Here is a 274538-nt window from a genome sequence, read left to right on the forward strand (position 1 = left end):
CGGATACAAACGTCTAGCGTTGGTATAAATGTAAAGCGGGGTTTTACTTGGGATTTTAGAGGGCTTAGGTGTGACCGGACGGTGGTGGTGGTGGAGTTATGAAAAATCATGTGTTTTGACCCTTTTCCTTACCATATCTGTGAAAGAAAGCTGGCAACGTTTATCGTACTTCTAGTCATAAGTCTATTCATTTCACCAGATAACATGTTTGAATTTGAATGAAAATAACTGCCTTTTTATGTGCGTAAGGCTTAAGGTGCGCCGCAGAAACACTTATGTGCTGCGCCTGAGCCTTTCTGCGGTAATGAAAAGCCTGTAAATGTGGCATCGGGACGACACACTAGGGTTGTCTTTCTGTCAACGGTCGCATTTCAATAAAAAAAGTTAAAAAAAAAAAAAGCAAGACGTTTTGTATTTGAGTGTTAATTAGCATCGAAACGTTAGCGAACCTATAACGTTAGGCAGTCCCTCAGCAATTCTGGCGACGGGAGGAATAAACGGGAAATCGACGAGATTCCGAGGTGACAAGTCTCCCGCGGATTTAGGCCGAGACGGGTCATGTGACGTCATCACAACGCACATTCAGCCAAGTCCCTCTTGGATTCACGAGTACAGCGAAAAGGTCTCGTTTACCGACAGACGTCCCCGCGGAAGGCCGTTTAGTGCGCAGAACCGTTTTTAGTGCGATCGTAATCTCAACCGTTCGAGTAGTTTCCCGCCAAGAAAAGCAACAAAACATCGCAGATAATAATAATAATAATAAAATTTTTTTTAAAAAAACGGGTGCCGCCAAATCGAGCGTTTTTGGCAGCGACAATCACACAAACGCCACGGCGTGGCTAGTGTCACCACGAAACTTAGCGTTTGGGATTTGTTTTGTCGCGCGCATTTAACTAGGTTCTACTAGCTCAGTGGATCTCAACACGCGGGAGAGATCAGAAGGGGCGCGAAGATCGTTTTCAAGAAAAATAACCGACACGGCATCATCGAATCGAATGCGCGCGAACGGAAAAACCCCGCGTCCCCTCTGTATTTTCATTTTGCCGGGGAGAGGCGGAGCTTAGCCCGCCTTTAACCTAGCCGTCAGTGCAGACCCGTGTTGCCAGCTTAGCGACTTCTCATCCCCCCTTTAGCGACTTGAGCTGCACTCGCACCTCCCCGTGTCCGCTCTGTTCTGCTCAGAGTCCGAGAGCCGGAGATAACGAGACGCGCCCTTCCTCCCGATCTACATCATCCTTACGCGAGTGTTTTTCGAAACGCAAGACGAACGGGGCGAAACACGCTTCACGTGTAAAATGACACAACCCGGTTCTCTGGTTCACAGTAGTTCTAGTGTTCGGAAACATTTTATATCATTCGCGTTCCATTACGATTTTTTTTTTTTTTTTTTTTTTTTTAAATCCCTTTTATAAACTATATAAAAGTTGTGAAGAATAATTTTAAAAAGCAACAAAAAAAAACAAACGATATCTATCAAGACAGATTATAGATTAGGATATGTATAGATAGATAGATTTTATGTAGAGTATATAACGATCATTATACCTGGTCTCCTCTGATGAAGGGCGGGGGCACATGATAGTGGGGGCTCGTTGTGGCTTCAGTTACAAAAGGTCGAGAACCTCTGTACTAGATGATCCCGTCAGCTGTGTAAAAGTCGGCATTAAAAATCCTCCAGCTCAAGTGCACGGTTAGCCAATCACAGCTAGCTTCACGTTCACTGCATGTGCTCAGCACATGGTGTGTAGCGTCGACGCAGCTATAGAACCGCTCGAGATTCAGCCACAGAAAAATCCTTTACTCTTTGCATGTGTCAATCACTTTTTTTATATATAGGTGTGTGTGTGTGTGTGTGTAAAGTCGATGCATCTTTTAAACGCATGCAAATGAATCGCCTTAAACAGCAGCCGTTTATTCAGACTCGGGACATCGAGTGGTTATTAGACCAGGCGTGTTTTTTTTTGTTTTGTTTTGTTAGCTGTCCGTTAGGCGACTGAAACTAGAGCTTGGGATTGTAAACAATCAAATGTGCATTTGAAATGATATTAAAGTTAAGTGTGTGTGTGTGTGTGGGGGGGGGGGGGGGTCGAGTATTGTGACAACTAGAACACACGCTTTCAGCCTCCGCCATTCAGAGTGTACAGAGTTCACACTGCAATAATATTAGTCTTCACACTGAGCTGTTAAGAGTCTGGCTACCGAAGTCCCCCTCTTACCGCACGCGCACGCACGCACACACGCACGCACGCACTTCTGGAATGTAAGAAGCGCACAGAGTTGCTATCAGCGTTAATGACAAAGAGGCGAATAAAGCCGTCCTCTTCAGTTTCTCCCCACAGATGAATCGCCGCTCTGTGTAGCCTGACAGAAACTCTTTCATGTCATCAGTTTGATTTTCGCCTAAACCACACACACACACACGCACGCACGCACACACACACACGCACGCACTGTGCATGGGTATGCTTCCTCTAATAACAATGCTGCTGTATGCTCGAGTGCTCAAGATTCTTCAAATACATAAAGAAGTCTCCTCGGACAGCCGGCGTTGTTTGATTTACATACTTGGACGAGGCATCAGAGGGAAGCGAGAGAGAGAGGAGCAATTTGACCTGGATGACAACAGACTAGGAGACGAGCTATGATCTCATCCCTCGCTTTCACCCCTCCTCCGTTGTTTCCCTTTCTCCCCCCCCACACACACACACACACACACACTCCCTCCTCAGGCCCCTCTCGGCTGCTTCTCTTTTCCCACCTCCACCATATTGTCTGGTTCCATCACTCACTACGTGTTCACTCCTCGTAGTCTACTTTTATTTATTTATTTATTTATTTACGTTTTTAATTAGACAACAACTTCTAGCATTCTTCTCATCAAAAACACACACGCTAATGTCCCGGGGCAGAGATATCCCCCCCCCCCACACACACACCCCATTCCCTCAGATACTCCCGAGCGAAGGCGGCTCCTTGAATTATTGATGAAGCGCGAGTGTGTGTGCGTGGATCTGTCCTCTTCTCCTCTGTGGTAAGGATCCAGTGTCTCCCCCTTGAGGGGGGGGGGGGGGACGAGAGACATAGAGACATAGAGAAGGGCTGGAGGTCATAGAGGTTAAGTAGGGAGGGGGGATGAGGTCATACGCTCTTGCACTCGCAACACAACTCTCGGCTAGAGCATTAAAACGCCTCGCGCACACACACACACACACACACACATCACACTGTTTCCCACACATGGCACAATACACACCGCTGCCTATACTTTCACCCACACACAACATGCTTCAGCGCGCTGTACCGAACAGAACGATCTAAAGCCCCCAGTAGAGAACTTCGCAGAAGCTGCGCACCTGGAGTATATTTGGCGGATTAAAACCGCATCCACCGGACGGCACGGCAGAGGCGACGTCGTCGCTCAGACTGTACAGCGTTTAGCGGTTTCACGCAGAGTAACGTTAAACACCCCGATGAGCTCTGCTTCGTTTCAAAACATAATAATAATAATAATAATTTTGTTTTTTTTAAATAAATTCCCGCCGTCGTCGTGATTGTCGTCATGAACCGCGTCTCGAACCGAAGACTCGATTCGGATCCGGTCCTGCCTCACACACGGCGTTTCGGATCAGGACCGAGCAGTCCCTGAGTATGAGCGGACGTGTTCCGCGTAACGCAAACCGACCAGCTGGCACGGAATATATCCCTTAGCGTCTTGTGAGCCAAATACTTCATATAAATCTGAATAAATCTCTCAGAGTAAGACTTCCGCTCGATCCAAGTAACCGATCGGATGTTTTAAACTCCAGACCTGAATCCAGCGGCACCGACGCGTCCCCGTTCGTTCCTGAGCTCGGGTGCCGAGTCATCCGTCAGCGTAGGGTTCCCCTGGGTTCTCTAGTTTCCTCCTACTGTACGAAAACCTACAGATCGGCTATAAACGCGCATGATGCCCTACAACGGACCGGCATCCGATCGGATTTTCCCCCACTTGGCGGTCTGACCAGGACCGGCTCTGGATGCACGGCGACGCCGACCGGGATAACATCCTTCCCGAAGATGAAATAGAAGGCAGTGTACAAATAAACCGACAGCCCATGACTAGGCGATTAGGATTTAGTGAGTTGTTAAGCACTGATCTATCTAAAGTTTGTCTATTAGCGCGATATATATTTATATATATTATGCGCTATAGACTTTTAAAATAAATAAATAAATAAATGCCAGTGAGAAAACCGCTCGATCGAGCTATGGAGGAAGGCGGAGCCGAGTCTTGATGGATGTCTTTATTGTCGCTTAATGGATGGCGAGTCCAGTCGAGCTGTCGATGGGGAAAGTGGTGTCGAGCACTCCGATAAGTGTCTTCAGGGACACCTTACGGCCGAAAGTATCTGAACACCCGCACTCAGACGGGCTCGTTGAACATCCCGTTCCTGACTTGCGTCCCCCTTTGCAGTGTTAATAACCTCCACTGTTCTAGGCTTTTCACTAGATTTTAGGTTTTGCTCATTCAGCCACGTGAGCTTCAGCGAGGTCCGGCAGTAAAGACTGCGTAGGAGGTCCGGGGTGCGGTCGGGGTCAGGGCTCCGTGCAGGACCCGTGGTCGCTTTGTGCACTGCAGCACCGTCGTGCTGGAACAGGTTCGTTCCAGTGAAGGGAAAGTGTAACGCATGTACGAAGACTTTCTAGACACTTGCGTGCTTCCCGCTAGGCGGAATGACCTCAGTGGAGGGAACGTGGCAATCGGGTGGTGACGGAGAAGTCTGATTCAGGATCAGTTGCAGGAGTGGGTGGTACACAGGGTCAAGAGAGCGTTGCGGTAGACCGATCTGAAGATGGCAAGGGTCCGAACAGCAAGTGGACTACGTAGAGAGAAAAGGCCAGATCCTTTCTTTTTCTTTTTTTGAGGAGAGAAGAAGAGGACACCAAGGTCTCGTCACACGGTCTGATTCAAACACAAGGTCTCGACCTGGGAATCCATCTCCCGGGATATACAGCAGCTCAGCCTTACTGGGGTTTAGTTTCAGATGATATTAACAACAGTTTTGCAGATGTGTGTGTTTACGTTTGTTTGTTTGTTTGTTTTTTCCTCGTGTACAGCACGTAGAGAAAGAACAGAAAACGGGTCTGGGTTTATTTATTTTTTTTTGCGTCGGCAGCAAACGCGCAGCTCGGCGTTGCCGCGTTTATTTACTACAAACGTTCTAAACGAGTGCGCGCATGCGTGCGCTGGAGTGTCGTGTTTCACGGTGATGCCATCGGTTTGCGAGATACTGTGTGTGTGTGTGTGTGTGTGTGTGTGTGTGTTTTCCCGTATCAACACACCAACGCTGCAGGGCTCATTGCGCGTAGCTAGTAATATGATCAATAATACACACACACACATACACTTACTCGCACACACTCCTAGCTCGCAGAGGTCTTGTCCTTGAGGCTGGGCTCTGTCTCGGATGCTTTAGCACAAATAGGGGTGTGTGTGTTTGTGTGTGTGTGTGTGTGTGTGTGCGTGTGTGTGTTTGTGTGTGTGTGTGTGCGCACCCATAGAGAAGCATGGGATCAGACATCACGCCTCCACAAGATTGTTTAGCACTATTAGTTCATCAAAGTGTGTGTGTGTGTGTGTGTGTGTGTGTGTGTGAGAATTACACATCTGTAAGTGTATCCATCATTGCCAGAAGGCCGTGCGTGCTCGTGTGACTTAGGAGTCTGTTCTTCATTGTTCATCGGGGAGTTTGACAGACATCGACTTTGGCTCAGGCTTCTTAGTGGAGATCGCTTTCACGTGTGTGTGTGTGTGTGTGTGTGTGTGTGTGTGTGTGTGTGTGTGAGACATGAAACCAGATCTGTGTCTGTCAGAATCCACGGAGCATGGCACATTTGACCTCTCAAAGGGGCGATCACACGGCTTTTTCCACGTGCCCTGCTTTCTAGTACCGCGTCGGCGGATCTGCTAATGCCCACGCCGATGTAATATTTGCCGTACGAACGCTCCGACCCGATTGGTCAGAAGGTGCCGATGAACTTTCCGTAACCGCGGCCGAACCTGGTGCGAGTCGCTCGAGAGGTTCTACTTGAATTCGGGTTTATGGTCATCATACGCCGTATTTGCGCGACACGGTCCCGTTCGGTCCCGTCCGCGTATTAAAACGCGAGCGATCCGTCCGTAACGCCGCCGCGACGACGGACGCTACGATCGAAGCGGACGGGAGTAAAACGCCACGCTTACAGGCAGCGAGTCGGAGAACGCACAAGGTGCCGCGAAAGGGAGATTTTATTATTCGTTTCGGACTGTAGTCGGAAAAAATAAGCCAGAAATACGTCCGTTTATATAATATTAACGTACGTGCGTGTGTGTGTGCGTGTGTGTAAGTATATAGTCTGAGGTTTATATTTGTAACACAGTTTCTGGAGTTTATTTTAAGTAAACATAAAAAATAGTAACGAGTTTGCCCCGCCTCTCTCCCTCCCATCCGATCACGCGAAAAATAAAATTCTCGGCCGGTTTAAGCGACTATGAAAATAATGGTCCATTGCAGCCGTAGTAACATGTACAGAGGACGGCGTATGATGACCATAAACCCGAGTTCAAGTAAAACCTCTCGAGCGACTCGCACCAGGTTCGGCCGCGGTTACGGAAAGTTCATCGGCACCTTCTGACCAATCAGATCGGAGCGTCCGTACGGCAAATATTACATCGGCATGGGCATTAGCAGATCCGCCGACGCGGTACTAGAAAGCAGGGCACGTGGAAAAAGCCGTGTGATCGCCCCTTTGTGTGTGTGTGTGTGTGTGTGTGTGTGTGTGTGCTGCCAGTTGATGTTTTAGAGTTTTTGGAAGGAGTCTCCGGTGTCAGCGCGTCGTGACAGTCCGAGATGAAGCTGTATCTTCAGGCTTTCCCACACAGGAAAGGTTTCAGGACGTAGGACCCGGTCACCCGGTCTTATTAAGTAAAAGGGAGGGGGAGGGGAAAGGAGGGGGAGGGGGGGGATGCTGGTGATTGTTTACAGTGATAACAAGAGTAAGCTTGTTCCGCAGACGTTCCACAACATACAGTAACTGTAAACGATCAAAAGTACCACATGACTGTCTGTAATGACTGACTTTTTTTTTTTTTTTTAAAGCATCGTTAGGAAATCGCCGTGGCGATTCCAGACACTCCCGGGTGGTAACCGGTTACAACACCCAGCCCGTCGACGATTCGATTTTTTCCTCGAACCGCTATATAAACGGTGTTCTATTCCTCCCGATTACGGACGAAGGAGGCACGATGTTTTGTATCGTCTCCGATCGCGGTAAAACTTCTTCCACAACCGGCTGCCGTTCCAGCCTCGGTGTTTCTCAGAGCTTAAGCAAATTTTTCACAAAGGTGGTTACAGGTATGCAAATCGTCGTCTGCACGCAGTAACTGTTATGCAAACTTTCTGAACGCGGCACGACACGACGACGCAATCCGGTCCCAGACGGACGCACGCGGTCGGGGTTTGTTTTTTGTTTATTTATCTACATCCCGACTCTCATCGATTTTTTTTTTTTTTTTTTTTTTTTTTTTTCTTTTAACGTCAACACGGCTGAATATTTCTTCCGAGTTCCTCGTTGAGTCGTATTCAAACCTCACCGCCGTTGTGTCGTAAAAAGGCTCGTCTCGGTCTGCTTCACAAAGAGAAGATCTCCGGTGGATCTGCCTGTCTGTGTTTTTTTTTTTTTTTTTTTTTTTTTTTTTTTTTTTTTTTTCCGTCTGCGCACGCATGCCAGTACACGCGTGTGTTTTGCACGTGTGCGTACGCGGACCCGGAAAAACCGCCTCGGGTGCGGAGGATCTGCTTAGTCTCCGTCGTAGCCGCTCTTTAATTCGCCGCGTCCTCCTTTCCCCTCGCATCTAGAGATTCCGAAATGGCCATGAACGTCGAAATGATCGATTAAACGGCGAGTTGTTTATTTAACTGCCGAACGACTCGTGCTTTCCAGACGTTATTGTGTAAGGACGTGCTGAAGCACTTCGAAGTACGTCTGATACCACAGTAATTTTACCAACAGTTAAAAATGTTCATTTAGTCATAAATGATTCGTGTTTATGAAGCGTTTATAGAGAAGTTTGAGGTCATGGAACGTCTGGAAGACAAGTCAGGAACGGCCGTTGCCTCCCCAGCCTCCCCAGCCTTAGGGTTATGTCTAAGCTAGTGTGCTCTAAAACAATGACGCAGTATGCGTTTAGAAGATACACACGTTCAAAATGGACAGTCCTTCTCCACCAATGATACGGCTCAGCATGTCTGACATCATTCTGCACGTCAGCTTTCTGTCCAATCAAATACCCTGTGGGGTCGAATGTGAAATGTCCCGCCCCTAGCATTATAAATATTCACGGTGCTAACAGTCACGTACGGCGTAGCACGGCCTGTGAGGTAAACTATACGCAATCGGCTATTTAAAAAGTAGGAGGAGCCATGCCATATATCCCCGCCCTGACTTCCCGTTAGTGTGGAAATTATGACCCGTCGAATAATGTTGCGCGTTCCCAGACACTTAACTGGGACGATTTATTTATTTATTTATTTATTTTATATATCTCTTGTTTATTTTATTTTATAAATAAATAAATACAACATGCGGCTCACGCGTTGCGGAGAAAATAGAAAGCGTAAAAAAACCCCTTCGTGCTGAAGAGTTTCCCACGGGAAACGTACCAACCTCTACAAAGCACCGACAACCCCCCTTTTTTTAAAAAAACTTTTATTTATTTATTTATTTTTTTAAAAAAAAATGTTAAATAAACGTAACCTTTGCCGAACGCCTCGCCGTGGACGTTCGGCTCCCGTTCAACAACCCCCGTTTTTATTCCGTTTGCTTTCTATTAGTCTTGCGTCATGTGTAGCGTCCACTATACAAATCCCAAAGCTGTTACTATAGAAACCGGAAGCTATTAGAACGAGCACGTTTAATGTACACGGATGATTCGAATTCCAGCCAGGATGAAAAATGAATGAATTGATTTCTGATTCGAGGATTCGGCGTTTAGCTAGTCATAATTCGTTTGCCTTATTTAAGTATTCGAATCGATATGTGCTTGTTTTTTTTGTTTTTTTTCAAGTGTTTATTATTATTATTATTATTATTATTTAGAGAGATTTGATCTTTTTCTTTTTCTGTAGCGCTGACTAGCGGTCATCCTTATTTTAAACTTGTCAGTTTGTCATCAGGGAAAATTAGTAGCTTGAGATCAACTCTGTGGCCTCAGGCTGATCACTCTAACCCTCCGTTTGACGAGCCTCACGCGGCCGTGCCCCTGTAATCAGGGCGATGAAGAGTCGGACCGACGACGTAGGTGACAGTCGAAGGCGTTTTTGTTTACGATCTCTTCCTCATCGTCTTCTCCGTGCTTTTCAGGGTTCGCCTTTCCAGAATGGGCGTACAAGCCCGAGTCGAGCCCGGGCTCCAGGCAGATCCAGCTGTGGCACTTCATCCTGGAGCTGCTCAGGAAGGAGGAGTACCACGACGTCATCGCCTGGCAGGGAGACTACGGCGAGTTCGTCATCAAAGACCCCGACGAGGTGGCCAGACTGTGGGGGGCGCGCAAGTGCAAGCCTCAGATGAACTACGACAAACTCAGTCGAGCTCTCAGGTAAACTTGCTTCACAGGCCTCTCGCGTCCCGCCCCGTCATCAGGCAGCGATCGATCGCTCTATCCGCGTTACGAGTTATTACAGAAAGCATCCCCGGGTCTGACTTGCACAACCTCACACGACCCGTCCGGCTGAGAGCCCGGACTCCGCGGATCGAGACGTATTATTCGCTGAGCTCTGTTCTTATCCTGCACGTTAAAAAAAATAAATAAATAAATACTCGACCGAAGTGCACCGATTTAAAACGATTAGGCAGGATCACGTGGCACAGGTTGTGAGCCCGATGCGCACGCACTTCTTTACATGAGCAGGTGCGACAGACGATCAGGCGGCGCCGTAGAACATCCGCTCCTGCTTAACGCTCCTGTTGATCCGCTCTTGTGCGGACGGCTGAGGATGCTGTCCCCTTACGGTGCTACTATTTGTGTTAAATCGGCGCTGACCGCACGAGGCAGGCTTCGTAAATCGGTAACCCTAGGCAACGATCCGTTCTGAAACGCTGCTCATGCTAATTTGAAGCATCTCTTCCTTGTGTACACTTACTCCCGAGCAAGCTACGCATGCGATCTGCGGGTGGGTCCGATCAGCCCGCGTGTTAGGTTTTTCCTCCTCTCCGAGTGCTACTGACGGACAGACGGAGGGGATCTAGGATGCTCCTACACTAGCTCGTATGCTTTTCCCGCCACAGATATAATTAGCCCGTATGTCAGGATGTCCCCCCTCTCAGCAGCGCTTCTGCCCGCATCACGTCGGCACCAGGCCGAAGTCTTACGTCGCGAATCGTTCCACGCCGTAAAGCACTACTGTTGTCATGACACCAGGACGTCGCGTCCCAGTCGACTCCTCGCCGTTTGCGCAAGACGTCACAGACGGCATAACACTGTCGATGAAAGGGTCTGCCAGACGAGTAAATGTAACGCGGAATGTAAACATCGCACGTAGGCGGACGCGCAGCACCCGTCAGTCACCGTCCACACCTTCCTCTTGGCGAGACCGCAGACTCGAGGAAGACGGGGAACGATGTAGCGGGGTGGCAGAATCGATTCCGCAGGCTTCGGCTTGAAAACGAGCGCTTGAACAGACGAGCAGCGACGGGATCCCGGCCGATTTCAGGGAAAAACGTGTAGTAGTGTTCATGAGACTAAGCTCAAACTGTGTATTTTGGTTTATATCAGGAGAACACTCCCAAGCTATACTCAGTGGTCCGTACCGGGGACACCGATCACGAGTGTGTACTTTGTGAACGTTCTCACAAATGATTCGAGCCACCACAAGCCTCCTGAACTGCCACGCTGTACCTTGCAGCCACATCGGACGGACGGACGGACGGACGCGACGGACTCTCATATTGCTGGTGTTTTGTTTCGATGTTTCACGTCGAAGCAAAATCCCCCATTTCTGCTCGATCGGGTTGTGATGCGCTTATTGTGATTTTTTAGATCATTTTCGAGAACATCCGGCGAAAAGCTTCGTGCCGTGTGGGTGGAGTCATCCTCCAACAGCCCCTCCCATCAGGATAAAGGTGATCCCGGTGTCGATTCGCTTTACGGGGGGGGGGCGCGCGAGTGCATGCAGACCAAGCAAAATGCCTGTCAGGTTTATGAACCGGGTTCATCACTTCTCGTGCATCAGCACCGGTGCTTTTTGCCGTCTTTCAGCTAGAGGTCGGGGAGACCATGAGGACGTCTGAGGGTTTAGAGTGCAGCTTTGCAGTTTAACAATGATGTACATAGCGTTTAATGTCCTCTCTGTTTGCATCACTAGTTATGAGCAGCGACGCGAGGAAGCTCAAGGCACGACGGGCCTGTAACTTAGGAGGACCACGGATTCGATGTTTTCGGCAACAGCTGTGAAATCGGCATCGCCGTTTCGAATGTCGACCGGTTTCACTTCCTGCAACTCTTTATCGAGGACAAACTGTCCTATTACTTTGGAAACATTACGTAAAACTCCTAAACTTTTTTTTACATATACCCGTGTGTGTGTCTATAATATACACATACGTCTGAGGTGTCTCCTTCATTCTCTTCATCTGTCGAGATGGCACACGAGCTTTATTTACAGGAAGTGGAATCTGACCAGTCAAGTCGGTAATTATTTCATCTCTGAGTTCAGCTGTCCTGGAGCCAAAGCCCTTTCCGAGACCTTCACAAGACGAGATCTAGTCCAGTTCCAAGAACATTACCCGAAGCAGTTCGTTTGCGAGTCGAGTCCAGCAGGAACGACCGGAGGAACGCGCGCGTACGGCGATCGGAAATAAAGGAACGCGGCGTAAACGCCGAGCCATTGACTTGTTAAACATCACATCGGGGGGGGGGGTAAATTTTAAATGTGTGTACGCATGTAAAATGGTGTTAAAAGGCTGAGAGTGTGAACGACGCGAAAGCCTCGACGGTATCAGTAACGGTATGCCGATTAATGTCGGAGTGTTAAAACACTTTCGCAGCCTTGGCAATATTTTTGTGTGTGTTTTTTTTTTTTTTTTTTGAAAATATTCGTTGGACTCGACAGGCCCATTCTGCACCGCCCACTACTGATGTATTTATGTATTTTCAGTTCATCACTGTATTTGCCAGTTGGGATCTGGTGCGATTGTCTCATCACGGCACTATCCAGCGCGTTCTCCGGACCGGCGCCCGTCTCTTTCCTGTCGTGTGCGTGTGGAAATTCCCACTCGGTCCAACAGCATTGTCCCAGTGTTGTTGTTCCACAGCAGGTCAGGACACACGCGGCTTCCTCTCGCCTCCAGAGCAGGGTGGAGGAACCTCCTCCCCGCTCCCGTCCCTGCATCCTCCCACCACCGAGACACAATGGGGTCCGTGTCCATCGCCCGAGCAATCGGCCTCTTACAGACTTGGCACGAGTTAGGGGATAGTCCGCGCATACCTGTGATGCCCCGGTGGCTGCGGATAATCACTTTCAGCGCACGCACCTCCCATCTTCGTCCCGTCCTGCAGGTGTGAGATCTGACGTGACCTCCTTCAAGTCTTCGCGTTTGATTGATGTTGATTGGGTGTGTGTGGAGAGAGTGAGTCAGAGGATTTGGACTACAACAGACCCCTTTGTCAAATGGACAAGTTTGTGTGTGTGTGTGTGTGTGGTGAAGAGGAGAGGGGAGTGAGCTTGGGGGCTAGACTTGTGTACATCTTATTGTCAAAGACAGAATGGGTTCTTTCTTAGGCTAGTGGGTGAAGAGAGACGCACACAGTACACACTCGTGGCACACTCTGACACGCGGAAACACACTCTTACACACGCGCGCACAGCACGACGTTTATCCGCGGGTTCACAATGGAGCCAGTGGATGTCTCGGGACTCGAGTGTGCGCCTGTGACGGGGTTCAGTAAACAAGCTGCGTTAGTACTGTTTCACCGATGAAGAGTCCGAGCCGTTCTCCGCCTCGCCCGATACGTGCCACACGAGTACTAGCGGAGATCACGGTGTGAAAAGAAGCGAAGGTACACTCGAGATCTCAATTTTGAGGGTGGTGTCGTTTTTAGAGATGGCACAGGGTTAGTTTAAAACATCACGAGGATCAGTCATGTAGAAGCGAATGATCTGGAGTAAAGTCGGGACGGACACACGACGTCACCATGCCGAAGTGGAATGTGTTCCTATACAGGCCCGAGGTGTCTCGACGGTGAAAGTGTCCTATCCACCGGTCAGTCCTCTTCTGTTATTATATGACTGCACCGACCAGAAGGGGGTGAACGCCGCTGGTAAATGGTCTGCACTTATATAGCGCTCATTCGCCCATTCACACACACACACACACACTCGTACACCAACGGTAGCAGAGCTGCCACGCAAGGCGCTAACTTGCCATCGGGAGCAACTCGGGGTTCAGTGTCTCGCCCGAGGACACTTCGGGATGTGGAGTCACGTGGGCCGGGAATCAAACCGCCAACCCTACGGTTAGCGGACGACCCGCTCTACCACCCGATCCACAGCCGCCAACACCGGGTGCTTCCTCTAAGCCGGCCGACTGCATCCGTTCAGACTGCTGCATCACAGCGCGGAATAAAACGCACACAGGAAAGCACTATCCACCCTCTTCCACATCCGTGAGCTCACGGATGCCTGTGATTGGCTAGTGTTGCTCTGATTGACAGGGCGGAAAGTGTGTGCAGTGTCTATTAAACCACACCATCTGATTGGAGAATTCAGCAGTGCTGTGCTGTAATGATCTGTGTGTGTGTGTGTGTGTGTGTGTGTGTGTGTGTGTGTGTGTGTGTGTGTGTGGTTTAAACCCAGTCACTCACATTTGATTGTGGAAACCTTCTTCATTCCCTAAAATCATGCTTTCATGTCCGAGCCCGGTCCAGCCTTCATGCACAGGATGTGAGAGCAGAGAGCTGCATGTGGGTAATTACACCCAAAGCTACAGACACACAATCCTTCTCTTTTGAAGTCCGGTCAAATAGGGGTGTGTGTGTGTGTGTGTGTGTGTGTGTGTGTGTTTCATCTTGTATTCGTGTGTGTGTGTCATCTCATATTGGTGTGTGTGTGTGTGTGTGTGTGTGTGTGTGTCATCTCGTATTGGTGTGTGTGTGTGTGTGTGTGTTTCATCTTGTATTTGTGTGTGTGTGTGTGTGTGTGTGTGTGTGTGTGTGTGTGTGTGTGTGTGTGTGTCATCTCATATTGGTGTGTGTGTGTGTGTGTGTGTGACATCTCATATTGGTGTGTGTGTGTGTGTGTGTGTGTGTGTGTGTGTGTGATCTCGTATTGGTGTGTGTGTGTGTGTGTCATCTCGTATTTGTGTGTGTGTGTGTTTCATCTTGTATTCGTGTGTGTGTTTCATCTCGTATCTGTGTGTGTGTGTGTCATCTCATATTGGTGTGTGTGTGTGTGTCATCTCATATTTGTGTGTGTGTGTGTGTGTGTCATCTCGTATTGGTGTGTGTGTGTGTGTGTGTCATCTCGTATTGGTGTGTGTGTGTGTGTTTCATCTTGTATTCGTGTGTGTGTTTCATCTCGTATCTGTGTGTGTGTGTGTCATCTCATATTGGTGTGTGTGTGTGTGTCATCTCATATTTGTGTGTGTGTGTGTGTGTGTCATCTCGTATTGGTGTGTGTGTGTGTCATCTCATATTGGTGTGTGTGTGTGTGTGTGGTCATATATTGGTGTGTGTGTGTGTGTGGTCATATATTGGTGTGTGTGTCATCTCGTATTGGGGTGTGTGTGTGTGTGGTCATATATTGGTGTGTGTGTGTGTCATCTCGTATTGGTGTGTGTGTGTCATCTCGTATTGGTGTGTGTGTGTGTGTGTGTGTGTCATCTCGTATTGGTGTGTGTGTGTCATCTCGTATCCGTGTGTGTGTGTGTTTGTGTGTGTGTCATCTTGTATCTGTGTGTGTGTGTGTGTGTGTGTGTGTTTGTGTGTGTGATCTTGTATCCGTGTGTGTGTGTGTGTGTGTGTGTGTGTGTGTGTGTGTGTGTGTGTGTATCAGGGATGTTCCACTACACAGCTCCTTCTGTAAACCCCGGGCTGGTCTCTTCGTTTGTTGTCCTGTTTGTTTATCAGCTGTGACAGTTGACTGGATCCGTTCGAATCTCGAGCAATCCAACTGCAATGATCCTTTAATAGGGATATCGCACCCAGTCGCTTTGGCCATCTGTCCTGTCCTAGTTCTCCTGCAAGTCCTCGCGTGTGTCCTGCTCCCTTGTGCGTGTCGCGCGGAAGAATAAAACCCATATCAGAATCGGGCCGAGTTTAAACCGAGCACGTACGACCGCCATACATCTTACCGGCGGGGAATCCTCTCACTTTAATCATCCTCGTCTGTAGTCAAGGCGGAGAGATGCGTGAAGGGCCGACGCGCACGATCTGCCATACGCGTGCGATTTATCGTAAGATAATAACGGTAATCATCACGTCCTTTTGTTTACACAGATTTAAAAAAAAAAAAAAAATTCTTCTTCTTTCTTAAAACGCTCTCGTTAATTGTGTTTGTAAGAAAAACAGGTACATATGGACATGTGTTAACACCCACTCTGTGTGGGTCTAACACTCACTCTCACACTCTCCCTCCATCTTCTGGCCCACCGATCTGTTTTTGTCTGAACCTCGAAAGAGCCTGTCTGAACATTCACGACTCCTCTTAATAACCATAATTCTCTCTCGCTCTCTCGCTCTCTCGCTCGGCCTCACACACGCACACACCACAAGTCTGAATCTGTCTGTCTCGCCATAATCTACCACACTCTGGAGTGTATCCTCCACACACGTGTGTCTATACACACCAGCTTTCTATCGATTTTTTTTTTTTTTTTTTTTTTTTTTTTTGTCCGTACGTATTCCTCCGATCTCGGTACAACACGCCCTTTCGGCGTTCCCAAATCCCGGCTCTTTTGGCCGACGGGGTCGAACGTCCCGCACGCTCCTTTAATTGTACGGACGCGCACGCAAACACGCACAGCTAAGCGGCATCCTGTAAACGTTTTATTTATTTATTTATTTTTAAACCGCCCGTGTCGGCATCTCCCCTTAAACCCGGCACTCGCACAGACGAGTAGCTCGCAGCTCGTAAAGCATGAGCTCAAAAGCGACCTCGCGTCCGGGACACGTGTGAATAGAACGGATCGCGGTTATGTAAAAAGCCGGAGGAGGAAACCGGTTCTGCACGTATAGACGAGAGAACGGGACTCCTATGGAAAGGATTAAGAAAGGAGATTTTAAAAAAAAAATTTTTTTTTTAACGGTCGGTTCTGTAAACCCGAACCGGGACGACCAGAGCGTCCCCGAGACGGCGCGTCTGTGATTGTGTTACCGTAGAGGTCCGTGTCTGTGTCGTCCTGCAGGTATTACTACAACAAACGGATCCTGCACAAAACGAAAGGCAAGCGCTTCACCTACAAGTTCAACTTCAACAAGCTGGTCCTCGTCAACTACCCCTTCATAGACATGGGGTCTGCAGGTACACGCAGAGACACGCACTCGCATGCACACACTGCCTACATGCCGTCTTTTAAACTCCCACACAAACAAAATGACACACACGTGCAAACACGCACGCAGACAGACTGCCCACTCACTGCTCTCTCTCTCTCTCTCTGCAGAACTCGCGCAGAACCTAATGTTTTTCCATCTCATGCCATGTTTTGTCCCTTTCTCGTGTGTGTGTTTAACGCTGTTTTGTTCATTCCCACTCTGTGTCATGGCGTGTAGGTGTAGGCGTCCCTCAGAGCGCTCCTCCCGTGCCCACGGGTGCAGTGTCTCACTTCCGTTTCCCTCCGTCCACCCCGTCCGAGGTTCTCTCCCCCAGCAGCGAGGAGCTGAGAAGCCCGGGGTCTTTCAGCAGCGTGGCGCGGCGCCTGGCCCGAGGCTCGGTGTCCGACTGCAGCGACGGCACGTCCGCCAACTCGGAGATCGACGAGGGCAGCCTCGGCGTCGGCGCGGCGGAAGAGCGCGTGCCCGATCGAGGCTTCAGGAGCGCCGTGCCGCCTCGCCTGGCCCACGACGCTCTGTACCGGATGTACGGAAACCACGGGGGTCACAGGGGTCACCGCGCTCACCCGGAGCCGCTCTCGCCCTTCGCTCCCGCAGGCTCGGGCCTGTTGGCTCCACCGCCGCTCTCACCGGCGCTCCCCGTGACGGCGGGCACACACCTGGCCTACACGCCCTCGCCAACGCTGTCACCAATGCCAGGCTCCATATTCTCCTTCAGCGCTGAGGATATGCAGCGCTACCTTCAGGCGCATACGCAGAGTGTCTATAACTACCACCTGAGCCCGCGCGCCCTCTTCCACTACCCCAACGTGGTCGTGCCCCAGCCGCAGCGGCCCGAGAAGCCTCTGCCTAGTACCGCCGAGCGTCCGTCCGTCCTTGCTCACTCGTTCCCGCTGGCCCCGGCCGACGACGCCCATCACACGCCCTTTAAGTTCAAGCTGCAGCCTCCTCCGCCGGGCAGAAAGCAGCAGCGCGAGTCACAGGGACACCAGGGCTCCCTCGGCTCGTCCTCGTCGTCTGCCCTCGGCTCCTCGCTCTCTTTCGGCAGCGACCTGAGCTCGGGCATCATCTCCAACTCTTCATCGAGCGGATCGCTCAACAGCACAGGCCTACCCAAGATCAAGGTGTCTCTCTTTATTATTATTATTATTATTATTATCATTATTATCATCGTTATTTAGATTAAACGAATTCTAAACGAATACATGCTGCATTATTCCAACCCGCAAGCCAAGCGCGACGCTGTCCTCGAACGGCGCAGAAGTCTTTTGAATAGATTTTTATTCGAAATAAAGTCGCACGGCGACTCGTGATGTAATTTACGAGCGCGTCACGGGTCTTGTTAGCGCTTCAATAGCTGGCCAAATTCATCGTTCCACAAGTACTTCATTAAACACTGAAATCTATTTCCGTGCCAATTATTTCCCTCTTCCCCAGGTCCTTGTTATATAAACTTACTGTAGATGCGACATATTGAAGCCGCAATTCTTCACAGGCTTTCCGATAGCAAACTTTAATATTGGAGTACATAATACCCCCCCCAATAGGCTCCAGGCTCCCCCCCATGGATGGATATTACGCGTCATAATTTCACCAAGTGAATATTTTAGGTTCGGTGTAATATACTCCTTCGACCTTACTCACGCGCTGCTACGGTCTCTGTTTCTCTCTCTTTCTCTGTCTGTCCGTCGTCGCGCTTGTCGTCTTGCAGGTAGAGCCCATCTCGGACATCGAATCTGAGGAGGAGGTTGAGGTCACTGACATCAGTGACGAGGAGGGAGACGAGCAAGAGTTCTTCTCCGCCCACCGCCGTGACCACCACCACCACCACCACCACCACCACCACCACCACGTTTCCGGGCGCCAGTCCAACGGTGTTTCCGCTCCTCTTCATTACGACGACTCGGAGGAAGATGTGTTCAAAGCCCCGGCTCCTCCGCCGTTCTTTGGTGCACCTTCCTCGTCGTCGTCTCGTGGCGGCATGCCCGTGGTAAAGAGCGAGCCGGACACTCCCCCGGCGACCAGCGGGCACGGGTACGCCCCCTCGGCCTCTCCCTCTCAGTGCATCCCACTAAAACTGCGCTTCAAGCGGCGCTGGGACCAGGAGCAGCACACCGAGGAGGCCGAGGACAAAAAAGTCCGGGGGGACAAAAAGAACGGGGAGAGCAGCGGAGTCGAGAGGGAGGACGGCGAGAACTCGGCCCCTCACAAACTGGGCGCCGAACTGCACCGCGCAGCCGCCCAGCTGTCTCTGGAAAACAAGGACTGCTGATACGAGCGACGTGCCGGCGTAACGCACACGCGCAGGACGAGCGCTCGTACCTACAGCGCTCGAGAACAACGGCCGCCGACGTTCACACACCCGCAGACGGACACGGCTCTTTTTACACATCTACCATACTGACACAAGCACCAGCACTCACGAGACAAAACCGGCCCCGCTCTTCACAAACAAGCAAATGTGTGTTCATTTCAGAGCTCACCAATGTAAACTTTCTCAGAAGGTGATCGTAGTAAGGGAAAAAAGTACCGCACACACACACACACACACACACACGCACACACACACGACTGACCCTCAGGAGACTTTGACAATTGGCACTGGAGGACTTTTTTTTTTTTTTTTTTTTTTTTTTTTTTCATTTTTATTCAAGTGAAGTGCCTGCAAATCCCTCACACACCCTCACACAAGTCCTGGACTGAAATGATCACATGATCAGCATAAACACACGGGCAGATCAGCTATCATTAGCTTTGGGTGGAGTGTTTGTCTGCTCCTCCTCATCCTCAGAGAGGCACTGTTGTAAACGCTCTACGAGCTGTGCTGTACACGTAACCAGCCTGGCCATGTTGCTCAGGGACCCTTTATGGCGCACACACACACACACGCACACGCGCACAAACACACAGAGCCACATGTACATTTCTGATGACTCCACCTGTCGCTTGTGTGAATCCTGCACTGGACTGCATTTCCCTAGAGCTCCTCAGCCTCATGACCATTGATATGTGATTAAAACTGGGAGTGTTCACAGCGCCTGTTTAACTCCTCTAACGTTTAACAGTGGAGATTACTGTTTTGGGAAAGCAAGCTCAGATGGTTGGAAGTGTGTGTGTGTGTGGTGTGTTGTGATGTTTCTGAGTGTTCTCAGGATTTCTCTTCTTTCTATGTAAACCAGCTCACCTCAGTGCTCTCTCGCTCTCTCTCTCTCTCTCTGTGTCTCTCTCGGTGTTTCTTTTTGGCTCGCTCTGGGACCAGAAAATACTGTTTGTATTCCATTTTTTTTTTCTTTCTCCTCTGTGTGGATGAAAGGATTCGTGGTTTACATCTCTGAAGATTTTGCAGATCCGTTTGGTTAAACGAAGCCGAGCGGAGCGATGGTGGAGATCTTTATTTATTTATCTCACCCCCCCCCCCCCCCCCCCCCCCCAAAAAAAAAAGCGTTCTCGTCCGACGTAGTCACTCGTTCTTAGTTCTCGGCGCTCGCTGTGTGAGTGATCGGCGTGTCATCCGGTGCGGGAGAGGGGCCGGAGGGCTACGCTTTGCGTTGTGTAAGTGTAGGGCGTCCTGTGTGGGCAGTGTTTTTGTTTTTGTTTTTGTTTTTTTGTTGTTTTTTTTTTTACCTGTGTGGGAATTAGAGTTCCTCTCATGTAATCCTCCAGAACCTCCTGGGGAATTGTGGGAAGTGTAGTTTTGAGCGTCTTTTGTGGCGTAAGAGGCACCTGATTCATCCTTTCCCCTACACACTAACCGATAGCATAACAGGCCAGAATTGTACACCGCCTTCGAGCACGTCGAGACGAAAACACGAGAACCCAAACGTTTTTTTACGTTTCTGAACCTGTTCTGTATATTGTATGAATATTGTAAGCTGCAGTCGTGGAACCATAGCATTAACGGTATGTAATTATCCAGGGTTTTGAAAGAGGTTTTGTTTTAGAAGGTCTGGATGTCGGATATAGTCTCTTTTTCTTTTGGGAGGGGGGGGGGGGGGGTATTTTGGTATTTATATTAATTTTTTATACATGTATGATTTTTTTTTTTTTTTTTTTTTTTTAAAGATTATTTTTTTTAAATACACAAATAGCGAAAGACAAAATCACACCAAGCATTGGATAGAAGCAGAGCTCTGAACTTTACCTGATGCAAGTGCCGCCATTCTGTTCTTGTGTGTGTGTGAGAATGAGTGAGTGAGTGAGTGAGTGTGTGTCTGCCCTGTCTGTCCATCTCCTGGGTAACCACCAGTCCGGAGTTCAGCATAGTGGACCTCCTGAAGGTCTGTGAACTTTAGCCCAGCTGTGAGGACACTCGCGCACAGCGTCGGAGAAGAAACCGCGTGAGATGGCCAATCATGACTCGGCGAGGGCGGAGTCTGCATCCTGCCATCGGGAAGACGCACAGATCCTACGGGCATGTCGTTCACACTGTACAGTATTTAACTTTCGACAGAACTGGCAAGCCCGACGGCTACGCTTCTGACGTCCTCCGTCCCCCGTCCTCTTCATGTGACTGACAGTTGCCTTACTCTTTACTCCTCCAGTAAAACTGTCCCGTAATCCTTTATCCTGCCCAGGAGCCCCGCCTTCTTTCGCTGACCTATTGAATGATGATGTTAGGTCTCTGGACCTGCTGCGCCGAGGAAGACATTGCTTTATGTGAGAGACATGGCGCAGGACTACATATTTTTAAGCAGGTTAATTTCTCTTTCATCCTTTTTTTTTTTTTTTTTTTTTTTTTTTTTTTTTCTTTTCCCCCCCCATATGATGTCAAATTTGCTGTTTTCTGATCATTATCATTATTGACATTTTTTATTGTTTATTTTTCCTCATTTAGTCCTGAGTTTGGGTCCGTCAAAGGAGTGATCTATCCGAGAGCGGAGTCTCCTGCCGTTAACCCGACCCGATGTGTTATACATGTAACAGTTGAACCTTTTTAAAGTTGTAAAATAACTAAAAAGCTGTAATTATATTTCAGGCCGTTATAATGGAGACAGATGATAGTGTACGGAGGTAGAGGGGACGCATACGATTTTTAACTCTGGTCATGTTATGTAATTCGTTATTTTGTAACGTTACTCTTTTGTTGATCTGGCGTGTTTCTTTTTCATTTGTGGGATTTACATAATTTGAAAAGAAACTGTATTGCTTTATCGTGTAATGGTCTTTTTCGCTCGCTCTCTCTCTCTCTCTCTCTCTGTCTTTACCTTCCTTCTCTCTTTATTTCTGTGGTTTCACAGCTTTTAATGACAGGTTGAGTTTTAATAACAAATTGTAACATTTTAATTCTCCTTACGTTTGTTGATTTCTGATGTTTTTAAATGTAATCAGGGTTAATTAAACTGGTTAATACCACCTGAGGGATCTCGACGTTGTGACTGTGTTCTTTCCTCAAATGTCGGTCGGCGTTGGTAAATTTCGGCCTCCGACTCTCTGCACATCATAAAGCATATTCATTAAGCGCTCGGGTATTATGTTATCTTCGGTGACGTCCGAAATGTATTTTGTGATGGTCTTTCTTCGATATGTCGATCTATTTTCACTTTGGTTCATGGATTCCTAAATTACCCACAATGCCGTTTAACTGGCGTCGCTGGGATTTATGCTGCATTTGATCTACCTTGAAGTTGGGGAAAAGCGTGGACGCCTCAGTGTTTATTTTCTGTTGCCAACAAGCTAGCCAGCTAGCTGTGAGGAGTGATGTACACCGATCAGCATCAACATGAACACTACGTGCCTGATTTTGTGTAGGTCCCCCTTGTGCTGCCCAGATAGCTCCGACCCGTCGACGCATGGACTCCATAAGACCTCTGAAGGTGTGCTGTGGTGTCTGGCACCATGACGTCAGCAGCAGATCCTTTAAGTCCTGTAAGATGCGAGGTGGGGCTTCCGTGGATCGGACTCGTTTGTCCCACAGACGCTCGATCGGATTGAGATCTGGGGAATTTGGAGGCCGAGTCAACACCTTCCTCAAACGTGTTCCTCAAATCATTCCTGAATTTTTGCAGTGTGTCAGGGAGCGTTATCGTGTTGAAAGAGGCCAGTGCTGTTAGGGAATACCGTTGCCATGAAGGGGTGTACTTGGTCTGGAGCAATGTTTAGGAAGGAGTTAAGGTGTTAAAGTAACACTTACCCAAGGTTTCCCAGTAGAACACCGCCCAGAGCATCACACTGCCTCCACCAGCTTGCCTTCTTCCCATAGTGCATCCTGGTGCAAACTCTTCCCCAAGTAATCGGTGCACACGCACCAGGCCGTCCACGTGATGCGAAAGAAAACCTCATCCGTCAGACCAGGCCACCTTCTTCCATTGCTCCATGGTCCAGTTCTGATGTTCACGTGCCCATTGTAGGTGCTTTCGGACAGGGGTCAGCACGGGCACACTGACCGGTCTGCAGCTACGCGGCCCCGTACACAACAAGCAGACATCTTTCCATCATAGTTAACTTTTTTCAGCAATTTGTACTACACTATCTCACATCCTGAGTTCCCAAGTAGGAATTCTGAGTCGAACGTCCGAGACGTTTTTTTTTTTCCCCTAGTCGGCGGTCAGAACTTACGAGTTATGATATTGAGTCGAGCGCAACATTGGCTCTTGCTTCATCTCAGACAGAGATGCATCAGTGTTTTAGTCCTTCAGGCTGTCTAGCTCCCTCACCTCCTCAAACAGAGAAAGTTCTAATTCTTAAGGTTTCATGCTAGGTCTGCTGTTAGCACCATCATGCTAGTCAGAATGCTAACGAGCCGAGTCGAGACTCGGCGGAACTGCGTCGTTTATCTCCGTCGCACTCTGAAAGAAAGAGGACAGCCGTATAGAAAACCTATAGTTTCACCCTCTCTTTCTTCGCCTGTACGGGCGTGGCCGCGTCCACGTTCCTGAACTCGCTCTCTTCTAGATTGTCGCCAGTGTTTATTTATTTCAGGAATCTGTTTACGCTCCTCTTTCAGAATCGGGGCCATGACCCTGAATATCTTTACCTTCCACCTTTTTCTGTAAGATCTTCTTTGAGTCCTGATGTTTCTCCTTCCTTCAAGTTTGAATTTACCATCTCCTCAGATTGCCTGCCACCACTGCTGATTTTTGCTCCTTATATATTATCACTACATCTGGTTATAATTCTCATCTTTTAAGTGGTGTATAAATAAATGATTTTGGTGGAGAGCTCTGTGTATTCTGAAGAGTGTCTGGATCTTGATATTGACTGCTTCCTTTTCACTTGTGTCTCATTATTCATTATTATTTACTGCAAGAAGTAGTAACAATACTGCATAAAAGATCTTACAGTATATAAATGTTGCTATTTGAATGTGATATACGGTGTAACATGAATTAGCAAGAACACAAAAACTAATTCACGGTGGTGCAGCGAGTAGCATTGCTGCCTTACAGCTCCAGGGTCCCTGGTTTGATCCCGAGCTTGGGTTACCGTCTATGTGGAGTTTCACATGTTCACCCCAGTTTCCTGTGGGTTTCCTGTGGGTTTCCTCCAGTTTCATCCCGCTGTCCAAAAACATGTAGGTAGGCAACCTGGCTACGCTAAATTGCCCATTGGTGTGTGAATGTGTGTGCATTGTGCCATGTGATGGACTGGCATCCCATCTGCGCTGAAGTCTCCCACCTTCACAGGATAGGCTCTGGATGCACTCCAACCCGTTCTCAATACTATAACCGACTCGTGATTTATATTTGCATACTGTCGTAATGTATCGGCGCTCATTATGTTAAGCCAGTAAACAAACCGCCACTCCGAGCCACCTGCTCGAATTTAAGTTTCATTTCATCTAATCGAATGAACTGTTTCCTAGTTTCCCCACAATGCCATTTGACTGGCCGCTACTCCTGGCGTCAGTGGGATTTGTGCTGCATTTGACTTACCTCAGAAGTGGGAGGTCTGAGCTTTGGCGTCATTTCAACCACTATAATCTCCAGCTGTAAAGTTGGGGGGAAAGACTATGGACGCCTTATGTGACCAGCTAGCCGGCTAACTGTGATGAGTGATGTCTGTTTTCCTCTTCAAAACAATGAACTGCTGCTGTGAGCAGCCATTTTGATTTAGTTCACAAGTAGAAAGCTGAGGAGATTTATTTTTCTTAGTTTCTCTAGTCTGAGGACAGAAATTACGAGTTAGGATCTTGCTTCATCTCTTAGAGAGTGATGCGTCGGTGTTTTAATCCTTTAGTCTGCCCAGCTCTCTCATCTCCTCAAACAGGAGAAGTTTTAAAGCTTTTGCTTTCGCTCTAGTCTTGATGTTGGCACCGCCATGCTCGCCATCTTGTAGACCAATGGTCACCAACCCTGTTGCTGCAGATCTACCTTCCTGGAGATATTAGCTCCCCATGCCCATCTAATCACGGCCTTAAGAGGTTCTTCTAATCAACTAAAACAGTTGGGTTAGAGTTTGGCTGGAGATGAAATCTGCAGTAAGGTAGATCTCAAGGAAGGTAGTTGCTAACCACTATTGTAGAATGATAATGATCAGAGCTGGGACTCGGTGCAACTCTGCCATATCACTGCACTGCATTCTGCAACTTTGAGTCCAATGTGTTCCTGCTGGAAAAAAAAATAAGCACAACAGAATCCCTCATAGAATTTGTAATGGTTTTAATGGCTATAATGGGAATTGTATTGGTTTTAATGTAATGGCTACTGTTCATTTGTTGGCTTCTATTGGTGGGCTACATCCTTAATACGTCCTATGATGTAATGGTTAATATCTGATGGTTCGTAATGGTATTTGTAGTGGAAACCATTAGTATTTCCGTGATGGATTCTACTGGTTTTTCAACTGGATTGGCAATGAAATATGGCTGGAAAATTTGTAGGATGAGAAAGAAAGCTTGTTGTTGAGTATTTAGGGGCTAACAGTGAAACCTGATTGTTATCCCTTAAGTTTGAGATTGGAACTGCGCTAGCTTAGTCGCCTTGTGACGTCAGCTTGGCACACGACCATTAACTTCTCTCGGGAATAATGAAAGTACTTCATTTAAAGGTATTTCAGTATAAACGTCTTTTAGTGTGTGTCCCTGTGGAGTTTTGCTTTAAAGTGAAACTGATTGAGAAAAGGTGTGCAATACTGAGAGAGAGAGAAGGAAGTGTTTTTGTCAGTCTGTAAGTCATGTGAGTTTCACAGGTTAACTTCACATGCGCACACACACACTGTAGCACACTGAAAGTGAGCGTGAGAGAATCAAACCTTCGAGTGTGCTGCAGTGGAGTAAACAGTGGAGATAACCGACTTCAGCACCACTTCCCCTGCTTCTCGTGTTTGTCGCAAGGTTTTCTTGGAACCGTGCCATCTGTCTTTGCTCTGATGCTCACAGCTCCTTCTCACAGTCGCCACATCCGCACACACATGGGCACACACACAGCTGTCAGGTGCAAACCATATTCACACTTAACAATGCACAAAAAGGAAATATAATGGTTTGGGACACAATAGGCTGATTTACAAGAAGGAACTGGCCACAAAAAAACAACAAAAAACAACAACTCCAGAGTATCCTATCATTATTGAGCTTGTTATGCATGGCGTTAGGTCGCCCCCTGCTGTCTGTGTACAGGAACTGCATGTATTCAGCTTCAGACTAGGCCCATGGTTCTCAGTGGTGGTGTCTGTAAAGCATAGACAAGATGGTCTGGGGGTTTTGTTAGTGCAGGAAATCACAGCCTGTCGTTATCAAAGTTATGTCTAATATGATTAATGTCAAGTGGAACTGATAACTAGGCTATTTCGATTTTAAAAATGTGTTTTGGGAGTGGAAATAAAACAACTCTGTGGATCCAGTAAAAAGCTGAAATATTAGTATACGCCATTAAATAATGTGTCTAGTATTTGAATTATGTTTTTGTGAAATAAAATGCTTCTGTGCCTGGCTGCCCCATGCACAAGGGGTAAATCATCTCCATACAGTAACTGGACACAAGGCACGGGACAGCCTGGATGGGGTGCCAACCCCTTCACCTACTGCAGACACACAGAGAGGGGGCGGGATTCAAACCCCCACTCCTGGAGGTGTGAGGCAAATTGCTAACTACTAAGCTACTATTTGTTTATTAACAAATCATAATAACTGATGTGATTATAACTCTTAAATGCTGCATGTCACACTCCTACGGAACTTCCAATCGAGTTGACCAGAGACCGATATACCAGTTCTCACGTGGTTCAAACGAAGACCCTGACCAGCTAAAACAGTTACTGAAGGTGCATGTTCTCAATACTATAATGTACTTGGAAAAACATTTGCACACTATTGCTAATGTATTGCCTCTCATTATTAAAAGATCCAACGTTGGGCCAGTAAAGGAACTACCACTCTCAGTGTGGTAGTCCGACTGCTCAAATTCTCCAGCTCACTCATGAGGCGATAAATTCGACCAGGTGTGTTAGAGTAGGGAAAACATTAAGCAGGCTCCGAGACTTGACGACGTGCGGCTTTCAGCTGATCATTTCTGATCCAGATCAAGACCCGTTTCTCACACTGAACCCACACCTGACTTAATTAAGTATTCTGTTGTTATTCTGGTGATCAGGCAGTACTCATGAGTCTGGTGTCTTGTGCGAAACAATGCCTCTTCTTTCCTTTGTCTTATCATCATCTCACTGTCTGGCTGGCTGTCATCTGTCTATTCTTTCACCGCTTTCCTCAGTTCAGTCCTCGTCTGCCAATAAAGCCAATGGCATGGAGGGGGGTTTGGATCTGTGACAGTTCACTGACATGACAGCGCTATACTCAAACAGAGGGGCTGTCATCATGGGGAGGGTCAGATCAAAGGTCAAGCCCCGAGCGAGGGGGCGGTACTAACGAGGCATTTCAGCATGGTGTCATCCACTATGCATGTTCTGCATCACAGTGCACTGTTTGTTGTGCAGCCTACAAAAACATCTTGCCGATCTTTCATTCTAAAACAGAAGCGGCTGGATTCTTTTTTTGTTTGTCTCTTATCACTAAAACAATTTGGTGCCTTGACAGGAACACATAAAAGCCTTAAAAAAAAAAAAAAAAAAAAAAAAAAAGTGAGCGACTGCCAGAGATCAAATCATATTGCCATTTAAAACGATTCTCACTAGGGCAGATGGGGTAACTCACGTTAAAGTAGAAATTTACTCAGAGTATGGAAGTAAAAACACTTAGAAAGTTTCACAAAAGAAGAAAAAGACACCACACAGTGATTTTAGGTACTGACGGTAAATTAGTGCTACTTTCACCAAGCAGGAAAACAATAGCTAAAGGTAGCTAATAACAGCGTTCTAATCTCTCAAATGTTAGCTGGCATGACAATAACGTTAAATAGAAATTATTTCTAGCGAGCTGTCACGATGCAAAGTGCCTTATGAAAACTGTGCATAGAAGGAGATGGATTACAGTGATGGGTGTTGGGTCTCAGTCTTGCTGTCACATCTATCGCTAACATTTATATTAGTTAGGAATTTAGATAAACTTCTTGAAGCTAAAAGGTCACCTCATGACTAGAGTGATCGAGTGATGTAATGCTTGAAATTGTATTGACTAGAAAGGAAAAGTCAAAGTGTTAGGTGAAAGAAAAAAACTCAAAAAACAACAATAAAGTAATTGTACTTTGTTACTTCGGACTTCTGCTCGGAGATTAAAACCCGTAGTGCGCTGCTTTTCAGAACAGGAACAAACCGCTTTAGGATATCAGGAAGTGACTTTCTAGGGTTAGTGAGCTAACTTTGTCCTTAAGATTATCCCGGGATCTATTTTGCTGAATCCTCATCCCGACACAATAACATGTAAAATAGTGCTAAAGACTGGGCTTGTGGATTTGTATGCCTTCCTTTACATAGACGACTAATAGCAAACGAATAAAACAGAACAGAATGAAATTGCACTGTTGCGTTGTTACAATCTCAGAAAGAAATGGTACTAAACTCTACTTTTCCTAGTTACTGGGTTGGCACCTTAACTTTTGCATGTTTAATAAGCATCGTTTACCTGGAAACATGGATATAGTGTACATTTGGGGGGGGATTTTAAGGTACATAATTGGACCATAATTAACTTTCAGTGTAAACTGTTAAAGGTACAATATATACACCTTCCTAAAAAAACATACTAAAAGGTACAAGAGACCCCTTTTAGGGTGCCATCCCAGCAACAAGGAAAGGTACCGTTTGATACCATTTTTCCTGAGAGTGTATATGAATAGAAAATCTGTATGTAATAAAAAATAATAGAATACTGTACACACATACATATACAGCTGTATGTGTAAGTTATAAATGAAAGCATAGATTAATAGTGCAAATATAGTGTAGTGACATAGGTAGAGGTACACTGTGTTTCCAAAAGTTTGTGGACACCTGACCATCACAATGATGTGTGCTTTTTGAACGCACCCTTCCAGATTATAATAACCTCCACACTTCTGGGAAGGCTTTTCGCTAGTTTTTCGAGCGTGGCTGTGGGAATTTCTGCCAGTTCAGCCACAAGAGCATTATTGAGGTCATTCGTGAATGTCAGGCGAGGAGGCCTTGTGCACGGTCGTCAATCCAAATTCATATCACAGGTGTTCGGTGGGGTTGAGTTCAGGGCTCTGTGCAGGCCAGTCAAGGTCTTCCACTCCAGCTTTGGCAAACCATAGCTTCATGAATCTCGCCTTTGTGTACAGGTGTGTTATCATGCTGGAACAGGTTTGGGACCACTTAGTTGTGAAGGTAAAATCTTAATGCTACAGCATACAAAAACATTCTGGAAAATTGTGTGCTTAAACCTTTATGGCATCTGTTGCAGGAAGAACCACATAATTTTGGCCATATAGTGTATGATAGTGCACCAAACTAGTAGATGACCAGTATTTCAATTAACAGTGACAGAACGCAATCCTTGCTGCTACTTTTTGATTCATTATAGTGATGGTCCTTGGGGAAAAGCTGTTCCTTAATCAAGCTGGCCCAGAACTATAACAATAAACCTATCGGAATCTACATTTGGGGTTGTCCCAAAGCTCTAACTGATGCCTCCTTGATTCTTCGACCATAGCTTCTTTAGCATCCATCCATCTTCTACCACTTACTCCTTTTCAGGGTCACGGGGAACCTGGAGCCTATCCCAGGGAGCATCGGGCACCATCACATACACACTCACACACACCAATCAGCCTACCATGAATGTCTTTGGACTGCGGGAGGAAACCAGAGTAACCAGAGAAAACCCATGCAAACCCCACACACACAGGGCCCCAGCGGGACTCAAACCCCCCACCCTGGAGGTGTCAGGCGAATGTGCTAACCACTAAGCCACATTCTTAATACAGGAGTCTTCTAGATCAGTGATATACAGGAAGTCTTTGCATGATGTAAGCATACGGTATAAAAAAAAAACAAACAAACTCCAATAAATGACAGAATATAAAAAGCACAAATAGAAAATTTCTTCTCTTAATTAAGTTAATAAAACACTTGTATGAAAGTCAATTAAAATATGCCTTGCTTGATAAACAGCTACATGAGAAGTCGAATCCAGGCTAAAATATCAACATTTAAGCGTGCGATGTAGGCCGGACATTCTATAATGTTTTAATTAAAAATAATAATTCAATATAATCAATTTTGTGTATGTGCAGATCTGTTATATGGTGGAAATAGCTGGGCAACAAGTCAAAACACTATAGGTGAATTCACTTAAGTGATGCTTCAATGAGAAAGAACATCTCATTTAGGAAACGGTGCATGGCATGTCTCGGGAATAATACGGCGAGGAAGCTCCGCTGAGGAACATACAGCTGGGACACTTTTGAAACACGATCATTATTTGTGTGCTGGTCCTTTTTGATGCAGATTTAAAAAAGCTTTTTATTTTTTATTTTAATTCTCTAATGTACACTATATGACGCAATGTTTTTATACACCTGACCATCATACCCATATGTGGGCCTTGCCCAAACTGTTGCCACAAAGTTGGAAGCACACAATTGTATAGGACGTCTTTGTATGCTGTGGAATTACAATTTCCTTTCAGTGGAACTAAGAAACCCAACCCTCTTTCAGCATGACAATGCCCCTTTGCACAAAGCGAGGTTCATGAGGACGTGGCTTGCCAAGGTTAGAGTGGAGGAATTCGGGTGCCCTGCACAGAGTCCTGACCTCAACCCCACTGAACACTTTTTGGATGAACTGGAATGCTCACTGTGCACTAGGTCTCCTCCCTTAACATCACTGCCTGACCTCACTAATGCTTATGGGCTGAATGGGCAAATCCTGACAGTCATGCTCCAAAATCTATTGGAAAGCCTTCCCAGAAGAGTGGAGGTTATTAAATCTGGAATTGGATGTTCCAACAAGCACATATGGATTGTGATGTCTACAAACATTAAGTGCTTAACCTTATCCATATGAGGTCTGGAATTCCTCTGTCTGCTAACTGGGTTGGTCTTTAGCAGGTCGATATTCGATATAGCTCAGGTGAGTGGGGGAAATCTTTATATGACAAAGTATTTCAGAATTTTTCTAATTTCAGAGAAAATGCATATTTCTGATACTAGAATGTGAGCGTGTAGAGCATAAACTGACTATATAGCTAGATTAGGCCTAGGGGATGGTTTAATATAGTGAATCCATCCATCCATTTTCTATACCACTTATGCTACAAGGTCGTGGGGAAACGTGAGCCTATCCCAGGGAGCATCGTGCACAAGGCGGGGTACACCCTGGACAGAGTGCCAATCCATCGCAGTGCACAATCATTCGCACAAACATTCATACACTATGGACCCTTTGGACACGCCAATCAACCTACCATGCATGTCTTTGGACTGAGGGAGGAAACCGGAGAACCCGGAGGAAACCCCCGCAGCACGGGGAGAACATGCAAACTCCGCACACAATGCAGAGGTGGGAATCGAACCCCCGACCCTGGAGGTGTGAGGCGAACGTTTAATGAATCAAGACTTTCTTTCTTTTTTTAATGCCTTGTTGATATTATTTGATGGTAGATCCTTGAACTTGTTAAGTACCAACTGTGTGTGTGTGTGTGTGTGTGTGTGTGTGTGTGTGTGTGTGTTGACCTCTTTTTCCTGTGTTAGGTTTAACTAAGAAACCTAGGAAAACCATACTTCCCCAGTTTGCTTACTACGAATAATGACAAAAGAGTGCTGAGTGATGAGCAAACGGCAGGTGGCGCCTCAGGTCAAGCTTGTGTGTACGAAAAGAGATTATGTAACTGGAACTCTATCACTTGTAAGCGTTTCACGTCTGATCTTCATATGGCTTGTGCATTTATACTTTATATCTGATATCTGACGTGAAATAGCATGCATTTTCTGATCTACTCATTTGTAGCAAATATATAAGAAACATATACAAGAAGTCCACATCCAACAGGTATAATTAAATACAGCACTTTGTAATAACTGCATAGAAAGTTTGTGAACTTTCTTTTAAATGAGGGATCTTCACCGCTCACAAGCTCCATAGCATTTCTACTATTAGTCAGGCAGTGGGGTTAAGCGAGTACGCAAGACCACGCCCACACCGGCCAGCTGGTGGCAACATGCGTGATGACTTCACCGCTCTGTTCGCTGATTGGCTGGAGGACTCGACCATCTCGCCAATCGTTGTTCGGCAAGGTGACGTCAACAAAACCTCCAGCTGAGATTGTATAGAAGAGGCGGAGCAAAGCGTCGCCGACGTCAGCGCCAATGGAACCCGGCAACGCGATTGGATGGCGGATACGAAGGCGAGGGTCTGTTGCTGAGAGAAAAAGAGAGCAAGACTTGAGGGGGAAAAAATCGAGAGCAAGGAGGAGAAAGTCAAAGTGATCTCGATGGCTTTAGCGCTCATAAAAACAGAGTTGTTTTTAAGAAAATATGGCTTCCTGAACAGTTTCGGACGCTTTTAGTTATTTATTTATTTTTTAAAATCACACTCATATTTTGACTGTTTAACTCATTACTGTTAAAAATGATATAGATTACAGGTAAGTTTAATACACTCGGGTGTTCATTTTAAGAGGTGCACATTTAAGTGCAAAGAAAAATCTCACACACACACACACACACACACACACACACACACACACTGCGCTGTAAACATTGCCCCGCTATTAGGCAGAGCGACGGGAATCTCACGCGGCGTGCCATTGGCTAACGCGTCCTCAACACCTCCCTTGTGCCCGCCTACTTTCTGTTCCTATGGTTCCCAGCGCTTTTACTGGATACTGTACACTTCTGGACAAGGCGCCGGCAAGCTTTTCTATTGGCTCTCACCCCACGTCACTCACGGCTACTTTGACAACTTGGACCGCCCCGTAGTTTTTACTCGCGCGCCTATAGGTTACTGTACGCGTCGGCGCGCTCTGATTGGTCGAGCCGCCCAGCTGTTAGTGGTTCATTCACCATTTTGTGACTGTAGTGGAAAAGGGACGCGGAGAGTTAGTTTTTTTTTTCTTCTCCCAGTGCCTCTGAGTTCCTGTGGGGAGGAAGAGATATGTTTTAACGGATGAAGTCGAAAAGTTAAAATGTCGGTTACAGGCAGAACGTTTACAGACGGACCGCTGGACACGACTTGGTAAATGAAGAAGAAGACACCTCGGCTTGCTAACAGTTTTGTACCGCGAGTGTTTCTTCTGGTTTTTCGGGTGAGTTGATTAACGTAAGACGGTTTATAATGGATGTGGATTTGTTTGTTTGTTTGTTTGTTTGTTTGTTTGGGGGAGGGGGTGTCTGAGTGTTTTTCAACCGAGAAGAGAAGAGAAGACAGGGAGGTGAAGGAGGTGAAGGAGGGGGTGGGGATGCAGTTTAAACTTTGTCCAATGTTGAAAGCCAGCGTTAGGAGCGAGCTCGAGAACAAGTAAAGCGCGCGGTTGGTGCTGAAATGACTCCCCCGTCTCCGCGCGCGTGAACGTCCTGCACCGGCGGCTCTACTCGACGCTCAGCCTTTACGCACAGAGCGCGCTGCACTGTACGCGGCTTGACTCTCAGACGCTACATTTACTAGGCATATACACGTCATGTCACGGCGCCAAATCAGTCCAGTGACATGACACCGTAGTTAAAGACACATATTTTCCGGAAAGCTTCTTCTCAGGAGCTGCTCAGGAGCTGATCTACACCGGCGACGCGTTGCATAAACATCATTTGCAACTTTACTACGTGCACGGAGGCGCTGTGCTGTGTGCACTGTCTGTCTGGTACACACACACACACACACACACACACACACACACACACACACACTGACACTCAGGAACACCACACGCCGTTTTAAACATTAGCTTTGCTTGTGTTTAATGTTTACAAGGATGAATTCTTTTTGGAAATCCCCTTATTTGCCCATGCACTATTCCTGTGACATTGGGAAAGGAGCTGTAGTACTACGACGCTGTGCTGCGCAATCTGACGCTTTAGTAGTGTGTGTGTGTGTGTGTGCGCGCGTGCGTGCGTTTGTGTTTTAAATATTTATATAAGAGGGGAAAACACATTGCACTGCTACCAACATGCAAGCAAATGCTTTACTTTATATTTTTAGTTCACTAGGGCCAGATGTATCTAACAGTAACAGACATCCTCAAAGTGAGTAAATAAATTATATATATATATATATATATATATATATATATATATATATATATATATATAATGCATTGAAATACTTTTAATCCTGGCAGTATTAGTAATTATGAATAGAAATCTCTCTCACACACACACACACACACACACACACACACACACACACACACACACACACACACACAGTTATTCCAAGGCTTTCTGCTGTGACTGTCAGGGCGCATTCTTTTCTTCTTCTACTTCTTTTTCTTCTTCTTCTTCCCATGTCCCTCCTTTCTATCCCTTAAGACAGATGCATGTGAATATGCCGCGTGCAAGCCATATGCATTCTGCAGTGTGGTGTGAGCAGTGTCTCCATAACGATCGCCTTGCTCTGCCTTCATAAAAATAAATAAATAAATAAATATAAATAAATAAGATCGAAAGGCAACGAGCAGCTGTTTGTTTCTCTCTCTCTCTCTCTCTCTCCCTCTATCTCTCCCTCTCTCGCTCCCCCCCCCACGCCCCCATTTTGTAATCAACCTTCAGGACCTTTTTGCTCGTTATCAGCCGTGTCGGATTAACACGTGACGTGCGTCCGTGGTCGATGGTGGCTGTTGAGTCACGGTGCTCGGAGAACGTTGGGGAACGATGGTCTCAGTTATGTCACACACACACACACACACACACACACACACACATGCTCCGTACTGGTCTGCTGCTGTCTGTAGTTGTGCAGGGCTTACGCTCTGGTTAGACGTCGAGGGCCGAGAAAGGTTCAGGAGGTGACGCTGGACTTCGGAGTGTGGGGAAAGTTGATCTCCAATGCGTCACATCTTGAGTCTCAGGTCACCTGGTGATTCTTTTTAATCCATAATTATGGGGTAATAGATGGGCATGCAAGAAATGAGTGTAGTAGCAGTTTTGAAATTGACCCGGGCCATGCATAGTTTGCAGGAGACTAGTCTAGATCTCGAAATTGATCGACTTAGTAATAAATAAAGAGATGCGGTGGAAAGGTGGCTATGGAGCACCCGTGCATGCTCCAGTTCAGGAAAAAACCCGCACTACTGCAGCTCTGTACCCTGCTCCATGCCCCAAAATGCATTTTTGGTGTACGTGCTGATCTGTAGTGCAAACGCACACACACACACACACACACACACACACACACACACACACACAGGGCTCAGTTGATATTTAATTTTAGAGTTACTTTCGATGTTGACAAGCACAGCATGGAGGTGTTGTGATTACAGTGACGGTTCCTGTGTTCCTTGTGTTGCTGCGTAGTGTGTGTGTGTGTGTGTGTGTGTGTGTGTTCTGAAGGAGCAGTCAGGAAACACACTATCAGCATTCGTTTTTGGGTTCAGTATGCTCGCACCATAGTAAGTTGGCAGAAAGGAAGTGCAGCTCTGTCCCCTTTACATGTATTTTATTTCCTCTTGAAAGATAAGTGTGAAGTCTGGCCTGTGCATTCTGGCCATCATAGTTTAAAAACAACAACAACAACAAAACAGTTTGTGTGTTGTGTGCTGCACGTGTGTGCACCGTGAATAAGTGACCAGGGGACAATTTTGATAAAATACTACATGAAATGATGATAGTACATTATGGATATCATGCTCTGCCCATATTAGGTTATTTATTTATTTATAAATAAATCCTGAGCTGCAAGATTAGTCCTTAAGGTCAGATATTTTTATGGCATTTATTTGGACTTTCTGTAATTGTTGAACATCTTTGTAAATCCTTTATAACCGACCACAGCACGGGCTGATTAATTCACTTAAAGGTAATTCATGTGTCCACTGATGACTGCTCTGTGTGTGTGCGTGCGTGCGTGCTGATAAACCAGCCAATTCTGCGTCGTATGCTCGTGCAGCCGAGGTCAGGGATTTTCATGCATTTAATATAGGATGTAGGAATCAGGACATGAAACGGACACCCACTGTGTTGACACTGTAGTCAAACTGTTGATGTGAGTAAGTAGTCAGTTCTGTAACCGTAATCATAACCTTGCCTCAGTTCAACACAGGCCTCCTTTTTAAAATGTTTTTTTTTTATATATATATGTCTCTTTCCCAACATGTAACACCTGGAGTAACATCTTGTATACAGACTAACATATAGTGTGTGTCAGTAAGCTGTATGGCGTATCTGAAAAAGAACTACAATTATATGAAACACTTCGGCGGGGGTGGGGGTGGGGGGGGTGATTTGTTGTGTCCAAAGTAGACACACTGATGCACCCATACACACACACACACACACACACACACTCACACACACACCACACCACACAGTCAGCGTTCGATGCTCAAACACACAACATGTCCAAATCTTTTTTGATGGCGAGTGATTTCGAAGTGCGGATTCGGAATAATTACAGTGTGCGTTATTTCTTTATATTTACTTTATATTTTGTCAAGCACATGGACCAAGTGCAAGTCATTTTATGCAAAAAATAAAGGATTTGCACATATTGTTGTGGAGCAGAATATATATATATATATATATATATATATATATATATATATATATATATATATATACACACACACACATTCACTCACACACACACACACACACATATATATATATATATATATATATATATATATATATATACACACACACACACACACACACACACACATATATATATATATATATATATATATATATACACACACACACACATTCACTCACACACACACACACACACACATTCACACACACACACACACACACATATATATATATATATATATAGATAGATAGATAGATAGAGAGATATATAGAGAGTGTGTGTGTGTGTATATATATATAATATATATATATATATATATATATATATATATATATATATATATATTCAAGAATAGTTGTCGCTGTTAATGACTCAAGGTAAAATAAATACAACTGCTGCAGAGATTCAAATACAAAAGTGGTGCTGATGTGTATGCTCTCTGTGGGTTTAGTATCAGTAGTCAAGTTTATATATATTTAAGATATAATCATAATAGTAAGAGTAATAGTCTGTGTGAATAATTATTCCATGTCATTAAAAGATTAATCTATTTTTTTCCATATCATTCTTCATAATAATATTTTATCATAAGATCTATAACCGGATTTATAATTCGTATATTTATATATTTAAACAATAGTATATTGATATACTTTTACACTGTCGCTTCCTAGTTTTAAATAACATGCAGGTTTGGAACGTCCTCCATTATAGCTTGAGCTTCATCCTTACTTCTTTATTATAACGCTGTTACAATTATTATGCAGTAATATCAAGGTTAAATAAGGTAGAAATGATATTAGGCATTTACTGCTGTTGAGGGAAAACAAGCATCCTTAAATGAACAAATAACAACAGTAGTTATTAAACACAAGTTGTTGTTTTTTTTAAAAAAAAACCACTTCATCAGAAAACGAAGCGATTAAGCATGCACAGATGCGTTAGTGACCTGAAGTCAGTATCAGAACAGATTTTACACACGTCCTGCGCATGAACCCTGGTCACAAATGATTGAAATCCATGTCTCCTTAAAGCCAGTGACATTTTGCAGATCTTGGCAGCAGAAGCCTGCAGAGAAGCGAGAGGGTCACTGTGAGGATGTCAGGATCAGATAAGTATGAGGTAACAACGATGCTCAAAGCTCTGATATCAGTGTTATATCGTAATGTAAACAAACATATAGGATGGAGATATCTTTCAGATAGGCATATAAATTCTTTCTTGCACTTTGCTTTCAGTCATTCTCCAGTAACTATAACATGAATTGTAATGTGACACACGCTGTGTTTTGGTTCTGGAATTTTTTTTTTTTTTTTCCGGTCATTTCCTGCATCTCACCTTTGCTTTTCTGGTTCACTCAAAGCTTCACACATTCTGACCAGCTTAGAATATCTTGTTGTATTTTTTAGATCTCAGACTGGCGTTTCAAAAATAGGAAGTCAGCTTGAAAAATGATTGTTAAAAATAATGATTAGTAAAACTGCAGTACTTATAACTTGTATATCACAAGAGCCAGACTTCAATTCCAGAGTCACTGTCTTTACACCTTGGAGGGGACATGTCAGGTTTGGGCTGTATGTAGTATGGCTTATAGTTATGTAATACATACAGTGGGGGAAATTAGTAGCGAACGTGTCAACATTTTTTTTTTTTTTTCAGTAAATATATTTCCAATGAGGACATTCACATTAAAATTTCCACTGGACATCAGTATTAACTCAAGAAATCTGCAAATATAAAGAATTAACAACATTAAAGTCCATAAATGAAGTTATGTGTAATAAAGTGGAATGACACGGGAAAAAAGTATTGAGCACGCTAACTGAAATTTATTGAATTCTTAGTGGAGAAGCCTTTGTTTGTAATGAGAGCTTCAAGACGCTTCCTGTATGAAGAAATTAATGGGCCGCAGTATTCAAGTGTGATTTCGGCCCATTCTTCTAAACATATTGTCTTTAAATCTAGTTCAATTGGATTTGAGTCAGGTGATTGACTGGGCCAGTCTAACACCTTCATTTTTTTCTCTGAAACCAATTGAGAGTTTCCTTTGCTGTATGCTTTGGATCGTTGTCCTGCTGGAAGCTCCACCCACGTCTCATCTTCATCCTCCTGGTGGATATCAGCAGATTCTTCTCAAGAATCTCCCGGTAAGGGGCTCCATTCATCGTTCCTTCAAATATAATTATATGAAGTCTGCCAGTACCATGTGATGCAAAACAGCCCCACACCATGATGCTTCCACCTCCAAACTGCACTGTTGGCATAGCCAACCATTTCTTCTCCAAACATGGTGTGTAGTATGACAGCCAAAAAGTTACATTTTGCTCTCGTCTGACCAGACTACACTCTCCCAGTATTTCATAGGCTTGTCCAAATGAGTTGTAGCGAACTTTAAACAAGCTTCAACATGCCTTTTCTTTAGTAATGGAGTCTTGCGGGTGAGCGTGAGCAGTGGAGTGCATTGCCTATTGTTTTCTCTGTGACGATGGCACCTGCCGCCTCCAAGTGTTTCTGGAGCTCTTTCCGAGTGGTCCTTGCCTTTGGGCTACTCTTCTGACTATTCTTCTGACTCCCTGGTCAGAAATCTTGTGAGGAGCTCCTGTGCGTGGCCGGTTGATGAACGAGTGATGTTGTTTCCACTTGCGGATAACGGCCCCAATGGTGCTTACTGGAGGATTCAGCAGTTTTGAAATACGTCTGTATCCGATTCCATCAATACGTTTCCCAACAATAAGGTTGTGAAGGTCTTGGGAGAGCTCTTTGCTTTTTCCCATCATGATATGTTTCTTGTGTGACACCTTGGTAACGAAAAGCCTTTTTATAGACCATCAATTTACTAACCCAGCTGATATTAATTTGCACAGATAGGAGGTATAATTACTTTCTAATTACTTATGGATTTCAGCTGGTTCCTTGCCTTACCTTGCCTTTGAGAACTGCTTTTTCTTAGCGTGTTCAAAAATTTTTTTCCTGAGTCATTCCACTTTATTACACATAACTTCATTTAATGAACAAAATGTTGACTCGTCCAATACTTATTTCCCCGCACTGTATTTGTATCATATGTAATACAATACACTCATGTTCACTTTGATATGAAGTCAAAAGGTTGTCGGTAAAAGCAGCTGTAGTTGATTCACAAACGCACCATTGTGTTTGTGTGTGTGCGTCTGTTTGTGTGTGCGTCTGTGTGTGTGTTTCATTTATGTGCGTTGGAAAAGTGTATAATTTTGATGCATAAACATGCATAAAGAATTTCTGTGTGCCGTTAAAGAAAGGAAGGAGGGGCACGGTGGCTTAGTGGTTAGCGCGTTTGCCTCACACCTCCAGGGTTGAGGGTTCGATTCCCCCTACAGCCCTGTGTGTGTGTGTGTGGAGTTTACATGTTCTCCCCCTGCTTCAGGGGTTTCCTCTGGGTACTCCATTTACCTCCCTCCAGTCCAAAGACATGCATTGTATACTGATTGGCATGTCCAGAAGTGCCGGCAGTGTGTGAATGTGTGTGTGTCCTGTGATGGATTGGCACCCTGTCCAGGGTGTTTCCCGCCCCATGCCCCCTGGGATAGGCCCCAGGCTCCCTGCAACCCAGCATGGATAAGTGGTGTAGATAATGGATGGATTAAAGAAAGGAAGATATGACCACTCTCCAGATTAAACAATACATTATTGGGGTTGTGTTGTTTTACCTGAAAAAACAGAAACAAGTGAGACTTTCAAGAAGAACCGATTTCCCGTACAAAAATGTACATAAGAAATCCGAAGCAAATTTTAAAGCCAAGGTCAGCCAAACATTGATTAGCTTTTTTTGTTTTTTGTTTTTTTTTTTTTTTTACTGTCTCCTACTATTTTTAGTAATTTATTTAATATAGAAACTTTTCATCATATTATTTTGAAGGCATCTTTGCTCAACAATTTCACTTGAAAAAAGACTTTTACATGGTAATGTACTACCATAACGGAAGGTAAGGCAGTCAGATACAGATAAACAGTGGTCTAGTTCAACGGCATATTTCTTAAAATGACTAAATAAGAATGTCCACGTTCTCCTTTCACAGGCATCTTGGACAGTGAAATATTGTGCGTGTGTGTGTGTGTGTGTGAGAGAGAGAGAGAGAGAGAGAGAGAGAGAGACTGCTACTGGTGTACTTCCAGTTAAACAGAACACTTGCCAAGCTTTTCACTTCCTACAATTTTATAGGGCTGCATGAAAGCTAAATATGTTTTTCCATGAAAAAAAATTGTGTGTGTGTGTGTGTGTGCACGTGTGAAAGGGGGAGGGAAGGAGAGAACCCGTGAGAGAACATGTCTTTTTTTTGTTATATATTTGAGGATTTTTTCTTATATATTATTACATGCATACATTTGTTTTTGACTATCATTTTTTGACATATAATATTAGCCACGATTTCTCGCACATAATCATGTATTTTAATGTGCCAGATAATGTGTTTGTTACTAAGTTAGAATAAAGTTGCTACATGACCAATTTGTGCAGTTTCTCTCTGATCATGAACAGCCATGTACAGCACTGTACAAAGGTTTTAGGCACATGCAAAGAAATGCTGCAGAGCAAAGATGCCTTCAAAATAATGAAATTAAATGTTTACTGTAAAGAGCAGTAAACGTGATTCTCACAACGTAGCTGAAAGCCATAACATTATTAGGGTAGCCATATTGCAACAATTATGCAAAAAATAAAGGATTTGCACATATTGTCGTGGAGCAGAATATATATATATATATATATATATATATATATATATATATATATATATATATATATATATATATGTATATATATATAATCTGCTGTCGCTGTCAATGACTCAAGGTAAAATACATACAACTGCTGCAGAGATTCAAATACAAAAGTGGTGCTGATGTGTATGCTCTCTGTGGGTTTAGTGTCAGTAGTCAGTTTACATATATTTAATATATAATCGTAATAGTAAGAGTAATAGTCTGTGTGAATAATTATTCCATGTCATTAGAAGATTTGAAGATTTAAGACCACAACGAATCTATTTTTTTCCCACATCATTCTTCAGAATAATATGTTATCATAAGACCTATAACCGGATTTATAATTCGTATATTTATATATTTAAACAATAGTATATTCATATACTTTTACACTGTCGCTTCCTAGTTTTTTAATAACATTTGGAACGTCCTCCATTATAGCTTGAGCTTCATCCTTACTTCTTTATTATAACGCTGTTACAATTATTATGCAGTAATATCAAGGTTAAACAAGGTAGAAATTATATTAGGCATTTACTGCTGTTTAATTTCGTAGCAAAACTCAGCCGCCTTCATACAAACATTTTTCTGTAACATTTAATTTTGTGCTAGAAAACTAATGTTTGGCGAGCTAAAACGTTTTTTTGTACCTGCGTGATAATGTAGAAGTCATAAGTCATTTGTTTTGTACCAAACAAAATAGGGTGCCTAAACATTTGCACAGTATGGTAGGTCTGAACAATTAATTAATTAAATGCATGTTAAACAAAGGACAATATTAACTAATATTAACAACTTTTCAGATAAAACATTTTTAACTGGGGCGGTCTGGTTTTATATGCAGAAACCGAAACACATGAGACAGGCAAAGGGTTCGGCAGAACTGTGATATGTTGGAACAACTTACCAGCCAATTTCCTTATTAAATAACATGATAATATAGATAAGAGGCATTTTAAAGGCAAAGGGGCAAAGGGTGATCAGCCAAATATTTGATTTTATGACTGCTGTTTATAATAATTTACTTCATATACTGAAACTTTTGAAAAGACATTTGCACACATCTGTATATCATTAGTAATAGCATAGCATATTATCCGGATTTTGTAATATGTTGTTATGTTTCTTATCTTTGTGAAATTTGGGACTAAGGTTTATAACTACATAACATTAAAAGGCCTTGCAAGAATGTCCTTAAACAGTAGCAAGTGTTCTCAGGTAGATTGTTTACACAAAAAGGGTGAACAATCAGCGCAGTGGTGGCTCAATGGTTAAGGCTCTGGCTTACTGAGCAGAAGGTCAGGGGTTCACTGCCAAGTGGCCACTGCTGGGCCCTTGGGCCTCAGGGGTGCCGTATCATGGCTGACCTTATGCTCTGACCCCAACTTCCTAACAAGCTGGGATATGCGAAGAAAAGAATTTCATTGTGCTGTAATGTACATGTGACCAATAAAGGCTTCTTCTTCTACTAGGTCCTGATCAGTAAAAAACCCCATAGTAAGACTAATGAAACAAAATAGTTTAAAAGCCAAGAAGATGGCTATCTAGCTCGAAAAATAGATGTTCTTGCATACTGACTTCTATGTAACTGTATGCCTTGCTATGCAATAACACTTAACCACACAGTATTACTGAGTAGTTATCTGGGTAGGTACAAGTGTGATAGCACACAAAGAACACATTTTAATGTAAAACATTTGTTGGTAATTGTTGGTAGGCAACAAGCCACAACTTTATGAAAAAAAAGGACTAATTAATACTAGCTACCAGTACAACAGCAACACACTTTTATCTAAAAGCTCTTTGATGTTCATCCTAAGCATGTTTATGAGGCTGGAATGGCCTATTTGATCACTGTAAGGGATTGTCTCAGAGAATATGTGAACAGTGAATTTATTGTGTTCCGGAAGGTTTTGTGTCATGTGTCTTGCAGGCCAAGGAGAGGTTTAGTGTTTAGCAGGTTTGCCTCGCACCTCTGGGGTTGGGGGATTGACTCCCGCCTTCACCCTGTGTGCGGAGAACTTGCCTGTTCTCCCTGTGCTTCGGAGGTTTAATCTGGGTAGCCCGGGTTCCTCCCCCAAAAACACGCATTGTAGGCTGATTGACATTTCTAAATTTTCCGCAGTGTGTGAGCGTGTGTGCGATTGTGCCCTGTGATGAGTTGGCACCCCGTCCAGGGTGTCCCCCGCCTTGTGCCCCGAGTCCCCTGGGATAGGCTCCAGGCCCTGTGTAGGATAAGCAGTACAGAAAATGGATGGATGGACAACCCAAAGGGTGGTTTCCAGTACCTGTTTCAAAGTCTTCAAGTTGATGACAAAAGTGTGCTGATATAGTTACCTAATGTTTTCTGCTACTTTTTCCATATGTGTATTTCACATATACATACTAAGACACATTCTCTTTTTCTTTTTTCTCTTTTTTACAGACTGTCCTAAGGTGTAATAGCATCAAAACCACTTTGATTGAGGCCGCTTAGGATCAAGAAGGAAAGAAGTCCTAAAAGAAGATTAAGAGATTTTCAACAAAAAAAAGGGAAAAAAAAGAACGCTTACTACAATAAAAGATGAGATCTCTGAAAAAACAGAGAGGGCGCTCTCCTTTGTCCACACGGGCAAAGAGTGTGAGGAAAAGAGGAGATAAACATGACAGACAATCACAAACTACACCTGCTGCAGCGTCATCCCAGAAAAATACTCCATCCAAGTTGGACAACTCTGAAGGGAAGACAGTCAAGAGGAGCAATACTCCAAACAGGGAAGGGCTAAAAGGACAGATAAAAGGACTATCTGTGGAAGTAGATCAAGCCGAGCAAATTGTAGTGAGGGTCAATAAAATGACTACTCCCGAAAACACTAGCTCAAAAACGCATAATATTACTATGACAAACAGTATGATCAGCAACCCACTGAGCACAAACACAGCAGCCAATAGCTCAAACAAAAGCAGCTCTATCATCACCAGTCATAGTCCCATCACACTCTCCAGTAGGAAAACAGCAACCTTCAAAGCCAGAGTGCCCAAGAAAAAGTACATGTATGAACATGGAACTGTCAGCACCTCTCCAATCAGTCCTCCTGCACCTTCAGTTGCACTTAATAGCAATCACCTCAGTAAACTTTGTAACCCCATTACTCCTAATAGCCACCCTGTAGCCAATAATGTTTTAACAGAAGCTGACAATGTTGTTATGTCGGCTAACGTAAACAGCAAAATTTTAGCAGAAAATAAAACAAGCACAGAAAACTCAACACTCAATTGTGTGAGTAGGGAAGAGGTTGTCAAAGATGAAGTTCCATGTGTGAGAAAAAGCATTGTGGAACAAGTGAAAACAGATGCATTTGGAGAAGTTGCCCCAAACTTAGCTTGCTCAGCATCCACAGAAACAGCCGGTGAGAACTCTCCAGGTCTGGAGGTGGTGGAGCCCTCTAACGTGCACCAAAATATACGGACTACCTTAAACATACCAAAAAGCCCAGTAACCAGAGCATTATCCCTGCCTCCACCCCTTACCCAAAGCAACCATCAACTTGAACAAGAAAGCTTTTCAGGAATAGCTGAGGCACTGGCTAAAGGCCTTAAGAATCAGAGAGTGCTAGCTCGTCATCAGAGAACAAAGGAGCTAGAAGGAGAAGAGTCAATCAAAGAATGTGTTTTTATCCGTGGTGTGGTGCGTGGGGCTACTAAAGAGCAGCTCAATGTAGGACTGCAGATTAATGGGGAGGAGATGCAACTTTTGCTCCCATTTACTACATTGGTAAATCACCCAGACCAAACTATTGACCTCATCTTAGATGCCCCTCCACCAGGCAATGATCCAGTGGAAGTCGGGACACGTGTTTGTGTGCCTTATGGAGAAGATAAGGGGAAGGAATGGTACAGGGAAGGAGTAGTGTCACAGGTGGACTCCCATCCAGCTGTTGCTTGCCCCTATAGAGTGCTACTGCATGAAGAGAATAATCACAAGAAAGCAGGGAACAAACGAGATGAGGGGCAACAGAGAACTGGCATTCAGGCTGTGTGGGTTTCCCGACAAAACCTGCGCCTTCTTGTCCCACCATGGGAAGGAGACGTGCAAGAGAGAGAAGAAAGAGAAAGAAGGGAAGATATGGATGTAGAGAGAGAGTTGTGTCAGCTTAGTAGGGGAATGACTATGGGTGGTACAAAGCCACATCAGAAGAATTCTGATATTGGTGGTCAACAGTATGAGGGCACAAATACTTCATCTGCATCCTCACCAGCAATTATGATGTCAAACAGTGCATTAATCATAGTGACTGGAAGAGACAGTCAGATGGCTGAGGACACAGATAGAGAAAGAGCAAGAGAAAGAGAGAGAGAAAGAAAGCAGCTACAAACTCCAGAGGTTGACTTGGAAGTTTTAAGGCTTAACCTGGCACCTCTTCATGAAGCAGTAGGTACTTTAGTTTCAGGAGTACCCAAAACAGTTAGACCCACCAACCACAGACAGATCATTTCTAAGCCTTCTGGATACTCAAGTCCCATCTCAGTTGTCCGAGGTCTCGCTGGCACATCCTTGGGTACCCACTTGACTGGACTACCATCAGACAGCCCTCAGCCACTTGCTTCTTCAGCTTTTGTTAGTTCTGATGGAGTTCCTTTGCAACCCCACTCTACAGCTGTGCCTCCTTCACCTAGCTCAAAAGGTTCCCTTACACCCCTGGACAAGACCTCCACTCCTTCACAGACCTCTGTCCCTATCCCAGGGAGTTCTGCTTCATCCTCAGCTTCCTCCTCACGATCACGAACTCCACTTTCTGCTGCTCAGCAAATATATAAGAAGGGTGATGTGGTGTGTACACCCAATGGTATCCGCAAGAAATTTAATGGAAAGCAGTGGCGTCGCTTGTGTTCAAAGGATAATTGCATGAAAGAGTCTCAGCGTAGGGGCTACTGCTCTCGACATCTCTCCATGCGCACTAAAGAGATTGAAGGAACAGGCGGAGAGAGGGAGCTAAAGAGAGGAGGCGGGAGCAGTTCAGGAACTGCAACCCCTTCAGACTTGCGAGGCCGTGCTAGCAGTGAGTTTGACTGGGAGGAGACATCACGGGACAGCAGTGAGACCAGCAGTCGGGGAACTGACTCACGACCACGCCTTGTTCTTCCATCACTCCTGCCACAGGATTTTTCACGCTTTGACTTTGATGAATGTGAGGCTGCTACTATGCTTGTGTCTTTGGGGAGCTCACGGTCAGGAACACCCTCATTTTCCCCTATATCAAACCAGTCACCTTTCTCTCCAGCTCCTTCTCCCTCTCCTTCTCCGCTCTTTGGTTTCCGTCCTGCCAATTTCAGTCCTATTACAACTTTGACAGTCTTACCTCCTCGTCGCCACCGGCATACAAGTGGTACTAGTAGCTCGAAGCTTAGTACCTTAGTGGCAGAGAAGGATCGGGAGAGACTTGCATCTGGCATTGTACCATCTTTCCAAACCAGTTTAACCTTTACTGTACCGGTGAGTCCTAACAAGCATAAATCAGATACCTCACAACCAACAGCTCTTGTTATGCAGGATTGCACCAAACTTGAACTAGACCAGAGCACAGGGGATCTCTCAGTAGGAACTTCCTTTCATGTACTTTCTCCTCAGACAACCACTTTCTCTCACTGCAGAAGGCCCACCTCATCCACAACTTCTTCACTACCACCTTCTCCTTTAACCTTAGAATCAGGGTCACAACGTGCAGTCCCTCAGCAGACACTGCGTGACTCTCCTGTAATTGTTCGAAATCCTGAGGTTCCTCTAGCAAAATTTGCAGAATGTCCACTGGTCAAGGTTGCCGATCAGGAGGGATCCAACTCCAAGCAAGACAGCTTGACTGGTGTTCTCCCTGGTGCAGGATTACAGATGCCTGTTCCAATTAATGCTGCAGCCTCCACTAATGGGGCAGTTTTATTACATAGCCCTTCATCAACTCTGGTTCTGGTGTCTTCCATCTCTTCCCTTCCAAACCCCAACCCTACAAGCCTCACCACTCAATCCAGCCCTGCCTTGGCCTGCATATCAGTGCCCAGTCCTGCCCCTGATTCTGCTTCCTATGGTTCAGGAGGAGGAGATCAGGGAAAGGGTGGAATAACAAAATTACAGCAGCCAGTTCCATGTCATCCTGCCCCGACCGCTTTGTTGCCACTTTTACTTCCTGCAGAGACTTTGCACCCTGTGCCATGCAAGGACATCATCATGGGACGACCAGGAACTGGTAAGAAATTTCAGTTCAAATTTTAAATGCATTAAATGTCAACATTTATTCTCTATAGTCTGGCTAGTGTATTCAGTTGCTTCTCCAAATGTCTCTTAATCAGCTTTGGGTCAGTGGAAACAAAAATAAAAAAGCAAGGTGTTCTCAAACTCTTGAACAGCAATATATTTATTCCTAGCCAGAACCAGAAGTCACTGTGCCAAGGGCATAATTGCAACAACACAACAATTGTTGCCTGTGCAGCTGGCACATAAAAAGTAAAAATAAATAAATAATTAAATAAATAAGCTGGTGTAACATAAAAGCAGAATAAACAATAATTGTATGTTTTTATTCCATTGTATACACAAATCTGCTTTAAAATGAATAAATGCACTAATTTACAAGGCAACAACTGAAATGAATCAAGGCAACAAGCATAAATCAATTATTATCCATTATAATTGATTATAAATTGATTAGTATTGAAAAAGGACCGACAATATATATGTATAAAATAATTCATATTTTTAAACTGATACGTAACTAATTTAACAGACAAGCAAGGTCCTTCTCTACATCTGCATCATTGGCAAATTAACGCTAGGCCTATCCTAGATTCTGAACAAAGTTGTTCACATATCGATTAAAGACTACGAAATTGTATCACATCGTATTATATTGTATCGTGTCAGATTCAGTGGTATTGTCAAACCATTGCCTTTAAATTGAAATTGTATTGTATCGTGTGGAAGCCTAAGGTTTGCACCCCATTTTGCAGATCCTCTCACAGGGTGAGGCGAGTTGCACATGTATCATTAGGAGTTCATTTTGAAATGTGCGCATCAGAAGTCAGACCTCAGATATAGACTTATCACCTATTTATACTGTTGAGTGACAACTGGACATGCAAAGTTGAGTTTGCCTAAATTGGAGGCATGTCTTATTTATGAGGTATTCTATACTTGGATTTAAGCACATTTTTCTTATGCGGTATCGCGTCATCGAGTAGCAGTATTATGTCCAGTATTATGTCCACTGTCTGACAATTTGATGTAACTACAGCCAGTCACTCTGAAATGTGACAACTCAAACTAGCGAATTAAAAAGCAATAAAGTAGCCTACACCTATGCACACGTTATGATTTCATTATTTAATAGCTCGTGACTACAAGTTGTACACACAATTGCCAACATTGTGCACGATCCTAAAAAATAAAATGCTAAATAATAGGATCTGCTGTATGGAGTGCTTTTTTAAACTGACAAATAAAGTTGGAAGCCATATTGTTAAATTAAACTATATATTAGATGTTAGATTTAATATTAGATATTAGATACGAGACTCATATTAGATGTTCATATCAAATATGTATATATGCATTCATATATCTTAGTAGTCTTTTTTTATTTTCCATTTTTAAATTTAAAATTTCTCTTGCTTTTGTGCTATTGAAATTCTATATGTATTTATTGTATGCTATATGTATTACATAGTAATATATCTATTTGATACTATGTGTATTACATTTATTACAATACAGTTTTGTTTGTTTGCATGTGTGTTTGTTTTTTGCTTAAAGGCAAGTGCTTGTGTTTAAAGGTGGTGATGTTGAAAAATCCTGCGTCAGATACCTTTATTCAAGAAAAATCTGAAACCTCATGAACTGTACACAGATGATTTACATTTTTGCGACACCCCCAGAAAATCAATTCGGAAAATGAAGTATGTGTGAAATCCTTTTTGTGAGTTGGAGCAACAGTCCCCAAATCAATTTTGGACTTGAGGTGGTGACTCTGAACATACCACTTATTGTTTTGAAGCTGAAAGAAACAAAAACCAAGCATCCACAAATTTCTACTGAACCTGAAAATATTAAATATGTGAAATATGAAAATAACATTAAAACTGCTCATTTAGAGTCTATCAGATGTGTTTTGGAGTTCAGGTCTATGAATGATGGTCATTTCTGCACCGTCTTCTCTATCTTGAGTAGAGGCTCCGACCCAGCTGAGAAGTAGCCCCATAGCATGATACTGCCACCACCATGCTTCACCATGGGTATGGTGTTCTTGAGATAAGCAGTCTTGTTTTTGCACCAAACATAACTTTTATCATTATGCTTTAAAGGCTCTATCTTGGTCTCATCAATCCATAACACAGTTTGACACATGGTTTGGCGTGATTGTATATCACTTTTTATACAGGCATGTATGTGTGCTTTTTTCACGCTACCCCACAGCCCAGACATGTGAAGAATGAAGACTGTTGTCCAATGCAGGGAGTGACCAGTCCTATAGCGCCTTTAACGTTGCTCCTTTAATGAACCCCTTTAATGCCGGGTTCCTAGGGAACCATGATGTTTGGAGGTGCATCAGCCTCTTGGCTGAAAATTGGGACCCTAGGGTGCCAGGCCCATAGACACAGGTGACATGGTTGAGGGTGCCAAATCTCATTGTTCATTTGGGACAGCAGAGATGCTCAGAGAGGAAACATCCAATATGTTTAGACAGCTAGTAATAATGTCAGTGGGAGCCATGTAGGACCCTCTAGCCTAGCAGAGTTGAAAGAATGAGTCCTGGAGAAGGAGAAATAGAACAAGTTAGAACAAGTATTGGGCATCCTGAGGAAGAAGTCCACCTGCACCTCACCAAACTTTTCACCATATCTGGTCAAATATGGGGGATAAATCTGCTGGCCAAGCGCACCAGGTCGACATAAGCATCGCAGTGCATTCAGCGCAGTGTAGTCTGAGTCAGGCCCGGTTAAGCGCCAGGTTATTTGTAAACCTGCGAGGGCATCATGCATGGAGAGCCACCTATGTGTCTGCGTATGTGATTACAAAATGAAAAACTATATGAAAATCTTGCCTTTCAATGCAGAAATAATAAAGAAGTGGATTAATACTGTCTAGCAGGTCCTAATTGATAGATACCGTGCTATTAGATATTAAATGTGAAAAGATTGGGAACTGTTTGGGATTTTTTCAGATTTTCTCCACAGAAAAAATGAAGTCAAAGACGAAGTGTGCGGAGAATAAAATTGTTCAACTCCATAGAGCCCGAGGTTGTCTGCATATTAGGGACAGCGGATGACTAGCTAAATGCAGGGCAGCCATGCTAATGAGGGAAACCCGTCTGAAGGAATCCAGTAGCGTTCTACGACTAATGCTCATAATATATAAGAAAAGCACACTCACCAAGGGAAGAAGGAATGAGAGGATAGCTAAGTGGAGAGCTCCACACTGTGTTTATGTAGTAAAACATTCACACGGCCAATAAGGAGAAAGATAAAGATTGATATATGATGGCAATATTTATAGTGAATACCATGTCATTGCGTGACCTTGTTGCAAGTGGATGAGGTGGTATCCAGGTCTTATACACCACCCCAGATGATTAGGAGGGTTGAAATAGAACATGAAATGAGTATACTAATTTCATATAACATAAAACTTTATTGTATGATTACCACATATGTTTTATGTCCAAGCTGAATTTTATTTCGTCTAAGATGACAAAGCCGCAGGTTACCCAAGTTTGAGCTCTGTCTCTGCACATTCTCCTTGTTGGAGAATAAGCCTGACAAAAACGGTAGGCAGTACATGCTTTACATGCGTAATCGCATCAGAAATAGACAAAGGTAGGTGGCTAGTTAAATTAGAGGGGAATTAAATCGATTTTTTAAAAATGTCAGCCTAATTAGCTGGCGTTCTGAAGCAGAATTTATGTAGGAATGCTGTATTTATATATAAATTTCTGACAGACTGAAAAGTGAAAAGCTTGTATCAGCCTGTGAGGCTTGTTCTCCTGTTTGTAGAATTGTTTTATCAAAACAACAGGGCATACGGTGCACTCGCATTACAGGGTACCCAATCACTTAGATTGCCGCTTGGCCACTTTTCCGGGTTTGTGTCACTAGCAAACATGTTCAATTGTCCCGAGTAAATATCTAACTATTTGTTAACTATTTAACAAAAAAAAAAAAAAAAAAAAAAAAAAAACTGTTTGGTTGTTAACCAAAAAAAAACCTTTTTTTGGATCCCAAAAAAAAAAACTTGAATCTTTTCAAGTGACAGAAAGCCTGATATGGCTATTATTCATTTCTTTTCTATGTTATATTGCACTAATTTTAGTGTGTGGCTTGACACGACATTACCCCTGCCCAGTGGGTCATTAGTCATTACTCTTGTTTGCATAAAGTTGAACGGGATGATCAGTGTATATTGTTAGTATTTTGTCATCTGCGAGAGATGTAACTATCTTATTTAGCGTCTGAAGGGCAGGACTAAATTAAAAAAAAAAAAAAAGATTTTTAAACAAAATAATAACAATTTACACCGATGATCCTGTTCAAAAGTTTACATCCCCCTGGCTCTTAATGTGTCGTGTTGCCTTCTGGAGCATCAGTGAATGTTTGCACCTTATGTAATAGTCGTGTACGAGTCCCTCAGTCGTCCTCGGTGTGAAAAGACGGATCTCGACATCATATAGCCGCTGCTGGAAGGGGGTCAAATATGCAGAAGATGCTGGAAAAGCAAAGAATGTGCAGATCAATTTTTCTGAGAAGCAGTGGGCAGTTTAACTGCTCAGGACAAATAGGGTATGTAAACTTTTGAATGGGGGTAATTTTTTTTATAAATTCAGCTATTATCTTGTCTTGTGGACTATATGTAAACATCTGTTATGTGAAATATCGTATTCAGGACAGAACTAAATAAACAACAACATGGGATTTTTATGATCACTCTTGTTTTGTTAACAGATTTAAGATTGAGCAGATTCTGCAAGGGGTGTGCAAACTTTTGGGCAGAACTGTAAATTAGGCCGATAAGCTAAAGTTATTAAAGAATGAGAGAAACAAAATGTCGTGAACACATTTGTTTATTTCCAAATCAAGGTATTCATTTGCGAGTTGTGTTTTGTATAGAACCCCCCACTGTTGTCTGTTCGGTCGGGGATTTTTGTGTGTCACACAGTGTTGGAAAAATGGCGTCTCTCACGTCACGGGTGATGGGATGGTCAGCTAGTGTAACCTGAATTTGATTTGGAGATTGTGTCCTTGGGAAAGAGCGCCTTTCTCTTAGTCTTGCCCTTCCTCTGTTCGTGCCTCCTCGTCTAACTCAATCTCTGTACCCTCGTCCTCCTCTCCCTTCTCTCCTTCCTCCCTTTGATTCTTCCAGCCTTGTGCACTGTACAGCAGTAAGCAACAAAGGCCTCTTTACTTACTATTTTTATTTAAGTGTGTGTTCATGTTCACGTCCAGTCGTCCTGTTTTGGAAGCTTATCAGCTGAACCGTGGCTGGCAGGTATAACCATTTCTTACAATAGATTATTATAATGCACTTTATTTATTTATTTATTTATTTATTTAGACATGTAGGTTTGTATGTCACTCTTTGTATTAAATTGTCCACAGCGAATAGAGTGGAATAAAGCGGAATTGCTTTATCGTCGTCGATGTATTTCACATCACGACGTAATTTTCCTTATTTTGTAGAATTACAGACGTTCAGAGAAAAGCTCTTTAGCGTTCGGAGTTGTTGCCGTTGCTGTCTTTTTGTTTTGGGTTTTTTTTTCTCTACTGCTTTTTTGAATTTGATGCTTTTTCTGTGTCACTGTTCCAGAAATACAGGACGAGAGATTAAAAGTGTGCTTAGAGGTGGAGCACTTCACTGCAGGAAGTGCTTTTGCAAGTATATAAGAATTTGCAATAAGACTGAACTGCAGTAAAATCCCGTTAAGAGTTTATTGCGAGTGGATTAAAAGACCACTAAGCTTGAGAAGTGTCAGTCAGAGTGCCGTATCAAAGTGTAAACGATCGTTAAAAACCGGTGGCAGTATTTATTCGTATTCATAACGTTTCATAAGGAATACAAATGTTCGTAATTTTTCATCCATGCAGTTGGCAAAGCATGCAGTCTATTTGATTTGTGCGAGTCATTGTGGTGAATATTCTAACTGGACAGTTTCAACAGTCGTTTAATGTAATGTAGCTGTTGTAATGTAATGTAGCAATTTTAATCGTCCATGCTGAAGAGCGGGAAAAAAAAGGTTCCACATTGTGCATAAATAGTCTTTCGAATAATCTTAATTTCATACCGTACGACATATTTCTGTGAATAAACGCAATTATAACCTACTGCATTATTTTATAAGCATTATTATATTAGTAAATGCAAGAAGTATATTAGGTCACTTTGCGCTAACATACAGGTACAAAGATCGCGAGGGAGTTTTTTTCTGATATGCTCAACTTGGTGTTGTACATACGTCGGGGTCCAAAAGTCTGAGACCACATTGAGAAAGCTGGGATTTTTTAAATTTATTTATTTTTTTTCCCATTTAAACATGGAAATAAACAGAAGGTTTTAGAACTGTGAAATATTTCAAACAAATAATGTAAATGTGTCTTGAATATATAATATTCAAGGTTATGCACTATTGCGAATTAGTGATATCGACCGTGTTAACTGCTTTGTACAAAAGGTCAGATTTCCCTCATGTCGAATCTCTTCTACTGAAGCGCGCGTTCAGACGACACTCTGAAGGATTCGATCTAAAACGGATCGTAAGGTTTCGCACCGACTCGTAGAGTCCGTGCCGGCTCGAGTTCACGCTGTCATTACAGCAAAAAGGGGACGCACCAAATACTAACAAACTCTGAAAATCATCTAAATATTTCAAAGGTTCAAGTTTTCACTCATGTTGCTGTCAATAATATAATTTGTAATAAATAAAAAAAATCGCTGTATCGAATTAGAAAAGAATGCCAAATTGGAGCATTTTCACTAGTGGAATCAGACTTTTGGACTCCACTGTATATGATGTACATGTGCAGGATAAATGTTTGTCCAGAGAAGGAATCCACAAAAGAAAACATTACACCGGTATTCAGATACACTCCAGTGATCACCACACTGATGGGCAAATATTGATTACATTGATATTGATTACATGAATGCTCTTATAATAAAGTAACTCATAAGTTAATTATAATTGATATGTAACTGACAGAGATTAAGTACTCACACACACACACACACACACACACACACACACACACACACACACACAATATATAGCCTTAATTGATGAAAAATTGCATTTATAGTCAAGAAACCAAGTACTGAGGAAAAAAAAAATTCTCATTTCATATCATTAGCCTTAAAATAATGATGAAATAATGTTTAATTCAGGTTTAGTTTACCATCATGATGACACACATGCTCTTTTACAATTGCTTACACACATTACACACAAGAAACGTCCCAACACCGTTCCCAACACAACACAATACCTAACACAATACACAAGTTTTACAAATCCTCATAAACTGCCAGCAACATGACACGACAACAAACCATGCACATAAAAGGACACAATCAGGACATTATTTATATATATATATATATATATATATATATATATATATATATATATAAAAAGATAAATACTGCATACAGGAGGCCTTTTATACTGCAGGTCAAGTTAAGAAGAAATCCTTTGCGCTCTCTCTCTCTCTCTCTCTCTCTCTCTCTCTCTCTCTCTCTCTCTCTCTCTCTCTTTCTCATACTTAAATATTAATCATGTTGAGCCTTTCTAGCCTGACGTTTATTTGAGTGTTGGCAAGACCTTCCTCCTGCTCATCCTCAGTCATTAGCACTACGTTTATCTCTATGCTCACGTTCTCTACCACAGATCCCCATGACGTTTCTGGGGGGGAAAAGTTCGCCTTTCTTAAACACAGTCATTTTCTTTTTTGTTATGATGTAGAACTGCTCTTGTCAGAACAAAATATAATTGAAAAAAAAAAAAAACACGAATAAAGTGGAACGTTTACGGATAACTTCAGGCACAAAGTCATTTCCTTTGCGGAGATAATACAAGTGCTTCTAAAGGTTTTAATGATGGAGCTTCTTGATATTGAGATCTGACGTTCTCATCTCTTCTGTATCCGTTCATTCCACGTTAATATTAAATGGCGGTTTATACTACACAACCCCGTACACGGGTTTGGTTTTGTCTGCACCCGTGTGACTCGTAGTGCTCAGAGTGTGTTTTAAGCTGTGAGCTAAGCCTGAACATCCAATCGTCGTGACTCTGATGTCCGCTCACACCCGTCTTAGAAAATATATATCCCAACAACAGCGATAGCTAATTTCCTCAAGGTTTAACAAGGCTGTTTATTCTGAGGCATCTGACAGAACACCGAGGGTGTGATATAATGATCTCCTGATGCCTACAGCAGAAGGCAACATTCTCACCACACACAGTTCCTTGTAAATGCATGTAATAAAAGTCGACAATCTCTCACACTTGTTTTTTTTTTTTTTGTTTTTTTTTTTGTTTTTTTTTAAATGAATGGACAAAAATAGGATTAGAGGCCTTTAGTACTATAAAATGAAAGATGTCCAGTCATGTGCCGAGTAGTTTTTTTCAGACCTTGATCTCTGTCACAAGAATATTTCACATTCGAATGTGACACAAATGCATTTAATTTGATATAAAGATATTGGATAATGTTTTTCGAGTTACTGTTCTTCTAGAAAAGTGGGACAAAGGAAGATTTTGTATGTAGTATAGCTGGTTGTTGTTGTGTGTGTGTGTGTGTGTGTGTGTGTGTGTGTGTGTGTGTGTGTGAGAGAGGGATAGAGAGAGAGCGAGTAAATGGGATTCTCTGTTTGCAACACAATATTCCCTCGCCCATGCTCCTCATTGATGACACATTATTTAGCGAGCACCTGTGTGTGTATGTGTGTGTGTATGCGCGCCTGTGTGTGGGTGTGTTGTGAGATTTTGCGAGGGGATTTGTGCCTTGCATGTGTTTTTCTGTGTAATGAAACACTTCTTGAAAGATTTATAGAATTCAGTTTTTCAAGCACATCCTTGCTTCGTGTGTGTGTGTGTGTGTGTGTGAGAGAGAGAGAGAGAGAGAGAGAGAGAGAGAGAGAGAGAGAATGTTTGTTTTTTTATATGCTCTTGAGGGCTGAATGTCCCCACAAGAAAAAGTAATCAGACAGCTTTGACCTTGTGGGGACTTTTAGCTGTTCCCCCTGAGAAAAACTGCCTTTTTGCACAAAGACTTCAGATTTTAATTCAAAAACTGAAAATGTTACTGGGGTTAAGGTTAGTGTTAGGTTTAGGTGTAGGCATAGCATTAATTAGCTGCATTAATAACTATGGCAGTGGAAAGTCCTGACAAGGAGGACAATGTGTGTGTGTGTGTGTGTGTGTGTGTGTGTGTGTGTGTGTGTGTGTGTGTATTAAACATGTCTAGGCTCCTGTCTTTCTATCAGCACAAAAGTAACCCTCAGAGGTCTATACGTATTTTTGCCTGACAAGGAGGACAATGTGTGTGTGTGTGTGTGTGTGTGTGTGTGTGTGTGTGTGTGTGTGTGTGTGTGTGTGTGTGTGTGCTAAAAAATATAGTCTTTTAGCTTTTTAGCTGCTGACTGACTGACTGACTGATGAGGAAGCAAATACAAATCTATATATATATATATATATATATATATATATATATATATATATATATATATATATATATATATATATATATATTTGTCTTTCTATCAGCACAAAAGTAACCCTCAGAGGTCTATACGTATTTTTGCCTGTTTTTCCTACTCTTAGTAAAAAAAAGTGTAAATACATTTTAATAGAAATAAAAATGCCCTTGTTTCACATAGTTGTTTTTGGATGTAATTTTTCAGTACAGATAGGTTGATGCAGAATTCTGCTTGGTGTAAGCGTCGAATAAAAAGAGTCTTGTTTGCAAGCTGCAGGTCTGCTGTCTCTAGCACAACTAACTTCCTCCTTGAAAATCCGAACAGAAAATTGAAATGCGACAAGACGAATATTCAAGCAAGTCTCCATGCCGAATAATTCCTAAATTCTCGAGCAGAATCTGAGACACAGTCGTTCATGGCACCAGCGCCATGACTTTTAAGGGTCAGTTCATAGTTCTGTTGATGAAGGACACCCCATCTCTCCCATTCTGTTTCAATGTTCAATGCTGGCCTTTCTTCTCAGCCTCCGTAAATCATATTGTTGCACAAAAAGAAATGTAGAAAATAAATATTTAAAAATATAAATAATAATAATAAAAAAAGGCAAATGCAGCAGCTTCATGAATGGTTTTACAGACAGTCTTTCGTATTTTAAAACTGTCATTTGAAACAAATTCTTTCATGTTCTTAAAAACATTATTCATATTTTTTAAAGTAATGTAATAATTCTAATAATAATAATAAAAACATTTAGTATATTTGACAAGGAAAATATGTTTATAGGTGTACTTAAATTATTGCTACAAAAATATTACAACATAGTATATATATATATATATATATGTATGTATAAACTAAAATACTATAAAGAGCAGTAAACCGTAATAAAATTAAACAAAGCCAATATTTTGGTGTGATGACCCTTTGCTTTAAAAAAAAAAAAAATCTGTGCAGTTTGATAGGGAAATGAGCTGTAAGCATCTTGCAGAACCAAACACAATTCTCCTGGAGACTTTGACTGTCGCACTTTGCTTTTATTTTGTGCAGCAAAACCAAAACCCAGCAGCCTTCATTATAGTTTTCTTTTGTCTGAAAAGTGTCCTCTTATACAATATGCTGCTTGTGTGACATACAAACATTTCATTTTGTGCTGCAAAACTACTGTTTGAAAATCTAAAATATTTTGTATTGACTGAGTAATGTAGAAGTCATAAAATAAAAATCTATAGCAAAGTTTGTGCTAAAATAAATAGGGTGCCTAAGAGTTTGGCAGAGTACTGTGTGTGTGTGTGTGTGTGTGTGTGTGTGTGTGTGTGTGTGTGTGTGTGTATAGGACTATATTGCTACAGTTCCCTTTTAATCTGTGGCACACACGCACACACACACACACACACACACACACACACACACACACACACACATTGTCCTCCTTGTCAGGACCTTCCAGTGACATAATTATTAATGCAGCTAATTAATGCTATGCCTACACCTAAACCTAACACTAACCTTAACCCCAGTAACATTTTTAGCTCTTTTAGTTTAGCTCTGTTATATATATATATATATATATATATGTGTGTGTGTGTGTGTGTGTGTGTGTGAGAGTGAATATGACACTCTGAGCACTTTATTAGGAACACGGGTGCACCTACACATTAATGCAATTATCTAATCAGACAATGATGTGGCAGCAGTGCAATCCATAAGATCTTGCAGATACGGGCCAGCAGCTTTGGGTAATGTTCACGTCAACCATCAGACTGGGGGGAAAATGTGGCATGATTGCTGGTGCACCAACAACAGTTATATTTCTATAACTGCTGATCTCCGGGGATTTTCATACACATCAGTGTCTAGAGTTTACTCCGAATGGTGCAATAAAGAAAAAAAGCACCCAGTAAGCAGCAGTTCTGCAGGTAGAAACACCTTGTTGATGTACAGTAACTCAAATAACCACTCTGTACAATTGTGGTGAGTAGAAAAGCATCTCAGAATGCACAACACGTCGAACCTTGAGGCGCACGGGCTACAACGGTAGAAGACCACGTCAGGTTCCTCTTCTGTCAGCCAAGAACGGAAAGCTGAGGCTGCAGTGTGCACCGGCTCACCAAAACTGGACGAAGACTGGAAAAATGTAGCCTGGTCTGATGAATCTCGATTTCTGCTGAAGCACAAGTAGGATCAAAATTTGGCACCAGCAACATGAATCCATGTACCCAACCTGCTTTGTGTCAACAGTCCAGGCTGGTGGAGGTGGTGTAATGGTGTGGGAAATGTTTTCTTGGTATGCTTTTGACCCATTAATACCAATCAATCATTGCTTGATTGACACAGCCCATTCGTGTATCGTTGCTGATTATGTGCATCGCTTCATAGCCACAATTTACCCATCTTCTAATGGCTACTTCCAGCATCTCAAGTCATCTCAAACTGGTTTCATGAACATGACAGTATCTGCGTTTACATGGACAACAATAATCCCCTCTTAATCCGGTTAAGACCATACTCTAATTAAGAAACTACCACGTAAACAGCAATTTTTACTTACATTAATCTAATTAAGGTCATAATCGAAGTAAGCAGAGTTCGGCTGCGTCCCAAATCGCATACTTTCCTACTACAGGCCTGTAGTGGGGAAAAATACCTGTATGTATCTCGGCTACTATATAGACGGTAAGTACGCGGTTTGGGACACACCCACGGCTTCAAGCAGTCGTCTATTAGCACGTATAGCATGACAAATAATTAACCGCACTTTAAGCGTTCGTAAAATAAATAAATAAAAACACCCGAAACTGTATACGGTACCATAACGAAGACGAAGTGTATGCTGATACGTGAAATTCTGTAGGGACGTCAGACGGCGTGGCGCGGTGACGTAATGACGCGGCTGTTAATCTAATTATGTTGTATAACATGTAAAACGGGAACATGACAGGAGTATTCTAAAAGCGACTCGTGTAAACACCATAATCACATTATTATCTTACTCAGATTAAGGTCGATAATTAGATTACTGCTGTCCATGTAAACGTAGTCAGTGAGTTCAGTGTTCTTCAGTGGCCTTCCCAGTCACCGGATCTGAATCCAGTAGAACAGCTTTGGGATGTGGTAGTACGGGAGATTCGCAGCGTCAAAATCCACATAAAAATCTGCAGCAATTGCGTGATACGATCATGTCAACATGGACCAGAATCTCAAAGGAGTGTTTCCGTGTTTCCAACATGTTGTGGAATCCATGCCATGAAGAATTGAGGCTGTTTTGAGAGCAAAGGGAGGCCCTGTCCAGTATTAGTATAGTGTTCCTAATAAAGTGCTCTGTGAGTGTGTGTATACAGTATATATTGCCAACAGAAAACATGTTTACTTAAAAGTCCATTTTAATAGAAGTCTAAATGCAGTTGCTATGGTGTCACTGAACATTTACGTGAAAAACATGTTTTCGTAGATCTGAATCGTATAATTCTTTGTTTCATCAGACATGGGACTTCAGGGAAAGAATTTGAGGTTATGCGTCATCAGAATAGCCCTCTAGGCATATGTGACGATGCAGGGACAACAGAAAACCTTTAGGAACACGCAAAGTAACCACAATTACTCAGACTTTATCATACGTCTGGTCCATCCGAAGACCTTATCGCTAGTGTGAAATAGTAGTAGTAGTTGTTAATTATTATACAAGCACATATTGCTAGGATTGACATAACTGCCGTGAGATTTCCATTATAAGTGAGTTGAGCTGCAGCGAGTGAGAGGTTTGATTTTCATGCCAGGGTTCTCTGTGCTATACAGCGGAGTAACATGTTGGGAGCTACTGAATATCAGAAGTGTCATGTTCAGGTTCTGTTACCAAGGCAGCGATGCAAAATACGCGAGGTCCACCTTGAGAAAAGAACAAATGTATGTAAAGAACTATGTCACAAACATGCACACACCCATACAATACTGCACATTGTACAAGATATTGTATATTATATAAGTATATTGCACCGGCAACGAAGAATAACGCAATTGTTATGTGGCTCAGGCATTTCGAATTCAAAAGACAAAAGTGTTTCCATGAAGCACACAGAGCAGACATTTTGTGTATTCAGCACTGCCGTAGCAATTAACGTCTAATTGTGATGCACCATCAGGCATATGCATTCCAAAACCTGTATTATGATACCTGCTGTCTTTATAATATCTGATTACTACTTTGTGATTGTTAACTATCAGAAACAATACTTGATCATACTCGATTATCTACTGTTTTTCAACAGTTCTCCATTTTCCACCATGGAAAAGTTCCATATTATGAACAGCATCACTCGTCGTCTCGGAGTAAATCTGGACATTGTAAATGGCAGAAATCTATTTTAAACTTTAAAATCTGTGCCCACTTGCATTATTCAGTTCATCCATTCATCTCTCTGTAATTCGCTGTCTGCTCTATCTTTGTTTTTCAACCAGTCACCTCTCTCTCTCTCTCTCTCTCTCTCTCTCTCTCTCTCTCTCAGAGTGCTGCAGTGCAGAAGCCTCTGGTTTTTCAGTACGATAGTTCTGGAGAATCCTGGCACTGCCACTGCCACACTATTCCCTTTGCATTAAATCCTGTCCCCGGCCTTCGACCTCACAAAACAGGAAAACACCAACAAGCAGAAGTGTCGATACTCAGCACACACTCATGTTCTTGTGTGTGTCGATAACAACATGCGTTCATTAGTCATCTATAAAAGCCTGACTGGGTTTTAACCTTTGCATCAGTTACACTGGAACATTCAATCTGTGTGTTTTAATCACATGAGCTTCTGAGTTTTGGTAATTGTATGTATTTATTTATTTTTACTCTTTCCTCATGTCCAGTCCCGCTCGCTTCTGTTCTTATTTAACGTCCTTGTAGATTTGACACATGCCAGTGCTGCCTCCATGTGGACACGGTATGACATTACACATTACACACACTATAAACACACAAATGCACCATTTCATCACCTGTGCTTTTTCATTTACATTTACTTATTTAACTGATGCTTGTACAGCCAATGCTATTCAAAGTGACTTACAACTGAGACAGGATACAGCTGAGCACTTTATTGAGGATTTAAGGGCCTTGCTCACCGAACCAACCGAGCAGAAATGAGATTTGAACTCACAACCAATACATACCACAATACAAAGCAGTATCAACTTTGACATGACACACTCCACACACACACACACACACACACACACCCTTCCCACAATAACAGCACCCCTTCGTTATCCTCTCCCCTCTTTTCAACATGGCTAGAGACAGGATACTTTGTTAAATATAAAACATCTCTCTCTGTCTCTTTTACTATCTTTCAGGGGCTGGTAAGTGTCGGAGTGTTAGAGGCAGCTGTTACATCAATCTCAGATAAGAGGACATATACAGGCATGACTGACTGAATTATTAGGATTATTTAATTGGTGTGCTTTCAATTAGATGTCTAACATTACATGCTGTTTATTTTTCCAAAGTCAAAAAGCCAGGTAGATGATAACTAGTCACCCAAAGTGGCATTATCAGTGCCTGTGTAACTGTTGCCATGGCAACAGCAAATGAGAAGTTGTGATTAAGTTGCAATTAGAAAAAAAAAAAAAAAAAGTACAAAATTAATTGGATACGGCAACGATGTGCAAAAAGGAGAGTGGGGATCACACTTGTTCTTCTAACTCACTCATGCTAAAAATATTTCTGTCTCTGCTCATGATGGAATAAACTGAAGTCTATTCGTGCTGTTTTCAAGAACACGTTACATGTTTTCAAGAACACGTTATTTATTTCTTTTTAGGAAAACACAAAGCTTGGGTGTTTAGTTCTTTTTCAGCAGTGAAAGGGTTAAGAACTTGTTTACTACAGTCAGTCTTATGTTGAGGCAGTTCATCTTGCCCTGATTGGCTGAACCAAGGAGCTCCGAACAAGCTCATTGGTCAGGATTACAATTGTTCCTGCCCACTGCTGAAAAAGCTCGTCATTGTCAGTTGGTGCACATTGTCAGTTTAAGGAGACATCTTTATAATTAATATTATGTACTTTAAAGAATTTATATTACGAAATGAAGTGTGTTGTGTAGCAATGTCTGCTTTTCATCTCACGCTCGTCCAATGAGAGCAGCTGTGTTTTCACAACTTGTTTTCTCTTCTCCCCCTCCCTGCTCTTCTCTCCTCGGAATGACTCTTGTTCTATTTTTACTCGCCTGACTCGCGCTCTTTCCCCTTCCCACCCATTTTTTCCCTCTCTTTCTCTCAAGCCTTTTACCCACCTCTGGTTTTAGTAGTAAATATCTGTACCTTTCTGTAATGAATAAATAGTATCTAGTTCACATTTTGAAACAAATTATTTTTGTGTAACTGTTGTACGCGGAGGAACGTTATACTTTGGATTGGATGACAAATGTGTATGGAAAATGTAGTCTTACTTTTGGCAATGTACATACACACACATCCTCCTCTCCATAGTGTGAGTATTTGAAATGGCACAGACTGATACTGAGCCCAAGGCCAAGGCCTCATTGGCCTCTACAAACAACTCTTTCAGCACTCTCATACCTAACTGAAACACACACACACACACAAAGTGAACATGCTTTTATCATGCACTAGAGACACTGTGCATACTGGTATCAGAGTTTGAGGCCAATGTAACCTGAGCCATGTGACATCATTATTATCTTGACCTCGGGTAGTTTGGCAAAAACACGAGCATACATTGTGTACTCCCTCTCAGCCTCATCAGCTCAGCACTCTCAGACAACAGTAATGCAGTACTTAGCACAGTATGTAGTGAGTCATTTAGCTGCATAAAGGAAATTTGATACCACTTGCAATGTAACTTAGAAACACTGTTATGTTTCAAATCTGGAACCTTTCCATTCGATTTCTCTCTCAAGTGTTATATAGCTGTCCTGATGAAGACAATGTTTTTAGCCCATAGATCATGTTTATTCCTTCGGACACAGTGCTTTACATATTGGGATGCCGTCTCACTGTGTAAAACATGTGTTATTGATCATGTATTAATTCTCTGTCAGACCCTGTCAGTTTAGTAGTATACAATTTAGTAGTAAATAAATAAATAAATAAATAAATATGCCTAGCAGTGCTGTGTTTTTTTTTTTGTTTTTTTTTTTGGTTCCATGGTAGTGATTTTCTATGGGTGGATATGGCTGTCTGTTCTGACATTTAGAAGTGCATTTAGAAGTGGTTTTGGTGTAAGTAGAAGGGTCAGATGGTACTGTATGGTCAGATGTACTGAGATAAACGTGGGCAGTGCTAGAAGTGCATGCCGTGGGTCATTGGGAGCAATAGAGGAAGTGCACTTGTTAAGATCAGGTTCCAGTAAAGCACTTCCACTTCTTATATTTCTCATACACATATCTGTGTGAGTCAGTCATTTACCAGAAGCTCGAATGGTTTATTAGGCACTTTGTTAGCTAATGGTGTCACATTGTTACATTGACGCTTGGCACTGTTTCGTCCCAACTTGTAGGTTTTACGTTGTCATGTATGGGTAGATAAATGAGGACAATAGTCTGATGGGGATGTAATTAAATATTTGTTGAAGAAATGGAAAAAAAAACAAAAACCTTTTTGTTGGTCTAATAACCCATAAAAGTTATTAGAGGACACATTTTTAAGGCGGGATCAATGCAAATTAACTCAGTGCTTGACCCTGTCAGGTTGTTCTTGTTGGCTAGTAGATCACCACGAGCTTCTACGTCACCAGTGTAAAGTACGGTTCCAGTGTAAAATAACAGTTTTTTTTCTTTACCTCACTGAATACTCAGAAGCTGCCTTTTTTTTTTTTTTTTTTTTTTGGACGCACCGTTACAGTGAAGCGCCAAAGGACGGCCCTAATTTGCATATGACTGACATTCCAGAGCACTGTGGACCAATCAGAAGGCGAGGCGGCCTCGCGACCGGGGTGTCAGCGTGGACCAATCGCAGCGCGCACTTGAAGAGTACAAGGCGGGTCACGGGCTGGGCGAGGTTCACACACACACACACACACATACACACATATATACACACTCACTCACTCACTAGAAGCACACTAATAACACACACTCGTAGAACCGAAAGGGGGCAGTCTACTGTACAACAAGAGGAAGAGGGAGTGAAAAGAGAAAGAAAAGAAAGAAAGGGTTCGTGAAGCGAGCGAGGGTGAGAGGAGAGAAAATCGAGAGGACGAGAGAGAGAAAGAGAGAGAGAGAGAGAGAGAGACAGACGAGGCTAAATGAATGGTGTTGTGATCCGCTGACTTTTTACTACGAAGGCGTAAGGGAGCGCGCGGGGAGGAGAGCGGCTGCGGCGAGGCTCGCGCTCGAGCGGCCCTTTATATGACTGCAGACTCGGAGTCCACACGGCGCTCGCGCTTCACATCCGTGATCTCCACTCAGCATCGCACTGGAGCATCTTCACTCCAACACACTTTAATTATCTCGGTGTCGTCGGAGCTGTTAGGACGAGCTGGACTCGTGTGTCTGTGTGTTTTCCTGTCTGGCATGGTGTTTTTGAGTGCAGGAGAGAGTTGAGTGGCGGCTATATGAACCTCCCGGATGACAGAGACTCAACTAAGATTTGTGTGTGTGCGTGCGCGCGCGTGCGTGTGTGTAAGGGAGGGGGCACCAAAGGAGGGCATTTAAAAAATTAGGATTTTTTTTTTTGTTGTTTTTGTCTGTTTCTTTCTTTCTTTAACCGTGATTCGGTTTCAGTCAGAGTGGTGTTAGTCGTGATCAGAGGAATCGCAGTGGATGAGAGGACACCGGACATGTGTGCTGTCTGTATTCACTGTGTGGAGCAGAAGATGTACAGTATAGCGCGTGTGTTACGCTGAAAGGCTTTAGCAGGAATTGCTGCTGCTGTGTGTGTGTGGTTTCGTTTAGTCACATGATGGGTTATAGTTTGTTGTAAGTCAGTTCACAGAGTCACACTTCTGAAGGGGGGAACAGGTTGCACTTTAGTGATGCTTTGCCTCGTTTAGTCTACACATCGTGGACGGTGTTGTTTTTTCTTCTTCTTTCTTTTTTTTTCTTTCTTCCTCCCTCTACCTTAGTTTACATAATCAGACCCGACTGAGCCGTGTGTTGGTTAGTTTTGAAGTGTTCTCGGGTGTAAGGTTGCGGTGAAATGAGGGCGAGCTCGGATTGCCCGGTTGCGGGTAGCGGCTCAGGGGCGTTCCCAAGGGGACGAACTCAACCGGTGCAGCGCCGCTGCAGCCAGCACCACCATCATCATCACCACCGCTACTGCTGCTACTGAACCCGCGGCATATTTCCACACTCACACACACCTCATTCAAAAATAGCGCTAAAACCTAGCCATATATCATTCACATGATCGGTCAGGCAGACAACAGTGTAGTACAGCGGTTAATTAATTAATAATAGTTCCAACAATAGCGCTATTATCACACACACACTAGCTAGCCCGATGTGTCCCCAGTGTTTTTATCCTCTTAACATTCTAACTTCCTTACATTCATGACACATTGATGGGTCAGTAGTGTTATTTGTGTCGAGTGTTTGTTCAGTAGTGTCCCGCTCCAGGGACTAAAACTGTTCAGACCGTGTGGTGTGGCTTCTCTCAGCCCCCATCGGTACACACATTTATTATTGTTATTCATATTCATATTCTTATTAGCATGCTCTCATGCTAAGCTAGCTCAGCTCTGGATGATAAGCCCTGCTTTGACGTTTTCCTTGAATAATTCAGAGAGTTATTCACAAAGTTTGAATGTCTTCAGGGTTAGTAATGTTTTGTGATTTGCCTGAGTGGTTGTTGCTGTAGCGGTTCGGTCCCGTGTAGGGGTTGAGGTTAGCTGGGGTGTCAGTTACGCGAGTCCGGGGATGAGCGAGAGGCCTGCTTAACCCTCTCACCGCCGCGCCGAGCGCTACATGTAAACAAACAGGCGAATAGAGAGGGCGTTAGGAGAACTTGGACCAAACAAACAAACAACGCAGATCTTCCAAACCTTAAGTTATATATCTTGGTGACTTTGGCCAACGTTTTCTACGTGTACTGTGTTCATTACGAATGCTTAGCTGTTTGTAAAGCCACTCGGGTTTATGAAAGAGAAAGCTAGCCTTGTCGAGTTGTTTTGCGGATTCACAGAGGCTTGCTTTTTTTTCTTCTTCTTTTTTTCTTTAGGTGTATTTTAAGGTGGACGTCCTCCTACCTGAGCCATAATTTTTTTTGTTTAACAATTGTAGAGGAAATTACCCAAAGATTACTACCCATCGGGTGTAAGAGGGACCAGAGTTATAAAACTAACCGTGTCGTCTGTTATGGCCGTTTGTTTTCATTCGTGCACTGACCATCACCTGCCAAGGACAACGACCACGAAGATGCTGCCTTTTAACTAGAAAGCATTCGTACTGTGTGTGTGGGTTTGGTTGTTGTTTGTTTGTTTGTTTGTTTTTTTAAAATATATATACCAAATGGGAATTTAAACAACTTCCGCTCCAACGGACATTTTAATAAATGTTAATGAAGTTTCTATAAAGGCAAGAGGCTCAAGACTATTTTATCAACCAACCATGTTTTCCTCGGAAACACCGCAATATCTACGCCAAGGACTTAGCATGTTCGGTCAGTTACCATCATTTAATCCGTTTTAATATATATATATATATATATATATATATATATATATATATATATATATATATATATATATATATATAGTAGCCCACTTTTGTTTATTTGTTGTGTTCTTTAGAGCTAAATGTTGTGCTGTTGTAACTCTGTAGTGTTCAACTGACAGCTACAGCCTAGTTGGACCACTGTAGTTCCAAAAAATCAGTGTAGGTGTTATTTCAACACGCACCTACATCCTAGCTACACTCCTTGGGCTTTTTAACCATCTAGGTCACTTTGTATGGCGCAGGCTCCCAACCCTGGTCCTGGAGTACACAATGTCCTGCACGTATGAGTGTTTTCACAGCTCTCAAGAAACCTAGTTCAACGTTACTCGTTGTTTAGTGAACAGCGCAGGACCAGGGTTGGGAACCTGTGTTGTAGGTGAACAGGGTGTCTGGAAAGTCGGGAACCAATGACAAAACGTCGAGAAAAATCCGCCAGAACACGATACAGTGGCTGAGAATATGCATAGAGCGTAATGATTAACATGTAGATCATCTGTTGTGAAGAATAAACACAGAATGATGTATACGGTGGATTAGTGATTGGTACGCTTGCCTCGTACCACCAGGTTTGGGGGTTTGAATCCCGTCTCCACCCTGTGTGCGCGGAGTGTCCACGTTCTCCGCGTGCTTCAAGGGCTTCCTCCGGGTACTCCGGTTTCCTCCCCCAGTCCAACGACGTGCTGATTGGCATCTCTAAATTGTCTGTAGTGTGTGTGATTGTGCCCTGCGATGGGCTGGCACCCCGTCCAGGATAGGCTCCAGTCTCCCTGTGACCCCGTGTAGGATAAGCGCTATGGAAAATGGATGAATGGTTCCCAACCTTTTTGGACACCCTGTGTAATTAGTGATTGTAGCCCATTAGCTGCTATGCATAATTTGCTGGCCCCTTTCTACCCCATCCATCAGTGGAACGGGAAAAGGTTACCACACACTAGATATTATTTCAGGAGGTGGTCCACTGTCAGCACAGCAGACATGCTGAGATGGTAGTGGGTGTTGCATGGGTACGAGTGTGAAGGATGCTGCAGCTGTGCTGATTATAAACCCACTATCCAAACAATATCTGGTGGTCTCTTTCCATTGGTGTCTGTTGTAGAGTGGAGCTTACAAATTGTGCATAGCAACAGACTGAATATAGTTAATAATACAGTCAGGTAAACTCATAATCAGGTAAGTAGAGAAGTAATGAATCTCGTATTGTTTAAAAAAAAAAAAAAATAGTGTCCTTTTTTGTGTCCTATTGTCATGATCATATTCTTTTATACCTTTTTGCATGCAGGTTACTCATGAATTTCTGATTATTATTATTATTATTATTATTATTATTATTATTATTATCATGGCAAGCCAGATTCATTTGCTAATTTGTAGCTCTGTTTTATTACCATACTTTTAAACAGAATGCGGTTGCTTATTTTTTCCACAAACAAATTATTTTATTGACATGTAAAGATATAAAGTAAATATTAAATGCTGCATACTAGTATATTAAAAGCTTCCAGACAAAGCTTTTATTATATATTTTATTTATATATTATATTATATATTTATTGTATGTTAAAAGCTTCTAAAACGAAAATGTGTAAATATCCCTTGCATACAAAGTCTAGGTGCAACAGTTACATTTTAATGCTTAAGCACTAACTATTAGTTCATGACTATTTGAAGTGGATATGTTTTGTTTCGTAGTGTCTCTTCATGTTACGGATTTTGATTAGCGCCAGATCATTGTGAACAGATCAGATGCATCTGTTTTGAACTTGACACCAGACAAATGAAAGCGTACTTCCCTGTCCAAATGTCTTTAAACACTGTTTTCATAGTCATCTTTCTATATTTATTTATTTATTTAAACAAGTTAAAATTGTTAGTTCACTGATCAGACCGGAGAGGGTAAATAACATGTTAAAGTCTGTGAGAACTCCCGACTTCCTGAGCTAAGGTCTCCAGCCCTGTAGCTAGTCTTGGTCCGATGAACTGCTTACAGTTAAATAAATTGCAGAAATGCATGTGATTGGATACATTGCAACATCAGATCTGGTGCAGAATCGGAGATATTTCATGTTTAGAAAACTAGAGTTACTGAATTACAGCAGTTTCTTTAATGCTTTTATTGCCTATGCTACACTATATTTATGTACTTGGTTTGGTGTGCTGAACGCTTTGCTGGGTCGGCATATGGACTGCAGGCTACCGATTGTCAATCCCAGTTCTAGATATTCTGGTTATATAGCGTGTTTGTGTGTGTATCAGTGATGCACAGTTGGGTGGTTGGGGTACCATAATCAGGCCTTTGGGTCTTGTTTAGTTTCTATTTACCGTTTCCTCCGTAACTATTGGTACGGCAAGGCCAATTAATTTGTTGTGCTGTACACCAAAGACATTTGGGCTTGCGATCAAAAGATGGATACGAGACGAGAGTTTAGCATTTCAGCTTTTATTTCCTGGTATATACATCTGTGTTTTGGATTGTAATGAAGTTCCTCCCAATTAATTTGAATGCATTTATCTGTAAATTGTCAGACAAAATATTTCTGTAAACTTCTGAATTCATTCTGCTGTTACCATCGTGAGTTACATCATCAGTACAGATTAGTGAGAATATTCCAGAAGCAGCCATGCAAGCCCAAGCCCTGACACTACCTCCACCATGTTTCACAGATGAGCTTGTATGTTTTGGATCATGGGCAGATCCATTCTTTCTCCACACTTTGGTAGAGGTTAATCTTGCTTCCAGGACATTTGTGGCTCGTCTCTGTATTAATTTGTGAATTCCAGTCTGGCTTTCAGATTCGTACTGCTGATGAGTGGTTTTCTTCTCGTGGTATGGTCTCTACATTTCTGCTCTCGAAGTCTTCTTCGAACGGTGGATTGTGATACCTTCACCCCGCCCTGTGGAGGTTGTTGGTGACGTCACTGACTGTTGTATTTGGGTTTTTCTTTACAGCTCTCTCAATGTTTGTCATCAGCTGTTGGTGTTTTCCTTGGCCGGCCCATTCGATGTCTGTTGCTCAGTACACCAGTGCTTTTTGTTTTTCAGACTTTCTTTTCCAAATTGCTGTATTGTCTATGCCCATTGTGCAATACATCTGAATTATTTTCCCTCTTTTTTTCAACTTCAGAATGCCTTACTTTTTCTCCCATAGACAGCTCTTAGATCTTCATGTTGGCTTATCCTTTTTTAACAATAAATGCAGTCTTCACAGGTGAAACTGAAAGCTAAAACCAAGAGTAGATGTTCAGAGCTATTTATTGTTTAAAAAATCAATCTAACAGGACACACCTGGATAACAGGAAGAACCTGACAGTCACATGTTCCACTATTTTTGCTGACCTACAAATTGGGCGGTCTGATACAAAAAATGTGCTATGTTTTATGTCGTTTAACAAGTTTACATATTAATACCAGAAAATAGAAGCTGAAATTCTAAACTCTCTTCTCATAGCCATCTTTTGTTCTCAAACCCAAATGTCTTCAATCTACAGCAAAAACAATCTGGACTTGCCATTCCCATAGTTTCAGAGGGGACTGTAGGTAAATTGATTTAATGCATTGAGTTGAGAAATGTGAATCGAGACGGCAATAAAGGACTGTTATTCTCTTTTTCGTAGTGTGGACTAATGTGGAGCCTCGCTCGGTTCCAGTGTTTCCTTGGCATTCGTTGGTGCCGTTTCTGGCACCCACCCAATCAGATCCATCGACACAGCCTGGTGAGGGCCAGCAGCCTGTCAATCATTCTCAGGCTGGCACCCTTAAGAAAGGTAATTATTATATTTAGATGTGCAGTTTATCCGTCAGATTCACTAAGAACCAACTGGACTGTTTAGTCACAGTTTTCTATAAAGAATTGCTTTTCTCAGCACCACAATTGTACAGTGTATTTTTGGATTCATGTTATCTTTGTGTTTCTCAAACGAGCATTGGTACACGCTGTAACACTATCTGTAAGTTATCCATTACCTAATGTCACAGCTGACCTAATGATGATACTGAAATGGAACATTTCAGGTGAGATAAAGTGTGATAAATGTTGTCAGGTTACAGACATAATCCTTTTTCTGTCTTTTAGAGGCCCAGGGTGGTGCGGTGGTGAAGGAGGTCGTCGAGGGGGCATCAAACCCTACTTTGCGACCTGCTCCCTCTATCGATGACCTCCCCCCAGAGAGAGAAAGAGAGAGGGAGACGGAGAAAGAGAGACCAGACAGTGAAACAGAGAGCGATGTCGATGATCCGTGAGTGCTCCATCTGCGTCTCTGTGTGTGTGTGTGTGTGTGTGTGTGTGTGTGTGTGTGTGTGTGTGTCTGAGTGTGTGTTGGAGGCTGCAGGATCCTTGTGGTGAACACTTATGTTTTTCAAGGCCACACACAGGAAGCAGATAGCTAATGCAGTGCTAATCTTGTATACTGGTTTATGCTGAGCTTAACCCTTTATACTCCAAGCTTATTATTCAGTTGTTTATGTCACAGCATATTAATCGAGAAGTGTTCTGAATTAATCAGTAACATTGCAGGAACTAATAGGGAATGTTTGTAGTTACCAGCATGAGTAATGTAAAGACTGGGGCGTTTAAGGAGCTACGAAATCACAATTACACAGTAATAATTAACTATTGGTGGGGGGGAAATACCTGTGATACACAGTAGACATTGTTTCTATGTGTATCTTTGGTACAGCTGCTATTTAGTTTGTGACTTGTGAGAATACAGCTCCTAGACCCTACCCAGTGAAGCCGTATTACACGGAGATCTATTTATTTAGCAGACACTATTATCCAAATCAGCATCCAAGTAGGACAGCGCTTCTTTTCCCAAAGCATTGTTAAAGCTCAGTGTAACCATTTAAGCTATAATATGATGTTTGTTCTGCCATTTAAAAAATATCTTTGCGTTGCAATGATTTGGGGAAATAGGTTTGTTCCAGGGCAAAACATACCCAGACTTTCTGGCAGTCCAGGTTATGAACTCATAATCTTTTGGTCACTAGCCTCAAACCTCGAATGCTCATCTAGCACTGTGTAGTATCATTCATATTTTGCCAGTTTTTAATTGCTTTTTTTTTGTAACAGCTGGTTTCAACAGAACAGATGACTACTGCAATGAGGTGTGTGTGTGTGCGCGTGCGAGTGAGTGTGTGTAATCAGATGAACATAATGGCAACTCCGGGAGAGAAAAGCAATCCACTTTCAATCCTGTATGTGTGAGGGACAGGAGCAATTTAGGTAATGAGTCGTAATTTGGATATACTCAACCCAAAAAGGTTTATTCGCACATTTTTAGATCTAAAATGGAACACAAAGTTACTTTATTGTCACTCACGGTGAACCCATCCGTACAGAAAATTCAAGTGTTTACTCTGTTAATAATACAGCCATCAGATTAGCTATATTGATATTCTCTCAACAATATTCTCTCAGATTGCGTTAAAGGGATTCGACTACAATACATCTCTAATACAAGAACGGGATACGGTATTTAACAGACATGCGAGTGCTGTTTGTTAGACATGTGGGAACGATTTCACACTGCGGAAAACATGGTGACTGACTCATCCGTAAACACAAACACTCTTCCGTCCAAATGAAATTCGAGCATTGTAGTGGTGTCCTTAAATTATAGTCCGTGGTGCATTGTACTGTGCAGGATTGAACCTATTGGACGTCCACAGTATAATGCACGGGTGCTTCCATATCTAAATGTTAGAAAACAAGCTTTCTCACTAAACACAGTATCAGCTAATTGAACGAACTACAGGACCTAAGATAAAAATAGTCATTCTGTGTCTCGTACGACATGGACTTCAGAACAACGGTTGTGGCGTAAAATTCTAACTCCAGCATTAACTTTTGCAGCTTTGAGTAAATAAAGTAAAATTACAACATGCCATTGCAAATGTGACCTAAATGACAGATGTTTTTAAATCTACCTTAATGTATTTTAAGTAAACCTGGTTAAATGTTTGTTTTATTGTGCACTCAGGAGAGAACCTGCTAAATAGTCTGGAATTTTGGTCTGCCTTATGGGTAGTATCATGGGCAGTACGAGCTAATAAAAGACAATAACTGCAGGATCGGGTGGGATGGGGATTGAAACAGCCCTGAGCATGCTCTAGGTCAAACTAGAGGCAAATAAAACAAAATTAGTTTTGACTTGAAAGACCAGTTTCTGAATGAAAATAGCAACAATAGTTTTGGCCTTGTTCGCAGCCAAACATCTACAGTGCCCTCCACTAATATTGGCACTCTTGGTAAATATAAGCAAAGAAGGCTGTGAAAAATTGTCTTTATTGTTTTAAGTTTGAATCTTTTCTTAAATAAAATTCACTAAAATACTCTGCTCTCATGGATATCAAACACTTGCAAACACAACACAGGCTTATATAAAAAAATCTTTGTTAAATATAGGTGCGCAACAATTATTGGCATCCCTATGAATTCATATGAGAAAATATATATTTGAAGTATATTCCCATTTGATATTTAAATTTAATATAGCTGTGACGTTGGACAAAAGGTTGTTGAGCTTCACAAAATGTGAAGTGACTATAAGAACCTTGCACAAGCATTGAAAATGCCCATTTCCAACATCAGGGCAATAATTAAGAAGTTCCGGTCAACTGGAAATGTTATGAATCAAACCTGGAATTGGACCTGTGTCTATATCGTCTCAACACACTGTGAAGAGTATGGTTCGAGTGAACAAAAAATCTCCAAGGATCACAGCTGGAGAATCGCAGAAGTTAGTTAGTCTTGGGGTCAGAAAGTCTCCACAACTACAATCTGAAGTCCCCTACATCACCACAAGCCGTTTGGAAGGGTTTCAAGAAAAAAGCCTCTACTCTCATCCAAAAACAAAGTCAAGTGTCTTCAGTTTACCAGACTCTACTGGAACTTCAAATGATGTTCTATGGTCAGATGGGTTCTATGGTCAGATGAAACCAAAATAGAGCTTTTTGACAATAAACACCAGAGGTGATTTTAGCGCAAAGTACCTCATGTCCACGGTTAAATATGGTGGGGGCTCTTTAATGTTTTGGGGCTGTTTTTCTGCCAGAGGACCTGGGCATTTTGTTAGGATTCATGGCATCATGGACTCCATCAAATATCAACAGATATTAAATGAAAACCTGACTGCCTCTGCCAGGAAGCTTAAAATGGGCCGTGGTTGGATCTTCCAGCAGGACAGTGATCCAAAACATCAAAATCAACACAAAAATGGTTTACTGACCACAAAATCAAGGTCCTGCCCTGGCCATCCCAGTCCCCTGACTTGAACCCCATAGAAAACCTGTGGGGTGAACTGAAGAGGAGAGTCCACCAGCGTGGACGTCGAAATGTGAAGGATCTGGGGAGATTCTGTATGGAGGAACGGTCCCAGATCCCTCGCCATGTATTCTCCAACCTCATCAGGCGTTATAGGAGAATACTCAGAGCTGTTATCCTGGCAAAGGGAGGTAGAACAAAGTATTGACTAAAAGTGTGCCAATAATTGTTGCACACATATATTTAACAAAGATATATTTTTTTTGGATAAACATGTGTTGTGTTTGCCATTGTTTGATGTCCATGAGAGCAGAGTATTTTTATGAATTTCTTTAACAAAAGATCAAAGCTTAAACAATAAAGAGAATTTTTCATAGCCTTCTTTGCTCATATTTACCAAGGGTGCCAATATTAGTGGAGGGCAGTGTAAGGGTGCTTCACATATGCAGTATTTAGTCCGGTTGACTTGAACCCTGGTGGAAGTTCCTCTTTGGGTGTTTTCACACATATTGGTTAGTTTGGAGCCTCGCTCTAGTTATTTTGATCGGCACCAGAGTGCAGTAACTGTGCTAAGATCATACGAGCGAGGTGTGGTACGGTTCTAATCAAACTCTAAAGCGGTTCGATTGCTGTAAGAAAGCGATTCGATCCTGAATCGACATACATATAGAAAGTGAACCAAACGTGTTTTAGAATGTGGGCAACGTTTTTCCTTTTTTTTTCTGTTTCTTTTTGTAAGATGTGAACTGCTAAAATGTGCTGCGAGGAACAAACTAAACCAAATGGCAGCACTAAGTGCTGCAGAAATGTGTGTAATAGCTATAAAAAAGGCGGCGGGGGAGGGGGGGGTTGCCTCATTCTTCTGGGGTTGGGGTTTATTTTTTTCTCCAATTTTTGTATTTCTGACCAGTGAATGAAGGAGTTTTATGCATGTGTTTTCAGCTCTGCTTCAGACTTAGCAACCGCATTAATAGGCATAAAAAAGCCCCAAGTGGTCTTATATTACATGCGATTTATAAACTAAGAATTTTACACGTAACAAGAAGGATACTGGTGCACCAACTGTACCCGACAACGTCGACATAGCAACTGAACAAAAGTGTGTAGACAAACCTGTCATCTAACAACAGCCCATAATGCAGCAAAAATCCGTTTGTCCACATTGTCCACAGTGTCCCATTCTGTTTTATGATGTGAACTTCTGACCTTTATTGTGGTATGCAAATGAGAATTGATCAGTAGAGTCGGTTCGAATCCACAGAGAGGTTGCACTGCATCCAGAGGAGTTCCTCATGAAGTTCAGGCGGATCTGAATCAAGCCCTAGTTCATATGAGGATGTGTCTGGTGCATGTTGATGACTATATATTTGCACAAAAATGCATTAGCAAGTGATCCAGGTAAGATTTTGATCATGAACCTGTAGTTAACCTGTAGTGTGTGTGTACCTGTGTGTCCAGGTTTTTACCAGGTGTCCTCCCAGACCCACCAGTCTCGGCATCTCCCGGGAAACGCCGTTCTCAGTCTCTGAGTGCGCTGCCCAAAGATGACAAAAACAGCCCTGGCAAGGTTCGATACACACAAACACACGGAGCACACTCCAGTAGAGAAAATCCGTGACTCTTCAGACATAAAAAAAAAACGTTCGTCTTGTTTACCTTGTGTCCGTCCTGCCGCTACTTTCTCGAACACAGAGGGAGAAGGATCACATCCGGAGGCCCATGAACGCCTTCATGATCTTCAGCAAGCGCCATCGTGCTCTCGTTCACCAGCGGCACCCTAATCAGGACAACCGCACCGTTAGCAAGATCCTGGGAGAGTGGTGGTATGCTTTGGGACCCAAAGAAAAACAGAAATATCACGACCTTGCATTCCAGGTACAGTCATGTATGCGCGTACGGTCTCACAGACTACTGCACTGCTGTTGAGGCTTTGCTCACCGGTTGAAGAAAATGATGCGAAGTTCTCAGATTTTTCCCCAAGTCTTCATGTTTGCTCTGTTGGGTTATAAATATGTCAGGAATCTTGAGATCATGGTTGAGTTATACTTCTCGTTTAAGACCTGTATACAAACGTGCTTATTTATTGGAATAGGTAGGAGTTCACTTCGGTGAGGTTTCGAATAAACACACAGATTTAGCGGATTACACCTAGTTTATTCACTTGATTCACCTATTTTATTCACCTAAATTTCAGATTGACTGACTGTAAAAAATAAATAAATAAATAAATAAAAACCATGTTGCTGACGAGGGCTTAGTGGTTAGCACGTTCGCCTCACAGCTCCAGGGTCTGCAGTTCGATTCCCACCGTGGCCCTGTGTGTGCGGAGTTTGCATGTTCTCCCCGTGCTGCGGGGGTTTCCTCCGGGTACTCCGGTTTCCTCCCCCAGTCCAGAGACATGCATGGTAGGTGGATTGGCGTGTCCAAAGTGTCTGTAGTGTATGAATGGGTGTGTGAATGTGTATGTGATTGGCACCCTGTCCAGAGTGTACCCCGCCTTGTGCCCGATGCTTCCTGGGATAGGCTCCAGGTTCCCCGTGACCCTGCAAAGGATAAGCGGTATAGAAGATGGATGGATGGATGGATGGATGGATGGATGTTGCTGACATATACATATAGTTTACCGCCCGAATAATTACGTACATGACTCTAGAATTGTTCAGTCCAGAAGATGTCAGCATGTTAGTGACACCAAGACTCAGAAAATCTGCTGCAGTAGAAAAGCTTTGCTTGTAGAGTTGTAAAGTTCTGGAAATTAAAGATGAAACTTGGATACTATAACGACTCTCAAATCCAGGTTAATGGCATATCTTTGTAGCATAGCTTTATGATAGTTGTAAGTAAATAAAGTTGAACTGCCTTCCGTACTGTGTACTGTAAAATTAGCGAAGGCCTAGATGTTTATACAGGATATATCTCCTGGGCCACAAGCAAATTCGGAGCAGGTTGTGTTCTTTTTAAAGCACACTGAGCTGCTTCACAGGGTTTTTTGTTTGTTTGTTTGTTTGTTCGTTTGTCGTCGTCCCCGCCATTTCCATCCCTCACAGGTGAAGGAAGCGCACTTTAAGGCCCACCCCGACTGGAAGTGGTGTAATAAGGACAGGAAGAAGTCGAGCAGCGAGAGCCGTAACGCGCCAGGTGGGAAGGATGTCCGAGAGAGAAGCATGTCAGAAACAACAGGTAGCGAGACTGCGCTCCCTTTTTCTTTTTTTCTTTTTCAGGCCTAATAATAAACACTTCTTTAAGCTGTATCTTACAACATAGTTCCTAAAGTACATCCTTTTTTTTTCCTTGTTCTTTCCCATTGTCTCATTCAGAGCCTCCATCTGTTTCCATGGGTGCTGAGCTGAAAGGGATGGGGCCGAGTGTGGTGGGCGTGTCAGAGCGCGCTGGAGGGGAGAGGCTTGCACGCCCTCGTGCCTTCTCGCAGAGTGCTATGCACAGCTTGGAGAGGAGTGAGAGAGGCAACCCTCAGGTGCTAGCAGAGCTCGCCCAGGTAATACACATACACACACACCTACACACACTCCTCATACACACTTCTATTCCAATGTTCTAGGCTATATTAATAAAATATTGGACTGACCGAGTCCCATCTCAGAAAACACAAATGTCATGCATTCACCCCTCGCTCTCTCTGTTGTGCGCCCTCTCTCTCTCTCTCTCTCTCTCTCTCTCTCTCTCTCTCTCTCTCTCTAGATATGTGGGGATGGGGGCCAGTTTTCAAGCCGTGGGGGAGGACTGTCTCAGGTCCAGAGGGGTGTTAGTGAAGATATGACCAGTGATGAGGAACGCATGGTCATCTGTGAAGAGGAGGGGGATGATGATGTCATTGGTGAGTCAAGATTATTCATTTACCATCACCATCATCATCATTTGGTGCACGGTCTTCTAAATGTAATCAAATTCACCATTTTAGCTGCCACATGCTGCTTAACGTGTCCGCTGAAGCTTTATCTAAATCCCCCAGCAACACAATTTCAAGTGTTAAAATGCTCTTTGTGAGCAGATACCAAATGTATATACCACTAACTACTATTTCACTATAACTAAATGTGATTTTCCGTCTGTTCAGCGTATCAGACCTCCGATTGACAACAGCATATACAGTGCACAGCATATAATGTCAACACATTGTGAACAGTGCTAGTGCTAGAAAAGTGTGTAGGAATAATAATAGTTTTTGTTTTTTACATGCAAGTTGTGAACACCTGACTGATTCGAAAAGCTATACAGTCACCGAGGCAGGTTATTTAGGTAAAGTTGGGGTGGTTAACATTTAACGTTTTGTATCAGGTGGACAAAATTCAGATTTCTTTTGAAGCTTTGTGAAGCATTCATGTGTCTAACTACATCCACCCACCCTCTCCAGCACAGTGTAGGTAGCTCGGGTGAGAGGGACTCTTCTGCCAACTGAGCCTGCACAGTCAAATAGCTAGTAGCTATGCCTTGGAAATAGTTTCAGCATTGTTGGTTTGTGTGTTGCATTTAAGCGTGTTTGAGGAGGCTTTATAGCGGGGGACAGTGCCATAAATGGCACTTGTCCCATTTAAATGTTTAAAATATGTCTAATGATGGTTTTGGATGATAGCCTTTGATTCTGGACCATGAAAACAGTTGGAAGGATTGTAGACAGAGCTCTTTTGCCAAAAGTAAAACCTTAGGGCTTTGGGATTAAGGATGTGTGGGTGTGACCACTATGTTTACAAAAGAACTAAAAGCAGAATATGATTGTTTCTTAAGCAGGACATAACATAACAATTGCTCTAGCTTGATCGATGTGGGAAGTGAAGCAGTCAGTGGAATGAAACAAAAGAAAAAAAAGGTTGTCACTAGGAAGAGAATGTACAGGTCATTGCAAACAATCCAGCGTTCAGAGCTCGACTTCATCAATAACTCGATGGCATTCTGTCTCCCTCTCCTAACACAGAGGACCCTTATCCAGGCAGCTCTATAGACCTGAAGTGTAAGGAGAAGGTGACCGACAGCGACAGTGAAAACGGATCTGGGGACGAAGGTGAACGCAAGGTAGCGCTCTGAATCTAACTTGTGGCCCCACACGTCACCAACAAAACATATGCAGTGCACATAGCCTGTAGTGGTGTTTAGTTGTAATCAGGAGTAAACAGTGTGTAGTTGTTTTTTTGTTTTGTTTTTCGGGTCCACTAACTGTGGAAGTAAATTATATTTAATATCGTAATGCGGTAATATACAGTTTCTGTGCCTTTTATTTTTTTTTTTTTAAATCTCATTTTGCTCTGCTCAATTATTTCCTCCTCGCTCCTCTCGCTCTCTTAGAGGGTCTTCGCCCCTGTGATCTGCTCGTCAGCATCGGGGCCCGGTCACGGGCGGAGCATATCTCTCTCCTCCTACCCTTCCTCCAGACACTCCTCGGACACTTCCGTGAAGAGGAAGCGTGTGATCGAGGGAGGAGAGGGAGAGCGTAGGGATGGCGAAGCTGGTGCGTCTCACTGTCTTCCCCTGTCTTCCTCTGGCCAGTCCATTTCAGCCAGTGCGTCTTCAACACTGGGAGCAGTGAGAGTAGCATCCACTATCGTCACTAACGTGGTACGTCCTGTCGTCAGTACGCCGGTGCCAATCGCCAGCAAATCGACCCAAGACAGAAAAGCCGCCGCTCCTCAGACGCAGCTTGTTATTGGATCTGGAGTGGCAGGAAGTGGAACAACTATGGGCGGGTACTATTCCTCATCTTCGCCCAGTCCTGTAACTGCACCTGGAGGTCAAGGGGGACTAAATCTAGTCTTGGGAGGCACATTCCAGGCACCGTCTGCAGTGCAGCTTGTCACACCCCCTCCTTGTCAAAATCCAGCATCCCTCGCCACGGTCACTCCCACACAGTGTAATGGTCCTGCACCTCTGCCTCTGCTGCAGCCTCACATCCTGCCTACAGCCTCGCCCGCACCCTCTGCAGGCCAAAAAGCAGTCACGCAAGTACAGTACATCCTGCCCACGCTCTCTGCCAACAACCCCAAGAGCCCCTCCCCTCAGCTTCCCAGCCAGCCAACCAGTATCTTCACCCTGCCTACAGCTCCACCCACACTTGCTTCAGTGGCAAATGGGAAGCAGTCAGCATATACCTCTGGCCCTGCAGTAGGCATGGTCAGTCCAGGAGCTAGAGGTGAGAAGTCGTTTAGTCCATGACGAGGGAAAACAATATCTTGTGAAGAGGTTGCTAAGATATCAAACTAAGATATGAGGCTCTGCTGTATTGCTATTCTTGTTATATTTCTTGTTTTAAAATGTTTAAAAAAAAAAAAAAGGTATAGCTAAACTATGAGTTGTTCAAATATTATACAAATTAAATTCATTCACTAATAATGAATCAGTTCTTCTGCATTGCTTTTGCTGTTATGCCTTTGTAGCTTGTGCTACTGTAGATAGGTAAGGTGCTGGAGTGATAGCGCCCCTGTTATTTATATCACACTGCCGGTTTTTCTATTTTTTCTTTTTTTAATATATCTACAGTGCAAACACAGTCCCCAGTCTTACATGGCAAGATGCTGGTTCCCATGGCAACTGTGCGGACCACTCCTGCCCCTTCTCAGCAGTTTCCCCTGATGGCTCCTCCTCTTCCTGTGCAGAATGGAGCTCAGTCAGGAAACAAGGTGGCCAGACATTCTCAAACTTACACAGCTAATGATTTGTTCCTACGCAGTTTGACTGATGGGCTTTTATTTCTAGCAGTGTATTAATGATCGCACGTAATACTACCTCTCCTCTTCTAGATCATCCAGATTGCCCCCATGCCTGTCGTGCAGTCCCCGCTTCCTTCAGCAGGGAGTCCATTCCCTGTAACCATGGCAGCAGCCACAGTGGTTGCCCCACCAGGCTCTACCCCCTCACAGGCTGTGCTGCTGCCTCCCCCACCCACGAGGTATGATACACACACTCACACCCCCGACTACACATGCATGATTCCTCCAACACTCCACTCCCACTCTTACACAATGCTGCAGTACTAGAGTTTACTGCAGTCTCTTCCACACGTAACCGTTTCTCTCTCTGCCTCTCTCAGAATCACTTATGTCCAGTCCACTCCAGGAGGCCCCTCCCCTATCCCGCTTGTATCCACTGCAACAGGCTCCGCCTCCCAAACGGCCCCTCCAGCACCTGGATCAGCATATGTGCCGTCTCCTTTGGCCACCTTTGCAGCGATCGCTCATTCGGGACAGACCTTAGTGCAGCCACTTATTGCTGGTTAGTGTATGTGAAGTGTATCAGCTGTGTAACATGTACACAGTTTACCTCTCACCCCAAACACTTTCAGTCAACCAGAACGAGTTTGGTGTCCTTCTTTAGTTTTGCCTTGGAGCCCTGAGGCTTTTGGAGAACTATATCACTCAGGGTGGTTTTTATATGAGCATTAAATGCCAAACATCTGTTTGGGGTAGAATTTGGCTAAAGTATTCTATTAACTGAATACACTGTTGCAAAATTTCTCCACAGACATAGCTTTGTGTTTTGAAATAGTATTTTCTAATGAATTCAATTGTTTCCTTGTTTCAACAGGTCAACCTCCTTTGTTAGCACCGCCCCAGTCTCCCAACCCAGCCATCACAGCCATCTACCCCTCTGCCACCGTCACCCTGGCGACAGGGGTGGTGTCTCCAGCAACAGTGCCACCTGGCGTGGTCTATACGGTCTCAAGCCCTTCCATCCTTCCCAAACACACTTCCACCACTTCTGTGACACCTACGACCCTGACGGCCCCTGACAGGCCCGGTCACGGTCCTGCACACGCTGAGCTGGACAGACAGACAGACAAACCACTTCTCTCTCATACTGACAGGCTGACTAAAGTTGGCAGTAGCTCAACGGCTCCACCGCCTGGTGCGACATTGCCTCTACAGCCTGCCAGTCCAGCTCAGCCACCACTTGCAGGTAGAAACTCAGGAAAAAAAGAGCAGAGGAGAAAAATTGCTATTTATGTTTTTCATGTATCCCAAGAACGATCTGAATTCATGCTCTCGTATCCTTTTTCCAGCTGCCATTTCTAAACCAGCCAGGCCTCCGCAGAAGGTCAAGGCCACCGTGGCCAACATCCCCGTCGGCTGCTACGATGGAGGAGGGAGAGGGAAAGAGCGCGAGAAAGACAGAGAGAAAGAGAGGGAACGTGAGAAGGAGAAAGAGAGCAGCAGCTGTTTCTCCTTTGAGGTGGATAAATCAGGAGAAATGACTGCTGCTGCTCCCACCTCGCTAGACGATGGCTCTTCGGAAGCTGAAGCTCATAACGTTGGTGAAGTTGGTTCCACAAGCACACGCAGCAAAGAGTCCAATGCTAAAGAGGTGACCATTACCAATACCTCTTCCGTATAATAAGCACCTACCCTTGAAAAATAAATAAATAAAAAATATTGCATTATAATGCATTTTTTTTCCATGCTACATGCTGTGGATCATAAATACATTCCCATAATGCAGTAATATGGTGTACTTTGAAATGGCAAATGTAAAAAGACTGAACGTTTCTCTTTTTTTCTTTTCTTTGTTTCCCAAAGTAGAAGAGGATAAGCTTTAGTGTGTATGTGTATGTATGTCTGTGTATGTGTGTATACATACGCACGCACACACACACACACACACACATATATATATATATTTTTATAATTCTTGCACTTAGGATTGATAAGCTTTATGTATATTCTTTATTTTTATTTGTCCACATTTTAGAATAATAATAATAAAGTCAACAAAACTCTGGAGTAACACAAATCTAACTATGGGAATTATGTTGTGACAAAAAATCCAAAATAAATCAACATAATTTAATATTTGAGCATCTTCAAAGTAGACGCCCTTTTTGCCTAGAATTTCCAGAAATGTATTCTTGGCATTTCTTCAACCGATTTCTTGAGGAATCTCCCTGAGATGCTTTTTAAACAGTATTAAAGGAGTTCCCACCTATGCTCGAAACTTATCAGCTGCTTTTCTGAATATTTCACAGAGTCATCCGTTTAAAAAAAAAATATATATATATATTTTTTTTGCAAATAAAATGTTAGTTTTATATGTGTGTATGTATATATATATATATATATATATATATATATATATATATATATATATATATATATATGTGTGTGTATATATGTATGTATATATATATATATATGTATATATATATGTGTGTATATATATATATATATATATATATATATATATATATATATATATATATATATATATATAGCTTTATCTTGTCTGAACTAGATACACAGTATTCCATTGTATTATCTGCGTTATTAGCCAGTCCTATGAAGCATTTATGATATCGACAAGCATGTATGATATCGAATTTGAAATCTGCCTTCATTGTGATGCGAGTAATTAAACACCAGTGCAGTCTCACCCTCATTATGATAATATTAAGGTCAGGATCGTTTATTTTGAAATTGTTAAATCAAATGGCTAAGTCGCTATGGATAAAAATTTGCTGCGTATTACTGAATCGTTAATGAATGCTTCTCAGACTCTCTGTATCCATTTGAAGTGGCTTTTCAAAGCTGTGGGTCAGCATGTAATAGCATAATGAGAATTCACAGTTTTTGGTGCTTATCCGCCACCCACGATGCGTGCAGGTCTGCCCTACTTCCACTTGTGTTGTGTCGAAAATGTTCTGAGATTGCAGTGTGGCACGCATGCTAATTAAGTAGTTGGGGCGGTCTTTAAGACCAAGTGGAAATCTATGCAAAAAGCAGTTTATTCTGAGGGAAAATGCTGGCAAGCCATGAAACGTTTTTAATACCTCACATCATCCTTCCCACTCAAGTGTCAAGCATAATAAAGTGCCATGGTCGTTTCCCTGTTAGCAGAACACGTTAGCGTCGTGTTCTTTCCCCAGCAATTAATGTTAGACAGTTGAAATGAAGCAGGGTGACAACTGGGGCAAAAGTTCCTTGTTAATGATTTTTATTTATTTTAATTTTTTTCACACTCTATGACGTACAAAACCAGAATTCATATAAACTCTCACTGTCTCATGCAGCTTAGAAAGGATTCATTTGATTTCTTTGTGCTTTTCTCACAGGCTGAATGGAAAGACTCTACTTCCTCTTCTCCATTACCTCAATCAGCGTCAGAGCCTGCCCCACCCCTTCCGCAGTCAGACAAAGATACTCCTCTTCCTAAAAAGCTTAAGTCCCGCCCCCCACCACTGAAGCGCCCATTCGACTCAGTTGACAAGTGAGTACCTTTTTTTTTTTGTTTGTTTATTTGTTTGTTTGTTTCGACAAAATATAATGCCATTATAACTATTTAAATTCAGGATTGGCTCAATCTATCATTTTTACATTTTACCATCATCACCCCACTTGCCTGAACATTTATTTCATAGAATTTTTTTGTTCCACGGCTGTGATTATTTGACGTGAGCTGCGATGTGTGCAGAGTCCTGTCAGAGGTGTACTTTGAGGAGCGATTTGCTGAGCTGCCAGAGTTTCGTCCAGAGGAGGTGCTTCCCTCGCCGACCCTACAGAGCCTGGCCACCTCTCCACGCGCCATTCTGGGCAGCTACCGCAGGAAGAGGAAGAACTCGACCGGTGAGAGAGGCAAGAACAAAGGGTTTAGTGTTAAGCAACATGCATACTTAACGCTAACAATAATAATAATAATAATAATAATACAAATGCTTGTATCATGCGCAGATTTAGACTCCTCCACGGATGACCCCATTTCCCCGAAGAGAAAGAGCCGGCGCAGGTCTAGCTGCAGCTCAGAACCTAACACACCCAAAAGCGCTGCCAAGTGTGAGGGTGATATATTTACCTTTGATAGGCCAGGTAAGACAAGTCAAGCTTCACACTGACTTTCAAGTAGAGAGACAAACCCCTCATGGATTTCGACTTCCTGATGTCTTATTGTCTCTTTCTCTGTGGCAGGTACAGATGGGGAGGACATACTGGGCGAGCTGGAATTTGATAAGGTGCCATACTCCTCTCTGAGAAGAACTCTGGATCAGAGGAGAGCTCTCGTCATGCAGCTGTTCCAGGAGCATGGCTTCTTCCCTTCAGGTAATAACACACACACACTCATTCACTCACACGCACCCCAACCAATCAAACTTTCATTATGGCAGCGATTTACTTTTAAAATATTTCTAAAATACAAAAAAAATGCCTAAATACTGATTCCATAAGAAATCGCTTTATTACTTTGACTCGAAAAGAGCCTCCAACAAACTGACAAGAAATACATAAATACTGATTACTTGCTAGTAAAATATTTATACCAGAGTGCTGTTGGATTTTCTATTAGGTTTGTCAGAAGGTCCGACGGTGTTGATTCATTTTCTATAACAGCAACTAGTTATAGAACTAGGCTGCTAAGGTTTTTATTAACGTGTAATTGTTGATATGGTGATGTTTTCTGTGAGGAGATGTTTATTTAGCCCGAGGCTTTCATCTCGGTGCATGGAACAGTCAGAGGATAAGATATAGCTTATAATAATCTTAAGAGTTAACCGTTACTAACTTGTTCCGTGGACATTCCACAAACATTAAACGTAACTTTAAACGGATAAGAAATACGGCGTGTCGTCATTTAATGAATTGCAGCATTGTTGCCAAATTGCTGTGGTACAAGAGGAGTGAAATACTTTAGATCATGCTGTTTTAGGAAAATAAACAAATGTGAATTGGTACCGAATCACACCACCGATGTTATAGGAAAGTAATCAGTTGATTGATTATTTTCCTCTAACAACATGCCCGGCCATGTTTGTTCCTTAAAATGGTGCCACCACCTCACTAGTAGGAAAATTGAGTTGAATTTAATGTCTTTGAGAACAATTCAGTGCAACTCAGACAGTCTGTCCTCAAAAACATTCATCTTGTTTGAGAAGTAAGCAGCCACCAATTCGCACGCATACATTCCCATACAGCACTATTAGCTAGTCACATTGGAGAGATTTCTCTATTAGAACGGCCTCATCCTCCATCTGAAGTGCTTTTTTCTGATATCGGAAGGAAGCATAACCCAGATAGACTCTCCTGTGCTCATGCAGAAAATCCCGTGTATAATCTTTACACAAATTTCAAATATTTTCCTCTGTAGCCCAGGCCACTGCTGCATTCCAGGCACGATATGCCGATATCTTCCCTACCAAGGTGTGTTTGCAGTTGAAGATCCGCGAGGTCCGCCAAAAGATCATGCAAACGGCTGCGCCCAGCGAAATCGCAGGCACTTCTGACTCTGCCTCTTTACCGGGCCCATCTGGGCCCGCAGCCAACGAGGGAGTTGGCGGGTCCGGGTCTGCAGAAAAAGAGGCGGAGCGAGACGAGGAGCAAAACAACTCTGAAGAGCCCAGGAACGCAGGCGATTCACTGGACTCCACCAGATGAGTTCGATGGACAAAGCAAGAGGAATGACCGATATCCAGATCCCTCCTCCTGCATCTATTAGAAGACACGAGTATTGCTCATCTCAGAGTGCGAGTGAGGAATGGCTGTTTAGAGAAGGAGGTCCCGACACAACCTGGGGTTTTCAACCGAATTCTACAGTATTTCATGTTTTAAAAAGACCTTTAATTACAAGAGACTCGAGCATAGGTCACATTTACTTACACACACACACTTCTCATTGTCTTAAATATCCACACTTGAACTTAAAAGCATTATTTTGCTGCGAAGGCTTCCTTTGGACTCTTGAGACTTGAAGATTACAGAATTGTTCTGTAAACAGTGAAGGCAACCCTGCTATTGTACAAAGGCGGGACTTAGGAGGGCATCAAATTCCTTTACAGACTAAACTGAAATTTTTTTTTTTTTTTTTTTTTTTTAAAAGCGTGACACATATGGAAGTATCAGTTGGGCACAGATGGTTTGTCATAGGCTCATGGTTTACCGCCAGTCATTGGGAGGCCGGCCTCCACTGGCTAGGTTTTAGACATGATGAAGACTTAACGGACTCGTATATTTTGATATTTACTTCCCCTTCCCCCCTTCCATTGTGTTTTCACTTTTAAAGGCTTTTTTTTATCAGCGAGCATTGTCAAGGCACTGAATAGCTTGAGCGAGGGACTAGCTTAGCTTTTACAAGCTCCTTCTTCCTATGATTGGCTGCAGTACATGCCAGTCACGGCCTAAGCTACAGACCGGCCAGCCATGAAGGAAGACGTTATTAGAAGGGAAGTCAGTGGGCACATTATGGCCATTGATTGGACATGTTTCTTTTGTGTGTTTTTTTTTTTGTTTGTTTGTTTTTTCATATATATTAAGAAACATATATTTAATTTTTTCTTTCCATGCCATTTTATTCAAGTTAATATGAGGAGGTCGAAAGGATTGTGAAATACATTGTTAGGAATTTACTATAAGAGAACTTTTTTTAAAAAAAAGAAAAAGCAAACTTGACTTTTAATTTAACTCCTAAGTCTACAGGTCAATATGTTATTGAATTTCTCATTACTGTTCTTATTAATACTGTTCGTGTGGATCTGATCCGTATAACCAACATACTGCACCTTTTTGTCTCGCTTTCGAGGATGGAACTATGAGAGGATTGGAGCAAAAAGAAACTCCACTCTTAGATTGTCCTCCAAAAATCGCACTTCAACTGCGACATTCAACTTTTCCTTTTATTGACCATATCTTGATAATCACAGAGATGTGATTATTATTATTATTATTATTATTATTATTTTTCTTTTTTTCAAGAACAAAAATATATTACATGCTCCTATGTCGTCCAGGAAATCCCAGTCTTTTAGCTCTAGATCAACCTTCTCCGCTAACATTCCTACCCTGTTCCTTCATTCCTGTTTTTCCCTCCTTCTGTCACTTTATTGGTCTTTCTACCTCTCAGCCACTCTAGGTTGAGCTACGAGAGAAAGGTGGAAGAAGAAGAGGAGAAGGAGGCAGGGTGTCCGTGATTGTGCTGTGTAAGGCTTGTTCGTGTTGTACATAGTCCTGGTGGAGTCTCATGGCTCTGTACCATAGTAAGGAGCATTATTAAACGTTAAGCAATGCCATTACAGGAACTGAAATTGTAAAACAAATGGAAAAGAAAAAAAAAAAAAGAATATTAACATTTTGCTAATTATGTGAAAAGATTTATACAAATAAGCTCTACATTTGTATCTATTTCTCTCAGTATATGAATAAATAGATGTTCAAATAAACAGCAACACTTCTGTTCTGCGTAAACCGCTTCTTGTGTAAATTGTCCAGACAGGAAGCAGCATTTTGTAGTGAGCACAGCAAGATATCTGGGCAGATGTTCATGTAACTCAAATCGTCACTCTTCACAACCATGGTGAGCAGAAATGCGTCTCAGAATTACACACTGAACCTGATGGACTACAACAACAAAAGACCACTTTGGCTTGTATACCTTGTATATTGGTGAGTACAGGTTCACCAAAACTGGACAGCTAAAGACTGGGAAAATGTAGCCTGGGGTGATTCTCAATTCTCATGCAGATAGTAGAATCAGAATTTGGCATCAATCTATGGATCCAATCTCCATTGTGTCAACAGTGCAGGCTGGTGATGGTGGCGTAATGGTGTGGAGAATGCTTTCTTCGCACACTTTGGGCCCCCGTTAATACCAATCAAGTATCATTTGAATGCCGCAACTTTCCTGAGAATCTTATGGATTAGGTGCTTCACTTTACGGACAAAATTGACCCATCTTATAATGGCTACTTTCAGCATGAGATTCAAGATTGCAGATGCAGTCACAACAAAATATAGATTGTGTGTTGCCGTTTGTACTACACCATGAGGGCAAATTATAGCTTTTAACCTATACCTGGAAATGTAGGTACAGTAATAATACATTTTAAAAAAGAAAGCACACACAATATGAAGTTTCGTGCTCTCCCACCTGAGTCCTAAATGGCATTTTCATCAAATTGATTGAGCTACACTATACACTGATCAGCCATAATGTCAAAACCACCTGCCTAATATTTTGTAGGTCCCACTAGTGCCCCCAAAACAGCTCTGACCCGCTGAGACATGGACTTCCCATGACCTCTGAAGGTGTGCTGTGGTATCCAGCACCAAGAGGTTATCAGCAGAATCCTGTAAGTTGGATCGGACTTGTTTGTCCAGCACATCCCACAGATGCTCGACCAGATTGAGATCTGGGTAGTTCGGAGGCCAAATCAACACCTTGAACTCTGTCATGTTCCTCAAACCATTCATGAACAATTGTTTTTTTTTTTACAGTGTGGCAGGGTGAATTATCCTGCCACTAGGGAATACCGTTGCCATGAAGGGGTGTACTTTGTCTGCAATGTTTAGGAATGTGGTATGTGTCAACGCAACATACACACGAATGCCAGATCCCAAGGTTTCCCAGCAGAACATTGCCCAGAGCATCACACTGCCTCAGCCGGCTTGCCGGCATCCTGGTGCCATCTCTTCCTCCCAGTATGCAAAGCACATGCACTCGCCCGTCCACATTGTGTAAAAGAAAATGTGATTCGTCAGGCCAGGCCACCTTTTTTCCCTGCATCAATGAGTCTTGGGCACCCAGGACCCTGTCGCTGGTTCCTTGGACCACTTTTGGTACTGGGTACACCCAACAAGACCTGCTGTTTTGGCGATGCTCTGACCCAGTCGTCTAGCCATCACAATTTGGCCTTGTCAGAGTCGCTCAGATCCTTACGCTTGCCCATTTTTCCTGCTTCCAGCACATCAACTTCGAGAACTGACTGTTCACTTGCTGCCAAATATATCCCACTCCTTGACAGGTGCCACTGTAATGAGATCATTGTTATTCGCTTAATGTTATTGCTGATTGGTATATGGCCAAAAGTTGGACACCTAGATTATGAAACCTGCCTTTAGGGATTTGTGACTATTTCAGCTACAAGAGCACGAATGAGGTTGGGCACTGATGTGGGGTGAGGAGGCCTGGCAGTCCAATTCATGCCAAAGGTGTTAGTCAGTGCTCTACCTAGTTCCTCCAAGCCAACTTTGTCAAAACATGTCCTTATGGACCTCACTTAGTGCTCAGGGGTATTGTCATGCTGGAATAGGTTTGGGCCCCTTAGTTCCAGTGAAGGGAAATCATAATGCTACAGCATGCAGACATTCTAAATAATCATGTGCCACCAACATTGAGGAAAAAGTTTAAGGAGGGCCTACATATGGGGGTGATGGTCAGGTATCCACATACTATTGGTCACATAGTGCATAATTGTTATGGATAGAGCTGATCTTAAGGAATTTACATCTAAACACACCATGACAATTTCCTTACGACCACACTGTTGAACTTGAATCTACAGTTACGCAGTGTATTGGTGGCTCAGACGGTTAAGGCTCTGGGTTACTGATCAGAAAGCCAGGAGTTCAAGCCCCAGCACCAACAAACTGCCACTGTTGGGCCCTTGAACAAGGCCCTTTACCCTCCCTGCTCCAGGGGCGCCGCTGTGCTCTGACCCCAACTTTGTAACAAGCTGGGATATGCGAAGAAAAGAATTTCACTGTGACAAATAAAGGCTGCTTCTTCACTTCCCAAGCCCCAGGAACACCATTACAACAATGAGACAAACTGAAAATTTTTATTTACAATATTTAACATTGCAGATTGTACAGATTTAAAAAAAAAAAAACCATTTATAAGAACATATTCAACAGACACCTATAGATTTGGAGAAATGAACTTGTAAAATCAGGTTAAGCAGCAAAAGCACTCCACAACTGTCTCCATTATGCATTACCTCATCACAAGGCCTAAGGTGAGTGCCTGCATCTGTTAAGACATCTTCCCTTGTGGTTTCCTGTTCACATCCATGTTTGTAAAGTAAAAGTTCCTTTCAAGGAGCGTGCCCCAGAACAGTGTATTGTCCTGAAAAAAAAAAAAGTAGTCTGCATATATCCTGCAGTTATGTTTGTCTTAACGTGGTGCGACGAGGGGTCACTACCATAACTCTGTTAGTAACGGTCCCACTCATCTTCAGTTTTGTATCTTCAGTCTCTCTGAATTGAAGATGTTTGGCGTTGTTAATCACAAGCTGAAATTCAGACGGACACACCATGTCATTTAATCATTCTAGACTCCTTATTATCCCTTAAGATCAATGCTAACTGCCAGAGTGAGGCAGATTCCCCACTATTACAGTGTCGATCAAATCGATTCTAAATTCCCATTCTGTCCTCACTCAAGTGTCCCACAACATGGTGTCAGACTCTAATGAACTGCTCTTGCTGATTCACATAAGCTGCAGGTTGTCCAGAGTGATGGTGTCCATGTTAATCCCGCCTTCCAGGGCTGTGTGGTAAAGCTCTATAGCCTCCGCCAGATCGCCACTCGTCTCGATGATTGCTATCGCTTCTCCAAATTCATTGCACATGATGGTGGGAGTGCCTTGAGTCTGACAAAGCAAGAGAAGACAAGAAGTGAGAGAGTATTACTAGATTGGGACCCAAAAATCCGAGTCCTGTTAATTGACTCTACTGTACTTTGTCACAGCATAAAACCCTAACAGTTACGTACCTGCTCCAGACCAGAAGTCTGGATCTGTATGAGTTGTGGTTGCCCCAGCTGGACACCCTGTTGGCAAAGGTTCACGTCCGAGGCATTCACCACAGCAAGCGTCGCGATATTGCTCTCCATGGTGGGCTCCATTTTATCATCTTTGCCTTGCTCTTGTTGTGCCTTGTTGTGGGTCTTGCGGTGGTTCCTCAGGTTTGAGATGGTCTTGAAGGTCTTTCCGCATTCTGCACACGTGTGTGGTCTTTCCCCGGTGTGTGTCCGCCTGTGCTCGGCCAGATGCATGCTTTGCACAAAACCCTTGTTGCAGAACTCGCAGCGAAATGGCCGCTCACCCGAGTGCGTGCGCAGGTGCTCGCGCAGGTGGGTGTTCTGCCGGAAGCGCTTACCACACGCAGCACAAGGATATGGTCTCTCACCTGTGTGGACGCGCTGGTGCAACGTGACGCTTGATGCAGAAACAAACAACTTCCCACACACGGGGCATGGGTGTGATTTCCCACAGGCTGAGCTGGAACCACGTGGGCGGCCTGGTCCCAGTCCGTGGCTCAACTGATGGAGGCGCAGGTTTGCAGCCGAGTTCAGGCGCTTCCCACAAATGGTGCAGTCTAAGTTTGGCTTCGGGATTACAGGAGCAGCATGCTCTACGCTCTCAGTAGATGTTTTCTGACCTTTAAGCCCTGATTCATTAGTAGCATCTGTAATAGGGTGTGTCAAGTTGGGATGTTCCTCCAGGCAGTGCATATCCCTTTGCTTCTTGCGCAAGAACCCTTCGGGGCAATGCGGGCAGGGGTACGGCGCTGGTGCTCCTGGATGCTGAAGGAATCTGTGTGCCACGAGCTTCGCTGGCCGGATGAATGTGGCTGAGCAGTCCGGGCAAGCTGAGGGTGTGGGGTTACTGTGGAGCAGGCGGTGCTGGCGCAGGTTAGAGGACTGTGTGAAAGCCCTGTGACATACGTCACAGCGGTATGGCCGCACCCCGGTGTGAGTCAGGCCGTGGCGAGTGAGGTTGGCCAGTGAAGAGAAGGTCTTGCCACACACACTGCACTGGAACGGACGTTCGCCTGTATGCGTGCGCAGGTGGTTCCGCAGATGGATCTGCTTCTTGAAAGGCTTTCCGCATACGTTGCACTTGAAGCGGCGCTCACTGGAGTGCGCGGTTTGGCGGTGACTTAACAAACGGATTTGGGAAGTAAACATTTTTTTGCAGGTGGAGCAAGGGAACTTGATATCGTCTTCCGTAATGGGAGCCTGCCATTTGTCTGAATCTTCTATAGAGTCCATGTTAAGGTCGTTGTCTGGATTTGGCTGTTGCTTTTGTGCTGCTTCTGATGTAGGATCCTTAGACTCCACTCCGTTCTCTACTGTTACAGCAGCCTGAGAGAGAGAAGCTGCAGCCTCCAGAATGCTCTCGCCTGTGTCCGTATCGGCACTTGCAGGAACCAGGAGTGCTGCATGTTTCTGTTTTCCCCACACAGCCTCACGTTCTCTTGCCCTTTGCATAATAGATAGAGGCATCCGCTGCATCAGCGTAACCTGCACAAGAATAATATACAAAAGTTTCATTTATGTTCAATACAGGCCAATACTGACTATTAATCAGAATAGTATGGAACATTTTCCTAGGTGTGTTCAGAGCATTACTGTGGAGGCAGAGCTAACTGGTTCACGGTTAGTATGAGTGCGTCGGTGGTAAAGAAACTTGGTCATATTGGTGAAGGTTTTGGCACAGAAAGGGCACCTGTGGAGAGGCTCAGATGTATGGGATTTCCTAGAAAATGGAAGAAAAAAAAAAAGCATTTATTACATTTTAGTCAATGGGAATATATATATATCTTTAAGTGGCTTGGAAAGCACTCCTCGTTTCTATACCTGTGTATGATAAGGGTCATTTCTGTAGTGAAGCTGTGCCCACAGTCTACACATAGAAAGCGGGCCTCCCCGGAGTGTGTGCGCATGTGTGTATGCAGTGATCCTGCCTTCTTGAACACCTTGTCGCATTCAGGGCATTCGTGCGTTCCCTGCTCATGCACTCGGAGATGTGCTGCCAGCCGATTGGCTGTGGTGAAAGTTCTCTTGCACTCCTCGCATCGCAGGTTGGCACACGAAATGGACGAATTGACTCCGAGACCTGCCAACCGTGTCGTGTACGAACGCCTTCCGCTCTGGCCTTTCCCCTGCTCCGCCTTACTCCCCTCGTCCCTCACGTCACCTTTCCTTCCTTCATCCTCCCTTGCCCTAGCGCCGTCTTCGTAGCCTAACATGACGCCGGCGCCCCCGCTCTCTTTGTCCTGAGCCAGAAAGTGCTCTCCCTGGTGGTGAAGAAAATCTTCCGGAGTGCTGAACAGCAGGTTGCATTCCGAGCACTCGTATGGATGAATGATTAACACCTCTTCCTCTCCGTGCTTCCCCAAGTCTGCACGCTCAACGGCGGGGAGAAGGTTGAGCGTAGTAATGCCGTTCTCAAGCCTGATTGGCTCAGAAGGGAGAAGCGGAGGGAGGAGTTTGGCTTTGCGACTGGTCGTTGAGGCGGAGCCATCTGCAATGGCTTGGGCAGAGCAGAACTGGAGGCGGAGCATGGCAGAAGTAGAGCCAGGCATGGACTGGGTGCTTGGAAGAAGAGTAGCTCTGGGTGGAGCATTAGGCTTTTGTGGAGACTGCTGCTCTCGAAGAGCCTGGTGGACAGATCAAACAAAACAAAAAAAATCTACAACTGTATAGCACCCAGTTTACTACGAAATAAAGGTGACTAGGTCTGAGTTACAACCTTGAAGATGTTTTGGCACTCATTAAAGCAGCTTCCTCATATCGGGAATCCCCTCAGATAAGTGAAACGCCTTTAAGGTTTTAGCACAGATACACTTTACTTCCTTCCTACTACATTACAATTCATCATGTATGGTATTATCCAGTATTATTTAGAGCAAATGATCAGTAAGCACCTGGGCCAACGTTAGGATCTCTCCGGCTCTCTGTTCATCTAGCACCAGATTTTGCACTTTGCACACAGGGGTGACTGAACCATCTGGCTGTAGAACATAATCCTGAAACAGACAGACAAAAAAAAAACAGCAGGATATTATATACTGCGAACAGTGCATGTACATAATAAAACTTATCCATTGCCATTAATTCTACAGTAACACCAAGGTTCCGGACCGTTCTTTAACCCCACTCCTGTCTACTTCTGAAAGAACTCTCACCGATCCCGCCGCTACTGCACTTATTATAACTGCTCAAATTGAGTTGGGTTCTTCTTCTCAAAATATGAATAAATTAACAATTTAAACCACTGTGACCCTGAGCAGGATAAGACATTTATTGAACCTCCTGGAATCGTAGAAATGAACGCAAAAATCGAGCAAACTCTGCGATATTCACAGGAGCTTGCGATTTTTCCAAGCTACTGCAGATTTGTGCCAAGATGAGTCATGTGACCATCACGACGTGCATCGAGCCAAAGCCCCCGTGTGCATTGTACGTGAGTACAGCTAAAAGGTCTCATTTGCCAACAAACGTCACTGCAAAAGACAATTTCGCAAATTCGAGCAGTTTTCCGCAAAAAAGCACAAAATAAATCCGCAAATTTTGAAAAAAGAAGCCGCAGCAAAATCAAGAATTTTTGGCCACCAAAAAAAAAAAACCTCTGCGAAATCCTGTATGGACTGACTACGTTACTCAACATGGCCTTTCTCTGTCACTCGTGCGGACACTTCTTACAGCACTGCTCAGCAAATAAGACACATTTCTGCAATGTCTCGAATATTTCCTGTAAAAGCACAGCATAGCAACTTTTCTATTTAAACAGCAGAATGGTGTGTATACTCACGGTGTCAGCCATGTCGCTGTGTGTGCTGATCTTGTGCGTCTGCCGGTGTGCCATCCACAGCTCGGCCGTGTCGAAGAGGGCCAGACACTCCAGGCACTGGTAGTGGATCGGAACTGCAGCAACTGCCGCGTCCGTTTCTGCCACCTCACAAAACTCTGTCAGGTAATAACGTACATATAGACTTGAGAAACAATATCCAAAAAGCATACCTGTAATGAAGAACAAACATCTATCAAGTATACACTTAAAGATAACCATTCGCTCTAGCTCCTACGCACCATGTTCTGCATCCATGCCTGCCTCCCTCATGTGCAGCTCTTGATGGATCAGCAGTTCCTCCGAGTCTCTGAGAAGAGCGCCACATTCCAGACACTGGTACTGACTGTCCCTGGTGTCCTCATGGCTGGAAATGGCCACCAAGTCTTCTACTTCTGTACCAGTGTGCACCTGTTGGTGTATCAGCACCTCCTCCAGAGTATTGAAGAGCTGCTGGCACTCACTGCACATGTACTGATGCTCCACATACTCTTCCTGCTGTTCACTCATGATCAGTGCAGGTTTTTGTACTAACAAAAGATGTCTCTTTGTCTATACCTCTGTCTTGGGACAGGTGTACGTGCTCTGCTTATTTAAACGAGGAACGGAATCCTGTTGTGGTTGGTAAACGTGTCACAGAGGAATTGAGGAAGTCATAGAGGAGTTTTTAGAGTGGTATCATATCTGCAACGGCTCCACGGCAACATGACGACCAGGCAATCTGAAACAAACAAACTTATTTAATTTGATATATAATTATATAATAAAATATACAGTTGTGGTCGGAAGTTTGCATACACTCATCGTGAACATGAATATCATGGCAATATTGGGCTTTCAATCATTTCTTTGAACTGGTCTTTTTCTGGGGCAGAATGGTTGTACAACATACATCTTTAATAAAAAAAACAAGAATTTGGTTCACAAGTTTTAATTTATTTGGAGTTTCTGTAGTCAATACAAGGTCACAATTATACATACAGGGTCAGAAATATACATACAGCACACCTAATATATAGCTGAATGTCCCTTAGCAAGTTTCACCTCGAGTAGACGCTTTTGGTAGCTGTCCACCAGCTTCTGGCAGAATTCTGGTTGGATATGTGACCACTCTTCTTGGCAGAATTGGTAAAGTTCAATGACATTTGTTGTTTTCTTGGCCCTGACTCGACTTTTAAGCACAGTCCACAGATTTTCGATACGGTCGAGATCAGGACTTTGGGAAGACCGTTCCAAAAGCTTAATGTTAGTCTGCTTTATCCATTCCACACCCAGCTCTGATGTGTGTTCGGGGTCATTGTCCTGTTGGAACACCCTACTGTGTCCAAGTTTCAACCGTCTGGCTGATGGTTTGAGATTATGCTGAATAATTCTAAGGCAGTCCTCCTTCTTCATTACTCCATCCACTTTGTGCAATGCACCAGTTCCACTGGCAGCAAAACAGCCCCAGAGCATAATGCTACCACCACCATGCTTAACAGGTGGTACAGTTTCTTTACTCCTCCAAACATACCTCTGGTCATTGTGGCCAAACAACTACATTTTTTGCCTCATCTGAGCATAAAAGGCTTTTTTTCCAGAAGGCTTTTTCTTTGTTCATATGATCAGACTCAAACTTTACACAGGCTTGAAGGTGTTGATTTTAGAGCAGGGACTTCTTTCTTGGACAGCAACCTTTCAGTCCATGTCGATGTAAAACTCACTTGACTGTAGACATGGACGCTGATGTTGCAGCAGCTACCAGTTCATGGCAGGCCTGTGCCTTGGAGGTTCCTGGGTTTTTCCTGACTATCCGAACAAAGTTCCTCTCAGTTGAGGGTGACAGGTTGGGTCTTCTTCCAGACCTTGGCAAAGTGGCTACACTTCCCAATAACTTGTTCTTACATACAATTGTTTGAAGTGCTGAGCAATTGTTTAGAAATGGCTCCAAGAGACATTCCTGACTTGTGTCAATCCACCATCCTCTTTATCAGATCTGCACTGTGCTCCTTGGACTTTCCCATAGTACTGTGTGTAGGTCAATCCTATGAGTGCTGTCAAACAAACCCTTTTTATGTTGGCACAGAGATGCTGTCAGCTGTAGTCAGTCATGATCACTAACAGGAAATTAAGAGGCCTTGGTCTTGGCAAATTAAAGGACATTTTGGAACGTTCAGCACCGCTGAATTAATACAAGTGTTTATGTATATTTTTGACCCTGTATGTATAATTGTGACCTTGTGTTGACTACAGAAAACCCCCAAATAAATGTAAACTTGTTAACCAAATTGTTTACATTTTTTATTAAAGATGTATGTTGTACAATCATTCTGCCCCAGAAAAAGACAAGTGCAAAAAATGATTGAAAGCCCAATATTAATATAATATATCGGCGGGGCTGTAACTCCGTCTTCTCTTTCTTCCCCCTGTCTGGTTGTGTAAAAAATATATTTTTTGTGATGAAATTCTGAGTTGACTTGCTGTCATTTCTTTTATTTTCACTGGTCCATTTGTTACTTTGGTTAATGCTGCATGCGAGTCCGAATTGTTTCGTGGACCCGGACAGTCCGGCACTTGCGCTTTCGCCACAGAGGCAAAGCGCACACGATGCTTCTCCTTCAGGATACGATGCATATGGTGAATATTATATATACAAACGCGCTCCCTCCAGAATGTCTCATTTTAGCGACAAGAACTTGATTTGTTGTCAAAAGTGGAATGCAAGTTGCTCTGCCCACTGAGAAGTTACTATGGCAACCAGCATCAGGGACGCCTCACGTCGTAGTACCGCGACCGGCGCGTAGCAGCGATAAAATCGATGTATCTTAACTTCCCCACAGGAATCAAGAAAATGCATCATCAACCAACAAATCAGCACCAAGATCGTTAAACACAAATATTTCGGATTAAGCATATTTTAAAGTGTTTCTGGTGGAGTTTTCCCAGATCACAGCATTGTATCAAAAATGTAAACAGCTGGGTATTTTTCTTTCATTTCCCCCACAGTGTGCATTATTCCATATTCCATATTCCATTAAGCTCACAAATGTTGGAGTTCTTCTTATGTTTGCATGCAGTAGGACAGAATACACTACACTATACTCAATATATTGGGATTTGATGCATTTGTTTTATTTGACCATGACATGATCGTGTGAGGTTCGAATCCCGCCTCTGCCCTGTGTGCGTGGAGTTTGCAAGTTTCTCCCTGTGCGTCGGGGGTTTCCTCCGGGTACTCCGGTTTCCTCCCCAGTCCAAAGACATGCGCTGTAGGCTGATTGGCATCTCTAAACTGTCCGTAGTGTGTGATTGTGCCCTGCGATGGGCTCGCACCCTGTACAGGGTACCCGGAGCTCCCTGGGACAGGCTCCAGGCTCCCTGAGAACCTGTGTAGGATCAGCGGTACAGAAAATGGATGGAATAGAAAGGATCATGTGATCAATGCCCTCTGATTGAGAACATCTGATTTGAGGGTCAAACCGCTTACTACAAATAAGTCACTTATTTGTGTAATCCATCTGCATACAGTAGCCTTTTGAGGTGTCAGTATTCAGGGCTGATTAACAATTGTAGGAGTATCTAACTATTTGATAGGCAAACACCACAATGATTATCCATGCATGTGACCTAATAAGCAAGAATGCATTTTCCCAATCAAGCGACTTTATCCATGACTTGAGTTACGCTCAAAACAGCACTAGCATAACGCAAGAGTTGAATTAATCGGTCGTATTTGTTAACGCGGTAGTATGCGCATGTCTAACGCAGCCATGACGACGAGTAAAAACGTTACAGCAGCTAACGTGTTGTTTAGCCATATTTAATTCGGGATGCTAGCACGCGGTTTGGGCCGAAAAAAAGCCCTCGGTTCCTGCAATATGGAGTGGTTTTGCCTCGTGGCGAGCGTTTGGCGGCGCTCTCCGTTATTCTCCGGACTCTTCTCCGAGCGCCCCGCGGTGTCCGCGGCTCTACCAAGCCGGAGCGCGGCGGTCTTTAGGCGGCGCTCTTCACTTTTCTCCGTAGGTCTGTCGCACACAGGCGAGGCCTTCTTTCCCCTCCGCTCTCAAAAGAATCTCTTACTTACCTCTCTCTCATTCTCTCTCTCCGGTGTGTTACCGCTTGGACAATCCCTCATGCTGCGAGCTCTCCAGCATCTGCACGACCGTTAGAGCCTCTTCCACGCGGTTTTCTGCCGAATGAAGAAATCAACACGGACAATTCGCGACTTTTTCTGAAAGATTTGGGCGATTATATAAACGCCGCGAGTGAGGGATTGTATCTTTTTTCTCTAGCCGTTGTCTTCCGCAGTGTGTGCATGCTGACCCGCCCCTAGGGGTCACGTGCCGTTTTTCGGAGGCGCTGATTGGACGTGGAAGCTGTCAGTAAAAAAAAACTTGTTCAGCGCAAACGGAAGACAGTTTGAGCTCCGTATGTGAGCGCGAGTGTGTGTGAGAGAGAGAGCCGTTATCACACTGCACCATTACCGTGTCTGCATCAGTTTCTTAATGAATAAACCTTCCATTTCAAACTTGTGTATGGGTTTTCATCTGGTTTTATATATATAAATAAGATATTCCCTAGAAAATCAATTATACATTTTTAAGGCTTAGATGGCTACATTGGAGATCACTTGTAAGCAGACGTGACCTAGAGGAGTCAGACATGTTCCGCCATGTCTATACTCCTGTTTTGATCTGACTGGTTAAGCTTCCGAAGTAAAAATAAAAATCCAGAAGTATGTTTGAAAATATGATCCGGGGTTCAGAATTTTTATTCACTCCTCCTGATCCTAATAATAATATTTCAGAATGGTTTGCAGTGACAAAGATGTTGTAGGCTGCTGATTTAAAAAGAAAAAAAAAAGTGAAATTAAATATGGTCTGTGCAAAAATAATAATTCGACGCAACTGATCCATTGGCATATAATGTTGAATAAGGTAAACATGTTATGTATATAGTTTCAGCGTACAAGCAGATCCACCGACTTGAACTGCATTACCCATAAGGCTATGCGTTCAGTACGTTGCTGTACGTCAGGTCGGACCACACAACCAGACAGGGGGAAGAAAGAGAAGACGGAGTTACAGCCCCGCCGATATACCATTCAAGCAGTCTTTATTTATTATTTTTTTTAAATAATAGTTATTGTGGTTTAAATCGACATAGCCATCAAACGCCTGGCCCTAGTTAGTCGACACACGTTCCCCCTGCCCCTGCACACTCACAGAAAAGAAAATGAGCGGCAGCGGGCGGCCCAGGACCAGCTCGTTTGCCGAACCGCCGGGGGCTCCGGGAGCCGCTGCAGCCGCCGCCGGAAGCGCCGTTGCGGGTGGAGGCTCTTCAGGAAAGTCCGGGGCTGCTCAGGCCTCCGGCGCTACTTCGACTGGCTTTGGAAACTTGAAGCTCAGCAGTAAGTATCGTTTTACTGAGCTGCGTGAGTACGCGCTGCTCGGACGCGTATATACATCTGCGATTATCGGCCAGTTAATAAACATCGCATTAATACCACAGGTTTGCGCGGTTTCGCTAAATCAGCGCTAACCTACTTTAGGGAGCTAACCATAGCCAGGTTGCTAAGCTTAGCTAGCCTTGTTTTTGGGACCCAGTGGCTCTGACTGTATGCTAACTCATGAAATATCGAGTAGGACAGAGAAGGTGAAGAGCAAACCAGTTCTGCCTCGAAGGAGAATAATAATGCGAAGGGTTAGGAAACTGTTTGTTGGAACCCGTTAACGATTTTCAACTGCAGTCATTCACGACGGATCATCAGAACAAAGCTGAGCTAATTAAAGAGCTAGTTGGGTCTGGTGGTCTGCGAACAGCACCGGACTAGTCTTTCTTGACATTACTGAAGAGCCTGTGATTATGTGAGCACTGTGGATGTGTGTCTGAGGGGTTCTTGACAGCGTTAACGAGTCGAGCCCGGAGGTTAACCCGTCACTAATCAGCAGGACGCTAACGGTAGGAGATCTCGGATCATTGTTATTAGGACAGCGGAAGCACACCGTCCCGTCGCACCGCAGCACGACCTTGCTCTCATCCCCCACCGGCCTGCGCCTTTACACTGCCACTCAAATCAAAATAGCTGTTTCACACCTCTTTATATCCGCCACTTAGTCCTATATGCACCAATACGAAAGGATATCCGGGGGGGGGGGGGGGGGGGGGGGGGGGGGGGGGGGGGGGGGGGGGGGGGGGGGGGGGGGGGGGGGGGGAATATAAGATGTATATATTTTACTTAGTTTAATTTTATAGTCACGTTTGTGAAAATCTTTTTTTTTTTTTGATGACTCATCCTGTACCAGTCTTGTGTTTAACCAATGAAATGCTCCCTGAATCGTATATGCCCCGCCCCCACGCTGCCGAAGTCTTGGGCTACGTCTGAAATCGTGTACTACACAGTAGGTGAATCGCAGTACTCCAGAGGAGTAGTATATCCGAATACCCGGACAGTGCACTGCTCCTGGCGAGATTTTGCAGCGTGTAACCGACGCACACCACGCGAGCCAAAAATCCCCATAATGCAACGGGATTGGTGCGGATGAGCTCGGGGAGGTAGAAAAGATCGTGTTTTTAAGTATTAAACCTTGGTTACACAGGACTTGTTTAACAATACCTGAATACATTAAATTGTTAGTTTTGTCACGGCTTTTGAAACCTTTTTTTTTGTAAACTCCGTCATGTCTTAGCCAGCCTGTTAACCCCGCCCACATTACATGACTAATGAGTTAACTTTCCTGATGGGCATTTTGCCGTTCGTGCGGTTGCTTTAATCTGCTGGCCCCCTTTTAAGATTTTTGTGTTTATGATGATGTCAAAGGTCACATGACCAGGCCAACATGGCAGATGTAGTATGTCCTGGATTGTAGTCATACTACACACGCGCACTGATTAGTACATACTGTACTTTAGGGACCGCGTCGATTGGCATATGCGATTTCGGACGCAGCCTTGCTCTACAGTAGTAGCCGCATAAACGTCTTTTTAGTTCCCTTCACCATCTATCCCTTGGTGGTTGGATTTGATTCGTTTTGTAGAGGGTGGAGTTTGTGCATGTTGGCGGTTATGTGAGACGTTTTGAGAGCGGTGTTTTTCCAGGCCGTTCAGTGCTGGAGTGTTGTTCCCTCAGACTGAGAGCGTGATTCCATCAGGGCTGCTTCATCAGTAAGAATAAATTAAGCCGTATAATTTTATCAACAGTCCATACAGGTTTTTTTTTTTTTTTTTTCCTCTGATCGTTGCGGCCCAAAATGCTCGATATCGTTGCGGCTTTGTACAAAATTTGCGATGTAAAATTTGCGTGTTTTTTTTTTTGTTGTTGTGGAAAACGTGTTGAATCGGTGAAATTGCAATTGCAGGAAATTGTTTTGCGCTGTCTTTCACAGCGATGTTTGTTGGTGAATGAGACCTTTTAGCTATACTCATGTTCAACGCGTGAATGGAAGAGGGTTTCGGCTGAATGCATGTCGCGAGGACGACGCGATTGTCGCGTCAAATTTGCGGTCATTTTGCGTCCCCTTGATTTTGCATTCATTTCTGCGACCGTAAAATCCTGTCGGGGCTGCATTAAGTAGCGTGATATTTAACTAACCCTTTCGCTATAATCCTACCACTCGGACACGTCATGCGTCTCCTGGTGATGACCCTGTGGCTCTCGGTCACCATCAGTGCCACAGACGCTCACCCTTATCTCAAACATGTATCATTTAACTCTTCGTCTCGTTCTTCTAGGATGTCATCCTCGTTAAAGTCGGCAGGCGTGGGTGAAAGCAGCAGCAGCGGCGAGAAATCCTCCAAGGTTGGGGGGGGGAAGCGCCTCTCTGTTAGACTCTTTGCTCTTCTTCATATTTAGCTAGATCACTACGCCGCTCTCAGGGTTGTTTCGATCAGCCCCGGGCGTGGCACGGCATGGCGTTTTTCACACGCTATTGGCTGTTGTGTAAATCAATCAAGTACTTCAACATACCGTCACTCCAAGTTCCTCTTTCAGAAGGAAACACGTCGACGCACGGAATCGATTCACGACCCTGAAGCCGTTTCATGGGAACTTAAAGACCTCACTTCACTTTTCTGCCCTGGTGTATATATATATATTTTTCCCCCACCAGCACGTACTAACTGGCTTAACTTAATGCGCAGAGTCTTTTTGTGCGCTCCTACAAATGCATTTATTGCCCTAGCACTTAAGATGTGGTTTTGTTCCCTGGGACTCTTTTATTTTTTTAATAAACCCATACAGTGTTATTTGAGCCTCCCATAGAGTAGTGCGTTGCATTTAGGCACTTTCTTTGCAGTGGATGAGAATGAGGAGTGTACTTCACGTGCAGTCAGTATGCCATAATATTTTAAATAGATTACTTTATATATATATATATATATATATAAAATATATTCACATACAGGGAGACTAGGGTTGGGGCGATATCTTATCGATTGCGATATACCGGAAGAAATTCTCCCCACAGAAAGAATTATGATAAGGTCTAGTTGATGACGTATTTCTGTGTGCGACCCGTTCGCAGCTCACGTGCAGCGCGAAAACGAGTACGGCGGAAAGGCGGACGTGAAGCCGAGGAGGAGTTCATCGCTAAACGAGGAGCTACCTGTACATTCTGGATCTGGTTTGGTTACAGAAAATCAGTTTTATGTTTAGATCAATGTTTGTGTTCCCTCATATCGTTATCACAGTAAATTCCAGAAAATATCATGATCTAGTTTTAAGTCCATATCGCCTGTCCCTAAGGGCGATATTTTGCTGGTATGGTTTGGGACCGCGTAGCCCTCGTTTCCCTGTCACAGACTAATTTCTAATTTTCATGATCTGTAAACCCAAATCGTTGTCGAGTGGTTCATCGATGCTGTTTTTGCCGGTTTGAGCTGTCGCAGATGCCCCGATTATTTTCAGACTCGTTTAACATTCCGTCGTGTCGCGGGCGCGCTTCTGCGACTAGCAAGAACAGTGCTGAGAAACAGCCAATGCCAGTCTGAGAGGAAATGCGATTCATCTCTTGTCAAGCGCAGTAGATTCCTCAATCCAGTTCTGCCACCCATCAGTTTGTGTGTGAGAGCAAGTGCAAAGTGTAAAGCACAATAATGTTGCTTCCGTATGAAGTTTTTCTGCGTGCTGTACCCAAAAGGTTGTTCGAAACAACCAGAGTAATAATAAACGAAAACAGATGATTCCTGATGGTGCACAGTCTAAAAATAGCGACCCCCCCCCCCCCCCCCCCCCCCCCCCTTCATCCTTACTATCTATTTTTCATCCAGTTGCTCTTAACAGATCCGCACGGAATAGCTGTCGTGTTTATTTTTCCTGAGAAAGCAAGATTTTGTCGTCGGCACCCCGCCACGTTCCACAAAAACGACAGACGCAAGTGATAAATGTCACGTCGCGTGGGCAGCGCGGCGACTCGGACATTCGGAAAGTCGTGTAGGCATCAGAAAGAAGAGCCGCTGCGAATCAGTACAAAGTTCCGATCACCTTGATCCTGTGATGAAACATCGCAGCGGTGATGTGGGTGACAAGGTCCTCGGCTTCAGGCTCGCCGAGCGCTTTAACGAGGGCGCGGATGATGCTGTGGGCTTCTCGGTAATCAGAGCTCGATCCTGAGCAGCTGTGGGAGACTGCCGTGTTGGATAGCATTCTCCACCATCATCGAAACACCTATTGAGGGAATATCTTTTGGAAGAATGAGGCTCACGATCTTACTAATACACTTTGTATGGGTTTTTCCTTTAATTTGTCACTCATCAGTTGTGTGTGTTTACTGACTCATTTGTACACGAGATGGGTTTAGAGATGAGCAGGAATTTGATGACAAGTGCCTGTGATTCATCAAACCTCTCGCAGAACATCCATTAGGACGTTTTAACGTGTAGTCACGGCGATTTGCTTCCTAGGTTGTAATGACGTATTATAAAGAAAGACATCTTTCATGCTAGCCGAGCTCGCTGGCCGACGAAATCTACTATCGCTTCCTAACGTGACTGGATTTAACATGGGTGTAGGTTTAACGGTGGCAACCCGGAGACTTCCGGATTCATCGCTACGGCGGCTGAACGTATCAGTGCTGCTGTTGTATGCTGAGCGATTTCCAATCAAATGACAAAAAAAAAAAATTAAATTACAAAAAAAAAAAAGACAGATAATATTGACTCTTCTGTGCAGTATGTACTTGGTCAGGGTTGAGAAGTGTTTTATTTATTTATTTATTTATTTATTTATTTATTTATTTATTTATTTATTTGGTCTCACCATGTGATCAGAAAAGTGCATAATAACATACTTTACCCCAGTGACGTGTCACACCGCCCACCCGCTACGTCCGCTTCAACGTACGACTGAATATTTCACGTAATACGGGTCAAATAAGGCGTCTGCTTTTATATGGGCTGCTGTATGCTCAAGTATTAATCACGCAAGATGCGTTCTGCTCACTCTGTTTTCCTCTATCGAGCTCCAACTCTGAACAAGAATATTTGTTTCGAAGAACAACGAATCGAATCTGCGTTTTCTTCTTGCCGGCGTATAGATGCTCTACGCTGCAATCCTGTTATGTGTCTTTGGGACAAACATTCAACATATCAGTCATGATGAGGAAGCCCAGCGGTGCTGCATTTTATTGGGAAAATGTCCATATATATATAACATTTTCCCCTCGTTGTTCGACTTGGCTTTATCCGTCCTGGGTTCTGTGAAACCGTGGTGTTTTCCAGTGTGCTGTCCAAATCGCTGCCCATATTTTGAGCTACACATTTCCCATGTCTGTGTTGTAGGTGTAAATAAGTGCGAAAAAATTGCTTTGGCTTTTTGTGCGCGATTTTATTTATTTCTTTATTTATTTCTTTATTTTCTTTCTATTTCTTTTTTTTTTTTTTTTTTTTTTTTCGTTCATGCATATCCCTACAGGGTTTTTGCTGAGAGAATGTATTGCACATATCACACCCCACAGAAGATTTAGGTTCAATTCCCAGCAGCGCCATGTGTCGGCACGTCCCCGAGGGCATAATTGGCTGCGTACTCAAAGGCTCCTCTCTTTTGCTGTTGTTATGCAACATGCCAACTGGCTAGGCAACCAGAAGCTGTGGTGTGCTTGGTGTACTGCTGCGACTTGTTTAGGTGCTCAGCCACACTGCATGACCAGTAAAAGGCATCATGCCGCTTCTTAATCAATGCCACTTGTATGGACTAGGTTTGTACGGTATTGATTACCCCCCCACCCCACCCCCTGCTAATGTGATGTTACAGTTTTAAATGTAGTGACTGAAAATGTAATCGCCTAGAAGCGCCTTATTAAAGGTATGAGGAGAGTAGGGGAGGGCGTAACTGTATTCCAGCTGTGCAGTCAGGATCTGCGGCAAGCGTGAGAACTCAGCTGGATGATGGAATTTTTTTTTTTAAAGCGATCGATCGTCTAACATCCACAAGGCCGACGTTTTCACCGTATATAAGTTAGCTTTGCCGAAAGCCGTCGGTTCTGGAGAGTTCGGTACACTTGCGCAAATTATTCCTGATTAATATGTCAGTTGGCTTGTTTCATGTTTTATTGCGGAGGGGAAAAAAACCCTTGCCCTTTGGCTTACACTGTAATAACTTCTGCTTTTCTGGGAAGGCTTTCCACTAGATTTTGGAGCATGGCTGTGGGGTTTGTGCTCATCAGCCACAAGAGGCCTGTTAGTTAGTTAGTTAGTGAAGTCGGGCACGGATGTCGGGCGAGGTGGCCTGGGACGCAGTCATTCATCCCAGTGGGGTTGAGGTCAGGGGCCACGCGGGTTCTTCCATACAAACCGTGGCACACCATGTCTTCATAGACCTCACTTTGTGCTCAGCGGCATTGTCATGCTGGAACAAGTTTGGGCCTCTTGGTTCTAGTGAAGGGGTAAATCGCAGTTCTACAGCGAACAGACATATTTTACAAGTGTGTGCTGTGGCAACAATTTGGCGTCCATACGTTTTGGGCATCTTGTGTACTCTCGTGATGTACTAGTTAGGACTGGGCGATAAAACGGTATCGGTATGTATCAACGGTAACGATTAAAAAAAAAAAGTTTCAGTATAACGCTTGATAAAATGTAAACAGACATGAAGTTTGGTCGCTTGAAGAACCCTCAAGCGTGCGCCGTCCCTGGGTCATAAACGTAAACCCTGCTACGAGTGACAAGCAAACAGCCAATAACAAGTCAGCGTATCTGAGGGGTTCGGTTGCGCCATCGTTCAGAGCCTGCCCAGGAGATTAGGAATGAAAAAAGGACGTGTCAGCTCGCCAGTGTGGCACTTTCTTTGGTTGCTATTCATGTGACCAACATCAGAACACCGTTGTGTGTGAGATTTGCATAAAAAAAAACACGTCCCAGCCAAGTACGGAGAAACGAACCGAGAGAGACTTGTCGTGCGCATGCACAGCGCTCCGCACATGTACAATGCGTGTGACTCTGAACAGCGCGCAAGGAAGAACGGTGACATTTTGCCCTTCTTTATGTTTTCTGTTAAAATGTCGGCTCTGGGGAGGACAGCGAGTGTCCTCAGAGCAGGAACACGACCCGTCAGTAGTTCTATACGAGGCTAGGCTAACTATGCTAACAGGCTGAGCACAAACCAGAGCACCAGGAGTCCCGTTCTGCGCTAGAACACGATGCCGGAGTTTGCCTTTCACATTGCGCACATTTTGTAACATTTTATTTATTAAGTTCAAGCGTTTCTTTCTTTATTTCATCCTCATATAAGAATGAGAATTTTTAAATGTTAATTTATTTGTTGTTCGCTTTAGTGATATGAAACAGTATATTGTGGTGATTGTGCTGTATCACCCAATCCTAATACTAGTATACGCCGATGTTACGTTGTGGGCAAAATACATAAAGACTGGCAGTCCTGGTAATGTAATATAATATGATATAATAATCAGAATAAACATCACTGGAGATCGCGACAGTGAAATACCATCCAGGGACGACGATATCGTTTTATCACACAAGCCTAGTGTAGACATTGGAGTCTGTTAATCTAATTCAATTCGAGGAAGGTTCAGGTGATGGCCTGAACAACGGCTTCTAACTTGCAAATAAAGACTGTCTGTGAAAGAGTGAGTGAAACCAGGCATCAGATCGATACACCTATATTACTGATCCCCTGAGTGAAATGACCTCGTTACAGGAATCGCAATACACGCGGAATGAGTTGCGAATAAGAGCTGTACTACAGAATGCGTGTTACATTCATCACGTTCCAGAGACTGACCCAGAAACCAGCCTCCTAATCTCAGATGCTTTGTGCGTGACTCCCAGCCCTGGTTTCTCCCCACCTATGTGTACTGAAGGGCGTGTTCCTGCTGCGTCAGCGATACGTTGCGCACCTTGCCCCACCGAAGATATTCAGACTAAGGGTGTGCACACGTCTTTAGATAGATGGTCCATCGTTTGAGGTGCCAGTATTTGAAAGTGGAAATCACTGTTCTGGGGGTGGGGGGTGGGAAAAAAAAAAAAAAAAAGCTGCACGTGGGAGTATCGTGATGCGAAGAGCTGGATTGTCATGATGTATAAATCGAAGGTGCATCGAAACTCCTCAAGATGGCGGATTTTCCGTCGGTGCCGGCGGGAGCCAGCAGCCAGATACGAAGCTTGCGGGATGAAAGAGAGAGAATGCTTTTCCGATGACATTTAGTCCAGCTGTGTTAAAAGTCTTCAGCTACAATGGACACAAATCAGGTACTTCAGGTTTGTGGACTCTCTTTAAAACTGGAAGCGGCGACACATCGTACCTGCTCCACTTCTCTTTTTACACCGCGGCGTACGCACATGCATGTCGCTCCATTGGTTTATCATAACGTAAACGTTTATCTTGTACGTGTTAATCTAAGTATGCAGTGCTCCTGGGATTACACACGCAAATAATCCGCTCAGATTTTCACTTCAGGTCTCATTCGGTACTTTACGTGGAAAACGATAATCCGATATGAAGACGATTCTCTGATTAAGAAACTAGCATGTAAACAGCGATTATTGATGACCTTAATCCGACTCAAGTCGTACTCGAAGTAAACACAAATCGAATTAAGATATCGACGTGTATTACAGACATGTACACACCTTAATCACACTATTAACGTCGTGTGGGAGTTTTCACCGCATTTCGCAACAGGACACACATACACACGGCAGCGCTGAACGGTTTGACGGCAAACGAGAGAGCAGGGCTACGTCCCAAACCGTGTACTTACCTGCTGCAGTATATATTAGGTGAAATACATGTATATCAGCTGCTATATGGTAGGTGAGTACGCGGTTTGGGACGCAGCCCACAGCTTCAATCGGTCGTCTATTTGCACGTACAGCATGACAAACAATTAACCGCACTTAAAGCTTCAGTAAAAATTAAACACGAAACACCCAAAATTGTATACGGTACCATAACGAAGACGAACTGTATGTTCATATGTGAAATTCTGGCATGACGTAGGGACGTAATGACGTGTGCCGTTAATCGATCTATGATCTATAACATGTGAAACAGGAACATGAGAGGAGTATTCTAAAAGCGACTCATGTAAACACCTTAATCAGAATATTGTCTTCTTCAGAATAAGGTCAGTAATTAGATTACTGCTGTCCATGTGAACGTAGTCATTTACCAACAAACATTACTGCAAAAGACCATGCGAAAAATCGGGCGTTTTTAGCCGCAATAATCACACAAAAAACCGATAAAAATCGTGTACGGACTGGTACCCATCTCTTAGGCGCTGGTAAACATGACCAGAACAGCAGCCACACAGAGCCTGCGGAGCTCATCATTAAGCTTGGATGAAAATGTCGTTTGAGTAAAATGATAATCTTCCGTAGAAACGTTGTGATAAACGAGATCACGGTCATTGAAACTCTACACTGTTCCATCCGAGTCGTGTGCGTTTGCATTATACGCTGTATTTTTCTCCGACGATATAATTAGGCGGTCTTCTAATATCGGTTAATAATTAATACGAGATAAATGTATTAATTAAATCACGATCGACTGTAACCAGTAATTACATTTGTAAGACTGTCTAATTCATCCGTTTAGGCCGACCGGCATTGCGAGACCAATTTGAGTGGCTTCTATTAGTGCAGCCCGAGTATAAAAGCAGCGAACATGGAGCTCAGAAATATAGAAGAAATGTATTTTTTTTTCTTTCTTTCTTTTTTTTTAATATCTGTATCCATAATTCTTTTTGCTTGGAAAAGAAGCCTGTTAATTTGGTGCAGCTTAAGCTTAAAAAGCGTGACGGGCTAACGGCACTGCTGGTGTTGTGCCAAAGTCGTCCTGCATACTGGAAATTTCCTGCCTTTGTGTGTCAACGTGGACACTGCCCAAGCTGTCTTGTTCATTAGGAAATGTTTATATAAAATCGTGCTCGCGTTAAATCGATGATCCTACAGCTTTTCATGGTTCGAGGATAAAAGCTGAAGGTTTGTACAGCTCCTCTCAGACCGATCCAGATGTAAATCTCTCCCAAAACAAGGCATCATGGTAGTCGGGCTGTGATGCGTACACTACACCTTGGTCTCTAGCTGGTACGGTATCATTCTGCACAACTTTCATCGGCTGGGTGATGCAACAAAAATTAAATAAATAATAAATAAAACGTTTAACAGTAGTAAAATAAACAAAAACTGACTTTGACGAAAACAGAAAAAAATACATCACCATAGCAACAATATCACGTAATCATTTATCACGATATTGATATCACATGGCTATATTGTATTGCCCAGCCCTTACTTGCACATCACCATACTGTGGAAGTCTTTTGTTGAAAATGAAAGCACACAAGACAGTACTGGCACGAGGAATCCTGGGCATGGCGGTTAATAACGCCAATCATAGTATCAGTTAGGGCTGCAGAATTAATCGAATATTGATCTCGATTACGATCTTGACTGCCCACGATTACATAAACACGATCGATTATGATATTGACGTTTAAAGTTCGTCCTCCGCTCCTAGAAAGCTCATCTGCAGATCAAATCAAGTGCTTCCTAAACTTACAGCCAATCACCATAGAGCGGCGCAGTGGTGACGTCATTTTGTACGCCGAGTTAGCATTTTAGCGTTTCAGAGCGTGCTGCGTGCTCCGGCGCTTGCGCAAGGGAAAATAGTAACACTAACACGTTGCTACATGAGACCACAGACGTTGTCGGGGACATTAAATGTGATCACGCCGAACAGGAAAAAAAACTCAGACTGGCAGATAAACTGGTTCAGGTTTGCTGTGCACAATTCCCCAAAAAACGTGGCCGAAGATTCATCCACAGAGTAAATCTGTGTTATGGAGAATGTTTTAAATCAAGTTTGGAAAAGTTGGTCGGAAGCCTGGTGACGTTGAAGTCGAGCGAGCGACCGTGGTGTAGTTAGTTTATAGCATGCCATTAGCTTTTTATTTCTGGCGATTGTATTTAGGCCGTCATAAAAGTTGTTTCTTCGTGGACAAAACGTGTTCGGATTATAAACTTTTGTTGATCAGAGATGATTTTTTTTTGTAATAATCCAAAAGTCTATGTGAAAATCCTGTTGGGTTTTTGTCGAGGGAACCGGTACAAAATGACATCATCCCTGCGTCACCGCTCTGTTGGGTGATTTGGCTGCGTCTCTCCTCCTGTAAACACCGTTCTTGCCCTTTCTGCATAGGCCTGAATTGTTTTCATTTGGTTCTATATTGTTATATTGGATTGCGTATTTTCATTTGGTCGATGGCATTTTTATTTTTACTCATCCTATATTTTGGGTCCAATTTTATTCATAATTTGCTTCTACGAGACGATGCACTTAAGGGTCTAATTCTAAGTCTAATTTGATTTGTGCATTAGCAGGAATGTAGCACAACGTGGACGTTAAAGCAGCGGTCTGTTTATTGAAATGTGAAAGTGCAATAAAAATGTGTTGTACATAAATTCCATGAATAATCGTGATGTCAGTATTGATAAAAAAAACAAAAAACATTGTGATGATCATTTTGGCCATAATCATGCAGCCCTAGTATCAGTTCAAAATCACGGCCACCGTCTCTGTGACGGATCTTATCTATCTCTGCAGTGAACAAGTCCGCTGTCCTTGCTTTGGAGAATAACTCTGTTTTTATGTCCCGTTACGTGCTCTAGGGGACAGTGGGAAGGTGACCACAGTGGTAGCCACACCTGGACAAGGTCCAGATCGCCCCCAGGAAGTGTCCTACACGGACATTAAAGTGATCGGTAATGGCTCATTTGGAGTGGTGTATCAGGCCCGACTCAGCGACAGCCAGGAGATGGTGGCAATCAAGAAGGTGCTGCAGGACAAGCGGTTTAAGGTAAGAATAATCATGTGGAGCGTGTGTGCGGTGGCCTGGGATGACCCTTCATACGTTTTACAATTTGAACTTTTCTGTTAGGCATGTAAAGTAAAACCGATCGGAACCAGAAAAGCGTTCACCTGTCTCAAATACAGCTGCATAGCCTAGATTAAAAAATGGTTAAAAGGTGATCTTGTAATCGAAGATTGATGTACACTCCCCGATGAGAGAGAAAGTAAGACTGGTTTAAGTCCTAAATGAAAATCTCTTATTGTTTAACTGTATCGTGTGATATACTACGTATCGAGATGCATATCGTCTGAAAGAGGGAAATCCACTCCCGCTTCTTCTACCGTAAATAGTCCTAGGAGTTAAAGGTTTTCCTGAAATGAGCCGTTTTTCTTTTGCAGTAATCTCACATGGAAGTCAAGTTATAACCTTCTGCATCTTTCATTCCAAATCCTCTGCGTTTGTAACGTAACCTACGAATGGAAAAGTTTCCATTGGGGAAATGGAAGTTATCGCTCTCATCAGTTCAGTTCAGTTTTGTTGACTAAATTTCTCGTTCTTGTTTATTAGGTCACGTAAACATTTTTTTAAACGTTTTAAACTCGCACTTAACCACCAGCGCTTTGCAGGCAGAAAGCCAAGGCAGGGTTATAGTAACCTAAATAAAATATTCACTCGCTGTCCACTTTATTAGGCAAATGTTTCAGCGCAATTTATACAATCATGAAGATGCAGGTCAAGAGCTTCCGGTGATGTTCACATCAAACATCGGAATGAAGAAAAAGTGTGATCTCTGTGACTTTGATGGTGGCATGGTTGTTAATACCAGACGGGCTGGTTTGAGTATTTCAGAAACTGCCGATCTCCTGAGATTTTGACACACGATATTCTCTCGGGTTTTACACAGAGTGGTACAAAAAACATTGAGCGACAGTTCTGTGGGTGGAAACACCTTGTTGATCAGAGAGGTTGGAGGAAAATGGCCAGATTGGTTCATGCTGCCCGGAAAGATATAGTAATTCGTATAATGACTCTTTACAACCGTGGTGAGAAGAAACAAATCTCAGCATGCACAAAACATCAAGGTGGGTGGGTTACAACAGCAGAAGACACCAGGTTTCACTCCTGTCAGCCAAGAACCAGAATCTGAGGCCATGATGGGCACAGACTCATCCAAACTGGACAGTTGAAGATTAGGGTTCAAATTTCTGTCAAACATTTTTATTTACTGGAATTTAGCTGCACTACATCTGACGGATTTTCACAGACCGTCCCATACATCGATCAGCCATAACATTAAAACCACTGAGAGGTGACGTAAATAACATTGTTCATCTGCTGTCTAATATATCCCACCTCTTGGCAGGTGTAGGTGTAAGATTACAAGGTAATCAGTTAGCTCTCGAAGTTGATGTGTTGGAAAGAGGAAAAAATGGGCAAGCGTAAGGATCCGAGCGACTTTGACAAGGGCCAAATTGTGATGGCTAGACGACTGGGTCAGAGCATCTTCGAAACGGCAAGTCTTGTGCAGTAGTTAGTACCTACCAAAAGTGTTCAATGGAAGGACAACCGGTGACGAGGTCAAGGGCGCCCAAGGCTCAATGATGCGTGTGGGGAGTGAAGGTTAGCCCGTCTGGTCCGATCCCACAGAAGAACTATTGTAGCACAAACTGCTGAAGAAGTTAATCCTGATTACGATAGAACGGTGTCAGAACACTGTGTGTTGCAGCTTACCGTGTAAGGGGCAGTGTAGCCGCAGGATTTTCATAGTGCCCATGCTGACCCCTGTCCATCGCCAAAAGCACCTACAATGGGCACGTGAACATCAGAACTGGACCATGGAGTAATGGAAGAAGGTGGCCTGGTCTGACGAATAACGTTTTCTTTTACATCATGTGGACGGCCTGTTGTGTATGAATCATGTACCTGGGGAAGAGCTGGCACCAGGATGCACTATGGGAAGAAGGCAAGCTGGTGGAGGCAGTGTGATGCTCTGGGCAATGTTCTGCTGGGAATCTTCGGGTCTTGGCCTACATGTGGATGTTACTTTGATATGTACCACATTCCTAAACATTGCTCCAGACCAAGTACACCCCTTCATGGTAACAGTATTCTCTAATAGCAGTGGTCTGTTTCAGCAGGAAAACGCACCCTGACACACTGCAAAAATTGTTCAGGAATGATTTAAGGAACAAAGAGTTCAAGGTGTTTACTCGGCCTCCAAATTCCCCAAATCTCAATCTGATCGAGCATCTGTGGGATGTGCTGGACAAACAAATCCGATCCATGGAGGCCCCACCTCACAACTTGCACGACTTAAAGGATCTGCTGCCAACGTCATGGTGCCAGATACCACAGCACACCTTCAGAGGTCTTGTGGAGTCCATGCCTCGATCGGTCAGAGCTGTTTTGGTGGCACAAAAGGGACCTACACAATATTCGGCATGTGGTTTTAATATTGTGGCTGATCAGTGTATAATATTAATAAATACAATACTTACATCATAAACAACTACAGACAAGTGGTAGGGATAATTTCAGAACTGTAGTATTATGTTGTCTAATGATGGACTGCACTTCAGGGTTGGTTATGGTGGTTCTTTAGGAGTAGTTTTACGGTGCCATATTGAAGTTGGGTCACACGAGTACCACTGTCTCTCAGTTGATGCTGATATCTAGGACGAAATATATTCAGATATATGATTCTAAATAATATAAAGATATTTATATCCAATACCGTCTTTTTAGATGATCATGGGATATTAGGGATGTACTGATCCAGTGCTGTGTATTGGTATCCAGTGTTGGTTTCAACTTTTTTCTTTTTTTAAAGTTTATTTATTTATTTTTTAATCCCACTATTCAGTAGAACTGATAAAGACCCTCACACGTGTGACAAAATGACTTCATGAAGAAACGTAAGTCCACATGGCTTACTACATGGAGACGGTCAGTATGTGATGTCAGTGTCCGCTATATCGGAGCTCTCGTCTCAAAATAAGCCAAATCGGATTGGTGCATTCCTGATGGTCATAATATTTAAGGCAGTATGAGATGTTTTCTTATATCTTTGCCTGTCTTGTATAACATTTTAAAAGCTCAAGCAGTCATATTGGGTTAAAATTAAATGTTTGAGTATTGGACTTTTTTTTTTGTTTAAGTAGAGAAAATGCTCTAAACTGAGTTTGTATTATAATCTCACTGAGTGTAGTGCACTTCAGAATATTGTGTAGAAATGGACTTTTTACACGTCTTATTGTTCCATATTGGCATTAAATGAATGTTCGCTGGATTAAAATAATCTAAAATACCATGCAATGTTAAGGACATGTTTCTTCTTAGACATTTCATTCATAAAGAATGACTTATTAGAAACGTGGATGTGTTTAAAATTGTGTAGTTTGACGACGTGTGGCAGTCGATGCTGCTCCATTTTGATTTTGAACCTCCTCTTCAGTAACGCATGAGTGTCTTCTGCCTCTTTCCCTCTCTACAGAACCGAGAACTACAGATTATGCGCAAGCTGGACCACTGCAACATTGTTAGGCTACGCTACTTCTTCTATTCCAGTGGAGAGAAGGTATTTAAGCTTTCCGAAGATGCTTTAAGTCCTCCGGCTATCTCTCAGTTCGTGAGAGTCCAGCTACCGGGCTGAATAAAGTTTCATCTGGACATTTTATTGAATTTTCAAAATGCAGTTAATGTTTATCTTAACTTGCTTCCATGATTACAATTCAACTTGATATACCGTACTTTCTATGTCGTTGGAGGCGAGAGGCGACTTAACGCTTTCCTTTTGTAACGCAACATTACAATAATCTGTTAACAAGCTACCGTTAATGCAGTGCTGATTTAGACCTTTTTTATTTATTTATCTTTCCTCTGTAGAAAGATGAAGTGTATTTGAATCTGGTGCTGGATTATGTGCCAGAGACCGTGTACAGAGTTGCACGTCACTTCAACAAGGCCAAGACCACCATACCTATCATCTACGTCAAAGTAAGTCCCCAGCATCGCCTTGCACTTCAATAACATGCTGCATCAACAACTTCTCTTTTTTGGAACGTGCACACTGAATGCTCATTCGTCATCCATTCATTTTCAGTGGTGAATTACCAAGAGAAAAAAAAATGCTCAAGGGATACTGGGATTGCAAGAATCTGACTCTCAGTGCTTTTTTGTTTTATTTTTTTTTTATAATGGTTTCGAATGTATGCAAATTACAAGAAGCAGCAGTGTAGCCCTGATTCATGTGGGGGTGTGGGTGAAGTGGAGGGCCTGCGTAAATATTTCCCTGTGTCGTCCCAAGGATCCCATCACGCACGAAATGTTATTTATAGTATGACCCCAGTCTACATGATTATAAAGATAAAAATAAATGAAATGTCATCTGGCAGAAGGGTTCCCCATACTCCCTGTGCTCTTGCTGAGTTTAATAGCGAGTATCAGCTGAACGGCATAGTAAAAGATTCAAACAACATATCTGGTGTTTTCGTGAAGTTTCCCACTAGCGGTAGCTAGGTGACGGAAATAAACATCAGTATATTATTAAAATGTCCCCGTTAATGGTTAACATTTGACATTTACTGAATTTGGCAGACGCCCTTATCTAGACGCAGTGACTCGCATTCATCTTATTTTACAACTGAGTGGGTAGATCCTTGCTCAAGGGCCCAGGAGTGGCAGCTTGGAGGTGCTATGATTTGATCTCATAATCGTCTATCAGTAGCCAATGTCTTAACCACTGAGCTACTACTTCTCAAGGGCTGCTTGTACATCTGGTTGTAGGCAGGCACTGTTCATGTCAAGTGTCGAAAACATACCACAAAGTAGAAAGTCAGGAAAAACCTCACGGTCTCTCTCCCTGTCTCTCTCTCTCTCTCTCTCTCAGGTGTATATGTATCAGTTATTCCGCAGTTTGGCATATATCCATTCCCAAGGCGTTTGCCACAGAGACATCAAACCACAAAATCTGCTAGTGGACCCCGACACTGCTGTTCTCAAGCTATGTGACTTTGGCAGGTGTGTACATGTTTTGTGTTTTTATTTTCTAGCTAGACAGTAAGTTTGAAAGGTTGCCACATAACGGTCAAAAGTTTGGAGACTGAAATGTTTCTCATAATATTAAAAAGCTTTTTGTCTGAAAGTGTACGATCAAATGTTGGGAATCGGTGTTGTAGACAAAAATATAATTGTGTCAATGTATTCATTTCTACCATTAGAAACCTAACATTTTATTTACACACACAATTTATTTATTTTTTTTAAACGGACGACTTGGAGCGAAATATTCCGAAAAGCAGCCGATAAGTGTCCAGCATACAGTAGGTGGGGACTCCTTTAATACTGTTAAAAAAGCATCTCAGGGAGATTCCTCAAGAAATCGGTTGAAGAAATGCCAAGAATACATTTCTGGAAATTCTAGGCAAAAAGGGCGTCTACTTTGAAGATGCTCAAATATTAAATTATTTTGGATTTTTTTATCACAACATAATCCACATAGTTACATTTGTGTTACTCCAGAGTTTTGATGACTTTAAAAAAAAAAAAATAATAATTATTATAAAATGTGGGTGAAATAATAAAAAAAAAGTATGAGTGTGGCTAAACTTTTGACCGGTAGGGCGTGAGACATGAATACTGGTTCTCGAGGTCTTTTTCTTGGATGTCATATCTTGTCTGTGTGTGACACCCCTCTCTCTCTCTCTCTCTCTCTCTCTCTCTCTCTCTCTTTCTCTCTCTCTTTCTCTCTCTCTTTCTCTCTCTCTTTCTCTCTCTCTCTCTCTTTCTCTCTCTCTTTCTCTCTCTCTCTCTCTCTCTCTTTCTCTCTCTCTCTCTCTCTCTCTCTCTTTCTCTCTCTCTCTCTCTCTCTCTCTCTCTCTCTCTCTCTTTCTCTCTCTCTCTCTCTCTCTCTCTCTCTCTCTCTCTTTCTCTCTCTCTCTCTCTCTCTCTCTCTCTCTCTCTCTCTCTCTCGCTCCCTCTCATCTTTTTTGCAGTGCGAAGCAGTTAGTTCGCGGCGAGCCCAACGTTTCGTACATCTGCTCACGGTATTACCGCGCACCAGAGCTCATTTTCGGAGCCACAGATTACACCTCTAACATTGATATCTGGTCAGCCGGCTGCGTATTGGCCGAGTTGCTGCTGGGCCAGCCCATTTTCCCCGGTGACAGCGGAGTTGACCAGCTAGTTGAAATCATTAAGGTGGGAATGGAGACGTGTGTACACCGTGCACTCGGGGTCATGGGATTTATTTATTTAAACCTGTTAATGGCATTCCACAGCGTTTCAACCTTTTTCTTCCTGTGCTTTTGTATGGGTCAGTGTGAACTCATGTCCTAACACAAAACCATCCTGTTTTGTAACTGCAGGTTTTGGGCACACCGACAAGAGAACAGATCCGGGAAATGAATCCCAACTACACAGAGTTCAAATTCCCTCAGATCAAAGCGCACCCTTGGACTAAGGTACTAGCTTGGCACTACAGAAATCCTTACAGCGTGCGTTTCCATTAGGAATGGCACAATATGATTGCTAATTTGAATCCACTCTGTACTCTGCTTGAATGTCTGTTCAAGGACATCAGTGCAGGCTGTGCAGTGGTAACTATTGACGCCACACGTTCCTGTAAAAATAATATATATTTTTTTGTTACAGCAATGTCCTTCAAATACTTCACTATCCACATGGTTTCCACGGGTCTTTAAAAAGTCTTAAAACGTCGTATATTTATTCATGTAAAAATAAGGCTTTAATTAGCATTAAAATGTTTTCAATTCACGTTTCAAAGGTCTTAAAAATGAAGCCGTAAAGAAGGTTTAGATGTTATTTTGGCTCGTTGCTGTTTGAGATGGTAAAGCCGTGTGTCTGTGTTGCACTCTGTGTGTGTGTGTACGGCTCATCAGTGTTTTAGAGCGGCTCGGTTCACGGTAACTGCTGCTCCACATGAACTACATCTCTGTCTGTGCCGTGAGTTTGAGTCACTTATAACCTGCATTTAGACACGACACGCGCCAGATTCACTTTAGTTTTACGTTAGCGTAATCTCGGACATTTCTGTGGGCAGAGGTTTACAGCGTTTCACCTGATTGGTAATGAGAAGTGGATTTTTAAAGAATTTGCCGACTGAACGGAGATCTTCCTGCGGTTTTCCGCCAAAATAAAAGCCTCAGGATCGAACACTTAAAAGTGAATTAAGTCAGAAATATATTACTATTGTTATATTACTATTTGTACCCCTAATAAAAATCCTTATTCTTCTTCTTAGTCTTCTTCTTCTGTCTTTTTCTTCTCTTTCTTAGTATTATTATTCAGTGCAATAGTAATATTACAAAATAGTAAAGTTTTTTTTAATATGTATATTTTCTTCTTTACAAAATTTTTATAAAAATTTACACCACTACTTGTTACATTACCCCGGCTTGAAATTACAAAAACCTGGTAAACGCTGCTGCGAGGGGGTTTCTAATACAGCTGTTGAGGGCGTGATGTAAATCTGACATCTTTTTCTATTCTGACTGCTGTAATCCATCTCTCTCTCTATATATTTTTTTTCCTGTCATGGAAGGGAAAGACTGGATTTATTTTGTTTCACTGTTGGAGCAAATAGTAACGCATGGTTTGCTCTGGTCTCCCATGTCCCACGATAGAAGTTTACCCTGCTGTAGTTTACTTAAACCCAGAAATGGATGTATATGCATGAGCGCACTCCATTATAGCTGATGTATCGTGTAGTGCATGGCTGAAGTGATGTGCAGGTCTTACCTCTTTTTGGGAAACGTGATGAATATGGTATTGAAAAGTATTCAATTTGAAGTGCTGATACCTGCAGATACCCTGTATTCACAGTACTTCACTGAAAGCCGTACTCTACAGTACCGTCTCAGGTGCTTCAGCCCTTGGTGTACTGGGGCTTTTCCCCTTTCCATCACTGAGTGAAATTTGCCTTACTAAAGCCGGATGATGAAACTGTATGGCCTTCATCTTTAGTAGCAAGTGGGCACTGATCTCCAAACATGATGAACTGATTAAAATGAATAAAAAATAATCAATGCCTTTGTTGTAGTCATGCCTACTCGCCTCTCTACAGTGGTGGCATGGCCGTATCCAGAGAGAGAGGTTTCTACTTTGAATACTGGAGATTGCGTTGACCAATTACGTCATACCTTGATTAGTGCCAAGTGTTTTGGAGTGGGCTGTTTACATTTTCTTTGGCTAGCTGGCTGTAACTCATTAACCTGAAAATAGGAAAGCACGTAGTATTAGGTAGGTCACCTGACATTTAAACTGACGTGAAAGCTCATTTTAGTGCGGTCGCTAGAGAAAAGGCTTCGGTTTTGTTGAAATAAAGATGGAATTGTGGGTTTGTGAAGAATAGTTTGTGGCATAGCAGATCGCTCTCAAGTCTAATAGTCCTCCCGTCTGAAGGTCCCGCTGCATGCGTAGCCCCCCCCCCCCCCCCCCCCCCAACTTCTTTTGCTGCAGCAACTATACAAAGTTCAACACAGTTTTCAACTTCAACATTTGCCTCTTTTTATCTTTACCACACTGGACTCATATTAGTTATCACGTTCCACGATCAGTGCAATGTACGTAAACGGAAAGCTAATGCTAGGGGTATAATAGTGATTACAGGATTGTTTGCATGTGGTGAGGATTTCCAGTGACAGACATATATATTTACATAAGTCATCCTGAGTACTATATTGGCAGGACGCTTAAAAAATAAATAAATAAGGAGAATTATGCCAAAGTTCTGAATGCCTGAGAGCTTAAACGCTGCACTAAAGAATAATATATGACTCCTTTATTTTTCGTTAACAAAGCTGTATAGGAAGCATAATGTGTGCACACACTGGTCGAGGTCAATGGCGCTATTGTACTACTCGCAATGTATTTGGTGGTAAAAGGAAATAAAAGACTCGCTTACTTCCTAGGTTTTCGAAGTGCTGGCTTTTAAAGTGGTGCTTTTAGACATAATGAAACTATCTATATATAATGCCTGGGATGTACCTGGAAAGTTCTCACGCAAACAAAGAGGATTTGAGAAGATGCCCAAATGTTCAGCGATTTCATTTAGCTGTGTTTTAAGCAGAGCCAGTGGCCTGTCCGAAGTGTAAATTCATGAAAATGATGGTTGTGCAGTTGCTGGTTAAGATTTAAATCCCTTGATAGTAAGTCTTTTTTTTTTTTTTAACTACCTGCGAATGCAGCGATTCGTTCCTTTTAAAATCAAGCAACGCTGCCCTTTCTATGCTCAGGTGTTTAAACCCAGGACGCCTCCGGAGGCCATCTCTCTGTGTTCCCGTCTGCTGGAATACACGCCCGTGACTCGTCTCTCTCCGCTCGAGGCCTGCGCCCACGCGTTCTTCGATGAACTGCGCCAGCCCAACGCTCGCCTGCCCAGCGGCCGAGAGCTGCCTTTGCTCTTCAACTTCAGCCCTGTGGGTCAGTGAAACACACAAACTTTTAACGTACACTAGAGTTTGTATAGGTTTACTTTTGGCTGCATTCAGTTTACACTCAAATTGAACAATGTCAAATAGTAATAATAATACATTTATTCATTTAGCAGACGCTTTTATCCAGAAGCGACTTACAAATGAGAAAATACAAGCAAAGTAATAACGTAAATACAAGCTGGCATTTGCCACAAACACCTTGTCTCTGAATTGGTGGCATTTATATAAGAAAATACCAACCCCTTGGCTAAAAACCATAGTGCTGTTAAAATTCTCAAATCTGATTGGTCAGAAGCTGTTTATCATTTTATCTAAAAGCAGCTCTGACAGCAGCGCTGGCTGTAATTCAGACGATAATGCATGAGCATAAACCATAACAGCTGTTCTTTGGCGAATCCTTCACATAATCTAAACCTAATAATAAGTTAAAAACTTGTGATTTAGATGTTGATGCGGTGAAGCTGTGTGTAAGGAGACATTGGAACGAGACGAACAGCACTTTGTAGGCAGTAAGAGTCTTTAAGATCGCCTTGCGGTTTCTCAGTAGAGAGAGCGAGAGAGAGCGAGAGAGAGAAAGAGTGAGAGTGAGTGTAGCTGGTGGGAAATAACTGTTTACAACTGCTATAACCTAAGGGATAAGATGAATCTTTTTTTTTTTCGTGGACGTTCCGTAACATGAAATGAAAACATAAACGGTTAAAAGTAAGATACCATTCTTTAATAATAAAAACAATGATAAATTCACATCAGACCACATTATGTCACATTATATATATATATTTTATAAACTGTTTGTTTTTAAAAGTCTGCACTAAAGCTCAATTTTCATGCAAAACAAAATGTGTTCATGGTGTTCATGCAGCACCGCATGGAGGGATGAGGTGTCGCGTATTGAGAATTCGATTGAAATGCATCACCGCCAATCAGTTCACAAGCTGTTGTGGCTGTCTTTTATATTAGTTAACGTCGATTACGTCTGAGATTTGGTAAAGAATTACCAAAGACCTGCCTTTCGCAGTAGTACGAGCAATCGCTGATGATTTAGGTTTATCTCATCATAATTTAGCCACTCTGCTAATTCTTAATCCTTTCAAAGCCTTTTTAAAAAAAAAAAAGTATTTATTTATTTATTTATTTTATAACTAAGTGCAAGATACAACTGCTTAGCATTTGTAAACTCCAGTGCTAAGAATAGTGTGTAGAATCTGCTAGAAAACGAGCTACACAGATACAAATGGGTAAAAAGAGTCTTGAGTGAGCTGGAAATAAGTGATTTTTCTGTGGCTGACAAACTGGCCCTGAAGACTCATGATACTCCTAACATAATGTCCTTCTTCTGCAGCAGATAACTCGAAACTACAATATGTCCTCAAGCCAGAAAGATTGACTGAAAACCTGGATTTGTTCACGTTAACTATTGTGTTTGTTGGCTTGTTTTAGTCATGCCAAATCAACTTGTTAAAGTGTGTGTGTGTGTGTGTGTGTGTGTGTGTGTGTGTGTGTGTGTGTGTGTGTGTGTGTGTGTGTGTGTGTGTGTGTTTTCTCTCTCCTCACAGAGCTGTCTATCCAGCCACAGTTGAACTCCACTCTCATTCCTCCTCATGCTCGCTCGCAGACGACGCCTGTTTCCCACGGTACAGAGCTCTCATCATACCTCTGAGTTCTGATAAACCCGCGTGTGTGTTTCAAGCGTGTGTGTGTGTGTGTGTGTAACGAATGCTCTCCGTGCTTGCAGAAGGCAGCGTGTCAGACAGCTCAGCCCAGTCCAGCTCTGCACCAGGAGCCCTGAGCAACAGCACCTGAGCATTACCTCTGTCTTTCTGCACCGTTCTCCCTCACCTCCTCCTCCTGCTCCTCCTCCTGTCACCTGTCCCTCGTTCCAGCCTTTTCAAAGCTCCAGAACCCCGAATCTGTTTCGCTCAGATTCCCAACCCCTTCGTTACACATTTAGCATCTTTCAGGAGAACGTGTTTGTTTGTTTGTTTGTTTGTTTGTTTGTTTTTTGTCTGTTTTGTTGATTTCAGGTAGACTTTGTCCTCAAGGTTTGCGACTGTGTGCTTGAAAGGTAAAGAATGGTTTGAGGCATTTCCCTGACCTCTAGTGGCAGGAGGAGAAAAGCAGATTTTACTCCCCCTTCCCTCCTCCCTTCCTGTCTGCTCCATCTCTGTGGAGGTCCAACCTTTTTTTTTTATTATTATTTTTTTATTATGTTTTAAACGGAAATACACCTCACAGAGCCACAACATGCAGGTGTATTCTTTTATTTTAGTTTTCTCTTAAAGTGTAATAAATTTTAGCCCCCCCCTCCCCTTTTTCCGCACCCCCCCCTTTTTTTTTTCTTAAACGAGACCATGTTCTTGATATGAGTGTTTTTATGGAGCAGTGAGTATAAGTGGCGGTCTTGTCTCTTTGTCCAGAATTTTTGTTTAGGAAAAGGACGTGTGTGTGTGTGTGTTTTTGTTTGTTTGTTTGTTTTTCTTTTGGTGAACGCAAGCTCGGCCACTTTTCCTTCGCTGATTGGTTAAAGTTGAAAGGGCTCCATCTAGAGCTTATCGTAAGTACCAAAACCCTGTCAGAGTTCAACGTGCTGGTGTAGGGTCAGACGTGTGTCTTTCACATCCCCGTGAATGTTAGTGATAGGGATGGAGAGGGCTGATCCTAGAGCAGTACCGTTACTTATGGCCCTGTACAATTTCTGTATGATTTTTCTATTCCTGCGAGGACAAGTGTGTGTGTGTGGTCCTTGAGCGTCTAGAAATGTAAACGCACACACTTCTCCTCTTCTTTTTTTTCTTTTTTTTTTTTTTTTCTTTGTTCGTGGCCCTGGCAATATCCTCTGCTCTTGCAAATCACACAGTTCTATAGGAGTTTAGATCATAATGATTGTGTGCGCGCGTGCATGTTTCAGTAGAGTTAGAAAATTTAAATATTTAAATGGCTGCTGATCTGTGATGAATCTATATCATTGTAATTATCATAGAGCCCCACACACTCATGTGCGCGCGCACACACACCCCCGGTGTCCCTCCACTCCCACCTGGAGCCGTCCATCCGTCCCCCTCCATCCCCACTTCTCCCTTCTCTCACTGCTGATATGTAAATATCATGTACCTTTTACTTTTTGTTATTATTGTTATTCTGTTATTGTAACTTGATTTTTATTTCTAGTGGAGTAGTGCTGGTTCAAATAGTGACCAGCTCGCTCTGTCTCCCTCTCTGTCTCTTTGTCTTTCTTTCTCCCAGTGCTCTCATTTGTACATAGCATTTCAACTTGTCCCCCCTCCGCACCCCTGCCAAGGAACAGGAGGGGGGAAATGGAACAAACCTGAGTCTCACTCTTTCTCTCTTTCTCCTTCCCCCGTCGCTCTCTCACCCTCTCTCTCCCGCAGTCCTTGTTCATGTGCTCCCTTCCTCATAAATGTTATTTCGAATATTTTATTTATTGTATTGCAGACAGTGTTTTTTTGTTTTTCTTTGTTTGTTTGTTGTTTTTTTTTGTTTTTTTTTAATGATCTAACGGGGTAGAGACTTGTGTGTGTGACCTGTCATTAGAACAACATTCATATCCTAAACTTGATATTATCCTGGAATGTGTTCAAGAGTATGAACGTATTGTCCAGAACGTTCCGCGAGTCTCATCGAGGTTCCTGAATGTTCCTGAAGGTGCAGGCACACAGACGTACATGAAAAATAGATAAATGTGGACTGCTTAGCCCATCCAGGACTCAATGAATGGGTTAAGTGAGGGAGAGGGAGAGAGAAACTGTGTTTTTGTTTGTTGGTATAAATAAGCTCATTAATAAAGTGATGAAAAGTGTCTCTGCCAGTGATTCTTCTCATGCAGTGTAATTATTTATATATAATATATATATACACACAACACTTTGTTAGGAACACCTGCACATTTATGCAGTTATTTAAGCAGCCAATCGTGTGATAGCAGCACAATGCAAAGAAATAAATAAACCATGCAGATAGAGGTCGAGAGCTTCACATCAAACAAAGACGAAAAAGTCTGATCTCTGACTTTAAATATTGGCGTGTGTGTTGGTTTGAGTATTTCACAACCTGTTGATCTCCTGGGATTTTCACACACAACAGTCTCTAGGGTTTTGCACAGAATGGTGCAAAAAAAAAACAAAACACCGAGTGAGCAACAGTTCTGTTGGTGGAAACGCGTTGGTGATGAGAGAGATCAGGGGAAAATGGCCAGATTGTTTCGAGCTGTCCGAAAGGATATAGTAATTCATATAATTCACACTTTACAACCGTGATGAGGAGAAAAGTATCTCGGAACACATCAAACCTTGAGATGGAAGAGCTACAACAGCAGAAGACCACACTGGGTTCCTCTCCTGTCAGCCAAGAACAGGAATCCGAGGCTACAGTGGGCACAGGTACAGACTCGCCAAAATTAACCTGCAAAGAGTGATTATTTGAGTTACTATAGACTTCATGTCAGCTCAAACCAGGCTGGTCATTCTCCTCTGATCTCTCTCAACAACAAGGTGTTTCAGCCTGCAGACCCTCCACTCACAGCATGTTTTGTTTTTCTGCATCATTCTGTATAATCAGCAGTTTATAAAATACTCAAACCAGCCCATCTGGTACCATCAACAGAGATCACACTTTGTTGTAAAAAAAAAAAAAAAAAAAAGCCAATATAAGCATTTTCACTAGTGCTCTTAGGACAAACTGGTAGACCATCATTGCCAGCTGGTAAAAAGGAAACAGTTTCTGAATTAATGCTACTATGTCATAGACAAGATGTAGATTTGCATCAGCTTGGATTGTTTTATACCTCCATTTGGGTAAAATATCAGTATTTTATAACTGGTCGTTGAAATTAATATGACCCTGACCAGGATAAACTGGTTACTTAAAATGAATGAATGTGTTTAGGTTACTAATATTTGTCTAATATGAGCCAGCTCTAATAGTCATGTCAAGTGGGTTTTTATCGTCATTTTTCTATATAGCTTGTATACACATACTGTAATGTTTATTATTGCCACCCTTCTAGAATTATAATGTTTACCTGTATTTCATTGTATTATTATTAATGAAAAGCATTTTTCCCCTACCATTAAAAAAAAAAAAAAGTCCTACACTACAATAAGCTTTTTCATCAAAACATTAACACTGCACCATTATTCTAAGAAGAGCACTTTGCCAATCAGCTCACAAAGGCCAAAAACACCGACAACTTCTGCCGTTACAGTAAGTGCACTATTTAATATGTATTTCTCTTTAGTGTGTTTTGCATTGTAGTTACAATAAAGACACTAAATATGCATGCTAACTCAGTTTCAACAGGCCGGGCTAATTTTCAGGCTAATCACATTCAGTTCCACAAACGAAGCTAATCTAAGCCCTGTTCAGTTACTAAAGCAATACATGCTTTTAGATAAACCTAAAACTCTACACATTTCATGTTATACATGTCATCTGTATCATAGCCTGTATGTCATCATACAGGAGAGCTTTTATTTTCTAGATCAGATGTTCAGTGATCAAATGTTTGCATACATTTTGTTAGTATTTGGTGGCATTGCCTTTTAATTGCTTGAATCAAGCACTTGGTGTAGCCTTCCACAAACGTTTCATGGTACACAATGCTGGAATTTTTGCTCATTCGTCCTGACTGAACTGGTGTAACTCAGTCAGATTTGCAAGCCTCCTTCCTCAGACACACTTTTTTAGTTCAGGGGACACATTTTCTTTGGGATTCAGGTTAGGGTTTGTAATGGCCACTCCAGTACTTTTACTTCACTGTCTCTCTGTAAACATTTTTATTACAACTTTGACAGTATGCTTAGGGTCATTGTCCTGCTGGAAGACCCATTTGCAACCCAGTTTCAACTTTCTAGCTGATGTCTTGAGGTTTTGCTTCAGTATTTCTAAATAATCCTCCTTCCTCATGACGCCATCTATTTTCTGAAGTGCACCAGTCTCTCTTTTCCAGCAAAACACCTCCGCAACATGATGCTGCCACATCCATGCTTCACAGTTTGGATGATGTTCTTCACATTAAAAGCCTCACCGTTTTCCCTCCATACATACTGATGGGCATTATGTCTGAATAGTTCAATTTTTGTTCCATCAGACCAGAAAACATTCCACTAAAAAGGTTAGATCTTTGTGATCACCTTCAAACTTCAGGCTGGCTTTTTTTTTTGTTTTTGTGCCGGGTTTTGAAGTAGGGACCTCTTCCTTGCGTGATAGCCTTTCAGACATGTAGGATTCTCTTAATGGTGGATGTACATACCCATGGTATCAAGGATGGAAGCAGGCACACTCTACATGAACTCCTAATTATGACAACTGGTCAATCAGACACTTCTACATTAGAAGTCATTACATCAATTTCAACTTTTAACTTTTTAAAGTCACGGTCAACTTAATGTATGCAAACTTTTGAACTTTGTGAAGTACAAATCTTCCAAAGTAGTGCTTAATTGCAGTGAAGAAGTATTTACTTATATATCTCAAACCACATATTTAGTAGTTGTGCCACTCAGTGTTTTAAATTACTCTGGTGGTTCGAGGCTTCATTCAAAACACTACAGTGCCTACTACCGTACTAAGCACTGTACTATAATGTTTTATATATTTACACTGCTCCACTATACAGTAGGGTTGACATTCTGTCGAGAACAGACATTTGTAAGAGTCGAGTCCAGTCTCCCAGTGACACACTCACACAGCCAAGTTTCTGGAAGTGCGATTCTATTGGTGGAATCGAAATCTCCTGTTGACCAATCACAGAGCTGCTTGTTGAAACGCTCCTAATATCATTTCAGATCCAAAGCAGTAAGGCTGTATTCGGTGAGTTTTTCTATTTTATGCCGTTAAAATAACACTTTGGTCGAGTATCATACTTCTATATCGGTTCTAGTATTTAAACAGTACTTGAGGTTGTTGGAGTTTTTACTGGGGGAGACATCCGCCGTTTGCGCTCGCGGAAGCGCCATTATTACCACCGAAGAAGCGCGCGCCGTCCTTCTTCGGCGCTTCTTCCACCTTGCTTGTGTTGTTTACAGCGACTCGGCACACACTGGCTGTGTCTTCAGCCCACAGCCGTCATTATAGATGCTGACCGAACAGAAATGTCAACGCTTCATTGGGTTGTGTTCAAACCGGCACGGGAAGGCGATGACATTTCTAAAATGCTAGCTAGCGGTTCCGCGTTAGCTCAATTGCTAATGTTTGCACCAAGCTAGCATGCTTATTTTAGCTAGCATTTGACCGGCTAGTTAGCCCAAGGCGTTGGCTATGCTGACTGACTAGTCTGCAAGTTTTAGTCAGATTTAAAAAAAATATATTTTTATTGTCAGTATTATTGCAAACTTATTTTGTTTATAATTATTGGTTATTTAGAAATGATAATGTCCCCGTTGACAGGAAGTCCCCTTATCTCCTTTTATATCGTTGATGTGAACCATACATAATGAACATAATGGCCCTTTGGGGTTCATTACTGTAAACTTTAGGTTTGTGCAGAGGTTACAAGTGGACTTTATTTTTTTTGAAGGACACCTCCTCTAAAATTAAAAAAACTCATACTTCATGTCATAACCAAGAACGTGTAGAAAACATTTACTTCAAAAACAATCTCCAACTGTGTGCCTGTATATTTATGTAAGCTATATCTATCTATCTATCTATCTATCTATCTATCTCTCTCTCTCTCTCTCTCTCTCTCTCTCTCTCTCTCTCTCTCTCTATATATATATATATATATATATATATATATATATATATATATATATATACATATACATACATATATATGTATATGTGTGTGTATATATATGTATATGTGAATGAGAGAGATGTGTATATAGATGTAAGTGAGTAATCAAGAACACGTCTGGTATTTGATAAAAAAGCAGAAGTTACTTAATATTCGGTGATCATTATTTATTTTCTGCATTTAGTCAAATGTTATGCTTAACTCTTAATCCTGGTGTCTGCCGTAAGGCATTTCAGAGTAAACCTTAGATATTACTCTTCACATATCTTAAAAACAAAACAAAACAAAAACCCGTGTATTTTTCATGAGCAAAGTGCCAAATGGCTTAATGCATTAGTTTAGTGTAGGAAGGTTAACTTCTTGTTTCTCTCTGAACCTGAAGAGGGCGCTGTTATTGGGTTCGGTGAGCACAGTCCACCCCCTTCCAGTAAACATGAGTTTAAAATAATATGAAAGATGTTTTTATCTTTATTTATTGTCATACTAAACTAATTAACTATATGCCACTCAGAGTTTGTTACTGTTAAAGTAGTTATGTAGGTGTCTGCTTTGTCCTTCAAACTGGTTAATATATGTGAGTGTCTGTTTCTATGTTAAATATTAATTGTCTTTGGGTAATAGGCAAAATTTGATGCAACATTAGTCAAGCTACCCTTCAAAAAAAAAGTCATTAGCTATGCTACAAGTTACTAACAAAAAGTAGCTAACTATATCAATGGTAGTTAAATGGGTTGTGATCGTCATTCAGCTTATGAATAACTGTATAATTTTGCATGAAAAATGAAGCAATTTAAAGATAATTCAGAACAATTATTAATTTATAGAGTTTTTAGTTATAGACCATTCAAAGGTATAGTTAATGCTCAAACTGTATATTATTAATATTATTATTATTCCATTAATTAATTAATCATGGATATAATCATAAATAAGTTAAGATAGTAAGTTTTTCTCGTGCTGCGCCCTTAAACGAGATGTTGAGGAAAACAATCAGACTGTTATATTCAGAACGTAAAAGAAATCCCTCGACATGCAATGATAAACTTATTTTATTTTATTTGTAAGTAAATGTAAACTTTGTGTTGTGTTGCATTACCAACTATGCGTCAGTCATTATAATAATACGCATTTGGAAAAAGTAACTCGTTACTGGAAAAGCGACACTATTTTTAAATTAGCGGAGCTACTGACACGCTACTGAAAAATGTAGTTAAGTTAGTAGCGTGACTAATTTTAATTAACTACTCCCCAACGCTGGATATAAATATGAGGTGACTCAGATGCCAAATTCCCCTCAGTCATTCATCAACATGGGGAAGATTAGAGAATACCCAAATGAAATGAGACAGAAGTGTGTTACTGTGTAAACTCTAGGGACTGTTGTGTCCCAGGACTATCTGAAGTACAGAAACCAGCCCATCTAAAGTCACTGAGATCAATTTTTTCTTCTTCTCTGCATTCTGATGTTTAATGTGACCGTTAACTGAAGCTCTTGACCTGTATCTTCATGAGTATACATAGACATATTGGTAATTGTTCAGGCTCAGTATTTCAGGTGGTCTGTATTAGGGTTGTCACGATACCATAAACATATCTTATGATACTATACCAGTGAAGAATCATGATGCCACACTATATTGTGTTAATTCATCATTCAAATCTACAAAACCGAACCAAATACGAAGAAACACATAGATATAAATGAAAACAGACAAACCAGGTTTTCCTCTCGACATTTTATTAATGAGAATGACTAACCGGCTATTGGGAAAAACTCCAGAACAATCATACAGTTGTCAAACAACAAATTAATCTGTTCATCTCCTCATCTGTTGTTCCCTAGAGCAATGAAATCGTGCACATGGAAATTGTGCATAAGAAGAGTACTAAGCATGAACACAACATTAGGAATAAATAACTGAATTTGGATACAAACTCCAAAATAATCATAATATTGGGAACGTTAGCTTGCTTACTGGCAAACTCGGTTAATTTTAGAACATACAGACAGCAGTTAGTGTAATGTTGGATCGCTTTGGCTAATTTTAGTATTTAGACAGCGCTTGGAATAACGTTAGCTCTCGCCTACTCGCAAACAGGAAATCTTTAAAGATCAAGGTACAGATTTTACCTTTATGTATTCCGCAAAAGCAATGGGATGTGTGGTTTTAGCGAAAGTTGTCTGAACTGTCGCACATACATGACTTACGGTACCGTTTAAAAAATACAGTGGCATCGGTGGTATTTTTAAGCTTTATTATCATGATACTATCGTAGTGCTGGAATACCGTGCAGCCCTAGTGTGTATATCACATGATGCAACACTGTCGGGTTTGGTCTTATTGTTTACTGATGACTTTAATCCTTAATTATCAAGATTTAATTACAAGGTGTGTAATGGTCTTTCGACGTAACGTGCGCTATACCATTTAGTGTGTTTAAACTCACCGTGTTTCAATTGGTGAAAGACACAATATTTCAGTAAGATCCAGTCTTTCATATCAGATTGAGACAAATCAGTTTTTTTCCTTCATTGAATCTTTGTTTAACCAGGTAATTCGTTAAAAGATGTAATACGTGTCCTCATAGTTTGCGTGGACTTGCAGTAGCTTTAGAATTTCTTCTGAAGCAGTCTGCAAACTGGGCTTCAGGTCCTTGTAAATCTCTGTGAATTGAAACAAGTCATAACAGTCCTCCGAGCCCCTCTGGATAAACCCCTGCATAGTAAGAAAAAATGTGTGGCCACAACTTATTAACACGTGGTAACAGGTTCCTAATGCATAGCTATAACTAAGTGAGTTGTGGGATCTAGATCAATTACAACGTGGGGAAGAGATAATTGTCATGGTCACGAGTTAGTAAGGCGTGAGAATGAGATAATTGTGTTGCCACATCTTAATGAGACACAATTATTGTGCCCACAAACTGGCCTTCATGATATATAAGGGTTTTATGATATATGACCATCAGGTGCTTGGGAGGGGGAAAAAAGCTTCCGCTTGTTTGTTTTAGTCAATATGTAGACACTGTAATGACTAGTAAAAATAATTTTATATATATAATATATATATTCCTGATAGCCTTCACGAAAGCCTTTGACAAAAGAAGAACGTATTGAAATCAGTCTCATGGCTGGATCAGGAAGCTGTCGCAAGGTTGCGACAGACATGCAGTTATATGCGTAACACCAGATGTGTTAACACGAGTTCATTATGAGTGGGGGAGACGACTCTGTGTGTGTTTACAAAAAAATGGCAGTCGTGTGGCGTATGTCTTGTAAATAAAGTTACCGTTTGCTAAAAAGTGTTAATTTCCCCTATGTATGGAGACACTTGGGACACCCTGTAGTGTCCGTTACTATGAAATCATTGCACTGTGATGATTTGGAAAATGATGCAAGGAATAAAGAAAATAAGTGACATGTTTTCATGTTTGAAATTATTATTATTATTATTATTATAACACCATTTGTGGATGTAACTGCGGTTCTGTGAATTCCGGATGATCGCCAGAGATGGTGCTACAGTAGTGGATGATCACAGCACCAGCCAGATGGGTAGAGAAAACAAATACCAACGAAGTCACGTGGTCACGTGAGCGGAGGTGATATAAGCCACTGCAGTTCAGCACTCCACCTTGGAGCATCTTCTCGCACACTCCGAGTGACCGGGGACTCTGCCGATCATCCGGAATTCCCAGAACCCCGGTTACATACGTAACCAGCGTTCTGTTTCATTCCTCCTGACTGCCAGAGAGGTATGAGTAGTAGATGACTCATACCAGAAAAAAGGAGTAACTCGCCAGAAAAAAACAGGTCACTGGCAAAGGACAGCTGAACCCACATCCTGGGATGAAGCAACGTAGACATTGTAGAATCTCGTGAAGGTACAGGGAGATGACCATGTTGCCGCAGCACAGATGTCACTAAGAGAGACACCCCTGAAGGCAGCCCACGAAGATGAAACAGCCCTGGTGGAATGGTAAGTGATGGACCCGGGCATAGGTTATTGGGCCTGCTTGTACGCTAAGGCAATAACTGCAACTACCCACCGTGACAGCCTATGTTTAGACAGAGGGGCACCCTTCTTAACACCTTCATAAAAGAAAAACAGCTCTTCCAATTGTCTTAATTGCTGCGTAGCCTCTACATAGCACCCGGGCCCATACGTGGCAGAGGAGCAGAGAATGTATGTTCAAAGCCTGTCGACTGGAAGGAACACAGTTCAATGGACTGGTGAAGGAGCACTTGGGAAGGAAAGTTGAATTGGGCCAGAGGACAACACCTATACCCTCTCGGGCTATATCTCATGCAGGACTGACTCGCTGACAGAGCATGAAGCTCACCAACCCTTTTCTCTGATGCCACAGCCGCCTTCAATGACTTCCACCTAAGATCTGCCCCCTCCAACTGTTCAAAGGGGGTTGGCAAAGAGACTCCAAAACCAGAGGTAAACTCCACACCAGAGAATGACCTGGATTGAGGTGCCTTGCACCCTTTAAGAAATTGCAAACCAGGTTATGGGAGCCCAAGGACGAGCCGTCCAGAGGTGAATGGTGTGCACAGATCGCCGCCACATAAACCTTTAAGGTGGAGGCTGCCCTACCACTGTCCAAAAGACCTTGTAGTTTTAGGTTTCCTACAGAGACTGCACATCGTGCAGGATCAAACCCACTAGTCTCGCACCACATACAAAAAGACTTCCATTGATAGGCATAAAGCGCTTGTGTGGAAGCAGCCCTCATGTTGGGGACAGTATGAACGACTGAAGGCTCTTAGTCTGCTAAGAGGGAATTGGCCCCAGAGGACAGATCCATAACTGCAGGTGGGTCCGGTTCGGATGCCAAATGTGGCCCTCCAGCTGAGACAATAGATCCCTCCTGAGGGGAAATGTCCATCAGCAAGGTTAGGAGCAAGGGAAACTATGGTCTGGACAGCCACTGTAGTGCCATCAGAAGCACCTTGTGTCTGCCTTGAGCAATTCTGTGTCTCCCACAGCAGCGGAATTGAAGGAAAGGCATACAAGGAGACAATCCGGCCAATTGTGTGACAGCGCGTCCTGGCCCTGCTGACTGGACGTTTCCAACTGGGCAAACCACAACGGGCAGTGAGTTGTGTTCTCTGAAGCAGATACTTCTGCCACACCAAATTCCTTGTCAAATGTCCTGATCTACATCTGGATACCCCTATGGTTCCAAACTGCTCCACAACCCTTGAGGGATGCATCGGTTCTTGCCACCTCCCGACAAGAGGGAGAAATCCCCAACGGAACGCCTGCCATCAAAAAGGCCTGTGAAGTCCACCGTTGGAGGGCACGCACACAACTGCGATTCACTACGATCCGCTGATGACGATGTTACGATAGGTCCAACTGAAGGCTGTTGCTCCACACCTGCAGGGGCCGCAGGTGAAGCAGTCCCAGAGGAATTACAGAGGGGGTCAACGACAGCATCCCGATCAGCCTCAATAACACCCCATAATGGAGAGACGCCCCCAGACGAGATGAGTCGTCTGAGACGGAGACAGAGAAGCTCGCATTGCGGATGAATCGATTGTCACCCAGATGAATGTAATGGATTGCGAGGGAGACAGCGAGCTCTTTGCCCTGTTCTTCAAAAGACCAAACTTGGCAATGTAGTCTAGTAGCAGCTGGGTATTGTGCACATCTTAGTCCCTCGTCTGAGCGCGAAGCAACCAATTGTCTACAATCCGATTCCGGAACCCCTAGGACCACAGGGGTGACGGGACAGCCTTCATACACCTCGTAACACTCGAGGGGCTAGACAAAGACCAGAGGGTAGAACCCTGAACTGGTAAGTCTGGTTTCTGAAACTGAAGTGTAGAAACGTCCTGTGATTCACAGCAATAGTAACATGAAAGTATGCATCCGTCAGGTCGGCACTTGTGAATCAATCTCCCTCTGTCACCGACTGAAGAACGTCAGTCATGCGCAACATGTGGAAGGGGAGCTTCTTTAAGAACTTGTTGAGTCTACTCAAATCTAAGATTGGACGAAAACCTCCATCCCGCTTTGGAACCAGAAAATATATGGAGTAGAACCTGTCCCTCTGAACCAGGGAGTGAACCACCTCTACTGCCCTCTTATCTAACAAGGATTGAATTTCTTGAGAGAGACCTGCTGAACGAAATGGGTCTACCACAACAGGGTCAGTGTTGGATCTGAAGAGTATATCCATTGCACAGTGTCACCAAGACCCAGTGGTCCGTTGAGAAAATCCCAAAGGAAAAACTTACCATAGCAAGCGGCTCTTAGCTCGACAGCGCGTAGCCATGATGCTAAAGAAAAAGCCCGTACTTTCCAGTGGTGAGTCCGGAAAACAAACAAGTTATTACCACAGACCAAATAGCGCAGTGCCAAACGTATCGTCACAGCTTGGGAGGACGAATTTTCGCTGCTCCGAGAAAGCTGCACTTTACGATGTGATGAAGAAACTACGACGATGAAAAAGGTGGAGTGCTGAGCAGCAGTCGCTTATATCACCTCCGCTCAGCTCATGTTGGTATTTATTTTCTCCACCTATCTGGCTGGCACTGCGATCCTCCACTACTCTAGCAACGTCTCTGGCGGACAGGAGTAATGAAGCAGAACCTAAGTTTTAATAGCTAGACACAATAAATGGCATTTTCTTGTAAAGGACATTCCATACTCTGTGCCTCTGTTATTCAAATCATTTTTAAGAAACATGAAAGCAAACTTCTTAAAAAAATAAAAAATAAAAATGTAATACCATGACTTAATGATCTCGTTCCTAAGCCTTACTAACTTGTGTCCCTGACTTAATGATTTAATTCCCATGACTTAATGATCTCGTTCCTAAGCTTTACTAACACATGGATTAGGGTCCCGCTCCCATGCCTTGTAAGTTTTGGCTGTGCATTATTTTTTACTAAGTAGAGATGTCACCCACTGTGCTCAGTGCTCCGTGCCCTTAATCTAGAAGTTTGATTTTATTATTTGTAAACATTGTTTGCCCTGCTTGTGTGTTTCTCTGATGCAGACATGGAGAGCTCGTCGGTATACATGTGTTTCCCATGCTACCGGGAGTTCCCCACACTTGAGGAAGTGCTGACACACCAGCTGACCTGCACTGCTGAGAACACACAACCTCTGTCTGTTGGCACTGCTATAGAGGCTGCTGCCATCTCTGCTGGTCTACCACAGGTGCTTTCTCTCTGTCTCTCTCTCACACACACACACACACACACACATTATGAATACTATTATTTTGTCACATACTATCATACTGAGCAGCTCTACACGGTATAGTATTGAATTGCTGGCCCCTTCATACATCAGATTGTTGATCATGTATTAAGATCATGGTCATTAGTAGTACTTACCGACCCCTAGGGACATGTTAATGTGACATCTGACCCCTATTTCACTGACACAGTTTGGTGCTGAGCCTTGGATCCAGCGCATCTTTCTTAAAACTAGCCAAGAGTTCAAGTTTAAAAGCTTAATTATTACATAATCAACTAATAGAGGCACAACAGTCAGTACGTTTACATGGACAGCAGTAATCTAAATATTGTTCTTATTCTGAAGAAGACAATATTCTGATTAAGGTGTTTACATGAGTCGCTTTTAGAATATTCCTTTCATGTTCCCGTTTGACATGTTATAGAACAAAGATCGATTAACGGCACACGTCATTACATCCCTACACCACGACGTCCGACGTTCCCTCCAGAATTTCACGTATCGACATACAGTTGTTCTTCGTTATGGAACCGAATACAGTTTTGGGTGTTTCATTTTTTATTTTACGAAAGCTTCAAGTGCAGTTAATTATTCGTCATGCTATACGTCCAAATGGGTGACTGTTTGAAGCCGTGGGCTGCGTCCCAAACCGCGTACGTACATAATATATAGTAGCTGAAGTACATGTATTTGTCCTACTATATAGTAGGTAATTACATGGTTTCAGATGCAGGCCTGTTCGCTTGTATGCCGTCAAACAGTAGAGCACTGCCTTGTGTGTACGTGTCCTGTCGCAGAATGCGGTGAAAACTCACACGACGTTAATAGTGTGATTAAGGTGTGTACATGTCTGTAATGCACGTCGATAATGCGACTAAAATAGGAATACTCCACATTACATGGTACTTTCATGGTAGTTTCTTAATCAGAGTATTGTTTTAATCTGGTTAATATCAGAATATTGTTGTCCATGTAAACGTACTGTATAATAGCAACAAACGATGTTCTTTGTTTCATCTCTTCCATCGATCAAGTGTGATATTCATTTTACTCAATTGAAACTCTACTTGTGTATTATACATGGAATTTATTATGCACAGCATTATTAAATTAGATTCGTGTCATCAAACAGTATGTCCCTGAAAAGTTAAAAGATCCTTTTTGTTGTATCTTTGTTCATTTCAACCCTATTGCTACAATCCCATATAGCTTTAGGCACCGTTATTACCCAAGGTAATTACATACGATGCCTGTGAATGCCTCTATTTAGTTGAATCAGATTTTTTCCCCCAAATGGTGCTTGAATGCACAGCTGTAATTATCTGAAATAGGCTCTACGTCGAAAGTGTTGCTTTTAAGCCAAAAAGATATTTGAGATGTAAATTGAAGTGTAATTCAGGGTTGCGTATACTTCCTAATTTCCCTCTTAATTATAGCAAGAAAATTACACACTTGAGAATTTCCCTTTGTGTACTAATATTGGCGTACTTGCCGTAAAATTGTGATTTATTGTTTTCTAAACGAGCTAGTTGCACAAGTGCATCGCCTGCCCTAGAGATGAGTTTAGATAACCTTATACGGTGGGACATTAATGGTTTTTATTTTCATTAAAATGGCTCAGAAGGATAAGCTGTATGTGACTCATAGAGACTCATAAATCTCTCAAGATCAACGTCTAATTGATTTTGAAAAACAAAACACACACTGTATAATATATAAAGGCCTCTAACAAAGCAGGTATAGACATGGCTTGCTTACTCATTCATTCATTTTTTTTTGTACTTAAGTATGAATTTGCTGTTTGTTTACTTATCTAGTTATTGGATATTTAATATTTTCATATATAAATAATCTGCACTCATTATGGTGTTACAGAAGTGTTCTGAGAGTATTGATACAAAAATTCACAGAAACTTGAAACACAAATAGTTGCCTAATAAACTAGTTGGCTATCATTATCGCTTTAGCTAAAACAACTTCGACATATGTAACGATATGTAGTGTAAACTGCTCAGTGAGGATAAATCAGGTGACTGTCATTCACTAGCTCACCACCAAATTAGAGAACTGATACATGCCTTAAAATTTAAGCAAGAAAAAAGCTCCATCACACCTGAATCCATTTTTTCTCTTGATTATATTGGTCTGGAACGTCCTGTATCTCTGGAAACTTTGCGTTTTTTACGCTCTCTCGCTCTCTCTCTCTCTCTCTGTTCTGATTGGATGCTGACTCTTGCCCGTCACTCTTTATCCAGACTTCTTTGTTGCCTAAAGTTGGTGCATGATCAGTGTTTCTCGTATCTGGCACGTCATACGCTTTAACATTAAAATAAGCAATGCTTTGAATTATTTATTGAATTACTCTGTTGGTGGTGCACAAACGGAGAAAAATTCATGAAGGTTTTATAAGTAAGAGCCCTATTAGTTGCCATGCACATTTTTGAATGACTTCTTCACTTGTCTTGGCAATAGATTGGTATCTTTTATGTGCTTTCTGTTTACTCCTATCTTACCTGTTTCAGTAGACTTTGAAAGGCCCATATCTTTTGTGCTCGGATCTAAATACCATGCCATCAGTAGCGATAGTCTACGAATGCTCAGACTATTTTTAAATGCTGGCACAGCACACAGCTGGCAGACGGCTTTCGCCTCGTCAGATAAAGAGGATGTCGCAGACTGTTCCATCGGATTACTGTAATACAACCCCCCTGCTGGGTCCTTCCTAAAGACTCTGCAGTTAATAATGGTATTGAATGTGACACGAGAAAAAGGCTGTGAGTGTGTTTATGCTGTGGAAGCTTCGCGATTAGAAAGTGGCAGAAGGGAACGGTCTTTTGAGGTTTGCTTCTTTCTTGCGACTGTAAGTGCAGTAAAAAGGTAATTGAGATTGGCTTTCAGAATGTGTTGAAAGTAAAGTGCGTATACATACCCAAGACGATTGTGTGCTGGAATAATTTACGATGGACACAAAGGAGTGATTCGACACTGGCGTGCATTAGCAAGCTTCCAGTGGCCTTTATGTAGGTTGTATGCGTTGTGTTTTGCAAGTACAAACTGAACGTTAAATTGTTTAATTCGAATGCATTTACGATTAGAACAGCTTGTTCAAGAGTTCATGGAAAATTCTCAATCGAACGAGACTTGACACTGAACTCTCCCTTCACTTTTTTCTGTTGTCTCTCTCCTTCAGTTGGAAGGTCAATCAGTGTATGTTCCTGAGGTTCAAAATGAGAGAAAACCTGTACCCTCCTCAGATGTACCACGTGTCCTCTACCAGTGCGCTGACTGTGAGCTCCTATTTGATGCACTCTTGTTGTGGCAGCAGCACCGAAAGCTCGGCTGTGGCCTGGAGACTGGACCTGGACCAGGACCAGGACCTGGACCTGGGGACGTGGCTGCCACCTCTTTGCCACGACCCATTAGCCAGATACATGCAAGCAAAGTGTCTTATAATGATCAGCCAGTTGAGTTGGAAGGAGGAGTCAAACTTGAATCAAGTGTGGAGACTTTTACTCCAGTGAACTCAGAATTAATAGATATCAATGCCGAAGATGTTCCACAACTGAATTTAACATGCAGCAGTGATCCCCCTGAGCCCTCTGAGGAACCTGAACCTCAGCAGCCTGAGTGCACTGAGCCTGTGCAGGAACCAAGCCCACAAGTGAGACGGAGAGGTCAGAAGAAGGCCAAGCCTCCCTCTAGCCTGCTGTGTGTGGAGTGCGGCCGCTGCTTCAGCTTGGCTTCAGAGCTGGTGACTCATCGGAAGACGGCGCACAACCTGAAGGAGGCCATCCACCGGTGCAACGTGTGCGGCGAGGGCTTCCTCAACACCACGCTCTTCCTCTACCACCGCAAACAACACCGCAGTCAAATACAAGAAGAGGAGCAGAAAGAGGTGGAAGTGCCCCAGCTCTCCACCACCCTGCTGGAGGCTCCAGGTGAAGGTCTGCTCCTGCTTGCCACCGCCGGAGAGGGCCAGAGTCTGATGGAGATTACCAGCCTGGAGCAGACGGTATCCGACGGTGTGCCCATCCCTCAGGTGGAGGTGGAGGTCGATCCTGTGATTAGAGGTGAGGTCATCCAATCAAATGGAGATGAACCTGTGCCTCAGGCAATTGAAAGAGAACAAATAGAGGAAACAGAAGTTGCAGAGATTGTCAACATGGAAGAGGAGGAAGTTGAAGGCAGAGCTGAGGCCACGAATGAGGAAGTCATTGAAGAGCGACAAGTGGAGACAGAGACTAGCAATGTGGACATAGCACAGATGGATGAGGAAGCATCTGCAGGGCTTTCCACATGCCCGAATTTCCTGTGTAGCCAGTGTGGGTGCTCTTTTAATGCTGAGCACGAGTTAGCAAAGCACCGCAGTAGTGAGCACGGCCTAGCGGAGGCACTGCACAGTTGCACGGAGTGCGGCCAGGAGTTCATGAGCACCACTCAATTTCTGTACCATCGAAGAGAACATCGCAAGGCCGTACCCTCTCCTGCTAGACTGAACACCACCTTCATCCCTCTGGCCAAACACCCTCCTGCATCCACTGCCCTCCTGCTTCGACGGCCAGGTCAGTGGCTGCTTACGTTTACTTCTGTACGTCCGTCCAAGCAGTACGAGTTTCAGAATCTCACAGCTGCATTTTACATAGATATTCTAGAGCTCTGAAAACCATATTGCATACTGAATCCCATTCAAAATCTTGGTCCATTAGTGTCAAGTGTATTCGGTGTCTAGGAATCTTGAACGGATTCATTTTCTATACAGCACGGCTCTGACATTAGTGTCAGCTGCAAGGCAACGCGTGCGTTTGTATTAATGCGCTCGTTTTAATTGCGCCTCAGACTCTCCCCATAACCCACGACTAATAATGAACAGATTTTTATGAAACATTTACAGAAGGAGCCACGGGTATAAGCACTTTATTGTAAGCAGTTTATTAATCAATAAAGGTTGTACACTGAAAGCAGTAGTGGTGGTGATGATAAGAAGAACACATAATGAGTCAGTACTGCGTGTTATTCATTAGGGAAGGACGACAGGAAGCAACAGTGTGCAAGAAGCATATGTTAATTAAGTGCAATAGCATGCATGCTTTCATTTATAGCACCGTGGCATTTGGTATATTAGGGTTCAGAGATGTTCCTTAATAATCACTAATAGTCAGTCTCGTTTGGAAAGATATCAACAGTGGAAAAATGTTTAGTTTGAGTTCTAGTTAGTTTGCATCTTCCATCTTGAATAAGATAAGACGTCCTCTAATTACTCGTGTCCCTGTCCGTTTGATTTTATAAACGCCTCCAGGACAAAAATGGCACAAAAATCCGAGACTAATTTTTGTACATTTACCCTCATTAAAAATGCCAGGATCAATGGATAGGCATGAATATGCAATTTGGACACACCCACATGTTCTCCTGTAATCCTAAATAACTAGTAGGATGGTTAACTTGTTTGTGTTTGTCACAGGTAGACACACAAGTAAGATTTCATGTTAGTTTATCATGCACGCTCTGTGGCTAAAAATCTTGCACGCAGTCGGTCTCAAGCTGTTGAACCTATTTTATGACGTCGTAAACTCTTTCATTTTTTGAGCAGAATTAAAGCGAGAGAATCTTTTTAAAAGGAAATGTCTGACTTTTTTGATGCGCTAGATAATTTGATCAAATCTGCAGTCTACATAATTGCAACCAGGGATGCTTTTGTCTCTCTGTTTATCAAATAATTTCGATAAATGATAAGAACACTGTTGAAAATGTTCGTCTCCCCGCCATCCCTCAGAAAGCTTGACTGAAACGACGCTGGCCGACGTCACGCTCGAAGCCACAGCCAAGCTGAGCCGTGATTGGTCACGCACGCCGCTCCCCCACGAGTGCCCGCACTGCGGGCAGGGCTTCACGCGGCGCAGCCTCCTGCGCGAGCACGTCTTCCAGCACACGGGCGAGAAGCTGTTCAACTGCAACGTGTGCAACAAGAGTTTCCCGACTCCTGCTGGTCTGCTGCGCCACAGCCTGTGCCATGGTCCACCACGCTGCTTTACCTGCCCCATCTGCACCAAGACCTTCTCTCAGCCTGCCTCGCTCAAGCGCCACATGCTGATCCACGAGGATTGCACAGAGAGGAGAGGCCATGGGCGAAGCAAAGGCCGAGGACGTCCTCCTGGAGACACCCGTCTGCTCACCTGTCCCGACTGCCCAGCCAGCTTCAAGCTGGACTCCCAACTGCAGATGCACAGGTGAGTGTCATTGAAAGCTTTCGTAGGAAGTAGCAAGAGCATCTTTACTTCCTGTAGATGATTCTTTAACAAACTTGAGTGTGTGCCGAAAAGGATAGTAGAGTAGAGAAGAGCGAATGCTTTATAGGCATTCGTTTAATATTCACACTCATTCTAGTGGGTACATTTCCAGTGCAGTGCTTTTATTTCTGAAGGAGAATGTTTCTCTTAAAAAGTCGGACTTATAAGACTTATTCTAGCGCTGTCGTTGACTAAATAATTGAATACTTCCCCTGCTGCTGCAGTATTATGCTAGTTAATAGCATTCTGTTTGAAACCATGCACTTAAAATGAGTTAATGTGACAGAAAAAAGTTATATTGGGTTGTATGATTAGCATATCACGGGGTTTTTTTCTTACAGTCTCACCACTCTTAGATATGCCATGGTTCATGTACTGGTGAGACGACAGATATGACAGCCGCACTCGTGTCGAACACGTACAGCGCGTTGGTGTGCAGACGGAACGTGAGATTTGAGCAGGAAGTGAATGAAGCTTCACCCTTGACCCACCTCATTACAAGGGATGACCTCATCAAGCTGTGTCTTTGAGATATTAATCAGCCTGTGCCAGTCCGGTCTCCAGAGGTCCTTTTTCAGATTATAAATCCAGTGAGAAGGGAATTTAAACCCTCGAATCGACTCCGATCTGACAACCACGGTTCAGTTTACAGAGGTTAGGCATTAATGGGGAAAGCGGCAGTGTGCTCAGCATACTAAAAACCTTTCTGGGTTATAAAAAGCACCTTTTTTTTTTTTAGGCTCTCATGAAACAATTCCATCTATTTATAATTCCATTATAAATAGAGTTTTAATGGCCGAGACCGGCTTATATAATGATAGTTATTACATACATACTGTTGTAAAGTTGACTTTTTTTGGGGGGGATGATTTCACATATGCAGAGTCAAAATATAATGTGTTTGGTTGCAGTGAGAAAGCGGTTCGATCCGGACTCGACCCAGTTGGTGGATCTAAACCGAACAGGCACAGATGTATTTTGGTTTGCAGTATATTTTGTAGATGCGAGCTGCTAAACTGAGCCTCGAGGCACAAACCGAGTCAAAAGACAGAGCTGTAGAGCTGCCGAAGAGCTCAGTTCCGGGCTGAATTTTACGACCTTTTAAAAAGCAAAAAGTTAGTCTGTAGAATTTGGACTGACATCATCATATGAGTCAGATCCTAAAACGATGGAAGGAATTGCCTGATGATGAGATTGTGTTACTGTAAGCATTTCACGTTTCTGGTCCAAAAATTATGTTTACTGTTTATATTTTTGCCGATTTTTTATTTTTTTTTGGAAGCATTATCTTTTGAGCGAACCAACAAATGCCTCCAGCCCACACGGTCTTTTTCCAACTGTTCAACATGAGGCAGGGTCTGTTGCTGGTGAAGATGCTTCAGTTTCTCGCTGCATATCGATCAACGATGATAATAATTAATTAATTAATAATTAGTAATAAAAACAAGCTTCATGTAGCATTTTAGCTGAAAAATGTAGCTGAAAAATGATTACTAAGATACTAATATAAATGGAAATATACAACGAGAAAATCAATCAGTAAAATGAAAAAAAAAGATTTGATGATTTGACTAAAAAAAGTATTTGATAAGATTTTATAAATCTCCACCCTGTGCTCCTGCTACTAATCTATTTTGATCTGTAGGCAGCCAGCGTTCATTGTCCATGTACATATATATTTCTTTGCATATTCCATCTTGTTTCAGAGAAGGACTCAAAGGTTGTTTAGTTTGGTGGATTTATAAAACAAACTTCTAAAATATGTACTCATTTTCTAATCCATTCTAATTCATTCACATTTATTGCCGCCCCCCCCCCCCCCCCCCCCCCCCCCCAACCCTGTCCATTAGTCCATTAGTGGACAGGGAGCATCATAGGAGCACCGCTGACCTGGTGTGATTTGGATGATGTATATGTGAGGCACAGCTTGTATATTCTGACACCTCAGTGTATACACAGACTGTGTTCCTTTCAACTAATCATACAGTGGGGGGAAATATGTATTGAATTCGTCAACATTTTTTTCAGTAAATATATTTCCAATGAGGTTAGTCACTTGAAATTTTCACCAGACATCGGTATTAACTCATGAAATCCACACATATAAAGAATTCACAACATTTAAAGTCCATAAATGAAGTTATGTGTAATAAAGAGGAACGACACAGGATAAAAGTATTGAACACTTTAAAAGAGGTTAAAGTGTTAAAATTATTATGATGAACTAATTTGAATGATTGCTTTGATTTATTTATTTATTTTCCTGCTGCAGGCTGCTGCACACTAGTCACCCTTTCCCATGCAGTGTGTGTGGACAGGCGTTCAAGCGACGGAAAGAGCTCGACCTGCACTCTCTCATGCACCAAGGTCAGAGGCCAGCGTTGAGTTTACTCCTCACGATCAATGTGTTTCCTCGTATAAATACACTGTATGGCCAAACGTCTGTGGACACCTGATCGTCACGCCGATATGTGGGTCGTCTCTAAACTGTTGCCATAAATTTGGAAACACACAGTTGTATAGGATGTCGTTGTACGCTGTAGATTTACAATTTCCCTTCATTGGAACTAAGAGGCCCGAAACCTGTTCCAGCATGACCGTGTTACTGTGTACAAAGTGAGCTACAGGAAGACATGATGTGCCAGCGTAGGGGTGGAAGAACTCGAGTGATCCGCACAGAGTCCTGACATCAATCCCACTGAACCCCTTTGGGATTAATTGGAATCCTGACTGCGCACCAGCCCTCCTCACCCGACATCAATGTCCAACCATACTAATGCTCTTGTGGCTGAATGAGCAAATCCCCACAGTCACGCTCCAAAATCTAGTAGAAAGCCTTTGAGGTTATTATAACAGTAAAGGGGGGAATAAATCTGGAATGGGGTGTTCAACAAGCACATATGAGTGTTATTGTCAGGCGTCCACAAACTTTTGGCATTATAGCATATATACACAATGCAGAATCTGCTCAGTGCCTATTTAAACAAACACACACCTATTAAGTTATCAGTTATGTTCCTGTCAAGTCAGATTATACGATTAAGGTTCGTTCACGATAGTCCTACCACGCCATGTTGTTAGTGTTGGTGACTTTTCGACACTCGTTGCGGTGATGTTGACATTCCGAGATTTTGATTTCTTGAAAGGCAGCAAACTGACCACCATTAAGCATGCCGTGTTAAGCAGTCTCAAACAAGACCACCGACCCCAGCAGTTTTTTCACAGTTTTAGGCTATGATAGCATAAAGCAGCTTATGTGCTCACGTATAATTCTGCTGTTTGACTTCTCTCTCTCTCTCCCTTTCTCATACATTCACGGTTCCCCTTTGACGAATGTCCTCTTATTGATTGGGACTCAGACAGGAAGGGGTAAATGGGGTCAGAGGTCACATTGATTAGCTGCTGTATTGATAAGCTCAGCTGCTGATCAGTCACTTTCTCATCAGGCTAATACCAGTTACTGGGGTGAGTGTGTGTTTGTGTGTGTGAGAGAGAAACAGAATGAGAAGATGGCAGTTCATTTGTGCAAGCGTGTGTGTTTGAAGACTGTAAAGGTCATACTCCGATAGCACAGCTGCATCTAACAGCAGCATTGGATCCGTCATTGAGTTCCTAAAGTTCTATTTATCTTTGTATTTTGTTCCTCATGTCTTTAGATAAAGCTGAGAGCACAGTGTGTTAGTGGTTTTTTTTATTTTTTTTTTTTTTATACCAGTCTATATTTTTCTCCAGATAAGAGACATAAGGTGTATGTCTATGTTATGCTTTTGAAACTCTCCACCTTTCCTCTTCTTTTTCCTAGATAAGGAACCTAAAGTATATGTGTGTTTGTCTGAGATTTTCCTTTTTGCCTTTGTAGATAAGTGACTCTCTCTCTTTCCTGTTCCTCTATCTCTTTCTCTCCCCCTAGGCAAGAGATCTGTGGTGTGTATGTGTGTTTTAACCTCTGGTGTAATCCTCTCTCTAGATAAGGAGCCTGTGGTGTGTGCTCAGTGTGGCTCTCAGTTCCTGAACCAGGCCGTATTAGACGTGCACGTTCAGCGCTGCACAGGAAAAATTACTCAGCGGCGCCGTTATCCAGGTCATGGGCGTGGCCGAGTCGGGGGTCAGCTTGAGTGCGATATGTGTGGCCACCGCTGTGTGACCCAGGATGGTCTGGAACTGCACCGGCTCTCGCACACAGGCCAGACGCCGCTACGCTGCCCTCTCACACCCTGCAGGAAACGATTCGCTTCCAGTTCATCCCTGGCACAGCACGTGGTGGCGCACTGCCGTGCGCCGCTGTCCAAGAGGAACACCCCACGCCGCTTCACATGCGATTTCTGCACCAAGGAGTTTGCCTACGCCTCCACCTTCGCCGTGCACATGCGCACACACACAGACGAGAGGCCCTTTGAGGTGAGCTCTACTTTCTTTAACATTCAGCAAAAAAACAAAAAAAACAAAACGCAAACACTTACTTTCATTTCTGTAAAATGTTCTTACAAATAACTTGAAAGAAAATTTTTATAAAATATAAAGTTTAAAGCTGTGGCCTCAGCACATGTGTATTAAGTGGCTGAGAAAACCCGTTTGGAAAACTGAATTCTGGACTGGAGTGCTTGTTTGTGTTTGGATCTGCCTCCTGTCAGTCATTTTATAGACACTGTACTCATCAGGCCACCTTAGATCATGGGGTCTTTGTGAACATGGATGGGAAGTAGGGAAGTAAAAAAAAAAAAATTTGTTCAAAAGTCTAATCCACCTAACTGTTACAGAACTAATTGTAAATAAAATTCTGTAATTGTATATAAAAAGTTATATACACAGTAATTTTTCCTTTAGTACAAACTTTGTTATAGATTTTTATTTTATGACTCTTACATTACCGGGTCAGTACAAAAAACGTTAGATTCCCAAACATTAGATTTCCTGCACAAAATGAAATGTTACAGAAAAATATTTGTAGGTCAGTAAAGAAAGCAGTATATTAAGTGGTAAGAGACACTTTTCAGACAAAAAACACAATGAAGGCTGCTGAGTTTTTTTTGCAAAAATAAGAAGCGACAGTCAAAGTCTCCAGAAGAACCGTTTCTAGTTCTGCAAGATGCTCAATAACACTTACAGCTCATTTCCTTATAAAACTACACTAATTGTACCTGAGACTACTATAAAGGGTTGTCACGCTAAATATTGACTTTATTTAGATTATATATATATATATATATATATATATATAATTTTTACATAAATTTGCAAAGATTTCAAACAAACTTCTTTCACGTTGTCGTTATGGGGTATTGTTTGTAGAATTTTGAGGAAATAATGAATTTAATCCATTTTGTGATAATGCTGTAACATAACAAAATGTGGAAAAAGTGAAGCGCTGTGAATACTTTCCGGATGCACTGTACAGTGAGGGAAAAAAGTATTTGATCCCCCTGCTGATTTTGTACGTTTGCCCACTGACAAAGAAATGATCATTCTATAATTTTAATGGTAGATTTATTTGAACAGTGAGAGACAGAATAACAACAAGAAAATCCAGAAAAACACATGTCAAAAATGTTATAAATTGATTTGCATTTTAATGAGGGAAATAAGTATTTGACCCCTCTGCAAAACATGAGTTAGTACTTGGTGGCAAAACCCTTGTTGGCAATCACAGAGGTCAGACGTTTCTTGTAGTTGGCCACCAGGTTTGCACACATCTCAGGAGGGATTTTGTCCCACTCCTCTTTGCAGATCTTCTCCAAATCATTAAGGTTTCGAGGCTGACGTTTGGCAACTCAAACCTTCAGCTCCCTCCACAGATTTTCTATGGGATTAAGGTCTGGAGACTGGCTAGGTCACTCCAGGACCTTAATGTGCTTCTTCTTGAGCCACTCCTTTGTTGCCTTGGCCGTGTGTTTTGGGTCATTGTCATGCTGGAATACCCATCCACGACCCATTTTCAATGCCCTGGCTGAGGGAAGGAGGTTCTCACCCAAGATTTGAGGGTACATGGCCCCGTCCATCGTCCTTTTGATGCGGTGAAGTTGTCCTGTCCCCTTAGCAGAGAAACACCCCCAAAGCATAATGTTTCCACCTCCATGTTTGACGGTGGGGATGGTGTTATTGGGGTCATAGGCAGCTTTCCTCCTCCTCCAAACACAGCGAGTTAAGTTGATGCCAAAGAGCTCCATTTTGGTCTGATCTGACCACAACACTTTCACCCAGTTGTCCTCTGAATCATGCAGATGTTCACTGGCAAACTTCAGACGGGCATGTATATGTGCTTTCTTGAGCAGCGGACCTTGCGCGCGCTGAAGGATTTCAGTCCTTCACGGCGTAGTGTGTTACCAATTGTTTTCTTGGTGACTATGGTCCCAGCTGCCTTGAGATCATTGACAAGATCCTCCCGTGTAGTTCTGGGCTGATTCCTCACTGTTCTCATGATCATTGCCACTCCACGAGGTGAGATCTTGTATGGAGCCCCAGGCCGAGGGAGACTGGCAGTTCTTTTGTGTTTCTTCCATTTGCGAATAATCGCACCAACTGTTGTCACCTTCTCACCAAGCTGCTTGGCAATGGTCTTGTAGCCCATTCCAGACTTGTGTAGGTCTACAGTCTTGTCCCTGACATCCTTGGAGAGCTCTTTGGTCTTGGCCATGGTGGAGAGTTTGGAATCTGATTGATTGATTGCTTCTGTGGACAGGTGTCTTTTATACAGGTAACAAACTGATATTAGGAGCACTCCCTTTAACAGTGTGCTCCTAATCTCAGCTCGTTACCTGTATAAAAGACACCTGGGAGCCAGAAATCTTTCTGATTGAGAGGGGCTCAAATACTTTTTTCCCCTCATTAAAATGCAAATTAATTTATAACATTTTTGACATGCGTTTTTCTGAATTTTCTTGTTGTTATTCTGTCTCTCACTGTTCAAATAAATCTACCATTAAAATTATAGACTGATCATTTCTTTGTCAGTGGGCAAACGTACAAAATCAGCAGGGGATCAAATACTTTTTTCCCTCACTGTACACACACACTGTATAAAATGCGTTATAAATTTCCTTACTCACTCACTTGTTTATAATGACTGACAGCTCAAACTCAGTCATTGTACAAATAGCCTTGGAACAGATGAGATTTCAGTTTGGGCCTTAAGGGCCTGGCAGGGGTTGTCTGGAATTTAACCCTATAAACTTTCCAGTTACTAACCCTTAACTGCCAAGCTACCACTCACTGTCCCAGTGTCTCTGACTGTCCTGTATACACCTTTGCTTAAATATCTAATATAATAAAATATAACATATAAGTATTGACTATATTGAACCATGTTCAACATCTCCATCACACGAGTTAAGCGGCGGTCACACTAGACTTTCAACACACACAATTTCTTCACAGACCGCTGCGAATATGGGCGGCAAATGGATATTACATCACTCACCAATCTTAAAATATACCGTTCCTGTATGTATACATGTATTTTGTATTCTTTTAAAGTTTTTTTTTATACAAATATATACACACGTTGTATATTTTTTCATACCACAGTGCTGCTGATTTCTCCAATCTGGTCATATTTCTATACCCACACATTATGGATTACGTACATAATCTAAGACTAATAAACAAAAAAATTTTTTGTATTTGCCAAAGAAATACATAATCAGTGATATGGTGAAGCAGATGTTTATTTAACATTTAATTTAACATCAGCGCTTTGTAATAGTCAGTAACAGTTCCACCATGGGGAGTCTTCAGGACAGAGGATTTTGTGCGTTGCAGTTTCTCACTAACATTTCAAGCTGCTCCTTATTAACTTAAGGGAGGGGGGAGGGAGGCTGGTGAGGGAACGACTGTTTATAGGTGCTGTGTAAGTGATAATGCAGACAGTCCACAACATTAAATGTAACTACAAACCGTTAAGAAAGTGTTGCATGTCGTTCATTAATAAATTAAACTTGGAACTGTGGGTAAATCACTGAGGTATAAAAGGAATAAAACACATCAGCGCATGCTGTTAAATGAAAATAATCAATATCGGGATGGTAACAGTAACAGAGCTTCAGGTCGTGGTTGATTATTTTCAGTTCAGTTGAATTCAGATTTATTTGTATAGCAATGGACATTGTCCCAAAGCAGCTTTATATATAAACATATAAATATGTAATATATAACTATATATATAAATTCAGAGTAAAGATTTTAAATAAATGAATTTGTCCCTAATGAGCAAGCCAGAGGTGGCGGTAGCAAGGGAAAAAAACTCCCTGAGATGATATGAGGAAGAAACCGTAGAGGAACCAGACTCAGAAGGGACCCCGTCCTCATCTGGGTGACACCGGATAGTACAATTATAAATAAATAAATAAATCCCTGCTATAAATGTGCTAATACTACATGCTGAAAGAGTGTAACCAGGAAAACTCATAACAGTTTTTACACGAAGTCTGTTTTGTTGAACTTATCCACTGTTCACTGATGGAGACTTGAGTGCTAAACCGTCGGTGCTAAGGCTATAATAGCATATAATAGCATATAAGACTGGCCGCCTTATGTCCCTTATGCATCCAAACATCCCAGTTCACCACAACATTCTTTAAAAAGAAATAAAAAAATAAATATTTTCCTTTAACAGCATACGCTAATATGTTTTTATCTCTTTACAAAATGACAACAGATGTGCTGTATATCATGCAGTATACAGTTAAAATTCACCGAACACTCCAGAGCTTAATAGTATACTGCTGACTTGTGTGTGAGGATACACATTTCTGCACACACAAAAAAGGAAAGAATACTTTTCAGGAGAGGAGAATATTATTTGCATGACAGTTTTGGCCTACTACTCATTAAAACTTTATTTTTAGCTCATGCAGCTGTAAAGTTGCTAGATGTTAGCAAGACTCGATAGAGGCTAATGCAGTCATAGATGTTTAGGCAGTAACTGATTCAATATAAAGATAATGATATAATATCATTATGTTGCTCAGCTCATGCTGCCATCTGTTACTCTTGCTTCTTATAAAACCTTGTGGCAAACAAGACAGGTATTGGTTTAAAAAAAAATAATAAAATTAAAAAGCCAGTTCAAATTGAGCTCGTGTTAGAAGAACGGTTTGTGCATTGTGCTGCATTGCTTTGTTGGCCATAACAAGATGTTCATTATATGCCAGAATTTTTATTACTAGTTAACCAAATGAGACCGATTCTGGTTAATATATAATTGGCTAAAACAACAGTAGACAAAAACCTTGTCTGTAATGAAGAACTATAGGTTGAGAAAGAAGCGCGCACACGATGTACACACGATGTGCAAAAGGACTGCGGGGTGACGTACTGACATCGGTCATTATTGTTACCTGTATTTATGTAACAAAAGCCCGGCTTTCACTGTTGTTTAAATGGAGCACACTTACGAAATAATATTTTTATAAACAATTTTAAGCAATCACCTCCACCATGATAAATAAACAAGCACAATCAATTAAAAAAAAAAAAAAAAAACCTTTTAGAGAGAGAGAGAGAGAGAGAGAGAGAGAGAGAGAGAAAAAAGGCCACTCTTTCCCCCTCTCTCTACTACTCTATAATTTCATTGTGTAACAGAGAGGAGATGCTTTTTGCGCTTGTGCAGTGGAACACTTCACTCTCCGCGAGTAGATAAGGACTCACTTCTATCCAGCGTAGCCTGCGTGCCAATTTGGCCTGGAGAAAGAAAAGTCCAGATATGGACTCGGTCCTCCCACACAGGCAACGGCACCGTGTTCCAAAAATGACTCGCTCATTTTCTTCTGGAGAATTATGTAACAACGTCATAATGAGGTGGAAATTCTCCTTCACACTGCGAACAACCCAGTCAGCATCTGTCTGTCCTCAGCTCCACAAGGACCTTGTACTGCGTTACTGATCCTTGCTGAATTTATCACGTTTATTTACGTCCAACTCTTCACGCATGTAGGAGGGTTGGCGACTAACATGAGATTTCAGCCGAGCGGATTCTTTTAAATATCAGGGAGGAAAACAAATTCGTGTTTCTGCTCAAATTTTTTTTTTTTTTTTTAAAATAATGGTAAACTCCTATAGTACTGATGTGAATTAATTCTCCTTACTCCTCTCTGTGCCCGTCTCTCTCTTAGTGCAATCAATGTGGGAAGCGTTTTCGGCAGCTGCCCCACCTGCAGGACCACGAGCGTATCCATAGTGGCGAGCGGCCGTTTGTGTGTTGGGTCTGTGGGAAGAGTTTCAGCGTGGCAGCACGATTAGCCGAGCACGCCCGGGTGCACAGCGGCGAACGCCCGTTCGCTTGTCCTCGATGCCCCACCGCCTTCCGCTCGCGCCCCAATCTCCACAAACACCTCCGTCTGCACGCCGTTGACCCCAATGACCCCATCACTGACGCCACTGCAGACCAGGACTCGGCCGTACAGACCATACTGCTGGTGCAGGAAGCCGCCTCACCCACATCCACGTCGGCCATGGCGTCTTCCTCCACCGCCGTCCCCATCATCCAGGAGGGCACGCTGGTGCCCGATCAGCACGGTGCCTCTGTGGTGTTCCTCCATAACAACATTGCAGTCCCTGCAGTTACCATGCCCACCATATCAGTGGTGGCTGGCCAAGAAGTCCCGCACACCATCGAGTTCATTATAGAGGAGACTGTGTAGAGAGAGAGCGAGAGGAGTGAATGGAATGGAAAGGAAAGAAAGACAGGGAGATTGGGGCCATTTGTGAAATGACTTGAGAGATGGGCACAGAGATAACTTAAGGTTATCTAGGCAAGAAAGAGAGAATGAGCTGAGGTTAAAACCTTACAGGATAAAGCCTTTCTCTTTGTATGTGTAGAAAAGAAAATGTTAGCTGATGCTTGTCTTAAATGGCTGTTCATTTTTTTGGACTAGCAGAAGCAGAATTCATCAATTATGCCAAAATTATAAGGAGGAAAAATTGAGCATGGCGTGTACAAGCCTGTATATATATTTCCACCACTCTGTCCTCATTTGAGTTCGGCATTATTACCCTTGGCATGAATTGCTCATAAACTTTATAGTGTGTGTTTTTAATAAAACAATTTGGCTTTCTGGGCTTCCTCTCCTTGAATTCTTATTCAACAAATACAGACATGATCATTTTTTAAATACATTCCTTTTACTTTTTTTTTTTTTTTTTTTTTTTTAAACTCTGCATCAAGGATAGAAATTTAGTATGGATCGGTGTTTACACTTTAGATCATGTTGAACTGAACATATCAAGCGGGTTGAAGATGAAGAGACCGTTCAGAAAAGAACAAAAGGTAATAATTGTTAAAATCCGTTGACGTTTATTGTGAATTCTTATGTTGTTTTTTTTCCCTTTAATATTTGATGTTGGAGTTCTGGCTGTTATTCAAATTGACAATTTTGCACTTAAGAAACGTATTCCTTACTGTGTACAAATACAGCATGTATAACTATGAGGTTGCATACACATAGCATCCCTTTGTCAGTTATTATCATGGGGAAAAACCTAGCTTTCAACACAAAAGAGAGAGATGGCTGTTAACCTGCAAAAAAACAAAAAACAAAACCCTGTTATGACTGTGTAACTATTCACATGATTGTGTTTGTGAAATTACCAAAAGTTGCCATCATGTACCGTCAGAAGGTCACAGAAGTGTGTGCAATTAAAGTGTCATGTCAAAATGCACCTGTTCCTGAAAGGCCCCAGAGTTTGTTAGAGAACACACACTCACTGACCACTTTATTAGGAGCATCTGCACATCCCTGCAGTTATCTAATCAGCCAGTCATGTGGCAGCAGTGCAATGCATAATTAATCATGCAGATACAGGTCAAGAGCTTCAGTTAATGTTCTCTGTGACTGGACAGTTGACGACTGGAAATATTACCGGGTGATTTTTTTCCTCCCTAATCTTTCCCCCTAAACTGTCCAGTTTCGATGAGCCTGTACTCACAATAGCCTCATATTCTTGTTCCTGGCTGACAGGATTGGAACCCAGTGTGGTATTCTGCTGCTGTTGTAGCACATCCTCCTCAAGGTTCGGTGCTTTGCGCATGCCGAGATGTTTTTCTGCTCACCGCGATTCTAAAGAGTGATTAACTGAGTTACTATATCCTTTCTGGCAGCTTGAACCAATCTGGCCATTTTCCTCTGACCTCTCATCAACAAGGCGTTTCCACCCATAGAACTGTTGTTCAATCAACGTATCTAGTTTTCCGCACCATTCTGTGTAAGCTCTAGAGTTCAGCAGTTTCTGAAATGCTCAAACCAGCCCATCTGGTACCAACGACCATTGTCTGCATGATTTATTTATTTTATTTTTTTCGCATTGCACCGCTGCCAACGGATTGGCTGATTACATAACTGCATGAATGTGCAGGCGTACAGGTGTTCCTAATAAAGTGGACAGTGACTGTATTTAAACAAACAGCATCATAAATTGTGTTGTCTGTGTGTTTTTCTTACTATATTACCTCCCGAACAAAGTTTTTAGACCGATGGTGTTCTTAGTCCGTGTCCTAGTGAACCAGTATCAGGATGTATTTACTGATCGAGACTTTAAAGCACTTCTGTAAGTCGTTCCGGATAAGGGCGTCTACCAAATGCCATAAATGTCAATCTCAATCCTAAAGGCTGAGGTGCTAACAAAACAAGTCTGGGACAAAGTTCTGGTTTATTACCAAACCAAAGTTTGGTAATCAAACAATATCTGAACATTCCACAGCACCTTTATTGAAAATGGAAAGAATATGGCACAACAGTGACTCTGTCTAGAAGAGGCTGGCCAACAAAACGTCGGTGACCAGGATGGGATTGGCAAGAAAAGCAACCAAGATGGCAGTCACTGAAAGAGTTGGAGAGCTCAGATGGGAGACAGTTCACAGGACAACCATGGACAATCCACAAAGCTGGGAATTATGGGAGAATGGCAAACCGTTTAAAATCCCATTTTGATATTGCAAAAAGATCTGCTGAATAAAAAGGTCCTCTTGTCTGATTAGAGCAAAATAGGAATTATCATAAAGTTCTATATACTGTATATATGGCAGAAATCGAGAACACCATCCTCACAGAGAAGCATGGTAGTGGTAGCATCGTGCTGAGTTGAGGCCTATTGGTGGTCCTTTTTTGCTATTGATGCTATTTATTGATGTGTGTATTATTCTCAGTGACCACTTTTACCTTTTACAGTTCTATCCTGATAGGAGTGCTGTCTTCCAGGATGTCTGTGACCCCATCCGCAGGACACAAGGGCTCACAGAATGGTTTGACGAGTATTCGAAAACGTAAATGTAAATCGTATGCTATGATCTTTAGAGTCACCAGATTTCAACCCAACTGTACACACCTATATGGAAGATTTCAAACTGCGTGTTAGATAGCCTCCTTACCACCAACATCTAAAACACCAAGAGGGAAGATCCTTTGGAAGAATCCGTCAAGTAAAACGTATGCCAATGCGTATTGAAGCTGTTCTTGCTGCTCATGGTGGTCCAGCACCTTACTAAGATGCTCATGGTGGTCCAACACCTTACTAAGACTTTTGTTGGTTCCTATTTTTGTCACATGTATATACAGTATGTGTGAAATACAAAGAAAAGAAAAAACTTACAGAAGCACTAGTGCCTCATATGAAATCAGTACAAACAGCTTTAAATGTGTTTATATTACTATTACCCGGATTATTTAACCTTTATGGCGTCCCTCTGATATCTGAGAGTCTATAAATACACGTCCGTGAGATGACCATGAGCGAGGATGCTGAGGCAGCTGAAAAGCTGCTGACCCTACAATACACTAGTGTATTACAACAAACTCACCCACGCAGATCCAAGTGTGTGGGGGGTAGTAGGAGGGTAGTTGGCATGTGTGATAAATGCATTATTTTAATGATGACGCTCTTCCACGGCTCAGACCTCACACTGATGTTGCCGCTCGTCTTGTGTTTGTCAGCATGTAGTCGATTAGATGCCACTTAGGGAAATGTATTGCTGCCACAGAACTGTGGCCTTTGCAAATGAGCATCATGATCATTGCCTTCTTTGGCCAACGGCAGCATGTGTGTGTGTGTGTGTGTTCGTGTGTGTTCGATCATTTGCAGACATTTGCAGATCAAGTGACCAATGTGCGTTCATTTGCAGACACTGCATCAAATTGTTCAGTATGTTAAGCTTTTTGTTTGTCATTGCATCTCTTTCACTCTCTCGCTCTCTCTTTCTCTGCAGTGTGTCTCTGCTGAGGTGGCTATACCTGCTGTGACTTGCCCTGACTTTGACAGAGTGTTCCCCCTATGTGCTTTGCTGTGTGTGTGTGTGTGTGTGTGTGTGTGTGTACAGTGGGGGGAAATAAGTATTGAATGCGTCAACATTTTTTTTTTCAGTAAATATATTTCCAATGAGGACATTCACGTGAAATTTTCACCAGACATCAGTATTAACTCAAGAAATCTTGAAATATTAAAGTCCATAAATGAAGTTATGTGTAATAAGGTGGAATGACACGGGAAAAAAGTATTGAGCACGCTAACTGAAATTTATTGAATTCTTATTGGAGAAGCCTTTGTTTGTAATGAGAGCTTCAAGACGCTTCCTGTATGAAGAAATTAATGGGCCGCAGTATTCAGGTGTGATTTCGGCCCATTCTTCTAAACATATTGTCTTTAAATCTTGTTCAATTGGATTTGAGTCAGGTGATTGACTGGGCCATTCTAACACCTTGATTTTTTTCTCTGAAACCAACTGAGAGTTTCCTTTGCTGTATGCTTTGGATCGTTGTCCTGCTGGAAGCTCCACCCACGTCTCATCTTCATCCTCCTGGTGGATATCAGCAGATTCTTCTCAAGAATCTCCCGGTAAGGGGCTCCATTCATCGTTCCTTCAGATATAATTATATGAAGTCTGCCAGTACCATGTGATGAAAAACAGCCCCACACCATGATGCTTCCACCTCCAAACTGCACTGTTGGCATAGCCAACCATTTCTTCTCCAAACATGGTGTGTAGTATGACAGCCAAAAAGTTACATTTTTGCTCTCGTCTGACCAGACTACACTCTCCCAGTATTTCATAGGCTTGTCCAAATGAATTGTAGCAAACTTTAAACGATCTTTGACATGCCTTTTCTTTAGCAATGGAGTCTTGCGGGTGAGCGTGAGCAGTGGAGTGCATTGCCTATTGTTTTCTCTGTGACGATGGCATCTGCCGCCTCCAAGTGTTTCTGGAGCTCTTTCCGAGTGGTCCTTGCCTTTGGGCTCCTCTTCTGACTATTCTTCTGACTCCCTGGTCAGAAATCTTGTGAGGAGCTCCTGTGCGTGGCCGGTTGATGAACGAGTGATGATGTTTCCACTTGCGGATAACGGCCCCAATGGTGCTTACTGGAGGATTCAGCAGTTTTGAAATACGTCTGTATCCGATACCATCAGTATGTTTCCCAACAATAAGGTTGTGAAGGTCTTGGGAGAGCTCTTTGCTTTTTCCCATCATGATATGTTTCTTGTGTGACACCTTGGTAACGAAAAGCCTTTTTATAGACCATCAATTTACTAACCCAGCTGATATTAATCTGTAGATAGGAGGTATAATTACTTTCTAATTACTTATGGATTTCAGCTGCTTCCTTGCCTTACCTTACCTTGGAGAACTGCTTTTTATTATTATTATTATTATTATTTTATCGGTGTGTTCAATACTTCTTTCCTGTGTCATTCGACTTTATTACACATAACTTTATGGACTTTAATGTTGTGAATTCTTTATGTTTGCGGATTTCTCGATTTAATACTGATGTCTGGTAAAAAAATTGTATGTGAATAACCTCATTGGAAATATATTTACTGAAAAAATTGTTGACGCGTTCAATACTTATTTCCTCCACTGTATGTTATTATGCATTAGTGTGTACGAGTGTAATATGAGTATCAGGTTGGTCAGGACACTTTTGTCCTTTTGGGAGCAATGTGTGTTTGGGAGTGTGATCAATATTTAATGTAATATTTATTCATTCATCGGTAGTTTTTATAAAAAGTGACTTACAAACGAGGCAGAATACAAAAGAAAGAATTTTGGTCAAGCATTAACATTGCTAAAATGTCACAAATGTGGCAGTTCTGGGATTTGAACTCACAACCTTTTGATTATTATCACTGAGCTCTGACTGCTTTGTATGAGAATATGAGGGCACGCTTATGGTTTTCCTTGAGTGTTAATGGAACGTGTGTTGCTCATGTGCCTTTCAGAATGCGTGTGTGTGTGTGTGTGTACCCGGTTGATGGTTTTCCACACTTGTCTGGCCATGTTCGCCATTTCTCTCTGTCTCTCTCTCTCTCCTTTATGCTAGAACATACACTCACCCCTAGTCCCCTCCTGTTTTGTTCACCTTGCCTCTCCTCTTTCCTTTCCTCTTTCCCTCTCTTCCTTTGCCTTTTCCCCTCCCTCCCTCCCTCTCTCTCTCTCTCTCTCTCTCTCTCTCTCTCTCTCTCTCTCTCTGTCTGTCTCTCTCGCTCATTGATAGTAGAGACGATGTGACTGGAATACTGAGCATCTAATCATTATTCCACTAGTGAGGCACAGCACATAGATGGAATGCCAATTCTGCCTGGTCTCTCCCTCTCTTCTCTCCCTTGCTTATCTTCCCATCCCCTCCCTCTCTCCCACGCTTTCGCTCCATCCCCTGCTGTGTCCCCAGGTTTCTGTGTTATCTAGGCAAAGGTTAACATTAAAACCTCAAAGACGTGAGGATTAAGGGGACACAGGGCTGGGGTTTTTTTTCTATGTATCTCTGCATGCATAAAAGGAAGGGCTTGCGAACACTCACGTCCCAGCACAGCGCTATTGTGTGTGTATGTGTGTGTGTGTGAGAGAGAGAGAGAGAGAGACTTACTATGCCAGTATGAGGACTTTGTGTGTGTATTGCATAAAAAGGGGATTCTGTGCTAAGCTGATACTGAAGCACTGAGGGAAAAGAGGAGAGGAGAGTAGCATGAGTGTGTATGGGGAGAGAGAGAGAGAGAGAGAGAGAGAGAGCAGCAGCGAAGAGCACTGCTGCATGACAACAGGTGTAGATGACAACATTAATTAAGGAGACACGCATTCAAGGGCGCGGGTGTGTGCCTTCATTGCCCGTTTTAAAAAGATTACATTATACAGTTCTGTGAAAGGGGGGACAGGAGGGATGAAATAGAAAAACTGCAAATAGTGAAATGGTAAATTAAATTAATTGGCTGAATATACAATATATGCTGTGCCTGTGAGTTATTTCCAAAAACGATATAGTGAACTCCGTTATCTGGCTGGATAATATACACTTATCAGCCACTGTAAGAGGAACACCTGTACCCCTGCTCATTCATGCAATTATCCAGTCAGCCAATCATGTGGCAGCAGCGCAATTCATACAATCATGCAGATACAGATCAAGACCTTCAGTTAATGTTCATATCAGAATGGAGAAAAAATGTGATCTCAACCTTGGCATGGTTGCTGGTGCCAGGCAGGCTGGTTTGAGTATTTTCGAAACTGCTGATCTCCTGGGATTTTTAGGCACATCAGTACCTAAAGTTTACACAAAATGGTGCAGAAAACATCCACTGAGCAGCACATCCATCCATCCATTTTCCGTACTACTTATCCCACACAGGGTCACAGGGGAGCCTGGAACCTGTCTCAGGGAATTCGGGGCACAAATCTAGGGACAGCATGGACAGGGTGACGACCCATTGCAGGGCACGATCACACACACACACTACAGACAATTTGGAAATGCCAATCATCCTATATTGCATGTCTTTGGATCGGCGGAGGGAACCGGAGTACCTGGAGGAAACCCCAGAAACACGGAGAAAAAATGCAAATTCCCAATCCCAGAGGTGTGAGGCAAACTTGCTAACCATTAATCCACCATTAATCCTCCTGAGCAGCAGATCTGTGGGCAGAAATGCCTTATTGATGAGAGAGGTCAGATTAGAATGGTCAGACTGATTCAAGCTGACAAGGAGACTCAAATAACTGTGCTTTAACAACTGTGGTGAACAGAAAAGAATCTCAGAACACACAACATGCCAAACCTTGAAGCAGATGGGCTCAGCAGATCTGGGACAGCAGATCACATTGGGTTCCATTTCTGTCAGTCAAGAACAGGGATCTGTGTTTACAGTGGGCACTTCACAGTTGAAGTTTGGAAAAACATCACCTTGTCTTTTTTCCAGTCTACAACTATCCAGTTTGGGTGAGCCTGTGCCCACTGCAGCCTCACTTACCTGTTCTCAGGACGTTTTATCGGAACCTGGCGCATTTTCTCCCTTGGTTCGGTTTGTTTAGACATATATGAACACAGCAATCACGCTCAGATCCGCAACAAAACAATCGCTCGATTGCAAGTGACCTCGGAGCTCTTCACTTGTGGTGAGAACTTGTGGTGAGCACAGTCCGACCCAGTGGACCAACAAAGTAGTTAATGTTAATGGTTAAAGGTTAATGTTGCTCCAGTGCCCAGAGGTTTGAATTTACAGCCTTCTGATCACCCAGTCTTAAATACTGAGCCACTACTGCATTCTAATTAGGAATGACAGTAAAGTTTTGTGGTGACATATTTAGACTGAATAATTTTGCATCTGTTTCAATTTACAATTGAGAGACGATGCAATCCAAGCTGTTGAAAGACAATGGCCCAGGCCATGGATTAACCAGTGGCCCTCTGGCATATTTGAACTGTTCTAAACACTAGTACAGCACCTTAATCACTACTCACCACTGCCCTATAATGAGGGAAGATGATTTTAACTAAAGCAGTTGTGAATGCACAATATCAGTTCTATGCCTTTTTTGCAATTTGAGCTCAAAACACGTGGATGTGTGTTGGTGTAATTTATGTCCGCATGTGGATGTGTGTTGGTGTAATGGTATAATCCGTGTCCACATGTGGATGTTTGTTGGTGTAATGGTGTAATCTGTGTCCACATGTGGATGTGTATTGGTTTAATGGTGTGATCTATGTCCACATGTGGATGTGTGCTGGTGTAATGGTGTAATCTGTGTCCACATGTGGATGTGTGTTGATTTAATGGTATAATGTGTCCACATGTGGATGTGTATTGGTTTAATGGTGTGATCTATGTCCACATGTGGATGTGTGCTGGTGTAATGGTATAATGTGTCCACATGTGGATGTGTGCTGGTGTAATGGTGTAATCTGTGTCCACATGTGGATGTGTGTTGATTTAATGGTATAATGTGTCCACATGTGGATGTGTGTTGGTGTAATGGTATAATGTGTCCACATGTAGATGTGTGTTGATTTAATGGTATAATGTGTCCACATGTAGATGTGTGTTGATTTAATGGTATAATGTGTCCACATGTAGATGTGTGTTGATTTAATGGTATAATGTGTCCACATGTAGATGTGTGTTGATTTAATGGTATAATGTGTCCACATGTAGATGTGTGTTGGTCTAATGGTATAATCTGTGTCCACATGTGGATGTGTGTTGATGTAATGGTATAATCCGTGTCCACATGTGGATGTGTGTTGGTGTAATGGTATAATCCGTGTCCACATGTGGATGTGTGTTGATGTAATGGTATAATCTGTGTCCACATGTGGATGTGTGTTGGTGTAATGGTATAATCCGTGTCCATATGTGGATGTGTGTTGATTTAATGGTATAATGTGTCCACATGTGGATGTGTGTTGGTCTAATGGTATAATCCGTGTCCACATGTGGATGTGTGTTGGTGTAATGGTATAATCCGTGTCCACATGTGGATGTGTGTTGGTGTAATGGTATAATGTGTCCACATGTGGATGTGTGTTGGTGTAATGGTATAATCTGTGTCCATATGTGGATGTTTGTTGGTGTAATGGTATAATCCGTGTCCACATGTGGATGTGTGTTGGTGTAATGGTATAATGTGTCCACATGTGGATGTGTGTTGGTGTAATGGTATAATCTGTGTCCATATGTGGATGTTTGTTGGTGTAATGGTATAATCCGTGTCCACATGTGGATGTGTGTTGGTGTAATGGTATAATGTGTCCACATGTGGATGTGTGTTGGTGTAATGGTATAATCGGTGTCCACATGTGGATGTGTATTGATGTAATTGTATGCCCACGTGTGAATGTGTGTTGGTGTAATGTTATAATCTGTGTCCATATGTGGATGTGTGTTGGTATAATGTGTCCACATGTGGATGTGTTGGTGTAATGATGTAATCTGTGTGCACATGTGAAAGTGTGTTGGTGTAATGATGTAATCTGTGTGCACTTGTGAAAGTGTGTTGGTGTAATGATGTAATCTGTGTGCACTTGTGAAAGTGTGTTGGTGTAATGATGTAATCTGTGTGCACTTGTGAAAGTGTGTTGGTGTAATGATGTAATCTGTGTGCATTTGTGAAAGTGTGTTGTTGTAATAGTGTAATCTGTGTACACATGAGGATGTGTGTTGATGTAATGGTATAATCTCTACCCACATCTGTAAGTGTATTGGTTTAATGGTGTAATCCATGTCCACATATGGATGTTTGTTGGTGTATTGGTGTAATGGAATAATATGTATCCACATGTGGATGTGTGTTGGTGTAACGGAGTAATTTGTGTGGCTGTGTTGGTGTAATGGTATAATCCATGTCCACATGTGGATGTGTATTTGTGTATTGGTGTAATTTGTGTCCACATGTGGATGTCTTGGTGTAATGTTGTAATCCGTGTCCACATGTGGATGTGTGTTGGTGCAATGGTGTAATTTTTGTCCACATGTCGATGTGTGTTGGCGTAATGGTGTAATTTATGTCCACATGTGGATATGTGTTGGTGTAATTTATGTCCACATGTGGATGTGTGTTGGTGTAATTATGTCCACATGTGGATGTGTGTTGCTGTAATGTTGTAATCCGTGTCCACATGTGGATGTGTGTTGGTGTAATTATGTCCACATGTGGATGTGTGTTGCTGTAATGTTGTAATCCGTGTCCACATGTGGATGTGTGTTGGTGTAACAGTGTAATCTGTGTCCACATGTGGAAGTATATGGTTTGGATGTGTGTTGGTATAACGGTGTAATCTGTGTCCACATCTGGATGTGTGTTATTACAATGGTGTAATGTGTGTCTACATATGAATGTCTTTTGGTATAATACTGGCGTTTGTATCCTTGCCTGCATAACTGTGTACCGGTCTGTCGTGCTTTGTTTATATACACAACACTACGCATCGTGAAATATGCACGTGTGATGTCGCTCTTGGACTGTAGCCTTCATTTGTTTTCTTCCTGCTTCCCTTATTTCATTCCTTATTTCCTCGATGGAGTGTGGGAGGGATGGAAGTGGCTGTCCATCTTTAATAAATGGGCAAGAAAAAAGGAGCAGGATTGAGGGAGGAGGGCCAGGAGTGATAGCTCTTTGGATTTAGATTGGAGCACGAGCAGAGGAGGTATGGGGGATACAATGAGCTGAGTGAGAGAGAGGGAGAGGGAGAGAGGGAGGGAGGGGTCGGAGTCAGGGAGTGAATGCAGCTTGCGGTGCTTGCTGTGGAATTACAGCAGAGAACATTGTAAGGGACCCGAAAGAAAGCACTTTAAAAGAAAACGGAGGTTTGAATTGGAAGTACAGATGCGGACACGCTGAAACTTGCATGCCTGCTGACGAGTGGTGGAAAATCAAGGAGGAAACAATTGGCAAGATTCGAGGGGCTCTGTCATTTTTCACACCGTGGACTTCGGAGCAGACTGGCAAGTGCCACCCTATTACTGGGATTATCGCCTCACAGTAAGTGTGGGTTTATGCCATAGTGCATCATGACCATGTCATTCATGCTCATTATGATGTCATTCATGAATAACCTAGATGAGGGGATGCTGGATGACTTTAGCTGTCTTGCCTTTGATTTACCGGGGAAGCCATACCATAGACTGTGTGTGTGTGTGTGTGTGTGTGTGTGTGTGTGTGTGTGTGTGTGTGAGCGCATGGTGCCAGTGTGTGATTGGTATTCCATGTACGGTGTGCGGCGCTCCAAACGGGCTCTGTTCAGAATGGCTCCACAGAGCAGGGATTGTGTTAACCTGCGGAGAACCGCTCTGCTAGAGCAATGACTTTTCCACAGCCTCTTTCTCTCCTCATTCGTTTTTGCATTTTCATTAGGTCTTATTGAAACCCTCTGAGCATTTGTTCCCACACGTTTCATTTAAACCCAGCGTCTCTCTCGCTCTCTCTCTCTCTCTCTTGCCCCTTTCCTCTTTTTTTGTACCCTTGCTCCTCTTCTCCCTTCCCTCCATCCTCCCCCTTGCCGTCTCTGCCTCCCTCCATCCCCCACTCTGACTCAGAGAGTGCTGTCCTCTGCTGATGGATTTGAGAGAAACCTGGCAGTCTTACATTCATTTTTTTGGCTGTGAGCCTCATCTCCGCTCGTTCCCTCATCTCTCATTCATTCCTTGTTTGTATTAGAAGGGTTCTTCCTATTGCTTAGATTTAGTCAGTGTGTGTGTGTAGCGGTGATAACTGCTGCATCTGGCTTAGAGATCACTCACATTTTGCCTATGACATTTGTTGCGCATAGACGCACATGCGCGCGTGTCTGTCTGTGTGTGTGTATAACGAGAAGGACATGGCATCGTTTGCTACCTCAGAGGCCAATTGAACTCCTGCTATGGTGCCTTTAACACCCTTTTGTCATGCACACTTAGACACCAGATTTCACTTGTTCACCCTCACACACAGTGCTAAGCCTCCTCATGGCTGTGTATTGATTAAGCGCAGTACTCCAGAGGGCTGTTAAAGGCTATAGTTCAAGCTGTCCAGCGTTTCCAGTTGCTCATATCTCTCCATTTTTCTCACTCTCTATCTCAACCAGATAATCACCGAAGCCCTGCTCACCCTGTTTAACACACTGACAGATTGTGTAGCTTGTGAGTCTTTATCTTCTGTCTGTGTGTGCTTGGAAAGGAATATGTTTGGGGGGGAATGGAAGATCCTGAACAATGAAAGAACGAAGGATGTGGATGCAAAGACGCAGTCAAGGCAGGGTGGAGTTAAATAAGTGTAGGAAGTGTGGGATAAATAAGGGTGACTGAAATGTTACCCTTTCGCCCATCACTCGTCTCCTGCTAGCAAACTCACTCCTTCGCTTTCATCTTTCATTTCATCTTTCCGAATGTTGCTTCCATCTCAATCTTGCTAAAATAGTACCGAGGGCCATTTTTTTCTGTTACTGATTGCTTTCATCACTTGCCTTGTTCCATTTCTCTTCTGTCCACTTGAATCATTTGAACTTAGTCAATTACATTTGACATCACAGCTCTGACAAGCCTCACAAAAGATTTCCAGAGTAACCTAATAATTGGATTCAATAGGAATGTTAGACACACAAAGACATGTTTGGACCATGCTTCTTCATCTCTTTGTAAGGGCACTGAGATGATGATGGTAAGATGGCAGTCTGCCATTGGTGCACATACAGCTTAATAGCACACTAGTTTGCTCTAATACACGGCGATGCATTAAGGTGATTCTGAAGGTATAATTACTGCACACATTAGTCCCAGATTAGAAATGTGTAATAGTTTAAAAATATGGTTTTTTTTCTATCAAAATGTGACAGTGAATCTCTGTATCTTTGTGATTTTCCTCAGGTTTTAGGCCTGAAAACCAGTTTTGGAACAACCGTGTGGACCTTCTGTAAATCTATGACTCCAGTCAAACCTGAGTTCAGTCTATCCAAAGGGATATTAGCTCATATGCGCATGGAAATGTGAGTCTTAACACTTGAGGAATCAGACTGTAGAACTGTGGGAATCAAGGAGGTTAATACTCTCGGACATCTCCACCACAAGAAGAAGAGTGAGGAAAGAAGCTCTCCTGGAATTTCTGGGATTGGGCCCTGCTCGTTTCACCTGGATACTTGGACCTATTAGATGTTAATCACTGAACTGTTTTAACCGGGAGCAAAATATAGTGTTTCCTTCGTCCCTCAAATCTTTCATCATTTGACTGCAGCAGAATTAATTAAGCTTTGCCACCTTTGACAAGAAACAGTATCTTGGCCTCGGAATTCTTTTACATCTACATATGGCCTAACATTGTGTCTAGGGTCAGTGTGACGACCTGTATTTGAAGGTGTGTGTGCTTGTGTCTGTACAGCTATGGGTAAGGTCAGGAGCAAGAGGCTAACAGGAAGAGGCAGCTAATCATTAATGCATACTTCTGAGCCAGGTGGTAGGTTAGTGTGTGTGTTTGAGTGAGGGTGCAGATGTTAGTAAGAGTGTGTCTGAATGTGGGCATGTGTCTGGAAACGTGTGTTTTATTGTCTGTAGAGAATCTTCCAAATTAGACATGATTGTAGGCAGGTTTTTGGGCAGGCAGAGATAACATCTGCAGGAGAGAATAAGAAAATCTGAGACAGAGAGAAAGACAGACAGAACAGGCTTTTCGATTTTCCCCTCCCCACGATCTGATAGTAGCCTCACTTTCCTGGTCGGATCACTACAAACTAGGCCATAAATAAAGAGGCAGCGCGAGACTAAGCATAAAGGAGAGGAAAAATTAAAGTCCTCGATCTGATTCCCTCTTCTGTGTCTGTTTTTCATGTTAGTAGCACCAGCCAGGATTTCACTAAGCTCTGCAGCTTGGATAAGGTCCTCAACAAATGACTTCCCCCCATGATATCAGATCATTACAACTGTAGACTTCTGAGCTGCTGCTTATCCACCCTCCTTTAAAGTCTGGCTATTTGGAACGGTCCATTCATTGCAGTAACAAAGGGTTTGGACAGTTGTGATTTTCCACTCTCTCTGACCGGAACCCAACATTTCGCCAAGATCGCCACCTAACACAGCAAGTCCATGGCGCCTTGTTCCTGACGACGCATGCTTCACTCTGTGAGTAAATCACTTCTACACTCTACCTGTGTGTGTGTAGTAGTGAGTAAATCACTTCTATACTCTATTTATGTGTACGTGTGTGTGTTTCTTAGCCATGTTGTTTCTGGATGAGTGAGCTAACACTTGTTGTGTTTGGCCTGTCTGTGTGTGCATGATCCTGTGAGCAAATGATAACTTGTCATGTAGAATTACCTTTGGTTTGTTGGAGTTGATTCCTGAAATTGTGGTCTGTTTGTGTTCTCATGTGGACTGATGTATTTGAGCTTGCTTTGCTGCCTCACACAGTGCTCCCTTGAATATTCCTCTGTTTAAGTATTCTGTAGAAATTCCGGGACGGTTACAAGACCAGACCTCTGGGCCTTAAACCCCCCTTAAATTTCATGTTGTATTTTCTAGACATGAAATATATTCTGGCATCCTGCTGAAATTTTTTGCAGGCCCTGTGAATTGTCACTAATTTTCGCTCCACTAGCGATATACAGTACTTAGACTCTTATATAAGACATGACTGGCCAAAAAAAAAATTAAATTGTGCTTCTCCTTAGCACTCAAGAAGTGCACATTAAAGCCATTTGGGACAATTCGGCTCCTTCTATTACCTGACAATTAGTGTGGACATGCCCTTAACCGGTCCAGCGAGCTGTGAAGAACATCGCCTTCGTACCCACTCCTTCGTTGGTTACGCAGGGCCTGAGAATCCGTCTCAAATTCCGTCTAATATCTCACATAGTTTCGCGTCTTGAGAGTTATAGGACCAATATTTGTGTCTACAAAATCCTAGTTTCCAAGACTACACTTACTTAAGGTTTAATTACAGATGTAAATAAACTCAAAGGCCATTGGTTTGGGTATGCATTTTTTAGAGATTTGCTCTGGGTGCTTTAAAAAGGAACTGTATACTTCTTCTCTCTTACATTTGACATTTAAGTAAGCTACATAAGGGTCCAGGTGTTTAAATATACCTTAGAGTTACATCAGTGAAGAAAGAGGAGTAATGGGGCTAATGTTATTGAAGTTCAGGCTGATACAGTGTGCTCACTGGGTGTATACATGTATTTATGTGTGTGTGTTTGCTGTTGCTGACGTAACTATTTCTGACGCTCGTAAGGCTCTCGTCGGTGCCCTGTACGAGGTCTGAGTGTACTTGCGAGTTATTGCTGCATTTACACACCTCTGTGATGTTCGCCTGCTCTGTTGCCATGGCACCGGGCCATTGCTATTTACTGGTAGGCTGAGAGCAAACACTGGAAGTAGCGGAGGTGTCAGAGATCATAAACATATCACAGAACATATAGTACATACAATCAAAACAAAAATATATAGCAAGACTCACACATGTGTGTTCATCTCATAAACATCAACTGAACTGAATCTGTCATGCTTAGTAATAATGAAAGCTTTAGATGTGTATTAGTGCTTTGATGGTGCAAGTAACACCCCATTCAAAATCCTCATTCAAGGACGAAACAAACTCTGAGGAAATATGACTTCACACCTGAGATAATAACCTGGGTCATTCTGACTGTGAACTACATAAGAAGAGATCCCTGTAATCAGATTTGTGATTATACTGAAATGAAACTGCGGCAACACCATTTAGATGAGTTCGCCAGTGAAGATAAAGAAGCAGCTTTCCTCTAAAACCACGCCAGAGACCAGAGCTCACTGGATCATCTCCGAACACAGCTTACTGAAAGATGCTCACTGAACCAGTGCTGATAATTCTCTTATTCACAAGCTTAACCTCTTTCATTTATTTTTTATTTCTTCACAATTTTTTTTTTCTCTCCCAGTTTGGTCACTGCCAGTTCCTACCCACTAGCAAGTTCTCCTTTATCCTCTATGACAGCTACCAACTGGGGGAAGGTGAGGACTGACACATGCTTCCTCCTAGACATGTCCAGCTTTGCCTCCAAATCTTTTCCGAATGCTCTTCATGCAATATGTTATGGGTGTTACGCAATGCAAAGTGTATTTGTTTAATGCTTCAAATATTCCTACCTGTTTTTGTATTCAGATTTGAACTGAAGCATGCATGGTCTAGGTGAGAAGTTTGATTTTTCGCATCTAGACCATTTAAAGAAAATGCCCCTGGGGGGAAATAACACTGGAAAATACTGGGGTTAAAAAAAGGAACCCAGGACTTTCATTCACAAATTATAACAACAAATAGCAACAATTTGCAAAACATAACTCCATTCACCTGCTAAATCTTCTGTCTAATGTGACTAAGTAACTATTGTTGTTTACTGTTGACAACAATAACCACTCAATAAATGACCGGTTTATCGGTTTTAATTTAGTTTTTTGGGTTTGTTACATTCTGAAATGTTTACTTGACCTGCTGTCAGAATTTCTCTACTATGAAGCTGAGACTCGGTGCATTTCATTATAATGCCCATATAATTTTCTGGGAATACTTCACTTTAATAATGACGGCGATCAATCACTTAAGAACAGTGAGAAACATGTGCAATTAACGTACAAGGTAATATTTTCTAAATTGAATAAAATGATTAAATGACCAAGGCAGAGGTATGCTGCACTGTGTACAGCGTGTAATCTGCATGGGTTATATACAGGGTGTCTGAAAAGTCTCCATACGTAGGGGAAATTAACACTTTTTAGCAGAATGTCTTCCAAAATGTTTCATACTTCAGCCTTTAAGACTGACATTGACAAAAAGAAGGTATTGAAATCATTCTCATGGTGGATCGGGAAGGTGTCGCAAGCTTGCGATGGACTTTAACAGGAAATGTTTCAAGTACATCACACGATACTATCACCAAACTTATTAACAAATTGGACGTCCACGAGCATCCACTTACGAAGGTACCGATGTGGTGCTGGCAAACATAGTCCCCTGTGTATGGATACTTTTGGTACACTCTGTAGATTGGCAGGTCTATAAATACATCACAAATGTGTGTGTACCACTGTTAACTTATTTCCCATGCAAGACTAAGAAAAAGAAGAAAAATGGTTCTACCTTGTCCAGTGCCTGAATTTTTGGGCTAGTTTCAAGTGTGTACTTTTTGATTTAGTTGGGGTGGACATTTTGCTGAAACCTGACAACCCTGCCCACAAGCTTTGCTTTCAAGCTTCGCATGAAAATACTTTTTTTTTTTTTTAAATTTCTTTCTTACTGCAGGATCCCAGTTCCAATGCACACACTTAGTCAAAAAAACAAAAACAACTCCAAACAATAGTGCAACCCCTGTTCATATTTGTATTTGTTTAGAACACATCTGTCTAATCTGAATAATGTATTCATATTCAGATACATCCCAACAATGCATAGGACAAAAGCACTAACTGCATGAGCTTTCAGATGCTCATGATTGGATAATGCCTTTCTGATTGACAGGGGAGGTGAATAAGCAATCCTTCGCAAGCTTAACTTCCTTCCAGGTAATTACTGCCTTTCCATCATCATGCCATAATGAAGCTACTCTAATTAAGTTATATGTGTTAATGGTGCAGTTTATGCAATATAAATTTTTGTGCAGGGCAATGAAATCACTGGTGCTTTTGAGTACTGAAGATAAGATTTTATAGTGCAGGACTTGTGCCAGTCTCAAACTCTATCTGTCCTGAGGTCTGTAAAGATGCCTGGAAGAGGTACAACTGCAGCATGCAGTGTAAAGGATATGAATATGATCGCTTTAGATTGGATGTCACACGGAACATTGTGCAGTGTGAGACTCTCATTTAAGCCCTGCAATAAAATCCAGTTAATGTGTATTTGTAAAGCCACTCTCCTTCTTTAATGGGGAATGATGATAACCCTATCTTGCATAAATGTGCACGACTATCCATGACATCCATTTGCATTACATCTCAAACACTAGCTTAAAAGCTCTTCCCATTTTTCTTTTTCTTTTTTTTTTTATTGTCCCAGAATAATGGCACAGTGATGGTGTTGCACTGATAATCATACAACTGTGGATTGGGGTCAAAGGAAAAATGCGATATTCGCACCCGAAGAACAGTTACAAGGTGACTGTCTAACTCCGGGCCGTCTGAGATACAGCATGTGCATGACTTCATCCCTAATACATCTTATGTTCATTTTTAACACCGCGCTGGCAGCCTTACTGACTACAGTGCCCTCCACTAATATTGGCACCCTTGGTAAATATGAGCAAAGAAGGTTGTGAAAAATTGTCTCTGTTGTTTAACCTTTTGATCTTTTGTTCAGAAAATTCACAAAAATACTCTGTTCTCATGGATATCAAACGATTGCGAACACAACACAGGTTTATATAATAAAAATCTTTGTTAAATATGGGTGTGCACCAATTATTGGCTCCCCTATGAATTCATATGAGAAAAATATATTTGAACTATATTTCCACTGATATTTTTTAGTACACCTGGGAGACTAGGAACAGGAAATTGTTCAACCATGACTTAAATGTGAGGTAACACATATGCCAAATTCCGTTAGTCATTCATAACATTGGGTTATGACCATTTTTAAGACCAAGGAATATAGCTGTGATGTGCGGAAAAAGGTTGTTGAGCGTCACAAAATGTGAAGTGGCTATAAGAAATAGCACAAGCATTGAAAATGCCCATTTCCAATATCAGGGCAATAATTAAGAAGTTCCAGTCAACAGGAAATGTTCTGAATCAACCTGGAAGAGGACGTGTGTCTATATCGTCTCAACACACTGGGAAGAGGATGGTTTCGAGTGGCCAAAAATTCTCCAAGGATCACAGCTGGAGAATCGCAGAAGTTAGTTAGTCTTGGGGTCAGAAAGTCTCCACGACTACAATCTGAAGTCACCTACATCACCACAAGTCGTTTGGAAGGGTTTCAAGAAAAAAGCCTCTACTCTCATCCAAAAACAAACTCAAGCGTCTTCAGTTTACCAGACTCTACTGGAACTTCAAATGGGATCGGGTTCTCTGGCCAGATGAAACCAAAATAGAGCTTTTTGGCAATAAACACAGAGGTGGTTTTGGCGCACACAGAGAGGAAGCCATATGGAAAAGTACCTCATGTCCACGGTTAAATATGGTGGGGGCTCTTTAATGTTTTGGGGCTGTTTTTCTGTCAGAGGACCTGGACATTTTGTTAGGATTCATGGCATCATGGACTCTTATCAAATATCAACACATATTAAATGAAAACCTGACTGCCTCTGCCAGGAAGCTTAAAAAAACCAGGAAAATGATCCAAAACCTACATCAAAATCAACACAAAAATGGTTTACTGACCACAAAATCAAGGTCCTGCCATGACCATCCCAGTCCCCTGACTTGAACTGAAGAGGAGAGTCCACCAGCGTGGACCTCGAAATTTGAAGGATCTGGAGAAATTCTGTATGGAGGAATGGTCTCAGATCTCTTGCCATGTATTCTCCAACCTCATCTGGCAATAATACCTATAAAGGAGAAGACTCAGAGCTGTTATCTTGGCAAAGAGAGGTAGCACAAAGTATTGACTAAACGGTTGCCAATAATTGTTGCACACCTATATTTAACAAAGTTTTATATATATATATATATATATATATATATATATATATATATATATATATATATATATATATATATATATATGATCCTGTGCTTTGCAGTTGTTTGATATCCATTAGAACAGAGTATTTTTGTGAATTTCTTTAAGAAAATATCAAAAGGTTAAACAATAAAGACCATTTTTCACAGTCTTCTTTGCTCATATTTATCAAGGGTGCCAAAATTAGTGGAGAGCAGTGTATATCCCATGCTTAATGAAAAAAGAGGAGCAAATATGTCATAGGATACTGCTGTCTGATGAGTGCAATTGTGAAATTTTTACATTGTCGCTGTGAAATTTTATTCTAAATGCCACTGTCAATTCTTGCCTTGTAAGTAAAGCAGATCTCACTGACTCATCATCACATACCCTGATTGTGTGTGTGTGTGTGAGAGAGAGAGGGAGAGATAGAAAAAATCTATCACCCATACTCCCATTTTCACGTACACAGTCCACAAAGTGTCTAACGCAGTTCTTTGACCATTTGACATGAGATTTCTGTTTGTTGTTCACAGCAATTCATTCTTAAAATGAAATTGTCAACTAGAGTTGTTCTCTCAAATGTCAGTCACAGTCAAAGCCTGACTCTCGGCTACAGCGTTGTGTTGATATCAGTGTTGAAACAATACGCTCCGTCGGTGTGATGTGCTTCAGCCTAGTCACACACGTACAGGGCTATTGACTTGTTTTGTTAGAGCATCAGTAGCCCTTGTTGAGTCAGGAGCATAATGAGTGACCATCTCCGTGAGCGGTCTGATCCGGTTCAGTCAGGGCTGTGAGCGCCGTGAGTGAGCCGTGAGGATTGCAGCTTGCATTACGGTCCATTTCACTTGCTTATTCATAATCAATTAGATATTTAGTCTGCCAGAATCACGACTCCGCATGCCTCTTGAATGCAAGAGGACAAGTTTGTAGAAGCCCGTCGTTTCTGATACAATCGGCACGCATGGAAAGGCATCAGCTATTATTTCAGATCCGAATGTATTTTCCGACTGTCAGCAGCTGCCGTTTGCTTGCTGAAGGAAAGCATGTAAAAAATATTTGTGATTTTTGTGATGTTCCTGTCAGTGCTTGACAGCTTGTTTCAGACGCTTTGTTTTGAGGGAGCGTGTTAGTTACTGCCCTTTTCCTTTCGCTCCTTTTCACACTTTTATGCTTTTGAAATGGGGCCAATTGTGTGCTGTTGCAATTAAGATCAATCTCCCATTACAGGCGAGTGACCAGCTCTGTCTCAGGCAGCTGCTACCTGTAGGCTCCCATTTCAGTGCTGGTGTGGGAGAGATCCATCTCCATTAGAGCTGAATACGGCAAGATGAGTACAGGGCCTCTTTCACGGGAGAGCAATGGATTGCACAGGCCTTCTTTACCTACCTCCTTTACCTCAGCCCTCTCACAGAGAGGAGAGGTTTGCTGTCTGAACTCGACTGCTAAGAAGTACAGCTCACACTTCAGCGGCCCAAGAGGGTTACAAGTTTTTTGAAAAAGTCAATTAAAGCCAAGAAAGTCTGGCCGTGCGGTCGATCTTAGGTGGGATCTGAGGAGAAAATGTAGAGTTTCAGAGGAAGAGGAGGAGTGTTGAGGAGCTCATGGGAGACAAGCGGCTAAGAGGCCGGATTAAGAAAGTCTGGGTTCTCAGTCGAGTAGGGCGTGAGAGGTCTGTGTTGGATCATCTGGGTCTCCTGGCTGTCTTGGGGTACTCGCCCTCATTGATTAGCCGTCTCATGAAAAGATATGAGCTGCACTCCTTGCTGAGAGGAAGGGAAACATCTCCAGACACCCTGATGGGAATTTGCAACTGGGGTGTTAAAAAGAGAAAGGCAATTACCGATCAGCTTGGCTGCTCTCAGTGTATTTGGAATTCCCATTCTCATTCGGCATTAGCCAGCAATTTTAGTCTTTGGCCGTGACACACAAGTAAATAATGACAACATAACAGTCTCAGCATGAGCTTTTGAATTTGGCCAGGGCAATAGTCATTTACAAGCTCTGTCCAAGCAGCTCTGAGTGCCCATGAATTGGACTGTCCTTTGAAGTGAACCACACAGTCTGATACAAAAACAAGCGATGTTTGCTTTTAATGTAGAAGGCTGGGTACAAGGTGCTGCCAGAGGTAGTAACCTTTGAAAGTAGTGAGCCAAAATTGATTCACAATTTTGTGACTTTGAAGTCTGCTTTTTGTAGATATCATGTATCTCATTTTAGAGTAGATTTAAGAGTAGAATTCAAAGGTGCTACAGTCATACACATTTTATTTAAATGAATTGTGTAAGATCAGTATACTTTATCTATAACTTCAAGATAAAATGATGACTTGCTGGTTTTTGGAATCCTACAAAAATACGGTGTGGACTATAATATTAGTAAGGATCCAAACCCGCCACCGTACACATTAAAAAGCAATTAAATACACATACACATTCAAAAAATGTAAAGATTTATTCCTTTATTTTTTTTTTTTAGGGAGTATTTTGGTTTCCACTTGGCAACACCATACGACAATGGAAATAGACTTATTGAACATTATTCGGTAATTATTCGGTGTCACTGCTAAAGCAGACCTACACCTCGTATTTGGAATATTCAACTCTTGAAAAACAGGGCTTCTGCAATTTTCCTTTGTCCTAACAAATTTTCTACTCCCAAACTAGGCTATGCTTCCCTTCTTATAATTGAAATATAAAAACATTATGCTTTAATTAGGTGGCACAGCTGGTATCATTGCTACTTCACAACTCCGGGGTCCCTGGTTTGGGTTCTGAACGGTCTCTGTGGAGTTTCTGTGCTTGATCTCATGTTCGTGTGGATTTCCTTCAGGTTCTCTGGCTCCTCACACTTCCCAAAAGCATGCTGGTTAGGTAGATTGGTTATTCTAAATTGCCCCTGGGTGTGAATGAGTTTGTGAATGTATGTGTGTGCATGGTGCCCTGCAATGAACCTGTGTCCCATCCAGGATATATTCCTGCCTTGTGCCCACAGTTCTGATAAAGAGGTTACTGTAGATGAATGAATGGATATATCTTAATTAGAGGTATTAATATCCGCATCTAAACATTCCTCCGAACACATACCTGTCTCCTGTGCCTGTGCATCTGCTGAAACTGACTCTTCCTCACTTCACTTCTCCTCTCCTCAATATTATCTGTCTTCATTATTTTCTATATGAATAACCATTTCCATGTCCATGTTCTGAAAAAGACATGCAATCCATCATTACGAAAACTGGACATCACTTGCCAAATTGAGTAATGTGGATTATTTATTGTACAATGTTGACCCATTTTTGGAAGTATCCAACATATTGCCCGTTTATTTGCAACACCAACCATACAAGCCAGGTCACATGGCTACTAATCACTTCACACATGAAGGGCAGTAAATGTTCTCACACAGCCATTATAATTAATGCAGGCTCAATGCATTTTTGTATGCCTATGTTCAAAGTGGTGGCTGTGGGGGTCATTACTTTTCAACATTCAGTACAGATTTAAAGTGGCAGTGGCTAATTTGGCTGACGCGGTGTCTAGTAAAACTATGCAGATTATTGTAGAATAACAGAAATGTATACAGGTGGCTTGAAATTATGTTCTGTGTATACAAAAGTGGAAGACTGTGGGAGATTTAAGTGTCATATCTCTTCATCCAAATACATAATTGATCGACCTAAAGCCTCAATACTATCAAAAGGATAATCAGAAAAGATGTTTTTTTTTTTTTGTTTTTTTGTTTTTTTTAAGTTTTAAAAAAATCCAGATCAACTGTATGTTACCATGATTAGACTCTTGACATATATGTTTATCTCTCAATACAAACTTCTTCATCAGGCTCATTAGGGATCAGGATGTAAACCTGGATTTCTGTAAAACTGCTTTGTGATGATGTCTATTGTTAAAAGCTCTATACAGTTTTTTAAAAATTATTATTCTGACAAACATCAATATCCAGAACATTTGGAGTCACTAACAATGCTGTTGCCTTGCATTCTTCATCCAATTAGCCTCAGACCAGCCTACCGTAACCTTCTGACATGCATATTTATAGAAATTATACATACAGTTGTATGAAAAAGTCTGGGCATCCCTCACCAAATTACATATATTGTTGATTTGAAAAAGAAGGAAAAACAACCTCTGCAGTAAACTATTAAAAAAAAAAAAAAGGCATCTAGCATCTGATGAGCAAAAAACTAATGTAGCAATGAAGCAGCAAGACATGGCAGAATCAATATTTAGGATTAGCATAAACAGTACAAACATACAAATGATAGTTTGTATACAGAAAAGAACATTGAACAGATTGAGAAACTGCATTCATCCCGCAGTTGTGTAGGATTTTTCTTTTAACAAATTACAGTGCTGTATTTGAAGAGTATTTGTTTATTAATTTCCTGATTTCTTCTGTTTTTGTGTATATCTCATACTAAATAGTTTCAGAAATGAAAATAAAATCAAAGATAAAACAAAGGCAATCTCAGTAAACACAAAATACAGATTTTAAATGATAGTTATTTATTGAAGCAAAAAAGTTATCCAATACCAACTGGGCCTGTGTGAAAATGTATTTGCCCCCATAGTTACTAATTTCCCAGATCTATGAAACTGCATTCGTAATGGGGTTCAGCATGGACTAGACACAACCTGTTCAATCAACACTTTAATAGAACTTTTTCAACAGCATGATGTTGGTTAAAAGGTCTTACTCAGTAACACACTATGGCAAAATTGAAAGAAATTCCAAAAAATGATGAGGAAGAATGTGATTGAAATACATCAGTCTGGTTTTACAAAGCTATTTCAAAGGCTCTGAGACTCCAAAGAACCAAAGTGACAGCCATTATTTCTAAGATTAATATTATCTATAAGAGCTTAGGAGAACATCAATGGACCTACAGGCCTCTTTTGCATCAATAAAGGTCACAGTTCTCCACTATCAGAAAGACACTGGGCAAAAATGGCATCCATGGAAGAGTGCTGCTGTAAAAACCACTGCTAACCCAGAAGAACATTAAGGTTCATCTGAATTTTGCCAAAACACACCTTGATAATTCTGAAACATTTTGGGAGAATGTTCTGTGGATTGATGAATCAAAAGTGGAACTGTTTGGAAGACAGGGGTCCTGTTACATCTGGCACAGAATATCATACCTACGGTCAAGCATGGTGGTGGAAGTGTGATGGTGTGGGGAGGCTTTGCTGCTTCAGGGTCTGGGCAACTTGCAGTAATCGAGGGAAACATGAATTCTGCTCTCTACCAGAAAATACTAAAGGAGAATGTCCAGTCTTCATTCTGTAAATTGAAACTCGAGTCCAACTGCATTATGCAGCGAGACAATGATCTGAAGCGTAGGAGTAAATCCTAGTCCTAGAAGTAAGTGAAAGACTGATCTAAAGTTATCGGAGGCGTTTGGCTGCAGTTATTGCTGCTAAAGGTGGCACAACCAGATTTTAGGTTTATGGGGCAATTAGTTTTTCACATGGGTGATAGGTGTTGGATTACTTTTTTTTTTTGCTTCAATAAATAGATAAATAAATATAAACTGTATTGTGTGTTTACTCAGGCTGCCTTTGTTTCATGTTGTATTTCGTTTAAAGATCTAAAACTGTTTAGTATGAGATATACACAAAAACAGAAGAAATCAAGATGGAGGCAGCTACTTTTTCACAGCACTGTATGTAAATATTAACTGAATCAAATAGTTGATGGCAAGAGTTTAAAAAGCACCGTGTAAAATGCCAGTGTTCCAGCTGCCATGCATACTGCCATGTGTGGCGGCTCCCACGTGGTTAGTTGGAACATGTTGGTTTTATTACAGCCTCCACCGGACACACCAAGCTTCTGATAATGTCACCTCCCGGTAGACTCAGAAGGCTTTACCACACAAGATGCCATTTCAGTCTCTTCGTAACCAAATGTCAAGAGTTGAAGCACATTTTATAGCTTTAATAGAGTCTATATTGTTTTTACGAGGTCAGGACAGTGTGTCTTTTAACAATAAAGGCCTTTATGAAAAGGCCATGAGTTCATGCTGATGTTGCAGTTGTCTGCCCAGCAGTGTTTTCACAGCACTGTTAATCCATACCCTTTTACCTACTTAGTCCCAGAGCTTATGACTGAAAACGAAACGTATCACTCCTCCGCATTAACCTGAGCTTGCATGGTGCGTTTATGTTTGTAAATGTTTTTGTGAGCATTGTGTCCTTTAGACGCTCGGGCAGTTAAGCGGCCTCGGTGTCTGTCAGAAGCGCTCAGGTCCTTCTTAATGTCAGGCCTTGACAACTCTCCCCTCAGGTTAACGAGTGTGTGCTGCCATACGCTGCCATGCTGGAGTGTGATTGCTTCGTGTGTTGTGGTGGCGTCAGGTCATTAGTCACCGATTGACATTTCCCATCATGCTCAGCTGAGACAGCTGCCATGCCACGTTAATGGCGTGGCCACGGAGTTCGCTACTCACAGTTAATTGTCGGCAAATGTTCGAGGTGGTGGTGTCTCACCTCACGAGTCCGCTTTTTAATTAGTCCTCCCCGTCAGTGGTTCACTGCTCTGAATTATTTATCTATTTGAGGCATTAACAAGCAGGGCGGATGCATCTTACTGACTCTAAGAAGGCCGCAGCAGAATCATGAGGCATTACTTTTCCAGCCTTCAGCACAGCTTTTCTTCAAACCCTCTTTCAACCCCACACAGCTCCTCCTCTTTTTATCCTTGCTTGTCAGAAACAGATGACAAATACGTTTGTACCACCAAGCGCTGGTGTCTGTGGCTCATTATATTAAGGCTGGTGGAAGCAGCGTAGTGTTATTATTGTGTTCTTTTGAGGATTTCTCAGGATTATGTGTGGTTGCATTTGGACTGTTTCTAGGATTGTCATGGGTTGATTCTTGGAAATCATTGCAGAGAGAACGAAACGTGCACTGCGTACACCTTTCTTGAGGGAAAAAAAAAAAACCAGGCTGAGCAGATTTGACACCTGACATTTCCCAGCCCCCTTGAGACGGTCAATATTCCATCAGGCAGTTGTCTCAAAATTGGTTGTCTGGGTGCTGCTTGATTTCAAGAAGGATTTGAAATATTTAAGTTGGATGAATTTTAAAAGTCCTGGGTTTGAGAATAGCTAAAAACAAACAAAAAAGGTTTGAAAACAGAAAATCATTGTTCAGTGTCACTATTCATTAAAGCAGTTGCTGTCAAATACGACAACCTGCGAAAACAGACAGACACATTTTCAAATGTTTACTCCTTCTCTTTGGTTTTATTTGGTTTTCTTTGTAGCTAGCCACATTAGAAGACTGTTGTCATAATGATATGCAGGGTTTTCCTCAGGCATAATGTATTCATTCATTCATCTTCAGTAAGCACTTTATCCTGGGAAAGGTTGTGGTGGATCTGGACGATATTCCAGTAACACTGGGTGCAAGTTCCCTGGATGCACGTGGATGGGATGCCAGTCCATCTCTTGCCATCAGTGCCTTGACAGTTAAGGCTCTGGGTTGATCAGAAGGTCAGGGGTTCAAGCCCCAGCACTGCCAAGCTGCCACTGTTGGGCCCGTGAGCAAGGCCCTTAACCCTATCTCCTCCAGGGGGCGCTGTATCATGGCTGACCCTGCACTCTGACCCCAGCTTCCTGGCATGCTGGGGTATGCGAAGAAAAGAATTTCACTGTGCATATGTATATGTGATAAATAAAGACTCATTATCATTATCATCCACACAAACACACATTCACACACTCATGTGCATCTAGAGGCAAGTTATCTTAGCCAATCTGGCTACCAGCATGTTTTTGGGTGTTGGGAGGAAAACAAGAGAACCCAGAGGAAAATAGGACGAGGAAACGGGGAAAATATTCATGACAGTATTTTCCCAGACGTGAGAAATGAGCTAGAGAAATGTCTGGTCTTGGTCATGCATTCTTCATCTATTGTGCCTTAATCAAACTGGACTGTGTATGGAGTCAAAAAAATCCTACAAAGTTTCAGTTTTTCACATAGACTACAATGAACTGGAACTGTTCAGTCGAAGTGATAATTCATTCCTTTTTCCTGAAGCTCTGATTTACAGATGCCAGATTTCCACTTCTGTCTTTAGGTCTTCGATCAGTCAATGGGCAATCATTTGCAATCAATTATTTCTCTCTACTGTAGGTTAAAGAATGCAAGCTTATGGTGAGGGAGAAGTGGCTCAATTTGATCATGACAGTCTTCATGTCGAAGATAAGTGTTTTGTGGTCATGGAGTAGCCTACAATTGCACGTTACTGTTTTCCCTGCTCTAACCTGTAATTTGAAACTCATTAAGTGATGTTTAATTGTAGTCGAGCTGAAACCGAAAAGCCATAAACAGTGCAGTTGAGAGGTATTTGAAGACCAGAACATACTGAATATAGTTTATGAGGGCTTTTTCCCCCCCCCCCAGAAATAAAAATCTTTTGCCACAAGTGTGTAATCTTACAGTCTGCCTAAGCACTATCACCTGAAATCTATCTGGAGTCCAGATCGATGAATGATGTTTTACTCGAACTGTCTAAGCACCAGCTGTTTAAAATGGCCTACTAAAATGATCATGCATCTTAACCCTGTTGAAATTCGGCTTGCGTTCTGGAGCACTGTTATGCTGCTTCTGAAATGGAGTCATTCAGTGTAGGACTGAAATAAAGCTGTTTATTTTGTTCATCTATCATACCGTATATATCTCTCATCTAAATCCAGATGACAAACGGCCCTCTTTCCCCTTGTTCCCATTTACATCTGAGATTTCTTGCTTCCCTCCCACTTCAAGTAATCTATCTTCTCTCTCTCTCTCTGTCTCTCTCTCTCTCTCGCTTTACTCTCCACTATCAGCCATCATCTCACACCTCTCACAGCTGTTGTTTAGGTCTCCATTTCTTTATTTCCATACATTTCTTCGTCTTCCATCTCTAGGTGCCTGAATCCTTGCTTTTTTCTGCTTTCTATGATGTTGCATATTCTTGTGAGGAAGTTTATTGGCCTCGAAATTGCCGCAGCGCTCTACTACTACACGAATACAGAAAGAAAGAAAAAAAAAACCCACAGGAGATTATGGATGATTTCTTTCCTCCTTTTTTTTTTGTTCTGCCCTTCCCCTTGCTCCGCCTGTACCTTTTGTTTGGCCCCCCTGACAGTTCCAGACATAACTCTCACCCTTCATCTTGTGTGTTAATCTCCCTCCCAGGATGGAGCACGTGCGGTGTGGGTCTAAACGGTAGAACGGGTGAGACAGAGAAGACAACGAGAGTCAGTAGATGGAGCTGAAAGAGCACTGGAACTCACTCCATCTGGCTGTCTTCCTCTTATGATGTGTCCGTCCTTCGCCCCTGTAGAGCCGGAGAGGTGGCGTGATGAAGTGAACAGGCGCTGGAGAGAAGCAGGAGCTACAGAAAAATGGATGAAAGAGTGGGAGAGGTGGATGGTGGAGAGCTATTGGCTAATGGTGGGATGCTGACTGTGGGGGGGCTGGGAGGTTGAGAGAGATGGATGAAGAGAAGGACCTGGAATGTGTGTGCACGTGTGTGTGTGTGTGTGTGTGCACATACATATGTGCATGTGTAAATTAGCTTTAATGTTGTAGTGGTCTTTTTCTGTTTCTCTTTTGTTTTTCCATCTACCTCTGAGTGTGTGCATGTGTGTGTGTGTGTGTGTGTGTGTGTGTGTGTTAAGCTCATTCTCTTCTCCTCTAATGGTGAGCTGCATTGAACCCCTGGAGCTTCGAGTGACATGGGAATTTACATTCTTTAATAAAGAGGAGAGGTGAAAAAAACATGATTAAAGTTAGAACTGCCTGCAGAGAGTGCCGCCTGAAATCGCTCATCTAAAATCTCTTTCCTCCATCTCTCAAGCTGTGACTGATCTTTTCTTTCGCTGTTAAATGAATCCGCGGCTGCCTTTGTCCCTCTCTGTCTCGCTCGCTTTGTCTGTGCTGCAGTGGTGATGAGTTGCCGTGGTTATGGGAGGTTGTTACCGGTGGTAATAGGAGTGTGAGGTCACGTTGTGAAGCTGGTGCCAGACAGGCTCTCAGTCATCATTATTATTTTGTGCTGAGCGCACGTGTTGTTGTTGCTAATTAAAGACTGATAGTGATTAAATATTTAGGTTGCAGGATAATTAATGGTGGCTGAAAGCAGGCGTACTATAGGCTACACCCGTTCCTACACACACACGGCTAGGTTTAATGCACACAACCGAACGCACACACAAACACAAATATGCACATGCTCACTCATTGAAACAAAGCTTTCTCCCTGTCACTCTGAACCAATTGTACAACTTTTCCCATGAGATTTTAAACACTCTATTTGTCTCACACGTGCAATTACACGGGGACGCGCACACACACACAAACACACACACGGACGTGGATCCATGTCCCCAGCTACCCAAACACATCTGTTTTGCCTCATTTAATCATAAATCTAAGAACATGACCCCATTTTCCAGTTTGAAATATGAAAGTACACTCTGATGATAAGAAGCCAGAAATGTTTAAAGATGAAACATTTATGTAATAAATAAAGCGTTTCAGTATTACCAGAAGCCGAAGCGTCGCTACTGTACGAGGGTTTTGAACGAGGGGTTGTGGGATGTACTTTTCCCAACAGTTAATGGAGTAAATCAACAGTATTTGATCAGCTTTCAATACTTGGATGTTAAAGCAGAAATACACATGATTCTCATTAGTGAAAAATCGACTGATGAGAATTTTTAGTGTCACATTCAAGTCTGCTCCTGCTACGATCTCCGACTCCGCAGCTAGTTCACAGGTGACATGGTGTTCAGTCACAAGACTAAAGTGAAACCTATCCACATTTCTGGCAAGGTTGCAAGGGTTATTTATTTATTTATTTACATCAAATTGCGGTAGTTTCGGAAAACTTTTGCTGGTGGGAACAGCGAGTCTGTAGGTGGTGTTCATTTTTGGTAGGTTTAAAAATAGTCTGCTGGCTGCCAAGAACTATATAACAAATAATTGAATTTAATGAGTTAAAAGAGTTAAATATAACCCATTTCTGAGTGCAAACAGTGTGCGGTATCTACAACCACATATTACAATGTTTGGGAGAGGGAACGTTGGATAAAAGAAGTGCATAATGTTCAGACAAGGTGATCATTTCTTTAATCATGTATTGCGGATGCTGGAAATCAGATATGCGTGTGCACCATGGTGAACTTGTTTCCTATGCAAAGTCTGAGAAAAAGAAGAAATCACGTATCACGCACGCATCTCCCTCCTTCCGAGCTAATTATAGTTCCTGTATTGTCTTGTCTTGTTGGTTTAATCCTGATTAGCTTGATAAGCTCATTACAAGGTGGTCGTTTCCCCATTTACCAAATCTGGCATTTAGAGTGTGCATCTTAGGCTACACTTACAGAGTAATTATCATTTAACCCATGCTTATCAGAGGTTGGCATGATTCTCATGATTCTCAAGATTCTCATGATTCATGCTATTAGACTGCACCCACATTCCAGCCACTGGCCCTGAGGCTATTCACTACTTGACTGATTTGACTGATGTATACATAATATGCAGGGATATTTGATATATGCACAGAATGTATAGTGCAAACGTTATGCTTCACAATTGAACTGCCTGAGGCAAAACATTATTTAAAGAAAGCGTCAAATATGTAGCAAGACCTATCTTTTTTATTTTATTTTTTATATATATAACAACATCTATTTTGTAATGAACATTTTTCTTTTCATGAGTCATAGAGGTATGAAATGAAACGAACAAAGTAAAGCAATCAGGGAGCTGTAAAGAATCTGTTTGCTTGCTTTAACATCTCCACGCTATGGTAGCGTATTAATTACATGAAATGCTTCATTAATGTTTCAGTTTCTTGTACACGGCTTGCTTTTGCTTCATCTCTCTGCCTGGCCTCCAGAACTGTGTGTGTTGGTTTCAACAAGATGATCGAATTTCCCTAGAATGTCAGCCCCATGCACTTTCACCACCATTGTAAAGCATTTACATTGACATTTACTTATTTGGCAGGTACATTTATCCAAAGTGACCTGCAGCTAAAGCTCCACAATGATCGACTACCACTCACTATTAGCCTCAGACCAGGCTGTTTTTGTAGGTTTTTCAATTTGCTGCAAGTCATCGGCGCGTTTTATTTATTTATTTATTTATTTATTTATTTATTTTTATAATTGCACATAAAATTAAGACAGTTAAAATCTGTCTTAAGACAGTTAAAATCAGTTAAATGGAACAACAAATGCTTAGCATCCAAAATCTCTTTACGCTGCTAATGTTGCAACTAAAGAACAAATATAAAGACAAAGCTTTGCCTATACAAACCATTGAACGCATTTTCATTGATATTACGATATTGTTAACAAACATCGTTACAAAATATGTTACACATGTCCAAATCTAGATGCATCACAGCAGTACAGTGTGTGTCATTGTCACCTTACAATTCCAGAGTGCCCTGTTTGATCCTGGGTTTGTGTTACTGAATTTTGCATGTTCTCCGCATGTCTACACGGTTTCCTCACACCTCCCAGTAAGATGCTGGAAAGTAAATTGGTGATTCTAAATTGTCCCTAGGTGTGAATGTGTGTGTGCATGGTGCCCTGTGATGCACTGGTGTGCCATTCAGGGTGGATTCCTACCTCACACTGAGTGTTCCAGGGATAGGCTCAAGGTCCACCACAACCCTGGCCAGGATAAAGCACATGCTGAAGATGAATGAATGAATGACCAAATGTAGCATATGCATTCAGCAGTTGTTGTTGTCTTTTTAATTTAATTTACTTTTTGCATTTGCTTCACAGTATGTATTACATTTGTATGTATGTATAACATTTTTGCATCACTGCGTTACAGTATGTGCTTCACATGTTGTAGGAGTTATTGTTCTGCTGCAGAAAGTGTCATACAGGAATTAATAATAGCATTGTAGTGTAAAATATGGATTGACCGAAAGTACTTAATGAGTGCCATGAGAAGAATTATCTGTGGTTGGATTTGTTAGTTTTTATTAAGTGGGAACCCACACTGTGTTAATCCTGCTTTGTGAGACAGGCCACTGAACTATTATCTGTCTATCATTTTGAGAATTGCTTCAGCCTTATGTTTTTCTTTTTTACTTTGCATGGTTTTTCGATAAAAGTTGGATAAAAGCTTTGATACAAGCTGAACCTGTCTGTCTGTCATTCATGGCATTTATATTGTAAAATGTCATGTCTGCTTGTTATCATCGGATTAATAGTCCAGAAATGGGGGCCATTCTTCATCCATTCTTCATCCATGGATTACTGAATTAGCTGGAGTGGATTGTTGTCAGTTTGACCTGACCCTTTATTTGATGCTGTTGTTGGACTTGTTAACAAGACAATAATCCGTAAGCTCAAAGCGGCTCTAGAGCAGGCTTTTCCAATGTAAACAAGATTAGACTGCACATTTAAAAGAATGATATATATTAGAACATATATTACTAAATACTTTTTGTGTTTACTAAATGCAATTATTAGCCCTCATATATATATATATATATATATATATATATATATATATATATATATATATATATATATATATATATATATATATATATATATAATATTTTTTAAATAGCTTACAGCCTGGATTGAAGTCTCAGCTATGGAGTTATGTCTATAGATATATTTTTTTTTGCCTGGAGATATCTTGCCCTTGCATTCCACAGAGTAATTGTAGGATTGTTGCACATATTTTAAATGCTTTTATTATGCCACTATTCAAAACGGAGACTGAACTATAACTACGTAAATCAATTGGGCGCATGTTTTGTTTGAGAGACGCATAAATAAACCAAAACATAGGCAGAAATATATTAAATTGCGAACTTGAAACAGCAAATAGACCATGAATAAATAGCTAAATCTTGCACAAGCATTATGATTTTCCTGACTCTGATTTAGTCTCCCAAAGACACATTAAAGTAAACTGTGCATGTCTTACCACATTTTGTCCAAGAGAAATAGGAACATTTCCATTAGTCAAACACCGACTTGCTGATCATGATTGAGTCTTGATAAGTATCTGCCAATGCAGGCAAAATGGGACCATGCTGTTATCTCCAATAACTCACTCCAGCTATACTAATCAAGTTCCTAGGTGCGCTCAGAGTAACTGTATTAGCCTGTTCAGAATTATCACATTGGGATATCATTTTATATTGGATGTTTTAAAGAAAAACTGGGCCCTGGAAGGAAGCAGATTTATTTAAATCATTGAAACCTAAACATTCTTCACTCATAGGTTTGATATGATGTATTTTTTGGCAAAAGTCTTTCTCTTGGCGAAACACAAATACACCCACCCCCTGTGTACCACCCATGCAAACTTTCATAAATTTAAATACACGTTCTTTTCTGACTCACAAAAATGTCCACTAACATCTGACTCATTATTTCATAAGCATACTCTTAGAAAAAAGACTTCCTTAAAGGATTTTTGAACCTTTCAGTGTTCTTTACTTGCTAAATGGGCTCAACTGAAAGGGAACCACTGTGCTGTAGGATTCTACAGAGAACCTTTAAGGGTTCCCTCTGAGTGAGAAACCCAAGAATGGGCATGTTCCTCTCTGCTGCACTTATCACAACCCTGGAGATCCCACGCACTCCATATTTTTTTGTGTGTTTTGGATATCATGTTTTAATTGCTTATGATGCTCTGTCTTGTTAAAAAACATCAACCTCTAATTAAGCATTCAGATTGAAAATCGGAGGAACTCCAGTGAATGCAGGAAATGTCAACTAATTTAGAAAAGCTGTCATTCAGTATTGTCTTGAATGAAAATGAGAATGAGATGATTAGTCTATTAATCATAACAAAAGCAAGTTGATTGGCTCCTGTGTATACAGAGCAATTATCAGAACCTGTTTCAATTGGCAAATATTGTTTTCATCTCCCCATGACTATCGTTTTCACCTCTTCCAAATCGATGAGAGCAAGACACAAAATTGTTGAATTCTTGGGTGACAAAAATGGTGTGAATAATTATGTTTAATGACCAGCATCTTGGGTTTGCCAAAAAAAACAAAGCACCAGTGTTCCCAAGCTCTTTTCAAATGATCCAGTTTATGAAGTGTTTGGCTAAAGATCAGGGAAATTACACTCACACACATTCAAAAATTGTACAGTACTTGAGGCCCACTAGGACCACTAAGTGAACACTACTAGGCTAACATGGTTTCCTAAATAAGGCTTATTGATAGACAGTTGCAATCAAAATTATTCAACCCCCACGGCTTCATTAGTTGCACCAGGGGAGTTTGAGCTGGAACACATGAAATACCTGAACTGGCTAGGGGTAGAAAAAATGTAAAATACCTGGACGGGGCAGAAAAAGGAAGCTATCTACGGCTGCAACCAGATTTTTGAGAAGGCAGGTTGTGAAAAACCCTCGAGTGACTGCAAAAGACCTGCAGTGAGACTTGGTGGCGACAGGCACTGAGGTTTCAGTGAGCACAGTAAGGCACGTACTAAATGCAGAAGGTTTCCATGCCAGAACAAGTCGTACACCACTACTGACCCAAAAACACAAGAAAAGACGACTCAAAATCTTATAAAAAAACTGCAGAAGTTTTGTGATTCTGTTCTGTGGAGCGATGAAACAAAACTGGAACTTTTCAGCACGATTGATCAGCGGTATGTCTGGAGGAAGGAGAATGAAGAAAGAACACTCTGTCCACAGTCAAGCATGGTGGTGGCTCGGTGATGCTCTGGGACTGTTTTGTATCCTCTGTCACTGGAAACCTGCAGCGTGTGGAAGGCAAGATGGATTCATTGACCTATCAGGAAATCCTAGAAGAAAACGTCATGCCGTATGTGAGGAAGCTGAAGCTTGGTCATCATTGGACCTTCCAACAGGACAATCATCCCAAGCATACCTCAAATTCCACCAAGGCTTGGTTGCAGAAGAAGTCCTGGAAGATTCTACAGGTCCATCACAGTCACCTGACTTGAACACCATAGAAAATCTCTGGTGGGATTTGAAGAAGGCGGTTGCAGCACGCAAACCCAAGAATATTACTGAACTGGAGGCCATTGCTCATGAGGAATGGGTTAAGATTCCTCAGGAACGCTGCCAGAAGCTGGGGGTTGAATAATTTTGATTGCAACTGTATCTAAGGTATGAAATTATAATAAAATTATCTTTTTTATACAAAACAAGTCTTCTATTCTTGAGCTGTTAAATAGGAAACTTGAATTCTGTCACTCAAATTGTTGGAGAAAGCAGAACATTCCTAACAATCCTTGACCTGGGCCATTTTATGATAGTTCGTTTTTTAAAAATAACGCATTTAAGCTTTTACTTCAAACTAGAAACAAACTAGCTGTGATGTGTCACGATAACCCAGCATGATGCTTTTAAAATTAATACTCCCACACTTTTGGCTGTGACTGAAAATGTTTATTTAACTTTAATTACATTTAGCTGAAATGACACCACCCGGGAATGCAGGAACTTTAGTTTATGCCATCTTACTTCATTAAAAGCAGCTTTACTACACAGTAACTGCCTGATTTTGGAGTGTTAGGACCCCTGGTAACATGCATGTTTGTGTTAGCGTGGGTGTGTGTTTTTATTCCAAGTGCTGTCTCGCTAATGGATAGACTACCACCTCCAGAAACAAATAAATAAATCTAACTAATTTCGAATTTAGCAGTGCTACTTTGCTGAAACAGAGGCATTTGTTAAGTACAGTGGTCTGTTGAAGCTATTTAAAAAAAAAAAAAAAAAAAAAAAATTTGGAGAGAAGAGTCAGGGCGAATGAAATCAGAGAGAGAGAGAGAGAGAGCGAGAAGAACAGAGGGAGGAGTAATGGAAAGTGCTGTGAACAAACAGCTGCAACCTACCATGTATGCACCCCCACAATGATCCTGTCATATACACACTGCTCTGGGCTTACTCTGAGACATGTCAACTATCTTAGTGCTGTTTATAGATATACCTTTCCTCTCCTCGAGTACAGTTCCTGTTACACCCCTCCACACAAATGTTCTTGCTCATTTCCACACCTCAGGCAAGTTCAAACTCACAGCAGCTTTGTATCTTTTTTTTTTGTTTGTTTGTTTTGACTCACTCACATCTCTTCTTCTCTTCTTATATATTCTATTCTGCTCACCCTTTTCGGTATTTAACAGTGTTTTCATGAATTGATAAAACTAAAAATGTTTAAGTGATTATGGTGAAGATATAGTACATACTACTCTCTGGCTGAAACTTCCTTTTGAAAGGGAGTGAGAGAAGCTGAAAATTATAATTGCAACACCACTGAACTTTCCTGAGCACAGAGAGCTGTACAAGGAAAACTGCCACATTTATGGATGACATAATCGAAGTGAACTCAGTGAATATGCAACCATTGCTACTTCTTATTTTCGCACACTGCATAGGTTGTATAATATAGTTACTCGAGTGTAGTTAATTAATTATATAAAGTATATATTCTCCATTCACCACATTAATCAGTTTGGTAGCCTACATGTCAAACAACGTCCTTATTGCTTTTATATAAGTCTTTCGGGCTATGTTAGGTAAAGACAATATATCTTATTTGCATGTATTACATTTTACGTTGCATTTACATGTATACATTCTGACCTACACTCACTGAGTACTTTATTAGGAACACCTTTTCACCTACTCATTCATGAATTATCAAATCAGCCAATCATGTGGCAGCAGTGCAGTCCATAAGATAATGCACGTACAGGTCAGCAGTTTCAGGTAATGTTCACATCAACCAATCAGAATAGGGGAAAAAATACGAGCTCAGTGATTTTGACCGTGACATGATTGTTGGTGCCAGACGGGCTGGTTTAAGTGCTGATCTCCTGGGATTTTTATGCACAACAGTCTCTAGAGTTTACTCAGAATGGTGCAGTCAAGAAAAAAACATCAGTGAGCGTCAGTTATGCGGATGGAAACGGCTTATTAATGAGAGAGGTCAACGGAGAATGGCCAGACTGGTTTGAGCTGCCAGAAAGGTTAAAGTAACTCAGATAACCACTTTGTACAATTGTGGTGAGCAGAAAAGCATCTCAGAATGCACAACGCATCGGACCTTGAGGTGCATCCGCTACAACAGCAGAAGACCACGTCAGGTTCCTCTTCTGTCAGTCAAGAACAGAAAGCTGAGGCTGCAGTGTGCAAAACTGGACAGTTGAAGATGTAGCTTGGTTTGATGAATCTCGAGGCACACAGATAGTAGTTAATACCAATCAATTATCGCTTGAATGCCACACCTTATTTGAGTATTGTTGCTGACCATGTGCATCACCTCATGGCCACAGTTTACCCAACTTTTAATGGCTACTCCCAGCATGATAATGCACCATGTCACAAAGCAAAGTCATCTCAAACTGGTTTCATGAACATGACAATGAGTTCAGTGTTCTTCAGTGGTCTTCCCAGTCGCTGGATCTAAATCCAATAGAACACCTTTGGGATTCTGGTAGAACCGGAGAGTCGCAGAATAAAAGTGCACCTGAAAAACCGTGATTCAATCATATCAACATGGACCAGAATCTCAAAGGAATGTTTCCAACATCTTGTGGAATCCATGCCGTGAAGAATTGAAGTTGTTTTGAGAACCAGTTATTTAATATTCAGTATACTTAATATGTAATATCTGCCAGTAAAGTTGGTCTTTCTTTTTGAGCTGAAATTACAGGATATTAAATCAACTAGGTAACCTGGATATGTTGACTAAGCCTAATAAATGTTAATATTACTCTTCTGGTCTGACCTTCAAATCACAATCGTTTCACTTCCACTTACTTTAATTTTAGGAACACTGGCTGAATCAGACCCATGTTGTGTAATGATAACTTAGGTCTTGATTTTGTTCTTCTCTAATTCTAGACTAGTGTAATGGTCCTTTCAGTATGCTACTTATAAATAACAGCGAGGGAAAGATGAAGTATATTTCATTTTGAGTTGATTTTATTATCTCCTCTACTGTGTAGCACAGCAGGTAGCACTGAAACCTCACAGATACAGGATCCCTGGGTTCGATCCTGAGCTCAGGTTACCATATGAATGGTGTTACGCATGTGCTCCCCATTTCTGTCTGGGTTTCCTCTAGGTTATTTCGTTTCCTCCCGCTGTAGCCACCTTTGGCTACTCTAAATTGAATTAACTGAGGTGTGCATGGTGCTCTGCAATGGATTAGCATCCCATCTGGGGTGTACTCCTGCATCACACCCGGTGTTCTTGGGATTGGCTCTGGATCCATGAATGAATGAATGAATGAATGAATGTGTATTGAATCTCTTTGTGGCTTCGCACTGCTGTGTATGCATACTTAATATTCTAAATCATGACTTAGAGACGTACTGCAGCCCTATTGAATATTTCAAGAGTTAACGATATGAAAGTGAGGTTTCACTGATGTTTTACTGTTAAACCCTAATCAGATTCACATAATGAGTTTTTCTTATGTTGCCTTGTTCCCTTAAAGCAATGTGATACTTTTTTTAATTTCATATTCTTGTTTCCCCGTCTTGTTAAATCTTATTCTTTTTATCTGCTCCTTTTGTGTTTTCTTGTAGCGGAGTTCCTCAATTTAATTTGAACAAATCCTGACGGGTAAATCAATTCAAATAAGTGTGATTAATTAGACATGGTTACAGCAAATTGAGTTCAATCCCGAACCCAACCATTGGGGAAGGGATACTCTCATGATTGGCAGCAGACAAAATGTGCTTTATATATGAATGTATTCTATATATAAATGTTATAAATGGGGTTATAATGAGTTCCCTAAAAGAGCTGAAATGAAACAAAAACAAAATCACAGGCTGTTGCTCTCCACAGTGCTGTACCTCAACCCGGCAAGAGGAAATGCACTCAAAATTCACTCCACACTGCAGAGTGCTCCTGAGTCACTCATCCACTGTAAGTGCTGTAAGAAACCAGTGACACGTGACACTCATGCACTTCACTTAACTGCCCCATCATCTCAGCAGTGCCTAAGAGCTACACAGGAGCCATGATACTGCTGCTGTGGAAGAAATCAGAAAAAAATCAGAACCCAAAATACAAAAAAAAAAAATTCTCCAAAAATACTGTGTAGATATTTTTGTAAGCTTTCAAGCTCCATACACTGTAAGCACACCAAATGGCTGAGGAACATATCAGCTGTCTGTTGGCTGTATGTACTCTTGCACCCACTGCTGATAGCCCTGAGGCCAACTTTGATTAACAGTCAGAGTGTTTTCACAATTCTCATAGTAAAATGCAGTAGAAGAATTTGTCCCTCACTGCGCATCTCATCTCACAGTCCCAGTATATATTACTAACATGATATTGTATGTGCAAAACAAGTACAATTAATTCATTTCAGAAATGAGTAACTAATTGTATTGTCCACAAAAATATGACCTTGGATGAAGTACTGAATGTTTGGCAGAGGAAGGAAAAGTCGCACATACACTATATGGCAAAAAAAAGTATGTGGACAGAATGCCAGAATATTGGAAGCAAACCTGTTCCAGCAAGACAATGTGCACAAAGCGAGCTTTATGAAGACATGGTTTGTCAAGGTTGGTTTTGAAGAACTGAGCCCTGACCTCAGCCCCACTGAACACCTTTGGGATGAATTTAAAGGCTGACGGCACCCAACATCAATACCTGACTTCACTAATACTCAAATTCGGGGAGGCGGGGGGGGGGGGGGGGGGGGGGACTCTGGAACTCTGGAATTGGATGTTCAACAAGCAATCAAATATGATTGTGATGTTTAGGTGTTCACATACTTTTGGCCATACAGTGTATGTAGAATATTTATATAGTAGAATATTTCTTCTTGGGAAGCAAAGAAATCACCAACTGCAAAGAAGGAAACCAGAGAACCCAGAGGAAACCCACATATAACTCTGTACAGATAGTAACTGAGGTCAGGATTGAACCCTGCAGCTGTTAGAGAGCATTATCAATATATATCACATCAGTAATTATAACTACATCTACATCAGTTGATGAGGCAGTTACTGTACAAGATAGTGAAATCGATAAAATTGAATAACTAATAACAACTAATTGAATAACTAATAACTAGTGAGCCCATGTGATAAACGGACAACAGAACAAACCAGCTGACTACAACTTTTATGCAATAACATACTTCATTCATTAAATGAATCTTTTTAAAAATTCCTTGTCTATTAGTTGACTAGTTAACCCAACCATGCTTAGCTCATGTAGCTGATGACGTGTCATTCACTGCTAATGGTTATGATCGACATATTCTAAACAGTGAGAAGCATAAATAAACTACAGTCTTCGTCAATTTCTACTTGAATGCTCAGTAGCACAATAACAGCTATTAATGCTGGAATGATTGCTCTGGCTTATTGGTCAATGCAATTATGTAGAGGCTTTCTGTTTTTATTTCAGTAGATTTTTTATCAATGTGAAATACAATGATAATTTGATAGGTACGACATTTCACTGAGCATTTTAAACAACCAACTTTGACTGGTTTTGAAAAACAACAACAAAAACTCTTGGGAGCCAAAAGAGTCTAATCTTATTGCTGAGCTGAGCTGAGTGTACTGGCTCATATCATCTTTAGTGTCATAGCGTGACAAATAACTCTTTGTAATTAATGCAAAAAATTTCATACTTCGACAATTCAATCTAAGATGCTTAGTGCCAACAGCTTCATTTTGTCCTTCATCTCACTAGGCTTGGTATTGAGCACAAAAAACAAAAAACAAAACCTTGACATTTTGTGGCTAACTGAGTAGCTGACTAACTAACTGATGCTATGCAAATTAAAATACCCTATACTGTAAAATAAACATACCTTTTTGAGTAATTTATTTTCTTCGTTGTTCTTTAAAAAAAAATGTGCTGCAAACTCCTGTACAAACACTTTTGCCAAACACTAGGAATTGCAAGCATTTCTGAAACAATTATGACTTTGAACCAGGAATAGAGGCTGCATCCTTTTGAGCTAAATTTACTTAGTCGGATATACTGGTGCAATCATTTATCCAAAATTCTTCTTAACTGTATCCATTAATACGGCTGCTCTTGCAACATAGGGCAGTTAAACTAACTTGGGGTGAATGTCAATTGCCTTCTCCCATATGAGCTAACAGACGCCCAGAAATAGCTAGTGTCCACAATTGGCTAGTCTCAGTACGATTGACAGGCAAGACAGAAATGCCATCTTTTCCACTGAGAGAGCAGGGACAATTATTGCTCCTTGGATACCTGATCATAAATATGAGAAAGATTTGCAATGGTGTATGGTTTATTTCATTACAAACAGTCATGCAGTGGCATGTGGCTTTGTTTGTCATATAGCTGAAAAAAGTATTTGCCCTCATCCTGATTTCTTCAGTTTTTGATGCTAATACAACATAAAACAAAGGCAACCCGAGTAAACACACAATGCAGTTTTATTTATTTGTTTATTTTAATGAAGCAAAAAAAAAAAAGTAATCCAACACCTATCACCCATGTGAAAAACTAATTGCCCCCTTAAACTTAAAATCTGGTTGTGCCACCTTTAGCAGCAATAACTGCAACCAAACGCTTCTGATGACTGGAGATAAGTCTTTCACTTATTTCTAGGACTAGGATTTACTCCTACGCTTCGGATCATTGTCTTGCTGCATAATTCAGGTGCGCTTAAGTTTCAACTTACAGACTGAAGATCGGACATTCTCCTTTAGGACTTTCTGGTAGAGAGCAGAATTCATGTTTCCCTCAATTACTGAAAATTGCCCAGGCCCTGAAGCTGCAAAGCATCCCCACACCATCACACTTCCACCATCATGCTTGACCGTAGAATTCTGTGTTTGGTTTACACCAGATGGGAGCCTTGTTGGAGCCAAACAGTTCCACTTTTGATTCATCAATCCACAGAACATTCTTCCAAAAGGTTTGAGGATCATCGAGGTGTGTTTTGGCAAAATTCAGACAAGGCTTAATGTTCTTCTGGGTTATCAGTGGTTTTCCCCTCACCACTCTTCCATGGATGCCATTTTTGCCCAGTGTCTTTCTGATAGTGGAGTCATGAACAGTGACCTTTATTGATGCAAGAGAGGCCTGTAGTTCTTTTGGTGTTGCCCTTGGCTCTTTTGTGACTTCCTGGATGAGTCATTGCTGTGCTCTTGGAGGAATTTTGGAAGGTCGGCCACTTCCGGGAAGGTTCACTACTGTGTCGAGTTTTTCCATTTGGAGATAACTGCTCTCACTGTGGCTCTTTGGAGTCCCAGAGATTTTGAAATAGTGTTGTAACCCTTCCCAGTCTGATATATTTTAATCACCTTTTTCCTCATCATTTCTGGAATTTCTTTCAACTTTGGCATAGTGTGTTACTGGGTAAGACCTTTTAACCAACTTCATGCTGTTGAAAAAGTTCTATTTAAGTGTAGATTTGATTAACAGGGTTTGCAGTAATCGGGTCTGGTTGCATCTAGTCCAGCTGAACCCCATTATGAATGCAGTTTCATAGATTTGGGGAATTAGTAACTATGGGTGCAAATTCATTTTCACACGAGCCCTGTTGTTATCATTTAAAAACTGTATTTTGTGTTTACTTAAATTGCCTTTATTTTATATTAGATTCTCTTTTAATTTCTGAAACTATTTAGTATGAGATATACATAAAAACAGAAGAAATCAGGAAATAAATTTAGAAATGCTTCTTCAAATACAGCACTGTAATTTGTTAAAAGAAAAATCCTACACAACTGCACGATGAATGCAGCTTCTCAATCTGTTCAATGCCCTTTACTGTATAGAAACTATCATTATAGCATAGTTTATGCTAATGTACACAAAAACAGAGTAAATCAGGAAATAGTTTTTCACAGCACTGTATATATCAAAGGTTGCATTCACAGTCTTGCAGGGTCAAATGTGTTGTCTATTTTATAGCCATTTTTATAGCTTTTTATAGCCTAGTTAACAAGAACAGAACAACAAGATTTAATTTGAGTATTCGGATATGGCTTTTATGTGTTATTACTTATTGGTTCATATCAATGCAATTGAAAGGAAGTAGCCAATCTCAACTTTCACTTTCAACCTAAGAATTATGAGACTTTTATATTCCCACTATATGTATTAAATGCATTAGAATACATCAACTTTATATGAACTACTACAATTTATTATGAGTATATGCCATGGCCATGAATATTTGCTGCAAGCATGAATATGACTTTTAGTGTTTAATACACCCACTACCTCTTACTTTTCTCATTTTTTTTAATGTTTGATGAAAGTGGTACTTTATAATTAAGTATTTAATATGAAGAAAAGGATGTCTTTTATCCCAACTGGATATTAGCACGGTAAATTCAGTTTAAAGGCACTTACACAGTAAGTTCACCAGCAGCTGATGTGAGTGAGACTGTAATATTATAGTGCAGGTTTGACAGTTAAATGAACTAAAACAGAGTTCGTTACAAAGGGCTTAGCGGCTTCCAGGAGTTCCACATGACAAATACAACACGTGATAGTTATGAGAACTTGCCATGGCCATGAATATGTGTTTCCCCCCGCTGCTTTTAGCTGCTGCTCAACTCTCTAATCCATACTTGAACATAGAATAGCTGACTATAATCATATCCAGTTGTTTTTGACATGATTTTTGCAGGGAAAAGTGGTGATGGGGACACCTATTCCTGAACAGTTCTAAATTTGTGCTTTTCTCTTAGTATAAAAACATCAAGTTCAAACATTACTTTAGCACCTTTAGTTTTATTATCATATCTTATACAAGTTATCATACAAAGTAACTGACAAAAGTATTCATTCGCAATGAACTTTCATAGCTTTTGTAGCGTTACAACCAGGACTTGATGGGCTTGACTGGGATTTGTTCCATTTGATTTACACAATTTTATTGGTTGTATAATTATCCCCCTCCATAGGTCAACATCATCTCTTTGCACATCAGCTTTGCACATCTGGATCCTGGTATTTTTCTCCCCGATTCCTCTCGGCAGACTCGCTCAAGATCTGTCAGATTAGATTGGTGAACATCTACTGATCAGATTGAGGTCTAGACGTTTTAACACTTTCAGGATCTGGGTTGCAGCTTTGGCGTTATGTTTAGAGTCATTCTCTGTTGGAAGTGTTCAAGTCTCTTATAGACTGTAACAGGTTTTATTCTAGGATTGCACTGTATTGTCCTTCCTTCAACCCTGACAGTTTCCCAGTCCCTGCTGACGAAAAACATCACCAGAGCATCATGCTACCAACAGCATGCTTCACTGTGGTGATCGTGTTCTCAGGTTTCTGCCATACGTAGCACTTTATATCAATGCCAAAATGTTCAATTTCTCATATCTTCAGAGACTCTTTTCCAAATGGGATTTCGCAGGATGTCACAGTCTCCAAGTGGCATTGCATAGATTTTATTTTTTTTCAACAGTTGCTTTCATTTTTACCACTCTTCCAGAAAACCTAATTTTGTGGAGTGTCCAGGCTATGGTTGTCCTGTGAACAGTTTTTCCAATTTGACTTGTGGATCTCTTCAGCACTTTTAGAGTTACCCTTGGCCTCTTGGTTGTTTCTCTGACTAATGCCCTCTGGACAGTTGGTGGACAGCCTCCTCTAGGCAGAGTAGAGCTTGTGCCTTATTCTTTAAATTTGTTACAATTAATTTAATGTTGTTAAAGGTTTGGTGTATTTTTTGATAGCCAAACCCTGATACTTTTCCAGATCTTTATCCCAGATTGTTATGATAATGTTGGTCTTCATGATGGTCCTTAAGGAACAAGTGTAATTATACTGAGATCATGTGGCTCTTTAATTGCATGTAAGTGGACTCCATTTAACTAATTATGTGACTTCTGATAGAAAATTCATGCATAAGAGCTAATTTTTAACAGCAATGGAGGTGAATACTTATGCAAGCACGACTTTTGCTTTTTTTATTCGCAAGATTCATTATGTCATTCTAAGTATGACTATTTCAGTTCCAGATTGCGACACTACAAAATGGGCAGAAATCCACAATCCAAGAAATATGGGATATAAAATGTTTAGTTTTTATATGGATAATACAGTGTATGTATAACGTACACGACAGTCTAGCAGCATTGAGTAACTGTTAATACAACAAGTGAACCTGAGTGAAGAGACTGTTACATCTCTAACACATTAACATGTTCTCCGTGCCATTGTAATAGCAGTATAAATATCACCTAATATTTACCTCGTGTCATACCTGACAGAACGCGTGCCTCATCTTCCATGTGTTAAGAGATGTGTTATTCTGTGATAGGATTCCTGTTGATTCCTGTTTTGTGGCCAGCTTTACAATTTAATAAACCAACAGGCGTGTATGTCTTTCCTGCTCTCTTATTCATATGGAAAAGAGGGACAGTGTTTCCATATCCTACACTTTTGGAGCTGATTGGCAATTTGCCCCTCAGTGTTTGCTGACAGAATTTGATGAACCTTCAGTTGTTCTCGAATAGAGCCCTCATTTATCCACAAGTATCCTGTTATGTAGTTAATAGATCTTTTTCAATTAGCCCAGATCCTGACTGAATGAGGAAGAAGCTCCATTTAACTTAGGCCCTCCTTCCCTTGGTAGACTGAATCTTTCAATATGATGGTGAAATTCATTTATGTCTACGAATGCTTGTAGTTGCAATTAAAACTCGCTCATTAGTCACTTGTCATGACAATGTGCCCTTTTGCTTTGGGCTGACAAATTGTCTTTATTCTGAGGAAGATGTGATCGTTTGCTTGCTTGCTTTGACTGGTTCTGAAATGAACTGGCTAAATTATAAATGGCAGTACATATCATAATTTCATCTAAGATACAGTAGGTTAACTCACGTATTTTTATGGAAATGTACCTCATATTGGTACAAATGCAATCATAGTGCACTAGGAGATTGTAATTGATTGCATTAATGTTGTTTGCAGTCTTAGGTGAAGTGTTAAAATCTCATTTGTTTCATGTAATTCTTTATGGCGGTTTTATTTCATCATGCCATGTAAACTTACTGTTAAATTTGTTGCTGGCTGAATCTTTTATATCTGTTTTTACTGCCTAGTTGGATTTGAAAACTTGTCTGGCCTTTATATCCTCAATCCAGACCTTGCAGGATGAAGATCCTGCAAGAGAATTTGCAGTGCTTATTCTGTCTCACTGGAGAAAAACAATAGAGAAGCATCGCTTGTTCTCTGCGACCCTGCCACGCTTTTCCCGCAGTTCACTACTGCTCCACTTTCTCTTGCTTCCAGGTCTGTGAATCAAAAAGTACAAACAGATACACACACTCACTTTTTTTTTTGTATCTATATTCTTTGCACACGCACCCACACACACACACACACACACCCACACTAGCACACTATCAAAAATCCTTAAGATCTGTATACCTGTAGGCCTTGCGCACTGCTGTGAGGCAAAATCAAAGTTCTCTGCTCATTTTTTGATGTAACAGAGGCCATGAGAATTTATTTATTTATTTTTTTGCATTTACACTCTGGACAATTCTGGCTTGTTTCTACACGTGGCTGGTGGTTTGTGCATCAGCCAAATCTCAGTGAAACAAACATCCCTGTGTGATTACTTGGAATGCGGTGCTTCAACCTTCATGATCTCGTGTTCTCTCATTTCTAAAAACAGACTAAGTACATCCATCGGAGATTTTTGTGTGTATGTTTGTGATGAAATGAGCGTGTATGCCGCCGATTTAGATCACAGCTTGACCCCCTCTCAGATGAACATTTAGTCTACATCATCCAGCACATTGGCATATGCCACCCGCGCATGTGCGTGCGCTCGTGTTTGTGAGAGTTTGTGCATGGACACTTTTATGTAGCTGGTAGGCTGGTTACCATGGCTTTGAGAGTTAAGCAATCAAATGCATACTATGATCCCTCTTGTCTTTTATTCCATAACCCTACAGCTATATATAGAATCCTCCATATACTCCCACTCTGCCTCCTCCCACTAGCTTTCGCTCTGTAAATCTCCCTCCACACGCAAATTCACCTCCACTTTTCTCTCACACTTTCATGTGTGTCAATCTGTCATTAATGTGCTTTATATAGCACACAAATATTTATTTATTATTATATTTCATGGCTGTTTCTTAGTTACTTGGGTAGCCACTGGCAGAATTACCATAGGTTCTGTATTGTTTGTATCTATCTATCTATCTAACTACCAACCCATCCATCTATCTATCTATCTATCTATCTATCTATCTATCTATCTATCTATCTATCTATCTACCTATCTACCAACCCATCCATCTATCTATCTATCTACCTAACTACCTACCTACCCATCCATCCATCCATCCACCTACCTACCCGTCCGTCCGTCCGCCCACCCATCCATCTATCTATCTATCTATCGATCTATCTATCTATCCAGCCATCCATCCATCCATCCACCTACCAATCTACCCATCCATCCACCTGTTTGCATTTTAAGAAGTAAATAAAAAAGTATTCTAATGATTGCAATCACAATCTTATAAACATTATTCGTGTACATTTTACGACTTTCAAAATTGAATTGCTTTTCAAGGAGTTGTTATTAAATCTATTATCTGAGTCTTCATTTATTCCTGCTAAATTTCATGCTGAACTGAGCGAACTTAGCAGTTCTACGTTGAGAGAAGGCAAGGCCTAATTAATGAGATACAGAGAACTTCATTTAGAAGACATTTATTATCTTACATTGGATTAAGGCTGAAAATGTTACTCATCAACATCTGTAATCTTCCTTTGAGTTGGGGCTTGACAAATTAAAACCTATGCAGCATACAAAATAATGTAGAAAGTCCATTGAACACACACACACACACACACACACACACACACACACACACACACACACACACACACACACACACACACACACACACACACACACACACACACACATTATGCATGCATTCACTGAGCTATGAAACAAGGCAACGGTAATCTTCTATTAAATGTTTGCGCTTCCATAATCTCATCATACTGCATCTCTGCAGTATTATTCCATTTAGCATATGGCCTATTACCATAATGACACCTCACTGGTACGCTGATAAACAGTTTAACCATGAGGATCTGGTAGGTTGCAAAGGTATCCTGCCATAATAACGCGGTGCAAAATGGCGGCCTCAGGTTTAACTTAACTGGTTTCATTGCCCTCAGTGGGGTAACTAAGACGTTTCCCACTGTTTTTCTGCTCTTTCATAAGGTCTATAATGCTTGTTTACTTGTGGATGCACAACAATAGCAGATAAATGTCTGTCTAAAATAATCCTGATTTCTGATTCATGTGACTGTAACATGAGAACATGGAAGCACGTTCTCCCCGTGCTTCAGAGGTTTCCTCCAGGTATACTCCGGTTTCTCCTCCAGTCCAAAGACGTGTTGTAGGCTGATTGGCATCTCCATTTCTAAATTGGATGTGTGAACAGGTGTGCGATTGTGCCCTGTGATGGGTTTGGCACCCCTTCCAGGGTGTACCCCGCCTTGTGCCTGAGTCCACTGAGATAGGCTTCAGGCCTATCAGAAAATGAATGGATGGATGGAAGGAATTCTGATGGCTTCCCTCATGAAATACCCTTGTATAAGAGTAACAGTCTAGAACAATCCACTGTGAATCTTATATCTTAAATCATGTTTCTGCACATGGGAACCATTCTGGCATCCACCTCATTGTGTAAACCATGTGTTCATATAGGCTTGGAATCAGTGTCTACATGTGTTTGTGCATATAGCTGTTGGCATCGGTGATCCTCAAACAAATCTTACCTCAACTTTAATGAGGGAGAATGTTCATGGAGTTTCCTTGTAATTTACTTGGGACATTAAATCTACAGGTTATTATTTAAACAAGTTTTACAGCATGTTACACAGTAACTGCGATATATTATTATAGGATCACCTACTTTATAAAGCTCAAAAATACCAGGCAAAATCAGCTACATTTTTCTACAAACTACTGAAAAGTAATACTCTTCATTTATAGATTTTTTCCCTAATCAATAATTAAACCCTAGCACTGCCATTACATATACTTAGATGGAATATTATCCTTTTAGCAAATGCAAAAAAACCCAAAAAAAATGATACTAGGATGTATTGTATACTGTAAACTGAAAACTGTAATAAAGTGTGGAGTTATTGTAAAAAACAAAAACAAACAAAAAAAAAACATCATCATCCTGACTCTATATCACCCGTCAAAGGTTCCACAGAAGTGTGGATGATTTCGATAATTCAAGAGGCTTTTTCTTATTGCTATATGTCTATATTTGATCTTGCTCTCAGACAACATTTCATTGTTGTTTTTGTGTATTTCAGGGTGAAATATTGTGATTACAGTAAATCATCAGGCCCTGGCACTGAAATTATCGCCTAAGTAGATATCAGACAACGAAAAGCACAGTTTAAATTCAAGGTCAGAACTGTAAATAACTGAGACACTCCTGTGAAACATGAATACAAACATCCACTCCACAATTTACGATGTTCCTCATTACCTGGAAGAAGTACATGCGGCCATTTGCACTGTATATTTTCATACTGGGTGAAAAAGATTCTTTCATACTGAGTGAAAAAAGGCATGATTTTATTTTTTTAGACGTGTTCCAGAAACAAATGTGAACAAAATATAAGAAGCAGAGACAACAAAAGCAGTTCCAGTTACAGAAACTGTATAGCCACTCAACAATGGAACATTATGTTTTATATTAAATTTGATCATTGTAATATCAAAGCCTGCTGATATTTTTTCTTTTGTATTGCCTCCACACGCCCCTATAATATCTGTTGCCACAGCAGCAAAAATTGACTGAGCGAGAGACTGATTGAAAGAGCAAATGCCATGTGACACATTTACTGGAGGAACTTTGTGTCAGATGTGTGTGTGTGTGTGTGTGTGCGCGTGTGTGTGTGTGTGTGTGTGTGTTTTGCAAGAAGAGAGTGATTTAAGGCGAGAGAATTACAGTAATGTCACTGCATCAAAGGAATCTGTACATAATCATCTTAGCATTAATGTTAAGCTGCTGCTAATTGAAGTACACTGTAACAAATGTGTATTTGTGTATATGTATGTGTGTTTGTGTGTGCATTCATCCATCCATTCATTCATTCATTCTATGTGGATCTGGACTCTATTCTGTTCAAGCAGAAAAACACCCTGGATTGGAGTGTATGTCCCAGCAAGGTCGAAACTGTCTGATATTCCTATCCTTGAGGGGACATATGGTCCCACCAAAATATAAAAAGATGCCCACCCCCACACACATGCGCACACACACACACACACGGCGTAGTTAGTGTAGCTAATCCGCCTACCAGTGCGTTTCTTTTGAGAACCTGGAGGAAACCCACACAGACACGGAGAGAACATGTGAAACTTCTCACAGACTGTAACTCAGGCTCAGGTGTAATCTTCGCTGACTGAGGCCATGAGTATGAGTATGAAGTAGCCAATGGTAATGATGCCATTCTAGGAAATATAATTAAAAAAGCAAAATATCACGAGAAAAATACTAGATTTTTTTTTTACACTTAGTGTATACAACCAGGTAATTGTAAGTTTTTTATTTTTCCTTTTTTTTTTTCCCCCTAAAATGTTTCTCATTATTTTGCACTTGAAATCATCCATCCATCCATCGTCTACCGCTTACTCTTTTTCAGGGTCACGGGGAACCTGGAGCCTATCCCAGGGAGCATCGGGCACAAGGCAGGGTACACCCTGGGTGCCAGTCCATCGCAGGGTACAATCACATACACACTCACACACCCATTCATACACTACGGACACTTTAGACACGCCAATCAGCCTACCATACATGTCTTTGGACTGGGGGAGGAAACCGGAGTACCCGGAGGAAACCCCCGCAGCACGGGGAGAACATGCAAACTCCGCACACATGGCACTGGCGGGACTCGAACCCCGGACCCTGGAGGTGTGAGGCGAATGTGCTAACACTTGAAATCATGATTTGACATATATTTATATTGGGTTAACTTTTTTACATCACAAACACCTGCTATTTTAACAGGGTGTCTAAAGTGTGTGCACGTTTTATATCCATTGTATAAGGCAAATCTACTATATCTACATTTCGTAACATAAATATACATAAATATATTTGTTTCAAAGGATATTATGATACAAAATCTCTTTGTTAAATGAACAACTTTATATAATAGCTTAGATAGCCTCTAGTCATAAATTCAGTCGGGACAAAATAAAAACCTTCCACAAAACATCCACATAACAGATTTCCAATTCTATTTCTGCCTCCAAAACTTCCCAAGGGGCACAATTTGAAAAAAAAAAAAAATGAAAAAGGAACAGGATTCCAGGATGGCTGTGCTTATAATGTTACAGTTTACAGCTCCACTGTACACACCATCCTAAACCACATCAGCAAGCCTTACATTGCCTGATATTTACGGAAAAGCTTTTGAGTGAAGCAGAATTATTTATTTGATATTTGTCAGCTCAGTTGCTCTAATTGAGTCGAATAATTCACTAAGTGAAAGAACATGTGTAGTCTTTTATTTGATTCAGTATTGCACTAGGTAGCAAAGTCACGTATTTATTGGAGCAAAATGTGTTGAAGTAATAATTAAAATTGACCAAAGTATGTCTAGTGGAGTATAGTACAGTCATTGAATCTATTAATGAATCTGTTGATGGATTCTATTGTTTGATTCTTCAGGATTTGTGTTATAACAGCTGTTTGGCTGTTGTCAGCTCACCAGCACAACATGTAACACTTATAAAGTCAGCTCTGTATCGGTCGGTCTGTCCATCAATCCAGAAAAAAACGTCTCCTATCTGGCTGAATTAGGAATCACCTTGTCAAGCTTTTATGTCTGAAAAATTAAACTGTTTTACTCTGATATTATGGTGTGATAACAGCGATCAGTAAAGCTAAGGTGATCTTTTGTCAATCCACTCAGGGTTAAAACTGTGCAGCAAATGGAAGCAAATTCCAAGGGTGACTTTTCTTGCAGGACTGGCGTATCTGGCTCTGAATTATTTGATTTATTGAAAGGTGAAACAGTCCTTTCCCAGGGAGCAAAACACCAAACAAGGGTGATGTGCATGGTGGCCCTAGTGTTCAACTCCACAGACAGTCTGACTTTCCTGGAATTAATCTTCATTAATCCCTGATATCTACATTATGATACATTATGATCTTATATTTCTCAGTACAGCAGATCTCATAATAGTTCAATTAGTGATCAATGCTAAGGCTAATAATGCAGTATAAATGCATTTTTCCCCTCAGACACTTTTCTCAGTAATTCAACAGTACATGTGGGGAAAATGTTGATATTCCCAATGGTTTTGTCTCATTTCTGCTATTTGTTACACAAAGCTAGTGCTAGCTAGCTTCGGAAAATTGTTAATAAATCATTCAAAAACATATTTTATCCTCAGAGTCCATATTTCCCAGTTACCTAGCAACAGTGTTCTTATGACCAGAACCACTGGTGTTCACCATGTTGAAAGCATTAACTCACAAGTACTCTTTGTGCACATTTCAATTCATCCAATAAATACAATTATGCTTCTGATGTTTCATCTCTCCTGTTGTACATCTCCAGTGTGATCTCACTGGAATTTGCATCAGATCCACAACAGCATCATTTTCATATCTGTGGCATATTAAATGCAACATTCAGCACACCTATAGACTTTATTACTCACTATTGACACCATAAGACTGGATGGACCAGTAGATAGTGTTGGTACCTGTGTCCTCATGGGTTTAGTCCTGATTTTCTGGTTTCCTGCCACCTCCAAAACATCTGTACACCACCACAATGGATTTGAAATTAAACAATCAAGATGCGATTGAAGTGTAGACTTTCAGCTTTAATTCAAGGGGTTTACCACAAATATTGCATTAACCATTTTTTCAGAGTTTCTCCATTTTTACAGGCTAAAAAGTAATCAGACAAACTAACATCATCATAAATATTAGGATTATTTTTAAAACTTGGATGCAAATCCTAAATCTGGAACCCATGGACATCACCAATTGCTGAGTTTCCTCCCTTGAGATGTTTTGCCAGGCCGTCAGTTACTGCTTGTTTTTCTACCTTCAGTTTTGCTTTTCAGTAAGTGAAAAGCATAATCATTTTGGTTGAGGTCATCGGACATTTAAGAACATTTAATTTCTTTGCCTTAAGAGGCTCTTGGGTTGGTTTCACCAGATCACATCTTGATTATTTCATTTCAAATCCATTGTGGTGGTGTACAGAGGCAAAATGACCAAAAACTGTGTCCCTGTCCAAATACTTATGGTCCGGACTGTATGTGGTTTGGCTACTCTAAATTGCCCCTAGGTGCAAATGAACATGTGTGGTCATGTAATATGTATCGCAACACTTTTATGTTGGTCATCATTATTTTGTTTTAAACAGTTATAACATCGTTATGTCTGGCAGACTCACTATAAATACACTAAGGAGTTGTAAAGATTTGGCAGATTAATATAAAAGTTATGGAGTTGATATATACCTGACAGACTAATGGCGGCACTGAGTAAAACACTATAACCATGGTGGGTGATGATTCTCTGCCAGAGTCTTAATTGCATTGTTTATGCATGCAAATAGCAGAGCGCTTATTGTCTCATGCAGCAAAATCAGTATCATCTGAACATAACCGCAGGATAGCATTGAACTTCACCCACCCACTGCAAATGAGACAGAGGAAGAGAGAACATGTCAGGGCACACATCACCAATGTTATCGGGCCTTGCTGTCAAAAAACACAAATAACTGAGATTTATGCACTGCATGTCGATAGTGTCACTGGAGCAGACAAAGGCTCATGGAAACTACTCTTAAGACATTGTCTGAGTGACAAAGCATGCCAGAGCTCAAGAGGGATCCATGGAGGAAGAGATACTCAAAGAAATGAAGAGAGTGTAAAGAATTGTGTTTAGTTATAAGAGGGAATGATAGAAGCAGACTGAAAGATCTGATAGACAGAACTTGGGGTGGGTCTATTAGAAAGAGGAAAGGAGAACTGTTGAGAAAATTTAGAATAATTACTCATTGTAAAAGCCTGAGTAAGGACAGGAGGGTTGAGGGATGGGCTGTCAGAGGGGAAAAGAGGAATAATGATTGGACTAAGAGAGAGAGAGAGAGAGAGAGAGAGAGAGAGAGAGAGAGAGAGAGAGAGAGAGAGAGAACAACTGGCTGAACTGTAGCAGTTCTGCCTGTGGTGTGCTGAGTGTGGAAGCTCAGCATGATAGTGTGTGTGTGCGCGTGTGCATGTGTGAATAAGTGCGTGTGTGCCCAGAGCTGAGACTATATAGGTGTGTTTGCTGCTGACACTAGGCTTTATTTGACAGGAAAGGGTTTTTTGAAGTTTTATTGAGCCCTTGCTGCCTCTGCCTACGGAAAGCCAAGAGGGTCACAGCACAGATGACGCGGATGTCTCATCTGGAATCATTCCGGATTGGCTTCAGGCAAAAAGGGAGAAAATAAAAACACCTTATTTTTGTTTCTCTCCTACTCAGACAAGCCTTGTGTCACAGAAATAAGTCTAAGTCTACCAGCGATGGCTACAGCAGTGTGGTGGAGAGCAACATCTTTTATATAAGACCAATATTCAACATTCATGTAACGAAATCCAATTGAGTGTTTCACATTGCTATTATTGTAACTGTCAGATTCACTTCTTACTTACAAAGATGAAGATACAAATGAATTGCCAGCTATCTGCTCCTCCCTTTCCCCGAGGCCCCCCCGACTCTCGCTCTCTCACTCACTATTTCCCTTTCTTTCTCTCTCTTGATAATTACGATGGCACAATTTTACGGTTTTCTTGCTCTCATAAAAAGGCTCTGCAGACTGCCAAGAGTGCAGCAAATATTCTGTCTGTTTCTCTCTCCCCCCTGACTGTTTTGAGAAAACAGTGGGCATTAGAAGAGGTATATATGGATTTCTTGGTCAGTGTTTTAGCATTCATGAACACACATTTCCTTGCACAGCATGCATGTAAAAATGAGGGGAGACATAAATATGGGTTTGTTTTTTGAAGGTCAGTGCTCATGTGTGTGTTATGTGTATGTAGATTTGTGAATTCTATGTATGTATGTATGTATGTATGTATGTGTGTATGTATGTGTGTATGTATGTATGTATGTGTGTATGTATGTATGAATGTATGTATGAGTGTATGTATGTATGAATGTATGTGTGTATGTATGTATGTGTGTATATATATATGATATGTATGTATGTATGTGTGTATATTTATATATATATGTATGTATGTATGTATGTGTATGTATGTGTGTATGTATATACACTATATAGCCAAAGGTATGTGGACACCTGACCATCAAACTAATATGTTGGCCTTCCCCAAAATGTTGCCACAAAGTTGTAAGCATACAATTATCTAGAATGCCTTTGCTGTAGCATTAAGATTTACCTTCACTGGAACTAAGACGCCCAAACATGTTCCAACATGACAATGCCCCTGTGCAAAAAGCAAGCTCCATAAAGAAATGGTTTGCACGTTCTTTTGCGTAAGAACACGAGTGGCCTGCTGAGAACCATCACCTCAACCCAACTGAACGCCTTTGGGATGAAATGGAAGTCTGACTGTGTGCCAGGCTTTCTCATCCAACACCAATGCCTTCCCTCAGTAATGCTCTTGTGGCAGAATGGGCACAGATCCCTACAGCCACATTACAAAATCTACTGGAAAGCCTAGGTGGAGGAGGTGTGGAGACTGCTATAGCAGCAAAGCTGAGTCCATATTAATACCTATGGCTTTGGAATGGGATGTTCAAGAACAGATGAGATAAGATGTTCAGGTAGACATAAAGTGTATGTACTGCATGTACAGTATGTATGTATGTATGTATGAGAGAAATCAAGGGTTTGTGAGTCTGCAGGATTTTTCTGTGCTGCTGTTTCTGTGTCTGAAAACGTGCAAATATGATAACACTGTGCAGATTTACAACCAATATTGCTACTTTCAAATAAGCAACTCTTCTCTTGTCCATCTTGCATGTTTGCCATACTGAATATGCAGTTTGCAGCAGCTATTCTTAAAAAAACAACCCAGATTGACCAGCATAGATTCAAATAGATATATTTCTCGCCCTCAGTGTGATTAATTTAGCCCCCTCAGTGTTTGAGGATAACAGTTGTGTGTAAATTAACCCAGTTGAAGGGTAGTTATTACATTTGCATAAGCCAGTTTCCACTATTCCACTATAGATTTCAAATGCTAGTAACATAAATAACTGTGGTTCTATGGCCCCAGAATAACTGCCAGGGGAAGTCTGAAACACCTAGATACCTCACTGTGTGTGTGTGTGTGTGTGTGTGTGTGCATGCATTACAATAAAGTCACATAATCATATACTCATTGAGCACTTTATTAGGAACACCTGTACACCTACTCATTCATGCAATTTTCTAATAAGCCAATTGTGTGTGGCAGAATACTACTCTGTAGTATTCTGTTGAGCAGAAAAGCATCTCAGAATGCAATTTTAATTGGACAGTTGAAGACTGAAAGAATGTAGCCAGGTCTGATGAATCTAGATTTCTGATGAGGCAGACAGATGGTAGGGTCAGAATTTGGTGAAAACAGCATGAATCCATGGACCCACCCTCCCGTGTTTCAACATTCCAGGTTGGTGGTGGTGTAATGATGTGGGGAATGTTTTCTTGGCACACTTTGGGCCTGTTAATACCAATTAGTCATTGCTTGAATGCCACAGCCTATTTGAGTATTGTTGCTGACCATGTACATCCCTACATGGCCACAATTTACCCATTTGCAACATGATAATGCACCATGTCACAAAGCAAAAGCCGTCTCAGTCTGGTCTCATGAACAAGACGATGAATTCAGTGTTCTTCAGTGATCTTGCAGTCACCAGACCTGAATCCAGTAGAACACCTTAGGGATGTGGTAGTAAGGGAGATTCACAGCATGAAATTGTCCATGAAAAATCTGCAGGAATTGTGTGGTCTAATCATGTAAACATGGACCAGAATCTCAAAGGAATGTTTCCAACATCTTGTGGAATCCATGCCATGAAGAATTGAGGCTGTTTTGAGAGTAAAGGGAAGCCCTACCCAGTATTAGTATAGTGTTCCTAATAAAGTGCTCAGTGTATATGACAGTATTTACAATCAGTACAGAAATCATACAGCCTGGAGCCTACTTGCCCAGTCGGCACAGTTCTAAATGACACGGTCATTGATTATCCGGGGTTCAAAGAACCACAGTAACTGTACATACATAACTAGTGTTCTGTTCCACACTACTTCATAGATTAGTAGTAATATTAAAAACAATTTGAACAAAATTTTATGGTAGCTGATGCAGTACAGCTAAAAGAGAGGTAAAATGATAAAACATTCTGGTTTCTGTAAGGACTGCTGCATTGTGGACTAAGTGGAGCTTGTTTATACACCTGCTGATTCATCCAGACATGAATGCATTACAGTAGTCCAACTTAGTGGTAATAAAATCATGAACTAGTTTTTCTGCATCATATAATGGCATTATATATATATTTTTTAGCCTGAAAGTGTTTCTGGAAATGGCGGTTCTACAAAAATGATCTACATGTGCTTTAGATGGGGTCAGTAATCACACCAGGGTCATTCACTACTGTACAAGATGCAAATGAAAGGCCATGGAGAGTTATTGCATAATCAGAAAGCTTATTTCTAGCTGTCTCTGGCATTGTAGAAGTACTCAACATCTATCTAATGTCCTTTAAAAACCTTTAGTAAGCCGGTATCTGTCATCTGGTTTGGCTGAAGCATATAGGTATGAATCATCAGCATAGAAGTGGAAGCTAATACCATATTTATGAAAAGTAGTGGCCATAGAACAGAGCCTTGTGGAACACGAAACTTTACTTTTGTATGAATGGAGAAGTCACCATTAACATTTACAAACTGATTACAGTTAAAAAATGTTATTAGCCTGTCTAGAAGAATATTGTGATCTGTCGTATTACAAGCTGATCTGAGATGAAGTAGTACTAGAGGAGAGGTACAAATCCTGATTAAATTATTTCATGCATGTGATTCTAATGCATGTATATGTAAGTTTAGCTTCAGATCTACTTGCTTTCCTAGAATCTTGGAAGTCATCGCTATTTCATACTGTTGGCATCTGTGTATCAGTGTCTGTCGTATTCCTAGTAAGTTTTGCTACTGTGCTAAAAATGAGTGTAAGATTATTTTTAATATCTTCTATTAGAGGGGAGAGATAAGCTGAGCCTTTCTATTTTTGTGCAGGATTTCCATGATTTCATGCAATCTGGAACACCACCAGTTTAGTTTGCTGCCATTTTCTTTCTAAATTTTAAAAGGTCCTTTTTAATCCTTTTTTTTTTTTTTTTTTTTTTAAATCCCCATTTGATCATTACACCCAGGTGCAAGCTATTTTTCTGCAATTATTTTTTAATTGGGCAATGTTATCATTATCTAGTGTATAGCAAAACATTGAGTTTATGCATTCAGTCACTTGATTAATTTCTGTGGGGTTAGAGGGGAAACCAATAAACCTGAAGATATGGAAGACTTTCAATAAAGCTGAGAACAGTAGCTGGTGTGATTGAGCAGTTAATGTGGTTGCAAGAAGAAACGACTGAGATGCATTTCATATGAAATTTGGTACTCAGCTAATTTCAGACTAGGGTAGAATGACTATGTTTAGAATATACATGCTAAATGGCACTATTAAATCGACATTAAGCCCACTTTTGTGAGTGGCCCCATTATATCTGAGTGATGCCCACTGAGTCTGACAAACTCTGCTCTCACCTGGTCTTTGGGGATAGCCCCATTTAGAGTTTCCTATTCATTTGGTCTAATTAAAATTTCTGTTAGACAAAATACATTCAGTCCCTGATCTCTGATATTTTCATTTACAATAAGCACTTTAGATGTAAGGGATATTATACTAATATTTAGTAGTATTAGCTTCATATCAAAGGTGCATTTGGCATGGACTATTTTTATGCTACACAGGTTACCACAATACATTTTTTGAGATTTTCTTTATTTTTATTTAGCTTGGGGAACAGACAGAGTCTGGAATCTGAAATCTGATGCCTCAAGGCAGCTAGCAGATGGTCAATCTAGCCTGTTTCTCTGCTGCCTGGCCCAGGCCCTGAATTATCAGCTATTAATTAGGCCTGTCAAAAGACTATGAGCTATAGTACAAGAAATGTGAGCAGCACCTTCTCAAGTACTATGGATACCATCCTGCCCTAAAGCATATAATGTTCTAAAGGGTCATTGTCTTTGAAGGCTGTAAGGTCTCTGAGCTGATTTACAAAGTTTGGAGAAATAACCTTGCATTCAACCACAAGGTCAGCCCAGAGTAAACTGGCCACTGCAAGGCAAGCTTATGGCCAGAGCATTTAACTGCTGTCATTGCTAGTTTTCAAAGATAGCCATTTCAGATCTATATCTTGCACAGGCTTATAGGACTCCGAGGGAGTCCAAGAGAGACGTCTTAAATCAGGCTCTTAGGGGAGCATGGTAAGTGCAGATGTCTCGTTCCCTTTAGAACGGGCTGATGAACCATAGAAAAATGCCACCCGATGTGCTATGGTGCAGTGTGATAGCTAGCACATTTACCTTCAGTATAGACAGGAAATTGTAAGTGTATAGTGCTCCCCAAAATCAGGATTCTGGAAAAGAGGCAATGTACTAGGGCCAGCTGATGAGTTAAATACAATTTGCATATCAGCTTCCACTTAAGCACAAACAAGATTCATGTGCTTGGGACTCTTGAATTCAGAGATGTTTCCTGGACTGCAAAGTTGCAGTTCTTAATTGGTGATTCAGCCCAAGGGGGGCTATCTATTGAAACATTAGACCTGCTTGAGAAGGAAGCTGCCAGGGTATTCTGACAATTAGAGAAAGCAGCAGTGGGAACCAAGGTCTTGGCAGCCATCTTGGTTCCACAAGCAGTACTCTGTGGCCTAGTATTCTGTTTGATGTTGGAAGAATCAGCAGGTGGGAGATGTGATTTCAGTTATGAATGCCTTGTGTCTAAAGCAGAGCCAATACTTAAGATTCTTGCACTGAGACAAGAACATGTTTCTGTCTGTGGTTTTTGGGTTCCATCTGTAGGAAAATAACCCACTTATATTTTACAAGTACCTTTAGCTCCAGTCAAGCCTAGGAGGATCACAGTGGTGGCTGCTATCACAAGTCCTAACATCCTCAGTAGATGCTACTACTGCACATAGTGCTTTTGCAAGTATAATAGTTTTGGGTGTGGGGTGGCTATCATTATAATGAATCTATCCATATAACAATGAACTGTGTGGTCCGTTTTCGCCATGTAACCAAGCAGCATAATATGGAGGAAGATGGTGGATATGTCCCAGATGGCCTGCTCCTTGATAGAGGACATAGGAGAAAGTTGTCCAAGTATGGCAGTATCCTGATGCAACTGGCCATCAATGGAGACAACAGTACTTGCAAACATCTTGAAACAAAACCTGTGGTGTTTGGTAGTGACCAAAGTGCAGGACTTTGATTTGGAATAACTTCCCCAAGAATGCTTGTAAGAATTACTTATGAACAAGGAGTTGATTGTTGAATAAAATCCCTCTGGACCCTACCTATTGTTTAATAGTACTTCTGTGCAAGACGGAAAAAAACTTCTTGGGACAGAGAAACTGATGTTGATGAGCGCTTCAGTCATGAAAAGGCAAGGACTGGTAGCAGAACTGCAGTTTCTTTTCCTGCAATATTGTCAGGATTGCTGTCTAGTGCCCACCTCAGTGAATCATTGATTTCAGCCATGTCTGCTGCCAAGTCATAATTTATCTAGAAAGTTCACTGGACGTGGGTGTTTTTTGACTAGCTGTTAAGGCTTCAGGACTTGGGCCAGTTGTCAGTGTCAAACATGGCATCCTTGATATTCTCACTGAGGCAGTGAGAATAAAACTGGTGCTCAGTTTTGACTTCCAAGAAATTCAAACACTGACTTCATAAGCGTATGTCTTACTGCATACTTATTTGTGGCTATCCACTTGACATGCGGGAAATCCAACGCAAGTGAAGTGATAAATGTGTGGAGGTAAAACTGTCTCCAACCCCAGAGCTTTGAAATTGAGCTAATTTAGTAGGCTCAGCCATGATGAACAGCACATGATATGTTGAAAGAAATATAACTCACCCAAGGTAGTGGCACGTAGCCACAGGCTTGCTAGTTGAATGACAGAGAATGGGGAATATCTGTTTTTGAAGCTTTCATACCAGGTTTAAACTGCCAGTTTCACTTTTGGGAATCTTCTTGATATCTGAACTTGCCAAGACTCCAACAATCAAGTAGCATTCACAAAAGCCTAGTGTAAATGTTGTTTCCTCCTCCTAATTTACACCTCACAATTAATATTTGAACAATTTGCTCAGCATCTCAAAGTAAATCCTTGTAATTTAACTATCAATATTATAGTCTCATTTTTTGAGTTGTAGTGTGGTGGGGGTCTGGCTTTCACAGTGGTTTGTGCCAGATACAGAATTCTGTATACAGAAACACTTATTTGTTGAATTATATGGTAAAATCTCAAAGGAGCTATTTCTAAATCTGTGGACTAGGAAATATAAAATGTACATATTTACATTTGTGAATGGTTGTACTGACCCTTATAAAAATTTGAGTTGACTTAGACTGCTGAGTTACTTTGTGCAGCACATTCATATAAGCATCACAGGAAGCATGAAGTTGCCATGTTATATTGATTGATATCTGGCAAAATTGGACTGTGACAAATTTTTACTTATTGTGTTAGGTTGAGTCAAACAGCTTTTGTAACAGGACACTTTTAATGTTAAACAGAATGTATTTATTCAGAATACAGTTAAATGGAAGAAAAACATTCACAAAATACATAGGTAATACCTTCAGTCTGCAGAAATACTCAGTCTTCTTTCCTCACTCACTGACTGTTTCCAGGCTGCTTGTGTGCCTAAATGAATGGAAACAATATTCAGAGTTTTAGCATGGCAAAATTTTCCTTCTCTCACCTTGACTGCTGTTTGCTTTAATCCCATGTGAGTCTTGTGACTCTTCTACTACTATCCAATTCTTGTTCATTATCTGTATTTTGAGAAAGTACCTTAATGCATGTCTGAGCTCTCCTGACTGCTGCTGACATTAGTAAATATCTGTGGTGCTTTAGGGATGGCATTCTATGCCTATTCATGAACAGAAATAACCAGATTAATGACTTGATAGCTGGTATAGGCTTATTCTATAGTTTGACCAATAGGGAGAAGAGGAAGGAATCACATGCTGAATTGCATGTGAGTAGTTTCATAGTTAATAAATTTTTTGTGTGGTTTGCAACTCATATTCATATTCACCTTCATAAAACTGAATAAATTTATATATATATATATATATATATATATATATATATATATATATATATATATATATATATGTAAAAGAATACGGTTAGGGTTCAAGAACATAAAACATCTGTCTACCTAACGAATACTTATGGCCCAAAAATATGGTTGTTATAAAAACTCGAGTAATTTAGTGCTAATTCCATTGAGAGCTTAGCCCATCTAATAAACTATCTTGTTATTTACTTCACCAGGCATCTTTATGACCCTGTCAAGTGGCTTTACACTGTGTTTTTGTGTCTCATCTTTTTGCATTCCCTGGATGCTGGTTGTCTAATTCTCCCAATTGTTCACCGTGCAACAGTTGTGTTCATGCGTATAGAAAGACCTCTCTCTTGCTCCATGCGAATAACAAAAACAAAGCACTAATTAGCGCACCTGCTAACCCTTGTTTGAAAAGGGATCTCCATAATTATTTCAAAGCTCATTGCATACGTGCATGATTGGTTTACTGAGGGCTGCCTGAGGACATCTGTATTGACCATCATTGTGTATTTGCAGTCATATGAATTAGGAAATAATTGCATATATATATATATATATATATATATATATATATATATATATATATATATATATATATATATATATATATATATATATATATATATATATATGTGTATGTATGTATATAGTGAATAACATTGATTATTTCATGTACAGTGGCACCTGTCAAGGGTTGGGATATATTTGGCAGCAAGTAAACAGTCAGTACTTGAATTTGATGTGTTGGAAGCAGGAAAAATGGGCAAGTGTACGCATCTGAGCGACTTTGACAAGGGCCAAATTGTGATAGCTAGACAACTGTGTCAGAGCATCTCCAAAACAGCAGATCTTTAGGGGTATTCCCGATATGCAGTGGTTAGTATCTACCAAGGCAGTCCAAGGAAGGACACCTGTTGAACCAGCGACAGGGTTATAGGCACCCAAGGCTCATTGATGCACGTGGTGAGTGAAGGCTAGCTCGACTGGTTCAATCCCATAGAAGATCTACTGAAGCACAAATTGCTGAAGAAGTTAATGCTGGTTATGATAAAAAGATTTCAGAACACACAGTCGGTCACATCTTGCTGCGTTTGGGGCTGTGTAGCTGCAGACCGGTCAGAGTGCCCATGCTAACCCCTGCCTACCATGAAAGTGCCTACAATGGGCACATGAGCATGAGAACTGGACCTTGGAGGATTGGAAGAAGGCGGCCTGGTCTGCTGAATCACATTTTCTTTTACATCATGCGGAAGTTGGTTGGGTTAGAATGAATACATTATTAAGAGACGATTAGGTTAGGTGATATCCAATAAAATCTCAGCTCCTCATATTCTCTTCAATTGAGCATGTGCAGCTCAGCACATTGACATCTTTCCTTATAATATACAAAAATTCAGCCTGCTGTAAGTGAGAGTGTTATTTAATTCGTTTTGTTTGTTATTATTTGTTGGCAAAACCCGGTTTTGAGAATGTTTAAGGGTTAAGGAATATACACATGCTATCACCTAAGCAAGAACAGATAAAAATGGACCAACCACATTAGCAATATGTTGGCATTATACCACTTACTCTAGCAAGTTACACTAGCGTTTGCATGTAAATACGGCCCAGCTACTGCGGTCTGAACACAAATTAAATGCAAATTAAATGTAAATTTGCTTTAATTTGTGCATTTGCCTTTAAGGGAAATGATTTTTGTTGGGACACTTGTGCGATTACGAGATGTATGTAAGAAGGTAAGCTGCATAGAAGTATTCTGAGCTGTAGGCAGTATAACTATCTGTGTGTGTGTGTGTGTGTGTGTGTGTGTGTGTGTGTGTGTGTGTGTGTGTGTGTAAATATATTTAACACTGTAACCCCTTTACAATGCCCTAGGCTGCAGATGGTGTCTGTGTGCTTGTATGTGTCTTTAAGCTTCTACTTCTAACACTTGTCCTCTAGGGGGTGCGATAGGCAGCCCATCTGTACAAGAATAAAGAGTGTGTGCATGTATATTTTTCATCTTATAATGTTCTCACCTGTTTTACAGGGGGTGCTCTAGGCAGCAGACGGCGTCTCCATGAGGAGCAGTAGAAGATGCCGGAACTGCCAGCAGTGCTGCTGTCGATTCACGTCCACTTCCTGCTAGTTACTGTGCTTAACATGCCGCCTTGTTCTGTAAGCCAGACCCCTGTCCTGTCATCTGTGCGAATGGGTGAGTTGCACCGCCTTTATTCTTACAGTGCTTTAAATGTTTGATCCTATTAATCAGTCCAACAGATTATATTATGAGTATGGATTAAATTGGGATTTAGGAGGAGGGAGATGCTAATGACTTTTTATGGGTGCCAACTATGTGAGAATGTAATAAAGAATATTTTTAATCCCATTTGACGAATACATAGACACCAACAGTTCTTTTTCAGAGCTATCAGTAAGGTGCATGTTAGCTAGGCACTCATGTACCCAGCCTTGACATGTGGAGTGACAATAAAACACATTGCAGTAAAGTGATGCTGCAGCTGGAAATTCAAGTTTGTGTCAGAACATCATTGTCCTTCACTTCCTCTGAATCACCAAGCAGGGGTCTTTTAAATAGCCACTTTGTTCGGCCAAATCCACACTTTGCCTTTGGCCTTTGCTTGGCTGCTCTTACTGCCACCACATTAAGCACAGAATTTTCTGCCATGACCTTTTGGAGTTGGCCCTTGAGAGGCAAACTCACTGGCACAGAGTAAATGGTGCCCTCTCTCTCTCTCTCTCTCTCTCTCTCTCTATGTGTGTGTGTGTGTGTGTGTTTTGCTCCTCCCTCTGCCTGACCAGCGGCAATTTTGGATGACCGCTCTGCCTGTGGCCGTGGAGAGCGGTTGGCTTTAGCTTTAGCACGGGAGAACATCAACAGCATGCTGGAGGGACCAGCTCGTGCTCGCGTGGATGTAGAAGTCTTTGAGCTCCAGAAAGACTCTCAGTATGAGACCACAGACACCAGTAAGTCCCATTCACACATAAACACACTGAGAAAAAGGGAATTAAGAGTGAAATATATAAGGGCTATAAGGGTATTGGGCAGATCTATCTATCAGTATGAATTGACCTTATTCGAAAGGAGGAGTGTGCTGACTGGGAAAAAAGACTTGAGGAAAGAGATCCCTACAGATTTTGTTTTCTTTTAGTGTGCCAGATTCTGCCTAAGGGTGTTGTTGCTGTGATTGGCCCCGCCTCCAGTCCTGCCTCAGGTTCTACTGTCAGTCACATCTGTGGGGAGAAGGAGGTGAGCCAGTGCATATTTTTGGTGTTTGATTGTTAATGCTTCCAGAATAGGATGTACAGTAACTATAGTAGGATGTATACCTATGACTCTTTCAGTATTTCTGACCAATTCTGAACAAACTCTCTTATACTTCCTCTCTCCTCTCTTTTCTGTCCCTCTCTCTTTTTTTCTCAGATCCCTCATGTGAAGATTGGTCCTGAGGAGACTCCACGGCTGCCTTACCTGCGTTTCGCGTCCGTCACATTGTATCCTAGCAACGAGGATCTGAGCTTGGCCGTGGGTGCCATCCTACGCTCTTTCAGCTACCCATCAGCCAGTCTGGTCTGTGCCAAGGCTGAGTGTGAGTCTTTGATCTTTGCTCTCTCCATCAGCATGTATGACCTGCCCAGGAGCTCCACACATGTCAAAATGCCTTTCCAGATGAGTCACCGTAGGGATTATATGGCCACTCAGCTTTCAGACTGAAAAATATTTGATGTACAGCAAGTAGAGACTTTCATGATTCTGGTTTGAATAATTAATGTGCTACAATAAGATGTTTGTTAATTAACTCTAACTGTATCTCAATATATGTGAACCATTGTGAATGTAAAACATAGGAATAAATGAGGGAAGCTCTGTAAGATGTTCCCTCTGCTCTTCATCCATCCCTCCACCAATTATGGATTCAGATGAGCGCTGGTCAGCCATGGCAGAGGAATGTCCCTGCACAACAGTGCAATGTGTGTGAAGCTTGGAAGCCTTACATAATGATTAAATTCTGCCCTGTATTGTACTGCCTGAAAATATGTACATTAGTTCAGTATATTCATTATAATTAGTTCAATTAAGCAAGTGTGAGCATTTGTGAGATCGTCAATTCACATGGCTTGGCTCTGACCTAGTTGGCTGCACTGTGGTTGCCATGGCAGCAGAGTAGGTGCAACTTGCCATTCATCAAGCTCATTTAAAATGGTGGCAGGAGATGGAGAGACAGGCCAGTGAACCCTGCACCACACTTCTGCTTTGTGCTGCGTATATATATATATATATATATATATATATATATATATATATATATATATATATATATATATATATATATATATATATATTAGTGATGCACAGATACTAAATTTCTCAGCCGGTACCGATTATTCAGAGTGATATCATATCGGCCGATACAGCCTTTTATGCCTTCTTTAAAATTAATAATTAATTCCACAATTCTGAAAGAAATGCAAATAAAAACTTTATTCTCTCCATTTCAACAAGTTGTTTCACAGTAACTGGTCTCATCAACAGAAAACACATCACTCTAATTAACATTAACACATGAACTAAATTCTGAAGATTAAAGTAAGATTTCTTAACTTATTGAATGTTATTAATTCATATTAAGATTGACTGAATTCTAAAAAACCTCCTCTTAATCTCCCATTCACTCACCACAAACAAAAACATTTCTACTTCATCACTGATATCAAACTGGTAATATATAATATCAACTTTTTTTTTGATTATATTAACTCATATTAACATTAACTGGATATGAAATATACTACTCTACAAATATATTTTTCGTGCAATATATACCTTTTTTTTCAAATCATCTTCATTTAAATCTTTCAACCGTGTACTGGCCCTTTAATTCAGCGTGAGCAGCGCCGGGGCGACAAAAAATAGACTCGACACCGAAACTCCCGCTTCCCAATTCGCTGCTGCTCACTTCCAGTATAAAATTGTAACAGTGCAGAGATTACAAACTGCAGTTTTGTCATCGTTACACACAAGAGACATCATCTTTACACACAGCATGAAATCGATGTGTTTTCCCGCTCTCTTTTGATTGACAGGATAAAATCGTTCGATATCGATTATTGGCCGATACATCGGTGCATCTCTTTTATATATATATATATATATATATATATATATATATATATATATATATATATATATATATATATATTTTACAGAGAGAGAGAGAGAGAGAGAGAGAGAGAGAGAGAGAGAGAGAGAGCACTTGCTCTCTTTCTCTCTCTCTATATACATATTTATATATAGCTATATATATATATATATATATGTGTGTGTGTGTGTGTGTGTGTGTGTGTGTGTGTTTTGTATTTGTGTGTGTGATGCACAGTCATTAATTAATGAGAATATGTTCATTTATTTCTCATTACAACCCAGTCATTATTCTGCCCTCTGATTGGACACGCTGGCGATCACCTCTGATTCGGCACACTCTATTTGATCTCTGTGTCTGCCTGTATGTGTTAGTGCAAATGGGCACATAAGAGGGGAGCCATTATACATCTGATTTAACAGCGTCCAGTCTGACCACAAGATGGCCACCTCTCGGACACATGCACCTGTTACACTTGTGTGCGTTATTCAGTGAACACTGTAGGAATACTTATTCAGGACTTCAGTGAGGGGGGATGATGAAGGTCTTGGATTCTGTTGAAAGTTTGTAAGAGAATTCTAGATCTGACCTTTGAGGCACAATTCTGAGAACAACAATGAAAGTAGGAAGATAAAGCAAGTGGTCCAAAAAAATGTATATCCTTGCCGCACTTGCTCTCTAGCTCTTAATAAACCCACAATCCATAATCCAAGGACATTATTATTGTCCTTTATTTTTTTTTTTATGTGACTGTAGTTAGAAAGGTGTACTATTCTTAGACACATCTTCATCTTTGGCTTATTATTCAGTTATTCAGCTTAAAGCACATTATTCAGTAACTTATGCATTATTCAGCAAAATGTATGAGGGATGCTAGCCCTGACCTGCCTATAGATTGATAGGCTTTGTTAGTGGAGTATGGCAGGGCTTTGGGACAGACATGAAGGGGTTTCACTGTCCTAACAGAATTGGCTAATGGATTCCTCTGAATGAGGGCAGGTAGTAAGGAGTGATAAGGGCAGAATTTCTCTGGACAAGAATGTAATGATTGCAAATAGTGGAGTTTGTTCTCAGAGCACTTGCTTGTTGACTGTTAGGATTTATTTACTTTCTGTTGTTCATCACCTTCAGTTTTCACTGTGGAGTGAGTGGAATGTGAGAGAACGAGGAAGAGAGAACGAGAGAGAGAGAAGCTGAAAGATGGCATGAATAGTACTAATACGCAAAAAAGAGAGTCCGTGAAATCCACTGAGAATATATCTGGGAAGGGTTGCTGCAGGAATCAGTGAGTGGGTGAGCGAGAGAGAGGAAGATACAGGAAGGGGGAGATGGAGAAGTGCTGGGGGAGTTAGAGAGAGAGAGAGAGAAAGAGAGAATGAGAGCATGTAAGTGAGCGCATTGATTTCTCTCCTCCCTCAAACTAATTAAAGTTTGGCACTGGGTTCACTGGCTCTCTCTCCGTACACACACTCCCATGAGAAGACAGCCGCTTATTTACATTTAATGCACACACACACACACACACACACATACACACACACACACATACACACACACATACTCTTGTGATATCTTTAACCCCACCTGCTTTTCAGGTCTGCTGAGATTGGAGGAGCTGGTGAGGCGTTTTCTCATCTCCAGGGAAACACTGTCTGTCAGAATGCTGGATGATGATCTCGATCCCACATCCTTACTGAAAGAGATCCGCGATGATAAAATAGCTACAATCATCATTGATGCTAATGCTTCTGTGTCATACCTGATTCTGAAAAAGGTACACACACACACACACACACACACACACACACACACACACACACACACACACACACACACAGTATGTTTGCCTTACTGTCCTTGTGGGGACATATTTATTACTGTAGCTAATTAATGCTATTTCAACACATAAGCCTAATCTTAACCTCAAGCTCAGTAATAAAAAAGGAAACCCCCTTTTAATTATTTAAATAAAAGCTGCAGTTAAAAAAGACCGTTTTCCTTGTCAGAGTCAGGAAAATTTGGGCAAAAGATATAATATAATATAATATAATATAATATAATATAATATAATATAATATAATATAATATAATATAATATAATATAATATAATATAATATAATATAATATAATATAATATAATATAATATAATATAATATAATATAATATAATATAATATAATGTAAAAACCTAATTAAAAAATTATATATATTTAATCGCAAACTGATCTGAAACAGCTGTTTTGATGTAAAAAAAAAATTATATAAGTTTAAAATTGTGAAATCTTAATATTTGACAGTTTTTTTTTGTTTTGCCCTTCTTTTCAGTCTTAACTTTCAATTGTAGACATTATATAAAAAAAATCAAACCCTTTTTTTAAATGCACTATTTTTAAACACTATTGTTTTGCTGGCATTTTGAGAGCAAACCTATATGAAGATATGTACCCCGTATCATAAAAATGCCTTCAAGAATTTTTTGGTCATAATACCCACCCCTCACACACACACACACACACACACACACACACACACACACACACACACACACACACACACATCTACTTGGCAAAATGATTTGGGCTTGAGTTGCACCACACACATCGGGGTGTCCCCTGGTAGCTGTTGTAGTGAGAACTAATGCATTTAAATGGAGCTTGGTGATGGCTTCCTTCTGTTCCTATCATTCTCTCTCGCTCGCTCTTTCTCTCTCCTTTTTTATTTACAGCTACTGTAATTCAGCTCTGTTCACTTGTACCTGTACTGTGGTTGATTTTAAACACATTGAATATGTATAGTACAACCTGCAGATGAAACGATTCTCTCCCCCTTTCACCTTCCTCATTCTGTGTAAATATGCAATCCATGCTTTAATCTCTTCTTCTCTTTTCTTTTCTAGGCATCTGAATTAGGGATGACATCAGCATTTTACAAGTACATCCTCACCACCATGGTAAGAAAGATTTGTTTTTTTGTTGTCTGCACTTTTTCAACATAATTTTGTCTCTGGATTGGGTCTGGGATATAAACCCCTTGACTATTTTTTGAATTTCCTTCTTTTATTTATATATATATATATTTTAAAAGCTCTCATTTACAACAACACCTGGGTACATACACATTTAAATAAAAAAAAAAAAAAAACAGGAAAAAGACAAAGGGAATGAAATAAGTTAAGTAATACATGGTTATGCATGGACAGTAGGGCATGTGAGGCAGTTATGTTATGGCGATGTATGTGTGCATGTAGGACTTTCCTTTGCTGTGGTTGGATGATGTGGTAGATGAGCACTCCAACATTGTGGGCTTCTCAATGTTCAACACCACTCACCCATTTTACCTGGAGTTTATCCGGAGCCTCAACCTGTCCTGGAGAGAAGGCTGTGACCTTAACCCATACCCAGGACCAACGGTGAGACACGCACACACACATGCTAATTAAAGCTATGCTTAAATCTAAATCTAACCTTAACCTCAGTAGCTGAAAAGAAAGCTTTTGACACTTTTAGTTTTTTAACATTGCAGTTAATAGATGCCGAAGTTTTGTTGTTCAGTCAAATGTCAAAACCTTCAGATATTCCTATCTTTATGGAGACATTTGGTCTCCACTAGGATACAGTAACATTCACACACACACACACACACACACACATTACTACTCTCTATGTGCTGTGCCTAGCTGTCTTCAGCTTTGCTGTTCGATGCCGTCCATGTGGTAGCGAGCGCCGTACAGGAGCTGAACAGAAGTCAGGAAATTGGAGTGAAACCCTTAAGCTGCTCCTCTCCGCAGATCTGGCAACATGGGACCAGCCTCATGAACTACCTGCGCATGGTCAGTGTGTGTGTGGATTTCCATTAGGCATGTTTCCACTACATGACCTTATTTAGAAACTTTAGAATACTACTTTCTGGAGTATCGGTTTTAGTTCAGAATCAGAGCCAGTTTGAGTTCCCAGGCTGTAGTTCCAGGAAACCTTTTAGTTTGTGTTGCAGAGTAGATCATTTCAAAATCTTAACCCAATAGGGAGTGTGTATTTTGTACAATCCTTTAGTAGCATTTAAAAGCATTTATATTTGGTAGCCCGTAAGTACAGAACACATTAAGAAACAGTAAAATCAGAAATACACCAACATGAACTATAAATCTAGCCCATAGGTCTTTATTAAACAACACATGCTGGTGGCTGATTGGACATGGCATATGACTATTAAAGGGAACAGGAATTGCACATTTTCAGTCTTGTTATTAAAATGGTTTTACTGTGAAGTTACTTATATTATAGTGAGGAGTAGTTCTTTCTTCTGAATAACACGGCCTCCTTTAGGCAGGTTTTCGGTATTTGCATGCTCATAATACTGCCATGCAATATTGCCAGCATGTGTGAAATATCATCATATTATGCCCTTGATAAAATTTAAGCATGGATAAAGGTGTCAGTAGATTTATTTAGGCTCATAATTCCTTCGATTGTAAACATTCTCTGGTTCTCCATTTTCCATGGTCTTTCAGACTGATGTGTGGTGTGGCTAATCGGCAACGAGAATCTGATGTTCAATATGGACCTAGTTCTGGGAGTTTTTTGTTGTAATTTCACATTTGTTGTTACGTTGGCTAATGTATTATGCACTTACAGGCCACCGTAGATACTGTTTGTCATTTTAAAATTACATTTGTGCTGATGTCATTTGTCTGTAATTAAGGAAAAACAATGAAGAACATCTTCAATCTGAGCCTTTTCCATGGTCAGTGTGTTGTTGTGTTTCTGCTGTATGCTCAAATGATGTATCCGCGTCATAAGCCGCATCACTTATTTGTTATTTTAGATAACGGTCCCTGCAGTACAGTGGGAAACACAAATTAGTCAACTGTTTCTCAAAACTAAATGTGATGTAGTTTCTAAATCACTGGTTATTTTTCCTCTTTCTCTAGGAATGGGTTAAATAATTTCTCTGGAGGCCAAGATGGTCAACACTAGGCTCACAACATACCTAAAACCACAAATCAGTAACACACATTGCATGCTACAAGTGGTAGCATGTTGGAGCTGTGAGAGCAGACCATCTCAGGCTTACCACAGCTCTCGGTTTTTATCTGTCATGCTTATCCTTTCTCTGTGCCCTCAGGTGGAGTATGATGGTTTAACAGGCCGTGTTGAGTTTAACAGCAAAGGCCAGAGAACCAACTACACCCTGCATATCCTGGAGAAACATAAATCAGGCCACAAACAGGTAACACGCGTTCACACCTCTCTGTATACAGTTCTTATTTTAGATAACGGGTGGTAATGTGTCTTCTGTGTTCTCTGTCTATGTGTTAGATTGGCATTTGGTATTCTAACAACACCCTGGTCATGAACTCCACCAGTCTAGATATCAATGTCTCTGAAACTTTGACCAACAAGACCCTCATTGTCACCACCATACTGGTGAGATCTTACAGCACTGCATGCACTATATGCACTGTGTGGTGGCCATTTTCTGAAGTATGTGCTGTAACAAGGTTCTTACATCTAACTCACTGTGTGTATGTGTGCGTATACACAGGAGAACCCGTATGTGATGAGGAAAGCAAATTATCAGGAACTAGAGGGGAATGAGCAGTATGAAGGCTTCTGTGTGGACATGCTGAAGGAATTATCAGACATTCTGAAGTTTACTTATCGAATCAAACTGGTAGATGACGGTCTGTACGGAGCTCCAGAACCGAACGGTTCCTGGACTGGCATGGTGGGGGAGCTTATCAACAGAGTAAGTCCACACACATGTTTCATTTTCTGCGTTTATCTTCCTTCATTTTTTAAATGCCTCGTTTCACACTACTGACATTTTCTTTGTTCTTGCTCTATTTCTCTTTATCTGGAGCAGAAAGCGGATTTAGCCGTAGCTGCTTTCACTATCACCTCTGAGAGAGAGAAAGTCATCGATTTCTCCAAACCTTTCATGACCCTGGGCATCAGTATTCTTTACCGAGTCCATATAGTAAGCTATAAAAAGATTTATATGCACACAATCACACACAGTCTCTGAGACTCTTGATTTAACTTGGCTGTTTCTGTAGTGGCTCGGCCTGTGATAAATATTCCCTCTACTTGTGAGAAAAAGCAAAGCCATAAATAGACATATTCCTCCGACGCAGGCATGTTGATGTAGTATTGGGGAAAATAGTGCTATATAAATGAAGCTTGTTCTGATTTTCAGCATAAACGTCATTTACGTAGCACTATTCGAAAAGGCAAATATTTTTAGGGCTTTATAAGAAAAGTGCTACAATTAATTATTATAATAAAATTTGCAATTAGAAAAAAAATATGTATGGTGCTGTTGCCCAGCTGATATGAACCAAGATCAGCAGTCATAAAGGCTTATTCCAACATACACCAGTTGGCTGCTGTAAAGTGGATAACATTTTTGCTGACACAAGGCTGTATTATGATACTTCCATTAGACTGTTCTGACTTGTTAAAAGTCACTTAATGTAATTTTGTTTTTATAGCTATACTGGTTCATTGTTGCTAGTCTATCTCATTAGTCAGCAGTGTCTCATAGGTTTTTTACACTTGAGTTGTTTCATAATTGATCAGCATGTAAAGCATCAAGATCAAGCATGCTCTAATTAAGTATAAGAGAAAATATACAAAAAATCTTCACTGTTTTGATGTTACCATGTACATGGCATAGGGGATGTTCAGAGCATCTTTGGGTGCTCAACTTTGTTCGGTTTTCAAATCACCCTAATTCAGCCACCTCACATTATTTGCCAGGCAAAAAGCGTTTGACGCATGGAGTTTTTAATGATCAACTGCACTTTAATAACTATTACTGCCACAGAATGATACAGGATAGTAATTAAATAAGGAATCCTAAATCTTAGTGGAACTTATTAACTGGTTGCATTCGGATTCCTAATGGGGCTCTAAATGAGTGCATTATTAAAGGCAGGCGCACTTGGAGGGTAAATGTGTTAAGCCTATGGATAAAAGATAAATAAGCTGTAAAACATAAATATGTGGTGTGCTACAATCATTCAGTACGTTTACATGGACAACAATAATCCGATATTAACCCGATTAAGACAAAACTCTGATTAAGAAACTAGCATGTAAACAGCGATTATTGATGACCTTAATCCGACTAAAGTCATACTCGAAGTAAAGACAAATCGAATGAAGATGTGGAGTATTCCTGTTTTAGTCGCATTTTCGATGTGCATTACAGACATGTACACACCTTAATCACATTATTAATGTTGTGCGGAAGATTTCACTGAATTTTGTGACAGGACACGTACACACACACGGCAGTGCTCAACCGTTTGACGGCAAACAAGAGATCACGGCCACATCCGAAACTGCATACTTACCTACTATATAGTAGGCGAATTACATGAATTTCTATATACTCTATAGTATGTAAGTATGCGGTTTTGGTCGCAGCCCACGGCTTCAAGCAGTCATCTGTTAGCACGTACAGCATGACGAATAATTAACTGCACTTGAACCTTTTGTAAAATCAGAAATATGAAACACCCAAAACTGTATACGGTACCATAACGAAGATGAACTGTATGTCGATACGTGAAATTCTGGAGGGAACGTCGGACTGCGTGACGTGGGGACGTAATGACGTGTGCTGTTAATCGATCTATGTTCTATAACATGTAAAACGGGAACATTAAATGAATATTCTAAAAGCAACTCATGAAACACCTTAATCATATATTGTCTTATTCAAAATAAGGTCAATAATTATATTACTGCTGTCCATGTAAACGTAGTCAGTGTTACTCGACTCAGGTCATTGGAATTGATAAAAGCAGTGTTTATGACAGCTGATGCCTGTTTGAATAACCATTTATTTGAATACCTGTATATATGTAGGTTATGATATAGGGTTTGTATATATGCACGGCGCGAAATTGCAACTATCTGTGCAAACTCAAAATATATTTGGGAGCATTTATGCGATTGAAAATATTACTGCACAGTATGTGCCTACTGTGAGCTGATACAGTAACCGGTCCACCGTTCTACATCACATAACCAATTAAACTTCATCTTTACATTCCTAACTTTAATGCAGATTTGACTGTTATCCTCCAAACATTCCCAGGGCTTGAATTTCGGCACGGGATTGCGCATTAATTTTAAGCATTCCCGCAAAGCTCGGCTTCATAATGCAGGAAATTACCGCACAAATGTAATGCATTCGCTTCATCTCGGATCAAATGAGTAAATTAATCCACAGAGACAAACAAATAAAATCAACAAGTCAAGCAGTCTGTCTTTCTTTTAGAATTGGATTCCACAATCAGCGCTGCACCGAGGTTAAAGTTAGGTTTATAACTGTGTAAGATTCTACCAAGATTATAGTCGTCTATTTCGCAGGATATCTAATGTATTGCATTGTTAGAATACGGTATGGATTACGTATTAGATTTTTTTAAATAGCATATATATTATTATAATCTCATACCTTTTTATTACTCATATAAACTTATTGTGTCATATAAAACCTAGTTGGTAGCAATTTACCGCAAACTTTACCGCGGTGCAGCGCTGTACACCGCCCTCCTGTCTCACACGCTGCATTCTGTTACCTGCTTCATATTCTCAACACGTTGGTTAGTGTTGTGCGGATCGTGTGTATGTGATGCGCTCTACCATTTAAGGTCGGAATTCATAATCAGCTGTGTCTGAAGAAAGTCTCGGCTTCCAAATTATGTGTTTTTTAAATCACAAATTCCAACATTAAATGTTATTTTGATGCTTTTTTTTTTTTTTACGGTGCGTGAGTGTGGTAGAGCGTGGGCCAACTCAAAACTGCCGCAAGAAGCGCGAGTAAATGGATTATTGTCTCCTTGTCTTAAACACGTTTTATCGGAAAAATGAACATGAATGAATATCAGATGGTATGAAAATTTTTTTTTTAAAAATAGAGTAGTGCTTGCTGAAATTCATCATCTCTCATGTATGTTTTAACCGCAGGAGAGAGAAAAGTAACAAGAAATGGAAAGTGACTGAAATTGAACTGAACTCAAACACATGACAGACAGAAATGAAATACATTAATATATAGTTTAAACAGAGTTTTTAGTAGCTAAAGAACTGAAAATACACAGGTCATGCATAAACCTCCTGTAGACATTAATAAATGAAGATGATTAATTGTAGTTGTGGTGCGCCTAACTTTTTAAAGTTGGGAGCACCAGTGCTACAAAGTAAAAAGAGTTAAGGTTGAGCCCTGATATGTCAGTTTTGTCATAAAAGGTGTCATTTAAGCTTCTGAATACTGCTTTACCAGTACACATTGCCTAGCTGTGATGTATGTATACAGTATATATGTATATTTCTCATTTATTTTTTATTTATACTGTGTTTAATAAAGTATCTTCCTCTTGTTTCTCCTCTTTAGGGTCGAAAGCCGGGTTATTTCTCATTCCTGGATCCCTTCTCTCCGGCCGTTTGGCTTTTCATGCTGTTGGCCTACCTGGCTGTCAGCTGTGTGCTTTTCCTCGCTGCTAGGTACACAAACACACACACACATACACCTACACATTCCCACACTCGCTCACACATACCCCACCTCATAGTCAGAGATAGTTGTTTATGTGTTTTGTAACCTCTAGTTTTCAGTGCTCTGTTTGTGTGGCATGTCTCAGAGTTGAGCACTGATATATATCTGATATCTAATATTATAACTGTAACTATGCTACAGAATGCTTCATGTAACCATAAAACACTCCTGATAAGTTGCTACTCTGTGAACCACAGTCAATCAATCACAAGTCTCAGCCTCAGACACTCCGCCTACGGCCCATCTTACATTTATTACACATTTAACTGGCCACAACTAACGGAATATATCTATCACACAAAATTAACTGTCTGTGGCTAGTCATTTGCAATGTCAATCAAATGCTCTTGTCCTATAAGAAGAGGCAGCCAAATTGAGTGATTGGAAAAAAAAAATCTGCCAGACTCCAGCTCTATTTTAAGCATTGTGTTTACTGATGGATAGCTTGGAAGCAAGAAAAGAGACATTATATTCACATATAGGTCACACTTTGTGTGTTTCTCTGTGTGCATCTTAGGTTAAGCCCTTATGAGTGGTATAACCCTCACCCGTGCTTGCGGGAACGCCGGGACCTGCTGGAGAACCAGTACACACTAGGAAACAGCCTGTGGTTTCCAGTGGGAGGCTTCATGCAGCAGGGATCAGAAATCATGCCTAAAGCTCTGTCTACACGCTGTGTTAGCGGAGTCTGGTTAGTGTGTGTGTGTGTGTGTGTGTGTGTGTGTGTGTGTGTGTGTGTGTGTGTGTGTGTGTGTGTGTGTGTGTGTGTGTAGGTGCTTGCAACAGCATGACATTTAATTAATTTCTTTCCAATCAGAGTTTCAGTGTATTTAAGGTTAAATATTATAAATGTTAATTATACTAATATAGTTAGGTATAATAAATGTCAAAATTGTTTTGCTTTCTAATCATTCATTCCTTCATATATACTTTTCTCTCTCTCTGTCTCTTTTCCTCTCAGGTGGGCATTCACTCTGATCATCATCTCCTCGTATACAGCCAATCTGGCTGCATTTCTGACAGTGCAGAGGATGGAGGTCCCCATCGAGTCACCCGATGACCTGGCAGACCAAACCAACATTCAGTATGGCACTATACATGGTGGGAGTACCATGACCTTCTTCATGGTACGATCCATATGATTCTCAAACACACTCTCTCTATTTAATACCAACAACCACACCACACATCCGCTGTCCGTATGGTAAGCGTGTATCAGGCGATGTTTCTGTTTGAGTTGGCATATGCTGGTGTTTGAAGGAGTGTTGTATTTTGTTTGTTGATTTGAGTCACTCTTGGCACAGTGTGTTGTTGTAGCAGGTCTTGTTTGCTTGTGTAAGGCCTTGACATTCTGTGTGTGTTTGTGTTGTTGTCTCTGATTGTGTATGATACAGAATTTCTGTTTAAACTATATTTGTATCCAGATAACTGCAAACTCAGCTGGGATTTAATGCTTGGCATTTAGATTAAGAAACTTTTTTTATTCCATTTGGAACAGCTCAGTTCAATCTCATTTCATACAGTGAAATTCTGTTCAGTAACTACTTCAGACAACACACACGCATAAACAAGCTGGAAACAAACTGATTCTAATATCTATTACATTATTAACACACATTGGGCCTCAATTATCACACTGGATATGAATGAATTTACTCAGAAATCATTCACAAGAGCATTTACACACAAAAAATGTGGTATTTATGAAAATCCAGTTAGTTCACAAACATGTTGTAGTAGACTAACTAATGCGAACCTCAATTAATAGGCTTCAAATTATTTAATTGGCATTTAAAATGTATTTCAATTACACACAATTTTTCTGAACCTTTTGAGGAACTCAGTCAGTTTATATAAATGAATTGAAAGACTGCAATCTAAACTAAATCCATAAAATAATGAACTATTAAATTAAAAGATAAGACTACCTATTTAATTAGGACAAAAAAAAAGGCACCCTGTAAAAGGAGAACATAGTCTGTATGCTGAAATCGCATTACTACAAGAATTAACTTACATTGAGGGTGCGTTTTTTTTTTTTAGTTTTTTTTTTTAGCATTTTGTTGTTTCTGTGAGCTTTTTATGATTTTTTTTTCTTTTAAAGTCACCAAAACTTTTGCAAATCTGGTGGCAGACCCATGAAAACATTTTCACACAACTTTATGAAAGATTGAAAAATGAGGCCCAGTGTATGTAAAACTTCACTCTTCATTTCTTCTTTCCTCTTCAAAAGGATAAAAAATGCGTTGTTAAAAAAGTTCCCGTGTATCATGTATCAACAAGCTAAGGACTGTTTCAAAAAAGTGCAAAGTTGCCAGAACAGTGACAAGGACAAATGTCTGTCACAATTACTTTTCATCTCTGTCTCCGTTCCAGAACTCGCGTTACCAGACATACCAGCGCATGTGGAACTACATGTACTCCAAGCAGCCCAGTGTGTTTGTGAAGAGCACAGAGGAAGGCATTGCTCGTGTACTGAACTCTAAATATGCCTTTCTTCTGGAGAGCACCATGAATGAGTACCACCGCAGTCTCAACTGCAATCTCACACAGATTGGGGGACTGCTGGACACCAAGGGCTATGGCATTGGCATGCCTCTTGGTGAGAGAGAGAGAAACACTGTAGGGACATATTCAATGAGTGCAAGTTAAATTGGAGGTTAATGGGGCTGTTTGTTAATCTTTTGTGCAGGATGCACTGATGCTAAGACAGTTTACAGCCTAAGCCTAAGCCTTGAAAATGTATTGTATGATCACATCATGCTGGCATTACAAAAATATATTAAAAACATATATAAATAAAAACAAAAGTTGTAACCAAATGTGTTGAAATGGCAAGGCCAATTCTTTTGTTTTTGCAATATACTGAATACATTTGGGTTTAAGATCAAAAGATGAATATACAATAGACAATAGTTAATTTCAGCTTTCAGCTTTTGTTTCCTGATATTTACATCTAGATGTGTTAAACAACTTATAACATGACACCTTTGGTGTCAGACCACACGATTTTAGGTTAGCAAAAATATTAGCAAAAGTATTAGAACAGATAGTTCTAGTAGTAAAGTAAATAACACGTAATATTTGTTTGCACATTCAGCCTCCTCTTCAGGGGGTGAAATGCTGCTCAGCTGAATTACAGTCGGGTGATTGACTTTGCCAGTCTAAAACCTTCCGTTTCCCCCCCTGATTAAGTCCTTTGTTGTTTTGGCAGTGTGTTTTTGGGCAATTGTTTTGCAGCATGATGAAGTTGCTCCCAATTGTAGACTGTATGCATTACTGTGTAAATTGGCAGTTGTTTCTGTAGAATTCTGAATTCATTGTATCTTGTAGTATGACCTCTATATTTCTGCCTCTATATTTCTGATGACACTAACTGTTGTTTTTGGAGTTTTCTTCAAAGATCTCACAATGTTTCTGTCATCAACTGCTGTTGTTTTCCTGGGCCTACGTATTCCATGTCTAGTTGTTAGTACACTAGTGGCTTCTTTCTTTTTCGAGACATTCCAAATTGTTGTATTGGCTGTGTCCAATGCTTTTGCAATTTTCCATCTTGTCCCAGCTTCAAAATGGCTTGCTTTTCTCCCATAGATAGCGCTCTGCTTTTGGATGGGACTGTATCTATCAATATATAAACAAGTGTAGTTTCATTATCTCATTATCTTCATTATTTCAAATCGAAGAATTTATCTTTCTCATCTTCAAACAAGCCCCTGAATGATGTTAAAATTTTCTGGCTATTTACTATCTATCATAGTGGTCAGTGTATTTTCTTTATGCCATGTGGTGTGTGCATAGAAACATTTTATTTCTGAGTCAGAGGAGATAAACAGAACTGAGTGGAATCTCAGAGTCCTCATCTCAGAATTCCAACAAAAAATTGCACACCCACAAAATGTATTGTCAATGTATTGGCACAAACATAACCAAATGAATTTCACCTTGCACAGGTGACAATTTTTCTGCTCTGTGCAACCAGGGGTAAAGGCATCCAAGCCAATCTACTATTCACATATTCATAAATAGAGTGAGACAAAGATGGAATCATGCCAGGAAGGCCAGGACTGGAAAACAAAACAAATACTATATTTCTATTTATCTCAGGAATGTGTTTTATATGTCATATTGCCATCACTCTCTATCACACACTCTCCCTCTTTTTCTCAGGCTCTCCCTTCAGGGATGAGATCAGTCTGGCTGTTCTGCAGCTGCAAGAAAATAATAGGCTGGAGATTTTGAAGAGAAGGTGGTGGGAGGGAGGGCAGTGCCCCAAAGAGGAGGACCACAGAGCTAAAGGTATGACCATTCTCACATTATTTTGTGGATCAGGAGAAATCCTTGCTTAATGTCAATATGCTTCTCTATAATTCATTCAGGTCTTGGCTCTAAGCATAACAGGAATAAATAATGTGTGTGCATGCTGGGGTGTCGATTCAAAGAAAAGCTATCCGGGTATTTTTCTGGTTCCAGCCAACATTTGTGTTGTGTGTAAGAAAGGATGTGTATGTTTAATAAAGTGTGTGTGTCTTTATGTATTGCAGGTCTAGGAATGGAGAATATTGGTGGGATCTTTGTGGTATTGATCTGTGGATTGATCATTGCTGTGTTTGTGTCAGTGATGGAGTTTGTGTGGTCCACACGGCGCTCTGCTGAAACAGATGAGGTATGATTTCTCCCTTCAAACCCAAATGGAGGCTACCACAGCCAGTCACCATTGCATGTACGGTACTTGTGTGTACAGTAATTGGCATTGTGTAGCATAATGGGTAGGTTATTTGGTTGGGAGTGTGTACAGTACTACACTCTTTAAAACAATTATGGAACTTTGCAAAGAAAACCTTACAGAAAACCTTTAAAGATTCCTGTTTTATAGGCATAAGCTTTTATAGGGCAGGAATCTCTAGGCACCTAACAATTTGACTCTATTTAGACTCAGTGTGAAAAGATGTTACCATAAAACAATTATTTCTAGATATTTTTTTGCTTACATTATGGTTTTTTAACCTTTAATATCATATTCTACTTTTATTCACATAACATACAGTAAGTCTTAAAACTACTTCTGGGACAGGTAACCCCTTTGTTCCTTCCTTAAAATGAGTTTGAATAAAATCACATATTTTTAGACTACTCATAAAATTAAATATAAAAAACAGAAGTGTTTCTAAAATGCAATAATCCTGTATATGTGCAGTAAAGAACAGCTTTAACGACAGTGTTTCCTCCAGAAGGAAGTATGTATTTGACTGAAGCCTACACTAGCAATTTTTTTGTTGATGTTAGTAGGTTCATAGATTATTATTAACTTTCATGCATTTGCTTTCCTACCATTCTCTCTTTCACAGGTGTCTGTGTGTCAGGAGATGTTGAACGAGTTTCGGAATGCTGTGTCATGTAAGAAGAGCTCTCGTTTGCGCCGACGTCGGCCTCTATCAAGCTCTTTAGCCCTGCGACACCCGGCCCGCCTCAGCTTGGGGGCCTCACGTCCCCTGCGCCTGGTCAGAGAGATGCGCCTCAGCAATGGCAAGCTCTACAGTGGTGCTGGGCCTTTAACAGGAGGCTCTGGAGGTGCAGGAGGCCCCTCAGAGCTTGGTCCTGGACCTCAGCGTCTCTTAGAGGAGCCTCTGGGGGCCAAGAGTACACCCGCAGGGCCTCTAGGCCCCCCTGCAGTGACTGTGCCTCTACCACGAGGCTGCACTCATGTACGAATTTGCCAGGAGTGCCGGCGCATACAGAGCCTACGTACAACCTCGTGCTCCCGTATCCCTCCATCCTCGGCACCGCTGCCTCGCCTAGCTCCGCCCCCGCCACGCTCCTCCTCCAACACAGACAGCGAGGGGGGTGGCGGGCCTAGCCCGCGCCGAAGAGGCCACTCCCCTCCTCCGAGAGCCTGTGCACTCCCACCCCCTCAGAGCACCGCAAATACAGACCTACTGGGAGGCCAGGACTGAGAGAATGAGAGGGAGAGAGACAGAGACAGAGGGAGGAGTTCAGGAACGGACAGATTGGGGACATACTGCTCTGCAAGGACAATTCAACATGTGGATCAGGATGACAAAATGTAGAAGAGGGACTTGAATGTTTTCACTGGAGTCTGGTCCTCCCACTTCCTCCTCTGTGTTTTGTCATGTCTGGATTTGCTATTTTAGATGTCTGGAAATCACTATAGACGTATCACATAAAAAGAAACAAAATGGTGGTCTCTTTTCATACTGCAGTGACATTGGAAGCTGAGGATGAATGTGTAATGCAGAGATACTTCACCTCCCCCTGAACTGCAGCTCCCTGGCACAAAGACTCCCTCGAGCTGAACTTTCTGGCTTCTCCTAAATGAGAGCACACACCATCAAAAGAGGATGTTTAATCTATGTTAAATGTACTACAATCTGAAAAAAAATTGAAGGGACACTCCAAATAGACTGATCCATTCTCTCAGTTTTTTTCTTTACTAGGTTTATCATTATTAATGTTGTTATTTTTATTTTCCGTCTACCTTGTTTAATTCCCCAGGCTTACTTTTGCTAGGTTAAAAATGAAAAGGTAAAGAACTACAGGTATTTTATAAATTATGGACCGTTATTAAGATGGATTAATTGTATGTTAAGGCCTGAATACACTCAGGAGACATGATGAGCTATTCCTTTGTTATTATTGCAACAACATCCTGAAGATTATGCACAAGGGTCAACAGTTTAGTTTGAGAAGGATGCAAAGGTAAACTCTGATACTGTTTATCAATGCAATAGAGCCAGTAGAGCTGATGTATGGTTCTGGTAGATCAGCTTGACTATTCAGTTATTTGTTTTTTTGGTCTGTTTTATACTTGAAGTGATAGTTAACATGGTTTCACCGAAAAACACTATCGTACCTACCCCTCAACTGGAGTGAATTGTTTTTCTTTTTTCTTTTCTTGGAGTGTTTGTGGGGAATTATGATTTGAGGTTAAACTGATTTTGCCAAATGTGTATTACACATCAATGCAAAGTTAACAGTACTGGTACATTTGTTTCATAATTTCGTAACCTCTGCCTTTTCCTTTTGACCACATTTGATATTTTTACAAGTTCATCGTTTTGCTCTCTTTTCCCCCGTTTTAATTACTCTATTAATTTACACACTCTTGCTATAAACTGACCCTGTTATCCTCTTAAGGGAAGCAAGCAAATGCTAATGAGAGTGGAATTATTTCCTAAACCAAGAAATGTTCATGGCAAGTCCTTAGTAGCATCTAAACCTTATTTTAAACAGAATGGTAGTGTAAAGGATAATGCCATTAATTACTGCTTTATAGTACATCATGTTGGGATAAAGTGTATTACTTTACTCACACGATCTTACTAGAATGAGTGCAAAATCAGACCGTATGTAAGCTTTAGTGTATTCAGGCCTTTAGAGATAAAATGACCAGCTACCATATAGATGACTTTGTAAATATACAGTTACTGAATACAGTCCACAGTTCGTCAGGCTCTCTTTACTTGCCCATCAGTGAAAAGGTGCAACCACAGGATCACTGCTAATAAGGTATTATGTAGATGGTCTGCCATGACACTGACATGGAATCTGGCTTGTTAGTAAGTATTGTGATGGTGTAATGATATACACCAAGTAATTGTATACCTACAAAGTGACCTACCTGTGGATCTACCTGATAAAACGGCCAATGCATGTAGGTATAAATGAAATAACTAGTGCCTGAGTGTATTGGACCACTCTTGTATAAGCAGCAAACATGATGTACATGATAGTCATAGCTGGTCAGCTGGTTGTCATATCTCCTACTGCCTGATAGTGGCATTTCAAACAACAACAAATGAGCTGTTGTAATTCAATCTCTACAGACATGCATATATTTTTTTCCCTGTCATCATAACAAATTAAATTTAACACGTAAGAGTTAATGGCAGGTTAAGGATAGTACAGAAACCATACATTCCTAAAGAGATCCAAGGGGAATCAAACCATTCTATGTTTTAAATTTCTCTGCTCTATGTTCTTTTTTCAAATTTCTACTACTGTGCAATGGTTTATCAAAAGATGGTCATGAATATTAATATGATTATATTGTTGTTATTATAAGTACTTCTACTGAAGTGGAGGAGTCATTTGGGTTGTATATGAGGGGGTCAAAATTTAAGTGTAGGGATGAGGGTCTGCTACTGAGTGACCACCTGATGTTAAAACTATAGACAAACAGATTTCTTTGGAATAAAGAATACATCAATCAGTCTTTAATGATATTGGGGTTTGTGTGTATTTTTGAAGGGGATTCTGAGGATTTGGGTCTAAATTGACATAAAGATTGTTACAACCTGAGGGTCGTATATCTTGTTTGGTGTGTGTTTTCACACAGGCAAATATGTCCTTCTATTTAAAAAAAAAAAAGAAGTTTTTCTCACCAATTATTTGTGACTATTTTCTGAGTCATAATTTTCATGCATTCCAGTGGGCAACAATACTTTAAATTCGACATAATTTCGGAATGAAACCATGAAGTATAAAATCACTGTGATGTACAGTATATGTGGTATTATATATTTTTAGTAATCAAGGGGTTTCTGATGCCTGCTCTACTCACAGGACTGAACAACACCAGCTAAGAACAGGATGTTGTTGCTAGGAGACAGAGACTGTCCATTCTTCATTCACTCTCTACTGACAGTATTTTCAGTTTCTTCTCAGGTCATCTTTAGCGAGTGATCTGATTTTGTTTACAAAATCAACACTTAATAAGTGGACTTAAGTACATTTAAATATAGTAATACTAAATTGAATGCTAATATGATCAAGGCCAAGGTGGTAATACAGTATATTCAATACCATATCTTCTTTCTTTTAACTACTTTGGGTTTTCATGGTTTAAGAAACCGTTAGACTAGAATAAACACTGAAGTAATTGCAATTTTCCTCCAACACTGCATTCTGGTTGATCGTCTTTGCTAGACCAAGATTGATACCTCTTAAATAGATGCCTCTTAATTAAATGCACCCGGTTTGCACACTGGGATTCAAGGTCCTAAACCTGCATTTTTCCTAAAATTAATTCATGAACAGCATTTCGACTAGTAATTAGAATGCTTTCTATCAATTGCATATACGATGTCTGGTTTGACAGAAGGGTTTAGAAATTAAATCAGCTGTTCACATTAGTTTGTCATTAGCCTATTGTTAATCAATGCTTCAGATAGACAGTGGCATCTATTGTTTTATCTTACACAAGCAAAGGCTTGCAATGTTCAAATGGTTTGGGGCAATTTTCTAACAGCAAAATAGTGTCAGTCTGTGTGCTAACATTTCAGGAAATGTACATGATGGTAAGTCAAACCCCTTTTTTTCTTGATATGATTAATCTGGTTGTCACTGTGGTAGTTCTGGTTAGTTGGAAATTGAACTGTGTTGAAATATCCTGTAAAGAGATACTTAAAAAAATGGTTAGAAGTGTGGGGGGCACAGTGGCTTAGTGGTTATCATGTTTGCCTCACACCTCCGGGTTTGAGCGTTCGATTCCCACCTCTGCCCTTTGTGCCTGGAGACTGCATGTTCTACCTACACTCCATCTACTTTGGTTTCTTCACCCAGTCCAAAGACAGTGGAGGCTGGTTGGCATTTCCAAATTGTCTGTGGTGTGTGAATGTGTGTGTGATTGTGCCCTTTGATGGCTTGGCATCCCATCCAGGGTGTCCCTCGCCTTGTTCCCTGAGTTCCCTGGGATAGGCTCCAGGCTCCCCGTGATCTTGTGTAGGATAAGTGGCATGGAAAATGGATGGATGTTTACATCAACAAGTTCTAAGAAGTTTAGGTTGTAATATTTAAAGAATAATGATACTGCAATTTTCAGAAATGGTCTGTTTTAAAATTTGTAGAAATTTTAAATAGCTTCAAACTTGAAGTTAAATAAAATAAAATAAAAAAACAATTTAGGAAGTTAGTAATAATCTTCATAAATAAGCTTAATAACCCTACGTTTGTTTCATAAAAATACCAGAATAAGAAATATTCACCTATATTCATGATGCACTTCTTGAGATTTTAACTTTGAAGGTTCCTAAAACCATACGTTCAGAAAACATTCTACTAAAGTAAAATTATTAGCTGGGTATGCAGCCTTATATTGGGATATTATAAAAAGGTTTTCCAAGCTTAACTCTGTTCCAAAATATTCCAGAGTTTCACAGTTTGAGAATGTTAGGTTACTTTTTGCAGAATCTTTTTAAGATTCTGTGGCACAGCTAAAAGCAAACACATCTGTGAAAAAAAACATGAAATATAATACCCAGATGGTGTGTTTTGAGGAAATACCTGGCCCATAGTGGAAGAGTTTAAGTTTTAGGTGATGGAAACAGAGAGCATGGATCAATAGGGACTGCAGCAGACTGTAGTATTGAATCAGGAGCTAAGTTTCTTAGGGAACCCCCCCCCTCTGTTTACCGATAAATCTACATCCCTCTCCTCAACCTATGGTCATGAGCTGTGTGTAGTGACAGGAAGAATAAGGTTGTGAGTACAGATGGTGGAAATAAGGTTTCTCTGCAAACTTACTGTCTCTGATACGGTGAGAAGGTTGGAAATCCTGGAGAAACTATGAGTAGAGCTGCTGCTCCTCTATATTCTGTGATCAGTCATGTCCCACTGGACGGACACCCCAGGGCAGACTGAGGACCAGCTGGAGAGATTATATCTCACAATTGGCTTGGGGCCAACTTGGTATTTCCCAAGAGGAACTGGAATCTGTGGCTGGGATTAGACAAGTCTGGCTGACCTTCTCAACCTGTTGCCTCGGTGAACCCCATGCTGCGTGGAAGGAAATTCATTTATTAAAAACAAAGCAAAAATTAGGCTTCAGGACATATTCCTCTGAATCCTCTAGAAGAGTATGCTTAATAAAAAAATTATATTAACTAGAGGAGTATGCTTAATATACTCATTAAATTATATATGAGGGAAAAAAAAAGTTTTAAAGTGCACAACTCTTAGGGTTACATTCATTTATTCACATTCAGTAAACACTTTATCCTGGTCAGCATAGTGTTCGATCCACAGCCTATCTTGGGAAAGCTGGCCACAAGGCAGGAATATACTTTGGATGGGATGCCAGTCCATCGCATTGCTTGGAGTTACATTATACAACTATACAGTGTTGTGTTTGACACGAACTCCACGTAAAGAAGGTTTAAGACGGATGCAATCGCAGTTAAGAGCTTTATTGAAGAGAGGCAGGCAGATAAATCCAATTCATGAGACAATAGCATGGTCGAAATAACAGGCAAGGATCAACATAAAGGCATAAACGAGGCAAGGCAAGAATCGAAAACGAGTAACGAGAGCTAGGTCAAAACCAGAATAAACAAACACGATATCAAGGCTTGAAAATGACAGAAACAATGCAACCGCGAATATTACTTCGCAAATACATGGTGAATGAACAGTCTCTTTTATAGTGTGGTGTGATTGGGAATAGATGTGTCTGACTAGTGTTCCGGAGAAGGTGAACATGTGTGTGTAGTCCATGGCGGCCATATTTGTAGGCCGCAGTGCAGAATGGGAAATGTAGTCACTGGTTTGCTGTGACATGACAGAACACCACCATCCCCCACCCCCTCCCGGCCCTCTGGGCAAAACGTCTTCACGTGAACCGGGAGATGGAGCGGTGTCCTCAGCGGAGCAGGAGGGCAGAGCGACATCCTCAGCGAATTATGGCGTAGTGGCTTCCACGGCAGCATAGGGAAGCAAAACAGAGCTTTTTGCTGCAATGGGAGGTGGAGAAACTTCCCCAGTAGAACAGGGTGGTTGAGTGGCATCCTCAGTCACGCAGAGAGTCTGAGCGTCGTTCTCCATCGACTTTGCAGCCTGAACTTGGTTGGCTACGTCGTCAGTCTCAGACATGAGGAGAACTTGGTTAGTCATGAAGTCTGCTTCAGGCATGAGTAGAACTCGGTCGTCCGTGTCAGCAGACTCAGGCATGAGCAGAACTTGGTTGGTTGTGACGTCGGTTTCAGGCATGAGGAGATCTTGGTTGTTCATATCAACAGACTCTGGCGGGAGCATAACTTGCTTGGTTGTGATGTCGGTTTCAGGCATGAGCAGAGACTGGTCATGATGTCGGCTTCAACCTGGGACAGGAACTTGGCATGAGCAGAGCTTAGTTTGGCCGTGTCTTCGACCTGGGACAGGAACTTGGCTTGAAAGGTCGTCCCCTCGACCTCTGACAGGGACTTGGCTTGATAGGTCGTCTTTTCGACCTTTGACAGGAACTTTGCTTTAGAGGCCGTCTCTTCGACCTCGGACAGGAAATTGGCTTGAATGGTCTTCTCTTCGACCTCTAATGGGAACTTGGCTTGAGAGCTCTTCGACTTCAGACATGAACATGGCTTGGGGGGGGTCACCTCGTTGACCTCTAGCAGGAACTTGACTTTATGCTGGAGCTCTGGAGCGGAGACCACCTCATGGGTCTCAGGCTGAAACTCTGGGGCTGAGGTTGCCACATTGACCTCTGGCTGGAGCTCGGTAGGTGAGAGCTCCTTGTGGGTCTCAAGCTGGAGCTCTGAGGTCACCACATTGACCTCTGGCTGGAGCTCAGCAGGTGTGCTGGGCCGCAAAACCAGGACAACAGGAACCCTAGCCATTGCTTCTCGCCGGGCTTAGGGGCCGTTAGGCTGAAAAAGTACATCTGGTAGTCCACAAGAAAAAATTCAGGATCATGTGACAAACCATCAAACAGCTCCGGGTGATCATTTCTCCTCCACTGCGGAAACTGGATCGAATTCACAGCTGGGATGGTTTGCTTGGTTTTCATTAGGAGACGTCTCCTCCGTGTTCCTGCTGTAACCATGTTGGGTGAAGAAATCTGTCACGAAATCCACGTAAAGAAGGTTTAGGATGGATGCAATCGCAGTTAAGAGCTTTATTGAAGAGAGGCAGGCAGATAAATCTAAATAGTGAGACAATAGTGTGGTCGGAATAACAGGCAAGGGGTCAGGCGATCAACATACAGGCATAAACGAGGCAAGGCAAGAATCGAAAATGAGTAACGAGAACTAGATCAAAACCGGAATAAACAAACATGGTCTCAAGGCTTGGAAATGACAGACAATGCAACTGTGCATATTATTTCACAAAGACATTGTGAATGAGCAGTATCTTTAATAGTGTCGTGTGATTGTGAGTGTGATTGGGAACAGATGTGTCTGGCTAGTGTTTGGGAGAAGGTGAACATGTGTGTGTAGTCCATTGCGGCCATGTTTGTAGGCCGCAGTGCAGGATGGGAATTGTTGTCACGGGTTTGCTGTGACAGTGTTAAAGTCTTGGGCACATTTATAGAAATGCTATAAATCAAATGTTATTTTTAAAAAATTATATTATTAAACATTTCTACACACAAAAATCTGCTATAAAAACAGAAAAGTTAATATTTGGCAGCCTTTAAATTTGCATCCGTACCATCAACACTTTGTGCAGTTTTATAAGGAAATTGACCGGTAAGTTTTTCTAAACAGCTTTGCAGATCAGTCACAGTTCGTCTGGAGATATTGACTGTAGAAATTACTTCTGTTTTTCAAGAAAAACAGAAAAGGGGTCCCCCTGAAAAGTGGTCTGTTATGTAATACATTACTTTCTTTAATGACATAGAAACATTTTCCTGTAATATTAAAATTGTGTTGGAAAAGTAATATTTGGAAATCTTTTTTTTTTCCAATAATGACCCAATAATACAGAAGTCATAAAATAAAGATATAAGACAAAATTTGTATTAAAAATTAGGGAGCCTAAACCATTTGCACAGCACTGTATATTCATACATATTCCTGTACATGTTCTTGTTTTAGGGGCTTTCACAAATCAGCTGCAGATCTACAATGTGACAAAACAGACACTCATGTATTACATGCACTGCACTGATCAAAGTGAACCACAATGCAACAGGAAATTACAGTCACATCTGACACAAATTGAACTTTGAAGTGTTCTTTAGAATTCTTCTGGGATGTCTACAGCTAACAAAGATATAGTAATCAGTAGTAATTTTAAATATTCAACTGGTTCTAAGAAGGTTAGGTTGTAATATTCAAAGAATAATGTTCCTGCAATTAAAAAACAAACAAACATCTGACATAATAATGGTTAGATATACAGTTTCTTGAGTTGAAGCTGTCTTCTTCTTCTTTTTTTTTTAGGAAGAAAGAAATTCAATTTAATGCCAGTAAAATTAAACAATTTAGGAACTTAATCATAATCTTCAGAAATAAACATAATAAACCTATATTCAGAACGAGAAAATCAACCTATATTCAAGATGCACTTGCTGAGATTTTCTGCAGTGAAAAAAAATCTTTGAACCCACTTTAAAAGTTCATAAAACCATATGTTCAGAAAACATTCTGCTAGACTAAAATTGTTAGCTGGGTATACAGCCTTAGATTTTCTTTTAGATATCATGCAGCAGTACTGGGAAATTATAAAAAGGTTTACCAAGGTCAAATCTGTTCTGACTGACACAAATTCAACAGTTAATTCTTCAAAAGCAATCTCCTGCTGATATTTCACTAAGGATTACAAGTAACATAACAGCAATGCAATGGTTTAGCTTTTCAGTGTGGCAAAATAAAAAGTAATACCATTTGTTTGTTGTATTTGGTGAAAATGCTGTGACTGTGTAAACCTGCGTTTGGCCAGTAGAGAGCACTGCCTGATCAGTGACTGCAGGGCATTACCAAATACTCTATTGGGCATTACTGGCAAATACACAGAACAGTGCAAGTATCTAATACACTGTCTTTATATGACAAAGGAAAACATAATTCAATTTCACAATTTACCTAAAAAATATATGTTGCAACAATCCAAAATGGACACCAACATTTTGTTTGAAAAAAAAAGTATGAAGCCTCCAGACCTGATTTGATACCCGCATACCCTCCCACAGAGTTAACATTTAACATGTTGTATACATAACATACAATAAAAAGGGTTTTCATTTTGCCCTCTCCATCATGCCTATTGCCCCTCCAATCAGCCCCTATTGCACATACAAAAGTATTTGGACACCTGACCATCATACGCACATGTGGTTCTTCCCGAAGTGTTTCATCCATCCATCCATTTTCTTTACCGCTTATCCTACAGGGTCACAGGGAACCTGGAGCCTATCCCAGGGAGCATCAGGCACAAGATGGGGTACACCCTGGACAGGGTGTCAATCCATCCCAGGGCACAATCACATACACATTCACACACCCATTCATACACTACGGACACTTTGAACATGCCAATCAGCCTACCATGCACGTCTTTGGTCTGGGGAGGAAAACCCCGCAGCACAGGGAGAACATGCAAACTCTACACACACAGGGCAGCAGCAGGAATTGAACCCCCAATTGAGTCAATGTGAGTCGAACGTTCTAACCACTAAGCCCAAAATTGGAACCATGCAGTTGCATAGAAAGTCTTCGTATGCTGTAGCATTACAATTTCCCTTCACTATAGTGAAGTTTTAAGGGGCCCAAACTTTTTCTTGCATGACAATGCCCCTGTGCACAACGTGAGGTCCATAAAGACATGATTTGCCAAGGTGAAGTGGAAGAACATGAGTTGTCTGCACAAACCCCTGACCTCAAACTTACTGAACAACTTTCTGATGAACTGGAACACATACTGCCTGCCAGGCCTCCTCCCCCCACACACATTGTTGCACACATAAGAATTTAGTTCTTTTGTTCTTTTGTAATTATTGCACAATTCTGTTTACTGCACATATTGTAGTTAAAAAAATAAGCGACTGTTTTCCCGTCAATACTGCAGCATTTTCTCTCCAACAGTCAGATCTACCTTTTCGATTTATTCGGTCAGGTTTTAAATACCTAGGTATCAACGTGACACGTTCTTTATCTAATCTTTTATCAGCTAATTTCACTCCCCTTATCTCAAAGGTTAAATCCAGCATTCAGAGTTGGGGTAACCTCCCCCTTTCTCTAATTGGCAGGATCAATGTCGTCAAAATGAATATATTACCGAAGTTTCTTTTCTTGTTCCAACAAGTTCCTCTTTTTCTGCCAAAATCATTCTTTGATTAATCGGATAAGATAATTAGTAAGTTTATTTGGGGTGGGAAGCCACCAAGGGTTCGTAAATCTTTATTGCAGCGATGTAGACTTAGTGGAGGACTTGCATTACCCAATTTTCAATTCTATCACTGGGCTGTGCAAATCCATAAACTTTGCTACTGGGTTAAATCTCCTGGATCTTCTTGGTGTAAATTGGAACTATCTTCTTGTAGGGAATCCTCTTTACCTGCTTTACTTTATTCCTCTCTACCTGCAAAACTCTCCCTATAAAATTATAATTAAGTTGTCCTCAACACACTTAAGACTTGGTATCAATTTAGACGGCGCTTTAAATTTGTAGCTGCATCCTCTTTGGGTCCTTTAGAGAACAACCACCTATTTCTTCCATCGTGTTTGGACTCTACATTTTCAGTGTGGTATGACAAGGGCATTAAACAAGTTAGAAATCTGTATGCCGATGGTATCTTTGACAGCTTTGCCAATCTGTCATCTACATTGGTTGGATTTATTTTCGGTGTTTGTACTTTTTAATTTTGTTTTCCTTTTTTAGTATAAAAAGAAAAAACTGTGAATGATTGTTGCTGTGTGTCAGTCGGTTTGTTTTTCTTCTCAATAAAATATTTTGTGGAAAAAAAAGTAATTAAAAAAAGTTTGAAGGCAGTTACAAAGGCAAAGGTAAAGGCATTTAAATAATTATGTCGCATTCAGAAAGGAAGATTCAAACTTTAACTGTGTCTAAATGAATTCATTTTTCTATTTTGCTTATAGGACAGTACCAATGAAGCCCATGCCTAAACCTTAATGTGATGATCTGGGATAAATTGGTGGAGAATTAATTCACTGTCAGCTGTTCAGTCCTGCATTTGTGTTTTTAATGACACTGTTTATAGTCCTTTGCTCACATCTCTAGGCGTTAGGGTTATCAAAATGGGTGATTAATCAGCACAGATCTTTCTGTAGAGTCGCTTAGTGAGAAGCAGTGGTGGAGCTCCAGATCTCTCCTGATGGATTTACATGCTGTGTGCTGCTCTCTGCTTCTGCTGACATGTACAGGTGAACACATTCATTATATCTCCAGCTTCAGCCTTTTTTAAAATACTTGTTCAATTTTAGGATAGAAGAAGAATCCAGTAAGGAATTTCAGTTTAGCCTAATCCAATAATATAGAATTATAAAACAAACAAACAAACAAACAAAAAATAACAAAGCATACAATTTCTGTCTTTGTTTAGTAGCCAAAAATTGTATACATGTTTTAATGAATGTATGATGTATAACACCATCAACAACAATGATTAGTTTTGCCTGTGTATGAGTTTCTATACTATGGAAAAGCCTTGATCTATGATGTTTGCCTGCTTGTCGTCATGGCCATCATGACTGATCCTTTTATATCTGTTTTTTTAACTCAAGCTTCTATCTTTCTTATCTGCTTTATTTTCCGTCCGGTTTGCTCTGTTCTGGTCTATGATCGTTTGGCTCTTTTAAATATTCGAGCGGAAGTGACTGACTGTTTGATACACGATCCCAGTGTCAACCTGCGTCTCCATTCCCATGCCGAGCCAGTCACACTGCTGCAAGTCTGCCACCTGCTGGGTGTTTATGTTTGTGGAGGAAACGCCGAAGGAAGCGTGGAAAGCGGGCTGGATGCTTAGTGAGGTCAAAGAAGACTCTGAGGAATACTGTCTCCTGCTCTGTGGTGTTGAAGTGCTGCCAACTTTGAGCGGTTCATAGCTGGTGACTATATTTCCTCTTTCATCTTGATCAGGGTGGCGACATTGTGGAGCGTCGATTCGAGGCAGCAGCGTGAAAGTAGCTACTTCCCCTGAGTAGCGATAGGTCGGGAAATAAATATGATACTTCTCAACTTTCATCAGTGACAGTGGTTCTGATCAATGCAAGATCTCTTTCTAACAAATCCTTTATTTTGAACGATCTTTTTCTCTCTCCTGAATCGGATTTTCTTGTTGCTATGGAGACTTGGCTCAGCAATGGTGACACGACTCCTCTTTCTGAACTTTTATCTCCTGATTGTAGCTTCTTTAGCTCCCCAATGGCGGTCAGTAGGGGTGAGGGCCTTGCAGTTATTTAAAAAAAAAAGTTTAAATGCAGACTTCTATCTCCTGAGGCATATTCCACATTTGAAGCTCAGTTAATTATGTTGAACTCATTTAAATCTGTGTTATGTGCTCTCATCTACAGACCTCCTTCATGTCACAAAGATTAGCTAGGCCTATATATAAATGAGTTCTCTGACTTTTCATCTGATATTATTCCTTGCTCAGATAACATTTTCTTTTTCGGGGATTTTAATATTCATGTGTGTTGTCCTTCGAGACCCCTGGTCAAAGGGTTTGTTAATTTATTAGGGTATTTTCACATATAGTTCATTTTAAATGAATCAAACCCAGTTCACTTAAAGTGCACCTAATATGGCTTTTCAAATATTATCTTTCATGTAGAGTGTTAGAGCTGTTTGTGAATGTAAAAAGTCTGCAAAGTTTAAAAAATCAAAGCGGATAACAAATGGGGTTATTGACTCCCAAAAGAAGGAACCGATTGTGAACAGCTGAAACGAGTCGTTAGTAATTCCAGACTTACTTCCTATACTAACCCAGTCGTTTTCAAAGTGGGGGTCAAATGCCATTTGTGGGCCTTGCCCTGGAAAAGTTTGGGAACCCCTGTACTAACCTATGTAGGTTTGTTTAAAAACAAACAAACAAACAAACAAAAAAAGCCCCGGCCCTGGTCTTCATCGACTGCTGGCGAACAGATGGAGCTGAAACTCGTTATGATGGTGGGCATTTCCTTTTCGACACCAATCACAACAGACTGGGACATCTGACCAATCAGAGCAGAGTATGCTCTCTGAAAGGAGTTTAGAATTAGTCCTTTAGAATGATCATTTAAGTGTCGTTTGTGACACTGGTGGGGGGGAAAGGTAATGCTACAGTTTACATTATGGGCATGTTAAAGTGTTTTTTCACCTTGGATGCATGTAAATTTATTGTATGAGACATTTAAAACAAAATTAGGCACGTTTCAAAACCATAATAGGTGCGCCTTAAAGTGAACCAGAAAGGGAACCAGATGAAAGTGACGTCAGTCCTTTTGGTGTACTGGACTCAAAAGAGAACCCGGTTCATTTTTTGGTCCTCTTCAGCAATGAAGTCATCTCAGACCCTTTCTTGTTCACACCACAACTTCATAAGAACTCAGACCCCAGCTTGCACCCAAAATTTCACCAAAGTCATCGTAGAAGGGACAGGAATCCTTGATTTCAGTTCAACACATTTTTTCACGGATGCTCATTTACTTCTGTTGTATTTTTTATTTTTACTTTTACCCAGCATTGTAGTGCTGTTCTCTTATAGCCCCTTTCCTTTATTTTTTGAGAAAACAAAAAAAACAACAACACTTTTTTGTTCTTATGTTTTGAGAATAGTTGGCATTTAATGCAAACAAATAAATAAATAAAGTGCACAGCTCTCCTCCTGAGACCACACAACCCCACGACCTGACATAGTGAAAAGTTTTGGTGTTTTCTGCAGTGATGGAACATGGCTGCAGGTATGACAAACCTCCAGGTACACATGTCGAAAACGAAAGTGGACCGGGACTTCATTGCTTTCACATATAATGAAGAAATCGAACCACAAATGAACTGTACTTGGACCATCTCCGGAGGTGGATGTTCATTCAGTAATGTTAATTTTTGAGATCACTTGGTTTGTTCACATATACACGCTGAACTGCTCCAAGAGCGTTTGGAGGGCTCAAATGAACCAGTTGTTGTAATGGAGGTTAGGATGGATGCAAGTGCAGATAAGAGCTTTTATTAAAGAGAGGCAGGCAGACAAATCCAAATCATGAGACAATAGTGTGGTCAAAAAACAAGCAATGGGTCAGGCGATAGGCAAACAGGCACCAACTAGACAAAACAGGAATCGAGAAATGTGGATGAGAACAGAAGCAAAACTAGGACACAAAACACAATGACCAATGGCTTGGTGTATGGAAAACACTGTAGTACTTCACAAAGACTTAGTGTTCAAACAGTCTCTTTAATGTGCGGTGTGATTGCGTGTGAGATTGGATGCAGGTGTGTGTGATTAGAATGAAAGTGAGTGTTCTGGGAATTGCGGTCCATGGTGGCCATGTTTGCAGGCCACAGTGCAGGATGGGAAATGTAGTCACTGATTTGTTGTGATATGACAGGTGTGAAAACACCCTAGATTCATTTGGTTTATCTCAGTGTATTGCTGGTCCTACACATGTATTTGGTCTTACCCATGATCTGGATTTATCTCTTGGTTTTTCCATTGGCAATGTGTAAAGTGCTGACACTGTGTTCTCAGACCTAAAACTTTTATTTTCAATCCTATTTTTTCATACAGTGATTAGGCTAATGATGGCCCTGTTGCTGTCACATCTCATTTTCTCTCTCTTTCTATCTCTAGTAGTTTTTCAGCTACTTTTAATGTTTCTCCACTGAAATTGTTGCTGGAGTCTCCATTATCTGGTATGGGACCTGAGGAGTTGGTCTCCCAGTTTAACTCTTCATGTTCTGATATCTTAAACTTTGCGGCTCCTTTAAAAGTTAGGAAGAAAAAAGTCAAGGCTCAGACCTGGTTGAATAGTAATAGCCGTGCTCTTAGGCAAGAGTGCAGGAGGGCTGAGCAAAAATGGCTTAAAGATAAATTACAAGTGTCCTATGAGATTTTGAGAGACTAAATATCAAAGAGCAGTAAAATTAGCCAAATCAAACTATCTCTCTGATATTATTTCAAAGAACTCTCATAATTCAAAAGTATTTTTTACTACCATTACATCAGTTCTTCATCCCATTGCCCTTACCTCCATCTCTCCCCTTCGGTGAATAAGTGAACAGTTTTTAAAATTCTTCACTGGTAAGATTCCTGATACACGCTCATGGATCTTATCTGTTAGTAATGATCCTGTTATCTTTTCTGTTCCACTAAATCTGTTGACCTGTTTTGCACCTGTGTCCCTGTCTCAACTCAAACACACAATTGCGCATATGAAGCTTAATGGTTCTTCATGTGATGTTATTCCATCCACTTTGTTTAAGGAGGTGGTGGACTCAATTTGTCCAAGTGTGTTATCGATTGTCAACAGTAGCCTGTCCACTGGGATTGATCCCAGCGGCTTCAAACATGCTATCATTTAGCTGCATTTTAAGAAAGCAAATCTTGATTTGTCTTGATTTTTTCACATCTTGATTGATGTGAAAAGCTTGCACTGTGCTTGCACAACTAAATAACTTTTTAGCTAGAAACAACATTTCAGTGGGTGCATGGTGGCTTAGTGGTTAGCACGTTTGCCTCACACCTCCAGGTGTGATTCCAGATTCCGGGGTTCGATTCCCGCCTTTCCTACCGGCCTTTCCCGCTGGGACCATGTGTGTTCTCGCTGTGCTGCGGGGGTTTCCTCCGAGCACTCTGGTTTCCCCCCAGTCCAGACTTTAGACTGGGTGTGTCTAGAGTGTCTGTAGTGTATGTGATTGTGCCCTGGATGACCTGGACTGGCAGCCTGTCCAGGGTGTACCCTGCCTTGTGCCCGATGTTTCCTGGGATAGGCTCCAGGTTCCCCCGCGGTTGAAGATGGATGGATGGACAAACTTTCAGTCAGGTTTCAGAACCGGTCATTGTACTGAGTTGGCTCTGTTGAGGGTTTTAAATGGTATCTTATTAGGTGTGGATTCTGGTAGTCCTGCTGCTCTTCTGCTGCTTGATCTTAGTTCCACTTAGTTCCATCATCTAAGAAACCAGGTTGGTATTCTTGGATTGGGTGTAAGTATAGAACCATTTCAGTTTGTTTAGTGCAGGGGTTCCCAAACTTTTCCAGGGCAAGGCCCCCCCAAATGGCATTAACATTTGCCCGAGGCCCCCCTTTTGCAAGATGTCTTTAAAACACATAAAAAATACAGACTTCTGAAGATATCCCCCTTTTCTATTATTAATAATTACATCTTACATCTTTACATTACATTAGGAATTGATTGTGTGTGTGTGTGTGTGGTTGTCTGAGAATGAGAATTTATTTTTGACATGAAATTGTTGAGGCCCCCCGGGCGCCCCCTGGCGGCCCCCACTTTGAAAACCACTGGTTTAGAGATCTGTTCTTCATCAGTTGTTCCATTAAGGTGTGGGGTTCCACACTTTACTTTGACCGGTGTGAAGTTTTGGTTGGCAAACAACTTTCCCAAATTAAATGAGGATAATTTTGTTGATTGGTTTTGGTCAAAGGGGATGTGGGGTGGATTTAAATGAAATTTAAACTTTAAACGACAAAAAAACTAAAAAAAAACTCTCCTGTATCAAAAACCTGGGTGTTATTTTTGACACTGAGCTCATGTTTCAATGCCAAATAAATTCTGTTGTTAAAAATATTTTTTTTCCATCTTAGACATATAGCAAAGTTGAAGTCCATTCTTTCTTTTGATAATTTGAAGAAGGTTGTGCATGCCTTTGTGTCTCCTCGTTTGGACATCTGTAAAGCTTTGTATCTGGGTGTGAGTCAGGCCTCTCTCTTTCGCCTGCAACTGGTCCAAAATTCTGCTGCTAGGCTTTTAACTGGCACCAGGAAAAGAGTCCATATTACCCCAGTCTTGATTTCATTACATTGTTTGCCGATTCCATACTGAATACAGTACAAAGTGTTGCAATATATATTTAAGGCTGTTCATGTTCTAACACAAAAGTATATCTCAGAATTAATAAGTCTGTATTAACCTTCAAGGTCTCTTCGTTGTGGAGATCAGCTGTGTCTGTCGGTTCCTCGATCTCGCCTTAAATCTCAAGGTGATAGAACTTTTGCGGTGGCAGCACCTAGACTTTGGGACGAGTTTCTGTTGGCCATCTCCATCTCTAGTGTCTTTTCAGAGGGCCTTAAAATGTATTTACTTTCTCTAGCTTTTAATGAATGCATTATAAAATGGTCTATCAATTTCTTTTATTTTGTCTTTGTCTGTTTTAAATGCTTGTTCTATTCTTGGCTTTACGTATGTGATCATTTCTATAACTCCATGTGCAGCACTTTGGTACCCATTGTGGTTTTTGACTTGAGTTGAGTTTAGAAGAACAATGCTGTTCCCTTTCAAAGGGAACTTCAACAATGCATTTAGCATAACAGTATGGGAAGCACCCTTGCTCGCGTGACCGGTATCTGAAGCTTGTGTAAAATCATGCCTCTACTTATAGGCCTGCCTTGATCAGGTGACGTGGCAATTAAGTGCGTTGCATGATATATATATATATATATATATATATGGCACCTGTGAACATCGCCACCAGCCTTATTATCTTCAGCGAGACTGCATATCTGTTGTTTGTGTGACAAACATTCATTTCTACTCTATATTTTCTCAAAATCTCTCAACTTTTCTATCCCTTTTTTAAAGAAAAGAAAAGAGAGGGAAAGAATGAGCGAGAAAGATTTCAGAAAGTGTGTTAGGCCTTGCTCCCGTCTCATCACGGGAGGAGACGGACACGCTTTCTGTGTGAAGTGTTTGGGCTTAGAGCATGTGACAGCAGCCCTCGAGGGGTCTGACTGTCAGCATTGTGAACATTTCACAATTAGGCAACTATGCTCTCGGCTCGCTCTCTTCTCGTCCGAAGGGAGTTCGCCCGGCCATCCATGAGTGGAGTCCGGGCCAGCACTAGTGCGAGGGAGGCGCAGAAGGTGAGTGTGGTGGCCCGCCTTCCCCCGCAGAGAGCCAGGGGGACCGGGCGGCCACAGCCACAGCCTGCTAAGAGGCCTGATCTAAGAATGATCATAAAAGCAAAGCTGGCAAGGAAGGAACGGTCCTGATGGGCCATGGAGGTACGTATCAGGGGATATGAGGTTGTTAGGGAAGATAGCTCCCAGTGCTACTGTAGGGCCTGCCCTGGCCAAGACCATCCCACATTTTCAGCCTTCTCTGGTCAGTGAGCTGTCACAGGGTGATGGAAATCTGATGCTTTCCCTCCAACAGAATGTGGAAAAGCCAACATCACTGAAAGACTATCTGGCAGCATGGAAACTACTGCCACATGTGTCTCCATGGGTTCTGTCTACCATAGAAAAGGGTTACCAGGTCCAGTTCAGAGCTCGACCCCCAAATTCAGAGGTGTGCTCACCACAGTTGTCAGCACAGAGCAGAGCCCAATGTTAGCGTAGGAAGTAAGTTCCCTTTTTGACAAAGCGGCCATAGAACATGTACCCCATTCCCTAAGGGAGGGAGGTTTTTACAGCCGTTATTTCCTGGTCCGCAAAAAAGATGGGAGTATCCGGCCAATTTTAGAGCTGCGTCATCTGAACCGTACTCTTCGGACATACAGGTTCAAGATGTTAACGCTCAAACTTATCGTGCCACAGATTCAGTTCGAGGACTGGTTTGTGACGATAGATCTGAAAGATGCATATTTCCACATAGGAATATTGCCCAGTCACAGGAAGTTACTGAGGTTTGCGTTTGGAGACAACACATACCAATTTTGGGTTCTTCCCGTCAGGCTAGCTTTATCCCCTCGCACCTTCACAAAGTGCATGGATGCTGCTCTGCCTCCCTTGCAACTCCAGGGCATCCGTGTACTAAAGTACCTGGACGACTGGTTAATTCTAGCACGTTCCAGGGAACAGGCAGTTCAACATTGAGCTGTTGTTCTCACCCACATGAGGAGCTTGGGGCTCAGGTTGAACCTCAAGAAAAGTATGCTTTCTCCAGTGCAGAGGACAACTATTCTAGGGGTTATATCGGATTCTACTACGATGAGGGCGTTTCTGTCCCCAACACGCGTAGGATCAATCCTACCAACGTCATACCATTGGGCCTATTGCACATGAGACTGTTTCAGTGGTGGTTGAAAAGTCAGGGGTTTCATCCGAGGATGAAACCTCTGAGAGTAATCAGTGTCACGCGGCAATGCCTACGTGCTCTGAGTTTTTGGAGGTATCCGCAGTTTCTAGCCTCGGGCCATACTCTGGGGGCGTCTCCTTACTGTAAGACAGTAATGACAGACGCATCCCTCACGGGCTGAGGTGCAGTCTTAAATGGCTGCCCAGCTCACGGTCTTTGGATCGGCCCTCATCTGGAGTGGCAAATAAATCGCCTAGAGATGCGGGCCATATTCCTAGCACTGAAATTCTTTCTTCCTCAGTTGAGAGGTCACCGTGTGCTAGTTGTTTCAGACAACACAGCGGTGGTCTCATATATCAACCACCAGGAAAGTTACGTTCACGCCCCCTGTTCAGGCAGGCACAACTAATCCTGCTCTGGGCAAAGGGAAAGTTCTTGTCAGTGAGTGCAATGTACATTCCGGGCAGCCGGAATGTAGGGGAAGACATCCTGTCTAGGCAGGGGCTGAGGCCCAGGGGTTGGAGGCTCCATCCACATGTGGTGGAGTCCATTTTCCAACAAGCAGAAGTGGATGTGTTTGCCTCCGAGAAGACAACACACTGCCCGCTGTGGTTCACCCTCACTCCTCCTGCACCATTGGGGCTGGACGCCATGGTGCACACGTGGACGAGGTCACGTCTATATGCTTTTCCCCTGATCGCTCTACTCCCACAAGTTCTAGCGAGAGTTCACCAAGACCGTCTATGTCTGCTGCTAGTAGGACCTTATTGGCCAGCTCGAATATGGTTCTCAGAGATAATTTCCCTGCCCAACGGTACTGTGGGTCTGGCCCCTGATGGGCACCAGTTCATAGATTCTAGTCTCACAACTGAGGTTGTGGAGACCATGTTAAATGCTAGAGCACCATCCACAAGGTAATTGTATGCGCTCAAGTGGCGGCTTTTTGTTTTGTGGTGTGAGGAATGTCAGCTAGACCCAGTGAACTGCACAATAGCTACAGTCCTGGAGTTCCTACAAGAATGTTTCTCAGCAGGGTTGGCTCCTTCTACAATCAGGGTTTACGTGGCCGTCGTTTAGGCCAGACACGCCCCTGTTCATGTTGCTCTGTGGGGCCTCGCAACATGCAACATGCAACATCCTCTAACTTCGAGGTTCATGTGTGGTGTCAGATGCTGAGGCCCATCTGCAGGCCGTGTATACCTTCCTGAGATCTTTCCGTGGTCTTGGAAGGTCTGTCAGGGGCCCCATTTGAGCCCTTACAGTCAGCCTCTGAGAAGCTTCTGACTCTAAAGGTAGCTCTTCTACTGGCCCGGACATCTCTCAAGCGAGTGGGAGGTCTACAAGCTCTCTCCTTGCTTGTGCACACGTGCCCACATGCTCTCCAGCATGCTGCTTAAAGGGGCAACCGTGACAACCCCCCCAAGGGTGCTCCGGGAGGAATGTTTGGATGAAACATCCATCTCCATTGCCGGTCCCGGCCCCCTGGGCAAAATGTCCCCAGCTGAACCAGGAGACCGTGCGGCATTCTTAGTGGAACAAAAAAGCAGAGCGACATCCTCGGCAGAGCAGGCAAACAGAGCAACATCCTCAGTGGAGCAGGAAGGCAGAGTGACGTCCTCGGCATAGCAGGAAGGCAGAGCGACATCCTCAGCAGAGCAGGAAGGCAGAGCGACGTCCTCGATGGAGCAGGCAAACAGAGTGACGTACAAGTTCAGCCTGCAGGCTGAACTTGGTGGCTGTGTCAGCAGATTCGGGCATGAGAATAACTTGGTTGATCATGTCAGCTGACTTGGACATGAGCAAAGCTTGATTGTTTGTTTCAGCAAACTCGGGTGTGAGCAGAACTTGGTTGAACGTATTTACTGACTCTGGCGTGAAGATAACTTGGTTGGTCAGGTTAGCAGTCTTGGACGTGAGCAGAGCTTGGTTGTCCGTGTCAACAGACACTTGGTTGGTCATGTCAGCAGATGTAGACGTGAGCAGAGCTTGGTTGTCTGTGTCAACAGACACTTGGTTGGTCATGTCAGCAGACGTAGATGTGAGCAGAGCTTGGTTGTCCGTGTCAACAGACACTTGGTTGGTCATGTCAGTAGACGTGGACTTGAGCAGAGCTTGGTTGTCCGTGTCAACAGACACTTGGTTGGTCATGTCATCAGATGTAGACGTGAGCAGAGCTTGGTTGTCCGTGTCAACAGACACTTGGTTGGTCATGCCAGCAGACGTAGACGTGAGCAGAGCTCGGCTGTCCATGTCAACAGACACCTGGGACAATAACTGGGCATTACAGTGGACCTCTGGAGCTGAGACCCCTCCGTGGGTCTCAGGTTGGAGCTTGGGTTCCGAGGTCGCCCTGTTGACCTCTGGCTGGAGCTCTGGTGCTGAGACCTCCTCGTGGGTCTCAATCTGGAGCTCTGAGGTCGCCACGTGGGCCTCTGGCCGGGGCTCAATGGGTGAGACCACCTCATGGATCTCAGTTTCAAGCTCTGAGGTTGCCACGTTGTCCTCTGAAGCTGAAGCTCAGTGGGTGCTTTCTTGTGTAGCCGTTTGTGCTTATGCCAGCTGATCTTGAAGCATCCCTTTGAGTAGAAAAATGCTTCCTGGAGACCTAGCTTCTTGCATGTAGGACACTGCAGGGGAGCCTCTTTCCAGCAGCCCTCAGCCATACAGGTTGGTGCCACCTGCACCACGCTGGCCGGAACCTGAAGCGGAGCTGCCGATGCTACCTGGTCCACCCACTCATAATACATGTGGAACGGCAGGTCAGCCTTGTTCGCCACATTGACTCCCTTCAACAGTTTATCCAGGTTGTAGCTCTGCCCTGGATCTCCAAACTACTTCAAAAATAGTTCTATGAACTGCTTACTGTTCTCCAGTCCCCAGGATCCCATGGCTGCTAAACGCTGCGCCCAATGGTGAATTGGGCCAAAAAACCGGGACACCATGAACCTTATCCATTGCCTCTCGCTGGGCTTAGTGTCCGTTAAGCTCAAAAAATTTGTCTGGCAGTCAACCAGAAAATAGTCGGGGTAGCCAAAAAACCCATCAAACCAATCTGGGAGATCCACGAAAGTCTCTTGTGGAAACTGGATCGAATCCAAGACGGGGATGGTTTGCGTAGCGAGAAGTCTCTCTCGTCCTCCTGCTGCATCCATGATAGGCGGAGTATTCTATCGCATCTCGTGATGTAAGGAGATTAGGACGGATGCAAATGCAGTGTAACAGTTTTATTGAAGAGAGACACAGGCAAGTAAATCCAAATCGTAATCCAAAAACGTAATCCAGAAACATGCAAAGGTCAGGCGATCAAAGGTCAGGAATCAATGTCATGGTCATGAAAAACAGGGTCGAGATACAAAACAAGAAACATAAACTATGACTAGGAACTGGGAGCGGAAAACCAGCGTGGACTAAATAAACTAATCTAACAATGAAACCTAACATGGACAAATAACTAAGACTACGACTGTGATTAACTATCGTATGGAATCTAAACTAATCGAATCTATCTAACGTAGTGTATCTATCTAATACTCCACGCCGTGTGCTGGGAGGCGCGTGGTCTATATACAAACATAATCATGAATAAGTGCTGACGGCTGATACCAATCTAGACACACGCTTAACCTCTTTTACCGGTAGCCAAAAAATGGCATTTTTGTCTGTTTTTTGGGTACCTGTTTTCAGCATTGATTTATTTTGTGATATCACACACCACAGTAGTGGTTAATGGCGCCTATGAAAGTAGACATTTAAGACTTTAAGAATTAGCAGTTATTCCAAGTATTTCTTCTTTTACCTAGCCTACCTGGGGCAATATATTCGGAATTATTTTTTTTTAATTGTAATTTTTTTTTTTTTACTTTTAACACAAATGTTATATCTTCAGAGAAAATGTTGATATCAACCCCATTCCTGGTCTCAAAGATGCCCCAAGTAGTTGTCCATGAACTCCCAAAATAAGAGGAAGTTATCTCTAACCACTAAAATTGTGTGTAAGGTTATCCAAACACAGGTTAAAACCTCTCCAAAATGGCACAAAACCTCTTCAAATGGCACCAAATGTCTCCAAATGACATAAAACCTCTCTAAATAGCACAAAGCTTATAAAAATGGCACAAAGCCTTTAAAAATGGCAGACTTCTAGAAATAGCAAACTTTTTTTTTTTATAAAAGGCACAAAATAACCTCTCCAACAGGCACCAAACGTCTCCAAAAGGCACCGAACCTCTCCAAATGGCACAAAATGAAAACAAATGACAGTAGCATGAACTCTGTTACACAATGTGTAATTTCACACACACAAAAAAGTCTGAAACATACTTATAAAATATAATGTTTATTAAAAATAGAGCACTTGCTCTATTTAAGTGAATGAGCACTTGCTCTCCGAATGGCTCAAATGTTAGATACACGAGTGACCCCTCTCCTCAGACTTCTTTGGGGGTAGATAGAGCCCCTCAACTCAATCCACATAGTCTTCCATCCATCCATCTTCAACCGCTTACAACCTTTTCAGGGTTGCGGGGGAACCTGGAGCCTATCCCAGGGAACATCCGGCACAAGGCAGTGTACACCCTGGACAGGGTGCCAGTCCATCGCAGGGCACACATTCATACACTATGGACAATTTAGACACACCAGTCAGCCTACCATGCATGTCTTTGGACTGGGGGAGGAAACCGGAGTACCCGTTGGAAACCCCCGCAGCACGGGGAGAACGTGCAAACTCCGCACACACAGAGCCGCAGGAATCGAACCCCGACCCTGGTGGTGTGAGGCGAACCTGCTAACCACTAAGCCACCATGCACCCTCACATAGAAAAAAAAAAAGAGCCACTCTGAAATAACTGCTCCAGAAGACTTATTCTGGCTTTTTCGGGAGCACGCCGATAAATCGCACGCTGAGCGAAAACCAATAGAAAACTAGCGATCAGAAAAACTGTCAAACATGTTAAAACCTGCTGTATAAAGTTTTGCAGGAAGACCGCTAGAGCGGAGCTGCCATTTCCTGAACGTTTCTCTGCATGGCCCTGTAGCGCTTTGCTGATTGGCCTGTACCCGCTGACACAAACTCAAGACACACGCGTAAAAGGTTTGGTTGTGCTGATTACGCGTTTGATTTTCTCAAAATTTAGGAGGCGGGTTGTTCAGCATAGCCAAAGCAGATTAGCGTTTTTAGATGGTGTCTCAGTTCAGTTTATGGCTAATTACTAATTTCCATAGGGGTGGGATACCAAAACACTTTGCATTTTGAAGAGGACATTTGTGATTAAATATGGAGCATTGTATTTGTTTTCTTCAATAAAGCTGATGGACTGATTTATACCGATGGAAATGTGCATGATTTATAAAACCGCAAGCGAACTGGATTTTCGTCTATGTAGGTAATGTAAGGTAGTAAACGTTTATACAAGTCCGATCTTGGGATGGTGTTTTACTATCAAAAAAGCTTTAGTCGTGCTCTCCAATTTATCTTTGTCTCAATCTTTTCGTGGAGAGGTGTGAATTGTTTGCCCAGCAGGGAGCTCAAACTCCGCCCCTTTCCCATCCCCCTGCTCACCAGCAGTTAAGTGCACAGACAAAAAACTGTACACACAGAAAGCCAAAAGTGTCCTGAATAATCTTGTACCAGAACTGCGGCGATACAATAATTTATTTGTTTATACTAATTGAAAATGTACGATAAGTCGTTTTCCATTCCGCCGGCTGAATGAACGCTAGTGTTGGGGCGAAAGGAGTTAAACAATAGCCAATGTCAGAACAGGGAGGAGACATAACAGAAACATAACAAAACCATGTGTCCATAATAACCGATGTCACGATTGTCAATATACGTAGAGAGGGCGCTCGCACACCTTGCTCGTGCACGCGCGCCCACATGCTCTCCAGCGCGCTGCTTAAAGGGGAAACCGTGACACATATCATACACTGCTACTGTTGTCATGCTGATTTTGACCCTATTTTAAAAATCACCAGCTACCACTGAATGAAACAGAGCAGAGTGATTTTTTTATCTAAAAAAGGAGAGCTAATAGTACAGTAATTACACTTATGTCTTGTTTATAGATCATTAGTGTTGAGGTCTTATGTGTAGTGTCATGTATCTGAGCCCCGTTTAACTTTTTAATCACCAGGGCCAGCCTCCAATGTTACCGTAGTACCAAGTAAAACAGAGCTGGTTGAATTCAGCAGCACTGTGAGTCTCGTCTGCTCTGCGTCTGGCTCCTCACCTTCATTTATTTGGCTGAATGGCAGCCCTGAGGTAACAGCAGGGGACCGAGTTCAGCTAACAGACAACAACAGCAGTCTGACCGTTACTAGTGTGATCAGAGGTGACACAGGCCTATACCAATGTGAAGCATCCAGCATCTTCAGCAAAGAAATTAGTCCTCCATTGATCCTCACCATTTACTGTGAGTTAACTCTTGTTGACAATCATGAGATTTATCCAACAAACATGCATGATATACCTGGCCTGCACAAGACCATGATGGCTCTAAAGCTGACTAAATATGGACTGTTCCATTGCAGATGGTCCAGAAAATGTTGCTGTTGAAGTAGATCCAGTGGAACCCTTTTACAGCTCTGGGTCAAACCTCATACTGACCTGCTCAGCTGAGTCCAACCCTGCTGCTGTGTTTCAGTGGGCTGTGAATGGAACAGAGCTTGGTGAAATAGGCCAAGAGCTCTGATTGAGCAACATTCAGATCAGTCAAAGTGGCAATTACACCTGAATCGCCCATAACAAGCAGACCTTGAGACACTCCATGTCTGAATCCATCAGCATCACTGTACTAGGTGGGTTATAGTTTAGTTGTTGAATTCTTGTGCAACAAAAAATAACTAGTGTAGGGATTTTAGCAACCGGTGGGCGGAGCACAGACACACAGAAGGCTGTTTCAATGTTATGGGAGATTTATTTAAGACAATCGGTGAGCGGGGGTGCGTGTGTGTGTGGGTTGAAGGGCGATCGGGCGGTGAGGGTCTCAGCCGTCGGCGGTTACAGCCAAGGGGGTGGGGCGGAGCCGTCACTCGCGTCGGAGTCACCTGAAACCCGAAAAAAACACACAACAGCGATTAGCAAACAGGCACGCGTCGGCAAAACTCCATAAAATACGCCAGAAATTTGCGCACATGCTCGGAGATACTTCTCCCTTTCTGCGAGTGGAATATCGCCCTTTTTTACTCTCCCCTCGCTTGCTGGATGGTGGAATTCTTCCGCACGGTGCACCATTCACGAGCCGTGGGTGTGTTGGCGGCCCCGCCCCGCCGCCACGTGCTCTCTGGATGTCCAAAACATTTGGTGGCGCTGAAGCGGAACTGTCTCTTCTGCGCCACTGCGGCAGTCGCGCGAGGAGCGACCTTTGTTTCCTGTGCGCCGGCTACCGGCCTGGCGCCACACTAGGTATTCATTTAAAGCAACGCAACTCTCCCAGATACATTTCATTTTTTTCTCTTTTGCAATATTTATTAGGATTTTTAGGCCTAGATCCTACAAGTCTCTGTATAAGCTGTTATTAAAACACAGATTTAGAAAGAGTGAATGAATATAGCCCTGTGTTATATCTTATAGCCAGTAGTACTGTCAGAGCTACTACTATAGAATATGATTCAACACCCTCTGATCAGTCAGATTCAATTCAATTCAATTCAAGGAAATTTTATTTGTATAGCCCTTTTTTTCTTTTTTTTCTTTCTTTCTTTTCTTTTTCTTTTTTTTTTTTTTTTACAATGCACATTGTCTCAAAGCAGATTTACAGAAACATATAACTATAGGGTTTAAATGTGTGAATTTATCCCTAATGAGCAAGCTGGTGACAATGATGGCAAGGAAAAACTCTCTAAGATGATATGAGGAAGAAACCTTGAGAGGAACCAGACTCAAAAGGGAACCCACCCTCATCTGGGTAACAACGGGTAGTGTGAAAGTAAAGGGAAGTTCATTATAGTTTTTATCTGAAGTCTGTTTTGTTGAACCAATCCACTGTTCACTAAAGGAGACTCGAGTGCAAAATAGTATGTGGCAACTGCAGTCCTAAGACCATAGCAGCAACCATAGTTCCAGCACCACAGTGCAACTGTTCATGTGAAATTGAGGTCCAAAACCATTTCCATAGTACATCAAGCTGCACCATCCTCAGCAATCTCCAGGCTGCACTGCTTGGGGCTGTCATCAGTAGTATAATGTAGCCTCCAGTTGATGAGAACTCCAACCAGAAGTTGGGCATCAGGATGGATCAGGCAGGTCCTTAGAGCAGGGTCAGGATCACTGGCATCGCTGGAATATCCAGTGTAGCTCGACTGAAGGAGTGAGGGAGAGGGAGGCAAAGAGAGGAAGAGATTGTTGGGTATGCTTTTTTATTCTGTAATGGACAGGACTGTGTACTTTGTGTAAAAAAAAAAAGTCTATTCATGGTAAGCTTGAATAAACAAATAAACAAATATGTCTTCAGCCTGGCCTTAAACACTGAGACTATGTCTGAGTCATGAAAATTTATTGGAAGGCTATTCCATAACTGTGGGGCGTTGTAAGAGAAAGCTCTTCTCCCTGCTGTAGCCTTCACTATTCAAGGTGCTAACAAATAGCCTGCATGTTTTGATCGAAGCAGGTGTGGCGGATCATAAAAGACCTCACTCAGGTACTGTGGCATGAGACCATTCAGTGCTTTATAGGTTAATAGTAGTATTTTATAATCAATGCAAAATTTTTACTGGGAGCCAGTGCAGTGTGGATAAGATATGGGTGATGTGGTCATATTGTCTGGTTCTAGCAAGGTCTGTCACAGCTGCATTCTGGACTAACTGGAGTTTGTTTATACACCTACTGGAACATCCAGACAGAAAGGAATTACAGTAATCCAGCCTAGCGGTGACGAATGAATTAACTAATTTTTCTCCATTGTGTAGTGACATTATATTTCTTATCTTAGCAATATCTCTGAGGTGAAAGAAGGCTATCCTAGTAATATTATCTACATGAGCGTCAAATGAAAGAATGGGATCAATAATCACACCAAGGTCTTTTATGGTTGCACATGACGAAACAGAAAGGCCGTCCATAGTTACTATGTGATCAGAAAGCTTACTGCTGCTACATGTTGTCCAAGTAGAAATATTTCTGTTTTGTCAGAATTAAGTCGAAGGAAGTTTATAAACATCCAATGTCTAATGTCCTTTACACATTCCTCAACTTTATTAAGCTTTGTTACTTTATTAAATCCTGACTGATAGATTTCATGAATATTATTCCTATGTAGGTATGAGCATAGCTGCTGTGCTGCAACCGTCTCAAAGATCTTGGAGATAAAGGGCAGATTTAATATAGCTGGACAACTGACAGGGTTCGAGGTCAGGTTTTTTAATCAGTGTTTTAATAACTGCTAGTTTAAAGGTACATAGCCAGTGCTAAAGGAAGAATTGATTATTTTTAGAAGGGGTTTGATTACTCCAGGAATAATCTGTTTGAAGAAACATGTAGGTAAGCGATCGAGTATAGACGTTGATGATTTTGATGAAGAGATTAATGAAATTAGTTCGGTCTCTCTAAGGGGAGTGAAACATTCTAATCGTTGATCAGATATTGCTATATTGTTATTTTCAGGGTTACTTATAAAACTGCCTGCTTTTAATTTAATAGTCTGAATTTCATGTCTAATATTTTCCATGAAAAAATTTATGAAACCATTGCTACTATATTATTTATGTATGCCTATTTCTGTGGTATATTTATTCCTAGTTAATTTTGCTACAGCATTGAATAGAAATATAGGATTGTTTTGGTTTTCTTCTATTAGGGTGGAGAGATCTAGCAGCACTAGAAGAGATAGAAGAGATTTTCTATAGTTCAGGAGGCTCTCCTTCCAAGCTGCTTGAAATACTACCAATTTAGTTTGACACCATTTAGGTTCTAATTGTCGAGTGGTCTGTTTTAAGGTATGTGTTTGATCATTATACCAGGGCTTTTTTCTCTAGTTATTTTCCTTTTAAGTGGAGCTACCTTATCTAGCATGTAGCGGAGCGTTGACTCTAAACATTCAGTCGCCTGATCAAGTTCTTTGGGATCAGATGGCAATCCTATCATGGGTGATATCTCTGGGAGGTTATTGATAAAGCTTTGTGCTGTAACTGACGTGAATGTAGGTTTGACTCGGTAGCGTGGCAAGGTGCAACTATTATGATCTATACGCAATTTAAACGAGATAAGATAATGGTCTGAGGAATGCTTCAGACTGAGGAAGTGTTACTATATTTCCTATATTTAATCCGTATGTTAGTATCAGGTCAAGAGTGTGACCACCATTATAAGTGGGTTCTATTACGTTCTGATTGACCCCTACTGAATATAGTATAGATACAACTGCTATTCTCAGAGGGTCTTTTGGGTTATCAAAATTAGTACTAAAATTAAGGCCAACAATTAAAGCTTTGTCTAGAGAAACAACCAGGTTTGAGATGAAATCTGTAAATTCACCAAGGAATTCAGAATATGGCCGTGGGGGTCTGTAAATAATAATTAGTGTTATCGACTTATTTTTTGTGGCTACGTATGCTATACTAGTATAAGGAACTTCAAAAGAGTTGAAATTGAATTCAAGATTGTGTTGTGTTGTGGTATAAATATAGTTTATATACAGGGGAGGGGAAATAAGTCAATGGGTGTAAAAGCAGACTACTGTATATCTGGGAACTTTCAGAAAAGAAAAAAAGTATTCCATCCATCTTTTATACCACTTATCCTTCTTCAGGGTCATAAGGAAACCTGGAGCCTATCCCAAGAAGCATTGGGCACAAGTCGGGGTACACGCTGGACAGGGTGCCAATCCATTGCAGGGCACACTCACATACACATTCACATACCCATTCATACACTACGGACACTTTGGACATGCCAATCAGCCTACCATGCATGTCTTTGGACTGGGGGAGGAAACCGGAGTACCCGGAGGAAACCCCTGCAGCACGGGGAAAACATGCAAACTCCGCACACACAGGACCACGGTGGGAATCAAGAAAAAAAGTATTGAGTTTTATAAAACAGATTACCTCATTCTTTCAGCACAAAAACTGACCTGACAGACTAAATAAAGCAGTTGGTGAGAACATAGTGATTATCCCAATCCATATTCCTGTTCATCACACATCTTTGCAAGCTGGATGTTTAATGGGAACATAAATCATTCTTAATGCACTTCCTTGAAGAATTACAATATACCCAGAGTACACTGACAAAGTCAATCTGGACAACACCATTTTAGCTCTGGAGGTCAGACGCCTGACTAAGAGTGATACTGGACCATATTCTCTGTCTGTAGACACTGTTACAGATCATTTCACAAATGTAACCTCACTGCAGGTGTTTACTGAGTAAACCAAACCATCAGCTGCTTCATCAGTGGTTTCTTCTGTGATATCTTACAGTGCTTATTTTGCAAATACAATAATTTCTTTCTTTTTTTTACTGCATATTTATTGTTCACTATAATATTTTCCACAAAAGAATCTGAACATGCACCTCTAAAATATGTAAAATCACATTCATATTAATCTTCATATCATATTAATATTTTCAAGTCTCACTCTCAAATCTATGGTGTCAAATTCTGAATAGCAAACTACTATTGAAAATACAGAAAATGTAGACTTTAGAGCCATTTTTGGTAACAGATTTGTCATGATCATCTTATAAAAATAAAGAAGACATTACTGTCCTGTCAAACAGCTGTCATTGTCCACTTCACTTGTGCCAATTTTTCATCTGCTGCCATATTGCAATAAAACTCCTCTTTTTAAAGAATGCATGACTGATGGCTGAAGATTGGTGATTGGCACACATTATCAAAGGTTTATAATGATATAATGGTTGATGTTTATTACCGTCATTTATTGTCATAAAAAAATCTATAAAGAGTACTTTCTTTTTTTGGTCTTTTTGTTTTGTACCTCATAATTGTTAAGGTGATAGTGGACTAATATTTGTAAAGTTCTACTAGGCAATTTTTAATATGCATTTAATTTTTTGCAGTATGGCTTTAACAGATGTGAGTGATTATTGTCTAACTTCAGCAGAGCTAATAGTGCTGGTACAATCATTAAAGTTATGTTTTGATTATATATAATTCATGTTCAGGTCTTATGCGTATGTGTATCTGAGCCCTGTATTACTTTTTAACCCCCAGTGCCAGCCTCCAATGTTACCATAATAGCAAAGAATACATGGCTGCTTGAATTCAGCACAGTGAGTCTTGTCTGCTCTGCGTCTGGCTCCTCTCTTTCATTTGTTTGGCTGCATGGCAGATCTGGCGCATTGGTGAGGCACTGGATGATCTGGTGAAATGCGACAGTACAAGTCTGGACCCACCGGTCAACAAATGGCTCACACTCTTTCAGATAGGTATTTGTCTTCTCTTTAGCGTGCTTCTCTCCTTTTTGCGTGGGTGCATACCCTTTGATGAGTTCTATGAGGGGTCTGACAATAGCTGAATAGTTGGCTATAAACCTCTGATAATATCCACAGAATCCCAGGAAAGACCTCAAACTTCAGATCAGTGGGCCGGGGAACGTGGGTGACAGCCTCAACTTTTCCGGGTTCTGTACCAATGTCCTCTGCCGATACTATATGCCCCACATATTTCACCTTGGCATGGCAAAGTTGGAATTTGTCCAGAGAAAGCTTTAGTCCTACCTCCTCCAGTCTGTCCAGCACCTTGAGAAGCCTCTCTTCATGTTCCTCCAATGACTTTCCAAACACCATTAGGTCATCTAGGTAAACCAGTACCTGGAGAAGGTTCATCTCACCCCCTGCTTGCTCCATCAGCGGTTGGAACATCGCAGGGACTCCAGTGATGCCCTGCAGCATTCTTTCAAACTGATAAAACCCTAGTGGGCAGATGATGGCCATTTTCTCCTAATCAGCTTCTGACATTGCAATCTGGTAATATCTACTTCGCAAGTCTAAGACTGAAAACCACTTGCTCCCTGACAAGCAGTCAAGCGCATCATCAATGCGGGGACTGGTATACTGATCTGGAACGATTCAGTGTTCTGTAGTCTATGCACATTCTGACACTTCCATTCTTTTTCCTTGCTACGACTATTGGAGAGGCGTATGGGCTACGAGACTCCTTGATAATACCAGCTTTAAGAAGATCTTGCAAGTGTCTTCGTACATCTTCAATATCTGCTGGCGCTAATCGCCTTGACCGCTCTCGGAAAGGTCTCGTGTCTGACAGTCGGATATGATGCTCTACGCCCTTCCCCAGTCCCACATCCCACTCATGTAGAGAAAACACACTGGCTTGTTTTGATAGCTTTTGTCTGAGTCTAGTTTTTCAATGTTCGGTGATGGGTGAATACTCAAAGTTGATACCATGGGGGTCAAACTCTGGTAAAGTCACATCTATTTCAGATGCAGGTTTTTGCTGAAAAGCTGGCATCACTGAATCTGCAGAGCACAGGTTACCCATTATTGTTCCAATTGGGAGGACTGTATCTCTCATTGACTCATTGTGCACCAACCCAGTGAAGTGCTCTCCATTTACTTCTGAACTAGGCACTACCATGGGTTGCAGCAGCACCCCAGGTGGCAGTGGGGCCATTTGTGAAGCTTCCATCATCAACACTTTTTTGTCCAAGGGCTTCTCTAACTCTACCCTACATACAGCATGGCGGTTACCACCAGCATGTAAGGCCAAAGGGCCAGGTCCCATCCACTTTACCCATCCCACTTCCTCTTCTCCCTCCCAGGCCACTGACGCCACCCTCTGGGCTGGATCTTCAACTCGGATACCTAATATCCAGCCGGGCTGCCTCTTTACACAGTTTAGCCAACCGCTTGAAGAGACTGGCATTGGTGCCCAGGATAACCGGAATCTGGTCTGGAGTTCTAGGGCCAGGACAGATAAGGGCGAGCACTGAGATGGACTCTTTGGACCCAGTAACACTCTCTGGAAACTCTACTACTACATAGCCAAGATAGGGATAGCTAGTTTCACTTAGACCCCATATAGCCAGGCGAGATACAGGATGAATCATGACATTTGACAAGTACTGCTTATACCAGTCCTCAAAGATTATTGTTATGTTTGAACCACTATCCAGCAAGGCACTACACTGTTGGCCATTCACTCTCAAGTGCAATATGGAGGATGGACCTATTAACCCTTCGGGAATGTCCTTACCTCCTACTGAAGTCTCACTTTTCTTGACTGAGCATATGGTACCAGTACTGTCATCTTCTTAGTTTCGTGATTGTCCCTTTTTGGCTTTCTTGAGAGAGCAAATTAGTTTTTTAATGACTGTTCTGATTTTCTGCATTCTGACACTTGTTGGCAAAATGTCCATTTTCACCACACCGGTAGCAGATGCGTTCTTCTGAGTCTCTAAAAGGCGTAACCAGTGAAGGATTAATCAGATTTTTTTTTGCCTGTTGGCTTTGTGTTTTTATGACTGTTTACAGACCTGCTGCTTCATCTGCTTACTCAGTTCACTTTCCAAACTAACTTGAGTTTAATCGGCACTATATTAATCAGCACAGATCTCTCTGTAAAGAGGCTTATTTAGAAGCGGTGGTGGAGCTCTGGATCTTTCATGATGGATTTACATGCTGTGTGCTGCACCCTGCTTCTGCTAACATGTACAGGTGAACACTTCATTATTCTGCTTTATCTCCAGATGATTCTTATATGAAGAATACAGTGAGTAACTGCAGTATAACTTACATCAATAATATAAAATTCAGTACACAAATTATCTCCTACTACAGCCTCACACAAACTCTTTCCCTGAAACGCCCTGCATATTGCATGCTTACTTTATTATTATTATTATTATTATTATTATTATTATTATTATTATTATTATTATTGAAGAGTGTTTTTATTATAGTGTTTTGTTTTATTTTGTTTTTGTGTTTGGCTTATTTATTTCTTCACACAGGAGTATGTTTTGCCCAAGAGGAGTTATTACCTGAGATAATAAATAAAGTAGTTGGGGAGAATGTGGTGATTACCCCAATCCGTCTTCCTGATCCCCCACATGCCCTCATCAGATGGAAGTTTAATGAGATCACCATTCTCTCTGGACCTCCTGGTGGAATTACAATACTGCTACCGTACACTGACAGAGTCAGTCGGAGCACCACCACTTATGCTCTGGAGCTCAGGAGCCTGACTGAGAGTGATACTGGACTATATTCTCTGATTGTAGACACTCTTACAAATTCCATCACAAGTGTAACCTCACTGCAAGTGTTTGGTGAGTAAACAGAACTTTACAGCACTTTGGCACATTTTTTGAAAGACTCTTAAAATTCTTAAAGTTCTTAAACAGCAGTTTTAAATAACTATTTAATATAGAAAAATTATTCAAAGAGTTTGAGGACGTTACTGCCTTTTCCAGACAAGGAATAAAGTCATGTTTACCGTGTAAATGGTTGTGGTACTAAATGGCTGGGAACCTTAAGACTGTTTACGGAAATGTGTTAAAGTGGTGTAAAATGAAATTTATTATTTAAAAAAAAACTTTTGTCTAAAACATTACACTTTCTATGAGGCCCATGCTAATAATGAATTATAGCCCCATAAATAATTATTATAATTAACTGCTCAATAAACACAACTGCATTTTATGCTTTCACTTTACTTAAAGCCATCAATGATGCATTTACAAAGGTTAGTAATTGTATTATAACTCACAATAAGTATTTATAAAGCAACACAACTATCAACAACAATATAAAATAATTCACTAATTGGACCTAGAAATAAATCTGCATTTCTAATAAGTCATTATAACTATAATATAATAGCATTCGGAAAATGCAGGCTGTATTTTTATGAATACATTAATGTAACCATAAGACTGTGTATCACTTATAAGTAATTATAACACTAATATAAATGTAGCTATAACTGCTACTGTTACATAAGACTGACTAATTAATACGTATAAATTGTTGCATAATTCATTATGAGCATGGGCACAGAAAAAGCAAGTGTATCACTTATAAGTAATTATAACAATTAATATAAATGTAGCTGTAACTGTTACTATAACAAAGTATAGGTATTTATGTGTCATCATAAATGTGTTTATAGAGCAGTAATACTTGCTTATAAATAATTATAAATGGGGCTATAATTCATTATAAGCATGGGCTTCATAGAAAGTGTTACCCATTATCTTTGTCTGGAAACTTTGACACCCCCCCACCCCCCCCTGCATATTATATGCTTTCATTATTACTATTGTTATTATTATTATTATTATTTCTTCAGTTTTTCCACCACTTCAGCCAGCATGTTGTTTCTGCGTAAAACGGACCTCGGCGAGAGAGAGAGAGAGAGAGAGAGAGAGAGAGAGAGAGAGAGAGACACTTAAAGATCAGTTTTGTTTTCTCTGAATGAACTTTGAGCTTCTGTGATTAAAGTGTGATAGGGAGACTGGGTGGAGCTTTAAGTGAGGAGGATGTCACTCACCTCCATGACTATAAGTTATATAATGTGATGTAATGTTATTAATTATGAAGGTGGTTAAGGTAATGAGTTTTTGTACATTTTCCTGTGGATCACATAACGATTTTCCAATCACCTCATATTTCACTGACACTCTCATTGTCTCTATTCCACCTCAACCTCCATTCCTTCTATATAAATGGACTTAAGTTTATCTGAAACTGATAAAATAAGAAATATAATGTCACTACACGATGCAGAAAAACTAGTTCATGCTTTTGTCACCACTATGCTGGATTACTGTAATGCCTTACTGTCTGGATGTTCTAGTAGGTGCTTAAACAAACTCCAGTTAGTCCAGAATGCA

At 41.7% G+C, this 274538-nt stretch overlaps 7 protein-coding genes across 12 annotated transcripts in view; 6 read left to right on the forward strand and 1 right to left on the reverse strand.

Moving 5' to 3' along the window:
* Positions 1 to 21928, forward strand: part of erfl3 (Ets2 repressor factor like 3) — a 53303-nt gene extending 31375 nt beyond the window's left edge. The window contains exons 2-6 of one of the 2 annotated variants that reach the window (XR_006982461.2): positions 9382 to 9616; positions 16420 to 16535; positions 16787 to 17691; positions 18279 to 21261; positions 21402 to 21928. Coding sequence is in view for 1 of the 2 variants with exons in the window: in XM_017469581.3 (XP_017325070.1) it covers positions 9382 to 9616; positions 16420 to 16535; positions 16787 to 17691; positions 18279 to 18839 (1817 nt within the window). In the remaining variant the exon portion in view is untranslated. Of the gene's footprint in view, positions 1 to 9381; positions 9617 to 16419; positions 16536 to 16786; positions 17692 to 18278 lie in introns of both variants that reach the window. The other variant, XM_017469581.3, reaches the window with a different exon arrangement.
* Positions 21929 to 32917: 10989 nt separating this feature from the next.
* cicb (capicua transcriptional repressor b) lies at positions 32918 to 89129 on the forward strand. Of its 3 annotated transcripts, XM_017469568.3 has the most exons (22): positions 32918 to 33161; positions 43773 to 46820; positions 46956 to 47565; positions 71321 to 71470; positions 71779 to 71941; positions 76426 to 76534; positions 76660 to 76842; positions 78015 to 78147; positions 78285 to 78463; positions 78667 to 78802; positions 79898 to 79995; positions 80266 to 81106; positions 81454 to 81593; positions 81714 to 81862; positions 82004 to 82185; positions 82498 to 82869; positions 82973 to 83274; positions 85016 to 85170; positions 85375 to 85535; positions 85632 to 85766; positions 85866 to 85997; positions 87040 to 89129. In XM_017469568.3, the coding sequence occupies exons 2-22, from the start codon at positions 43911 to 43913 to the stop codon at positions 87324 to 87326; spliced, it is 7527 nt and encodes a 2508-aa protein (XP_017325057.2). In that variant the 5' UTR covers positions 32918 to 33161; positions 43773 to 43910; the 3' UTR covers positions 87327 to 89129. The 3 variants fall into 3 exon arrangements, with proteins under 3 accessions (XP_017325057.2, XP_017325041.2, XP_017325048.2); XM_017469552.3 differs by having other exon boundaries at positions 43773 to 47565; XM_017469559.3 differs by having other exon boundaries at positions 43773 to 47565; positions 85375 to 85526.
* A 2353-nt stretch (positions 89130 to 91482) lies between these two features.
* On the reverse strand, positions 91483 to 100579 carry znf526 (zinc finger protein 526). Of its 2 annotated transcripts, XM_053680632.1 has the most exons (8): positions 100362 to 100579; positions 96541 to 97019; positions 96263 to 96417; positions 95376 to 95477; positions 94306 to 95108; positions 94078 to 94204; positions 92437 to 93969; positions 91483 to 92314 (listed from the first exon to the last, which is right to left on the reverse strand). In XM_053680632.1, exons 2-8 carry the CDS (start codon positions 96806 to 96808, stop codon positions 92153 to 92155), a joined length of 3150 nt encoding a protein of 1049 aa, XP_053536607.1. In that variant the 5' UTR covers positions 96809 to 97019; positions 100362 to 100579; the 3' UTR covers positions 91483 to 92152. The 2 variants fall into 2 exon arrangements, with proteins under 2 accessions (XP_053536607.1, XP_017325090.1); XM_017469601.3 differs by lacking the exon at positions 100362 to 100579 and having other exon boundaries at positions 96541 to 97187.
* A 717-nt stretch (positions 100580 to 101296) lies between these two features.
* gsk3ab (glycogen synthase kinase 3 alpha b) lies at positions 101297 to 126861 on the forward strand. 2 transcript variants are annotated; one of them, XM_017469624.2, is made up of 10 exons: positions 101297 to 101687; positions 113408 to 113595; positions 117083 to 117166; positions 117475 to 117585; positions 118478 to 118608; positions 119583 to 119787; positions 119955 to 120050; positions 122844 to 123030; positions 124601 to 124678; positions 124783 to 126861. In XM_017469624.2, the coding sequence occupies exons 1-10, from the start codon at positions 101513 to 101515 to the stop codon at positions 124845 to 124847; spliced, it is 1320 nt and encodes a 439-aa protein (XP_017325113.1). In that variant the 5' UTR covers positions 101297 to 101512; the 3' UTR covers positions 124848 to 126861. The 2 variants fall into 2 exon arrangements, with proteins under 2 accessions (XP_017325113.1, XP_017325102.1); XM_017469613.3 differs by having other exon boundaries at positions 101298 to 101687; positions 124780 to 126861.
* A 2904-nt stretch (positions 126862 to 129765) lies between these two features.
* On the forward strand, positions 129766 to 155362 carry znf574 (zinc finger protein 574). The gene is made up of 7 exons (XM_017469637.3): positions 129766 to 129872; positions 137818 to 137981; positions 141214 to 142585; positions 143797 to 144250; positions 146583 to 146677; positions 148278 to 148708; positions 154417 to 155362. The coding sequence occupies exons 2-7, from the start codon at positions 137820 to 137822 to the stop codon at positions 154942 to 154944; spliced, it is 3042 nt and encodes a 1013-aa protein (XP_017325126.1). The 5' UTR covers positions 129766 to 129872; positions 137818 to 137819; the 3' UTR covers positions 154945 to 155362.
* Positions 155363 to 165510: 10148 nt separating this feature from the next.
* Positions 165511 to 241074, forward strand: grik5 (glutamate receptor, ionotropic, kainate 5). Its single transcript, XM_053680653.1, has 21 exons — positions 165511 to 166037; positions 167897 to 169141; positions 220120 to 220284; positions 220893 to 221057; positions 221243 to 221340; positions 221515 to 221680; positions 224827 to 225005; positions 226129 to 226182; positions 226480 to 226641; positions 226909 to 227061; positions 228354 to 228458; positions 228548 to 228655; positions 228774 to 228977; positions 229095 to 229208; positions 232641 to 232750; positions 233320 to 233493; positions 233764 to 233929; positions 235179 to 235404; positions 236970 to 237098; positions 237344 to 237465; positions 238148 to 241074. The coding sequence occupies exons 3-21, from the start codon at positions 220167 to 220169 to the stop codon at positions 238751 to 238753; spliced, it is 3159 nt and encodes a 1052-aa protein (XP_053536628.1). The 5' UTR covers positions 165511 to 166037; positions 167897 to 169141; positions 220120 to 220166; the 3' UTR covers positions 238754 to 241074.
* A 15394-nt stretch (positions 241075 to 256468) lies between these two features.
* LOC128632954 (carcinoembryonic antigen-related cell adhesion molecule 1-like) lies at positions 256469 to 264714 on the forward strand. Its single transcript, XM_053681222.1, is given in 3 exon segments — positions 256469 to 256564; positions 263848 to 264133; positions 264252 to 264714. Coding segments are annotated over 3 exon segments (585 nt in total). The 3' UTR covers positions 264455 to 264714.
* Positions 264715 to 274538: the final 9824 nt, after the last annotated feature.

This window comes from Ictalurus punctatus, chromosome 1, assembly GCF_001660625.3.
Source record: "Ictalurus punctatus breed USDA103 chromosome 1, Coco_2.0, whole genome shotgun sequence".
Taxonomy (NCBI): domain Eukaryota; kingdom Metazoa; phylum Chordata; class Actinopteri; order Siluriformes; family Ictaluridae; genus Ictalurus; species Ictalurus punctatus.

What these genes read in the sequence shown, in the direction of transcription:
- znf526 (XM_053680632.1), bottom strand. Translation starts at nt 96,808, where the DNA reads ATGAGTGAACAGCAGGAAGAGTATGTGGAGCATCAGTACATGTGCAGT. An exon ending in ACAGCGACATGGCTGACACC is followed by an intron (nt 95,478 to 96,262) that starts GTGAGTATACAC and finishes TGTCTGTTTCAG; the next exon opens with GATTATGTTCTACAGCCAGA. An exon ending in AGACTTCTGGTCTGGAGCAG is followed by an intron (nt 92,315 to 92,436) that starts GTACGTAACTGT and finishes TTGCTTTGTCAG; the next exon opens with ACTCAAGGCACTCCCACCAT.
- znf574 (XM_017469637.3), top strand. Translation starts at nt 137,820, where the DNA reads ATGGAGAGCTCGTCGGTATACATGTGTTTCCCATGCTACCGGGAGTTC. An exon ending in CCTCCTGCTTCGACGGCCAG is followed by an intron (nt 142,586 to 143,796) that starts GTCAGTGGCTGC and finishes GCCATCCCTCAG; the next exon opens with AAAGCTTGACTGAAACGACG. An exon ending in GCACTCTCTCATGCACCAAG is followed by an intron (nt 146,678 to 148,277) that starts GTCAGAGGCCAG and finishes TCCTCTCTCTAG; the next exon opens with ATAAGGAGCCTGTGGTGTGT.
- gsk3ab (XM_017469613.3), top strand. Translation starts at nt 101,513, where the DNA reads ATGAGCGGCAGCGGGCGGCCCAGGACCAGCTCGTTTGCCGAACCGCCG. An exon ending in TGGAAACTTGAAGCTCAGCA is followed by an intron (nt 101,688 to 113,407) that starts GTAAGTATCGTT and finishes TACGTGCTCTAG; the next exon opens with GGGACAGTGGGAAGGTGACC. An exon ending in AAGCTATGTGACTTTGGCAG is followed by an intron (nt 118,609 to 119,582) that starts GTGTGTACATGT and finishes TCTTTTTTGCAG; the next exon opens with TGCGAAGCAGTTAGTTCGCG.
- grik5 (XM_053680653.1), top strand. Translation starts at nt 220,167, where the DNA reads ATGCCGGAACTGCCAGCAGTGCTGCTGTCGATTCACGTCCACTTCCTG. An exon ending in ACCCATACCCAGGACCAACG is followed by an intron (nt 226,642 to 226,908) that starts GTGAGACACGCA and finishes TGCTGTGCCTAG; the next exon opens with CTGTCTTCAGCTTTGCTGTT. An exon ending in TCATGAACTACCTGCGCATG is followed by an intron (nt 227,062 to 228,353) that starts GTCAGTGTGTGT and finishes CTGTGCCCTCAG; the next exon opens with GTGGAGTATGATGGTTTAAC.
- cicb (XM_017469552.3), top strand. Translation starts at nt 43,911, where the DNA reads ATGAGATCTCTGAAAAAACAGAGAGGGCGCTCTCCTTTGTCCACACGG. An exon ending in CATGGGACGACCAGGAACTG is followed by an intron (nt 47,566 to 71,320) that starts GTAAGAAATTTC and finishes TCTTTTTCGTAG; the next exon opens with TGTGGACTAATGTGGAGCCT. An exon ending in GAACTCGACCGGTGAGAGAG is followed by an intron (nt 85,536 to 85,631) that starts GCAAGAACAAAG and finishes TATCATGCGCAG; the next exon opens with ATTTAGACTCCTCCACGGAT.